Here is a 288,358-nt window from a genome sequence, read left to right as displayed (position 1 = left end):
TAGGTAATTTACACTAAACAAATATTTTGAATATTTATATATTCTTATCACAATTTTGTTATAATTTGAATTTTTTATACACTTTAATCATATACAATATTTAACAAATTAAAGAAAGTCAAAACAAATATAAAATAAAATAATAAGAATAGGTATAAATAAGGATAGAATAGTAATATATTAAGATTTGATTACAAATCTCTCTTATCCATCTAATATTTTCCAATTTCAAGAAAACTTGATGCACATTTTCACATTACGGTTATTTATAAACTCATGATATATTAATACGTGGGTGTATAATACCATCAAATTTATTCACCATACGGTAACATAGTTATTTATCTTGTTATTTTAGGAACCAAAGATGTTAACACTGGACATTTTGATATTCATCCATCACTTAAAAAATTAGTCTTATTCAAGTATGAAAATTTATATTCACAATTTTTTGAAAAAGAAAATAAATGGAGAGGATAGTTAAAAGTGATAAACAATTAAGAAAAGAAAACACATCAACAAAGATTAAAACAATTAAGAAATAAATATTTGAAGCTCTTTGTTAAATAAAAGTATATTTAAAATTAAAACTAAACATAAAAATATTAAAAAAAAGGTAAAGCTAAGTGTTTAGGTAAAATTCGTGGCTATATAAATATAGGCATAACTTTTAAAAATGCTATAATTTGAAGAAGAAGAAAAAATTCACAATTATGATTACATTCAATATTAGGTTCATTTACGAAAATGGTCAGTTTATTTTTTAATTTACGTAAAATGTGTTTTTTTTTTAAATATTATCAAAAAGGAGTAAAGTCATTAGAGGAATTTAAAGTTTATGTCATTGGAAGAATAAAGACTTTAAAGTATGAGTTGAAGTTGTAAGAGTGTTACATCTTCTACTTTTTATTCTTTTTACATTGAATTCTTCACACCAATTAGGAGATCTTGTTTTATTTATTTCAATTACTTTTTATTTTTTTTACATTGAAGTCTTCACACCAACATAAATTTTTGTTTTATTTATTTCAATTGAAATTGTATGAACGAATGACTTTAGATTTTTTTTTTAAAGTGTGAAGTCTTGATATGCATGAAGACTTGACTTTGAATTTTATTTTAAATTTGAAACTTATTTTAATTTTTTTTATCATTTATTTAAATCTATTTTTATTTTGTTTTTAGTAAAGTGATTTTATAATTTTTACTCTATTATATTTTAATAATTTATTTTTTGATTTTTATTTAACTAATTTAATATTTAAAATCAATTTATTTAATTGAATACATGACAAATTAATAAAGCAAAGAAAAGATTATAATGATATTTGTAGGAATTTATGAAAATTAAAAATAATGAAAATAAAATAATGGAAATGAATTTTTATTCAATTTTATTGCCGTAAATTATCTCTCAATTAATTAAAATAATTTTAAACATTAAATTAGTTCAATAACAAAACAAAAAATAAATTGTTAAAATATAATAAAACAAAAATTATAAAATCACTTTACCTCTAAACAAATTAAAAATTCACTTAAATAAATCATAAAGTTTAGAAAGAAAACAAAGTAAAAAAAAAAAAAAACCTGGTAGATTACCTATATTCTTTAGTAGGATGGGTTAACATTTTCAACCCACGGATCAACCTACTGTTTATTTTCCTTCTTTGCCAAGTCAAACATCTTCTTTTCATTAATCTACTTCACCTACCATCTCATTCATTCATTGCTTAATGAACCCCATTTTATATAAAAGAAAATCATGTGAGTGCCTCAAAGTTTAACATGTCCCCATCTTCCGAATTGATTTAACAACTGACCAACGTGAAAGAGAGAATGAAGTGGACATGTTGGTAAATGTTTAATCTTTTTCCTCTGTTCACAAAATCTATGAACCACCAAACCAAAATATTATTCAAATGAATATACGTAGTAGCCACATAAAAGTTGACAACTTCGACATCATAGAATTTTGTATCACTACAACCATGTACTATATAATCCACCCACGACAAAATATTATATCATTATTCTCGATGCCACATACTGATAACAACAGCATCGCAACTGAAACAATGAATCAAAAACCTTCAAGAATTACCGGGAAAGTATGCTTAAAAGACTGAATCTTTCTCTCTGGAATAATATCATAATTAACTTTAAAGAAAAAATAAAGTTAACTCTTCTTTGGAGCAAGCTTGGCCTTGATGTCATCAACCTGTTTAGTATCAATCTGAAAAGCCTGAGCAAGAACATTATCAGGCACAGTTGGTGTTGAGCTGAAAAGAGCTGCAGCTATAGAAAAGGTTCCAGGGAGTTGGCTGTTGAAAGCAGAAAGCACAGAAGCAGGCTTATCGCCATTGTTCTTCTGATAGTGCACCAAACCTTTAGGGAATACAAAGATTTCACCTTTCTTAATCGACTTTGAGATGAGTTTGTTAGCTGTGGTGATAAACCCCACGTCTAATTCACCATCCAACACAAACACGATCTCTGTAGCACGAGGATGTGTGTGAGGTGGGTTAAGTCCCCCAGCTTTGTAGTCTATTTTTGAGAAAGACACTCCCAATGTGTTAAGTCCTGGAATTTTTTCCACATTTGCTGCAGTAACCACAGATCCCAATGTGTTGTTGATAACTCCAGGTTTGGCTAAACCAGCAAAGAAGAAATCAGCTTCTGTCACATTTGTCTCTGCCTTGCAGGCAAATCCATTCACCTTCACACCTGCACATAATTAATTCACACCACTGGTTACTGCACTATTTTCCTAAGAACAACTTTGGCATATTTATTGGAACTATAAAATGGCGGTGAGTAGTAATATATGCATATTAATACCTGAAGAGGGAAGCGCGACACAAAGGTCTTGAAGTGTGTCAGGGTCAGAAGCGAATGCAAAGGAGAAGGCACAACAGAAGATGACCAAAATTGCATAAGTGTTTGTTGGTGACATGGTTTGGACTTGGAATGATGATTAGAGATAAAAGTGGAAGGTTTGTGTTGGATGACTAAAAATGTGGCAAGTTGGACTCTTTATATATGCATTATTTTGTAAACAGGTAGTGGTTACAGACATAGTAAGTAGATGAGAAAGATGTGATGGTAAAGCATTTCAGTGGTCCATAGACTTAAACTCAAAGCGATTGTGTGTTAAGGCTTAATGGGAATCCTATAAACCTTTTATGTCTTTATGAGAAAACAAAATTGTTGGGTATTGGGCTCCCTTCCTATGTGGAGAAAAGGCCCAAAATTTGAGAAGCCCATGTCTCACTTAAACCTAGTGGAGAGGAGGCTATAAAATAAAGAGAGAGGCAGAACAATAGAGTCAGAATACACTGAAAGCCCTAACACATAGAGGGAGAGGTAGAGGGAAAATTCTGTTCACGTTTTTCATAGAGCTGTCGCAGTAAATTCGGCGCTGCGGATTCGTTCACCGTTGGATCGGGCTGAAATTTTTACAGCAGGTTCGGAACTCATTGCTCTTCATTCTGACCGGTCGGATCTTTGATACGAGGTCTGAGTTGGGAGATATTAATTTCGCACTGCAGCAGTGATTTGTAGAGGTTTTCCTCTCTTGTTCTTCTCTATTTGAAAGCTTTGTTGCTTTGTTATTTGGTTGGGTGTTGGCACTAATTTGTGCTATTGATTAAGACTCTTTTGTACTCTTGTTGATCATAGTGAAGCTATTTCTTTGGTCTGGACGACTCGTGGTTTTTACCCTTGATTTGAGGGGTTTTCCACGTTAAAAATCTTGGTGCCTTTATTTGTGCTTTTGGTGGTTTATTATTGCTGCTCTTTGATTATTGCTCCTCATAGATTCTTGCAAGTTAGGGGAAATTATATCCGCTGCATTCTCTGGTATATTGTTTGTTATTGTTTTCCCCATCAGAGTGGTATCAGAGCTCTTGGTTGGGCTATATTTACTTGCTTGAATGATGGAGGCAAATGCAAAGATGGTTGCTTTGAATGGTACAAATTATCATTTGTGGAAGGGCAAGATGAAAGATTTATTATTTGTCAAGAAATTGCATCTTCCGGTCTTTGCTACACAGAAGCCAGATTCTATGTCTGAAGAAGAATGGAACTTTGAGCACCAACAGGTATGTGGTTTTATTCGGCAATATGTTGAAGATAATGTTTATAATCATATTGCTAATGAGACACATGCCAGAGCTTTGTGGGAGAAGATTGAGTCTTTGTATGCTTCTAAGTCGGGCAATAATAAATTGTATTTGTTAAATTGCTTGATGAATTTGAGGTACAGGGAGAATTCTTCTATTTCTGATCACTTAAATGAGTTTCAAGGGCTCCTAGATCAATTGTCAGGAATGGGCATAAAGTTTGATGACGAAGTTATGGGATTATGGTTGCTTAATACTCTACCAGAGTCTTGGGAGGTATTTCGGGTTTCAATTACGAACTCTGCCTCGAATGGTGTTGTTTCTTTTCAGATGGCAAAGAGCGGTGCTCTTAATGAAGAGATGAGAAGGAAGGCACATGGTTCTTCATCTCAGTCTGAGATGCTTGTTACAGAAGCTAGGGGGAGAAGTCAGAAAAAGGAACATAAAGGTGGTAGAGAGAAGAGTAGGAGCAAGTCCAAGTCAAGATACAAGAATTTAGAGTGCCATTTTTGTCATAAAACTGGACACATTCAGAAATACTGTTTTAAGTGGAAAAAGGAGAACAAAGACAAGAAGGGCAAACAGAGAGAGAATGATCATGATGATGATGATCGTGTCACTACTGCTACAGATGGTGATCTTGTTCTTCTTCGTGACTTTGAGTCCGTTAATCTTGTATCTGATGAGAGCATGTGGATTATTGATAGTGGTGCTACACTGCATGTTACACCTAGGAAGGAGTTCTTCACATCTTACACTTCTGGTGATTTTGGAGTGTTGAAGATGGGTAATGATGGTGAGTCTAAAGTGATTGGTGTTGGTGATGTTTGCCTGCAAACCAACATGGGAGTGCAGTTGTTGCTTAAAGGAGTCAAACATGCTCCGGATGTCCGTTTTAATTTAATCTCTGTGCAGTTGCTTGATGATTGTGGTTATGACAATCACTTTGGTTCTAGTAAATGGAAGCTCACTAAAGGTAACTTGGTTATGGCCAGAGGGGAGAAACAATCTAAATTGTATTGGACTAAAGCTTTGGTTGCTAAAGACAGTGTGAATGCTATGTATATGGAGGCATCTTTGTGGCACCGGAGGCTTGGTCATATAAGTGAGAAAGGGCTTAACTGCTTAGCTAAAAAGGATGTGCTTATGGGATTGAGAAATGCAGAATTGGAGAAATGTTCTCATTGCATGGCTGGTAAACAAACCAGAGTATCTTTTAAGAAGCATCCACCCTCAAGGAAGTCAGAATTACTTGAATTGGTGCATTCTGACGTTTGTGGCCCATTAAAGGTAAAGTCATTTAGTGGTGCAGTTTACTTTGTTACTTTTATTGATGATTGTTCCAGGAAGCTATGGGTCTATGCTCTTCAGCGGAAAGGTCAAGTACTTGAAAAGTTCAAGGAATTTCATGCTATGGTTGAGAGGCAATCAGGCAAGAAGCTGAAATGCATCCGTAGTGATAATGGTGGTGAGTACCGTGGACCTTTTGATGTTTATTGCAGGCAGCATGGTATCAGACACGAGAAGACTCCTCCTAAAACTCCTCAGTTGAATGGTCTAGCGGAGAGGATGAACAGGACCTTGGTTGAAAGGGTTACATGTATGCTTTCAGAAGCAAAGTTGCCTAAGCACTTTTGGGGAGAGGCATTGCTTGCAGCTGTGCATGTTATTAATCTCAGTCCCGCAGTTGCTTTGAATACTGAGGTGCCAGACAAAATTTGGTTTGGTAAGAATATTAGCTATGATCATTTGCGTGTCTTTGGTTGCAGGGCATTTGTTCATGTTCCTAAGGATGAAAGATCCAAGTTAGATAAAAAGACAAGGCAATGTATCTTTATTGGCTATGGTGAGGATGAATTTGGCTACAGGTTTTATGATCCTGTTGAGAAGAAGCTTGTTAGAAGTCGTGATGTACAATTCATGGAAGACCAGACCATTGAAGACATTGATAAGGTGGAGAAGACCACACCCGAGAAAGATAGTAATCTCACTGATGGTAATCCGATGAGGTTGCCCGCTCACAATTTGGAGAATGTTGAAACGGAAGCTCAAGACAATGAGCAACATGGTGATGTTGATGATCAACAGTTTGGAAGTGGAGTAGAGGTTCCAATTGATGATGCTCAAGAGGAACATGATGATGATGACGATCTTGGTGATATACCTGAATCACCTCAAGTCCAACTCAGGAGGTCTAATAGACAAAAACAACCTTCTACAAGGTATTCCTGTGATGAGTACATAACCTTGACTGACGGTGGAGAACCTGAGTGTTTTGAAGAGGCTTTGGATAGTGAAGAGAAGAAACAGTGGCTGGATGCAATGCAAGATGAGATGAAATCTTTGCATGATAATCACACTTACGACTTGGTGAAATTGCCTAAGGGCAAAAGGGCATTGGAAACTAGGTGGATTTTCAGGGTGAAACAAGATTCAAATTCTACATTTCCAAGGTACAAGGCCAGATTAGTGGTGAAAGGTTTCAGACAGAAAAAGGGTGTTGATTTCAATGAGATTTTCTCACCTGTGGTGAAAATGTCATCCATCAGAACTGTGCTAAGTTTAGCTGCTACTCTTGATTTGGAGGTTGAGCAGATGGATGTGAAGACAGCTTTCCTTCATGGTAATTTGGAGGAAGAGATATACATGAAGCAACCTGATGGTTTTCTTGTTAAAGGCAAGGAAGAATATGTGTGTAGACTAAGGAAGAGTCTATACGGTTTGAAGCAGGCTCCAAGGCAGTGGTATAAGAAGTTTGAGTCTTTTATGTGTGAGCAGGGTTACATGAAGACTACTTCTGATCATTGTGTCTTTGTTAAAAGTTTTTCTAATGATGACTTTATTATCCTGTTATTATATGTTGATGACATGCTTATTGTTGGAAAAGATATTTCCAAAATTGACAGGTTAAAGAAGACACTTGGCGAGTCTTTTGCCATGAAAGACTTGGGAGCTGCTAAAAGGATTCTTGGCATACATATCTCACGTGATAGGAGAGAAAAGAAGATTTATCTATCACAAGAGCAATACATTAGGAAGGTGTTGCAGAGATTCCAGATGGAAAATGCTAAAGCTGTGAGTACTCCTCTTGCTACTCATTTTAAACTGAGTGTTAAACAGAGTCCTTCAAATGAAGTTGAGAAGACCAATATGAGTAGAGTTCCTTATGCATCTGCGGTGGGCAGTTTGATGTATGCGATGGTGTGTACAAGACCAGATATTGCACATGCTGTTGGTACAGTTAGTCGATTTTTGTCAAACCCAGGTAGAGAGCATTGGAATGCTGTGAAATGGATTTTGAGGTATCTTCATGGTACAGTTGATATGAAGCTTTGTTTTGGAGGTGATAAACCTACTTTGATGGGTTACTCAGACTCAGATTTGGCTGGGGATATTGATTCCAGAAAGTCCACTTCGGGCTATTTGATAAAGTTTGCAGGGGGAGCTGTGGCTTGGCAATCAAGACTACAAAGGTGTGTAGCGTTGTCTACTACAGAAGCAGAGTTCATTGCTATTACTGAAGCATGCAAGGAGGTGTTATGGTTGAAGAAATTCTTGCAGGAGCTTGGTTTTAGGCAAGATAACTATTCATTGTTTGTTGATAGCCAAAGTGCTATCCATCTTGGTAAGAATCCAACTTTTCATTCTAGATCCAAACATATTGATGTGAGGTATCATTGGATACGTGATGCTTTGGATGCTAAGTTGTTGGAGTTGAAAAAGGTTCATACAGATGATAATGGTGCTGATATGATGACTAAAGCATTGCCAAGAGGAAAGTTTGAAGTTTGTTGTGAGATCGCCGGTTTGGCGGTTATCTCCACATAGTTGTGAGGGGGAGATTTGTTGGGTATTGGGCTCCCTTCCTATGTGGAGAAAAGGCCCAAAATTTGAGAAGCCCATGTCTCACTTAAACCTAGTGGAGAGGAGGCTATAAAATAAAGAGAGAGGCAGAACAATAGAGTCAGAATACACTGAAAGCCCTAACACATAGAGGGAGAGGTAGAGGGAAAATTCTGTTCACGTTTTTCATAGAGCTGTCGCAGTAAATTCGGCGCTGCGGATTCGTTCACCGTTGGATCGGGCTGAAATTTTTACAGCAGGTTCGGAACTCATTGCTCTTCATTCTGACCGGTCGGATCTTTGATACGAGGTCTGAGTTGGGAGATATTAATTTCGCACTGCAGCAGTGATTTGTAGAGGTTTTCCTCTCTTGTTCTTCTCTATTTGAAAGCTTTGTTGCTTTGTTATTTGGTTGGGTGTTGGCACTAATTTGTGCTATTGATTAAGACTCTTTTGTACTCTTGTTGATCATAGTGAAGCTATTTCTTTGGTCTGGACGACTCGTGGTTTTTACCCTTGATTTGAGGGGTTTTCCACGTTAAAAATCTTGGTGCCTTTATTTGTGCTTTTGGTGGTTTATTATTGCTGCTCTTTGATTATTGCTCCTCATAGATTCTTGCAAGTTAGGGGAAATTATATCCGCTGCATTCTCTGGTATATTGTTTGTTATTGTTTTCCCCATCAAAAATTATTCATGCAAGCAAAAGTCAGCATATAAATTAGGTGGTTGCTTGCGGACAATATGCAGACAGTGACTGTCTAATGAAGAGGAGTTTGGTGAGAGATGCCAGATTATAGTCAGATGTAGACTTTATCCATGCATTGTTAAATTTGGAAGAAAAAATATGTCTACATTTAAGAGAAAAAGAGTGTTTAATCATCAAACAAATGTGGTTATTATATGAACTGAATTCAACTTTATGCAAAATCAATTCTCAATTTAATTATATTATATTATCTTTTGAGTCATTACTAAGAGAGATTAAGTTTGACTCAATTGTCAATCTGAACAACCTTAGGAAATGGATGGGAGGCATAGGGCCCTTTAGAATCGCGACACGCACTCGTTCAGTTCCACTGTTGTTTTCACTGCTAGGCCCATTTGAAAAATGATTTTTCTAAATTACTGAATAACAAAAATGTAATATATTAACTTGAAAATATTTCCAATAGACATGTTCATTTAGTATAAAAGAAAAAATATATCTCATTCTATCCCAGTTTATTGTAATCTTTTAAACAATAATAATGATTTACAGTTTCATGTCATTATTATCTCCAGATTGAAGTAGTTGGTTTTCATATGTCTATTGCAGGACGTTTGTTTCGGCAAGCTGCTGCTATTGCAGTTGTTTGGAATGTACCATGTTCTTAGCAGTAACGCATCATATAAGAATGAGATGCCAAATTTAAACGTAACGTTTTTACCTTCAACATTCTACAACATTTCCCTCACTATTACCCTCAACCACCCACCTACTGCTGCAATGCAGAGGTAAATGCAAGGACTTGGACTCTATATCAGCATATTTTAGTAAATATTGGTATCAACTGCATGAAACAAATAGAAACGATGTTACTTTGAATACTTTACTAATACATATTAATGAAGTATTAACAAAGTATCAGTATTTATAAAAGTGAAGCAAACTGAAATATGTGTTTGATAGTATATCTGTTCTTAGCATAGATGAACAGATATTGTCAAATAAATCAGTACTTCTTAATTTCGAAAGAACAGCTAGATAAACTAAATCAAACAAAAAGCATATATGCTTAAAATCTGAGTCAATTTCAATGAAGTGATCTGGTCAAACTTAATTATATGTGTTAGAATTGGACTTTAAGTCTAACTCAACCCTACAAAACCAGCTTGGTAAGGTGAGATTTGCACTTCACTCATATATTATGAAATTGTCTTATCTATAGACTACGCTAGAATAAGCTTTTTTTTTTTAAACCTCACTTGTATATTATGAAATTGCCTTATCTCTAGGCTACGCTAGAATAGGTTTTTTTTTTTTAAACAATGATTCTCACTTATATATTATGAAATTGTCTTATCTCTAAGCTACGCTAGAATGGGCATTTTTTTTTTTTAAACAATGGTTCTGATACCATATTAGAAGTGAGCTTTAAGGCCTAACTCAACCCCACAAAATCAGTTTGTAAGGTGAGGTTTGTACATCATTTATATATTATGAAATTGTTTTATCTCTATCTAGTTAATGTGAGACTTCCAACAATATGCGTGCTCTTGTATCATGCGGGAATGAGAAATAATTGGAAAAATGAACACACTGCAAAAATGAAACTTGTGTCCACTTATAATTCTTAATTTTCAACTTCACCAGTTTCAACTGTTTTGATGTGTTGAGGGAAACCTTTTGGTTTTCTTTTATATGTGGATATTTAATCACCACGAATATTCTTTTCTACCAAAAACCACTTTACGTGTTGCCCATCACTCTATTGATTTTTCAATTACAGGACATGCAATAATGAAATCCCTTCTGCAGAAGAATTTTCTCGGCAACATAAAACCATTGATCACATTCTCTCTTTAACAACCATTATTGCAAGAAGTAATTAATGGTTCAGAATTTGTAGACTGAAAAGAAGTTTGACTCGAGAGGACCTAAGTTAAAAAGGTGACTTAAATGCCTCCAATTATAAGATGTTTGACGTCTTACTAAACTGATTTAACTACTAACCAACATGAAAGAGAAAGTGAGGTGGTAAAGGTCCAACCTTTATTGATCAGAGTTTACAAAATAATGAACCCCAAAACCAAGAAATGAGTATACCCACATAAAAGGTGGCACCTTCTACTACATATTCCGCAATACAACATGCTCAATGCCACATAAACGAGGAAAGGGCACCTGATAAAAGAAAAATAATAGAAAAGCACAACACCATAACAGATACAATGAATCATATATCTCTCTCTCTCTCTCTTGAATATCATTAAGCTCAATTTAAATTAACTCTTCTTAGGAGCAAGCTTGGCTTTGATGTCATCAACCTGTTTAGTATCAATCTGAAAAGCCTGAGCAAGAACATTATCAGGCACAGTTGGTGTTGAGCTGAAAAGAGCTGCAGCTATAGAAAAGGTTCCAGGGAGTTGGCTGTTGAAAGCAGAAAGCACTGAAGCAGGTTTATCTCCACTGTTCTTCTGATAATGCACCAAACCTTTAGGGAACACAAAGATTTCACCTTTCTTAATCGACTTTGAGATGAGTTTGTTGGCTGTGGTGATAAACCCCACGTCTAATTCACCATCCAACACAAACACAATCTCAGTGGCACGAGGGTGTGTGTGAGGTGGGTTAAGTCCCCCAGCTTTGTAGTCTATTCTTGAGAAAGACACTCCCAATGTGTTAAGTCCTGGAATTTTTTCTACATTTGCTGCAGTAACCACAGATCCCAATGTGTTGTTGATTACTCCAGGATTGGCTAAGCCAGCAAAGAAGAAATCAGCTTCTGTCACATTCGTCTCTGCCTTGCAGGCAAATCCATTCACCTTCACACCTGCACATAATTAATTCACACCACTGACATCATTGTACTATTTTCCTAACACAACTTTGGCACATTTATTTGAACTATACGAGAGCAGAGTGAGAAAAGAAACGGTGAATGGTAATGCATGGTACCTGAAGAGGGAAGTGCCACACAAAGGTCTTGAAGTGTGTCGGGGTCAGAAGCAAAAGCAAAGGAGATGGCAGAGCAGAAGAAGACAAAAACAGCTAAAGTGTTTGTCAGTGACATGTTTTGGATGATAATAGTTATATAAATGAGTGAAAACAGAAAGAATTTATGTAGCAAGAGATAAGAGAGGAGTGTTTGTTTTGGATGGTGAAAAATGTGGCAAGTTGTTTTCTTTATATATACATGCACGATCTGTAAACAGGGAATTGTTATGGGCAAGGTAGATGGAAGTAGTGATGTGATGGTAAAGCATTAATGAAGTCTTTCAACTTAAATTCAAAGCAATTGGTAAAAATGTTAACAGGAATCAATGTACAAGTTAATTGGTATGTTGCTTGCTGGGGATATTCAAAGTTTGGCTATCTAATGAAGAAGAAGTGTTTGGTGAGAATTGAGTAATGTAACAGAGTTCCCATGCATTGTGATTAACTCAAGACCTCATCATCTATAATATTATTTTTTTTCAGTTTCCCTTTTCTCCAACCAATCATGTTTCTGATTTGGCTATTTCTTAATGTATATTATTTAGTCTAATCACGATTAAACTATCAAATTAGTAATATAAGTCAGCATTATCAGTCATGTTTATCATTTGATTGTTAAGTTGTTTGGTTAGTCTACAATACTATAATAGTTATTATAGTATTATATTTATGAGTCAGTATTAAGAGATATTGAGTTTTGAACGTTGGCAAAGTCATCAAATACCAAATCTGAACAACCATGGGAATGGATTGGTCTTTACATCGACACAGCTTTTCAGTTCTACTGTTGCTTTCATAGTTTCATTTTCACTGTTGTGCTTTTGGTCCTGGAAACACTTTTATGCCTTACGAATTAGGTCGATATGAATGTGAGTGTGATAAGAAAACTCAAGGGATTTTTAAGATAAGTGTATATAAATTAAAAGGAAAAGTGATAGCTTATAATGTATTTTTATTAAGATCAAATATATCTTTAGAAAAAAGTACTTCCAGTTCAACTTTGTTCTATTCAATGAATTTTTAAATTAATAATTTAGTTTTCATCTTTGACAAAACGTGAGTTTAAGTTTCTTCCAACTTGTAGCAGTAAAAAGCCCTCAATAAATATTAAGCTTAAATATTAAAGAAAACTAAATTTACATGTTTTAACGATTGAAGGACTAAATTCTTAAAAAATATAGCCATTAGAATCAAATTTAAACAAAAGTATAAGGATTAAAAACATATTTTTTTCTTATATTTTTGTAAATTAAAATATTTTTGTTTACAAAGTGTATTAACCTATAATATAAATTAAGCACAAATAATTGAACATTTCCTAATATACTAATTATTTATGGTCAAATTTTTCATTCCACCATATCTTTTACTAAGGTCAGATAGTTTTAATATCCTTATATATTAAATTATAAAACTCGACAATATTATCATGCATAATAATCTATAATTAGATGACAATAAAGAAAATGCATTGTGGATATACTTTAATTAATTTTTAATTTTATTGTATATGTTTATTTCCCTTTTTTAATCTTTTTGAAGTATATAAGATAAAATGGAATGAAACCAACTTATTCTTCACCCTATCCTTAACTTTTTTTTTTTATCCTAGTATGTTATAAACATATATAATTACTTATAATATTAATCGATAAAAAGTATTTAATATGACTTTTAACATAATTTTTATAAGAAAAAAATAGCATACGTAAATGAAATTATAAAAATACTGCATATATATTATACTTATATTCTAAAAAAATAATTATATACCTTTTTTAATTTTTGTATGAGGTGGTTTTGAAACGAATTTTTCTTTAAAAAATTTAGAAGGCAAAAGTAAAATTAACTTTTCATAAATTTAATGTAGCTTATACACATACTTAAAATATTTTTTTTAAAATTATATTAAACAACCTCTACGAATTACCTACCTTATGTAAACTAATTTTAATTTATAAAGAATTTTTAATTTTTTTTTCTTTCACAAAATTCAATGAATGAACTCCTAATCAAACCATAAATTATATATAACTTATTTCCATCCTAGTGATGCAAGAAACAACCTAAACTATTTAATTGATTAAGTTGCTTTGTTGTTGTGTAGACGCGGCAAATGGGGATAGAACCTAATTGAATAGCTTTTATTGTCTAAAAAAGAATTCGTAAGTACATTAAATTCAACAAGTTATATCTCTATTCACTTCGTTATCATAAGCCATATCTTTCAAGTACTGTTTAGATATGTTCTTGTGATTGCAGCAAGTAGTGGTGTTGGGGAGTTATTAGGTGAGGTTGATTCTCTTGTTTATCAAGCTTGCAAGTCTGAGCTCGTATTTTCTACATCAATGTTAGTGGACAGTTTACATCGGCCATGAGAGCTTCGAGAAGCCCATTCTGGTAGAGAGTTTCTTGTTAAACGTGAAACCTAACTACCCCTATTGAATGTTAGTTTTGATTTAAATTTATGATGTTTTTACTATGTTTTATTTTTTTGGATCCATAGGTAGAGTTGCAGGTTTTCCAACTAAAAAACCAGTATCAATATCATCAATAAGAATAAAGTATACTTTCTTTGACTCAATATTCCTTTGATAGGCTTAGCAGTTTCCAAGATTAAATAACATTTGAAAGAACCAAGAGCCTTTAATTCAAATAATGACTATAACTTCAACTGAACTGGATCAACATAATTGATATTAGATCCAATTAAGATCATGTCATCCCCATAAACAAGTAAAATAATCAGTGAAGAACCAGATACCTGTGTGAATAACAAATAGTCATTCTTGGACTGTATAAAACTATGTTGCGGCAATGTAGATGAAAATTTACAAAATCATTGTCTTGAGCCCTACCTAAGTTCATATAATTCATTGAATAAAATCTCATAAAAAAAATATTACACAGGCACTGATTTTATATACATCACTAACTTAGCTAACTCATAACAAACTTAATTAAACTCTAATACTTGGAACCACCCCAATTTTATACTCAGTTCAAATCCAACATCCAACAACTCTAATATGAATATTGATTCAGCCTTGAATGTAAAGATCAAGGAGGGCAGACATTGAAGAAATTCTTATGAAGAGGGCATGTAAGACCAAGCATAAAGATTTACCAAATGAGCAAAGAGGAGTAAACTGGACTTGTATTCATTTTTGTATGATCCACAATATATCCATTAATTACACAACTCGTTCTTTTTGAGCTTCGTTCCTGACAGATACAAGGTTCATTTTTATCTCATTGCAAAGTCTACCCTCTATGAGACGAATAGGCAACCACAGCTTCGGCTTAACATCAACAACGTATGAGAGAGTTGTACTAACTTCTCGGACTTGAGACTGCTCACAATTTTCGCTGTTCAAATGCTGCAAAACCATTACCATTGGTTAATTAATTTTGTATAGTATGTTAACCAACCCTGTTGATTATGTGGTTTCAAAATAATATAAAATTTGAACATCTTCCAAAATGAATATTGAAACAAGTTAAAAGCAAAGGGGACTCCTTTACGCCAATAGCTAAAAGAAAAGGAGACATCTTTTTGTCAAAATAAATACTAGCAGTCAAGTTTTGCATAAATCATAATAACAACTTGGTCAATAGACTGAAATAATTACTAAACTTAAGTTTCCAAGATATGATTTCACACTCCACTTCTAGTTTTTCGCCAAGGAAGGTCGGTCATGGATGATGAATGTAGAATTTCACAACGTCAATCTCAGAAACGAAAGGTTTGACCTTTGAAAAATATTTATGATGAAGTGCCTCACATTATGCAAATTGATGTGATATATTATCCTAGATCCAGAAGAATTCTGAAATCAAGGGAACCCATTAATTCCTACCTGCAAAATCGACCATTTTCCTTCAAAGAGTTGAAAATCTCCTTCAATCATCTTGAATTCAATTTCACGCTTAATACCAGTAGGAAGAGTCTCCAATTCTTTCTCATAACAATCTACAATTCCTTTAGCATTGAATTTTATCCCAAATGCTATATTTTGCTGTCCGATCTGTTCAGGTAATGTAACAATAACAAATATAATTTCAAGTCAAATACATTAGCTAAGAAAATACTTTAAATGATGTCAATTTTTAATTCGGGTAACAGTAAAATAAAACATTGAGTGACATTAATTTGTAAAGCTTGCAATTCAGAGGAAGTAAATTAGGTAAAACCATGGTTGGCCTTACAACAATGTAATCTTATAAAAAGTTTGACATTAACCTGAATCATTCATTGTCACCCAAACTATAATAGTAATATGAGCATACATGCTCACACTCTGATTTCCAGAGTAAACTGCTGCACCAAAAAAGTGTAACATTAGTATTCATGTACTTCTAAGTTGTAGATACATCATAATGCATCATGCCATCATCATCACCCTGAATTGATGCCTAACCTGCATTTGATTTTATACCAAAATGGAGCTTGTTTTCTAAAAAATCACTCTTGTTTTAAAAACACTTGTTCTATGCTTGTTTTCTAACAATTCATGGAACAACAAAAAGAAAGAACGAAGTACAGGACAAAGCTCTAACAAGTTGTTACTAAACATTCATAAGCGCCCTCTTGTTTACATAGCAATTTTCGGGCGGCTAGGTAATAAGGACCACGGGTTCCATTACAGAGAAGCAAAATAAACCATCTAGTAAAGGAAGATCCCTACATAGCAATAGCAACACAGAAAGCAATTAAACTTGTACACTTACTGCACAAGTCCTCACGAGGGTTGTCCAATACAAATAAACTTCAACAAGAACATAAAGAAATACTCTAATTACATCTCCAAATTAATAAAGAATCAAGAATTTTTGATTCAGAAAATGAAAGCAAGCCCAAAACAACCCTAACACCTTATTTGAGATTGATCAAATCAGCAGAATGCAGCGTGAGACAAACAGCCAAAAAAATGCAACTAATTTCATAAAAAAAGATCAAACTTTAAGAACCCCTTTTGGAGCACAACACGTGATAGAGAGGAACCTGCAAAAGACGGGCATAATTGTCACCCTTTTGGAGCAACTGACTGACAGCAAGGCCAGGGATAAAATCAGCCAATCTCTCATAATCGGTCAAGATGTTCCAAACGGAAGAAAGAGAAGCTTCAATGGAAATTCTGGATTCGATTCTGCGCGAGTTCTTGTCCAGTTTCATCACCTCTATGCACACCCCATCCTCAACTAAGGACTCTTCCGACTCTTCAAGCCCCACATCGTCTAAAGTGATGGGGTCGGGTTCTGAAGCAGCAGTGCACAAGAAGGGTGTGGAGTTGGAGGAGCAAGGTTTGGGAGTGGATAGTGAATGATGGGTCTTGAAATGAAAAGGGTGGAAGAAGAAGAGAGAGGAGTGGGTTATGGGAATGGAGTTAGAGGAGAAGGAAGCGAGTGGTTGAGGGAATAGAAAAGCTGAGCGTGATTCTGAGGAAACTGGAATGGCGCGCATTGTTTCTGTGGTGCTCTCTTCTCCTCTACCATACTCTTTTTCTGTTGCGAAAACGCAAAACTACATGAACCATGTTCTTGAACTTGTCGCCCACAACAAAACAATCTTAAGAACATAGCGTGGTTTTACTGGTTAAGGTGAGAACACCAATGGTGTAACTATTGTTGTTAGTAGATAATTAATTAAAAAGGATTAAATACATTTTTAGTCCTCATTTTCGTTTTCGTGGTGTTTGTTATAGACGTCTTCCTCGTTTTAACAAAAGATTTACAATTGTACCGAATATTTAAAATGATATTCATTTTCGCAATTCGTGTTTTATTTGATCCTTTCATGTGAGGACGTTTAATTCAGTAACGGAGTATTATACAGTTAACAATGTTTGTATTACGTTACATGTTACATTGGAATGTGTTACGTGTCAGTGCTCCGTTACTGATTTAAATGGCGTAACAAAAAATGATCAAATAAACACAAATTGCGAGAATGAAAATCATTCTAAATATTTGGTACAAATGAAAACCATTTTAAACATTCTGTCAAAATAAATATCATATGCAACAAACAGTATGAAAATGAAGACAAAAAAAATATTTAAGCCTAATTAAAAATAGGCTTAAATATACATTTGGTCCCTATTTTTGTTGATTTTATTCAATTTGGTCCCTATATTCGTTTTATGTTCAATTAGGTCCTCATTTTCGTCAAATTGTGGTCAATTTGGTCCTTTTCACTAACGGTGTTTAAATGGTTAACGTTTTTGAACAGTATATGCCATGTGTCAACTCCTGGTTTTTTTGATTTTTTTTATTTTTTTTGATTTTTTTTTAATTTTTTAATTTCAAAAAAATAGTCCACGTGTCAAGTCACAATTGTGCCACGTGTCAATGCTACTGCCACGTGTCAGTTTGTAGTAGTATTATTCTTTTTGTTCAATTTAGTCCCAATTTTTATTAAAATAAATCAATTTTGTCCTTTTCAAATTGATACTAAATTTAATATCTTTTATACAAATTATATTAATATCTTTTCTAAAATTGACCTTTAAATTTATTATTTTTTAAATTCAATTATAAATTATTAAATTTAATTATAAATTGAATAAGTTCTTATATTTAATTTCTAAATACAATATAATTATTTAAAATATTATAAGAATATAATTATTAATTTTTTTCTAATATTTATATTCTAAAATATTTTTAAAATTGATATATAAAAATATTTTAAATATTCAAAATATTTTAGAAAAATAAACTAATATTTGTAAAATTAACATTTACATATAAAATATTTTAGATTTTAATATCTAAAATGCAATAAAAATATTAAATATTTTAAATTTAAATGTAAATTTTACAAATGTTAATATATATTTTTAAAATTTTAATAATTATATTTTAATTATATTTAAATAATTATATTCTATTTAACAATTGAATCTAAAAATTATATTCAATTAATAATTAAATATTATAATTTATAATTAAATTTAAAAAATAAGTAATAATAATGTCAATTTGAAAATTAAATGGTTTTCTTTTAATAAAATTTGGGACTAAATTAAACAAAAATAACGAATATAGGGACTGAATTGAACAAAAATAACGAATATAGGGACTAAATTGAAAAAAAAAATAATACTATCAGAAACTGACACGTGGCACAATTGTGACTTGACACGTGGACACTTTTTTTGAAATTAAAAAAATTAAAAAAAAATTAAAAAAAAATTAAAAAAAATAAAAAAAATTAAAAAAAAAACCAAGAGCTGACACGTGGCATGTACTGTTCAAAAACGTTAACTATTTAAACACCGTTAGTGAAAAAGACCAAATTGACCACAATTTAACGAAAATGAGGACCTAATTGAACATAAAACGAAAATAAAGACCAAATTGAATAAAATCAACACAAATTGACCAAATGTATATTTAAGCTTTAAAAATATCACATTTTCATCTATTATTAATGATTAATGAATGTTGTTTTGCCCATGATGTCTTGAGGTTGTCAAAGAATCTACGTAATATTGTATTATTTAATTTGGGCATTAGAACAAAGATTATTTCATATATATATATATATATATATATATATATATATATATATATATATATATATATATATATATATATATATATGGAATCATATCTTTGCATACGATTTTTGTTGTAGTATTTTTATTTTAAATTATTAAAATATTTATAGTTTATAAGATAACTTAGAAAAAGTATTTTTATTATAATTTTTTGTTCATCTTGAATTATTATTTTGTCTCTTTTATTTCTCTGTTACTTGTTAAATATTTATAAAATTCACTCGAATTTTAGAGGTGTTTTTTCTCTCATTATAATCTTTATTGTATTTTTTTTCATTTGCATAGTTTTGTTTAAGTTCGGACGATGTATTATATTTTAAGAAATACAAACCTTAATTTTATTAAATAAAATTGTTTATAGGACATTCATATTATTATTTATATTCCATTTCAATATTTATTATTTATTTTTTTAACTTTAAAATGTTTCACTCTTAATTTGAATTTACATGAACTCTTTGTTTAGTTTATTAATTAATATAAAAGAAAAAGTTTATCTATTTTTCTTCTCTTTTAACTCTTATTTCTTTTCACTTGAAAAACCTTTATTTTGTTAAAAAACTTATATTTTTGTGTTCTCTTTTATTCATGTTTTCAAAGTATTTTATCTTTTCATCAGAAAAATCAATCTCAACCTCACAGAATTAAATTATTTATAAAACACATATTTAATTACTTTTACCTTTTTCAGTATTTTTATTCATTGTTTATTTATTACATTCTAAGAATGAATGATATTACCTTGATTGTGTCTATTTTACTTGGAATTCGCAGTGATATAGCTTTATTTTTGTTTTTCTAACTTTTTATCAAGTTTTCATCATGTTTCATTTACCATGAATAACAAAATTTATTGTTTGAATATTTTTTATCAACGTCAAATATAATTTTTATATTTAAATGATAAAAAGTGCACTTTTTAAATGATGAGTCTTTTGATATGATTTATCACATTAGACTACTTTTTTAATTATTATTAGTTAACATAACTAAACATTTTGATAAATTAATGGATGTTCTAATTAATGGATGTTCTCATTGTGGTATTTTAGTTAGGCGTAATTATTTACTATTTTATATAAAAGTAAAAAATATTTTTAGTCTCCCAATTTATATATGAAATTGAAATTTGTCGTTATCGAAAAAATTATATAAAATAGATTGTCTAAAATGAATGACATTAAGTTTTTTCTTTGATGATAATAAGATGATAACTAGATTAAAAGGCCTGTGCATATAATGATCAAGAAGTGTAATTAAAAAGAAAAAAAATCTACTTTTTCTCTTTTACATTTTTTTCTCTTTTTTCTTTTCCTCTTTAATCTTCTTCTTTGACCATCATCCTCGATGGTTTCATCATTTTCGTTTCTACGTTTAGGTCTTTTTTTTTTTTATGGATTTTACTATTTACAAAGAAATAGAAGGATGAATTTGAATTTAAATGGTGTTCTTTTCTGCACCTTTATGAGCGAGACAAGGAGAGATTTTTACTTTTTTTCCATCTCACATGTGCTAAAGAGATTTAGGGGTAATTTATTTATATTTACAATAATATCCTTGTTCTTTCATAAATGTAAACTTACTTGAGCATGTTTATGCTTTTGGTTTCATTGTTTTGTTTTTTCTTCCATTCACCTAAGTAGCAACGGGTGGCCATCATTTCTATCCAAAAAGACTTGTAAGGTTCCAATTTGATTAAAAAGAATTTTAGTTTTATGAAAATAAAATAACTAATTATTAATTATTATTATATTAATAATAACAATAATCATAATTAGTATTAAACGATAATATTATATTTTTCTTATATTTATTCCAATACGAAAGATTTTTCATGTTTAACTAGTTCCATTTTGGATGTACTTGATTCCACCGATTTCTTCACAACTTTGTTTATTTTTTTTTCAAATCAAATATATTATAATATTTTTTTATTAATAAATATCATTAATATTTTTAATTATCATAAAAAGATTCAAAATTAATTATTACTTATCTAATTATCATTTTATAATACTTTTAATACCAAGGACGATTTGGTAATCTAACTTTTTCATCCATTAAATTTTATTTCTTTATTAGTCATATCAATCAAATCTATCACAAATGTTCACAAAATTTATTCTTAAATTTACTTCACTATCACCTTTAAATCTTTTTTAAAAAAATAACATAATTCTCACCTTCAAATCCATTTAAATCGATCATCTCTCTCCCTCAAATTCTTCCACTCAAAAGAACACATTCTTAGGTTTAGATTTGATTCTCCATCACTCAACTATGATCGGATAGAGGAAATTGAATTGCAATTTCGCATGTAAACTAAGCTACTAAAAATATAATTCACCATTCATATAATTTTTAACTTTTGTCTAATTACTATTTGATAACGTGTTTAGGTATTTATTTAACTATAATTTTTTTCTTAGATATAGAAAAGAAAATGTGTCTTTCTGAAATTGATAAATTAATTAAATTATTTGGACAAATGTGTTTGGATTAACATTAAGTTGGAAAAAAGAAAACTATACAAAATTAAGTATTACATCAAAATTATGATTTTCTAAAATGAGATTAAAAGAACCAAAATCTAATATGAATAATCAAAAAGTTAGACAAATCCAATTTCATATTTAATTTGTGTTTCTGTCACGAAACTTGTTTAATTTCTTGAAGTTGTGGACAAATACTTTATTCAACATGTTATCCATATCTCTCCATATCATGGTGATGAATAGTGACTCTTTTTCTTATATGAAATCGACAAAATACACTTGCAACAACTTCTGGTCAATCATTGTACGCAAATAATTCTGGCAATGTTGATTCACTTATTTTTAATGCCCAGTTGCTTATCTAAGCCATCCAAAGGTTTTTCATTTCAACCATTATCACTTAAAATTTGTTTATGTTTTGGCCTTACTAAGTAAACGATGTTAATGTATGTTGTAGACTCCATGGTTAGAGAAACTCCATGTTGTGTCAGTAGATTTCAGTGATGGAATGGATGTTGAGAGGCACTTGAATCACAGTAGACAAGAAAGTTTCATACAAGTTATTCAAAATACTTGATTTTAACACTGAAGTGCAGTACAATTTTCTAACTGTGAATTAAGATTTTAAGTTGAAAAGGGTGTAAGAATATGGATATTTGATATGTTTATATGCGTCTGAATTATCGACTTCTGAGAGATACACAACACACATATCTCGTATTACCATTTACCAGACCGACGAAAAACCTTATTTAGTAGATTACTATATTTTTTTTCTCTCCAATTTTTAGCTCTGCAATATACATTTTCAAGTTTCTCATCCATTCAATGTCCCAACTTGAAGATTTATATAGTTAAGCATCAGCATGATATGGAGAGATTTCAAACTTATTGTAAATTTAGATAGACACGAGCTTAGGTTGAAACCCTTGATTGCTTGATTAGTGTGCTAAAATCTTTCATCGAAGCAAAACTCAAGCTAGGACCATGGTTTCCACTGCTGGGGGTTGAATCTTTTGCTGTTGGTTTCCTTCTTCAATCTCCCATATTTCAGGTAATGCTTCTTTGATATTGTGAATGCTATTCAGGGCATGATCAGCACCAGGCACCAAATCTGAATGACCCAACTGCCATCAATTGGTTATGTTCTTGTTAGATTACACTGCAGTATTGCATAACAAATGAACATGAATGTGAAAATGCATAGATAGCAAACTAGATCTTACTATAACAGTGTGAAGTCCAGCTACTTTTGCACTTGCAACATTTCTAACACTGTCATCAAAGAAAATCTGCAGAAGATAGGATAGAACTGTTATGAATTGATTCCCAGAGTCTTACAGAAAATAATATAAATAACCACATAACATAAGTAATAATCCTATGTCACTTTTAGGTAAGTGTTCAATCTTACTGTTTTCTTTGGATCCACATTAGCAATCCGAATAGCAGCTTCAAAGGCTTCCACAGAGGGTTTACAGAGGATATGAGTCTGGGAATTGAAACATCCATTCTCCGTTAAATCTGTGAGAACATTATCATCATTCGGTAAATCCATGCAATTGATTTGTTTGTGAGGATTAAGCGTTTCAAAGCATATGATGCCCTCAAAACAATCTTCCAAACCCATTCTGTTGAGAACTTTAACTGCATGTGCGTGATCTGCATTGGTGAATATCTGGAAATAACATTTTCAAGTCAGAGGATATTATAGAACGCTCTTCACTGAACAAATTTATAAGGTTTAACTTTGTTGTTGACATACTATTTTACGTTGAGGCATGGAAAGTAGAAGGTTCCTTAATACTGGATCAGGCTTCAGTTTCTCGTATGGTAACCTTCCATGAACGTAAGCATGAAACTCGTCATTGTCAAATTCATAGCCAAGGACCTGAGAGGAAACATAGTAGAAAAAGATTTCTCTTCAAACTGTATAAACTCACTGAGATCATATATAATTGACAGTGAATCGATTTCAGAAGTATGATGAAGAGAAAAATAAGAGCAGCACCAAATCTTCATACCTTCAATCCTGCCATAGTTGTTCCGTATTCTCTATACAAATCCAAGCACATTTTTGGCACTTCATCTTCTTCAATATGCAAGTGTTCTAACATATACTCTGCAAAAAAATAAAAGATTGGTTAACTCTAGTTCTTGTATGACATATGAGATTACCTGAACACCAGACTATGTAAGATTTTGTTATAACACTAGAATATGTACCTTGAATGTTCTTGCGACAAAACAAATTGAGACCTATGCTCAGCGGGTAGAGAGTGTCATCCATATCTGTGACCAACATTTGGAATTAGAAATTAGTTCCATCTTCTATTTCAGAGTGAAACACACCATTATTAACCTTCTTTTCCCCTTTTGAAACAGGCAAATTGAATTCTATATTTTCTTCAGTTTCAATGGACAATTTTCTAAGTTAAATAAAGAGGCAAAAAGGTTATTGAGTTGCACCAATCATACCAAAAAGCAAGCACTCGTACTTGACTCCAACAGTCCTGAGAGCAGAGTCCATCTTAGCTGAATTTCAAATCTGCAACAAACTTCAGTAATAGCAGCATAATGAGCACTATATTTGCACTTGATGATCTTACAAGAATATGAGCAACTGAAAAAAGTATGAAAGTTTAAGCAAGAGTACAAAAGTTTAAGCATTAACGCACCAAATTTGATCAGAAGAATAGTGCTCTCTATCTAGTGTATTAAAAACAATACACTTGTGATTAAGTAGATGAAAGGATTACAAACCCAAATCGTGAATTTATAGTTCGATACTCTCCACTTGAATCTGCTTGTTATTAAAAACAGCAAGTTAGTAAGTATTAGTCATTTCATGGGTTATGTAAAATAATCAATGCGTTGAAACATGCCTACCAATTCGAACCACATAAACAAAACCTATTTAAAATAAAATAATATCTAGACTTTATGAACATTAACATGAACAGAGATAAAAACAAATGCAATATGTGGCACGAAACTAAACGTAGCAGTACCTTTACCCAAAAGTAAACTAGAGTGTCCCAATGTAATACCTCTACTGCACGAAATGGTCGTTCGTGGCTTACAAAATCAATTCATATATGTACATGAATTTGTAGGAGGACCCCACCACTACGCATAATGTGCGAGGTGACAAACTATTTCTGAGGTGGTGAGCATCGTTATTTTTCAATTGTTAGACTTTCTCATCTATCTTTACTTTTTCAGTCACTTTCTGTGCCATAACTGCTCCATTTTTCATCAAGTATCTGGTTCAATCCTACAGTTAGGAGTTGATATTTGCATTTACTTAATCTCACTCCATGCGTGCTGACAGTGTTATCTCCGCATACTTTATTTGTAGAATTACACTTACTCAACTCTACAAAATCGATTTAAAAAATAAGATTTATCGTCACTAACTTGTATATTCGGACTTATGTCTTGTTGATAGAACTTTCAACATACTTCACTTGGAGAAAACTGATAAATTGGTTGGGATGTTGCTTGTGGGTGTGAGGTTTTCATACAAGGAAAATGTAGAGATTGGGTAGTAAAAGAAGAGTTTATTCGTTTAACTATGATGGAATATAACTATATATATATAAGTATCATTGGTGTGTATGATTATAAATAAAACACGTAGGACCATTAAAAAACTTACTATTTAATTTAATGTCCTTTGCGTAGAGAACAGAAGCCACCACCGTCCATGCATGTGACAATGTTAGGCTGGTAGTAGTAGAAGCCAAATCATCAGCACTAAAGAGGTGGTGGTTTATATTGCCACGGCAACATGGAATGGAGTAAATAAATCTCTCACGTTGGGCCCACACAATTTTAAACCTTTTCAGAATAATAACAAGTTTAATTGGTTAAGTTTCAGAAACTATATTTGTATTATCGTTATTTTACTTTTCGTTTTCAAACATTTCTAAAACTAATGAAAATAGTTTTTTAGATTTACTAGCATGTTGCATTTGTAAGTTATAAATAGATATGTGTTGAAATTATAATATATTAATGGAAACAACTTTCATGTTATAATACACTAGAGAGTATACTAAGAAAGACTTAGATGAAGAGTGTGTGAATTGTTAATCAATGGTATGCTAGATGAGATAATGATAGTTTTGTTTGTGGATATTGTGTTAGTGAGTGTGTTTATATACAATTCAACCTTACAATATAAGGTGTGACCAGGCTTGAACTTCACTTATATATTATAATGTGAGATTTCAACACATTTTTTATATATTATAAAGTGAGATTTCAACACATTACATTGGGAAATGAACATTTTAAGTGTAATATTAGATATTTTTCCATAATCTAACACGTATTGGATAACAAAATGGTAAAAATGGTAATGATTTCAAAGAATTAGAATATATTTTAAATACCTTTAATATCATCATGTAAATAGATTTATGTTTAATTCAATATCACGATATCGGTTTATAAGGTAAAATTTTCAATTATAAAGTGTAAATTTATTTTATTTCTAATATTGTAAAGAGAAAAACAATTATAAACAAGGAAGACTAATTTTTTTGTTACCAACAATAAAAAATATATAAAATAGAAAAACATTTGAGTTGCTCCAACCCTTTACACAGTTAAAAAACATAAAAAAAAAAATAATAGAAAAAAATTGGGTAGGAAACACTCATGTTCTCAAAGATATTACATAGCACAAGTGCTTAACCATATTCTAGGAAGAAGGTATAAAGATAACAAATAAAGAAAGGATGAGTATAATTCTAAAATCATGGTTTAACTTGCATAAGCTACCCATAAAAACATTGTCTCTTTCATTTTTCTTTGTGAAGTTTTCCCCTTTCCTTATAAAAATTGTGTCACTAATCACTGGTTGTCAAATTTGTATATGTGCAAGGAACATATCTTTAGGCTATAGAGCTTGAGTCTAGAAAAACATTAAATAACTAAGATTTAAAGTATTGTTTTTGGAGATACCACATGCCAAGGTTGTTATCACTCTACAGTCTAGACCACGTTAGAGTATAAGAGTAGCAAGATTAAAACTTTCTTATAATTGAGACATCATGCTTTACCCAAACCAACTACTAAGCATATGATGTGGATGTAAATCCAAAACTCATAGAACCGATATCAGAAGGAAAGGCCAAATAACTCAAAAAAGAAGTTTAGGGGTTTACTAAATAACAAAACACTTAAAGAATTTAATTAGTTGAGCATGTGAAGGTTTTAAATATGAAGATGGGAAAGTATGAGGCAAAATGGCCCAAAGAAGGGACAAGTTCCACTTCAATGAGTGGGCTAAGGTGAGCAACATATGTAACATCACATGTGAAATGTTTAATATAAATAAATTGACAATGTTTGAAAATATTATATGCAATGGAGATGTCAAATGGAGGTTATTAGGATTAAGATGTACTCATTTATATAGCTATTTTTTCTAAAACTTTAACAAAAAAAAAAAGGCACATATGATATATGTATTTATGCAAAATATCTTTTTCAAATATATGAAACCGCATTATTTTAATATAAGTAGAAACAAAACAATTTTTAATCTCTAAAAAGAATATAATATTTTTCCCGATAATATAATGTCGCACTTTCTTAGAAATATTGTTTGTTTAAGAAGAAAATAATAATTTGAAGACGGCTTTTAGGTTTTCTCCTCTCTTCTTTTTCTAATCACATACATAAATGGTCTTCCCTATTCATCTTTTGTTTCTAATTCTTTCTCTTGATTTTCATACATGTATGAAGGTATACTATTAATTATGGATTTAAATTAAAACAAAATATAAAAAAATATTAGATGCATTGACTTTAATTAGATTTTGAATAGAAATCATATTCACCGTTATCACGTTGTTTGTAAATATTTACATTTTGGACAAAACTATCTAAATAATTCTTCAACAAAAGTTCCTTCTCAAGTTCTGAAATATTGATTTAGAGTTTGTATAACAAATTTATACTCTGTAGGTTGTTAAAGTTAGAAGTCAACAAAATGTAAAAATGAGAGTACTAATATTACACTTTTCATCTTCTCTGTGAAGAATATTATTCCAATATCCATAACCACGTATTTCTCTGTACTATGTATAGGAGCAAGAGATAGATAAGAAGATTTACTACACCATCTTGACTCTTGAGTCATATATTGTATATAGTTATTACTTCAAAATATTCCTTTACCAACAATGAATGAATGACTCTTGAGTCATTACTTTGGATTATATGATCAGTTCCTTTCTTTGCACCCCCTGTAAAAAAAAAAAATGAATGAAAAAGGGAACTCAGTATTGCTTAATATATGAATCATGCAAGCCTTCTGATAAATGATAACCAAGCGAAAGGTATGTGTTAGTAACCAGGTACCAGTAAGAGACATGAAGCTGTTAGTGGCATATGGTTCAAGTTTGAATCTAAAGATGCAAATCTGTACATCATGTTTATGACAGACATATTAAAGGCAGGTGGGAATGATGCGAGAGAGAAGGAAATTATCATAGAGGAACCTCACCATTCCACTTGTTTAACATTTTTCTTCCTAGTAAAAAGTTTAGGATGAAGGAACATTTCTCAAAATGCATTTACTTTTATATTTGTAGTATTCTCATCATAAATCATGGGACCTTTTTTATATTCAATTTGAGAAAAAATATTAACGTCACACACAACAAAGAAAGATAAAAATGTGTGTAATAAGTTATGAGGTTGATTGTCTGGAGAACTGATAAAATTAAAATTGGACTCTTATAACTCAATTCCAAATTGTTCTCACAAAGGGAAATATCATTTTATGTAAAATTCATATATATATATATATATATATATATATATATATATATTATTGTATTTAGGAATGACAAATAAATATTTTTTCACTTTATATGGATGAGTATTTCTTTTAATTGTTTGACTTATCACAAAATTCATTCACATCTTTAAGATATCATAACATTTGTGCAATTATATTCAAATTATGTATATTTATTAAATATTTTTTATTTATCACATTTGAATATTTATACTCTCTTTTAATATTTTTATCATTGTATATTTTTGCACATGACAATGTTCAAAACTATCATTTACTAGTTAATATAAAAAAGCTTATATTATTTATTATATTATTATTAATTTTTGTTTCATTTAAATAACTTTTATGTTCTAATTTTATTTATCTCCGTTCAACTAGGTTCATATTTGAGAAGTTTTCTTAAATCTTTAATGGTTTTTTCATTTTATCATACCCTTAGTTATAAATTTATTTTTCTTGATACGATTTCATTCAACAGTCTATTAAATTGTTTCCATTTGATCATTTCTTTAATATTTTTATTTGTTATTTATTTTTATCATGTAAAATAATATTTTGATATTTTTATACACTTATTTTTATTTTTTAATTCATTATCATATGTGTAAATTTATCACTATAATTGTATAAATAAATTTTATTTACTATAATATAATAATTTAATAATATAATTGCCTTGAATATTTTTTTATCACCATTCAAACATATGTTGAGATTCAAAAGAAGAAAGATGTTTGTTAAATTTCAATTATTATTGGTTAAAATCTTTATTCTTTATGTGGTTTTGATCAAGTGATGTATTATAATTTGTGTAATGTACAAAAAAAGAAGAAGATTTAATTAGAATTTCAAAAATTGAAGTAAATATACATTTAAAATATTTTTAATTTAAATATTTTTTTCATTTATATTTTTTTAAAAATATTTAAAAATTTTATCAACTAGGTAAAATTAACCTTCACAAATCTAATAATTATTTTGGCTCTCATGAAAGTTTATTTTGTATTTTAATTTGAAATTTATACAATTATAATATAATTTCTTCCTAAATATGTGATATTGAAGGAACAAAAATACAATCTGTTCCTGCAGAGAACAAACAAGAGGTTAGGCACAAGCGTCACCTTACCATGTAGTCCGCTATCTCTTCAGTTGGCCTCTTCCCAGTCGATACATGTCAACTTGAACCCAGGAGGGGTTAACTGGAGAAGAATCTCCGAAGCTCAAGTAAGTCAAAGCTCTCAGAGAGTCAAATCAGTGATTAATGAATGCGTACCTTTGAATGATGGGGTCCACATGTATTTATAGAACATTAATGACGTTTGACTATTTCATGGGCTAGGTCTTGACCTGGGCTCTAGTTTGGGCCATGAGTGGGCCTGGGCCCCAACCCAGGCCCTTGAGACCTATTGAATGCGAGGGTTTCGATTTTCGCTTAAGTTTATTGGAGTAGTCGGCCTGGGCTTTAACCTTACCAGATGTGCTCGAGTAGTCGGTCTCGACCGACTACTTGCCTAGGTGGCTTATGTTGGTGATGTGAAGTGCTAACTCGGCGGTCTCGATATGCACACTGTTTACTTGGTCGAGTTTGGCTAGGTACGGTACATCAGTCCCCCAGCCTTATCCGATAAGGGTTGTCGGTCAAGGATGATATGTGTTGATAAGCTAGCAGAACCGGCTAGGTGTGATACACCAGTCCCCCAGCCTTTAAGTGTGGTGAACAGTGTTAAGGCTTAGAATTTGCAATCGTCAGAAGGTAGGTGAAAGGGTGTCAGTTGTTCAAATCGAAAAAGTTTTGGCGCCGTCATTTTGAAGTGTCATATCTTTTGCAATGATGGTGTCGATTGGTCTGTGGTATGGTTTTGGTTTTGGCGGGAAGAGGTTCGTCGTTTGGGATTGTAGGTTATAAATATGTGTTTGCAAACAGATAAGGGGTTACCTGTTTCATTTGTGAATTCTGAATTTAAAGACCTTGTGCGCGTAAAAGTGTCCAACTAGTCCTCTATTTCGACCGACATCTTCCCGTAAAAAACGAAATCAGGTATGTCCAGTAGTAGTAGCGTGTCTTCGTCTAGTAGTAGTGAAAGTACTGAGTTAGATAGAAGTAAGGATGGACGACTTGGCGGAGAGGGTACAAGTTCTGGAGTTGTTACAAGCGGGATGCCGATGGAGGTAGTGAGGGAGGTTCGAGAGGATCCTCCTGAAGAGTTGGAGGAAAGTAACTGGTCGGCCAAAGGCGGCTATGGGTGGGTTGCTGCTAATGTTCGTGATCAATCATCTTTATTCAGGTGGTCTCGTCTGTTGAACTCTTGGCTGAACTGCACACCCGTTATGTCCAGGGGTGTCAGCGGAGACATTATTTCGCTGGAGAGGGTAAGTGCCGTCGACCGGGTATGCCATGGGCAGGAGGGGGCTACCGAAAAATTCTTCTACATGTATATGTGCCACTTTTCTCAGCTTCATGTGCGACTGCCCTTAGACGATTTCACTATGGGTGTGCTCCGGGCTTTGAATGTGGCACCTACCCAGCTACATCCTAATAGCTGGGCCTACTTGCAGGCCTTCCGCATTCTGTGCGAGTCCTTATATTTGGAGCCTACTCCCTATGCTTTCTTGTATTTTTATGACACCAGGCCCCGAAGGCTGGCTACTTGGCTTTCTTTAATCAGTCGCCCCAGCATCAGCAGACTGGATGCTTTCTCCCAGTCTTTCAAGCATTTCAAAGACGGGTACTTCAAAGTCGTCGTTAAGGAAGGGGGTAAATCTCATTTTTTGAATGCGGATGGGAGTACCAAGTTTCCCTTTAGCTGGACCAACAATCCTTCTCGATATAAAGACATGGGAGTGGAGGAGTTGTCGGCTGGTGACAAGGAGGTGGTGGGGATGTTGTTGAAATTTGTGGATAAGTTGCCCACTAAGGGCCTAGTTAGGGTTTATAATTCGGTGCATCCGATAATAGATATTGAAGGTATCTGTTTATTACTTAAGTTGTGTTAATAATGCTAAGTTGTTTTGATCCGAGTCGTGATATGTTATTGCAGGGCATATGGCACAATCTGGTAAGAAGAATCTAGCGCTCTTTCAATCACTGAGGAAGGAAATGGCCGCTAAGGCCAAGGCGGCTGGGAAAGCTGACGTTCCCAACTTGCAGGAATCGGTTGTGGAGGTGCATGTACACGGCGGGACGAAAAGGAAAGCTGAGCTTCCGCCTCGACCCGGGAAGGGCAAAGACGTGAAGAAGATAAGGGCAGCTTTTCTTGGGACGGCTAGCGGGACGGGGTCGGCTAGTGGAGAGAAGTTACCTGAGGCCGGGTTGATCGAGTTGCCGGAGATATCCATTAGGAAGGATATCTCGATCGACCTTCCGGATACCGTTGTAAACTCTATTGATAACATGGAGGTGGATCATATTGTGAGAACAATGGTAGAGTTTGAAGCAAGGCCCTAGTCCTGAGTCGGCGTGTAGGGTCTCTTTACAGAAGAGAAGTAAAGGAGGTGGGGGAGTTGCAGGGTAAAGTGGATAAGCTTGAGGAGGAGAAGGCGGCTTTAGAAAAGGAGAAAGAAGGCTGGGAAGCGGAAAGGAAAAGGCTGGCAACATGGAAAGTGCGTTGCTTGGACTCTGAGGAAAAGCTAAACAAGCGTATAGGGGAGTTGGAAGAAGACTATGAGGATTTGAAGGATAAGTATGATGGGGCTGTTGGGGAACTGGACGATTTGAAGAATAGCGTCATCCAAAGGCATATTAATGGTTTCGAGAAGGGGTTGCGGCAGGCAGCCTTCTTCCATCCGGATGTGGATGTCTTGGATTCAAGATTTGACGTAGATAAGGACGTAATTGGTGGGAAGTTGGCGAGGGATGCTGAGGGGGATGCTGAGGAGGTGGAGGAGAAGGCGGCAGAGGAGGAGAAGGATGCGGGGGCTGCCGTGGGGGGTGATGAGAGCAAGGGGATGTAGTAACTTTATTTCTTTATAATTTGAAACTTGGATTCCGTTTGTAATTATCCGTACACTATTTTACTTTGCCTTTAATATGATGAATGCCTTGTGTATGCTATGTTTGTTATTAGATGCCGATAACTTGTATGATAGCGTTGCGTTAGCGGTATGGTATAATTATGAGGGGGTGTTTTGATGTATGTGATGTTTGGCGGATTAGTTTTATTATTGAGGGTGTTCGACTCTGACCGTTTTATTTGAACTTAAACGAATTAACCACGAGTAAAAGGTGTTCGACCCAGGCCGCTTACTTGGGGTGAGGGTGAGGAACTTAAACGAATGAACCAAGATTAAAGGGTGTTCGACCCAGGCCGCTTACTTGGGGTAAGGGTGGGGAACTTAAACGAATCAAGATAAAGATAAGGGTGTTCGACCCAGGCCGCTTACTTGGGGTAAGGGTGGGGAACTTAGACGAATGAAGATAAAGATAAGGGTGTTCGACCCAGGCCGCTTACTTGGGATAAGGGTGGGGAACTTAAACGAATGAACCAAGATTAAAGGGTGTTCGACCCAGGCCGCTTACTTGGGGGTAAGGGTGGGGAACTTAAACGAATTAACCACGAGTAAAAGGTGTTTGACCCAGGCCGCTTACTTGGGGTAAGGGTGGGGAACTTAAACGAATGAACCAAGATTAAAGGCATAGAGTCCTAAAGTAGGGATACCTTCTTTTTATTTATTGAATAGGGATGTCTCGTTAAAACCTCCTTGGCCAAAACCCTCCTTAGGAAAAAAAGACCAAGTGAGGAAAAAGAGTACACCCGTGGTTACAAGTATTGATTCAACTATGATACATATTTAGCTGAAGTAGAACTTGAGGTGGGATACATTCCATGTGTTGGGAATCTCTTCCCCAGATAATTGTTCCAGTCGATAAGCCCCTCCTCCTGCGTCTTCTCGTATGCGGTACGGGTCGTCCCAATTGGCGGAGAACTTGCCATCCTTCTTTCTAGCACTGCTGGCCATTCTCCATACTAGGTCTCCGACGACAAATGATCGTGGGTGTAGGTTTGCATTATATTTCCTGGCAGCTCGTTGTTTGGCGGCTAGATTGCGTATTTGGGCTTTTTCTCTGAGTTCGGGAAGGAGGTCGAGATGTAAGGCCATGTTTTGGGGGTTGTGAGTTGGGTCGTATAGTTCTTGGCGCAGGGATGGTTCGCTAATTTCTACCAGTATCATGGCGTCTGCGCCGTAGACTAGGCTGAATGGGGATTCGTTTGTTGATGATTGAGGGGTGCATCTGTAAGCCCATAGTACTTCTATTAACTCTTTAGGCCATCGGCCTTTGGCGGTATCCAATCTCTTGCGTAGCTCTATGAGAATAACTTTGTTTGCTGCTTCCGCTTGCCCATTGGTTTGTGGATGTTCTACAGAGCTTGTGATGTGTTTGATGCCTAAGCCGGTGTAGAATTTGGCTAACTCCTTGTCGATAAATTGTCGGCCATTGTCTGTTATGATGGTATATGGTACACCATATCTGCATATAATGTCCTTCCACACGAACTGCTGGACTTGTTGGGCCGTGATGGTGGTCAATGGCTTGGCTTCGATCCATTTGGTAAAATAATCAACAGCTACGATTAGGAATTTTACTTGCCCCTTGCCGGGTGAGAAGGGGCCGAGGATGTCCATTCCCCACTTAGCGAATGGCCAGGGGGACAGTATGTGGTGTAGTTGTTCTTATTTCTGATGGATAAGGTTGTCGTGCTTCTGGCATGGCTTGCACTTCCTGACATGATCCTGGCAGTCCGCTTCTATCGTGGGCCAGAAGTATCCGGCTCTGAGAACTCTTGTGGCCATGGTGCGTGCGCCTGAATGATAACCACAAATTCCTTTGTGTAGCTCTTTGATGATATATTGGGCTTGCTCTGCCGTGACACACTTAAGTAAGGGTTGGCCGTATCCGCATTTGTAGAGGTCATCGCCTATCATAGTGTACCTGGCGGCCTTGGCCAGCCAAGTTTTGTCCGCATCGAGGGGGGTGTTGCCGATTTTAAGGTATTGAATGTAAGGGGTGGTCCAGTTTTGGGTTTGGGTGGGGGTGATGTTGTTTGATGGGGTGTGGGTTAACGTTTGGCAAGTGTGTGTGATGGAAGGTGTGGATAGTGTTTGTTGTAGTAGGGATCGATTACAGTTTTTGAGTTTGGTACTGGCTAATTTGGAAAGGATGTCGGCCCTGACGTTGTCGGTTTTGGGAATGTGTTCGACGCGGACTTCTTCAAAGGCGGATTGAATAATCGCGCGGACTAGATGGTAATATTGTTGAAGGATGGGGTCTTTAATTTGGAATTCGTCATTTAGATGACCTACAGTGAGTTTGGAGTCGGTTTTGCATGTTAACTTCTTGACGCCGACTTCACGGGCTAGGGAGAGGCCGGCGAGGATAGCTTCGTACTCGGCTTGGTTATTCGACGTTTTGAAAGCAAAGTGAAGAGATTTCTCGATGAGGATGTCGTTGGGGCCTTCTAACACGATGCCAGCGCCGGCACCCCTTGGGTTTGAGGAGCCATCTACATGAAGTGTCCACTGGTCCTCAACAGGTGTTTGTTGTAGGTCATTGACGAAGTCTAAGAGACACTGGGCTTTGATGGGGCCGTGGGGTTCATAGCGAATGTTGAATTCTGACAGCTCCACGGCCCATGATGACATGCGTCCGGCTAGATCCAGCTTTTGTAATATTTTCTGGATTGGGTAATCGGTCTTGACGGTTATGGTGTGGTTTTGGAAATACGGGCGTAGGCGGCGTGCGGCGTGGACCAAGGATAGGGCTAGTTTTTCTACCATTTGGTACCTGGTTTCAGGGTCTTGTAGTGTTCTGCTCACGAAATACACAGGATGTTGCGTGCCTTCTACTTCTTGGACAAGGGCTGCGCTGACGGCATGATCGGTGGCCGTGATATATACCAGCAGGGGTTGGCTGATGTCTGGTTTGTGGAGGATGGGGGGTGAGGTTAGGGATGTTTTGAGTTTCTGGAAGATCTGTTCACAATCATCAGTCCACGTGAACCGAGCGGATTTCTTTAGGAGCTGGATTATGGGTCGAGTTTGTTCCGCTAGTTTTGGCAGGAAGCGAGAAATGGCCGTGAGGCAGCCGATTAGGCGTTGGACTTCTTTGACAGTAGTGGGGCTGCGCATTTCGATGATGGCCCTGCATTTTTCAGGGTTAACCTCTATGCCGCGTTGGGTTAGCATGAAACCAAGGAATTTGCCCCGGTTGACGCCGAATACGCATTTATCGGGATTTAGGCGGAGGTTGTAATGGCGCAGGGCGGAGAACACTACCTCTAAGTCTTTAGCGTGTTGATGATGGCTTGGGGACTTGACGACCATGTCATCGACGTAGACTTCGACACAGTGTCCTGCTAGATGGCTGAAGACTTTGTCCATTAGTCGCTGGTAAGTTGCCCCAGCGTTTTTGAGGCCGAAGGGCATGACCCTATAGAAGTAGTTGGCATCGTCTGTGATGAAGGCGGTCTTGTGCATATCTGCTGTGGCCATGGGGATTTGGTTATAACCTGAATATGCATCTAAAAAGCTAAGCACCTTATTTCCTACCGCGCCGTCTACGAGTCGATCGATGTTGGGTAAGGGGTAGGCATCGCGAGAGCACGCCTTATTCAGGTCTGTGTAGTCTACGCACATCCGCCATTTGCCATTGGCTTTCTTTACCAAGACAACGTTAGAAAGTCAAGTGGTGTATTGAGCTTCTTCTATAAACCCTGCGCTCAGTAACTTGTCGGCCTCTACTTTGGCCGCTTGTCTGCGTTCTTCCCCAAGCTTGCGCTTTTTCTGGGATACACAGCGGGCTTCTTTATATATCGAGAGCTTGTGGGATGCCACCTGGGGGTCTACTCCAGGGAGGTCGGCGGCTGACCGGGCGAAAAAATCTGTGTTATTGATGAGGATGGGTGTGATTGTGGCACGCTCGTCAGAGTTTAAACCGGTGCCTAAGTTGATGGAGTGGCCATTGGGGAGTTCCAGGGGAGTGGTGTCCTCGACTGGTTCGAGGCGGACATCCCGGCCTATTCTGGGGTCAAGGTCCTCGCCGGATAGGGCTATGCGGGGATTAGGTGGTCGTTCGATATGGTTTGTTTGTTGGATTGGGAGTTGTGGTCTTAAGCTTTCCATATAGCACTCGCGTGCCAGGCGTTGGTCATAATGGATGGTCAGGATGTCGCCGGATGGGGCCGGGAACTTCATGGCCAAGTGAGGGGTAGAGACGACTGCGCCAAGTGTATTGAGGGAAGGACAGCCCATGAGTATGTTGTAGGATGTTGGCGCATCGACTATAAGGAAGCGGATTGGGATGGTTTTGGTTTGGGTTCCTTCCCGAAAGACGGTATGGAGGTCTATGTAGCCCCGGGTGGATACTTGTTCACCGGAAAAGCTGTATATGGGCTCATCATATGGTATCATGGCGGTGTCAAGAAGTTGTAACTTTTGGTAGGTGGCCCAGTAGAGGATGTCAACTGAGCTGCCTTGATCCACAAGTACTTTCTTAACGGCATAATTTTCGATTTCAACGGTGATGACCATGGGGTCGTCCTGCTGGTGGTCGAGGCCATGGAAGTCGTCATCCGTGAATACGATGGGGGGCATACGACATTTGTGGTGGGAATGAGTGATATGGTTGATGGATTGTATATGGCGAAGGTGTTTCTTCCTAGCGGACGAGGTGGAGCCTCCACTTGCGAAGCCACCAGAGATGGTGTTAATGGTGCCTCGTAAGGGGGGGGGGGGGTCGGCAGGGGTAATGTTGGTGTCGGCGGGCTCTGGCTGTTGGTTGTTGGGTTGGGTGGGGTGGCTATTGTGATGGGCGTCACTTGGTTGGCGTTTGTGGTCATGTTGTGGGGGGTGGCGGGATCGGGAGGAGGAGGAATGGTCATCCCTACGGATGAAGCGGCGAAAGTGGCCAGCACGGACCAGTTCTTCGATTTTATCCTGGAGCGCTTTGCATTCTTCCATAGTGTGACCATGGTTGCGATGGTACCGACAATACTTGGTCATGTCAGCGTTAGGAGGTGTGGTTGTCTTTCGTGGTGGGGGGAGAAGGTCAACTTGGATGGCCTCGTCTAGGATGCGAGAGCGGGCTACTGTGAGGGGAGCGTATCTGGTGAAGCGAGGTTGGCGGGGTTCGCGTGGGCGGGTATCAGGGCGCGGGTGAGGTTGTGGGGTGGGGTTAGGGGTGGGGTTGGAGGTGGGGTTAGGGGTGGGGTTGGAGGTGTTGGTGGCGTAGTTGTTGCAGAATTTGGTGTGAAGAGTTTGCATTTCCTCCATGCGGACGTAGTCGGCTGCGCGTAGCTTGAGTTCGTGCATGAAGGTGGGTGGGTGGAGGTAGACGTTGTTGGCGAAGGGGCCGGGCTGTAGGGTGAGAGTCATACATTGGAGTATCATCTCCTGGTTGAGGTGTGGTGTACGAAGGGCGGCTTTACTGAAGCGATCGATGAACGTTCTGAGTGGTTCATTGGGTTCCTGTCTGATACCCAGTAGGGATATGGTGGTGGTTTGATGTGGGCGGCTTCTAGTGAAATGGGTGGAAAACATGTGTGAAAGGATGTCGAAACTATCAATTGAGTAGGGCGGGAGGGTGGTAAACCATTCTAGGGCAGGGCCTTTGAGGGTAGTGGGGAAAGCTTTGCAAAAGACTGCGTCTTGAGATGTGTACAGAGCGACGTGGGTGATGTAGACTTTCAGGTGTTCGTCAGGGTCGGTTTCGCCGGTATAACGATCCAGGTTGAATGGTTCCCACTGGGTCGGGAGAGGGGTGTTGGCGATAAAATCCGTGAATGGGTGACGGCGTCTGGGCTGGTGAGGGGGGGGTATGTGGGGTGGGGGTGGGTGGTTGATCATAGCAGGAAAGGTGGAGGTGATGTTGTGAGGAGGGATGTGGGTTGTGGGAAGATATTGTGGGTTGTAGGGTGGGATATATGTGGTATGGAGAGCGGTGGGTATGTTGTAGGGGGCGTTGGTGGTTGGGATGGTGGGGGCGGGAGTTGGGGGTGCGGTGAGCCCTGGTCGACCGGATGGAAAGTGATGGGGATGGGTAGAGGTAACGGGTGTCTGTTGGGTGGTGGTGAAGGTGTGGGGGGTGGGATTGTATTCACTTTCTTCTTTGTAGGGTGGGATTGTATTCACTTTCTTCTTCCGGAGACTTCACAGCTTCAGAGGTTTCTTTAGCTTTTCCCTTCAGGTTGGTGTCTGCCTCGATCCTTCTCCTGAGGCGAGAGTTCTCTTGTTTTAGCGCTTCCATTTCCTCAGCACTGCACTTCTTCAGGTCTGCGAGTTCTTGTTGCATCTTTGCCTGACCGTCTAGGATGGCGACCAAGTCAGGGGCGATGCTGGGAGGTTCAGAGGGACCAGCGTCCGCTTGCTTGTTAGCTCCAGCTCTGCTGCGGGTGGAAACCATCTTTAGAGAAAAACAGGTACTAAAGGTGTTCGTCTCGTGCCCTACGGTGGGCGCCAATTGTTCCTGCAGAAGAATTTCCGAAGCTCAAGTAAGTCAAAGCTCTCAGAGAGTCAAATCAGTGATTAATGAATGCGTACCTTTGAATGATGGGGTCCACATGTATTTATAGAACATTAATGACGTTTGACTATTTCATGGGCTGGGTCTTGACCTGGGCTCTAGTTTGGGCCATGAGTGGGCCTGGGCCCCAACCCAGGCCCTTGAGACCTATTGAATGCGGGGACTTCGATTTTCGCTTAAGTTTATTGGAGTAGTCGGCCTGGGCTTTAACCTTACCAGATGTGCTCGAGTAGTCGGTCTCGACCGACTACTTGCCTAGGTGGCTTATGTTGGTGATGTGAAGTGCTAACTCGGCGGTCTCGATATGCACACTGTTTACTTGGTCGAGTTTGGCTAGGTACGGTACACCATCCTTTTTTAATTTTGAATATTTGGTATTATTATGTTTTATTTATTGTACTTTTTTATTATTTTATAAAAATTAATTAATTGATATTGAAATACTAAGAAATGATACGGGTTACGTTTGAGTACGTGGATAATTATTATTTTATTTTTTTGTCTTTTTTTGTCTAGAGATAAGTATGAGATAGCGAGACTCCTTCGTGTCCCACCTCGTTGTCATCCCTAATTGTACTAAGCACATCTCGCATCCCTTTATAAGAAGAATTGGCCAAGACCATATGAATTTTACACTAATTCACAATAAGTACTCTTTAATATCCACTAATATTACATTTAATCCCTATGATATGAACCATTGATTCATTATTTCCTACATTCAATTAAAAGATAAAAATTACAAAGAAAACTTAAAAAAAAAACTCCTTAAAATGATCCCATTCACTTGTTCTTTAAGTACATTTGTTCCTTGAATGTCATGACACTACAAAAATATATGATATTTTTGAGAGTTTAAATTACAAATTGTAGCGGTTAAAAACCACTACAAATTAAATTTATAACAATTAAAATTACCATTAAATCTACATATGTAAAAAATGATTTGTGACAAAAATATTTTAAATGCTAGTAAATTTGCTAGAAAAGAAAAAAGTTTATTAGCGGCTAAAAGCCGCCACAAATACATTTTTATTCTCATTTTCATTTAGCATTTTTTGTACTGTTTAAAAGTGTAACAACATTCATTTTTATCTTTTAATATAAAAAGCCGCCATAAAATATAGTACAATTTTTTAATTTTTTAATTTTCTATTAAATTTTTCAAAATTAAAAAAAATATATATTCAATTACTTTTCAATAATTTTCTAGTTCATAATTTACCTATTTTATTTAAAATTGTTTTAAATAATAATAATAGCAATTATAAATTTATCTTATAGTTAAAATATATAATATAACAAGTTAACCTTATCACTTTTTTAATAAAACTAGTATCCAAATGCATCAAAATTAGTATAACACTCTAATCTTTGACTATAATCTATAACACATCATATAACCATTAAAAATAAAGGAAATATAAGAAAAAGGTGGGAAGAAGGAATCAAACATATACGTCAATTTCAACATAATGTATATGCAACACATATGTCAATTTGAACATATTGTATCTAATAGAATAAAATGTCAAACTCTATGGAAATTACTATCAAATGAAGATCCTCCTCGTGATGTTGGCATGTCTTGTCCACTTTCTTTGTTTTGTGAAATTAAAATCATATCACGTTATTATAATTATAAAATATACACAAGATACTAAATTCTATTCAAACATGTAAGAATATAAATTTATTTAAGATGCAAAATATGAACTACTTACAACTACATTATTTGCAGTACTACCCCCCATTGGTAAAATGATCCACAAATTTTTGCCAAGTCTAATATGATTTTTATATATTAAGGAGAAATGAGTGAGAATAAAGAGTGAAGAAGAAGAGAAGGAAAAAGGAGAGGAAAAAAAGGAGAAGTCAAAAGTGGTGGCAACAAATGCACAACGATAGTAGCGTTTGAAGTTAGAGGAAGAGGTGGAGGAGGAGGAAGATGAAGATGAAGAAGAGGAAGAGGAGGAGAAAATGAGGAGGAGGATTTGAGGTGGTAGACACAATAATGAAAGGGAAGGAAGAATATAAAAAAAAAGGTAAAAGAAGAAGATCAAATCGCAACATCTACTAATGGTTAGAATTTGTTGATAATTACCGATGTATATTTATCGACATATTTGTTGTTGTTAGTAATTATCGATGAATTTCGCAATCCATCAGTAAAATTTATTGACGATTATTGTACTAATAGATTTTTACCGTCAATAAACTTAAATTATAAACAAATATTTTCTATTACTACGGATAATTTTCATCCATAAATAACGATTTTCTTATAGTGAATATAAGTTTGTACAATGTATTATTTGAGAAGTTCACCTTATTACTAGTTTATGCCAAACAAACGGTCTGTCTCAGGGGACTTGAAAGAGACAAATTCATCTATTGACTCACTAAACCCATCCAATATGGTATTTGATAATGTGGTTTCTTTTATTAACCATGGAGGTTAAAAGTTATTTATAATGAATTAATGTGAAATGTAGAAGGTCTTACACATTTAAGCCTATAAATGGGTTTACTTGTAATGCAATAAGGCACATGTGTGAATTTTGATAGAAATTTGAATCAATCTCATAACTTATCATCCACTTTATCATGTTTTCTGAATGTGGCATCATTTCGAAAATTAGTATTCAGTGAGATTTTTTTTGTTTTTTTACTTTCAAAATTTATTATTGGACTTATGAGAGATATTTGTGTTAAAAGTGCTCTTGAACTCAATGCATATCACTAATTGTTTGTTAATGATTTTGTTTCATAAATGGAGAGAAATTTGAAAGTTAATTATGAGGAGAGAATAATGAAAGAAAAGAAAGAGCATATTATAAAGATAAAAAAAAATATTTGATGAATATTTAGAAAAGACATGCTTTGTTTTAATTGTGATGAGAGAGATAAAGAGAAAAAGAAACACAAAGCAAGTAGAAAAGAAATTTTTTGAAGAAAAATAAATAAAAGAAAAGGAGTTGAGAGGAGAAGGAATTGAAGTGAAGTTGAGAGAAAAAGTAATTAAAGAGAATGAGTCGAGAGAAATAAGAGTTGAAGGAGAAGACAATTTAAGAAAAATAATATAGAAGAAAAGAGAAAAAGAGAAATAAATAAACAAAAATAGTTGTCGGGAGAATGGAAATGGAAGGAAAAAATTAATAATAAAGATATTTTTTTGATGACAGTGTAAATATTTTTGTTTTGACCATTCAACATGAGGAATAATTTTCATGAAATGTCTCTTTGATATTAAATGATATTTACATTTTCTTATTCTAAAAAGGAAATACAATAAAAAATATTGATCCTAGTATATTTCTATCGGAAGAAACTTACTCATGACATTTTAGGGAGAATGTCCTTCAGGAAAAAATGGTATAATTTTGAAAAATGAGTTTTCTTTGTAATTTTTATTATATTATATATATATATATATAATTAAGTAATTGAATGATAACATGGGAGATAAACAAAAAAAAAATCAAGAAGATGAATCATTTATGTTTTAAATGCTAGTGGAGATTAAAAGATATTTAGTGTGAATTAACTTGGAATGTAGACATAATTCAACCTATAGACAGGTGTATTTCCAATATAATCAAACATATATTTGGATTTTGATAAAAAAATGAGTTGTTGAGAATTTTGTAGAATTCTAAATTATAAAAATCTAAATTTGATCTTATTAAAATAACATGGGATTATCAATTTCATAATTCATTACTCATCTCTTCATTTTCTTCAATATGAAGTGAATGCAGAACGCTATTTTCTATATTTTCTTATCAGAACTTGTTGGGTCTTGTGAACTTGCAAAGGACTCGAGTTTCATAACAATATAGTAAGGTGAAATTGGTTCATGCATTGTTTCCTTCGTGAAAGTTTGAAAAGGCTGTTAGGTTGGTGTGATCTTAGAGTTGCATTGCTTTGTGTCTTGCTTATTTATTTTGTCATCGGATATCATTTATTGTTACCTTAATTTGTCACTTTTAGAAATATATTTTTGGAGTTTTTCAAAGTTTAGTTTGTTTGAAGTATCACTTTAACATGGATTATATTTACAAATTTAAAATATTAAATTTCATTTGATATGGTTATTTGTGTTCAATTTAACTAATAGCTTCAAATTAAGTCCGAGACGCAGCTAAAGAAAAAAGTTGTTATATGGAAGATGAGAAGACGAGGAAGATAGTTGTAATAACTCATAAAAAAAAAAAAAAAATTCCTTCCATATTTCGATGGAGGAGACAGAGGCCACGTACACGTGTTTGGTTTGAGCACATGAATTCAAAAGGAGCCACTAAACTTGCATTGCCTCCGTAGTGAATAGACTCACTACTCAATGCAACATGAAATGACGATTCTGAATGTTTTAAGAAAGTAATAATGGGTTCTTTCTTCAGGGACCTCACCAGACTCTTCAACGGTGTCTCCCTAATTGCTAATGAATTCGCCAAACGCTCTTTACCCGCCACAACCGATGATTTCCAAACCCTAATCAAGAAAACCCTCCTCTCCGCCACCGATCTCACCGGCCTAACCAAAGGAAACCTTCGCCAATTTCCCAACTCTTCACCCTCCGCAAACCCTACACCGCACCATGCTGATACGCCGTCTAGTTCCGTTGTTTTTTTCACCGACGGTAATCCTTCTCAATCCGAGTCAACACCGACGACGACAACTACAACACCAATAACAGACGATGATGGTGTTGTCCATTCTCCTTCCGACGCATATCATCCGCAAGCTTCCGATGCAAATGTTTGTGCTGCGGAGGAAGAGAAGAGTGAGGTTGTGACTTCTTCTGAAACGGTTAATCGAGGTGTGAGTGGGGAAGTGGCACCTCCTCCGCCGTTGAGGAAACGAAGGCCGCGGGAGAGGAAGGTTCCCGCAACTCCATTTTCTAGGGCTCTCGGGTTAGTGTTGTTTGATTTCATTTACAATTCATCACTGGGAGATGATTCGTTGCTTTCGCTGCTGTGGATTGTGATGAATCGCATTTACCATTTCTAAGTCATTTGTTTGTTGTTATTATCATCCGCTTGTAGGTTTGCTGGTTTAGGAGCAGGTCTTGCGTGGGGGACACTTCAGGAATCTGCAAAGAGGCTTGCCTTTGGTACGCCTACTTCGCAAGGCAACCAATCTGCACTTTCCCCGTTTTTGTCTGAAAAAAATGCGGAACGTTTGGCTCTTGCACTGTGTAGAATGCGTGGAGCGGCGCTTAAAATTGGGCAGATGTTGAGTATACAAGATGAATCTCTTGTTCCTGCTCCGGTAATGTGACTTGCCTCTTATGCTTGCAGCTTAATTGGTATCTAAAAGGCTCATCTTAGGTCTGATTGTCTCTAGAGTGTTAAGTAGGGGTCTCTTTATGAATTTATCCTTGCAATATATTTAGCAGGTTAAGATTACAGTTCTCTTTTAATTAAGTGAAGGATGGAGACACGTTGCATGGTTTAAAGGCAATGTTACTTTAGAGGAGCCTTATCTAGTTGGTATGACGTGCACATATTTATCTTGAATGTGCATCTCTCATATATATGGTGTCTTGATGATGATGAGTTGGGTTGTTTGTTGATGTCTTCCTATTTTAGCTGAAGTTGAGTACTAAGGGTGCATTTAATTGAATTGAAACTCATTGCTATATTATTTCCAGTGATAAAAATCTAAGCAGGGGACATTTAATTTAGTAGAAACAACTTCCAATCTTTTTCATTGGGTATAGTGTTCCGGTGTGAATCATGTTCACAGACAAACCATCAGTCTCTAAATACTGAATGGTTTCACTTATAGATTTTATTGGTTTCCCCTATCTTAGTACCTCTAGTGATAGAGCTACCCCCTTTTGATCTCCTCTCTTAGCTTGGACTTTTACTAGTCTTCTCTGCACATTCTCAAACTTCCCAAGGTAGAAAAGAACAGAAATTTGAATGATGAAATTGTATTAAAGTAAACTATTTATGTTATATAATCAAGGATATTGTTTTTTTTTCAAATATTTAAGCAAGGAAAGAGTTGCTGCTGAATAAATTCAGTGATATCTCATGTGCTTAGTGTATTTAGTGGATTAATTTCATTGTTTTTAAATAGGCTTTTAGTGTTTGCTTCAGTACAGCATAACTATATATGATGTACTTGGACATGGATCACATGTCATGTCGTCAGCAGTCAGACATGCTTCTTTTTTCATTTGGATTAGACAGATCTCAAAAGTGCAGATTTTGATAGCAAATAACTGCCTAAGTCTGGTTAATGGATAAAAATCCTCTAACTAGGAAATTTGCCATAATTATATTTTCGATGGTTAATGGTGCTTGTCATCCCAGACTTGCTAATTAAGTTGTGAAACTGTTACTATTCTGACTTTTTATTGTGGTTATGATTGCCGTATTAGCTGCTAAAAAATATTCTGCATTGAGGAATCAGTAAACTACTTTTGTTTATACTTTTATTTGACTTTAAATGTAAACTCTTAATTTTTTGTCTGCAGATTCTGGCTGCATTAGAAATTGTCCGTCAAGGTGCAGACGTGATGCCAAAGAGCCAGCTTAATCAAGTTTTAGATGCTGAGTTAGGTCCTGGTTGGTCATCAAAATTAATTAGTTTTGATTATGAACCTATAGCTGCTGCAAGTATTGGCCAGGTACATTCGCTGTATTTTTTTAGGGGGTGGGTGGGTAGTTGGTACTTTACATCTGAAAAAGTAAAGAAGCAAGCTAACTTCTAATAAAGACTCCATTACATTTGCCCAAAGAAGCAATTAAAGCTGACATGATGGAACAGTCTACACGGATTAGGTTTCATCATGCATGGCACCCTCCTTAGCTAACCAGTTGCCACAATAATTAGCCACCATAAAAATATGCTGAATGAATAATAGTCAGTCATAGGAGATTAATTTATTGAAACTATATTTAAGTGTATATATGGTCCTTGAAATCACCCCTGTGAACGATATCAATGCAAGTGTGTGAATCTGAATGGCAGAAAATTTTCAGATGCCTCTATCCGAAGCCATTTCAACATTTAAAAGGTTTGATCTGAGCATGGATATTGTTAAGACTTTGACAAACGTACCACATTGTGCAAGTAGTAACCGGTAAGACTGGGATATCGTTTCCCAAGAGACTCGTGTAATACCAAATAATCGCGCAATTAATAAATAATTTAAATTAAAGAATGAATCCATAATTTGAGATTATATGCAAGAAAGTAAATTTGTGCATAAACGATAAAAAATGAACTTGGATATTTAAAAGTATGGAAAAAACTAGAAATGCAATGGATTGATATTGTTTGGTTAGATTTCACCGACTTCACTCTCATGCATATAAAACACTCAAACTCTTCTCCATTAAATTATTGTTGTCAATCCACAAGTCTACTCAAACCCTAATCCCTTAGTTGAATGAGCTTATGTTTCCTTATTGAGAATCAATTCCTTGAATCCCCAAATAAGTGAACCCGCTTTATGAATTAGGGTTGACAACTAATGGGTCAAGCTCCATTCCTAGATACTAGTTCTATTAGATATCTTGTTCTAAGTCTAGGTTTCAAAAGATATTTCCTAATACCTAATGACCCAAATATCATGCAATAAATGGTCAAAACAAAACAAACATTAAGTAAAGAAACAAAGATACTAGCAATTAATAGAAGAAGCATGTATATATTCAAAACATTCACAAATACATGGGAGTTTCAACGGCTATACATCTAACCCCAACAAAATGGTTTAGCTCTCCATTGTCATGGAGAGCATAAGCTTACAAAATGAAGGTGGAAGAAGATGAAGATAAAAGGAGAAAGAAGAGAGTGTTCCCACAAGCCCTAGTAGGCCTCCAAGCTTCTCCAAACGTGTATTTCGAGCTCCAAAACGTACAAGATGAGTTTCCCTCGCGAAAACAAGAAGATAAATACATTCACAAATACATGGGAGTTTCAACGGCTATACATCTAACCCCAACAAAATGGTTTGGCTCTCATTGTCATGGAGAGCACAAGCTTACAAAATGAAGGTGGAAGAAGATGAAGATACAAGGAGAAAGAAGAGAGTGTTCCCACAAGCCCTAGTAGGCCTCCAAGCTTCTCCAAACGTGTATTTCGAGCTCCAAAACGTACAAGATGAGTTTCCCTCGCGAAAACAAGAAGATAAAGGGCCAACTTGCCACATCAACAAAAGTGGCGCTCGGAGGAAGCCATCCACCGCCACACGAGACCTAGAAAGAAGAAGAGAAGTTCTTCGTGGCGTCCGACGATCTCTACGTATTGCTAGGCAGTGAGCCTCTAGAATGGTTGGCGTCTGGCGCTAGTGGTGGTCCGCCAGGCATTGACTCCCTGTTATCGCCCTTTGGTATGACTTTTAGGGTTGTTCATTTTGCTTTGTTGTTCAGTTGTCTGTAATTATTTTTGCGAGCACTTATCTTTCACTGAATAGTTCATTTTCGTGGACTCTCTCCATTCAATGCTAACCTTGAAATGCCTCCGTATGCTGAATATCCATTTTGTAGATGACATCCTCCTCTAACACAAAAAGAGTTAAGACAACTATCAACAATCCCTCAAAAGGGCACAAGCAGAAAAGACATATTCTATTCCCGCCAATTCCAAACCAAAGAACATTAAAAACAATTCTCTTTGGTCATGCAACAAAAAGTTGTGGTGGAAAGAAAGATTAATCTGAAGCTCGGGGAGATCAATGAATTATAAGGTGGAGCTTTGTAGACAAGGATGGAAAGGACTGGGAAGCTGCCCAACCACATTTAGTTTGACATTTGTCAAAATATTTTATGCCAATGCCAACTACCTTTGAAGCGCCCACCTTCCTGAGCTATGTGAGGGGGAGAAGGGTGTCATTTGATGTCACGATTAATGAATTCCTCGACACCTAGTTGGCTAGAGATGCAAAGTATCAGTTCTCACATATAAATGTTGAAGGAGTTGAGCCTGCAGAGCTCTTGAGAGTACTCTGCTTTGTGGGATAACGCTTTCATAATGGTACCATCAGGTGAGGTTCCCTCCATCCTCTAGCTAGATTTTGGTTATCCTTCGTACACGCTAACATTTCCCCATGCTCCCACGTCTCTATCTCACAGAGGGTCGATCCAACATTATTTATGCCATCCTTTCTAGCCGGGTGATGGACATTGGCCGTTTTATTGTCGACGAGGTTCAGAGGTGTGCCAATGCTGCTGGCAAGGCCACCCTGGGCTACATTTCTCTGGTCACCCATCTATGCACCTTGGCAGGGGTGAATACCTATACATCTCCTCTGGAGAGGCCTAGACAGGAGCTTGACTATGCATACTTCCATACATTATGCTCGGTTGCTCCTCAACCCCGGTAGCGACATCAACTACAGGTCGAGCCTCAACCAGAATCAACCCCAACATTTGACATGAGGTTGCATGCTTTGGAGGCCAAAATAGATAATCTTTAACTATTGGAACCCCAAATGCAGGTCCTATACCAGATGGGAATGGCGAATGCAGAAATGTTCAGGGGCATCTCACATATGATTCCAGAGCTAAACACTTCATCAGCTAAGGAGTTTGCAGCTACAGTTGCATGGCCTGGGGCCCTGGTCACTTCTGCATGAGGAGGTGGAGTACCAGCTACTGGAGCTGAGTTCGAAGCTGAGGAGGAGGGGGAGGTTGAATATGATGATAGGGAGAGCTAGTTAGAGGTGGCGAGGATGATGCTTAGTGTTGGAGAGTTTCATGACTTGTTTTACAGGATGATGCTTTTAAAAACTAGAATTTAAAAGCATAAATTAAATTCAAGACTCACTTTTTGCATGACTTGCTTTGTGGGTAATCCTGAGTTTAATTTATGCTTTTAGATTATAGTTTTTTAAAAGCATCATCCTTCAAAAAAAGTTCTGCAAAAGGTGAAACTCTCCAACACTAAGCATCATCCTCGTCATTTCCAACTAGCTCTACCTCCTCATCATCATCTTTAACCTCCTCCTCCTCAGCTTCAGACTCATCTCCCACAACTGGTGCTCCACCTCCTCCTGCAGAAGTAGCCTGGCCCCAGGCCATGCAACTGTAGTTGCAAACTCCTCAACTGATGGAGTGTATAGCTCTGGAATCGTATGTGAGATGCCCCTGAGCATTTTTGTGTTCGCCATTCCCATATGGTATAGGGCCTACATTTGGGGTTCCAATAGCTGAAGATTATCTATTTTGGCCTCCGAAGCTTGCAACCTCATGTCAAACGTTGGGGTTGATTCTGGTTGAGGCTCGACTTGTGGTTGATGTCACTATCGGAGTTGAGGAGCAACCGAGCAGAATGTATGGAAGTATGCATAGTCAAACTCCTGTTTGGGCCTCTCCAAAGGAGGTGTATAGGTATTCACCCCTGCCAAAACACATAGATGGGTGACAGAGAAGGGTGGCCTTGCCAGCGACATTGGCACACCTCTCACTCTCGTTGGCAAAAAATGGCCGATGTCCATCACTCAACAGGAAAGGATGGTATAAAAGATGTTAGCCCGACCCTATGTGAGATTTAAGACGTGGGATCATGGAGAGATGTTGGTGTGTACTGGATGACCAAAATCTGGCTAGAGGATGGAGGGAACCTCGCTTGTTGGTATGCTTATGAAAGTGTTCTCCTACTTAGTTGAGTACTCCCAGGAGCTTTGCAGGCTAAACTCCTTCAACATCTATATGTGAGAACTGACACTCTGCATCTCTAACCAATTGGGTGCCGAGGAATTCATTAATGGTGTCGGCACCAAATGACACCCTTTTCCCCCTCACATAGCTCAGGAAGGTGGGTGCTTCAAAGTTAGTGACATTGGCATAAAATTCTTTGACAAAGGTCAAACTGAATGTGGCTGGGTAGCTTCCCGTCCTCGTCTATTAAGCTCCACTTGGAATTTATTGATCTCCCCGGGCTTCAGATTAACCTTTCTTTCCCTCACAACTTTTCACTGCATGACCAAAGAGAATTGTTTTTCATGTTCTTTGGTTTGGAATTGGTTGGAATAGAATATTTCTTTTCGCTGCCGCCCTTTTGAGGGATTGTTGATAGCCATCTTAACTCTTTTAAGGTTGGAGGAAAATGTCATTTGCAAAATGAACATTCAGCATAAGGAGGCATTGAAAGGACAGTCCACCAAAATGAACTATTTATTGAAAGATAAGTGCTCATGAAAATAGTTACAGACAACTGAACAACATGAAAAGTCAGACCAAAGGGCAGAAAACAGGGGGTCACCGCTTGTCTCCTGGTGGAAAAACATACCAAAATGGCAACCGCCAGACGTCTTAAAACGTGGCTGCCATGGTTGGTGAAAAGCACAACACAATAGGAACCACAAAGAAACAACAATGGAAAGCAACAACAACAGTGCAACGAAACAAAAGCAGCCCAAAAATCATGAAACTAAGGCATTCAATGTATCTAAGCAACATAAATAGAGAGAATCTAAGCAACAAACACCTAAGCTAGAGCATTAACATTGCAGTTCCACCATAGCCAAAGCATGAAGATGCTAAAATGAAATGAGAAAGACGAAAGTGTTACTTCCTTGGGTGCCTTCCACTTGATACTTCCTCCAACCAAGGCATCCAACATTAACTTTCTATGAGATTTAAGCCCTAAGTTGTGTAGGTTGATCAAACCAATAAATGAGAGTTTTCCTTAACAGTCCTTTGAATCTATCCCATGCTTGGCCCATGACTCATCAACATCTTGCTGGAATGCAAGATTTCTTGTTTTCCCTTGTTAACCTTGGACTGAGGGAAATATTTGCTCAAGAACTTGGCAACCATGTCATCCCAGTTAGTGAGGCTATTTTCAGGAAAAGAATTTAGCCAGGCGCCCAACGGAAGTCGTCCACTGCCAGGTGAGACCAAGAAAGAAGGGATGTTCTTCGTGTGTCGCCCGACGACCTCCAGGTGCCGCTAGGCAGGGAGCCTCTGGAATGGTTGGTGCCTGGCGCTAGTTGTGGTCTGCCAGGCGCTGACTCCCTGGAATTGGGCTGGTGCCTGGCATTGGCCTTGTGTCGCCCGACGGTGGCTGTTTCTTTCATATTTTTCATGTTTTTGAACTTCTTCTTGCTACTCAAGATCACTCACTTGTTTGGGTTTTTGGAACAAAGTTTCCAATCTATAAATAGACACAAAAAATGGGGATTAGTTGTAAAATTAGATCAATATAACTCAAAATATATTTATTTACGAAAGTGAGGTAAAATTGAGGATTAGGTAGGTTAAAAGATATGAAAGAGTTGGTTTTGTTACTAAAATAATACTTAGATAATAATAAAAATTAACATTATTAGATATTTCAAGAAATGTCATTATAACTAGGAAAGACGAATTTCCAATTTCTTGAACCATCTCTTATCCAACCTCAGAATACGAGCACCAAAAGCTGTCTAAAGCCACCAAGGTGAAATGAGAAACAACTGCCTACCTATATTGAGTTTGAGCAAGTTTGTTAGAAAATCGTGCAGGTCCATCATGATGAAACCAGGTTTACGAATAAGCACACAAACTTTCCAAGCATGATGAGCATAATCAGATTCATAAAAACATTAAATGATCGTTTTGTGAAGTGCTCCATTAGACGTGGTGAAATGAGAAGACATTAATTCTCTATAAAATCTCATTTAGTGGGAGGGAATTGTAAAAAATTGGTAAAAGAATGGAGATTTTTTGTTGGATAGCCTGTTTCCAAATCCATTGCCAAGACAAAGAACGAGAGGCTAAAATTAGATTGCTTTTCATTAGCTTACTATAGGCCAAGTTAACTGAATATATTGACCCAAAAGGTTCACATAAGATCTCAATGAATAGGAGTCACAAGGAGATTCAGCTGGCCACATTTGCTTCTTAGATATGCCATCTTTTTGACATTCTTTATTTTGTTTTTCTATTTCTTGCATGCCAAATTTCTGCATCTATAATTATTTTTCAAATAATAAAAGTTCAAAACTGCCTTGTATTTTCCCCTTTTGGCCTTTTGTTACTTCACTTTAGATGTTAACGAGTCCTTTTTTTTTCCAATTTGTTTGTTGAATTCTTCGATCTTTGTGCCTTTGGTGCATAGATATGTATATTCAGCTTAAGCTTTGGGAGTGTTGGTCTGTGGTATGGTATTTGTCTCTATGATCATGTGTCTTTGATCCATTCACAAATCTTCATCTAACAGCTTAAGCTTTAGGAGGGTTGGTCTTTGGTATGGTATTATTCTTTATGATCAAGTGGTCTTAAGTTCGATTATTACTGTCTTTATTCTTATAACAAGTTGAATTTCAGCAATAGATAAGTGAGCTTGTGCATCGTGCAGAATTCAAATCTGAACTCTTGCATGGGTGTTGTAGAAATGTATAATAAAAACTATTCTTTAGCCTTCATCTTTTCACGTGAACTTTTTGGGAAGTTGGTCTTGACTATTACAATTCTTTTTATTTAATTTTTTATAATTATATTTAGTTCTTTAATTTGTAGTCTAAAAAAATGACGTGTAAGATGAAGATTGTCTTCACTTATATACTATGTTTTGGTATTATCTCTTGTTATTGTAAAGCTTGAACTTTTCCCGATACACAACACTATTGGTTTGGTATGTGAATAATGTGGTGAATGACCATTTTAATGGATGGAGGGATAGGTTTTGGTACCATCTAAGAAAGTGGTTTAGATCTAATTTAATTTTACAAAAACTAATTTGTAAGAAGAGGATTGTCCTACTTATCTATCAGATTTTGACACTATATCTAGCAGATGAGACTTAGATTTTCCCAATACGTGGTATCATGTTGATATCAGTCGCAAATAAAAATATGTTAATGTAATGAGCTTTGAAAACTCAATCATGATTTCCATAAAGCTAGGCTGAGTTGACTTTGGACTCTCTAATTCACTTTGGATTCATACTCACTTAAAAGTTACTCTAATAAGAATGCCAAACTTTGCTATAATTCTTTTCTTATGATTGATATAATTTTAAGCTGGACAATTTCTTAAAAATGTCCTAGCAGCAATATCAAGCAGCTTTTATATTGAAGCACTTCTGCATAGTCTAATAATATTCCCTAATGCGGGTCCTCATGGAATTTAGGTGCACCAAGCTGTCATGAAGGATGGCATGCAAGTTGCAATGAAAATTCAGTACCCTGGTGTTGCAGATAGCATTGATAGTGACATTGAGAATGTGAAGCTTCTTTTAAACTACACAAATCTAATTCCTAAAGGACTTTATCTTGACAGAGCTATAAAGGTGCGTATTTATTAATATTAATTTAATCAATTCATGCATCCTTAGTTGTATGTTTATATCAATATTCTCTTTTCATAGTCTTTAAACCCACACATGTTCTGTCTTGTCTGTAGGGGTTTGGATCCCTTAGCCCCCTCTCTTCCTTTCATTGAGTGGTATGCCTTCTGATTCATCAGTGAGATCCTAAACCATATCCAATCTGTAATAGTTTAATCTGTGTGCATACTTTTGCAACTCTTGAATTAGCACCGCTTTCTTTTTGCCTCTTCACCTTTCAAACATCCATCTAATGTTCCATGTAGCCTGCCCTAAATTGAACCATGTAGTATTGATCTAGAGTCTCTTGCCTATCATGTAGAAAGTGTCTCCATAATTTGACAATTATACGTCTATATGCTAAACCTTACTTTTTAAGTTCTTACTGTAATTTTTCTAGGTGGCCAAAGAAGAATTATCGCGTGAGTGTGATTATAGGTTGGAGGCAGCGAATCAGAAGCGGTTCCGAGATCTTCTTGCTGGGGTTGATGGATTTTATGTTCCAATAGTTGTGGATACTATTTCAAGTAAAAGAGTATTAACTACCGAGCTTGTTTATGGTAATTATAAGAACTTTAACCACTTCTTTTTGATGCATTTTTCTATACATCTTTACATGCAGTTTTCTGGTACCATAACTTGCATAGCCTGCTCACACACTTGAGCGATGTAAAAGAATAAAAACATATTTAACATACTGTTTAAATGACAATGCTCTCAACATATATGTAGTTATTATTTGTGTGGAAGATATAGTTTTCCAAATTGGATAGCAAATTTTCCCTTTAGATGCTCCTATTTTATCTCATAATCTGATTTGGTAGCCATTTACTCAATTATTTCTCTTTTTTTTTTTTTGTAATTCATTGAAAGTGAGAAGAAAGGTCTGTTAACTATAAGAAAATTCATGTAATTAATTATATAATTATGTTTGGAGAAATTGTCACCTTTAATCAGATGGTTTTATGAACAAAAAATTGTCCATGATGTTTTTAATCATTCTTTGGTACTTGTTGAGAGATGCTACTTGTCCTGTTCATTAAACAAGGGATGCTTTCCTTATTACTTCAAATTTTTTATTCCGTTGGGGGGAAAATATTTATGAATTCTTGATTTCATTTTTAGTTTGACAATCAAACTGTTTACAGCATTCAGATCAAATAAGTAGAATGATATTCTTGGGAATTAAATATTTTACTTATCTTTGAACCTGGGGTGGTTTTCTCTTGCTACAGGAATTACAATTGACAAAGTGGCATCCCTGGACCAGGAAACTCGTAATCATATTGGCAAAAAGTTATTAGAACTCACACTGATGGAGTTATTTGTATTCCGATTTATGCAGGCATGTTATTCTGCCTTGTGTTTATATGTGTGCACGAGTAAAATATTAATGGCTCTTGTTGACATACTGACTCTAGCATCACCAATTGGAGAATTCCGGTCCATGCATATGAAATTTGAAGTATGCCTGATGAATTTTGGTTTATCTATCTTGTTCAGGTGTGAAGTAAACATATATTACTGTTAAAAGACTTGAGTGAATATGACAAAGTAGTTAAGATTTAAACGGAAAAACTTCACTCTATCTGTGCATAGTTCTCACACATGATTTTTGTGATCTCTTCTTAACTTGAGGGTGTTTTTAATGCAGACCGATCCTAATTGGGGTAATTTCTTATTTGATGAAGCTACAAAGACAATCAACCTGATTGATTTTGGAGCAGCACGAGATTACCCTAAAGTATTCGTTGATGATTATTTAAGAATGGTTGGTTCTCTCTCTAATTAATCTCTCTATATGAATAACTAAGCTGAGGTTTGAAATCTTCATTGTTTTGTTTCCTATGTTTAATTTTTATTTTACTCAGTCGGACTTGCCTATATCATAATACACATATGTTAATGATATAAAAATGCTATAAATATACGTAACTTTTCCTCACTTGTTTCCCAAACTGCCTACATGGCAATTTATTGCACTTGTACATGACAATTTTTTTTGGTCCCAACCTAGTAACTAAAGTGAGGATTTTAAACTGAGCAGCAAATTCTTCTGGATTTTTATTACTGTTTATGATGCATAATTGATTAGGTTCTAGCATGTGCAAATGGTGATAGCGATGGGGTGATTGAGATGTCGAGGAGACTTGGGTTCCTCACCGGAATGGAATCAGATGTCATGCTAGATGCCCACGTCCAAGCTGGGTTTATTGTGGGTTTGCCATTTTCAAGATCTGGTGGTTTTGATTTCCGATCAAACAACATTACTCAAAGCATTTCTCATCTTGGGGCAACAATGCTCAAGCACAGGCTTACTCCTCCACCTGATGAAGCTTATAGTCTTCACAGAAAGCTTTCCGGTGCTTTTTTGGCATGCATTAAGATTGGGGCTGTTGTCCCGTGTAGGGAACTGCTGCTTGAAGTATACAAACATCATAAGTTTGGTGATGTAAATGATATCTTATCTAGTGGCTCAGTGTCTGCATAGGTTAGTTTTTCCCCCAATTATTATTATTTTTTTCAATTATAATAATTTGTGGGAAGCTTATTTTTTTGCCCGAGCTTCTTTGGGGAATAAATTTTCACCCTCCCCGTTTGTAACATTAGTTGCCTAGAGAGTTTTTCCCATACAAATTACTTGAAAGGTGATTGATTCCTTAAGAGTGTGTTTCGATAAAGAATTTTAGAAGCAGAGTTTATTTTTTACATGGAATTTTGAAGATATTGTGATAAAAATACGTTGTTTTGAATAAAGAATTTCAAAAGAAAGTGTAGTTTTATAAATTTAAAATATGATTTTACTATTTAAAATTAGAGAATAGTAGAAAGTGTAGTTTCTTTTCACGTTTTCATTTGTTCACTTTGCTTGTATATTTGGTTTCGGTTGGGACATTTTTTTTTCATGACGGAGATCGTGAATGCTGTCAATTTGGTTTAGGTTAAAATATTGTGTACTCAACATTAACTTCTTTGTTTGATGTTGAAAGAGTTAGTTTTAGACTGAAATTGATCGTGATTATCTATTAGTTGACATTACTATTTTTTTTTTGTCAATGTAGAGTAGTACTATTTCTCAGCCAATGCTACCAAGAATTTTCGTTGTCAACAGTATTTTTTGGATGATGTTAAATAGATTTATTTACATTGACAAGTTATATTTAATTGATGTTTTTACCAACGTTGCTAAAGTTATGTTTTGTATACGAATAATGTGGATGTTGAGCAAGAGTTTTTTTCAGTGGTTGTGAACAAGAGTTATTTTAATGTTATCATTATTGAGATTACTTTTTTTTTTATCAATTTAACTCATTTCTTTATCGGATAAAAATTGATGAGGTTATTTTTTTTAGCAAATGTTAGTTTTTTTTTTCAGTTGATTTTTTTTTGTTTGATTTCTGCAATGCTTAATTTTAATTTTTATTGATGGCATTAGTGATATATATTTTTGTATAAAGTTAGAAATTCTTTTTCGAATGTAATGAGAATACTTTTGGCCCACCTTAATCAAAATTATTTTAGTAAGAGAGCAATTGATAAGTTACAACAATATTTATCTCAATTCCTAAGTTATTTTAGTAAGAGAGCAATGGATAATTTACATCAATATTTCTCACAATTCCACTAGAAATAACACTTATAATATTAACTCTAATACTATTAAGTTAAATAGTTAGAATATAACTCTTTCTAGTTAAAAGTATAATAGTTTAAGCACTACAATTTAATTGTAATTTGATCCATCTAATATATTCCATGAGACAATTGTTATAACATTCTCTATTCATATTTTTTAATTATTTGGTTGTAATAAAAAATTAAATTTAATATATTTAAATTATTTAATCTATTTTTTTTTTAAAAAAATCAAATGATTAAACATTGTGTTTGGATGTTTTCCCAATACTATTGACTTAAACATGTAATGCAAATATTCATCAATAACATTATCATAATGTGGTGTAAGTATCACTCAAGCGATACAAACGTTTTAGGAAATATTATTTTTGTTTAGTTATTCTTTTTGCAACCAATGTTCATGAATTTTTTTTTTTGAGTGATTCAACATTAGCATTACTTAATTACTTAAGTAGTTAATTTACAGTTCGATTGTTTTTGGTTATTTTAGTCAAGAGTATACAAGACCTTTGAACTAGAGTATTCAATGCGCTCAATGCGCTGTCCTTTAATGATTGTCTCCTTTTATTTATAGTTGATTTTTTCCTTTAAATGTTAGTTAAGTCTCTATAAACAAAGGTTTATCAAACCCGATTTCCTCTTACCAAGTGAAGAGATTATGAATTAAGTCGGTAAATACTCTAACAATACACAATCTCTCCAAATGTTATTAGTTTTTCATCTACAAAAACCCAATGAATATTGTGACTTCTCTCATCTTCATGCAACATTCCCCCTTTGATATGTGATGTTCTTGTTGACTTTACTTCTGACATATTCTCTGTCTCTTTATAGTCCTTATATTAGTCCGATTTAATCTTAATCAGTATTTATTGGTTCATTATCCCAACTCTACAAGCCCCACGATTTGGGAGGAAGAAAGTGTCAATTAAGTTGGTAAATAAGGTAAGAGTTGATGGAAGCATGACTTAACCGAATTGGTAATGAATCTGTCCAATTAGTAATGTTAATGGGCACCACCTGTCCATATATCTTTTCACATAACTTGTGAACTGAAATTTTAGTTGTCTTCTCACTCATTTTCATCATTGTGAATTTGAGTGTTTCCTATAAAAAGTTCAAACCAACTTGTTCAGACAGGGTTTATCAAATTTTTTAAAGAAAATTATATTTTAACCTTTTTTTTTATCCACTTTTAACTCACAATTCTCATCATCCTTAGATTATCTATTTTAATTTTTTATAGTGATGTGATGATTTAAGGGTAATGAGAGTGATAGCTTAAAAGTGGGTCAAAAAAAGTGGGTTAAAGTATCATTATCTATTTTTTAAACTTTTTTAAACTTGGTCTTTCTGAAAATAAGATATCAAACATAAGCTTAGTAAAATGTGAAGCTGAAAACTTGTTGTACATAGTAATAAATATATGTAGTTTCTAATGTATTTTAAACATTATTAGACATAAAGTTTTGTTTATAACTATTAAAACCATTAGGCCCTATTTGTTTATTGAGGTGTGGTAGCCTTTTGCGAAGAATCAATTCCCGTTATAAGTGGTGGGCACACCAAAACTTTGGGCATTACATTGCTTTTACCCCGAAAAAGTAAAGCTAATTATTGAACACATTACTTGCTCTTGTAGTTATTCATTGATACGGATTCGTCCATTTAAAATTATGTGTATAGTATCAAGAGATTTTATTTAAAGCATTAATAACGGGTGTTTATCTTTCAGAGCACAATGAAATATCTATTTGTTTATTTAATACAATGCACCATATTTGGTAAAATAAAACAAAGAAAGAAAGCCTAAACGGGTAGCGTAATTTATAGATTTTATGATAGGAAACAGGAAAATCTTGATACCCTTTATTAATAGATACAATTTAACGTGATTGGCTCCGTCAGTGTCTTCGGATTAGTGATGACAATCATTGTGTTGTTGGTGTTAGCTATAATCTTTGTTTCCTATAGCCCACAAATTAACACAAAAGAAGGGGCAGAAAGAAAATGGGTTCACAATGAAGATGCAGCGTAATTTTGAAGACATGATGAATTATTAAACTTTATTATCGTGAATCGTGATTGTGTGAGGAAAAAGAACATAATTTAGGACATGGGTCTACCATATTTTGTGTCGGGTTTCTTAGGAGAAGTAAGTAAGTAAGGTAGCTTTCGTTTGGTCCACATGCGAAGAGAAACGTTCAACTGTTGTTATTTAAAGGAAATAAATGGTGAAAGACAAGGGAAGAGATAAATTAAATGAGTGAATAACTGCGGAGAGTGGAAAGAAGAGTGAGGTGTGAGGTTCATGAAGATGATGAGAATGAAGCTGCTTTTGGTAGCCGTTGAAGTTGCATGCTTGGTTTCTGGGATCTTCTCCTTTGGATCTCAGACACTGTCTCAGCTTTCTTTCTTAGAAAACGGTGTCGTCTCCACTCGCCCTTCCTCAACTCAACCTCAACCTCTTATGGTCGACCTCACTCTCATTCAAGAAGCTCTTTCTAAAGGAGCTGGTCTCTCTCTCTCTCTCTCTCTCTCTCTCAGTTAATTTTCTTTAAGTGGTTTCTTTGTGTGATGTGTTTCTTGCTGAAAACTGCATTTTGAGCTTCTCTGTTATTGGTACTTCACATTGTAATTCTTTGTATCGTGTCTCATCATCTTTGATTTTGCTGGTTCTTTGTGAGTTGTAATCATGAATTTTAGGCGATTGATTTCTTTATACGAGTCTTGCGTATAATTAACATACCTTTGAGTTATTACATGAAAACTCCACATTTTTTCTAGCTAACCCTCATTTCTTGTTTCTGCTTTAAAATTATGCCCAAGGTGCTGCGCTAATGTTTTATCTGGTTTGCCTGATTATTTTGCTAGACCTACATTTCATTGCTTTTTCTCCTTTTAATTCTTGGACATTGGTAACTTATAATCGGGATTCTTACTTAGTTATGAGATACCATGGTGGAGCATTTTAGATGAAGAGTGACCTTTACCTCCCTATATTAATTCTTTGCTTATAGCTGCACGCAAACATCCCCATTCCAATGCATTTATGTTTTTTTTTTTTTTTCATTACTGTCTGATTATGCACCGTATTTGTATGGAACTGAGGATATGCTAGACTTCATTATTCGTATAATGCTTGTTTGAGTTGGTTGAGTTTTCGTAAATGATGGCAAAGTTGAAAAGTTTAAATACAGTCTCATGCATAAATTTCTTACTTGATTTGAAATCGTGCAAATGAGTTTTTTTTTTCTTATAATGCCAGTCTGTTTGGATGGAACATTGCCTGGTTACCATTTGGATCGTGGATTTGGATCTGGTGCAGATAGTTGGCTTGTTCATTTAGAGGTAAAGAATGTTCGAGGTTTGATATAGTTTCTAAATTAATACTTAAAGTCTTTATTCAACTATACTGATACTTTTCTAATACCTTCAGGGGGGAGGATGGTGTGATACCATCAGAAATTGTGTCTATAGGAAACATACTCGTCGTGGTTCCTCAAAATTCATGGAAAATCAAATACCATTCACGGGAATATTGAGCAACAAACCTGAAGAAAACCCTGGTTTTCTCCCTTTAACTTAAGCATGCATACATTTTTTTTTTGTACCTTTAGTTCATTTAAACTCTTCCCTCCTGGAGGCTGCAACTTATTCATTCTCAAGCTTGCGTGCTTTCATTTTTCTGCATGTAATTTCCACGGACAGATTTCTTTAATTGGAACAGAGTTAAGTTACGGTACTGTGATGGGGCGTCTTTCAGTGGAGATGCTGAAGATGAGGTTAGTGAGAGAAACATGGATTTTTATCAATAACGGTATCGTACCATAATGTTTTATGAATGAATTATGATCTCTTAGGCTTTACTTATATATCTAAGGAAATCATTGCTTTTGTAAATCTCCCAACCATGCTTTTGGAGATTGTTTAAGACCATATAAGGTCCTCTTTAGAAGACATGCCTTATTTCTTCTGGTGTGAGTTTTAAATCCGGTCGGAATCTCCATGTACACTTGTTTTTCTAAAGCTCCACGGAGAAACACATTCTTCATATTCAATGGGTGTAATTCTCATCCAAAATGAGCTTCTAGAGCAAGAACATCTCGAACTATATTCTTCTTTCCCGCTAGAGAAAAACTCTCCTCATAGACAATTCCATAAATTTGAGTATACCGCTCTGCAACCAATTTAGAGTGTTATTATTATGGTGCTTGATTTAGTCCTACATCTTTCAGAATTGTGAGATGTGGTTCTCTATTTTACTATATAAGAGAGTCTATGTAAAGTTTGAAATACACCAGAATAAAAATACTTTTTAGTGTAGTTATGGATGTATGCATGCACATTGTACGTTGAACCTCGTTAAATTTTCTGTGTCTATTTTTCTCTCATTTATTCTTTCCTTTATTGCCTTGTTCCTAACATAGAGTTATACTTGTTTACTTACCTATCTACCTTATGTTTCATTGTAAATATTCATCTACAACCTAATGCCTTTTTATCTTCTCGTTTGTCAACAATCTCCCATGTTGAGTTTCTTTCTAGAGTATCCATCTTCTCCCTCATGGCTTGAGTTCAATGTTCACTTCTCATGGCTTCTTGGACTGAGGTAGGAATTTCTATGGCATCAATGACAACAATAAAGCTTTGATGTCTAGTAGAGAGATTGTCAGTATCGAGAATAGGAATATTCATCCTCATTGTTGCCTTCAGGGCCTTTCGTCTCCAAGTCAGATAACTCTTCTTGCTTCGGAGTCAAAATGAGTCGTTTTCTTTGATATGTTTTGCCAAAGAATTAGTCGTCTCTTTCCTCACTATAGGTTGGTTTGATCTCATTTGTGGTGGCTTCAGTATTTGGATCTTAAGTAACTTGCAAAGAAAGATATGGTAATGATGGAAAGGAGAGTTTCTCCGCCTCGAAAAACTACATTCTAACATCAAGCAAAGGTATAATGGCACTACTATGGAATCTACAATAGATAGAGAAGATGGGGTTGATAAAAGAAAAAATAAAAAGAATGTCAAATTGAATGAAAATGGATCCAATGAAAGAAAAAGCCACATACAATGACAAGCAAATCAGAGGAGGAAATCCAGCATTGAAAGAAGTAGAGTCAAATTTAAAAATTGAAATTCAAATAAACAAATTAAGGAAAGAAAATATGTTGGGAGTGTTTTTGCAATATTCAAATCACTCTTCATCTGGGGTATGGTCCACTTTGACACTCCATCACAATTTTGTCCCTAATAAGCATCTCTAAAGATGAAAAGAGGAAGGGATATTTAAACTATTTTTAAGCTTTGACTTCTAAATGATGTGAGACTATCGAGACTAGTCGGAACAATTACTTTCCAGAAAACTTTTCAGTTTTTTTTAATATCTTTTTTGCATAAAGATAACAATATATATTTATTATTAAATTTAAGAACTTAAAATTTAGATATTGTAAATATTTGATATTCTGTCACATTTTATTTTACACATAAAGTACATAAATAAAATAAAGCGACAAGTTTCTCCATATAAAATATATTCCAAGACCCTAAAATCCCAACCGTGTTTTCTCCCCCTAAATTATAGGGTTGACAAAAAAAATCATGTTTTGTGAAAGGTGATATCCATGGTGATATAGACACGATGATTCTGATAACATTTGTACCCTTTTATATTAGGAGGATAATCAATTAATACACATTTAAGTGTTCTAAGATCTAATTTACTGCTATTAAGATTATAATAGAAAAAGTAAATAGAACATCCAAATTTTCGATAAGGTAGAGACATGACACTAGGGAAGTATAGGAAACAAAAGACAAAAAACAGACTCAATAAGAATAACATTATTTAAGATACGAATGGGTAACTTGTTGATGGGATATGTAGCAGTTAACACAACTTTCCTCGATAGGTTTTGGGAACAAACATATAGGAATGGAGGACTCTAGCTACCTCTTCCTTTATGGTACTTCGTTTTGTTGTAGTGTTAATACATGTTAGCTCGTGAACAATATCAAAAAATTTGGAGAATTCTTGATTTACATATTTAATGCCATTATCAAGACTACAGAAAAAATTAACAAAAGTTCGAAAGAACTCAAGATTTATTTTCCATAATATATGTCCACATAACACATGTACAATCATGAATAAAAGTAATGGACCATTTTTCTTCTGAAATAGATTCTAAAAGTGGTCTCCAAATATCATAGTGAAACAAGTCAAGAAAACTACCTTTTTAGCCATAAATGGGACAAGTGCAGGATGATGCTTTGACAGTTGACAATTATCACATTTGAAATATTCAACAGAGTCTGTAGTGAACAAATGGAACATGGATTATTTAAAATGCAAAAGTAACAAACCTATTTTGTATTTTGTAAATATTTGCTATATCTTTTCTTATGAACAAGTTTCTCTTACATGCCCTTTAGTGCTGATGAACTAGTTATTATGAAAAGATCCATTGACATATGGATTCCGTTCTTCTTTCAGTCTGCACAGCTTCAATTTCGAGGACAAAAAATATGGCTAGCTGCAATGGAGGAATTAATGTCGAAAGGAATGCAGAAAGCCAACCAGGTTTCCCATTTCTCTTTATATTGTTTTTCAGTCTTTTGATATGCATCAATGCCAATCATCAAATGATATCAGGCACTTCTCTCTGGATGCTCTGCGGGTGGTCTGGCATCCATAATACATTGTGATGAGTTCAGGAGCTTATTTCCAGAATCTTCCAAAGTCAAATGTTTGAGTGATGCAGGTTTCTTTCTTGATGCGTAAGTTTTATATTTTCCAGTATACATTCTCTAAACTGTTCCCTGCCTAGAAACTAATTGGCTATAATTGATGATCTATTCAATCATGTAGAATTGATGTATCTGGGGGACGCACACTGAGGAATCTCTTTGGAGGTGTGGTTCAGTTACAGGTAGCATTCAATTTAGTTATGTAGTAAAGTATTTTTTAATCCAATTTAATAATCAATGATGAGATTAGTAGGATTTATGCCATTAACTAAGGCATATATGATTTAATCATCAATGATGGGATACCAAGGACCAAACAGTTGTCAGCTTTAGTCATACAGGATGATATGATACATAAAGATTTTTTTCCCTAAAACAACTTTAGCTGTATATTCTTTAATTTGTTTTACTTTTCTGACGTAAGGTTAACAAAACCTGTACAAATATGTCATATGACTGATGTTTTGACATTGTAGGATGTACAAAAAAATCTTCCAAAAAGTTGTCTCAATCAACTAGACCCAACTTCGGTAATTCTTATTCTGGATGTCAATGTATTCATAACTTGAAATTACTTTAGACATTCATATTTTAATCGTGTGGTGTCTCTTCCAACAGTGCTTCTTTCCTCAGAATTTGATCGATCATATTGAAACCCCATTGTTTCTACTCAACACAGCTTATGATGTGTGGCAGGTAACATGACTCTGTACATTGTTTATCCCGTATTATGTTAATGATGTGCCCGATTATATGCTATAATTAGTAATTAGAAAGCACAAAACTTCACTTATCCTCTAAGTTCTATGACATGGACACCATAAGTTCTAGCTTGACTAATTTATTGTTTGAGCTTGCCCTTTGGCTCAAATGGTCCCCATGGCAATTTTTTCTTCTTTTGCACAATTCAATACACAATTTTGGATTCAACATATTTCACAAGCCTATTAAAAACCTGGGAACAGTCAAACCAGGAATAACAATTACTATGATCATTGATGTTCACCCTTTAGTTATTTGTTATAGGCGCTTTAACTTCATTACCAGTATTTTCTATATGATGTGAACATTGTTTTCATCAGGTCCAAGCCAGTTTAGCACCACCTTCTGCTGACCGCCTTGGCTCTTGGAATGAATGCAAATCCAACCATGCAAATTGTAGCTCATCTCAAATTCAGTTCCTCCAAGGTTATTTCAATTTCCTATTGTGAATTGTGCATGGAAATTTATGTTCATATTTGAAAATTTCTAATCTTCGTTTAATAAATGGTATATATACTAACATGAATAATTCATAGCAACTAAGGTGCATCTCAATTATCAGATTTCCTTGTAACATATCATATCTCTTCTCTGAAGCAGACTTCAGAAATCAAATGCTGAGTGACATTACAGACTTCTCAAGGTCATCTCAAACTGGACTATTCATAAATTCTTGTTTTGCTCATTGTCAGTCTGAAAGACAAGAGACATGGTTTGCAGATGACTCTCCCCTTATTGAGGACAAGGTTTATTCTCAACTTAGATTTCCATTGTGTCTAAGATAGATAAAATTGTCCGGTAGTGTGAGATCCACCACATATTCATGGTCCCAATTAAGATCAATGATTTTTCAATTTTTGAGAAGTAATCAATAATAGTACTTAACTAGGTGTAGGACCATGATGGTCCTAGACCAACCTAATGAAGATGAAGAAAACATAGTAGGATTTAGGAAATTATAAGAGGTTTATGGGGGGTAATGTTCAATTATATCTATACGGACTTCAGACTCAGGAATTTCCAAAAATTACTTTTTTTTCACTGCAAATACAAATTCGATAAGTTGAATAACAAACACTTTAATATTCACTTCTCAAATCTCTTATAATGCAGCCAATTGCAGTAGCTGTTGGAGACTGGTATTTTGATCGAGAAGTTGTCAAAGCTATTGACTGTGCTTACCCGTGTGACAACAGCTGCCATAATCTGGTGTTTAACTTTAAGTGAGCAAAATTTGTTGTCTACTCGTTACATCTTAATTCTTGAAATTGCAATGAGTTTTCAACAATCAGCATTCATAAATTATTGTGGAAAGTCACTCTTAGCTGAGGATGCAATCGATTAGCTTCGTCATTTTCACTGATAAGTTATGTCAATAAAGACTCATTAGATCTCATTTTTCTACTTTTGGTATATAAAATTGGTATATAAAACCGAATTCAACAAAGGAATATAGAAGTTCCATACCACTTGAGAAGGAACCCTGTAACATTTCTGAATTCTGAGTTGTTGCCATATATGATGATTTTGTTGATCTTTTACATGACTCGTTAGACATCAATTTATGAGTTGTTATCATAATGGGAAAATGAATATATCACAATCATTGCAACCTATTTTGTGAGCAATTTTGCATCAATCAAAGGAAAACTACAATTAAGATTAAAAATAAGTAATAAGCAAATTTTCTGTATTTTTCCTTTCGATCTAATTGTTCAATTACTTTTTATGACTGTAATGTTAATTATTTGAAACACGTTTACTTTGTTGAAAGACTTGAAAATCCTGAAACATTCCCGTGATATCCAACAGTTTTTTTTATAGATAAGCAGTGTTAGTTATACAACACAATCGCTTATTTATTTATTTGTAAATATACTATTGAATGATTAGATGTTATTATTATTGTTATAAATGAGTTCTATATGAAGAAGGAGCTATTAAAATATATATTTTTCCTATCAAAATTCTCTATCCAATTTTCTATTTGTACATTTCAAAGGAGGGACCGTGAGGTTAGGATCTAAACGTGAATTTATAGAGTACACATAACAGTAGCAGCAGGTAGTGACCACTGATTGACTTTATCATATGCATTCAAACTTCGCGCCCACCTACTTCTTCTACTTTGATAAACTGTTTTATCATAGCTTCATTTTCAAACACTACTGTACACATAAAATTCAGAACATATTTGGATAAATTGAGACCAGATAAAATGTTATGAACTAAAATGAAATGGAATAAAGAAAAGAAAAAATTGAAGGTAAATACAATAAGATGCTAAAGTAGCTAATGCAACATATATAATGTTCTTAAAAAAGTGTTTGTGATATGATAATGATCCATAAATCCTTATTTATCACATTCATACGTATGCCACCATCTAGTCATATATAGCTATACATACATGTTAGTGTGTTCTAGTTAAAAAAATTCAGAATTCGATAGTTAGAGTACTCAAAATATCTTTTTTTTTTTTTTTATTTTCCGGAGGTTTTCTTTTATGTCCTTCTTTCTTACTCTTTAGATTCTTTTCTATTTCATGCTCATCAGTTGCATTTTACATTGTTCGATCTATAATGTAAAATTATATTTTAAATTATTTAATTTATAATACAAACTTTTGCTGGAGTTGCTCCGTCGGTTCCAGCTATCGACTTCCGACGTCATTTATGATCTGTTTTGATTATGAGGCTGAATCAATGTGATTGGGTTTGCTTTGTTATAGGTGGTTTTGAGGGGATGGGTATTAATTTTTTTTTTTTCATTTCTGATACTGTTTCTGCTATTGTGCTTTTAATGGAGAGTAATGCTATTCAATGCACACTGTGATAATAATTTTTGGATGTTAATGTGTTAGTTGCTAAAGAAATTATGTAATTTATTTCAATGAATGTTGATGACTAATAGTTGATTATTAATTATATATCAGTGTTTAATTTAGACTGTGAGCACGTTTGGAACTGTCATATGAATATTGCGTTTGTGTTGGATTGAGTAGGTGAATTGCTGTTTGGTTACCATTTGTAATATTTTTTAATTAAGGAGAAAGAAGGGAAAAATATTAAGATTTTTAACATTTTTTAGTAAAGAATAATTATGCCATTTTCATATAGTTATAGGGTGCACAAGAAAGACTCCTCCTGCAATCCTTCACACTTTTCCAAGGTCAGCCCGGGACTATGGTCCTCCAAAATTTTTTAATTTTTTTTCAAAATACATTTTTAAAATTTTTAAAATTGATTATTATTTTTTGTATAAAATATAATATTTAATACTAATAAATAATAAAATTAAAAATTAAAAATTAAAAATAATAAGGAATGAAAAAATTTATTAAAATACTTTTTTGTTATCTTCCATTTTAAGTAGGGATGACAATGTGGCCGGCGTCCTGTTTAGGCTCGGCTCGCATAAGGTCCGCACAATTTTTGCGGGTTGCAATCATTGGCCCGCCCCACCCCGCATTTAGCCCGTAGGCCTGCGGGTTGACTGCTTTTTTTTTTAATTTTTATGATAAAACTTTCAATGTTTAAAAATTGTAAAACTTTAAGAAGTTCAAAAAATTAAGTAAAGACTTTGTGGAGTGATGATAAATTGATAATTCAACATTTTCATCATATTCATACTATGACATACACAAAATGTATTCTTTAAATTTTAGCACATTAAAAAAACATAAAACTGTCTTTTTCAGTTATACAAGAATTTGAAACGTTAATGCAAGAGTCCATAAAAAAAAATAATTAATATACACAAGTGCAAGTTTTTTTTATGGGGCTTGCGGGCGGCCCGCGCAAAATGCAGGCTTATGCGGGCCGAGCCACTGCGGGCTCACTACCCTGACCCGTCCCGCATTTTTTTCGCAGGCTTGTGGGTCAGCTCGACGGGCCAGACCCATATTGTCATCCCTAATTTTAAGTTTTTCACCTATTGTATTCATTTATTATTCTTGCATATCTTTTTTTGTTTTTTGTTTAAAAAAAATAGAAAGTTAAATATAAATTCATTATCTCGCTCTTAGTTTCCATCCGTTCTTTCTTAAGATAGAAAAGGTAACTCTCTCCCTTATCTTGATAAAAAAACATTAGTTTGATATTTAGTTTTTGTTTTTCATCTTATGAGGTTTTTGTATATTTATTTTTTTATGAATATAAAAAGAAAAATTATGTACTATATGTATTTTCATAATATTTTTTACATGTGACTTGATTATCATATTTTTTTTTAGTAATTATATCTCTCAATTTTTGATTATATTTTGATAAATTATTTTTTAGTTTTTTTAAATAGATATATTGATGAAAAATAAAATAATAGATTCATTTTTTTGTAAATTAATAAAAAGGAAGATACCCTTAAAGATAAAAACAATACAACTTTACTTCTTCACCTATTTTCAAGCACGATATTGGAAATTCAATTGTTGAATTAGAAAAACATTTCTTAAAATTCAAAGAATTATAAGTGAAAAGTTTCATATTAATTTTTTTGAATTATAGGCAGAATATTTCATATTAAGTTTTTGGAACATATTGTAAGAAAACATGCTCAAATATGGGAATATCCAGGGAAAGAGATGAAATTAGAAAAACTAATTTAAAATGGGTTTTATATCAAATACAATTTCAAAACTATAATTTTTGTAAGAAAAAACATACAAAAATTTTGATACTAAATTATATATACTTTTATTATATTAGTAATAATAATTAAATATATAAAATTTGAGTATATTATTTTGATACCTTTAAATTTTTTAACCAAGATTTGTCACTGCATTTGTCAGTTCACCTCAATTATTTTAGAAAACAAAAATGACAAATATATCATATCCATTAAGAAAATTCGGAATATAATTATGAATATTTTTTAACATATAAATTATAATTTCATTAAAATTCGTAATAATCATTTATATAATATATATATATATATATATATATATATATATGAACAATTAATTTTGTGACAAGGGTTATTGTTAATTATTATCGTTTTTGTACAAACTATTAAGATTTAATTAGTGTTGACGTTTCATTTTTCATTTTTCATTTTTCAAGTTTTATTCTTAATTTTTATTTTAAAAATTAATTATTTTATAAATAATTTATCTTTAAGTGTTATCTTATAAATATCTTCTTTTGTCTTTAATAGTTATTTTAAAAAACTTCTTTTGTGTATTTATTTTATTTTTATAATTTTACATTTAACAACTATCTAAAAAAATAATTATATATTTTTTATTGATACTAACTCATTTTTTCATGAAAAATTAAAAAAATGCAAACATACATACGTATATGTTTTTGCTAGCATTATTAAAAGGGAACTTTTTAGAATAATTGATAATTTGAATGAAATTTAAATTTGAAATTAAGAAATGTAGTTAAAATAAATAGATATAAATTTGTGATACATAAGATTTAGGATATGTGAAGTGACTTAATGAAAATGAATTTAACTCCTAGAAACTAACTTATCATTCAATATTTTAAAATGATCTTATTCAAAATATATTGACTTATATTTATATAAGAGACAATAATAGAATAAAATCATTCTATTATTTTTAAGTATAAATTATTTCTATTAAAAAATATTAGTTCAATTTAGAGATAAAAGATAATTAAAAGATTAAATATATGTGTACATGTATAGAAAAGAAAAATAGTTTGAAATTGCTGAGCCAGAAATTTTTAGTTAGAAGATAACGAGAATATCTATAATAAAGAGAACTTCAATGTTCATCGTCACTTGTAATATAAGAATAGATGGATAAAATTAATCAAACGTATAAGAAAAATTCAATATACAGTGACATCTACATCAGTAATTGATTAATTCTTACATGATAAGAAAAAAAATTAGAACATTTAGATCTTAGACAACATTGGATCCATTCAATAATTGTAAGGATGAGAAAAACTACTCTAAGTTATTGTGTCTTAATATTGTGCAAAGTTTCAAAGGAAAAACTACATTATAAAGCCATAAGAATTAGGAATCTATTCTGTTACAAATAAATATAGGTTCCCTAACTCATTATAGTAAACTCACGCAAGACCTACCACATAACATATTACTAATAATCTTGTACCATAAAAGAACATTTTTTTTCCAAATAAAAGTTAATCAATAATCATATAATTGAGATTGATATTGTTAATCAATAATCATATAATTGAGATTGATATTTTTTTCGTGAAAATGTAATTTGGATAATAGTACATACAATAATTTGCACAATAATTTTTTTTTTCATAATATCTCTATCTATTTCATCATTTATTACATGTCATATTGATGGAGAGAAAGATAAAAAAAGAAAATCACATAAAATATTTATGAATATTTCCTTTATTTTTTACGAGTACATATTTATTTCACACTAGTAAGAAGTAAATTAATATCTAAATAATCCGAGAGAAAATTAATAACATATGTACTACAACTATTTTTTATGTGTATATATTTTTTTTACTTTTACTTTTTAAATATCATTTTTAAAATTAAAATAATTACTTTACTAATTTTATCTTTTTAAATGACTGTTTTTTAAATTTAATTACTTTTTGTATTTTCTTTTTAAATTTAATCAGTTTTTTAAAATTAAAATAACATTCAACAATAAAAATATAAGTTATTTACATTAACTTTTATAATTATAATAATAATACTCTTATCATGTTCCATCATGATAAGAAAAAATTGAACACACTTACACATAACGTCAATTGATAAAAAATAGTTTATTAGTTAGTTACTGACAGCCAGTTAAATGGATTAGCTACAAATGAAATGTAACGTTGGAATGAATCCACTCTTTAATTTATGCTTTTTAGAGATCTTAAAGTGACTCAAAACTTTTGGATCAATTTGACCTATAGGATTATGGCTCAGTTGAAATTTTTTTATAAATTTTAGAATGAATTAATTTTTTATTCGATTTATTAAAAATTCAGTTCACCAATTCACTCGTTCACACAATTTTTTGAATTTAGATTGGATTAGATTATTTTTTTTTTCGGCTATAAATCTAATATTATTTTAATTTTAGTTTGAATTTAAAATTAAATATTATTTTGTAATTGCATTAAAATTTATATAAATTTTAATTATAATTATAATTTATTTTTTTAGACGGAAGTAAAAAAATTATAATTTTTTCAATTAAACGAGTCAATTAATCAATTTGTTTAACTTACTCATCAACTAACATCGAATCAGATCGAATTCAAATTTTTATTTTTATCTTCTCTCCTCCTCTCTACAGTCACCGTCATGGACGTGTCTCCCTAGGCTCTTTCATTCACTTACCCTTCATTCATTGCTGTGTTGATTTTTTAGAAGAGAAAAAACCCCTATTGAACGTAGTTATGTTTTCAGCTATGCTGACTCTGTGTGCATAAACTGTGTCTTCTAAGTTAGGTATCCCCGTAGAATTGGTGACTTTTCATTTACTTTCTATAATTCATGTGCCTTACCGAAGATTACTTGTTAATTTTAGTTTCATGAGTGCAGAAGTTTGAATTTAATGATGATGATTATGTTAAATAATTTTGAGAATTAAAGGTTTTAGGAAGGTCTTGGTTGCAACGGGATGTTTAGGATAATGTTTTGGAGTTTGAAGTGTCTTAAAGGAAGTAGAAGACATGGGGTATGGCTAATGTGGCCCTTGTTAGCTTGGAAGTTCTTGTCTGATTGCACGGAAATAAGCGATTTTGAATTCAGGGGTACCTATGAGTGCTGTCACTTAACTTCTTCAAACCTCACCATTCTAGTCTTTTCTGCGTCTTCAAATGTCAAAGAATATCCACCTAAAATTAATAATTATCCCTCTTTTCTTTTCTTTTTTAAAATTAATCTCTCTTTTGCTTTTCAAATTAACCTGTCTTTTTCTTCGCGTGGAAAGCAGAGTTATTATTCACTTGTAATTTCTCAAAAGGAAAACTAACGGTCTCGTTGCGCAGGTGAAAGTAAAACTCACGTTAATAGATTCTCCCATATTGAAATTTCACACGACAAAATGATGTGTAAGTGTAAGTGGTGTCAATCTCTTTCTTGGGATACAGTAAATAAGGGAGGGTGTATGAGAATTAATAATAAGAAAAGAAATGGATGTAAAATTTCCTGATTGACAAGACTTGTCATGTTGCATGAAAGGATCCACTCCCAAAACTCGCATAGAGGGAAAGTGTCGAGGCAACTATGGGAGTGAATATATTATTCTACTGTCTGGAAAACGATGGACAACCATTAGAACCTTGGATTGGTAAAAGTGCTGGTTACACTAGTTTGGTGTCATTTTCAGTGGTATGAAAGTGGGAAAACAAGATCATACCCGGTTGAAGAGATTCTGAAAATTGTTTGCAGGTAAAGTAACTCTGTCCCTGGCATCAAAATGAAAATGAAACTTTGCATGGACCAATAAAAACATCTGTGATGGCTGGAACTTGGACATGCAAATGCACCATAGCGGTTACAGTGTAGCAAAGAAAGAAAAGAGTAGAATGAAGACAGAATAGCAACCCTTATTCTGTAATTCTACCCCACACCCGAGAAGAAGAAAGTAAACACAGATGGCTTGGCTCACAAATGGTAAACAAAGTGAAAAACAAAAGAAAAGAAGGTGAAATGATTGTTTTGTATTAGACCTACATAAGAGCAAAATCTGTGGTTTCACACACCTGTACTAAGAATAGCAATCCCTTGAATCGGAACAACCTTGTAATAAAATCTTTGTTTTTCTCGAATTCTTTTACATGTGTCCAAAGGCTGCCCTGAGCTTCTGGATGTCCTTGGAAAAGATACTAGAGGTTTGAGAGGGTTCTTGCTGCTTGGTGCTATGAGGTAACATAGCCCCTAAAGTATCAGGTACCAAATGCATGGATGTTTTTATCTGGTTGCATAAGGATTCAGGAGCTTGATTTTGTACAGAAGCCAGCATTGAGATTGTGTTGTTGTGAAGGTACTCGTCCCACTTAGCTTCTTCTGTATGATTCTCCATCATATGAATTTGTCCCTCTTTAGTAGTAGAGGTGCTACATTCTGCCAATCCCCAAGAAGAAAAGATGTTCAAGGGGCTGCTACCTCTCAACTCAGTGCTGCTATTACTCCTAATGCTGCTATTGCTATTGTTGGAGGCACTGCCTTCCCAGTAATGAGATCCATAGGCTGTTGAAACGCTGTCAGAAGGAACAGCAAGTGAAGGCTTGTAGCAAAAAGAATTAGGAAGAAACAAATTGGTTGTAGGTGTAGGATGATTAATAGAAGTGGCAGCATTGAAAGGAAATTCAGAGTTCATATCGAAAGGCCTTCCAGTTTGGCCGAACCAATGACTAGAGTTTGAATCATTAGGGAGACACTCATTGGTTGCATAACTCATCTGAATTGGAAAATTTCCCATCAAATCTGAGGGCTGGCAACTACTGTTGTAGCTCTCTTGGCGGCTACTATTCATAAACCTCTCCAGGAACAAGTCTTTGTTGTAACAGTTGTTGGTTACGAAATTGCTGTCACTTCTGCAGTAAATCTTGGAGCTGCAGGAACCATCCATCTCGGGTGCATAGGCTTTCGGAGAAATTGATGTTCTCTGCTCATAGGAAGCTGAATCTGACTTGGAGCTCTCTGATTTCAGGAGGTTCAATTCATTGGACACTTCCGGTGCTTTACCTTGGCTCTTACCAGTTTCATCTCCATTCTCAACCTCGGACAGTGGTTTATGTGTGACAGGGTCTATGCCTTTTTGCCTCAGTTTCTTCTTCAGGCAAGAGTTCCACAGATTCTTTATTTCATTATCAGTCCTCCCCGGCAACTGTGCCGCAATTTGAGACCACCTGAGACAGCACAGGATAACATGCATGTGAAGCAAAAAGAAGGTAAATCATAGCCACAGTAGAAAAGGAAAAAGGGAGAATTCATTAATTCAAAATCATGAGAGAGACTGAATTAGAGTTAGAATTACCTGTTCCCCAATACTGCATGAAGTTCAATGATAAGGTTTTCTTCCTCCTGTGAGAATGTTCCTCTCTTTAAATCAGGTCTAAGGTAATTGATCCACCTAAGCCTGCAGCTCTTACCACACCTTTGCAAACCTGGCAATACATTGAAAAAGAGATTAACAAGAGTTTTGTATTTATGATTAGATGGGAAAGGAGATTAATTGGATGAATTAATCACCTGCTTGCTTAGGCACAGAACTCCAACATCCATGACCATACTTTGTAATATGCCTCAGAAGTTTTTCATCCTCCTCAGGAGACCAAAGACCCTTCCGAAGCTTCTGCTTGTAACAGCAAGAGTGTCTTCCCATTTGTAGTTTTTCTTTTTTTTTTTTCCCTTAATTGCCAAATGAGGAGAGAAGCTCAAACCTTTTCAGTTAACACAAAGTTTGTTTATTCCTACGAGAAGTGTCAGTGAACAAAAGCTATTGGGGGCTGAGATAGAAAGAATGTGACAGCCAGAGAGAAGATATGAAGAAGGAAAATGAACTGGCAGCTGAGAAAAGAAGTTGAACTAATATAAGAGCGAGGCCCCATGAGAGAGGTCACAGTCAACAAGGTTCCCCGTATTTTCTTTCTTTCTTTCTTTATTTTAAATTAAATGTATTACAATTATATGGTTGATCTATCTGATAGAGATTCAACAATGTGAAATAGGACTTCTTGTTGTGTATAGGTCGGAGTTCAAACAAGGTGAAAAAATGAGGTTGAAACCTCAAACAGTGTACACCATGTCTTTTCGAAGCTGTGAGCATTGATGTCTCTTGCAGGAATGGTGGGACACCTTTGCTGATATAATAATCTACTGAAGACAGTGTAAGGGAAAAAAAAATGAAGATAAAAAATCGACACTTGGAAAAAATAATGGAAGAAATTTTGTTTTTTATCTTACCCTGCTGAGTCCTCATTATTGAAAAACCTGAATTAATTGTTTTATAGACTCCTGAAGAAAAAGAAAGCAATCTAATAGCAAAACTTACTTGTCAAACGCTACAGTCTCGGGCCGTCTATGTCTGTGAAAAGCGAAATGCGAAATACCATTTTGCAAGTGCAGCAAAACTTGTGTCTGAAAAAATCAAGTAAAATAGGACCTATCTCTTCTTTACTCTTTGAGCTTTATGTGCGATTCATCCATGTCATGATTTCTTTGAAAAGTTCCATCATTACGTGGAAAGAACAATTTTTCCGTAAAACATAATGCATGGTTTTGTTATCCTTTATCTGTTGAAATCCAACGGCTGCTGCAGATTACTCTCTTGTTATCATAGTTTCCGTTTTGGAGATCGAACTCTGAATTCTCCTTTTGTCCGCACTCATTTAAAATATTGACTCTTACTCTAGGAAGTAAGTGCGAAAAAGTAATAAAATTGAGTTATATTTGGTGATGTTGGTCACGTAGACGCATAGATAAATAGGTTAAAGGTAGGGAGTTTGGAAAATATTGCTATTAGTACAACGCTGGTGCTAACCGTTTTTGATAGCTTAGGGTTGTATCTGTATTTTACAAAACATCTTTTTTCTCAATAATTAACCTACCACTTTTAAGGAAAACTTTTATTATTCACAACTAACTATTGGGCGCATTAGTGATTTCACTTAATATTAATTTTATAATGCTTTTATTAAAACTTCATTAACTCCACAACCATCCCACCGGCATCTATGGTCTTCACATGTGCAATAGTTCTTTCCACAAATCAACTTAAACTTTCCTCTTTCTATTTTTTTTCTCTAATTAATTAGACACAAACTCATTCGAACCGTTAAATATACGCTCTTTTCTTCATCCAGTACCTCAATTTGTCGGTTCAAAAATTAGGAATTATCTATAATTACGTATTCACCAAACTTCTAATCCATTCATGCAATGTATATAATTAATTCAACACCTTACACCCTTTTGCCCTTACGCTGTATTGTTATTTTCTCAAAGAAATAACATGTTGATGTTTATGCCTAAAAAAGAAGAAGTATTAATAACAAAAACTTTAAGCGCATACAAATTAGTTTATTTTCATTTTCAAATGTTAAATATGGTTTGTTAACATATAAAAATGCAGAGAACACATATTTTATATTTCATAAAGCTAAAGCAGAAATTACGGGTTGTGATGCAGCTCTTTATGTGTTTTATGATATTCTTTGCCTCCTTGTGGTTGCTTTCTGCATCTTTTCTATTACTTTTCTTAAAATCCCAGACAAGATCATAATTAAGAAACCTTCTATGTATAAAATTGGAAAGAATATTCTGTTCAAGTTGACATAAAACTCAAACAGGGAAAGAACGTTATCCTAATCAGGTAAATTGAGAATGAAAATCATCATAGTGACATATACTTAAAAAGTAAAAAACAACTGAGAGAAGAACATTAAAAAACAGGGAAGGATAACCCAGCATTATTGCATATCATTAGCTGTCCAGGCCATATTTATATGCACGCGCGTGTGGCATATCATAAACTTAACATATGTTATATCTTTTTGTTACATCTGTATTTTTTTATACATATTATTATTTATAAAAACAAATAATAATATTTTTTTATACGTTAGAGATCTCATTAGATATGGCAAAGTAGATCAGTTCGACCCATTTAAACTTATTCCACGTTAAAGATGTGAGTTGAAAATACTAACCCATCAATGGATCCGCAAACATGTTTGTTTGAATAATTAAATATTTTTATTTTATTTAGCAAATAAATATAGCATACATGAATTTGTGGTCAAAATTTACCTATCAATCTCACACAAGTACAACATAATAAATGAAGTGTTAGTTCGAAGTGAACAAATTAAATGTGCAACTTCAAAAAATATACAAAAAAAGTTGAATCAAATTACATGTGCAAAAAGTTATGCGGGTTGTCCCGCCTATTCCAGGACTGTGCGGGCTACAGGTTATGTAAGTTGGACTTATACGTGTTAACGGGGTTAAAATGCCAACTCACCCCACGTTTTTCACTACAAACTAACCTGATTGGTTTGTCTCGCATTGTCATCCCAAGATCTGGTTAATCTCTTTAATTATTTCCAAACATGAAGTTTTACGTCATCTGAAAAAAATTCCGATAGAAGTTCTTATATGATATTTATAAGTTAAAATGCCTTATTAGTTTTAATTTTTGTAAGTTTTATCAAATCATTCCTAATTTTGTTTTTGTACTTACATAGATCCCAATTTTCGTCAATTTTGTTCAATTTGGTCCTTTTTTTGCTAACACCATTTAAATTATTAACGGCCATGAATAGTAACTACCACATGTCACTTCGTGGTTTTTCTATTTTTTTTAAATGTCCACGTGTCAACCTAGCAGCGTGTCATGTGTCATCGTCAATGTTTTATATTGAATTTAGTCTCTATATTTGTTATTTTGTTCAATTGAGTCCCAATTTTATTTAAAATTGAGCAATTTTGTTCCTCTTGAAATTGAGACCAAATTTAATTTTTATATAAAAATTATAATGATGTGAATTTTAATATATTTAATAAAAAATGTGAATTTTAATATAAAAATTAAATTTAGCCACAATTTCGAGAGGAACAAAATTGCTCAATTTTAAACAAAATTGAAACTCAATTAAATAAAAATAATAAATATAAAAACTAAATTGAATATAAACAATTGACTATGACATGTGACACATTGCTGGGTTAACACGTGAACATTTAAAAAAAATAAAAATTTATAAAAGAAATCACGAAGTGTTATGTGACCCTCACTTTTTACGACCATTATTAAATGAGGTTACCGAAAAAGGATTAAATTGAACAAAATTAACCAAAATTAAAACCTATTTGATCACAAAAACAAAATTAGAACTGATTTGACTTGACAAAAATTGGGATAAAAATGTATTTTAATCATATTTGTTTAGAAAATTGTTGTTATCAATATCAAATGTAATGCAGTTTTATAGCACTTTTTGAAAATAATAATCATAAAGACGTAATGGATTAAAATCAGCAATGTGTTGTTTGTGTATGGCCTTGATTCACTCATTACTGCCTTCTATTTCGTCAACGTTAATATCTCAAAATACTAAAATTTATAAGATGATGATATGTAACAAAAAAAATTAGGTGAAAGCGAGGGAATTAATATAAATATGAATAGCTAACTAGTACGAGGATTCGATCGATGCAGACTTGGTTTTTTAAGATATGTACAATAAAACTATATTATTAATTTATAAAATTTATATACTCAACATAAATTACATTTTAGAAAAATATTGTACAAATAATTGTAACTTTTTATTATGAGTAATCAATAAAAAAATAAAATATAAATTAAGAAATAACTTTATCTTTAAGTAAAATTGAAATCATGATTTATTTTATTTGAAGAAAAATAAAAGTTATAGTGTGCAAGAATTCCATCTAATGTCTTAATCTAGATGATTTAGACCATTAATTAAATAAGTAGATATTTATTAAACACAAAAATATACATTGAATGCATATAATCACAAATTAGTTAAATTCATTTGAATTTATATCACAATCGAATACAACAATTAATCATCCAAATGATTACAAAATAAGATTATATCATTATTACACTCAGTTTTTAAGCTAACAATGGTTAGACATTTAAAATATTGCTTAAGCGAAACTATCTCACTCGAATAAATTACAAAAGACAATTAAAATGTATATCACTTGAGTTTCCGTACGCGATAATGTCACTTGAGTGAAGACTTATAGTAATTATGTATATTATCAACATCAATTGTTCTTGAGTTTCTCCTCGCTTAAACCATAATATATGTTTATATGCAGTTGTAAAATCTTAAGAACTAATTTTTATCTTATAAAGATTATATTTTGAATTTGAATTAAAAATTATGAATATGCATATATAGAAACTCCTATTTATAATTATTTAATTTAGAAACTATTTATATATCTTAAATTACGAATATGTATATATAATAACTCTTATTTATGATTACTTAATTAAAAAATATTTATATATCTTATATATATTTTTAACGAATTATTATAATCAAAAGTTTTAAGTTTAAATATCCACTATAATATTGTTATATGAAGAAAGAATATGAAACATGCATTTTATATTATATTGAATTTTGGATCATGATAATAAAATATATTTTTTATCTAGTAAAAGTTATTGTTTTCTCTTTAGTTTTTTTTGAATTAGTCTCTTATCTATTTGACGATTAGAAATCATCAATGGATTCACAACAAAGAGATATACACTTTTGGTCAATCAGAATCTAAAAGAGAGTAAATTTACTTTTTGTTATATTTTTAAGTTGGTTTAATATTTTGAAGCATATGTAATTGTAGGATCCATGCATATGACTCAAAATAGCTCTATAGTAAATCTCTATTTAGTTTTAGGATCCATGTGATTCATAATGTGTTATATTATTATTCAATACTTTTAACAATCGAATGTTTTTAACAATTCATAGAGTGATAGATAAAAAAATGAATAATGATATTTTGACCCACTGTTTTTTGACTCACTTTTAACTCACTACTCCAATCATTCTTCAATTATCTATTTTGATTTTTTATAATGGTGTGATGTGATGATCTAAAGGTGATTAGAGTGATGGGTTAAAAATGGATAGAAAAAAATGGATCACAATATCATTACCTAAAAAATTATGTATGGTGATACTTTTAACAATTTAATAGTTTATTTATTTATTTTAAGATATAATTAAAAGAAATAATCCTTTTATAAATTGTTGCACCTTATAAAGTAAAATGCATAATTTTCATCATTTTATTAGTAGATTAAGATATCTCTTACCATATATATATATATATATATATATATATATATATATATATATATATATATATATATATATATTCCAAAGTATTTCAATAAAATTAAAAAGATAATATTATTTTGAACTAATCACAAATAAAGTGAATATTATTTTGGAGACTATGATTTTGGAGAATGGTTCTATTTCGATTTGTCATAGTTTCTTATATTATAACACCTATGTTTGTATTTTTGTAAATATAATTAATTCAAAGTTTCTTATATTTCTCGTGTGAAAAATTATTGTATTGACAAGTTAACTAATTTGACATTTATTCACATAGAGTCGTTTAAGTGATTTAATATTTTATCTCCATGTATTTATTTAAATTTTTTTCATAACTTGTATGGTTTATCTATGTTTTGATAAGTGTAATTTTTTTTTATCATGGATTAGGTGTGATCTCCATGCTTTGTACTTTTGTATTTATTTTAATAAAATTTCATATAATGACAAATAATTGATAGATTTTTTTTAGTGTCATCATAGTTGAGATGTCAAAATTCATCACATGAGTTTATTTAAAAAGAAAATTCTGGGTTGAATAAAAAAATAAATATATAATTGAATTAGTGTTAGCATAGAATTACGCAATGCACCAATCCCAATGTAACAAGTAATAAATACTTATTAATGTAACAAGTAACAAATATTTATCGTTCTTCTAAACCATTATTGCTATCAATAACTAGTTTAAACAAACAATTATCATAAAACTAGGGATGTCAAAAAAATCCGTACACGTGGGTATACGCAGATAAAACCTGCAACGGATAGAAAATGAATATTAAAAATTGATACTTGCAGATAACGGGTACGGATATTTTTTATACTCGCATGTTAACGAGGCGGGTACGGGTATCATAGTATTAGTACATGTTGATACCTGTATCCGCTATACTCTCATTTAAATTAAAAAAAATTAAAAAATTTGATTAACATATTAACACATTGATTCTGAATGGATTATTTTTAATCAATTGGTTTTTAAAAATCTTGATTTATTTATAAACTATCATTCAACACTATTTAAATGAGTTATTTGCACTTTATTTAAAATTTATAAATGTTATGCATTGTATTTTTATTTGAATTTATAGTTAAAATTTGTTGTTAAATATTAAATTTTTATTTTTGTAAATACCCGCGGGTACCCATGGATATCTGTGGATATTAAAAAAATATGCTGGTACCCGACAGATATGGGTACGGGTACGGGATAGATATTTATCCAGCGGGTAGGGTACGAGAGAACTACTACTCGTGCCTTACCTGCTCCGTTGACATCCCTACATAAAAGCATACAAAATTCTTTTTGGTATTTTTATCGAACACTTGGCATGCATAATAAATAAACATAGCATATATATGCATTGTTATGATTAGACTTCATTACTTCACTCTCATGCATCCTCTATAAGCTCATTCCAAATTTCACGTTCATCCCCTAAATCATCAAGAAAGCAAGCATGCTTTAATAAACAAAAGTCTAAGATTACTAATTAATCATATTTTATCCTTATATATAATTTCCAATAGGTACTTTGTTGGAATTTTAGATTACACAAGATATTTTCCAATACTATATAAATTAATTATCAAGTTATGAGTGATTGAGGAAGAACAAACATTAAGCAAAGAAATAAAATACTATTGAAATGGAGAAACATATATATTAATAATACAAATACATGAAAATTCAGTTAATTACATTTAACCCCAACAAATAAGTTTAAGTCTCTATTAAGTAAAACTTACAAAATAGAATAAGAACAAGAGCAAAAAATGGAAGCCAAAGATGAGTACCCTCTTTCAAGATGTCAAAATAGCTAGTCTAAGTTCCAAAGTTATGTTTCCCCTTTGCAAATCTCCTTTGGAACGTTTTCATTTCGCAGTCCTAGCCATCCAAAGTGGAAGAGTGCCCCAATCTCGAAGAAGCATGATAAATTCCCTAACTTACACATTTTCAATGTTTTTTTTTAGAAAGAGGTGAACAATAATAGTTAAAATTCAGGACTGTGTGTGACTATCTAACTTGTTCGAATAGTTTACATACACTATCTAGGTTTAATAAAAGTATATATCATGTGCATCATATTTGAAAAATGATTTAACATTCACGAAATTATGTTGTGAGATAATGTAAATTTCGTTTCATATACTCTCAAATTAAGTAATTTTTTATTATTTTCATACTAAAGCGATGAAATTTAAGAAGACACAGGAAACTAAAATAGTATAAATTAACATATTGTTGGGAAACATACCCCTCATCACACACAACAATGAGGATCTATATATCTCTACTATTGGCGACTGCTACTGAAGGTTTGCTATATATTTTAAATTAAATATTTCACCTTTTGCAGTTAGTGCTATGTGCCGGCATATAAGCCATTTATTAATTTTAATCATAGACATTCTTCAATTTTTTTAAGCATAATTGAAAATAATATACATGAAACTTGTTATAAGAAACTTAAGTTTGAAGTCAAGCAAATATTCTCCATGGATGTATATGCATGCATACTTACAAACAGACAGCCAAAGGCATAACCCTATATATTTTTTTTTCTCTCAAAAGACATAAAAAATGTTCATTGGTATATAAAAGCAGGCACAAACGTAAAATATGACTATGAACATTTGAAACAAACCTCCAAACGAAGGAGAATATGAGAGTCTTTTCTTTTGTAATAATAATATTATATTTAGGTTGTCTGTTTATGACAACACTGTTGTATTGGCCTCCTTTACCCAATCAATGTCATATAAACTTGCCTATAATATATTATTCAATAATAAACGAATCAAGAAACTACATAATCCTAAAAAAATTGAAAAGGGAAAAGATATTAGGCTCATCCTAATCGTTATATATATATATATATATATATATATATATATATATATATATATATATATATATATATATATATATATATATATTATGCTAATGTATACTCTGGCGAGCTTATCATATTCATGCACATGAGTTGTTTCCCCTAGTCAACTATTGTCTATACTGTTTTAGATTTATTTCATTAAAACATTTGTTACTTTGTAATTGACGTTTATGCCAAATATTAATAATCCAACACATCGTAGCACCACCACCTCATTCTATACCATAATGCAATAAAGTAAAAAATCATTTAATTTTAATAAAAATCAGAGATCTTTATAATAAAAATTAAAAATAAAAATAATTTATAATATATGTAAGGTTGGTAAAAGGACCTAACTTAATTCAAATGGGTTGGCTAACCAGGGATTGCGTTAATATTGATTCAGTTCAACTTGACTCATATTTTGAAGAGCTAGAAATTTTATAATTTTGTTCGACTCACCACTGGTTGAGTTAATTGATTGACTCATTTAAAGATGTTTTGATCTTTGAATTTATTTTAAAAAAAGAAAAATTGACAGCTTACATAAATAGAAGTATTAAATAATTGTAATAAAAGAAAACTTATGAAAAAAGATTAAAAAAAAAACTAATAAAGATTTGTGGAGGTGAGTTGGTCAATCCATTTTCAATTCAGTTTAAATTTATTTAATTCACGAATTAAGTAAGTCAGAGTTTATTTTGATGTACATTTAAAAGTAAATTGAATTTTTTCTATCCTAAATCAAACTCGTAGATTACTTGATGTACACATTTGTGTGGTTAGTTTTTTTTTTTTTTTTTTATTTATTTACTAAACAAGTCAAAGCATACATACACCTTTTCCTTGCCCACCTCATGTTGCTCTCCAAGAAACAATAAAAGCTTAAAATCAACTCAAAAATTAAGTTAAATAAACAAAGTTAGTTAAGAGTTAAAAAATCTTGTTATTAGAAGTTTGACATTATTAAATTAAATTATTGTATTATACGTTATTATCGAAGTTATTTGCCAAAATAGCTAATGAAATACAAAATAATAGAAATGGACATGTTTATATGATGTTTTATATAAAATTAGTTTTTTGTTTTGTTTTTGTATTTTTTAGTATTTCCATTTGTAATTTATTTTGAACTTTATAATGTGTTATTTACTAATCTGTTATTTTAATTATAGTAAAATATTTTAAGCTAATTTAAAATAAAATAGTAGGCATATTAGTTTCATTAGGTTAACTAGTGTGATGGTCAAAATACCTTGAAATATAATATTGAAAGGAATAGAATAAATAATATAAAACAGAATAATGGTTTAATATACAAAAAAAAAAATTAAACTATTAAAGTATGCTAAAAGAATAAAATTATTAATGTAAATGATATATAGTGGTTGAAATTAATGGTGTTATGCTAAAATATCCAAAAAAATATATATAAAAAAACATGTATATATATATATATATATATATATATATCATAAAAAACTCAGAAAACCACAAAAAAAATTAAATCGATCTTATGTGCTGGAGAAGAGAAATAAGATGCAATAAAATCTTAATTATGAAAGGTAGAAAAGGGTAAAATTAGTAAAAAAATATTTTAAAGACAAAAGATGGGTAAAAAAAGAAGTTAGTAGGTAGCTTTTGAAAATAAACATCAGTTTAAAAAAGGACACTACAATACAAGTTTTGAAAACAATTTATTGATATAATATTGTTAATAAGATGAAGCAAACATTTTAATTAGTTGATAAAATAAAAAATAATGAACTTGTGTAGCATGCCATAACAGTTGATGTATATGAAATTAATGTGTTTTAAAGTGGAAAATTTGTGAAATGAGAAAATGACATGTTATTTATAATTTCATTGAATGAAAACAATTTTTTTTAATCTAAGTGATTTGAAATGAAGAATAATAAATATATGTAATGTTATTGGTGTAACATAAGGGTGCCTAGTACTACCAAATTTGACCCCATTTTGCAAATGCACATGTAGAGGCAGTAACTATCCCCTTAAATAATCAGGTTCCCAAAGGATTAAAATATCCTCTTCCAAAAACGGAAAAACATTACTCTTTTGTACAAATAACTGTTTCAGAAATTGTATTTGATACCACCAAGTCCTATTTCAATTAATTTAAGAGAGACAATCTCATGATCCTCTAACAAACGCTATTGTTTGCTCTCAAAGCTTTCCATCATTATCATGTGTCGCATTGTTATTAGTTTTAAGATTTTAGATTCTTAATTTTAATCTTTGTCTTTTTTTTTTATTTCATAAATGTTTTCTTCAATTATGTAATACTTATTGTTATGCATAATCATACAATAAGTTTAAATGAGATTTATAAATTGATTTTAAATCATTCGTTTTAACTATGCGTTACTTCATTACTTTTTCCTTAACAAGACTCACAAAAGAAAATAAAAAATTATATAAATAATTTTGTATAGAAAGTTGTATATACATTTTACTTGTGTAACTACTTTAACTTGATGGTTTCTCGTTTATAGTCATTGAAGATTGAGGTTCTATACCTTTGACATTAGTCTTACACAAAAACCTTTGACACCAGTTTTACACAAAAACCTTAAGACAATGATGTTATGGACCTTTATTCTTATATAGTATTTAACTTTGTCTTTTTATCCAATGTGAGACTTTGACTCTTTTTGACTCACACTTGGACTATTCCCAACCGAGGTTGTTTCTCATCTAGGGTGGTGTTGTAGATACAACTTATTTTATTGATTTAAAGTATCAACTTTTAAACTTCATAATCACCATTTTAAAACCTTTTTTTCTTGAGTTTGTTAATATTTTCTTGATCTTTTATTTTTAGTGCCATTAATTGTCAACTTTCACATTGAGAATTCCTTTAATTCCCATTTCAGTTACATGTCTAATTCTTGCTCCAATTAGGCATTTCATTAGTTGTCTAACGATGTGAAAGTCATTGAACGTAGATGAATTTTTAAAAACAAATAAAGACTCAAAGATAACATTGAAAAATATAAGACAAGACTTGTTTCCAAAGGCCTTTGAGGAAAAGAATTTATTGTATAGAGGATTCTTTTCCTATATCTAAGAAAAAAATATCTTAATGTAATTATGACTTCAATGACTTATTTTTGTCTCGAGTTACATTGTAAAAACAGTCTTTTTCAACAGGAATATAAAGAAAAAGGTTTACATGAAATAACTTGTAGATTTTTTTTTTCTCTAATGGTGGTAAGCACTTGGTTTACAAGCTTAATAATCTATTTATAGTTTCATGGCATCGTATTTTCATTTGATTTTAAAGAGTCATAAATAAAGGTTTATATTAGTTGGTCAATCAAAATAAGATTTGTTGTTTTGTTGTATATGAGATAATAATAGTTTGCTTGCAACTAATTAATGACAAGGGTATTACAACGAGACGAAACAATTTCTATCAATAAGTTTAAAATGAAGATACAGGAAAAAATATCTTATTCATTGACATTAAACATCATACGACATTTTGGATTTGCAAGAAAGAGATTAATATGAATAAAAGTTAGAAGGATTTAACATGAAAGATGGTTCATCTATTGTAGTTGTTATTGTGAAAACTCGTTTTAATTTTGTTATAGTTAGACATGTCAAAATGAGTCAACCCGATTCATACGAGTTGGTTCACCATGAACCGGGTTGAGAATGAGTGAACTCAACCCGGCTTATTTTATAGTAAGTTAGAAATTTTGTAACCCGGTTTAACCAACCATGAGTTGGTGGGTTAAGTGGATTGACTCACAAACCCACATAAAAAAATTATTTATGTATTTATTTTTAAGTATTCAAATATTTAAATAATTTTTTAAGTAACCCATGAGATGACAATCAAGTAAAATCAATAACCAATATTTTCATCATGCTCACCACTAATATATGATGAATTGTTTCCAAGAAAATGTCCATATAGTCCAAGAAAACATAGCTAATATTACACATTTTTTTATCATGCTATTCAACAAAATATAAATAAAAAAACTAGACATTTTTGTCATGCTAATTTAGAAAAAAATGTTTATAAGGCGGTTGTTTGAATAATTTATTATAAAGATTATAGTTAAAGATTAAAGTATCAACCTATATAACTTGACAATCAAATTAATTAAACATTCAAACTATTCAAATATTATTGAGCAACATTATAACATTTAAAAGTATGGAAATTGTGAACATATATAATTAGTAGTAGTAAATAATTATTAATTTTTTTTTAAATTATAAAAAAATGTTTGTGGGTTAAGTGAGTCAACCGATCTTTAATCCGACTCGAATCCATTTAACTCATAGATTAAGTGAGTCAGATTAAATTCAACCCACTTTTAAAAAAATTAAATCTTTTTTAATCTAAAAATTCAAATTCGTGATGAACCAGATTAACTCATAAATTAAAACTCATTTTCACATCTCTAGTTATAGTAGAGCATTAAGAAGGGATTTGGGGTTCCATATTCCCCTAATAGATGCAATCGTATTTCATTTAATTTTTGTTACGGATGATTCTGTTTTGTAATACCCTACCTCTGCCCCTACTAGTCTCTGTCTATTGTTATCCCATACCTCCACGTATATCTCTATTTCACCACAGCATCACTTCTAATTTACTTTCACCACTAATAAATTTTTGGTATCGAAGGTAACGTCACGATCTTCAGGTCGAGTGTGCACACACACATGTGTGTGGAAGGAAGACGATATGTTGTTGCATTGTGAAAAAGAGAGGATAAGTGTGCAGTGTTGTTTCCTTTGAATTATTGGGCACAGCAGAGGAAGTTGAAAGGGACATCCACTGGAACATGGCTTATACCTCACACAGGACCCAATGCAATTAAATACTCTCTCATCCATGCCCATCATGGCCCCATCCATCGGACCCTCCTCAATCACTCTAAGTACTCATATCATGCAGGCCTCGATTAGACCGTACAACTAATTATATATATACCATACCCATCATCACCATGCATTCATTCACACCATTTTGCTATTAGCGTAAAACATAATTAATCAACTCAAACTTTCACACGTGTTCTCCACACACTGGTTGTCGGCAAATCCCTCTTTAACCCACTATTAATACTTAATTTATTACTTAATCAACTGATGTGATGAGATGAGATGCTACTAATCATCATTACACTAATCCCTTGCCAAAGAATACTAATGAAATTGCGTTTTGCAAGGCATGTCGGACATTACCACACACCACAATACTCAATCCAACACAACAGTGTAAATACTATTCTCCTCAGGTAATTAATTATTGCCGCAATTTATCAACCTTATCATCATGTGTGTTTCCTTTCTATCACAACACAACACTGTTACTTTCTCTCATTTCACAATTTCTTTATTCTGCTGCGCTCAGAGGATGAAGTTTGGGCTTAGAGACAGACCAAGTGATGGAGATCTATGTCGTAAGGAAAACATCATTACTTCATGCAACATCATCAATTCTGTCAACGCCCCAACTTCAAAACTATATTTATATTATTACCAGGATGTGAATGATGAGACCGACCAAAATGCACTGCAATTTACAAATACTCTTCACCATATAATTTACAGGTGTATCTTCATATTTCCGGTTGCACTTCTAATTAATTCTTTAACCAACTCACATATATGTTCATTTTAATAGTTATATTTTTTAAATAATTAATGACTCACATTAAGTCACAAAATGAATATAATTTATGAATATTAAAAAATTTATAATAATTCTTAAAAACATAATAAATATATAATTGTTATTGTATAAATTTAAATTAAAACCTTGATAACTAATGTTAGTGACCAATTTATAAACTAATTTATAATAGAAATTGTTTTAGTTATCAATTTAGAGACCAATTATAATTTTTTAAACTATTTTAGTTGCCAATAATGTTTTATAAATTGATACCTAAATTAGTCACTGTAATGACTAATTATTTTTTATCACCAAAATTTATCGTTATTCAAAGATTTTCTTTGACTTCATCAATTATATACTTCATTAATAAGTATCGATAAAGTATCCTAAAGTATCAGACACAAATACATGCTGAACTCGGATACGTGTTGAACACAAATATGTGACTCAAATTGAAGTATCAGTACATCATAGATGTACAAATATCACATTTATTTACTTATTTCCAAAAAATATGTAGTTAAATATTTTTATTTTATTTTTAATGTATAAGAATACATAATTAAAATATTCAGGCTTTTTAGAAGGATAATGATGTTTTTCCTCACTTTTTTTGACACACTTTAAACCTACCACTCCAATCATCCTTATATCATTACATCACACTACCGAAGAAAATCAAAATAAATAAGGAGGATTGAAGTAGTGAGTTAAAAATGGATCAGATGGTCAAAAACCATTATCCTTTTTAGAATGATAATATTTTTAAGGTTTAATTTTATGTCTTTGGTCCTCATTTTTGTAGCAAAATATCGATTTGGTCTCTTTATTTTTTCTTATCTTAATTTGGTTCCTATTTTGGGAAATTTTATGCAATCAAGTCTTTTCCGTTAGGAGTACAGTAACAACATTAAAGGGAGTGTCACGTATCAGTTTCTAAATTTTTTGAATTTTTTTGAATTTAAAAAAAAAATTGCCATGTACGCTGACATTGTGCCATTTTGACATGATGTTAGTGGACAAGTGACAAATTTTAAAATTTTTTAAAAAATTAAAAAAAATCAAAAAATCAAAAAATTAAGGAACTGACATGTGATACCCTTTTTATACTTTTAGTGTACCATTAATGGAAAAAACTTGATTGTATCGAATTTGTTAAAATAGGAACCAAATTGAGATAAGAAAAAATAAAGGAATCAAATCGATACTTTGCTACGAAAATGACGACAAAAAACATAACTAAACCTATTTTTGATTTTGAACTAATAAGGCGATTAATTTTTCCATATATGCATGTCTTAGTTTGGGTAATAAAGACTTAAAATTTTCTTAAACAAATAAAATATGTAATTTATATCTTAATTTTCCATGACCTATATGTAAAACAAATTTAAAAGCGAAATCTGTTTTTTTCTTTTTTAAATTAAAGTGTTTTATGGTTAAAATTTTTATTTAGATATAAAAGTTAATAAAAAATTGAAATTTTATAAATTTATAAGAATATTTTCTTTACTTAAAGTTTAAAAAAAATACTAAAAAAGTAACAATTTTGTTCACATCCATTATTCTCTCACCTCTTTTGTGTTCTCTCACTCTCTGTGTTCACCTTTCCTATATTCCCTTTTTATTTTCTTTCTCCATTTTCTATCTTTTTCTGTTGCTTATCTCCTTTTCCTCTCTTTATTGTTTTCATCATCTTCTCTCTTCGTTATCTCCCCCTTCAAGATCTCTACAGGCTGTCTCATTTTTCTCCTCTCTTCTAATCTCTCTTCTCTTTTTATTTTTACTTTATTTTCTACATAATTTATCTTTATTAATATTGACCTCAAAAAACATCGACATTTATATAATAATTTTCTGAATATTGTTTTATATTAACATTTAATTACTAAATATTTAAATATGCTCATTTTATTTTTTAATTTTTAAATATACAGCATAAAATATATTATTCAAATTATTACTTTAAAGATTATTAAATTTGAAAAATTCAAAAGTTATGTAAAATACAAATAACTAAACTATTTAAAGATCAAAATATATTAAAATTTCAGACACGCTTATCTGACCCACACTGTCAGGAAGACTTTCGATACCACTTGTTAGGGTTATAAGGAGGGGTATTACTGGGGAGATACAACACTAGTGAGATCTGAGCCAAACCACATAAGGCACTGTACCACTCTCAACCCAAAACCTTAAGACGATGGGTTTATGGGCCTTGATCCTTATATGGTGCTCTACTTTCTCATTTCTGGTTAATGTGGGACTTAGACTCAGACTTTGATTCCTAACACAATTTCATATATCAAAGTATAGAGAGTAAAAACATATGTAATCCATCTATTAATATTAACATCTTTATATATATATATATATATATATATATATATATATATATATATATATATATATATATATATATATATATATATATATATATCACTACAACAATTTATAGTTTAGACCACACTAAAATAGACAATGGCTAAATAAATGTAGCCTAAACATATAATAAACAACATTTTTATAAATGATGTATAAATATCATGAAAGTCCATGATTATATAATTGTTACTTTAAACTATGTGGACAAAACTAGTAAAAATGTGGTCTAAAAACATAGGTAAGGTATACATTCAACATGTAAAATTGTTGTTTATTGTGAGAATTTTAAGCAACGGTTTTAAAAATATTGTCATACTAAAAACCGTTGTCTATTACCTATAGCTACACTCACCTATACCACGCTTAAAAAATTGTAGTCTAATCTTTAGACCACGGTTTTTATAATTTATATCATAATTTTATGTTGTTGTCTAAAGTGATTTTTGTTGTAGTGTATATATATATATATATATATATATATATATATATATATATATATATATATATATATATATATAAAATATCTATTGATATTCGAATTTTCTTTGATAAAAAACCTTGTATTAAAATTTATGAACGTCTCAAACAAAATATTGCCTTAAAAAAAAGCACTCGTGATGGAAAAAATCTTTTATCAAGGATGGACCATTGACAAGATTGAAAATATGAGGAAGATGAAGTAATGTAACCACAAAAAACTTGAATCAGTTAATCAAGTCAATTACAATATAAATACGTGAAATCAAACATCATAAATCAAACCTAACAAAATCCAACCCAAATCAAGGATGTATATGAAAGCTTTCGAAGTCATATCATGTTCTCGATTAATATATTTTCCTTATTTAAAGTCTTGACTGCAACTCTGATTTGTTCTTTTCTTCATTCTTGGAGTGGTTCTGCTAATCTTTAACTATTATCTCTTATTGTTTGTTTCGTTATTCATTATTCTTTCCGAATTCCTTTGTCTGTTTGGAATTTGCTGATATTATTGCACATTATTTCCACCATTATCATCTAACTATCTATAGGTTTCCATTGCTCTCAGGAAAATGTTTTCTATTATTTTTCTTTCTAGAATAATGCATGTCATTATAACTCTTTTTTATGTGTCCCAAATATCCTCGTACTACAAGATTCAGCAATGAAATTATTTTGTGGATAGTTTTATATTATATCGATTTTTTAGATTTGTTTTCTTTAGTAGTTATATTTGTGATTTAAGTATTTCTGGAATAATAGCTGTTTTTTAAGGGTTTTCACTTTTGTACAGTATATAAACTATTAAAGTAAAGCTCAAAGTAGTGAAGAAACCGAGATGTTGATTTGGATTGAAAAAAAATAGATTCGGATTAAGAGAAAGTGAGAAGATTTTGATTGAAAGTGAAAAAGAGAGAAGAAAGTGGGATGATTTTGATTATGAAAAAGTGATTAGATTTGAGTAAAAAAATTATAATAAATAGGATTAATGTGATTAGAAAGAATATTAAAAATATTTGTATTATATATTAAATTACTTATATGTTCTTGATAGTATTATATTGACGATTGGTAGAAAATAAATATAAATAGTTAGTACTTATGAAATGAATTATTTATATTATATTATATATATATATATATATATATATATATATATATATATATATATATATATATATATATATTGTTTTGAAACCTTATGACAATTTTTTTTAAAAGGAAGTAATTTTGTATTTAGTTTCTGCACAAATAAAAGAAAAGATTGTTGTTTTCAAAATTTTAAATGAGGCAAACATTTGTTTGAAAAAAATATATTATTCACTCCACCTCGCCTTTTGTTTGAGTGGTGAGATGAAAAGTCAGAAACAAAAAAAAGAATTACAAACATATTTTTTTTTCAATTTAAAATAAAGTTCAAAATAGTTTTGTCCTCATTAAATTAAAAAAAATAACTTTGTTATAAATTTAAATCTTAATTTCTCACTTAATTTCTATCATGTCTTGAAACACAAACAATTGTATGCATTAAATACCCGAATGCAAGAACAACACAAGACTACCCCTAAGAATTAATATATGTAATTTTTATCATGAAATTTTTTTGAAAATAAAGAATCACCCATATATTTAACTCAAACTAAAGCGAAATTACTTTTGTTGATTAGTTTGAGTTGATCCCAAAAGCTAACCAAATAAATTTTGATTGTATGTCGTCTAAACGCCAACCTCTAATATATATAAGATTAAAGTAAAAGTTGGAAAGTAATTTTAAAAATCTTTAGAAAGTAGTATAAAAATGGGCATTGAATTTGAAAAGGTATAGTTTAAGAAATTATTGAAGTTATTAAGATGGAAGAAAGGAGAACAAAAAAAGATGATGGTGTTTAGGTAGTGATGGGACTGGTTTTAAGTAGAGGGAGGTCACAAACACAATTAATTAAACTCTTTTTAAGATTCTAATCAACATATTACTTGAAATCGTAAGAGGCATCATTTGTGTGTCATTGAAAAACAAATGAATCACTCATTTCACTTTCTTTAATCCATCCATTCCCAAGCCATCACAACCAATTGACAAGAAATATCAACCATCACCTTGGGATAATGCCATAACACATTCTGCTAATTAATTAGCCCTTATTATTATTGTTAATAATTTTTCATTTTCATTTTCATTTTCATATCAATATATCATTTATTATTATTATTATTATTATTTCTAATATAAGATTTATGTGAAAAATAATTAATTGAAAATAATATGGCGTTTTACATAACCTAGGTTAGTTTGTGGTGATGTTAAGATATATAAAAAATGACGTTTTATTCGAGGAAGCAAGCCATGTTCGTGTGAGTACTAATAAATTATGCCACTTAGAAGTGTCTATTCGAGAAGACTAGACGACTTAATGAAGGCCCATTAACGTTAAAAGCAACATTAGCACATGCACATGTCACTCATTTGCAATCCCTTCATATTACAAGACATAATTAATAACATAATGTAATTCAATTCCGGCTCTTATTCATTGCACCAAATCTCAATCTCATTCATTATCAATCACATTAACCCATTTCACACCACAATTACTCAAATACTGCGCATTACTTTTCCACTTAATTCTTTCCTTTTTCACACACATCGATTCTTCTTTTTTGGTGAAAGAATCTCACTGTCATTTTATTCTACCATAAAAGATGCTACTTGTTAGAGAGATGGAAACACTCAAGTTTAAGGGAAAAAATATATGTCTCATATCATACTACCACATATATTTTTTCTTCTTTTACAAATAGAGGTTATGGATAATTCATAGATATGTTTTTAATTATATTTTTCGTTTATTATGTAATTTAGGGTTTTAAGTTTTAGTTATAATTATTTGTAATGTTATTTCATTCTTATTTAAAGTCTTGTCATTTTTAATAATATTGACTAATTATGTGTATTAATTTGATCGGTTAATAAGTCGGAAACTTTCAATTAAGTTCCACATCTTAGAGATAAGACAATTTCATAGATGCAAAACTCACTTTACTAATCGGTTTTGTAGGATTGAGTTAGGCTTAAAACTCATTTCTAACATGGTATCACAACCCTTATTTAAAAAAAGATTGTCCTAGCAAGATTTACAAATTTCACCTTACAAGCCAGTTTTGGGTGCAAACCTCATAATTACGTAAAGTGAATTATATATGAAAAAAGGAAAATACAATTATTCATAAAAAAAAAGTTTGAGTGTAGAATTATATAGACTTGTGATGGATAACAAAAATAAATACTATATTTCATTACTTTGAATATAATCAAAACTGAAAAGTATATTTAAGTTGAAAGATTAATTTCGATGATCGGGAGATATTTTCAAAGGCAAAATTATAACAAAACATCTGAACTTCAAAATGAACTATATCTTAACTATTTAAATATCCGTCATTAAATCATATCGATTTTTACAAGCTATTTTCTTTTTGATTAAAATTTTCACACAGTTAAAATCTCATACCTCGAAAATGCAAGAATGGTTTTTGTGCGAGGAGGTATAGGAAATTGAAAACACTTATAGGTTACAGATACATAGTAAAGTTTGTATAAAGAAAATTTAGAAAACTAAAAGGTGAAGGGAAGGTAAAGAGATAGAGTATCAAATAGTCATTATTACAAATTGACTTTAACTCTAAGGAAGAAAGCTCAAGTGCAAGATTGGCATCTAAATGAAATTATTATTTTTCGTCTTTATATTTAGAATCAAGAGATCGAGGAATTATTAATTTTTTTTATAAAAACATAAAATCTATGAGAAAAGGTGCTGAAAATAATTTAACAAAATTGATGATGTTCTTGTTTCTCGTGGGATATAAATAGGAGCCAATTACATCACAAATATGAAGCATGCGATGAAGTAGGGTTTTTAATGAGCTGTTTATCTTATTTTGACATAACATTCTGGAACTTTAGTCTCATCAGCTAATGATTCAGTGAATAATGTGTTGTTATGTTATTGGTGTTTCAGTATTGATTGTGTGTTAACTGCTATGAGTGTTGGCCAATGAATATTCAAATATAAACCTAAATTGGTAACACTGCCATTATTAGACTATAGCTCAAGTTTTATTAGCTTTTGTGTCTCAAAATGAGATGACAAGTGTTGCATAACATCATGTTATCAAAGTCAAAAAGCATCATCTTATCACTCAAAACATAAAATTGCTTAACTCTCCACCAATCGTGGGCCATTATATTATATCAAGCAAAAATTAAACACACGTCTTTTTTCAATATAAAGTGATTTCAAAATTTTGAACACACTTCAAAGTCCTTTTATGTTTGAGATGTTTTGATAGAATAAAGCTATTTTTATTTTTTGTTTAAAATTCTCGTTACAAGAAAGTAATTTAGTTTATACGTGAAAATTTTACTATTTTACCTTTATTAAGAAAATAATAACTCTGTCATTCATAGAATTGTAAATTGGATAAAAGGAAGAATGAAAAGTTGTACGAGAAACATAGATTTATAGAGACCACACGTAGATTTCCAGAACAAAGTGTTCGCAACGTGATGATGAGGAGTTTTTCTTTTTCTTTATAAATGTTATTTGAAATTCCTTCATTTTGTTTGAAAAATATCCGGAACAAACTAATTTAAAAATTCCTCGGATTTGATACCTATGACAATCATTTTCAATTCACTAATAATAAGTTAACTTTCCTCTCTCATAATTCTTTATTCAAACACAATTAGCATTTTCGCATGTGCATATGCATTTGCATTGTAATTTTAATTCAAAATAATTAATTTTTTATATTTAAAATTCATAATCAATAAACGTTTAAATACATACATTTTTTCTCTATACTAAACAATTTAAACATGATACCATACTACTTTTAAATTGAAATTCATTGACATTACTAGATTTTAATATTGATAAAAATATAAATAATATGAAGAAATATTTTTTCATTAACACAAAAAATGTTTTTTACATATGTTATTTTAAGTTTTTAGATTTTCTACATATGTTGTAAGTCAAACCTAGTTGCAAGAGACGTAAATTTATGTTTATTAAATGTAGTATATGTAAATTTACGTATGTTGAAAAGATAACATACGAGAATTTTTAAGTTTTTATTTTAAGTGCTACTCAAAATCGCTTCATGGAGATGTCAAAACTAACACATTGTTCTCGTTTCAAATCCAGGTTCAGGCCATTCCATCCCAACCATTGAGCTCACCAAGCACTTCATCCTTCTCCACAACTTCAAAGTCATTGTCATCGTTGTTACTTCTCAAACTTAACGCACCGAAATGCAGATCCTCAATTACACCCTCACACCCTCCCTCTACCACACCTTCCACTGTCCTTATTGGCCAAAACGATGTTATCGCTACCTAAAATAATAAAACTTACATTCAAGATGAAGAACAAGGTCATATCCATAACTATATAGTATAGGAAACTAACCTTAATGCAAAAAAAAAAATCCCAGAAAATATCTTCTTTAATGAATCGCACACGAGAATGGTAAAAAATGTGACTTTTGGTCACCAATAGAAGTCCTAACTCGCAAAAAAAAAAAAAAGTCATCGACATCAAGGGAGAGCTTCACACAAAGAGAAAAGTGATTGAAAAAGGGGAGCTAAAAGTTTTCTTAAACTAATTTACGTTTGGCATATAAAGAACATAAGTAAAAGAGGGTTTTACGTTTGACCCTTATAAGACAAAGTAAATTTACGTTTGTTGAGTAAGGTCAGACATGTATTCAAAAAACACAAATTTATGTCTATCTTGTAGGGGTCAAACATAAAAACCTTTTTTTAAGTCTTTCCTTTACAAGTCAGATGTAAATATTGACCATTTATTTACAAAAAATATCACTGTGCATTTTTTACCTATGTTGCCTACATGTGAGACGTAAATTCAATGATGTAGAAGACCATTTTTGTGTTAGTATTTGTTAGTCCTAGAAATAATGTATAGACATACATCTTTATATAAACCACCAATAATAACTAACTTTCTAATGCACTATGGATTCACAAGTAACATGTAGTAGTACTAGCACACTATATTTTAAAAAATTGTATGTATTTTTAATTTTTTTTTGTAGAATTAGTTAACATTTTGTTGGGGGTATTGAAATTGAGACATCAAAAAAGGTATCGAGGTGAAGAAATTGAAAGGAGTGATGTAAGCAAAAGAATGATGTTGAGAAAAGACTACAAAAAGGAAATGACACAAGGTATCGTACAAAAAGGAAATGACACAAGGTATCGAGGAAAGGAAAATTCAAATAAAAGCCAACGTAGGTGTTAAAGTGAAAAAAGAATGATGGAGAATTCAAGTGGTACACCAAGAAATATGTTCAGTAGACAAAATTAAAAAGAGAGACAACACTCAAAGGAAAAGATAGCATACGATAATTACTAAAAAAAACATGGACATGGTAGGAATAATTGACACAATATAAAAATTTTGAGACAATTACTATAATTTATGTAATTTTTTTTCTTTTATTTTGCTTTAACTGTCAAAAAATGGAAGAATATAAATAGATTATTCAAATGTAAAAAAGTATGCCAAATTGTTGTTACAAATCAAATACTCTAAGAACACTACGAACAAGAAAAATGACAAATCCAATGACAATTGTTGCAATTTGGATCACACTTTCATTGATTTCTTTTGTCATTTTATGTTTTACCCTTAGTAATTTAGTTTCATGCATTTACATTATTGCAATTTAAGTTTTCAATTTGATCACTTAAATTCATCTTCATCTTTATCTCATCCACTCTTCTTTGCTATCATTTAAGCTCCATGTGTCAATCCACCTTTATATAAGAATACAAAAAATATATTTATTGGAAAGAAATGTATATTTTCCTGATTGAAATTCATAATTAAGTGAATTGAATATCTTTGTGAAATTAATCACAATATAAGTGGTTTTCGTATAAATTTATTTTAATTGTGGAATCTTAAATATCAAGAATCAATGCCAAGTTAATTTGGTTCACCAAAATTATATTAAATGAGTATCGAACTAAAATCCTCAAGAAACACAATCATAATAACTGTCTTCTAAACAATCTATGACACTTTGCATAAACAATTTTTTTTAAAATCAATAATGTGGAAAATGGTACAAAAGACTTATTTTTCACATGGATTTCAACCAAAAAAGAATTATCATCTTGTGAAGAACAAAAAATAGGTACAAGGCGTGTGAGTAAGAGAGGGAAGGAAATATCAAAATTTACACTTTTTTAATGATGGATGTGTACTTAGTGCTATTAAGGGTGCGGTTAAAATTTCCAGAACACTAAGCCATTTTTTTACTGTACAGTTGGGCTGCAAGCCTAATTCTGCAAAAAATATATATATTGTAAATTTTAAAGACTACTTCTTTTATCAAGCGATACTAAATAAATAAATAAAATCAGTTTTTCTAAGGTGATAAAAACATTTTCGAAATAACTTGGATGGATAATATATTAAATTAATGTACAGTTCTAGCTACAATTATTTATTTAAGGTCACTACGTATATTAGCCTGAAATATTCGTCCACTTCACTAAATTAATTTTTATTGAAAAGCTCAATGAACTTTGATCGTATTTTTCGTATACATAAAGTTCAAACGACTTAAAATATTTTAGTCAAATCTACCTTGAGAAAAAAACATTTTAGTAGTTAATTATTTATAGAAACTATTAATAAAAGTTTATTTTAAAAATACACTGGCACAATGTATTGATTAATATTTCATAAAATTGATTTAAATAAAAAATTAATCACTATTGATATGAACTGTTAAAATTATAACGAAAAAAAATACAAATAAAGTCTATCCGATATATATAATTATTCATTTCGTTTTAAATTATGCACAAAAAATTATTAATAATTGAATTCTTTTATGGTAAGCATAATTTTGGTCCCAGATTATGAGAAAAGATGTTGTCTATATCATGAAAAAACTGACGGGTGTTACTTCTTGCGTCTAATCAATTTTTTTCCTGTATCTATTAAAGTTTTTGAAAAAAAAAAAATCGGAATAAGAGTGGGTGCATGAAGTAACTGCCAAAACTGACAGGCCTATGAGCCCAATTTACTGATTCCAGTGTAACACAACCCAAAAGAGCATACACGATTCCAAGTTGGATTATTTATGATTTATTTATTTGTCTTTGGAAGAAACTGTAACATTGAATTAGATTTTCTTTCTCTTCGAATGCATGTCTTCTTAAGACTACAAATGTCAATCTATCATTTTGGTGTTTTCATGTTTCTCATATCTCTTAAATTTGATTTACTTTGGATTAGGACTATCCAAAAAGTAAAGAAAAATCGACGGTAAACTCAATCACAGTGTATTATTTGAGGATTAATAATTTATACTATATTACCAGATACAACACCACTAAAAACCTTATATTTATACCAGCATCAAACTGAGTAAGACCAAGATCAAAAAGTTAAGAACAAAATGGCTACTTCCATCGGTGCTTCAAAGCAATAAATGTTAAGGATTTACTAAGGAAATACAACACAAATAAGACTTGATATCAATCTTGTAAGAGATTGAAACCACTTTCAAGGTAATGAAATCCTTATATATCGTTATACTTTCTGATCTCTATCCAACTGGTAAGTCAGAGTGCAGTGTTGAACATGGTCATGTTTATCTTTATCTCTAGGGTACAAATTAATGGCTAGTGGTGAGGGAAAACCTGCTTCAGTGGTTGTTTTATTGCAAGTTCAGCTTGTCCATTAAGATATGAGTTGTTGGAGAGTGAGGCCAATAGAGTAGTTAACTGGGAAGGGTTTTGAGCCATTGGAATGAACGGTGGTGCATGAGAAATGGGCGTGAAACGAAACATGTGAACTCTGTTGTCAGTGATTGCAGGCAAAGGTGTGATAGGGAACTGAGGCAGATTGCAAGGGAAGGTTGTGCCTGACTGCTGCAAATGCTGCAAATGGGGTGCGTTCATCATGCAATGAGCAGCATTAGGTAACATCATAAAAGGCATGCAAAATCCACCACCCATTGTCATAATCTGCATCACAAAACTAACCTTAACACAAGGAAACAAACTAATTTGATACACGTAAAACACTTAAAAGGTATACCTGTAACTGAAGCTTGAGGGTCTTGAGATATTCAATGGCATCATCAAGCATTGAAGCTTTGTCATTCTAAGATACAAAAAGGACACAACAGCGTATAAGGAATTAAAACAAGCAAAATTTTCAGAAAAGGAGAGGGGGGGAACTGTATGAATCCAAAGTCCAAACCTTGTTGCAGTTGGGTATGAGGTCCTTCAATATACGCATCCTCTTGTTGATCTTGTCTCTTCTTTTCTGCAAACATCAACAAAAGTAAGATGTTATTGAAGAGTGTAATAATCTCCAAGCTCATAATTTCTTAAACTGTTTCTTGTCATCACATCACCAATGTGTATGTCCCTCACCCTTTCACACAAATTATGAACTTCTGCATTCCTACTTCTCTTCACTCCAGTGCCTTCCCTAGCAGCCTTTTTCTTTACTATTTCTTCGTTATTCTGAACCGAGTCATCGATGTCATCATGTTTCCTACTACAGATGTTTCTGTTATTTGAGGCTCCAAGGGAGCATAGGGAAGAAGATTCTAACAAGGCTTCATCAGCTGGAGATTGCTCATCAGGAACGAAATTTGATGCATCAGAAGTCAAATTACATGAGTTTATGACTGAGGAATGCTGAGAACCTTTGCTGCTAGAAGCAGCCTTTGCAAACTCATCACTTTGAATCATGTGTGCTCGTTCTGAAGGAAGACGAAGACAAGAACTTTGACGAGAATTTGGTTGTAAATTGTCCAGGAGCGACTACGGTGAACTCAACCTTGCACTTTTTGCATTGAATTGCTTTTATTGAATTTTCAGACGAGGGAGGTGATGAACCTTTTTTCTGCCGAGAATTTTCCCATGTCAGTTCAAGGGGACATTTACCATAACTGGAACAAATCACACACTTTAGCTATAAACCGAAAAAAGGAAAAGAAAAGAAAGAAAGACAGAAAGTGCATGAATATAAAAAGAGAATAAAATCAAAAGCCTTAACTTACATGGAATCTAGATAGGAATCAAGCATAATATAGTATTATCTTGGCTAATAATAATTGTTAGCACTGCAACAATACTAACTAAATTTCTTTCTTTTAGACCATAAAGAAGGTATCATAGAGTAGTATTGAAACGAAGAAAGAGTGGAAGTGATGAAAATCAAGATATGGCTAAGATTAATTGTGAAATGAATTAATAATATAAGTATAGTTGTTCTTCTTATTAGCAATGTGAAATTGAAGTGGTGTCACATCTTGTCCACAAACTTCTGTCATACATTATGGGAGTTAGGCAGCAATGGATTGGATTGAGAGATATTTTTGTGGTGAAGGGAATGAAGTGTACCATTGCCAATTCGTTGGGTAGCAAGTACGAGAAAATTGTTGGAATCTAAGGTGGGAGAGTCTATGTTCCACACTAGTTAAAAATAAAATGATGATGTTGAACATCATATAAAAAAATTCATAAATTTATTTGTTTTGAGTCGAAAATAATTTCAATTTCATGTATATAATTTCAATCATACTCAAATCATATTTATATAATCGTATCCTAATCATCCCTAAAAAAAACCATAAAAAATTTGGAAAATCTTAATCAATGGATTAAGCACAAGCCAAATAAGCAACTTCAACTCAAGTCTGCATAACCCAAAAGAAGCCTTGTTATATAATTTCTGGAAAATGATTTTTTGACTACTAAACTTTAACAACTTTCTCTTATAATCTTAGGTGGCATCTTCTAAATGGTTCTCCATTTTCTTATTCTTAATATTTCAAAATCACTTAAAAGATGACATATTATGTTGTAAAAGAAAGTTGTTAAAATTGAATAGTCAAAATATTATTGTGAAATTCAAGTGGTGTCACATCTTGTCCACATAAGTGGTTTTGGAATATTATTTATTATTATTATTTTTTATAAATTTAACATTTTATTACTAAGGAATCTGGTCGGAAGGAAGACTTAGGAAGAAAAGGTGGTAATCTTCCTTTCTAGATAGACTTTTTTGTACTTTAGAATTTTTCGACCTTGAATTTATAAAAGTGGTCCATTAATTTTTATTTCTTTTGTAAAGTGGGAACAAGTCATCATGGTAGAAGACGACATTACAAGTGAAGTCATCCTAGAACATAACAACTTCACTCATAACACTGCAATGATGTCTTTACATTTCATTACTACTTCAGTTAATTAGGATGTTGGTGTCACTTAGTGACTCATGAGTAATACCATACAATTTCATTATTGATTTATTTGATTAGTCAGAGAAGTGAAGAAGAGAAAAAAAAAGTTGAAAATAATTATATTTTTACATAAATATTCTATAGTCAAAAGTTTAATGTTTTTTTAATATATTGTCATTCTATATATTCATCGAGAGTGACAATCTTTACTACAGTTTGTTTTCTTGGTCTACTATGGATTAAACCTATATTTTGGAATTTTGGAAATATTAAAATTAAAAAAAATAAAGTTGTCACGTATAAGAATGACTTCACTTTTACAATTATTAGAAACCGGTTTCTAAGATGATTACTTCATTTTTTGAAAAAAATAAAAAAGAAATCGACAGAGTAGAGGACGACTTCAATTGTAATATCGCCCTCCATCCTAACGACTTACTCCTGTTTTACGAAAAAAATTTGAACAGACCCATTTTTACATATTCGAAGTTAAAAAGACCTTGAAATAAAAAAAAAACTCCTAAATAAGAATTCGGATTATTATATATATATATATATATATATATATATATATATATATATATAAAAGATGATTTATGTATATCCAAAACAGTAATTAATAATTGATATATGAGAATAATAAATTTATAAAATATATGATGCGATAAAACAATAAATAAATAATTTTAATAAATATATATAAAATAAAAGTGTATAGTATATTTGTCATTACTCATTTATTTTAATTTAGAGAGAAGGTTGGATTCACGTGGTAATCACACTGGATTCACGTGTCCCAACGTCTCATTGTCTGTACTTTATTTGTGGTGTCAGTCAGGACTCTCTCTCTCTCCAATCCTACCTTCTAACACCATGATACAAGTAAGAGTAATTAAATTAAACTATAATTAAGAAAGTCAACAACTTAATTAATAGAATAAAATAAAAAAATGAAAGACTTAAAAAAAACTTAATACAGACAATTATAGTAAACACCTCAGTAACAAATCAGAGAAGGTGACAATTATTGAAGTCAACTTGTGTTTTAGTTTACTTCTTTTAGCTTATGTTTGAATTGAATAATAGGTTGTGGAAGTGAAAATAAGTAAATTTAAATGGAAAATAATGAGAAATAAAAGAAAAATTTATTTAATTTATTGTAATTTATATTATTATTATCTATGTATTTTTTATTTATTTATTATATTTTATTTGATTTTAATTATTTAGATTTATTTGTTTAATTAATTATAAATTTAGTTTTTAAGAATAAATAATTATAAAAGTTAAGTAAAACACACTTTTACTACTCTTCTTCACATACAAGAGGAGAAAGTTGCATGACGAAATTTCTTTTTATGTTACATAATTTGTTGTCTAGTTTTTTCAACTTTTATTATATATATTTATATGTTTAAAACAAAGATAGTATTAGAATGAGGTTAAATCAATTGGCCGATATTCATTTTTTTTTTATTACGTTTGTGATACTGTTTTTAATTTAGGTCTTATAGTAAATCAAATCTTAAAAGACTTTAATTTCGGAAAAAAAAAATAGTGTGTGATTGTTTCTCGAGAATTTGATTCAATACTTGTTGAAGTATGTCTCCGTGAACTAAATAAATTTAATGTGAATTTTTGTAATATGACTAGAAACAAATTATTTTTTCAATATAAATTAAGATATTTTAATTTAAGATTTCAAATTAATAAAAGTTTATGTATAAACTATTTATAATTTGGACTAATTTTACAAAATATATCGATATCAATGAATTGAGTTTTTTATGTGAGTGTAAATTAAGAATTCATTTTAATAATTGGGATTTAGAAAGCTTGGAATATTGAAATCAAAATTTGCTTTTAATGATGTGAATGAGAGTGGTTAAGATGCAGATGGATTGAAGAAAAATGTTTGAGAAATTGAAAATGTAGAGTGGCGATAAACCAAATAAATTTAAAATGTAAATGTAAAAAAATAAATTATTAAGAATAATACAAGAATTAATCAAGAAACATGAATTAGAACAGTGATCCAAATTACTTAATCATCGTCACTTGAGTTAAGATTACCATGTCACGACGTGCTCATAATGTTTATATTGAAAATATAATGTGATACCTATTTTTTAACATAAATAACCTATTTATATTTTTTCACCATTTTTTATAGTGGAACCAAAATAAAATGCAAAGAAAATTACGTCAACTGAATTAAGTAATGGTGCTACAACCATTCCAGATAAAATCGATTGATATTTAAATAATAAAATAATAAAATCCTACGATTTTACATAATAATTATTACATGTTAAATTTTACACATAATCGTAACATAATAAAATTAAGGTTAAAATACCTTTTTTTCCCAATTTTCGTCAAGTATTTTCAAGTAAGTCACAATTTTGGTTTTATGTTCAAATAGTTCTCAATTTTCGTCAATTTTGTTCAATTGAGTCCTTTTTTTCTAACACCGTTAAAATCATTAACGGTCATGAACAGTAACTGCCACGTGTTACTTCATGGTTTTTTTGAATTTTTATTTTTTTTAAAGTTTTTTAAAGTTTTTTATTTTTTTTAAATGTTCACGTGTCAACCTAAGTGTGTCACGCATCACTTCATGGTTTTTTTTGAATTTTTTTTAAATATATTTTAAATTTTCTTAAATTTTTTTAAAATGTCCCGTGTCAACCCCGTAGCGTGCCACGTGTCATAGTCAATGTTCTAAATTCAATTTGATCCCTATATTTGTTATTTTTGTTCAATTAGGTTCCAATTTTTGTTAACATTAACCAATTTGGTCCCTCTCCAAATTAAAACCAAATTTAATTTTTATATTAAAATTCACATTTTTTATTAAATATTTTTATATAATATATTAAAATTCACATCATTATAACTTTGATATAAAACTTAAATTTGGTCACATCTTCGATAGGGACCAAATTGGTCAATGTTAAAAAAATTGGGACTTAATTGAACAAAAATAACAAATATAAGGATCTAATTGAATATAGAATATTGACTTTGACACGTGGCACACTACTGGGTTAACACGTGGACATTTTAAAAAATTCAAAAAAATTCAAAAAAATATAATAAAAAATTCAAAAAAATCATGAAGTGACACGTGGCACGCTCCTTGGTTGGCACGTGTACATTTAAAAAATTCTTAAAAAAATTAAAAATTTAAAAATTTAAAAAAACCACAAAGTGACACGTGGCAGTCGTTGTTCATGGCCGTTAATGATTTAAACGGTGTTAGCAAAAAATGACCCATTGAACAAAATTGACGAAAATTAGGACTTATTTGAACACAAAACCAAAATTAGGACTTATTTAAAAAAAAAATGACGAAAATTGAGACAAAAAATGTATTTTAACCTAAAATTAATATGATCTTCTAAGAAAATTGTGAAATCACATTAATTTTTATTTTTTATTTTTTCGCTGCGGCACCTCTACACAAGGTGAATATATATGTATTTAGTTGAAATAAAATCTATACTTTAATTAAAATTAATATAAGCCAGAATACAACCGATTAAAATCAATTTTTATGTTAATAAAATATTAACATAAAAATTGATTTTATGTTAAAAATAATATTTTTATTGTATGTACCTAATTGGTACTGTTTAGTATGGAACTAGACAATCTTAAAAATTCTTTGTGTCGATCTTCCTTCTGTTTCTCTTCGGACTCTTCCTGGATCTGCTCACTACGTGAACCCTGAGGGTGGGGTACCTGCAGGCACTTTGACGCTCAAGTCAAATAGTGATTCGATATGAGAGTATGTAGCAAAGTGAGAAAAGCACACCTCTTTGTTACTAGACCCCAATTTATAATGTTCACTTGGTAGACCTGTTATTATTATTTGCGGGCCGTTCATATTATCAACTCTTTCCTTTCTCACTAAGATTGCACGCATTAGTTCTTTCCTTATTGATTGAGATTACTCGTTTGCATATTGTCAAGGATAAGCTCTTTCCTTATTGACTGAGATTACTCGTTTGTACCTTGTAAAGGATAAGCTCTTTCTTTATTGACTTAGATTGCTCGTGTGTACCTTGTAAAGGATAAGCTCTTGCCTTATTTAATGAGATTATGCGTTGCTCCTTTGTACCTCTGCAAATCAGTCCCCTTTTTCCATCCATCACAATTTAGGCCAGGATATACACGGCCAAATGGGTTGAGATATACCTGGGCTTCTTGCCTTGCCAATGCCCTTATGGTGCTTTGTTGGACCGCTGTGTTTTATTGGACTGTTGTGCTTAATTGGGTTGCAAAGAGACTACCCTTCAACATTCCCCACCAGACCGAGATGTGGCCAACCACTACCTGGGTCGGGATGATGCCGGCCATGTATGCATCCTGGTTGGGTCGGGATGACACCGACCTACACCTACATTGTAAAAGATAAAAACTACCATCTTGTTACAATTCCAAAATTTATGATTTTATAAACTTTCACTGTCCTAACAACTTTGGTTAAGTTAAAAACAACTTTATATATATATATATATATATATATATATATATATATATATATATATATATATATATATATATATATATATATAACAAGAGGGTGTGATGCATTACTAATTCTTTAAATGAATCAGCAAATCTCTTAATGCATGAAATTTTTTTTGTTATCCATAGATATTCATACATCCCAACCATTAACTTGGTAAACCATCACAACTTGTTTTGTAATTGAATACAAATTTGTTAAAATAGTCATATGATTCGATTTAACTCACTATTAATTAATTATTTAGTGAGCTAACTTAACCTGATTCCTATTAGTAAGCTTAAAAAATTTGAATCTGATCCGGTCCATCATGGATTAGTGGGTTAAATATGTTGCTTTAATTAAAAAAATTACAATTTGTTTTCTTCATTTCAATAAAAGTTATATTATAATTATGATTAAAATCTAAGTAAACTTTAATACAAACCAAATACAATGGAATAAGAGAGGAGGAACAAATGATGTTGTCTCTCTGCTTCGAATCAACAAGAATTAGAGAGAAAAACATTTAAAATTTTTATTTTTTAATATAGTTTTATATTTAAAATTTATAGATGGATAAGTCAACTTAAATCACTAGGAATTCAACTTGAGTAAACTGAATTTTTAATGGGTCGAATCCATTTTTGATCCTACTAAAATTTATAAATTTATAATTTTTTTAGTCCAATTCTGAACACCAGATGTACCGGATTTATTTGCGTATTATTTCTCAAAAATTCATTAATTATTTCAAATAGAGGAATTTTAATTTTACCCAACAAGAAAGAGGAATTTTGGTTTAGAAACTATTTTGATATTTTTAAAGCGGTGACATACTATACAAACTCATCATAGTTAGAGAAGATATTTTCTAAAAAAAAAGGTTTTCGAAGCATTAATTTATAGATAAGTAAAAATAAAACTCATTTATCATTATAACTAAATTGTAAATTTATTATTATTTTTTAGTAATTCACTATAATTGTATTATTGTTAAGAAAGTGCAACAGCAATAATAATAATAATAATAATAATAATAATAATAATAAAATTTAATTACAAAAAATATATTCATGGGAACCATATTACAAAAAATTATTGAGTCATTGAGATTTTATGTTGACAATTATCAAGTAAAAGCCATATAACTTATATGAGAAAATATTCGAATAAATTTCATCACGAGTAATTTCTGTACTTTATCTGGAAGACTGTAAATTGATTATGATTAGAGATGACAAATAAACCCGTGCCCGTGGGTATCACCCGAACCCGTCCCCGTTTTGACGGGGAATCCCCGCTTTGACTGGGTATGGGTATGGGTATGGGTAATACCCGAAATTTTCAACTGGGGATAGGGATGAGATGGAGATATATATATACCCGCCCAAATACCCGTCCCCGCTTAAATTACTAAACTATTTATAATTTATTAAATAATCTAAAAAATATATATAAATAAATAATATATTTACACATAAAATATAATATAATATAATATAATATAATATAATATAATATAGTATATATACATATAAATAAAATATACTTTTATATATATATATATATATATATATATTTACACATATACATGTAATATAATATAATATAATATAATATAATATAATATACATATAATATATATACATAATAATATAATATAATATATATAATATATACGTATAAAACAAATTAATCATTTAACTAGTGAGATCTTTTATAAACAAATTTATAACATTACAAATTTATAAAAATTTAAAAGAAATATATATATATATATATATATATATATAAAAGCATAAAATATCTACGCATATACATATAATATATATACATAATAATATAATATATATTATTATATTTATATTATTATATAATATAATATAATATATACTTAAAATAAATATATATCTATAAAATAAATAAATATATATATATATATATATATATATATATATATATATATATATAAACATAAGATATCCACACATATAATATATATACATAGTAATAATAATATAATATATAATATAATATAATATATATAAATAATTATATATATATATATATATAAACATAAGATATCCACACATATAATATATATATACATAGTAATATAATATAATATATAATATAATATAATATATATATATATATATATATATATATATATATATATATATATATATATAACATATTTCTCATTCTCTTTGTTTTTTGTTATACACTTTGTTTACTCTCTCAATTGTCTGGTTTGTTTTTCAAGATTTAATTTTGAAGGTAATTTTTCTTCTTCTTATTACATAATTTTTACTCTCTGTACATGGTTATGTTCAAATAGGTGTTCCTCAATTTCATTCTATGAAATAATTTTTAGGTTACACATTTGATTATCTTTATTTATTTATTTATTTTCATGAAAATGTTTGACTCTTATTTTGTAGCTCTTCTTTTTGTTACTTTGGTTATACACTTTTTTACTCTCTTTTAATTGTTTGGCTTGTTCTTTAAGGTTTAAGCAGATCTTCAAGGTACTTTTCCTTTTATCATAATCTTAATTATACATTTTTTTTCCGTTATGTTATGTTCAAATGGATATTCTCAAATTTGGGTCACACATTTAATTATCTTTACTCCTTTATGATAATTTTATTTATTATTTATTTTTTGTTTCATGATAATGTTTAATTCTCAATTTTAAGTGCTCAATTGCATAAATCCTTAATTTAATTCAAGATCAAAAGATGAAGAATCTATGTTTAAATTTGAATTATTATTAATTTAATTTTGTTATTTGTGCTATTTCGTTTAAGTGGTATAATATAAATTTTTAATAGTATAAAAAATATTTGAAATATTTTTAAACTTGATTATTGGTTTTCCTTTTATATTTTGTTAAAAAAGAAATTAACCTTTTTACTTTGTTTGATTTTTTTTTGTTACGTATGTTAGTTTCTAGAGAAAATGAGCACAGGAGATCAAGATTTACAGGTACCAAGTCCACCACAGTGTTCACAACAACCAACTCCCTTTCAAAGTTCCAATAATGACAGTCAATCTCCATTGAATCCATCTACGCAAACACCTTCAGAAGTTCATGATGAAATACATTCAACAACACAAGTAGAGCCTGAGAAAGGGAAATTGAAAAGTGTTGTGTGGGAACACTTTGAAAAGATAAAAGTTGAAGGAAAAGGGGGACAAAAAACACTTTTTTCTAAGATTTCAAGTGGCAAAAAGGAATTGGCTTGTGGAGCTTATAATGAAGAAAATGCCAAGAGGGAACTTGCAACAATGATTATATTGCATGAATATCCATTGTCAATAGTGGACCATATTGGTTTTATTAGATTCGTGACAACAATTCAACCATTATTTCAACTTCCTTCACGAAATACGATAAAGAAAGAGATACTCGGCATCTATGAACATGAAAAACAAGTTGTTATGAAGTTGATAGATACAAATAAAGGAAGAATAGCAATTACATCGGATATGTGGACTGCAAGCAATCAAAAGAAAGGGTATATGTCTATCACAGCTCACTATATTGATGACAATTGGACATTGCAAAATATAATTTTGAGGTATACCTTTTTTAATTTATAAATTTTCCAGTAATTTTTTTATGCACCTCTAGAAAGATTATATGTCTTACAAAATATTGCTTAATTTATAGGTTCATTTATGTTCCCGCACCTCACACAGCTGATCGACTTTGCAATGTATTAGTTGATTGTTTGTTCGATTGGAATATTGATACAAAATTGTCTACTATCACTTTAGACAACTGCAGCACAAATGATAGCATGATTGAAAAAATTAAGGATAAGTTGAAGTTGGACACACTCATTAAGAAAGGGTCTTTGCTTCATATGCGTTGTTCAGCACATATCCTTAATTTGATTGTGAAAGAAGGGTTAGCCGTCCTAAAAGAAGGGGTGGAAAAAATTCGAGAAAGTGTAGCATATTGGACAGCAACTCCTAAAAGAATGGAAAAATTTGAGGAAACAGCTAGACAATTGCGAATTTCTTTCACTAAAAAGTTAAGTTTGGATTGCCCAACTAGATGGAATTCTACTTACAAGATGCTTGATATTGCCATATGTTATAAGGATGTGTTTTTTAGGTTAAAGCAACGTGAAGCTCAATACACTTCTTTGCCAACTGATATGCAGTGGGAATTTGCAAAGGATGTTTGTCGAAGGCTAAAATTATTTAATGACATCACAGAAATCATTTCTGGCTCCAAATACCCAACTGCCAACATCTTTTTCCCAAAGATTTGTGAGATCAAGATTGCAATAAATGATTGGGTTAAATCTCTTGAGATAACCATTCAAAATATGGCAATACAAATTTTAAAGAAATTTGAAAGTTACTGGAGTGTTATTCATGATATATTGGCAATTGCTTCAGTTTTAGATCCAAGGTACAAGATGGACATGTTAGAATATTATTTTTATAAATTGTATGGTAATGATTTTGATTTGAAACTTAGTAGGATTCGTCAAATGTGCTATGATTTGGTTTTGGAATATCAATCAAAAAAGAATGAAACTTCTTCTTATAGAGCTACATCATTGGAGTTGGGAAAGGATGTTGATAATGATGCGAATGAATTTTTAGAGTTTATGGCAAAAAAGAAAAAATCTAGAACTACAGTTATGAAAACAGAGTTGGATTATTACTTGGAAGAAGATAATTTGCCGGTTACACAAGAATTTGATATCCTATCATGGTGGAAAACAAATGGGTTAAAGTTTCCAACCCTTCAAGCAATTGCAAGGGATGTTTTAGCTATTCCAATAACAACTGTAGCTTCTGAATCTGCTTTTAGTACTGGTGGTCAGATATTAACTTCTCACCGTAGTCGACTTCATCATATTACTATAGAGGCTTTGATGTGTACAAGAAGTTGGATATGGAACTCAAACCATCTAGGTAAGTTACTCAAATTTATTAATAATTTTTGTTAGTATTTTTTGTGAACTCTCATCTAATATTCTACATTTGGTGTTTGTAGGTGTTAAAAAATTAAAAGGAAAAGATGTTCTCATGAGTGAAAATGAATCTGATGAAGAAGGTACATTATATTCTAGTAATTAAAATTTTCAATTTCAATTATTATATCATATCTAATTTTTCATTTTTTTTCTATGTGTAGGTGGATCGAATGCAAATGAAACCACTGATCATTTGTAAAATTAATAAATATTTTGGTTATTATAAAATTTTAGTAATGTGTAATTTTTTAGCTTTTATATAATTATTTGAATTTTATTTAGTTGTTATTTGATACTTTAATTTGAGATTTATACTATTATAATATTTTTCTTAATATTTGACATCATGAAAATCAAAAAGAGTATGTTATTTTAATATTGAATATTTTGATAGTATCATGATTTAGTTGGTGTGATTTTTAAATTTTTTTTATAAAAAATATTTAATTGATATATGGAACAATAAAAAAATGGGTATGGGTATGGGTATAAGAAAATACCCGTTACCCAGTGGGGATAGGGATGGGTCAAAAGTTGTATACCCGTTGGGTTTGGGGATGGGGATGAATTTTTATTATGGAGATGGGGATGGAATCATGATACCCGTACCCGCCCCGCCCCATTGCCATCCCTAATTATGATTATTGCATCAATTTTATGTTTACACGTATAGAACTTGTGCACAATCTTCAAAATAAATAACATTTAAAAATTTTAACGTTAAACTTTAAATATAAAACAATCTACTCTCATCGTTTCATTTCAACTCGAAAAATGTATATTTCATTGATATCTATGTATATATCCTTCTCTCTATTTATATTACCTTTTACTGAACCACTCTTACGCATAGAATGTCCGAAAATTTTATTAGGACCGGGATTTATTTACACTTCAAAAATTTATCACTTTATGGCCTATTTTATTACTTTTTATATTCAATAATTTAATTTATATTTGAATTAAATAACGTAATTTAATATGCTATTATTGTTTATTATTATAAAGATGTAAAAACAAAAGTTGTGTAAAAGATTTTATTCCATTTTACTGTTTTCAATACTGCAGCAATTATTTCTTCTTTCATCCCCTCACACAAAGACAACTCTACGAAACATAACAAAAAGAAAAACATTAAAAAAAAACTAAGCAAAAGTATTTCTGTTTCTTTTCCCTGTTTTCCCTTTAACCAACCGTGTCACAAAACTCAAACATCTTTTCGGCCTAAAATTTCAAACAGCATATATATTTTAAGTTGTAAAAACAGTATAGTGGACCCGCCAAATTGCGGCTGAAAATCAGAAAATATCAAGAGGAAGCAAAACAATCTCAATGACACATGTGGATGTTTTTTTATCCCGCAAATCACGCACAACAGACCCAGTATTCAAGTTTGATAAAAGAAATTTTAAGTGATATTACTTGAACTGGGTCAAATTATCTATTCTATGCAGTTAAAAGAAGAGGGAGGGGCATAATGTTACGTACATAGAAATCTTTTAAGATTCCAGTCTAAAGGATCTAGCGAAATCTCAAGGCGCGCTTCCTTCAAAGCAAAACTTCCTAACTTCCAGGGAATCATATCAATTTAGTATTTCTTCTTTCAAGCACATAGCTACAATTTGCTTCAATTGTAGAAGTTTCCCTCTCGCCTTCTGCATCCATTTAAAAGGATGGTTAACAATGTTGTAAACAAATGAAAATGAATAAGGAAAAGGAAATATAAACAGAACGACTAATGGCAGCTGAACCAGCAGCATATCACGTTCACATCCTAAATTCAATGAAGCAAAACAAGGATCTTATCAACCTCTTATTTTCTCTGCCGTCCCTCTCTTTCACGTCATTTTCATCCTATCCCCCCTTTATCATCACATGCATCATATTTATTTATCATGTTCTGTCTCTACCTTTTTTTTTTCTTTCTCTACTTTTAACATCAATTTACCACATATTTAGGCGGACAACGTTATGCAAGAATAACTTAACGCAATAGTATGGTACAACACATCATTACACGAGTAATTTGAGAATCATGCGACTGATTCATGACTAATTACAAACTCATACTATTAGAAGAGGAAAACCTAGTGCTAACGGATGAAGCAACTACTTGTAACAAATACTTACCTCCTGGGTGACTCTGATTTTCCTTTGAGCGTCATCAAGTTGGATCTGCATTGCTTCTTCAACTTGCGACAGAAGCTTCTTGTGTGCTACTCCTAAACACAAAAAGAAATTTAAAATAAGGCCACAACCAACATGATACTTCCAATAATACAAATGTAATCCTTTTTTTCTTTTATTAGCAAGAGACAAGATCTAAGAGCTCTCCCGAGCTTTAAACCCCTATCGAGCTAACCACAAGGTGGTTGCTCAAGCAGCTTTCTTTCCAAATTATCATAGATGTAATTGTCCACGACTTTTGTTGCATAATGCATCGAGATGAAAACTTGCGGCGCTAAAACATTGACACTGTCTTCACGTAATTAAAATTGTAAAACACAATGATTAACGGAAATGATACAGAAAATGACATAAATATGCGCAAACTGTATCATGTCTCCGGCGATTTGAAATTTATACCTTTATTTGCTCAAAAAGGGGGAAGAAATATGAAAGAATTGCACTACTCCCCTGATTCTCAAACTCTAGTAGTCATAAATACCAATTAGTTACTCTTTTTTCATATTAAACTAAATTGAACATGAGCCTTGAGCTGATATTTATAGATATATTGCACTTAAAAACCAAAGGGCGTATCCAAAACCAAAGGACGTCTTTTGCATTGGATTAGATTAATTATTTGGGAAAACTGCTTTTGAAAAAAAATACTACAAAATTTAAATTATAACTTATTTTAAACATAAAATAAGTTAATACAAATACTATGTTTTCATACTTTGCTTTTCCATGGCTCTCTTGATCTCTATCTGATCTGCTTCAAGATCTTCAACAGTGCTTCGGCAATCCTGTAGATGCTGATTAACCTCTTCCTTGAATCTATCGTATATTAACCTCAACTGTTGCTGTTGGTCTACGTTTTGTTAAAGGAAGAGAAGGTTAAAAAAGCTAGGGAGGATGAAAGAGCAAACATCTCCGAACAAAGTAACAAAGTCGTGAGACAAGAAAATGCCACAAAAGAAAAGAAAATATGAGGAAAACGATGAATATAAAATTCAGAGGTGGTGATAGGTAAGTCATTTGTAGAAAATATAAATGCAAGATCTAGCGCAAGAACGCTTTCAGTAGAACCATACCATTCTTTTGTCTAGCCCTTTTATAATTCCTCGTGACAAATAATTTTAGGACTGCCATCATAGCTATTGCCCTCGTATATTTGTACAAATAAATATCTGTTTTCAAATCAAACTTTCTTCTGGACTAGGAGTAACAGTTGTTATAGTACAACGATAACATGATCATGTATTACAGAAATTTAAAGTAATTTTGCCGATAACAATATGAATTCCTGGAATTAGTCTAGAGGGATACAACCTATTGACTTCTAACTTATGGGTATCAAATTAGTATATTGCATTTGAAGAACATAAACGAGAAAAATTTGCATCTATTAATTTTTAGACCCAAAAATGTATGCATAAAACCAAATAGAATGTCAACCGAACCATAACGGATGAAAAGAACAAACAGTGTTAAACCCTCAAACAGTATTTTAATGTTCATCAAAAGAGACAAACATAACCCAAGCACATGACGTAGAAGTTGAAAACCTGAGATCCATTTCTAGGAGAAAAATGTAGATAATAATTACAATAGTAAAACTAAAAAATATTAACATATTAAACATTGAACTTAAATTTTATTACCTTCAAATCTAGTTTCCAGCCGTTTTCTCTTTGATTTACTGAGACTTGTAAGCTTTCCCCTGAAACATTTTTTCAAGAAAACACAAAAGTGTAAGATATCGATCGGAAGCTTGAGAAATCATCAGTCTAATACACCTACATGTCCGTCTGGATTTGGGAATGAACATTCTGCAGCTGCAGATGTATTTCTTCAGCAACAGACTTCAAAATTTCTGAGGATTTCTGACTTGTCATCGACTTAAGTTTGCTCTGAAGTTTGCCCAATTCCAAGGCTAACAATTCAACAGCTCTATCCAATTGAGAAGAATCATACAGTTAAAAGATTATGCAAGCATGAGTTGCAATTTATATTGTTCGGGTGGACTCATTAATCAGTTTTTCATGAAAAAAGATAAAACACCTTGCAAACCCATCTTGATTCTGCTCAGAAGCTTCACCAATCCAATCACTGTCTCCTGTACCTAATAATTTGTGTAAATTTTAGTATAAAAGTGCATATATCTTTATAGGATATTCAGATATAAATATTGAGTACTAAATGAATTTACTACCTTTTGAAGACGCTGAAGCTGGGCTCCCATTGTTAAATTTACTGCTTTCATTCTTGCACAGCCTCTTCATTGGATGAAGAGCAAAACTTTTCCTCTCTGAAGCATGTCTTACTCTCGAACCTTCACTAACATAATTTAGATACAACTAAGATATGGCTCTGCTTCGAAAGGACACAACAGTATACAAGGGAGAAAAGACACAGAATTTTCGATAACAGTTTGTGCAGCAGGAGTAAAACCAGCACGTGCATCGGATAACTAATAGTAATATAGAGTTTTTATTGGGCAGGTAATGCAAATTCCACCAACAATTATATGTGATGCACTTTAATCATTGATGGCATATCAAGTCCAATGAATTTGTTTCATTCCTCATAACTGTTATCAATCTACTGGAAGAGCCATCAACAATCACTCTACCAGTGGATCCATCCCCCTCCCCCTTATCTTTTTGCTTTGGTTTGGTAGATGATCCTTTCAAAAATAAGTACTAAACAAACAGCCGTAAGAAGCTAACAAGACCAGTGGACATAAAAGGCCACCCGAACACTGTATTAGTCCTAGATCAGACGTTAAGAAGAACTAGGTACACGCTATACACGGTAAAGACCTCGGGAAATTACACATTATAATTTTCTTCCAAGTGAGAAATTTTTACAGCATACTTTACATGTAGCTGCCCTACTTGTGGGGATCTTCTATTTTTCTTGTGGATGATGCTATTTTCTACCAAGCTAGTAACTTCCATGCATTTGCATTACATTAAGAACCAACCATGTAAGAATATTTCTTTGGTGTTTTTCCTATGAAAACACATGCTGCTAAAACGAGTGATTTGAAATCTAGAAGAAAATGGGATATAAATCAGTCCAATGAAAGAAACATGCTCATTATTTCCAGGGCTTTAAGTGAGTATAAATTACAAAAGGATTATTTAGTTTGTGTCCATGTGTGCTTAATCCAATTTGACCTAGTTTTAAGATGGGATTTATACTAAAATCAGCCTTTGAAAATAGGTACTGCTGATTCTGTAAGATCTCCCGCAAATTTAATTCAGAATATGCAAAAAAGATTATTGTATATATCATTATTTAATGTATAACACAAACCTTCAAGATATCTTTGAAAGTTTAACTCTTCGGATGATGAATCAGATAAACCACCCTGCTCTTTTTTCTCTGACTCAGAAGATTTATCTTTTCTGGGAATAAAAGACTTGATCTCTTCCATATCCTGAAATCTAATAAGGAATGGCAAAAAACAGAGACACTACATTTCCAGTTCAGTTCCAAAACAGTCAAAGTTATCAACTTGAGTCCTGTGGTGTAATAAGGATACAGAAGATTGAATTTTCTCTCCAAGCCCGTTGATGTTGAAGTCTGGCTCCGAAGCCTGGAGATTTCTTAAACTATGAATGCTTCCCAGAGAAAATGTTCTTTCAGTTGATGCTGGACTACTTACATCATTTTCCTTTCGGCCTGTATTTGGTGTTGAGTCAGGAGAAAAACTTAAAATCGGTGTCTTAAGTTGAAATGTAGGACTTGAAAAATCATCTTGTAGCTTAGAAGCAACATTCTGAGATACTGGGTTACTTCTATATTCTTGCTGGTTTTCATTTTCTGAGACCTCAAGTTCTCCATACTGATCTGTATTTACAATTGTTGGCTCGTAAAATTCTTTTTCTTGGTTTATTTTCTCTGCCTGAGGGCATTTTGTCTGATATTCAGGTAAGCAACCAATAAACCCGCCTGCTATCTTCCCAAGTGAAAATGTTGTCTGGTCATGCAGCGGTAGATCAGTCTTCGAAGTGTGTTGATGAAGTTTATCTGCGGTGTCACATTCAATGACGCTGATCTTATTTTTCCCAATTGTGGAATTCTTTTTTTGATTCTTTTTCCTCAAGGAACCGTCATCAGGAAATTCATCTGGCCTCCCAATCCGTTCTTCTTTAAAAGAGAATATACTTTTTTCTCCTTGCTTCTCAGTCTTTTTTGAAGATGGGCCACTTTTACCTTTTCCCGATTGTTTTTTGGAAGACGTTTTTTTTCTGCTCCAAGAACGAGTTACTGGCCTCTTAAGAGCGTGATCAGGATTTTCAGAATCAGTTTCTATAGTATCCGAATTTTGTATGGTCTTAGCACATGTGTTTTGCTCCTGGTTCGAACGCTGCTCAGGCGGCAAACTTTCCTCGTCCTTGTTACGTACGGGAGAATCTGAATGCCGACTCTTGTTAGAAGAAGTGGTCCCTAATATTTGGCAAAGCTTCATCCTCAAAGTCTCGGTTCTGTTTTCTGTTCTATTTACTTTGTCCTCTGGGTCGGTTTTCTCAGACTCGAAGACTTGTTGTGCAGTGGCAAATGTAAATTCCTTTACTTTGTCAGTGGGCTCGTCCTTCCTTCCCTTTATTCTGGCAGCGTCCGTATCAAACTTTTTATAATTATTAGAAGTTAAAATTGATGTCTGATATGAGAAAAGCTGAACTGAATGTTTCCCAGCTGCACGCTCTATTCCACTTGGCTCGTACCCGCCACCTGGAGAGACTAGTAAACTAGAGGCTTGGTTGGCTTGAAGAATGGACTCAGAAATCGGTGTTCTTTGGTAAGCGGATTTGGAGATCCAAGAACACTTCAGCTCCGGTGGACCTCCAGAATGCTTTATATTAAAGGAAGGTGTTACACCTTTAACTTCATTTTTTTCTCCAGGGAAATTTCCCACAATAGAGATTTCCCTTTCTGTATTTGGCACGACAATCCCGTCCCCCATCGTGAGTCCATTTCTTGTGCTAGTTTTTGAATCTACCATTACTCCTATAGAAATTTTCCTTGTCTGGCTGGACGAACGAATATTGCTGCCAAAACTCCTACAATCACTCGTCTGCTCCTGAATACATAGTTCAAATCTATGAGTACAGAAACATAACCGCAATTATAATTGGTTGTAGTCAGTAACATCAGACAGAGCTCTGGAAAATAACAGACAGTTTATTTATTATTGCCTGGTCCTTCTAATAAGAACTTTAAGGGTAGTTTGTCTTTACTGCTATTTGTCTAGAATCTCTTCCTAATTGTCTACTGCGATAATTGCCTTTTTTACATAACATCCTCAGAATCTGAATAATAGAAACTACACTACAAATTGATAACAAATTTAATATCTCTAACTAAATTGAATTTCTTGATTCTTATGACGTAGCCATCAGCGTCTTGTGCACAGAAGAAAAGGTAGCACTAAACACTGCGAAAAAAAAAGTCAAAAACGCTAAAGTTGCAATTGCATCAGAACAAGTATCAAGCACAAACTAGCTTGAACAATTCACAGTGGGCAAGCCTAAGCTAACAAATCAGTTATCTAATGACAACGTTTCATACCAATTAGAAATTAATTAACGAAAAGAGCACACCAATAGTGACCAAACTTAGTCAAATCAGAAAATTCGCCAAATCAAGGTTGTAACCACTTACATCATGCAAAACTGGACGCGCTCCAATATCCATTCGCAGTTGCTACTTTAGCAAAGCTGATACCTCAGTAACTCACCTGAAAAAAGTAACAACAAAACCAAATAAAGTGAAAAGTTGCAATTTAAGCTAAGCAAGGGCGTCATTAACTAACTTGAAAAAAAGTAAGAAAGAACATAACCAACTAAAATGAATAGAACAAACCCACACAAAACCCGGTACAATTTTCAGAAAAAGTATGAGAGAAACCCATTGCTCATGAAGCGAAACATAAAGAAACCACCAGTCTCAAAAGTTCCTTGTAATCCCAACAGCCAAACAGAGTGGAAATAGCAACCTCGAAACTCAAGAAAGAGAAGCATGCAAATGGTTCGAGTACCTGAGAGGAAACCCTCGAAAAAGAGGAATTGGAGAATTCGGAATCAGAACGTAGAAACGATCTCAACAATCGAAAGGAGACAAGGCTGTAGTGTAAATTTAATCTGAATCAAAACAATGTCGAAGGAGTAATATAGATTATAGATTTGCGCGTTGCAGAAAAAGAAAAACACTTACAGTACTATAAAATGGATTTAATGAATGTGAATTTGATTTGCTGAAATGCAAAAGTGGAATCAAAACCAAAGAGAAAGGGCGGGAAAAGTCTGTGAGTTTAACCGTCCTCCGAGTTCGCATGATTCGCATTCCGCGTGACTATTTAAAGAAAAAAAAAAAAAATATATATATATATATATATATATATATATATATATGTATTATTGCGTGTGTGTTTATAGTAATGAAAATGAGTTATTAATACGATAAAAATGTTGATCTATTTATTTAATATTTAAGAAATTTAAAATATTATTTATTACAATTTTAACTTAAACTTGTTATAAAAAGTAGAAATAGAAAATAAAAACAGTTTTTTTGAAAGCAATATGTATTTGTTTCTCAACACATGTGGGAGAAGAAAAAGAAATAAACATAGTAATTTCTACTTATTTAATAATTAATTAAAAAGAACTTACTTTATTACAAAATAACATCCTATATTTTAAGTTTAATTAAGTATTTAGTTCCTATATTTAAATATATAATTTATTTTGATGTATACATTTTTTATTTTTTTAAAATTTTAGATAGAGTCAAGTTTATCTTTTATTTAAATTGGTGTTAATGACCATTCTAAGTGTTCAAGTGTTATGTGAAAAATATAAAAGATAATAAATGTTAAACAATTTAGAAAGCAATAAAAGTGTCACGTATCAAATAAGAAATGTACTAAAAAAATATAATCCAAATTTTAATATATAACTCATTTTAAATAATATTAACATTAGATTAAGGAAATGATTAAATTGATTCTGATTAAAAGTATTAGAACTCAGTCAAAATTAATCATATAACTAATATAAGATTAACTATTAATTAAATCTAATTTTTATTTCATTACTTTTGAAATAACCGCTCTATTCTTACTTGTTTTTTTTTCTTCTAAAACGGGCTATATTATAACTCAGAATAGTAATACGATAAAAATAACAAGTTATCATTAATAAAATTGTAAGAAAATGTGTACATTGAAATATTCTTTAGTGGTTGTAAATTATAGATACACTGAAATGAAACTATCATTTAATTTGAGAAGTGAGATTTATAATCATCACTCATAACTTAATTGAAAATATTCATGCTCTATCTCTACTACTAGTTGTTTTCAGTTTTCAGTTTTATATCTTTTTCTTCTTTTATAGTTTTTGGGTTTCCTGAGTTTTCTCTCTTTTTTCTTTTCATTGAACCTCTTTTAGGAAAAAAAAATTATTGGAATGTCTCTTCCATATAGAAGGATTTAATCGTATTTTCAAAGCTACCTCTTTCTTTTAAACAATTATAAAACAATTCTTATACATCTATAACAATTAATAATATGATTTTTTTTTTACTACTTGCTTTATATCCTTTTTTAATATTTAAAATTATTAACATTTTTTATTTTTTATTATATTTATAATTTATTCTCTTCTTCTTCTTCTTTTGTATTGAAACCTTTGAAATTATCTATTTTTTCAATTTCTTTAGGTTTTAATTTTTCTTCTCATTCTCCCATGTCTCATGGATAGGGTTGGGCAAAATAAACCAAAATGCACCGCACTACCAAAAATTGCATTGAACTAAAAAACTGTTTGCATGAACTGCACTAAACTGAAAAACAGTTCAGATGGACTGAACTGTTATTCTTAAAAATAGACTGGACTGAACTGCATTGCACTGAACTGCACTGCACTATAATATAAATTGAACTGAACTGTTTTATGAACTGCACTACTTTTGAACTGAACTGCACTAATTTTTAACTTAACTACACTATTTTTGAACCGTTTTTGAACCGAATTGCACTGATTTTGAATAAACTTCAATATTTTTGAACTGAATTGTACTATTTTTGAACCGGATTGCATTGATTTTGAACTGAATTGTACTATTTTTGAACTGAATTATACTCTTTTGAATTGAATTGCACTAATTACATATGATTGTACTACGCAATAATAATCTAAAGTTTATAATTTGAAAGTGCTTAGGAAATAATACTTGAAATATGCATCATACTTCAATACACCAATTAACATTTTTATAATTGTTTTATTTATATTAAAGTTTGATGTAACTTAAAATGTAATTAAAATATTAAAATTAATATAATAAATATAAATATAGGTATTAACTTGTTTTTTATATTTTACAATGTAACATTTAGTTTTACAATGTTTTTTATATTTTTTATATATTAAAATTAATATAATAAATATAACATTTAGTTTTACAATGTTTATTATGTTGCGTCAAATTTTTTAAAAGGATTTATTTTAGAAAATTCTCAAAATTAATATTTTTTTTAACATTTGTATTCATTAATATTTGTGCGAAAAATGCTCTAGAAATTTTATGATATTCTAAAATATATTTCGTGAAGCAACGAATCAATAACTTTTTATATTTTTTAAGATTTTTTTAAAATAAATTCTCTTTAGAAAAGTTGACGTCACATAATAAATATTTTAAAACTAAAAAATAATATTACATAAGATTTTAAAATAAAAAATACGTTAGTATCAATATTTATATTTATTATACTAATTTCAATATTTAAGTTACGAATTAAAATAAAAAATTATAAAAATGTTAGCTGTCACAAAATTTAATTTTTAAAAATAATTTCTGTAAAATCATAACATAAAAATAACATTACATAATAAAATTCATTCAAAATAAAATAAGATCTTGAATTAATTTATAATTTTTTTTAATAAATTAATTATAAATATTTTATATTTTTCTCAAAGAAAGAGTAAAGAAAAAAATTAAGACAAAATAAAATAAATATTTCAATATGAAAGAGAAAGAATAGAACGTAATGCACAAAACACATAAGTCCAATTCTTATCCTAATACCAATATTTTATTTGAGGTATTTTGCTCTTTCAATTTACTATAGTTCCATAGTTAACTTAGTTAACTTAACATAAGTTTAGTTTCTTAAAACTGAACTATTTTATAATACAGTTCAATTATTATTATGAATAGTTTAGTATATTTTAGTTTAATATAGTACAATTAACTATAGTTTAGTATAGTTTAGTAAATTATGCCCAGCCCTACTCATGGATGTTATAGAATAATAAACATTCATTTTTTAGAGTATTTACTCTATTTGTATAATTTGAATAACTTTTAAATGTTGTCAAATATTCCTAAGACATAAAAGGTGTAACATAGTAAAATTAGTATTTTCTTGCCTGAAACGTACATTTTTAATGAGTTTGGTTCAACATACGAGTGCAAAATTATAAATTTGGGATATAAAATGTGTGATTTATTTCAAATTATATATATATATATATATATATATATATATATATATATATATATATAAGTCATAACCAATACACAAGTCTTAAACTTAGGAGCCACTCCAGTTGTATGAGGTATCAACAGGGACATTTTGAATAGTTTAACAATATTATGTTTACTTTCACATAAATATTCACATTTGAAAGCACAAATAAAAGACTATAGTGCAGCACCAACTTTCCATGTATATCACTTCACATTATTGAAGCAAATCACAACTAGAAATCCATTATTTATTTTTTAATATTTATTAACTGCAGATTACTATATACAAACACAATGTGAAATATTAAAGTTACATTAATTTTGGGATGAAGAGCAATAAAAACCACTGGGAAAGGTATGTTTAAATACTTGCTTCACATTTGAGAAAAAACATAAAACACTATAGCCCACCGCCAACTTTTCATGTCTATCATCACTCCAGGTATATTGAAGCAAATTACAACTAAAATTCTACTTCTTCAATTTTAATATTTTTAATATTTGTTAACTGCAAATTAATAAATACAAACACAATGTAAAAGATTAAAATTGTATTAATTTTGGATGAAGAGCAATAAAAAGAATGGTAAATGTTTAAGTTGGATTGAGTATTTAACTTTTTAAAAATTAAAACTAATAATACATAAGTTAAACAAAAATATAATTTATAAAAGTATAAAAGAGTTACTTCTAATTTTGTTTTCTAAAGTATTTATAAAAAATAACAAAAGTTTATTTGTTTGTAAACATAAGCTATATCAAATATGTGGGTTGTGAGAAAACTATGATCATCCTAAATGTGATGTCAAACACCAATAAAATGTAAATATATAATAAATTAAGATGTGAGAATCAGAGTTTATTTATTTATTTATTTTTGTTAAGCGGATCAAAGAATCTTAGGTGGTTGATCTATAGCGTGTTTCTCAAATTTTCTTGTCTGTAGCACAGATTGAAGATAACGAACAGTGCCGCCGTTATTTCCTCCTTCTCCACTGTGCGCCCGCCATGGCTACCGTCTTCAACGACATCCTATTCCCGCCGAACCAAACCCTTCTCCGCCCCTCCCTCCATTTCCCGACCTCCTTCTTCACCTCACCCCCTCGAAGATTCCCTCGCTCTCGCCCTAACCCTATCTTCCGCTGCTCCATTGCCAAGGAATCCACCGCATCTCCGCCCATAACCAGAGACTCAGTCCCCGTCGACTGCGTAGTCGTCGGCGGAGGCATCAGCGGCCTCTGTATCGCCCAGGCCCTCTCCACTAAACACGCCAAATCCAATGTCGTCGTGACTGAGGCCCGAGACCGCGTTGGAGGCAACATCACCACGCTTGAGAGGGACGGGTATCTTTGGGAAGAAGGTCCCAACAGTTTTCAGCCCTCTGATCCAATGCTCACTATGGTGGTATGTAATGTTTCCTTTGCCCAATTTGAGGTTGTGCCTAGCTCAACCTCATGTACTGTGGGTTGTCGCGGGTTATTTTGGTTGTATGACTAGCCAACGTGAGATTTGTAACACAATTGGGTGCATGTTTGCTTTCCCGTTGGTTTCCCCAAAATCACATTGAAATGCCAGCTACTGTAGTGTTAGATCGTGTTTAGGAACTTCTGAGTTTGGAATTGATTATTAGTCGAAACGGGGTTAAGGTATTTGGGAGATAAGCTCTTCTAGAAGATGAAATAAAATTTTGCATAAAATGAAACCAGGTTATGTAAGAATAAAAATGTGTTTCTGAAAAGTTGATTTTACATATTAGCTTAAGCACAATTTTATTTTACTTTTTTTAATTTTCTTCTCTTAGAAATACTTTTGAAGAAATTTATTCAAATATATCCTTAAGAAAGATAAACAAAATTCATAGTGAGCTTTATGGCTAATGTGCTTTTATGATAAAAATTCCAACATTAATCATATCATGTAAAAATTAATTTTCACCGGTATTAATTGTATAAAATCAATATCATTTAAAATCATTTTCCCCAATGCTCATCCAAACATACTTAGTTTTCTTGTTGAATTGTTGTTAAAGTGATTTCTGTTGATACATTTTGCAGGTGGACAGTGGTTTAAAGGATGAGCTTGTTCTGGGGGATCCCGATGCACCTCGGTTTGTGTTGTGGAATGGAAAGTTGAGGCCCGTGCCCGGGAAGCCGTCAGATTTGCCTTTCTTTGACTTGATGAGCCTTGGTGGAAAGATCAGAGCTGGCTTTGGTGCGCTTGGAATTCGGCCTCCTCCTCCAGTGTGTTCTCTTTCGTTTCTTTGGTTATGTTTGTGTCAAATGCAGTGTCCGAAAGGATGAAATGCATATGTTCTTAATTTGGTTTTCTCATGTAATATAATGTTGACAAAGGTAACAGGGTCATGAGGAATCGGTTGAAGAGTTTGTTCGTCGGAACCTTGGGGATGAGGTTTTTGAACGATTGATAGAGCCTTTTTGTTCAGGTAAGAGCATTAACTTGTTTGCTCTGTTTTTTTTTTTTTAATTTATTCTTGTAAACCTGTAACAAATCTTCTATTATGTACTTATGTACTGGTAGAGTTTTCTGTATTACTTTTGGATCTAGTGATATTCAGTTTTTGGCCATTAATATATAATCCATCAAGATAGCTGAGTAATATCTCAATAGAATAAGTTTGTTTCTGGAATGAAGTTTCTTATGCATTGTCTAACCTGTCTTTTGAAAACTGTGAGATTAAAAGTTTTCATACGGGGCAATTTTTTTTTAGCTAAAGGCTATATTTCTATGTTCAAAATGGCACTAAAGTGACCCCTTTTTTAGGCTGTTCAGTATCATTCTAATTATTATTCAGTGGTTCTTTGCTCCACAATGTAAAATTATACTGAAAGCGTGATTTTCCTGTTCGGGAATTTTTTCATGGCCAGGGAAAGGGTAGTAACTTCTCAAGAAGCAAGTCCAATAAGCTCTAGTTAGTTCATCACGATCCATAACATGTGGTGGTTTTGAGGACACTTAAACTTGGTTTGTCACATTATCAAGTAATATTAACAAAATCACTATTTTCTTTCTTGCCCTCTTATAAATGCTATTGAAGTATATGTACAAATAATCAATTAGACAAGCACTTAACGCAGATGTTATGTAAGTCAGGCGCAATGTCCCATAAAAGACTTGACTGTGTCTTATACTTTCTCTTTACTTAATCAGTGATTAGCTTACTCCATCTTGCTTTTTCTCTTCCATTCTTATTTTTCTACTTTTTTGTTTGGCAATCTTTGTTGCAAAAATGGCTGCTTACCTTAATTTTGTTATATACAGGGGTCTATGCAGGTGATCCTTCAAAATTAAGTATGAAAGCAGCATTCGGCAAAGTTTGGAGGTTGGAAAAAAATGGCGGTAGCATTATTGGTGGAACTTTCAAAGCAATACAAGAGAGAAATGCAGCTTCAAAACCACCTCGGGACCCGTAATACATTACTTGTTCTGGAGTTTCGGTATTTTCCACATAGTTTGTGGAGTGTTTCACTAATTCAATTAATCATGTAGGCGTCTGCCAAAACCAAAGGGTCAGACTGTTGGATCTTTCCGGAAAGGACTTACCATGTTGCCAGAGGCCATTTCTTCTAGGTACTAAATGTTGTCTTGTACCAATGTTCTAGTTAATTTCTTCTTATTCTCCAGATTGACGATCCTTGTGAATTGTGATCCCGTTGACAGATTAGGCAACAAAGTAAAGTTATCTTGGAAGCTTACAAATATTAGTAAACTGGAGAGCGGAGAGTACAGTTTGATGTATGAAACACCAGAAGGTGTGGTTTCTTTGCAGTGCAAAACTATTGTCCTTACCATTCCTTCCCATGTTGCTAGTACATTACTGCGTCCTCTGTCGGTAAGTTTCTTCCTCAAAGTGGGATTATATAATTTATTTATGTTAATTAATGACTTCTTTTTTGTGGAATCCTTGAAATTGGGTGATATGACCTGTTGGAGTTATAGCAGGCATTTTTTTGGTGCCTAATTGCTGGCCATTAGTTTTCTTTGTTTGCATGCCTTTGGCTCTTTTGTTTGAGTGTGTTGTGAGTGGCACATGCATGTGCATATGCTTTTTGTGCCTACGGTTGCATATGTCTCTATTTTTATTATCCTCTGAACTTTCAGAGCCATAATTAATTTCCTGTGCAAACACTGCCGCACTCACATAATGCAAAGAAAGGTACAATTAATCCATTTTTCCAGGCTCAGTTTTTCGTTGCATAGGACTTCTCATATTTCTAAAAACCTCTGCTAGTGTTTGTTTCATGCTTTAAGTGTTCTCGAGGGTGACTATCTCTTATTCCCGTGAGAATGAAAGTTATTGTCTACAGTAACTGCATTTCCTGTCATGGGCTTTTACTCAAGTCAAATAACAAAATGTATCTCAAAAAATCAGTTTGAAAACATTGAGGGCTGTATTTCCTGACCTTTTAATATCTTTTGCAGACTGCTGCTGCAGATGCACTTTCAAAGTTTTATTACCCTCCAGTGGCTGCAGTTTCCGTATCCTATCCCAAAGAAGCTATTAGATCAGAATGCTTGATAGATGGTGAACTGAAGGGATTTGGTCAATTGCATCCACGTACCCAGGGAGTGGAGACATTAGGCGAGTATTAATTTTATAAAGTAAAAGTGAAGTCTTTCAACACAAAAAGTTCCACATCTTTTTAATAATTATCATTCATGTTAGAATTGCGCACTGTGGAGTAAATTCTAGTTTTTGACCGGTCGATGATAAGAACATATTTGTGGGCTTGACAGGAACTATATACAGCTCATCACTTTTCCCCAACCGAGCACCTCCTGGAAGGGTTCTACTCTTGAATTACATTGGAGGGGCTACCAATACCGGAATTTTACAAAAGGTGACATTAATATGAAATATGAACTTCTAACATATATGGAATTGGTTGAGCTGTTATGGCAATCAATAGGTTGAACAGTAGCTTTTCTGCTAAACTTCTAGGACGGTGGTGTACAGAACTGTTAGTTATTTTTTAAATAAGTATATAGGATTTGTTTCTTTAAAGAAGCAGGAAACTGCTTATTTTTAAAATAAACATATTAGGTAAATAAAAGAAAGCATAAATTTGCTATATTTAAGAAGGAATGAGACACACTCATCCAATAAAGTGAAATTTTTGTTTATTGTAAGTTTACTCTACAGGAGTATTGTAAGTTTATTTTTCCGGTCACAGGTGTTTTCCCCTACAAGCGTACTGTAGAGGGGCGTGTTTTATTGTGGTTTTGTTTTTTAGTTAAAAAATAATATATAAAACAATTTTAAAAAAAGGTGGGGGAAGATGTTAGAGTACTAGTTATGAAAAAACCCGAATAGGAAAAGAAAATAACTTAGTTGTTTTAGGTTTTTAACTTTTAAAAACGAATACATTATGTTTAAATAATTAGTCTATTGATTTTTTTGTTCTTTTTTTTTTTATAAATAAAAATTAATTTTAGAAACAGGATTTAAATGGGCCCTAGACCTCTTGCTCTAATCATTATTGTTTGATGATTGGTGGTTAAGGGTTTTAGGCATTAATCTGTTGTTTGACTTCAGGTTTTAGGCATTAACATTTTGTCATCCAAAACAAGTGTCATGTCTCTACCTGTATAATCAGATTTGTTTCCTTTCCTTTTTCATTTCCTCCTAAATTGTCTTGTTTATGGCAGACGGACAGTGAACTTGTTGAATCAGTTGATCGAGATTTGAGGAAAATGCTCATAAACCCAAATGCTCAGGATCCATTTGTATTGGGGGTGAGACTGTGGCCTCAAGCTATTCCCCAGTTCTTAATTGGCCATCTTGATCTTCTAGACGCTGCTAAAGATTCTCTTAGAAATACTGGGTTTGAAGGGCTGTTCCTTGGGGGCAACTATGTCTCTGGTGTTGCCTTGGGACGATGCGTTGAGGGAGCTTACGAGGCAGCAGCTGAAGTAAACGATTATCTCACAAATAGAGTGTACAAATAGTGGCAAATTTTGTTTTCATGGAATGGGTCGGAACTCTCGTGTTCCATTGAATTGTAATAATCACAGTTTCTCAAATTCGTTCGTTAGGTTTTTGGTGGCTTCTACTGCAGATAATGTAAAATTCACTTTATTTTGTTCATTATCTATTAACATTTATTTAGGAGGACTGATAGCTATTCTTTTGTCATTCCATAATGTAGGAGGGTCAAGGTAGTCAAAATCATAAGTTCAATCACATTTAAGCTCAGCATAAAATACTTTTGGGATTCACAAAATTGTGTAAACTTCATATATTTATCCAACCATATTGAGTAACAGTTCAGGATCACCACCGGATCAAGAAAATGGTTTTCTGATTTAAGCAATAGAACCAAGGCCCTTAAAAGAGACTATTTATGTACAAATTTCTGCAATCCACAAAAATTAAGTCGCATGCATGTTACTTTTACCATCTGCAAATCCAGGCAATGGATGTTACAGTGACAATTGCATGTTACATGATTGTATGTCTTGTGTCATTCAATCAGATAAAAACAAAAACAAAAACAACATCGTGTGTTTGAATCTGTATGTAGGAGGTATAGGTCAGTGAAGGCAGAAGAATAAAAATATTTAGTTAAAAAGTAGAAGAGATAGAGTGGGTGGGGACATGGTTGCATGGGAGATGTAAAAGTTATATACTAGAAAAAAAGTTTGACCAATGAATGAAAGTGATGATTTGTTGGGCATGGAGAATGATGACGGAGAAGGCAAGCAATGAAAAACAAGATGATAGAAGAACGGGAAGGAGAAGGAAAATGGGCGATTTGGTCTTGACATTGCAAGACACATCTAATAGAGGTATTTAAGAAAAAGCGGATGTGGGTTACACCCTGCTTTTCTAATTCAACACAATCACTGTATTGGAGACCAAATGACAGATTCATGGCTAATCCAAGCAACCTTGTGGTTGGGATGGTGGGGAACATTTTACCTTTTTTCCTTTTCACCCTTTTCAACATTTTCTCATATATTCATCCCTCTTTACCTACCATTTCCCATATCTTTAGATCCAATCCAACTAATTATGCTCTTGTTCCCCCTCAACTTCCTAATCCTAACCATTAAAACCAGCTTCAACATGAGACCCAGTCACCAAAATTGCGTTCAAGCCACGTCAGCCAATGTGAGAATCCTGAGACCCAGCAAGAACTCCACAATGCACATGATCCATCACTATCTTTTCTTTCTCTTTTTGGTTCATTTGCCTCTCCACCAGATATGCTTAGATATGCGCACTCCATTCGATACTTTCTTTTCTCCCTTCAAAATCTTTTTTTTTTGTCCAAAGAAAACTTGTTACTTCATTTGTATATAAATTGGAAGAAAGGGAAACAAAAGAAGATATCTCTACTAAATATGATATGATGTTATCTTATTTTAATCGGTGTGTGTATTAAAAAAAAAAAAGTTGATAGAGGGATATATAACATTAAATGTTCTAGAAGTGTCATATTTTTCTAAAAGAAACAAATGATTTAAAATAAAGTAAAAGTGAGGAATAGTTGTTTGGACATGAAGGGCTAATAAATTAAACACACTTTTTTAAAGTGTGTTTCCAATTCCAACATGTGTTTGATATTGCACAGAACTCAGTCTCTTTTTCCTTTTTCTTTTCATATGCTATCAAATCGAGTTGATTGGCAGTTCCCAGGACCAGATCTCGAGTTTTTTGGCATAAAAAAGTCAATAAAATATTCAAACTTGTCACGTACTTCACGTTCACGAAGCGATTACATATGACCTTTTGTTCTTTCTTTATTAATTGCATCATCCTAAATTGCTTTTGATATTGATTACAGTGAAAACCAGGCATGCAAAATAATATGCAAAACGAACACATCAGAGAGAAATAAATGCACACGACAACTCTGCACAAATGAAAGAAAAGGGTGGTGAAGTTTGTCTACTGAAGTTAATTCTCGAAAGGGAATGAGACAACACTTCTAGAAATTCTGTTCTCATACTTTAAGTGTTTCTCTTCTGTTCATACACCGATATGTTTTCCTTGGTACGTAGCAGTATTTGTAGCCTCACTTCACTTGCACAAAATAATACATTTTGGTCTCTCCAACTAAGATCCCCACGAGCAACACGATGATTATATCCATTGAACATCGATTACGTGGATATTACATGTTTATGCAAGGTACCAGATATCAACATTAATGTTCTCTTGTCCACCCCAATGGTCTAATATTTAGGTTCATTCCATTCTCCTCAGAACAGAATCAGTGCATTACGGACCACACGCTTTGTCTAACTACTGTCTCTATAGTAATTGCCAAAAAAATCCTCTTCAAATGCCCACTAATTCAAGTGTTTAATCACAAAAGTGTTGGTGAACTCGAACTCAAAATCTGTGTGCACCATGATACCAGCTGACTAACTCATATTAGTCCAAATATACTTATGAAGGCTGAATTATTAAACAAAAAACATGTTGACATAGTATAAATACTATGTTGATTTTTACTTATTTACACGTGTTGTTGTCGGCTACCATGACAACATTTTAGGTCTACCAATTGCATGGGAGGTAGAAAAAGAGGAGAGTGGCCAATGGAGGGTGGCGCAGCAGCTGAAAAAGTCTTCTTCAAACCTCTTCTCCCATTCTCTCTTTCTTTCTTGCTTTCTTTATTTAAGGCCTCTAATGTGGCGGCTTCATGTGTATAATCCACCCAACTAGTTCCTTCCACAATGGGCAAAGCTTCTAGTTCTTCCTCCTCTTCAATCACCAGCTGCAGGAACAACCCTTCCAATTCAACTGCATCCTCTCTCACGCACCAACATAGCCAAGACCTTCGCACAGATCTTAGGCTTGGACTCAGCATTTCCGCCTCTCAACATGTTGCCTCTTCCAGTTCAGGGTTTGTACAATATATATGCAAAACATGTTTGTCTTCATGAAACGTGGTACCCTCAGAATAATTCAAGGGTTTTGCTTCTGATATTGAGAAACTCTTTCTTTCTGTCCCTCTTAGATTTTATGACATCATGTGTTTGTGGCTAGCTTGAATGTTGTTGTTGACCCTCTCAAGTATTTGTTTATGGTAGGGGGCACTGGCAACCGATGCAGCCACATCTAAGTAGTTTTTCACAAGCTACTGAAGTTAATGATTGCAGCGATCACACGAGCTTCTTTGTGAAGGTGTACATGGAAGGCATTCCAATTGGTAGAAAACTCAATTTGTTAGCTCATGATGGTTATCACGAGTTAGTGAAGACCCTTGAACAAATGTTTGACACCACCATTCTGTGTATGATCTGGTTCCATTCTGTCATGGTTAATTACTTTGACGTTGTGTATGTAGCATCTTTGTCTCCTAACATGCGAATGTGGTTGTTTTTCCCAGGGGGGACTGAGATGGATGGAGTGCAACAAGAGAGATGCCATGTTCTAACTTATGAAGATGGAGAAGGAGATTTGATTATGGTTGGAGACGTTCCTTGGGAGTAAGTTATAACCATAACTTTCTCTTAAAAACTCATTTTCTACCTATTACTACATGGAGCTTTTACATTTTTTTTTCCATTTTAAGCATTGATGTACTTGCTTTTTTGGTCATGTAGGATGTTCCTTTCGGCTGTAAAAAGGTTGAAGATCACAAGGGTTGAGACATTTGGGTGATCAATGTTCACATATGACAAAAGATTGGTTCTTTTTGTGACTTAAATATTTAGTCCTGTAGAGTGAGACTCAATGTCAGTGATCATCCATTATCAAAGTGGTGTATATTCTTAGTATGTTTGGATATTGAAAAGGGTTGAGATCACGAGAAAGAGAAAAATCAAAGAAAAGGAAAAGGAAAAAAAAATAGAGTTTAAATATAATTACAATTATTTATTTTCATCCTTTCATAAATTTTCTAAATGAAAAAAGAGCAAAAATGCCGTTTGTGTAAGTTTCCAGTTGCCTACTTTATTTTGGTTTCTATAAGTTTGGTTCTAGTTTTTCTCGTTACCGACATAATTTCCAGTTCCTCCGCGTTCTCTTACACAGAAAATGAATAAAGCAAAGGAAAATTGCAGAAAAACATATGGTTTAGACAGAAAGCAAAGTAGAAACATGCGAGGAATAAGGAGCAATAAAGGGACAGACATAATAGAATGTCGAGCACAATAAAGTAATGTTATAGTATTATTCATCTGCATTGTTTTGATTTTGATATTTTGATTAGTCTATATGTACACAATTGCTGTTTAGATTCGAATTTCATTCACACAAATGTTTGATTATGATTTGTGAACATATTGAAATCTGATCTAGACAAGACTAGGGTTTAATTGGGGAATGGAATGAATTTGATTTGGGTAGTTGTCTAATCATTTAATAAATTCTACAAAGACAGTTGCAGAATCTGTAGGCACAATTGTGTGAATGAGAATGAGATAAAGACCCATGTAGATTGGTAGCAGACAGGTTCCAACCTTTGCCCAATGTGGCTTCACTTGACCCAAATTATTATCACATTTAAATGAATTGGCCCAGCAAATTCTCGACGTGCCACAAAATAAATAGACTGCTAAACTACTCCAATTATATCGTCACGTATCAAATAAAAAGGTTCATATTTTTCAAACATTATTCCAGTCTTATCAATAAAAAATATATGATTGAAAAAAAAGCAGTAAACAGAAAAAAAAAATTAAAACTGCACCACATTAGCTAAATATAAAAACTAAAAATATTTAAAGTTTTCGTAAAAAATAAAACAAATTTTGAAACATTTGAAGGAAAGAAACATATTTTAGAGTATTTTAAAGTAGTCTGTTAGGTTTTCTCTTCAGAAAATTTTGATTACTATTTGTTTTCCATAATAGGGAGACACATTTACTATGCTTGTTTTTTAAAGGATAAAAGAATGATTCTGGGATAAAGTGCAAAGATTGTATGAAATGACAGCATCTTCTGGTGATTTCACTTTCATAATTTGTTTTTCTTGTCCTCTTCTGTGTTTCTTTTGGCAATAGCATCTAGGTGGATCATAAAAGTAGAAATGCCACATTTATCAAATTTAAATACTAATGAAATGCCACCAACCAAATGCTAGGTAGTGATTTTTAGGAATCAAATCAATTGGGTCAATAAATTTTTAAATGATAATATTTTATTAACCTATTTAAAATTATATTGATTTTTGTTGAGTTATAAATGAGAATAATATATTTCTTAATAAGGGTATTCTTCCTTGCATTAGTTACATGTAGAGTAAGGGTTTTATAAGATCATCAATTTTAATGAAGACTTTAGGTTATAAAAATAAAAAATATTGTTTTTTTGAAAATGTATATTTTTTATAACAACTAAAGAAAACATTCATTGTAGTGTGAGTGTGATAAAAAAATTGAATTAGAGTAATAAAGTCATTTTCATCGTAAGATCTCTCCATTTCAAGAATCATTTTTTATGTCTTCATTTAACTTTTGTGGATTTCAACGTACTTTTAATATGCATCTTAATACAATTCTTATGGGTTTGTACTTTTAAAATATTTAACTTTTACTTCAATGCAAACGTTTAATACGACTCGTATTTTAATTAGTATTTTATTTGATTGATAGAAAAAAAAATATTTCATTTTTTTTATAAGTCAAGGTTTTATTTAACCCTAAGTTCTTAAATTTTATATAAAGAATAACCCTTACAATGTCTTGAAAATAGTGTTACACAACAAAATCCACAAAAATTAAATTAACATTTTATTAAATAACTCTTACAATATAAATAACATAACTTAAAAGAATAAATTTGTATCCATAATAAAGAAATGTTGAGGAGAGAGATAATATATAGAGACATAAAAAAAAAATTATTAATATGAGAATACAGTTATTGGTTAAATAAAAATTCATGATTACATTGTTTATATAAAGAGTAAGAAATGCATAAAAAACTACATACGAAAAAAGGAAAGTTATTTTTTAAAATACGTGTGTTTGTTTTTTATGATAAATTTGAGGATGGATTTGAGAGGAAAGATAAGTGGAAGTGAGATTATTTGAATTAAAGGGAAATATGATGAAAATAAAGAAAGTTGAAATGAAAGTTAACGAGTGATTTGATAAATTTGATAGATAACAAAATTTTAATAGATTAAATTATTAAATTACAATTTTTCCTTTATATTAAGAATTAATATGAAATAAAATGTAATTATTATTATTAGTGTTATTATTGTAATTAATCACTTATTATTATTAAAATTATAATTATTATTGTAGTTATAATTATTTATTATTATTATTAATATTATTACTATTATTATTATTAATTATTATTGTTCATCTTCTTCTCATGTTTGTGATTATGGCTTCTTTCACACAATCACTCCAACACCTCAACTGCCATCTACAACCACCTGCAACCGTAACCGATAACACAACTATATCACTACAGAACAACTATCATGAACACACCCACAACTACACAAGCACAATAGTAATCACGAATCAAACCCCACAAGCACATCACAACCATGAGCACAACAACCACCACGAGGGCACACCAACAACAAAGAACCATGATTCTCTCCTCCTTATAATAGATATTTACACGACTTTTTTATATTTCAGGGTTTGTTAGAAGTTAAATTTATAAATATGAGTTAGTTGATTTTTTTTTTTTGCCAAATAGGATCAAGTCGTCATGGTGGAAGATGACATTACAGGTGAAGTCGTCCTCAACCCAACCAGTTTCTCTCTTTTTTTATGAAAAAAAAAATCAATGTCGTCATTGGAAACTACAATTTATGTTAATTGAAAAGTGAAGTCGTCATGTTAGAAGACGACTTCACTTTTCAATTTTTTTTTCAATTTTTTTCCTTTTTTTTTCAAAATATTAAGTTTTTATTATTTTTTCTTTTCTTTTTCAAAATTTTCAGATTTCATTATTTTTTTTCAAATTTTCCAGTTTTAATTATTTTTCCATTTTTTTCAAATTTTTCAGTTTTAATTATTTTTTCTTTTTTTCAAATTTTTCAGTTTTCATTAATTACGAAAAAAAAAACCTAAAAAGTGAAGTCATCGTGTATGAAGACGACTTCATTTTTTCCTTAACAAAATCGTAGTTTCCAATGACGACATTGTTTTTTTTTTTAAAAAAAAAAAAGAGAAACCGGTTTGGCAAATTCCTCCACCAGGACAACTTGACCCTGTTTGACAAAAATCAACGGACTCATATTTACAAATTTGACTTCTAAACTTCTAAGAGATCTTGAAATACAAAAAAGGCCACCCACACCTTAGAATCTATTCTTCAGCTTTGTAATCAATTCTCTCCCGATGAGAATCGATTCTCCCTTATCCAGAATTTGTTTTCCAAGTTCATAATCCGTTTCTTCCACTTTTCTTACATTGTGAAATGCAAAAAAAAGGAAGGTTCATTCGGTAATATCATGCAAATTTTCTTAGTTCAACAAAGATATATGCACACATCTCTTCCTCAAATCTACTCATGCATTCACCTACAAAAATGTGTTGATACAAACATGAATGTCACTTCATTATTACATCGTGACCAGTAATATCCTTAAAACAAAACACTGTGTGAAGAAGGAATTGTTTGTTTATTATCAATCAATGAGGAATTATAGGAGAAGATAAAATAGTTGAAGTTGCAAGAGAAAAAACATTTATGTTTTGGTTTAATTAAGTTTTGAGTCATAGAAAACTTTTAAATAAGTTCCTAATACATTTTTGTGATCTATTAAATTCTCAAGATTTTAAAACATTAAGTTCTTACGGTTAAATTCTTCAATTTTAAAACATTAAGTCCCTGCAGTTAAATTCTTTTGATACGATGTGACCAGTTTAAAAATGTCACATAATATTCTTCACAAGAGAGATCATGAAGACGTGGATCTCTCTCAAAGATTTATAATATTTAACAAAATTCTTTTAAATCCTATTAAAATTAAAAAATTGTAAAATATAAAATTAGAAAAATAAAATGATGAATATTAAGTTACAAAAATATAAATGTAAAATTAAAAATATAAAAATATAAAAATATAAAAAAATAACATTAAGAAATCACAAAAGTAAATTATAAAATATAAAATTAATAAAATTATAAAGTAATGAAATTATAAAAGTATTATCACAAAATTATTAGTATAAAATTATAGAAAATAAAATTAAAAAATTTAAAAGAATGTAAAATTATAAAATTATAGTAGTTATATATATATATATATATATATATATATATATATATATTAATTTTGTAATTTTTTATTTTTTTATAATTTTATAACTTTATAATTTTTTGGTATAAATACACATTTGGTACCCAAACTTTTTCGGAAAGTTCATTGTGGTACCCGAACTTTAGGAATGTTCAATTTGGTACCCCCAATTTTCTAAAGAGGTTCAATTTGGTCCTCTCCGTTAAGTTGGAGTTAACACCGTGTCCGTACGGACACGGAGAGGACCAAATTGAACCTCTTTAGAAAATTGGGGTACCAAATTGAACATTCCTAAAGTTCGGGTACCACATTGAACTTTCCGAAAAAGTTTGGGTACCAAATATATATTTATACCTAATTTTTTTTTAATTTGTAGAAATACCTTAGTCGTCATGGTTATGTTTGATATTTAAAGAGGGTAAAAGGATTAGATAATTGTCATTCCACATAATTAATAAAAAAATTAAAAACAGAAAGTTTTTAAAATTTTGAGAACTTAGCAAGTTAAAAATTTGTTAGAGACTTCTTCTCAAATTTATAATGATTCAAATTAAGTTCTATATCTTTATCAGCAACTTTTTAAATTATTTATAGAAGTTACTTTTTATTATTAGTAATTCATCTTTCGTGTCATTTATTTTCAAAATTGCATTTTGATTCTTTGATCTATCAAGTTAAACTTTTTAAATACGATTTATTGTATCAATTAATTCAAAATCTACCGTTTATCATTTAACTTACCTTTTACTTGAACCTTGTTTTAGAACACTTTAAATTTTAAGAAGTTTGTTCATCATCTTCATAATTACAGTTTACTATCTTAATTTCTCTTAATCAATTCTGAATTGTGATATTCATAATACTATGAGTAAGTTAGAAGTTATTTTAAATCTAAAGAATCAATCATGTTATATAAAAACAATTTTAAAATTTTTATACCTGTCAATTTGTGATGCTAGATGTGCTTGTCTTTATATTTAAAACTAGTTTAATAAATTTAAATTAAAAAAATCACGTGTTATTGTTAGCCTAAATAAAAAAAAAAAAAACTTCAAAATTATTTTATTAATTTCAGTATTCATCTATAGTAACATTGAAATCTAAAACACTGGGTATACGATATCATAAGCTTTGAGTACATCATGGGTGAATCTTTGGCACAGAGAAAGAACATAAAAGAAAATAACAATGAAGAAACAGTTTAATTAAAAGGGTTTCTGATATGCACAATCCAAGTTAGGTCCTGTATCTACATTGAACAATGTTGCATATCTTTTGAAGAATTGAATGCGATTATTCATCCTTGAATCACCAGGAATTCCACATTCAAGTCCACCATTGATTATGTTAGTCACAAGACCATACCCTGCAGTTCTATTACCTGCTATGTCAGCTTCTGTGGGCACATATTTTCCAATCATCACATTGTGGCAAGAAGGTTTCGGCTTTTGCTCTGTCATCCAAAACCACAAAGCTGTTTCAAAGGCAATCACTGAATTGTTTGACACCACATCAGGGTTTCTCAATCCATCAAATCCCAAAGCCTCCCCTGCCGGTCCATAGTTGTAGTTCCTGCACCATACACAAGAAAAGTGTTGAGAATCATGCAGAAACTTTTCTTGTACAATTTTTTGTGGACAAAATTACAAATACTTAAACATCATGAGATATTATATGTATACCATGAAAGTTGAATTGGTCCTCTTCCTTTATAAGTTATTCCTGGGTAGCAAGGCCATTGTTGGTTGGTGGAATTGCAGTAGTCACTCTGAGGACTAACTTCTTCCTTGAAGCACAAACCCCAAGCATAGGGTCCGTCGGGTGCAGTAGCCCAGCCACCGGTGGTTTCTTGAGAAATTTGAGCAAGAAACGCCGCAACCTCACGCTTGCGTGTGATTGAACTACCTCGAGAACCAAATTGAGGGAATCTTGTGCATGCCATGATGAAGGAATCGTAGGTGTAGAAGTTTTTAGCGGGGCATGCAGCGTTGTCTTTGTGAAGGAAAATGGAATTGAAAAGGTCCTCGCTAACCACAGAAGAAACGGGTGATCTACGAGCTTCGGAGCCCAATGATAAGCAGAATAAGAAGGTGCAGAGAAAGACACCCTTCGAGGAGAATGAGAGTGCCATTGTTAAACAAAAAGGGTCAATTTCAAATTTTGTTTTACTGTGGTGTGCGAGAAACAGCATAACTTAGTGAGGCATTTATAGACACAGTCTGAGAGGAAAATGTCCTAACACACAAGTTGAATTTGTCGTATAAAAACACTGTGGGAGGTTTCGAAGGTCAATCGTAAATATTTCTTCTTTAGGAAATGATATTTTAACAAAATTTTGTTTGACAAATAATTATTTTTGGTAAAAAGAATTTTTAAATTTTTAAATTTTATTTTTGTAACTTTCTTAGAAAACAATAAATTATTCAATTTAGTAATTTTGTCAACTTTGTTAAAAATGTGTTTGTTAAAAAATATTTTTGTTTTAACAATTATATTTCCACAACTTTTTTTCAAATCTTGAGTGATATTAATTTTTCATTTTTTTATATTTTAAAATCACTTAAAAAAATGTCACATTATTAAAAAAAATTATCAAAATTTACTTGTTAAAATCTATTAAAAATAATTAAATTAATTAATAAATAATAAATTAGTTAATAATTTATATTGCTGTTCCAAAAGTATTCATGTCATGTTTAAAGTTAAAATAATGTATGATATTTTTAACTATTCATGTTATCAAATTAAGAGAGAAAATTTATAGCTTTCACTTAAATATTTATTATTTTTTTGTCAAATATGTATGTGGTTAGTTTCAGTAAAAATTAGAATTAATTCTTTCTAGAACCAATTTAGTTCATTATTTTTAGAAATATGTGAATTTAATTTAAATCACATTTTTTTAATTTATTTGACGTCTCAAACGTGTTTCTTAGTCAAAATTGAAGGAAACATGTGTCAAACAGTGTAAACAAACTATAATATTATAATACAATGTGTTTGAAACGTCAAATAAACTTTACAAAATTTGTTTAAAAAAATTAAATCTACGTATTTACAAAATTGTGAGACTAAATTGGTTCAAAATTTTTAAGATTAACTAATTTCAATTTAGACCGAAAGTTGAAGGACGAAAAACATATTTAATTTTTTTTTCTAGAAAAAGTATGCTAAGTAGGATATCTTAGACGAAAATAAACACATCATTCAACTATAAAATGTCTTATAGGAAGGACAATTTTTTTCTAAACTTCATTATAAATAAGGACGAATATGGAGTACAGCGATTTTGATGGAATTGATTGACATTTTGTATTCATACATTAAACAGACAATTTATGTGACTTATTTGTCATGTTTGATTCTATTATGTATCAAAACTTATTTAGATTAAGAATGATCATAATAATAAAAGTGAGATTAACCTTATATTAAGTGAAATAATATAAAATTGCGATAAAGAAATATTTACATAATACAATGCATTTGTACATTGTCGTAGCTCTACAAAATACTATAACGTATTTCATGATTTATTATGATGGATCAAATAGAAAGTGTAAAATCTTAAATTAAAGTCTGCAAAACTAATATTTTTTAGACTAATATGTTGATAATTAATATAAAAACCATTATAAATAGTTTTACAATTAAAAAATAAAATAAAAATGTTGTTTAATATTATATGAAGTTTTTTTTTTTTGTCTTCTCCACGAAAATTTATCCGCAATCTGATTTGTGATTGTTTTGTGTTCATGGAACGGGGAGAGTTGACGAAGCATTTGTCGTAAGCCACACGGCAACATGAGTTCAATAGTGCCACCCTGCACTCCGCAATTTGACCACAGAATGTTGATTTTTTCTGTTACCAAATTATAAGGTGTCAAATATTACTGTCATCAATAAGGCTTTTTCAAATATTCAAACTATATTAATTCTACGTGTGTTGTCGGTGGTCGACAAACAAAGTTGAATGAATAATTATCTATAAAGAGGAAATTAAAGTATGAAACCAACAATAGATAGGTGAAATTTAAGAATATGTGTTTGTAGAAACAATTGCGGAAATTAAGCATACACTATCCGCTGTAAAATGCTCGTGTCAAAGACTGAAAGATATGGCTATTAAAAAATCAATCTTCAAAAATTGTTATTGGGCCCGGGTTTGGCCAATCAAACTTAGGTTTTTTCTTTCTGAGTCTTCATTATTACTAACTGCACTCTCATATTTATATAAACAAATTGAAATATTCTTGACATTTTATTTCTGATTACTTACTTTAACAATTTTATCTCTTTCTTTGACATTTTTATGAAAATCTAAAACAAGGTAGAAACAAATTGGGGTAATTTGCTTTTGATAAAGTATATACAATTAAAGTATAAATGTAAATATATAAATTAAATTAATAACTATATTTTATAAGAAGTTGGTGGTACAACTAGACTTGATATTTTCTAAAAAATCAATATGAAATCAATGAGATAATAATGAAAAAGAAAACCCCCATGTGTCCAAAAATACAAGCATAGTTTATTGTAATTCCTTTACCTTAATTGGCTGAAAATCATTGAGCACTCTTATCTTATTTTCTAATTGATAGTGACTTTAATAGCACAATGGTCCTATAATTCTCTTCCAGAACAACTCCAATTAAACTTAAAAAGATGGAGACCAACAACATCATATACTTCTTTCATTTTAAAAATATATTTTTTTATCTATTTTATCTATCAATTTCCCTATATGTAATTAAAAAATAATTAATATATTACCAATTGATAAAAAAATAGTAAATTTTAATGTCTCGAAATTTGTTGGTGTGATTTTCTTTTTCATAAAGAAAGTCCAATTCTTAATCCACGAGAGACTAATGAAAAAACCAAACAAAAAGATCGTCATCAACCACACTTTCTAGAAAAGATAAATGGTGTTCTTGTGTCGATTTTATTTTTTGACATAATATTTTTGTCCAAATTAGACATAAGAGTGAAGCACTTTTGACTTAGCCTCCCACATTTATTTTCCTTTATGTATGGTTCCCCTTTTCACATTAACAAAATTATGAAATCAGATTTCGTCCCACTTGCAGCTTTTAGGTCCAATTTGTCGACTTGTGGTGTGTTTGTTTCTTGAAATTTAGTAGCACTTAAGCTCTTTCACTTCGAGTTTTTATTTTTTATTATTTTTTTATTGACAAAAATAGTTTTTAGTTGTGTTAATGGGAATCTAAATTTATAATCTCTTTCATTCTTCCTTTCAAATCATTTTGTTTCGGTACATTCAAATCATTTCGTTCTGACACATTCAATAAATCTGAGTAAGATAAAATATAATCGTGTATTTATTATCATATGCACACATAAAATAACAAACTAAATAATGATACAGAAGTATATAATATAATTTATGATACAGAAGTATATAATATAATTTATATTTAAATGATTTTTTATTAAAATTACATCTAGCTTTTTTTAGTTGAACTTAATCTACATTTCTTACAAATTATGAAAATTATAAAAAAATATATATCTTATCCGCGTAGCTACATTTTGCACTATAAGAAAACGCGTATACTGTTTTTAAATTATAATTATTTTATTTTAATAAGTAATACAATAATTAGAAATGCGAAGACATATAATATGCTAAATAAAAAAATATGGATATTTATATTATACAAATTAATATTCACATAATTATACTTTATTTATATTTAGATATGGTTAACTGGCTGAGTTTAATATTTGGGTTTATACTTGATTGACATTTATAATGGTTTAAATTTTTTTTATTAAATGGATTAAAAAGTTAGTAGATTAGCATAAATTCCTTTTTTTCTCTTAAGAAAAATCTTGAATTTGAACATTGTGGAATGATTAAAAAACTATTTTAAAAATAGTCATTCATAAACACTATGTATACTATTATATAAAAAAAAAACTATAATTATTTTTACTGTTGTTTCTAGTGTCTTCTTAATTATATACATTTATCTTTTGTTTAATTAAATTAATTTCATTATTTTATGAGATAAATAATCATAAAATCTTTTCATTCGTAAGTAACCCTCTAACTATCAACTAAAAGAAATCATATATAACTTTTATACTTCTATTTTTACAAAATTATTTTATTTTTTATAATTTTTAGAATTGAAATATTTTAATATAATAGAAATTTGACACGTGTGTGTCCACTGCTATTCAAAATATGATTACAAGGAAAATATGTTCTCATACTATAACAGTATAGTAGCCAACATTACACAAATTTTCTAATTAAAATTCAAAGAAGATTAATTCACAGAGGGGAGAACAGATATTGGGTATTGTTGATTTATATGGTTATTGAAGAATCATGTTTGTCCAAGTGTTTTTTTCAACTTAATTACTTTTTTAATTAATATATATATATATATATATATATATATATATATATATATATTATATTTAATGGTTGTTCCGATACATTCAATTTCTTACATTATTCAGAAATCTATATAAAAACCAATTTAAATTCACTTTACTCTTTCAATAGTCAGAAATACATTTTAAGTATAAAATTGTGAATAATGAGATATCTTTTAATAATTGTTGATATTTTATGATATTCACTATAAATTTTTTTATTATTATAGTTGATTTTGTTACCACAATTATAATATATGTTATAATTGTTTAAATGTACAAATTAATATAGATTATATTTAGGAATGATTTAAATGTAATTAGCATAGATCGAGGTAGTTATGTAATCTTTGTGTGTATATATTGTGGTTGGAAAAATAATAAAGGGACGATAATTATATTGTCAATTCTTTTTTGGAAAATGATTTTTTGACTACTAAATTTTGACAATTTTCTCTTATAACCTTAGATGTCATTTTTTAAGTGATTTTTCAATTTTCAATTTTCTCATTCTCAATATTCTAAAACCACTTAGGAGATGCCACCTCATGTTGTAAAAGAAAGTTGTCAAAATTTAATAGTCAAAATATTATTGTCCTTCTTCTTTATGGGACCAGAGCTTTCTCTGATATTATCAGAATAATGGACGAAGCGAATCTCACCTTATGATATATCTGCAGACAAACAACACAAGAAGCATCCTAACATGTTCAACTGAATGGGAAGAATTATGATGAGTGGGCTCGATCTCTGAGAATTGCGTTGAGAGTAAGGAAGAAGTTTGGGTTTGTAGATGGAACAATTGGAAAACTTGCAGGAAAATCTCCAGATCTTGAAGACTGGTGAACCAATAAGTCTCTGTTGGTGTCATGGATAATGAACACCATTGAACCCAAACTATGTTGCACATGGAAGTAGCGAATGACCTGTGGACAAATGTCAAGGAACGCTTCTTGGTACATGATAGACCACATATACAACAACTTAAAGCAGATTTGATTGAATGCAAATAAAAATGAATGACCATCGTTGCATATTATGGCAAGTTGAAGAGGTTGTGGGAGGCTTTGACCAACCATCAACAAACACCTAAATGTACGTGCGGTAGATGCACCTGTGACCTCGGATCCAAACTAGAAAGGAAAAAAGAAATCATATCAAGATTGAAAGCAAGGATTGAAGCATAAAGTTGGACAATAAGAAAGACTATGATTTCTAAAGGACATGATATGGTGACTAAAGCAAATGTAGCAGCGCAAGCCTATGTGTCCAGACCATGAGGACTAAATTCACGACATTTTTGAGATTGAAGGACTAAATTAAATCAAAGTTTCAAAAAGAACTAATTTCAACTTTCACACGAAGTTAAGAGACAAACATATTTAATCCTAAATATTTTGTTTCATCACATCTCATCTAAATATTAATTAAATATTATTTTAAAAAGAAAACAAAAAAACATGATAACAAATATTTAATGTTATTATAATACATATTTTTCTAATATAAATAAATAAATAAATTATAATTATATAAATAATAATTAAATAAAATATTAAATAATTGTAAAAAAAATCCACATATATTTAAAATATACAGAAAAAACTAGTATAAAGAAAATTTAAACTCTTTATCAAATATCGACATATACGACATTCGGAAGTAAATTTGGAGGTGCATTTAGTTTTTCTTATATAGTCGAAGAGTACTTTTGAATTTTAAAAAATTGTTGGAGGTGTAGAATAAATCTCGGAGGTACTGGAAGAAATCCTCCAACTTGGTCCACTGTCAACCTTCACTTGTAGGTTTAAAGCCACCGTCCTATGCCTTTTACATAGTAACACACCATTTATATGAAGGAAATAGGCACAACGTTGTGCCTATATATTAAAATCACAACTAAAGCATTCCCTTGTCGGTTTTTTCTGACCACGACAATAGATTTAACGACACGAAATCAGATTGCAACACTACCATCTTGCGTGTTTGCCAATTTCTGTTAATTTTTGGTATGTGTTAGTTATATTTCCTTGTCCCAGTGGACTATACATTATATTTAACAAAATAAACAAACTAAGATTAGGGTAATTAGGCACGTATTGAACGAAGATTGGGGTATATTATTCAACTTTCGCTTTATTTCCCACCTAATCAATGCTCTAATAATAATAGTCTACGTAAGATAATTAACTATAGAGGTGGTGTAGTGTGGGGAGAAATCAGAATCTGGTGCTGAAAGTACTAATACACACGTGAAGATTAGTTTTGAATTTGTGAGTGTGGTGTTTTTTGAACCCAACGTGCGAGCCAAAGTTTGAAATTACACGAGTGGGGTCTCCCTCAGTCCTTTATTCCATAACACACCCATACTCCATCTCCTTTCAAACATTGTTTCTTTGCCTTAATTAGCCTCAATTATATTTTAATACGCACCATGCATGCGTGGGTCTGCATGGCTCATGCATGGACTTTATTTTTTCAATTTCAACAAAATACTCAAACTTTACTTTATTTTTTAAACCAATACAGTCATTATTTTCAAAACGTCAACATCACTATTATAGTAATAACTTTCTCAGTTTTCAAGATTTTCTGTCAATAATTTTACTCCGTTTTAGTATAATTCAGAAACGATCCAAAAACCCTTTTTAGCTTTTGCATCCTAAGGCTAGATAGATAGATATATAATAGTAATCGAATATTGTGATTAGATATAATTTAAAAGCCTTGCGAAGACTCTTACTAGAACTAATAGAAATTACTTAGTTTATAAGTAAAAAGATTAGTGTTGCGATGATGAAATTTTGTGATAACTACGCTGAATAGTCCATTATTTGTGCAATAATGTGGTAATTAATAAAAATTTGAAGAAAAGGGGTTGGCGTGCGTTATTGAGGTTCACATTAAAAAATAGAATTTAAAAGTTGCTAGAAAAAAATGAATGATGCTGGTTAGGATGACGTTGACTGGATGATGATTTGAAGACTTATAGTTTATGGAATGGCATGTTTTTCAAAGTTATGAACAAGGAAAGATGAATGTAAAAGAAACCTACATAACCTGGCATTGACTTCAGGATACCCATTTGCTAATTTGAAGCTGAGATCATGGGTTCAATTGGTTATTATGTAGGGCTAATTTTGATTCATTATAACGGGTTTGTTGCTTTGCTTGGTATGTGATTATTTTCTAGTCCACCATGGGAACAGTGCCAAATACTATTTCCTCGTCCCTATATAAATATAATTATTATATAGCGTTAATTGAATATTATATAATATTACGAGTTGTATTTTAGTGGGGGAAAAAATCATAAAAGTTAAATTAATGAATAATGCGAAAAGTCAGGTTTCATATTTTATGCTAATTTCAATATTTTGTTTGTTAGTGTTGGTCAACTGTGGCCTAGAATCATTATTTTTTAGAAGAAATTAAACGCGGCTTGCAACCATGTTTCCACAACACACCAACATTTCTTCATTCAAATATCACAAATAATATATGAGAAATTTGAGTGTGTATCTACAAACAGATTAAATTTTATATTTATCTTTCTACATCTATCATATCAAAAATCTTAAAGAGAAAACTCACACAATAAATTTTAATATAATAAGCCAATTTTAGTCATTTTTATTTTATTTAGTGATGTTTTTAATAATATTTTAATTTTAATTAATATTTATTATTTACTTATATCATTCTATTTCAATAAACTATGTGCTTATTAGTTTTTTTTTCACTTATTAGGTAGTGGTAAGTATGAATCGATGATGGCATGAACCTAGAGTGACGTGGGACTGACGTGGAGGGCTGATCCAATACGAAGAGGGCTCCACCTCTTGCAGTTCCTAACGATAGAGCCGTGTCGTCAAACGTCTCCGAAACCGAAATGAATAGAGGAAGATAAAACAAAACCAGATATATTTTTCTATTTTAAACCATTAGTTTTTTATTTTTTCAAATAATAACAACTTTTATTTTTAACAATTGAGAGTAATAACCATTAGTGGTCTGATGAATGAATCTTTTAAACACCATGTTCTTTAATTCTTACCAAACTTTATAGACATTTTGTTATATAGTGTATGTAATATTATCTAAACTTTTAATTTAACAAAACAAAACATTAATATTTAGTAATACGTCAAACAAAAAAAATTATTAAAATAATGATTCAAGATCTACTTAATAATTTCTTACTTGAACAATCTATTGTCAATTATTGTAATCCTTATATTAGTCAGTAAAACATATTTAATAAAAATTAAACACTAAGATTATCATAGTTAAAAATATCGTATTTCTTTTTTCACCTTACGCTCTCCGCACTTTTGTCTTTAACTTTCCAACTGAAAAAGAAAAAAAAAAGTGAAAAAGTTAGGTAAAAAAATGAAAGTAAAAAATAAAGAAAAATAAATAGAAAAAATGTAGTTTAATTGGTTCGATATAATAATTGGATTAAAATATTTAATAAGTAATTCATAAATAATTTAAAAATTATATAAAAAATTATTACAAAATTGTAATAAACAAAAAAATCATATTTCAAAATAAAATATATTAAAATAAACTAATTTACAAATATTAACATTTAAATTAATTTATTTTATTTTATTTATTGTTTTAATATTTGAATTATTTATTTTACCATGATAACAAATATAAGAAATATTAAATTACTTATTTTATTTAAATTTTTTAGTTTAATTATTAATTTATATAATATATAAACAAATATTAAATTAATTTATTTTGTTTCATTTACTATCTTAATATTTTTATTTATCATAATACAACCGTATACTAATAATATAATTATTAAAAACTATAAATGTTTATAATTCATACAATTATTTAAATCATGTAAATATAAATATTAATATTAATATATCAATTGCATTTTTTTTGTATAATTAATGATATTTATAAATATGTTATTAATATTTACATTAATAATTAATGACATGAAAAAGCTTACTCGATTGTATATTTTATTTTTTCGTAAATCCGTTGGTTTCGTAGAAAGTGTTTTATTTTAAAATAAAAATCTATTTTTTATGTTTTTTATTTCATTTTCGTTTTTTCCTAACATATATCCATCCACAGTAATAGTATTTCAGCATATAAGAACAGATTCTAAGTCTTAACTTGAAAGGACCAAAAAGAGAAAATAGAGTGTGAAGTAGCAGTGTCAGTGGCACACATCTAAACCCTTGGCGTTGAAAGTGCTCCTTCTGTTTCTAACTCTCTAAGAGTGATAATGGAAAACCACCACCAAATGCAACAACACCGTCGTCAAATTGGATCCACCAGTCTCGATCTAGATCCTACAACCGTCAACGCCGTCAAAGAACTCGATTTTTTCTCCTCAACTTCACCGTCCAACAACACTCATACTCATAACTCAGATACTCGTCTTAACCTCCACCATCTCCGTTCAAACATTCCTAAAGAGAACGAATCACAGCCTCTTCTCACTCATCAGTTCGTAAATGTAATTTTCCATTTATGCTTGCACTTTAATTAGATTCTGAATCCCCAATATTCATTATTCTTTGTGTTGTGCAATATACAGACTACGCTGAATTTAATGTGTCCGAGTCAGAGTGACGAATTGTCAAGATCAGCAGCAGCAATTGATCAAAATCTTAAATCTCCGGTTTGCATCACCAGATCTTTATATATGCTCATCAAAATTAAATAGATGCCTGAAATTAAGTTTTGAGATTCAATTTTGTTTATCTCTCTTTGCTTCCAGCTGAATACGCTCCAAAACGAGTTTCTGAGACTACAAGAAGAGAATTACAGGTTGAGAACTATGTTGGACCAAATCACCAAAAACTACCACCATCTTCAAATTTTCATTGCTATGCAGAAGCAAAAGCCGTATCAGGTAACTAGGTTTTTATGTATAATTAACAATCATATATATATATGATTGTTACTAGATTATACGTTTTGTGCAGATATGGTAGATCTTATTTTTTACAAATAGAGGAAAGAACATTAAATGAATAGCATCAGTCTAAGATTTATGTATGGTTTGTACTCTCTTTATTAATTCACCCTTTTAAATTCTTTCATATTCTTTCCTACTGTCAGTGTTACCAATTCCAATGGAACATTGATCTAAAATAACTAAGAAAGGTCATCATGATTTCCATTCTTAAAGTCGTCGAACCCATGTATATGGTTTCTTCGGGCTTTCCATGAACTCTAGGTCTTTAGTCAGAAGATAAGAGAAAGAAAAAGACTTAAATATATATGTCATCTATTCTCATGAACATGCCAGATTTTATTTTATTTAATCAAATAATTAAAAAATAAAAATATGTTACTTTTTTAGATGAAAAATCACTTAAAATAAATTAAAGAATTTAAAATAATATAACTTATTTACATTCAAACATATATGAAGTTAAAATCAAAAGCACTGAACTTATTGAGTGTATGGATCAGAAGGTGGAGAGAAATGAGATGATATCTGGTCATCATTTACTGGACCCACAATCATGCACCAGATTGGACGCTAAAGTTGTTGCATCAGTCTCCGATGATAAATCTAGTCAAGAGGTACTGATTTTTTTTTTCTTTAATTTTTCTAGAAAGTCATAGGTACATTATTAACTATATTAAAAAAATGTGCATCATTTGACTAAACGCAATGGTGGAAAGCAGGCTCATGCTGATCGTGTAGAAGATGTTATTGAACAAGCATCATCCAAGAGTCCCAAGTTTGAAGAATCTAAGCCCGGTGAGCCTCCTTTAAGAAGAACCAGAGTTTCCGTGCGTGCAAGATCAGAAGCTCCAGTGGTAATTAATAATTAAATTAAATATATGGTTGTCCTGATCTATATTATTATTGCATATATGATAGCTAATTAAATCTAAATACCCCCATAATGTGAGTGTTCAGATCTGCGATGGATGTCAATGGAGGAAATATGGGCAAAAAATATCCAAGGGTAATCCATGTCCTCGTGCCTACTATCGTTGCACCATGGCACTAGGATGCCCCGTTCGTAAACAGGTAAATAATTCTTCTCATTAATGTTTGGTTTTGAACATGATCGATGTTGTTACATATTATGTTGAGGCAACTACGTTGTACAGGTGCAAAGATGCACAGAGGACAAGAGTGTGTTGATAACAACTTACGAAGGAAATCATAACCACCCTCTTCCACCTTCAGCCACGGTGATGGCGAATTCTACCTCAGCAGCTGCAGCTATGTTGTTATCTTCTTCGGGTTCAACAACTAGTAACCAAGCACTAAACAACAGTGTTGGAGTATTCTCTTCCATGTACCTCTCAGCCTCTGCACCATTTCCCACCATCACCCTTGACATGACCAACAACCCTGTGCTAGGGCACCCTATCATCTTCCCTCCCAAAATGCAACATTCACTAGGGCAAAAACAACCTTTGACAGATATCGTGACCGCCGCTGTTGCTTCGAATCCAAATTTCACTGTCGCGTTAGCAGCAGCTATCTCGTCGATTATTGGAGCTCCTAGAAGCAATGATGGTGGAAATAATATCTACAGTAACAATGGTGGAAACGTTGTTGCTGTTGGGACATCTATGTTGCCTGGACCCACTTAATTCTTTTCACGTTCATGCATGCACTACTTATCGGGTCACCAGCAGCTTCTATACATGAATTGTAGCTTACATATCTATATGACAATGTATACATATTGTTATCTCTATGTATAAAATGTAAATATAGGAATATAGTTTTTTTTTGGGAGAAAAATTGTATGGGAAGGAAAAACTTAACATTCAACACTCAATATTTTTCTCTCGGAATATTGGCCTACAAAATGGAGTTGCTACCTAACATGTGGAAGATTTGGTTACATTGTTGAGGCATGAATATGTAAATTCAAGGAAAATGGAGTTCAGGGTGTTTAAAACTTTATGGAGTGAAATTAGGAACTTTTTGCTTATATATGATGTTTCTTATAAATCTTTCTTGATGTTTAATTTAAAATACTTTTACTATGTGCCTTATTATCTCTACATTGTAGATATGTGCATATAAAATTAAGTTTCATCTTCCATTATATAAATCTTTCTGCTTTTTATATCATTTTTAATGGACAATTTTATTCTTCAATAAATAAAAATAATATATTTTTTATTTAATAAAATAAGTAATTAAACAACCTTTTCCTAGAAGTAATTGTATAACTTCTTTAAAAACAATGAGAAGACATGTACTATGTTTTTGTTCTGACCGCAAGTCTGACAGCAATATAGAATTAACACAGTGTTGCCGAGGTATTGTCCATCTTAAAACATAGAGTTCTATCACAGTTTTTTCTTTAAAAGACATCTCGCAAAGTAAAATGAAGAAGAAATATTTAAATTGTATTTGACAATGACTCCTAAATAATGAGAGACTATTGAGTGTATCAGAACACCTTCGTATATAGGTATATAAATATCCCTTGCATATATTATTTTATATTATTCTCAATAAAATTATATATGTTTCTAAATTCTATTATATTAATATATTTTTAATACCATTTTTACAAAATTGTATATTTTAATATAAGAAAATGATAATTTGACAAAATGTTCTTTTGACAAATAACCATTTTTTATAAAAAAAATTAAAACTTTATTACTTTATTGCTTTATTTTTGTAACTTCCTTAAGAAATATTATTCTATTTAATAACTTTGTCAATTTTGTGAACAAAAAATTTGTGAGAAATTCATTTTCCTTTAATATAATATAGGTACGGATGCATATTTTTGCTAGCTAGCCTAGAATGACAAGGTTTCCGAAACTTACGCAAACCCGTTGCCCTACACCTTAATGAGAGCTAATACTTTAACATTCTTTTATTCTCTTACTTCCTCTTAATAATTTCATACATTAATCTATTATTTAATAAATTAATTTTGTTACAAAATAAAGCATAATAATATAGAGAAGAGAGAAGAATATACAATAGAAGGAAGAATAGAAAATAAGAGAATAGGAAAAAAATTCTGTGTCTTATTATTGATAGGAATAGTCATATAAATAGATACAATATGGTAACCCATAAAAAATACAAATCCAAATAATTAATACAAATATTTATATACAGAATAATGAATCATATGAGTAATTCTATTAAATCAATGGATCACTATTAATTCATAACAAATTTAAATTTATCATATTAATTTAACATTTTATTATTAAACATATGATTGTCAAATGGGAGAATTTATAAAAATCGGAGTTAGTCGTTAAATTGGTAATATAAGTGTGAGAAATAGAAAAGGTCTAATTTTGTGATATGATTCTTCGGAGTGCACAACAATAAGGTTAAGTACTTGTACAGAAATTGCAAAATTTACTCACTATTACCCATATGAATTGGGTAAACAATAGGAACATTTCCATTAATTTTTTTGTATATGACTAATTTAGACATTGCCAATTTAATCTGTAATAATAAAAATAATTTTAATTTATTTCTTTTGCAAAATGAAATTCATAAAAAATATTTGCACAAAAAACTCTTACATTTAATATTTTATTTAACAATATTTGATATACTTTTTCTCTTGCTAATTTATACAAATTAATTATATACTACATCTCCATCATATATTTATATATGAAAATTCAAGTTGAGGAACCCAATTCGAATAATTAGCAAACTATCCAATTTAAATATGAATAATAAAAATCGCGCATAAATTAAAATGTAAAAACCATAAAATAGAATTAATCCCTTCTAATTTAATAATAGTATAGCATGGATGATTGGTTTGTGTTTTACTCTGGAGGAAGAGAGGCCCAACAATTTTGGTGAATGAAGAGGGGAGCCGGCCCATAAATATAAGGCCTGAAATTTGATCCAACTCCTTGGGGTGGGGGGTGCAGCGCCTAGGATAAATGTGAGGGGTGAGGGTTAGTGGAAGAATAAATAAGGAGAGAGGTAACTAATCATTACCTAGTCAAAGTCAAAGGTTATTTTAGGGTATTTAAAAACATTTGGGGTGCAGGGAAGAAAACTTGGGAGGTGCATGAAGAAAGCCACCATTGGGAGAAGGCACAAAGAGGCACGTGTCCGTTGGATGAAAAAAAATGCATCAAATGGAGCCCGGTTGAGTTCAATTTTGAAAACAGAGACTTGACCGTTAAGGTGAGTTGAGTTGAGTTGAGTCAACTCGAGTTGAATCTTGCAACTCTAATACCTCACTCTCTCCCTTTCTCTCTCTCGTTCTACATTTCACTGCTACTCTGTACCATGAGACGCCATGGCTGGCAACGCCCTCTCCACTCCTTACAGGTCTTTTCTATTTCTACACATTCTCAATTTTCAGAATCAAATATCAAAATCTAAGCAGGGATCAGATCAGATTCATTGAGTTTCTGTTTCGTGAGTGCAGTTTGTGGGCGCGGCAGTGTACGCTTTTCTTGTTGTGTGTTTCTACACTTTCCTCGGACTTTTCCTCGGAAACCGAACCGCCGAGTTAACACTCACCCTCGCGTTTTCCGTCGTGGTACGTCGTTTTTTTTGTTTCATTCTCGACTCTGTTCGGTTTCTGTGACACTGTCACGTGTTTTTTCGCAGGCAACCTCCGTGATGTTTCTGTTCGTGAGGTGCACGGCGATTGACCCCACGGACAGGACCAGCTTCCGGAAGAAGAAGAAGAAGAAGAGAGAGACGTTAAATGCGACTCCGAAGCTCAATTACGGGTTCATTCTCGGGCAGATTGTGATAAGGTTTTTCAGGAGGGTGGAGAGGAAGTTGCTGAGGACGTTCATCAAGAGGAAGTACCTTGATCCCTTGAAGACAAGTCCTCAAATGGAGCCTCTCTTGCCATTCCCCCTTGTCATGAAGGACGATGATGATGCTATTGCCCCCGATCTCAAAGAGGATGACATCTCGTTTTGTGCACTTTGTGATTTTGAGGTACTTCAATTCATCTGGTTTGTTGGATAAACCTTTCAACAAGCATGTAGGGTAAAGAAAATAACAAATTTAAATTAAATAATGTGAAGTTAGTTTAATTAAACTTATAAGTTAATTAATTGCAATTGTGTTAGCAATATGAATCGGATTCTTAAATGATCCGAAAAAACACCTCACACGTTCATATATAGAAGTTAATTAACTAGATGCTACAATGTTTCTATAGTTTAGATTTTAAAAAATGCAGAAGCTAATTTAACTAATATAAGTCATGCCCACCAATATCTCCTGTAATTCCTTATACTTTATTGTTTTTTCTTCTATAATTACGTATGGAGAAGTGTATAAAACAAATCCTTATCTCCCAGTTAAATCCAATTCTCCTCTGAATCAGGTGAAAAAACACAGTAAGCACTGCAGGACTTGCAATCGTTGTGTTGAAGGGTTTGATCACCATTGCAGGGTAGGTATTATGTTCTGCGTTTCTAATTTATATATATTCTCTTTAGTTATTATGATGTAAATATATCTTCTTTCGCTTGTTTCCAGTGGCTGAATAACTGTGTTGGAAAAAGGAACTACACAACTTTCTTTCTTCTCATGATTTTCGTGCTGCTAATGGTGAGTCATCACAAGTTGCTTCAGTTTTAGTAACGAAAATAACTAGTGTTTGAGTTAGGTGACTTGAGTCATTTCCAACAACGTTTGTTATGTTTCAGCTCTTGATTGAAGGAGGTGTTGCGATTGCTATATTTATCAGATGTTTTGCTGATAAAAGGGGAATAGAAAAGGAGCTTCAGAGCAAACTCCATATAGAATTTCCAAGAGGAGTTCTTGCAACCATATGTGTAAGAGTTGTCTAGATCATTTTTTAACATTTCTGTATTTTGCTCCGTACTGCGTCCAAAATTTAACATCACTTCTGATTTGCTTCCAACTTCGTGGAATGCTGCTGCAGGTTTTGCTTCTCCTATTGACAGCTTATAGTTCAGCAGCATTGGGGCAGCTTTTCTTTTTTCACGTGGTTCTTATACGAAAGGTAGCTTTCTTTATTGTGTTTGAAACTGCCAACGATCATATATTATCATGCTTTGTTATTTAAAACAACTAAAAATGCTATTAAATCGGTTTGCCAAAGTATGTAGAAGAAAATACAGGTTTTGATAATCAGTTTGCGAAAGTGCTTTGTCATCAAGCTCTAGCTATATGTCCTTTTGGTTGTTGTTGAATACATTGTGTGTGTTATTAATGAAGGGAATGAGAACCTATGACTATATTCTAGCGATGAGAGAAGAGAATGAAGCCATGGAATTGGAATCATTGGATGATTCTGATTTCTCTTCAGAGGAGAGCTTCGATTTTGACTCACCTGAAAAGCCAACACTAATGTCCAAGTTTCTATGCAAAGGAAACCAGGTAAGAATGAGATAGATTGTTACATTTTATGACCTGATTGTGATTCAAAACCAACAGGGAGGTTTGTTTTGAACTTCAGGGCTCACCTAGGTTGTCTATCAGGATTGAACGAGAAACTGAACCTTCCCCGTTGATCAAGACAAAGAAGTTCCATGTGAGCATTAACCCATGGAAACTCGTAAAGTTGACCAGGGAGAAAGCCCTACTGGCAGCTGAGAAGGCCAGGGAAAGGCTTGTGAAAGAAAAGCCAACAGGGGAACAAAACTCGTTAAAACCTCTTCCATTGGAAACAAAAAGCGGGCCATTGATGAATTCGGACAAAACCGTAGACACCGAGGATATTTTCTCGACATCTTTTATAGCAAAAGGGAGAGTAACTGGATCGCCAGGAAGGTTCACAAGCCCGAGAAGGAGATTTTCTGCTGGCTCACCAACGGTGTTCTCTAGCAACTTGATAGCATCTCCACATCACAAATACAGAAGCAGTTTCGACTTGAAATTAACAGATGTGTCCAGGGAGCTTGAAACACATATTTCAAGGCAGGTTCTATGTTCAGTTATCGGAAAAGATGATAGCGAGGCATCCCCAAGAAGCATTGTATTTTAGAAGTTGAGATTCTCAGCCTTAGAGAAAGGGTTGTTGATATGTGCATTCTCCATATCCGTTTTCTATATATCATTGATTCCTTATATTTACACCCGTGATGGTTAATTTATGTAACATGGATTCCTGTTTAATATACATGACATGGGATAGTTTCTGCTAGTCGATGTACCTGTAAGTATGACTCATTTGTTTTTTTTTTTTAATTCTCATATAAATGCAATCATGTTTTTTTTTCTCAGCTATCCATAATTGCTGTTGTAATGTTATTTTTAAACAAATATTCATGTACACGTTTTTACTTCTTGTCCAAAACAAGATCTCAAGGTTATAATAGTTTTCCCCTTGATGGAAAGGTGAGGTTGTGGAAACCCTTATTTTAATATAGATGTGCTGGCGAACTCGAGGAGGCAAAATGTATACAAAATTTTCATTTTACTTTAAAAAAGAATAAGTAGCTAGGAAAGCAAGACATGAAATCATTCAAATTCAATTTCTGATAAATCACTCAATTATTTGTTACTGCACACAAGTTACAAGAAAAATCATCTCTCGGTGTCATTCTGCAGATCAGCAACACCATTCAACTTCTGTGAGGTGGTAAAATTTGCCCTGTTGAAGAAACTCACCAATCAAATTCCAGCTATAAGTGAAATTCGGTAGCTTGATGTTCTAAACCCAAGCACCCCAGTTTTGATTTCCCAAACTCGTTATGTGGTTTGGTAAATAGCAACAGTCGGAACAATGCTCAGGAGATATTCGCTGATTGAGAGGCTCACAGGCTTCCGGTGAAACCAGGGCAGAATATCCTTTAACGTAAGAGCAGTTCCATGGCAATTTTGAGGTGACATTAAGTGTGATGTTTGATAGGCAGATATTGACAAAGGTGTCACCTTTAATACCCTGTATAAGGCCGGCACGTTTCACTTTTTTTCCAATTACATCCTTGATAGTAATTCTTTCTATTACCGGTAGAGCATCTGGGTCATAATTGTCATCAGGATGTTCTCCATATAAACCAGTGAACCTAATAGCAATATCTACATTAGCCAAGATCACGTTAGAGACATAGACATTTCTAACATAACCCCCCCTGCCAGGAGAAGTTTTTATTCTAATTGCAGTATGCGAATCAAAAATGTAAATATCTTCTACATGAACTTCTGATACACCTCCAGACATCTCACTTCCGATAGCAATCCCCGCACTCGTTGTTTTCCCGATGAGCCTGCGGATGTTAATATTTCTACTGGGTCGACCAAATGAAATGCCATATCCGTCCCATCCACTTTTTATGGAAACCAGATCATCACCAGTGCTTATATAACAGTCTTCAATGCATACATTGTCTGAAGAATCTGGACACAGTTAAAAGGTATATATGAGAATATGATGAGGATGTTTTTAAGTTTCAATTAGAGGGCACGAAAGTTAGCCCGGACAAGAAATACAAAAACACTGTTATACGATATACGTAACTTTAACGGAGAAAACTCACCTGGATTAATGCCATCTGTATTTGGTGAACCACGAGGAGAAATGACTGTGACATTGTGAATTGTAACATGGCTGTTCATCCAGAAAAAAACAGTTTCAAATCTCCCCCTAATCATGAAAGCTTCACTATTGCATAACTTTAAAATGCTAATTTAAGTTCATGTCGTTCAGTGAACAAGTATGGAATGTAAAATAATCCTTCTTTAGGGAACAAACCTGCAATATACAGGGTGAATAGTCCAAAATGGTGAGTTCAAGAAAGTTACATTTGAAATGAGAACCCCGGTTGAATTCATCAACTCGACCAAGTGGGGACGTGTATAATCCAATGTTTTGTTCCGAAACTTGTTCCACCAGATACTCCCTTGACCATCTACAGTTCCATTGTTACCTTCATTGGGATACCAATGGCATCAATAAATAAAATACAAAAGGATTTTTTTTACACCCATAACAAGTGCATACACCTCGGGAAGGAAGAGATAGATGATGATTCATTGAATATAGTTATAGAAGATAATTCCTTTTTGAATATTATCAACCTGTTATGACAACATCAGTCAAATTACGCCCATAAATGAGGCTTCTATGCCTTCCACCCGGCAACTCCCTTCCACGTCCATATGATGGTAGAGGCTCCACTACTGGCCAGTCCTCGGAGTTCTGTAACAAGCATGATATTGCATTCATAAATTGTTTTCTGAAGCAAAAGATCAAATAGTAACAAAATTTGATTGTATATTAACACACATGTATATAGCTCAGGAAGTATCTATGTTAATAACTATAATAAAACACTTCCAAGTTGATTGATATGCATAAGAAAGAAACACAGCAGAGGAATGTTATGTCTAGGGTGAAAGTGACAGTGTGTTATTTCATAATTACATTGCAGACAAGCCAGCAAAGCTAGCACATTTGGCAGATATGCTAATCTTCCTTTTCCTTGGAATTCACCATATTATTTACATTAGATTACCGTTGATCCAAGAATTACTGCATCGTTGTCCAACCACAGTGTTAGGTGGCTGATGAGATCAAAGCTTCCAGTTAACCACCTGCCGGGGGGGACAAAAAGCTTGGCTCCACCTTTGTCTGCAAATGAATTTAGGTAGAAGATGGCATTCTGAAATGCTTTTGTATTGAGAGTGACTCCATCGCCAACTGCCCCAAATTCTGTAATACTGACACTGTGAGGCCGGAATTCCTTCAAGTTCACCCCATTGCAGTAAGAGCTGCTCCACACTGTCCTTGGGCTACAACTGAACAATCCAAGAACCAGAAACACACCCACCAACTGCAAGAGAAACATGTTCCCATAAGATATAAGCATCCTCATTATGAAATCATGGGCGGTAGTCACATGCTTCTTCAGCTGCTACAACAGCAGTTCAAAATGTAACTTAGCAAGTACCGATATTATGAAATTAAAAAACTATATGAGACGGGTTGAAGAATTCCCAAAATGATGAGTTGAAAATCAACTCAGATCAGCCACATTTCGCCGAACAGTTAATAAACAAAAAGATATTTTCAAGTGCCAGTAAAGTAACAAGTAACACGGATCAAATTACAGTGAGGTAAACAACAAAGAATCCCATGAATGCTGGTGTTCTTGATCTGTGTAAAAAAAAAATAAAAATTGGTTTTAGATCTTACTACTGCACCCACTACTACTAAGCTTGTCAGTGGAAACCAAAGTAGCATTGTGTTGAATTGAAACCTCTCAAGGGGAAAGGTGAGGGTTAATAAAAAGCAATAACGAAACGCAAACACAGACTCACTCACAGTTGAAAGTCTCTTCATATGAGGGAGATCCAATTGACCCTTTTGACCAGAGGCAGAGGTTTTGAGCCACCCTCAAGGACCAATTTGAAATCCTCCAAGTGATGAAAAAGGAGCAGAGAGAGAGAGAGTGAAAGGGGCAAAGAAGAAGAGAAGCTTTGGTTGATTGATCAAATTGGTGAGAAAGAAAGGAGTGTCAAAGTGATGGTGATTGGATGGGCCATCTGAGAGTGAGAGAGGTAACTCAGCAACACCACCCAACCCAAGTAAAAATCATTGACAGGGACTGTTGATGCCCCTCAAAAATTAAGCAGTAGGACCCTCTTCTCAGTGTGTCCCTCTATCTTCTTCCAAACTCTTTCTTCTTCTTCTCTCTCTCCCTTCTCTCTCTACCATTGTGGAAGAAACCAATTAACCAACCCAGAAAGCCACCAACAGCAAGCAATGATTTTACAGACAGGAATCGCTCTGAAGAAATTACTCTAATCAGATGATCACGGTTTCTGGTTTTGGGCATTTCACCGATGACTCCATTGCTGAAGCAATGACGCAGACTGAGACAATGTCAGAGGTTTCCAATTGCATGAAGCATGACCACTTGCGATGGGTTTCTCGTTCGCGTGTTTCTCGGGGATAACCTACGATTTTGATCATAAACCAATTTCCAGTTCGTACGTAATATTTGATTAATCTATCTACCTTTTCAACCGATTCACTCCATCTCCTATTTTTTTTTTTTCTTTGTTTTATTTTTATTTGTAGAATGCAAATTGTAATTGATACCTGAACCAGGGAAGACATTAGCTATAGATGTGGAAGCAAGAAAGGAACGAGAGAATAGGGTGGATTAGCCAAAAATACCAAAACCAGTTTTCATTCAACATCTTTTCAAAATCGAAAAAGAAAAAGTGTTAGAATATTCTTTAAGGTCGTTGATGCATGATATGTTAGTTTTTCTTTCATGTCCTGTAATTAACATTTTTGGGAGTTCATTTTATCGGATATTTAATTTTCTATATAACTTGTTATATACACATATGTGTGATGAGAATTTTGTTATTTTCCACAACTATATTACACAATTTATCCTTCTTGACTTTAACTAGTTTATATTTTTCTTTTCTTTTCTTTTTTTATAAAAAAGTGAAAATATTATATTTTTAACAAACTAAATTACATTAATTTTAATATGTAACTTTATTTATAATTAATACGTTCTATTTAAGTTCTTACGCCTGAAATTTCTAACTCCTTTTGGTCGATAGAAAAGTGAGTTATATCTTAAAATAATTGAAGAAGTGGTTATTGAGATAATCCAAGGAGAAACTGCTGCATGAATGAGTTTCTCCATAAACTTGGAGAAAAAAAAATACGATATGTGAAACATAAGTTATTTTATAAAAGTTATCTCCTATAATTTTCTAAGTTTTCATTTTTACTTTACATATAAACTCATTTAAATTAACGAAAAAAAAAGTTCATTTTGTTGTTATTAATTTGATTTCCTAAACATATATCATAAAATAAATGTAAATTTTAAATAACTTATTTATTATAATTTTTTAGTTTTCTTATTTGAATATATATATTTATGTGATCCCCATTCCAAGAAGATAATAATAAGCCATAATAAATGAATATGGTCCAAAGGCTGAAATGAATGATGAAAATTGAGGACCATCTTACCCTCTTCTCTTGGCTATCACAGTTTTCTACTTTTCTTCATTCATTCTCCAAAGTCAACACTAACTAATCCACCCATTTTTAGTACACAGTTACACACAACCAAATCAAATAATATACATAATAAAAAATTAAATGCTGCTACAGCATTACAAATGTGCTTTTCTTGTAACAGAATTTGTGTATTTTCATAAAAAATAATCTTGTTATATTTAAAAATAAAACTTTTGAAAAATGTAATTCATGATAGAAGTTTTATGAAATTTAATTTAATTTTTACAAGTGTCATTGTGTCACATTATTTTTAATTTCTTTTGTAATCTTTAGTCTAGTATAAAGATTACGACAATCTCGTTAATTTTTCATTTTAAAATTCAAGTTGAAAATCTTTAATTTTATTTTCTCTGTTTTATAATATTCTTTAAAATTTGAATATATTTTTCATTTTTAAACTATAACTAAGCTATAAACCATTTCCTGAATCCATTTTAATTCATTCTTCTATAATTCCTTTTATAAGATTCATGTTTTAATGTTATTATGATATTTAGTTGAATGTTTTCTCTTTCCCTCTTGTTTAGTAAATTTTAGTGTCATGCCCTTAATCCATTGATAATGGACATAATAAACATAGAGGAATTAATAACTCGGCTTTTGCAAGTGTTGTTTGAGTAAGTAGATAAAGAACAAACCAAGAGAACAAAAATACTAAATTATAATTATTTGTCCCACATGTTTATCCTTTTGCATGTTTCCACTTCAACACAACAAGGGATTTTTTTTTTTATCAGAATTAACTAATAACTCAACTTTATCTCATTTCAATTCAAATCAATTTAGTCAACTTGTTAACTATTTCGTAAAGCATTTCGTTTATGATGAATAATATAAAATTTAAAATACTAAATTATAAAAATAAGAAATAAATTCCTATCTTAAAAATATATAGATTATTAAATAAAAATGATTGAAATGTGTATTTTATAAGATTTTTACATGGAAGTGAAAAGCTTTAAAAAAATTGTTAAAAATAACATGACACAATAAAGAAACTTACATGAATTAATTATAGAATTAATTGACTTCAACACATGAAAAACAAATACCAACTCTAAACTGCATTAACTCTGAGCGTCGGGTTGTGGAATTTGTCACATGCCAGTCTTTTGAAAATATCTGTAGTTACGCATTTACTTCTTTTATTTATTTTCTTTTACCGTCACATACTTTATAATTAAGTTAGTGATTAAATACGTTTTCGGTTTCAGAAAGTAAATTTTAGAATTAATTTTTTTTAAAATTTTATATTAATTTAATCATTTATTTTTATAAATATGTAAATTTAGTCTTTTTTATCAAATTTTGTTAAATTTATTTAATATTTTAAACGTATTTTGTGATAATATTTGAGTTAATTTGAAGCGAAAATATGTCAAATGGTGTAAATAATTCAAATATTATCGTGAGATGTGCTTAAAACGTTAAATGAATTTAACAAAATTTGGTTAAAAAAACTAAATTTACGTATTTTTTAAAATAAAAGACTAAATTGGTCAAAAAATTTAAAAAGAAACTAATTCTAAATTTCACTAAGGATAAACCATAAAACATAGTTAACCTTGCAACTTTAGATTTTCATCCTGTTATACTCAATAATATGATATTAACATTAGACTATTTCCTTTTAATAAATTACGATCTAGATTCTCCTTTTAATTTTTGGCCAACAGTTTTCGTTTTTTTCTTTTCTCTGTGATTTTAGCTTTCGCATTTTGGAAATTGTTAGTTTTGTATTGGAAATTTATTTTTATATTTACGCTATCTCAAATGAATATGTTACGTCAAGAATTCAATTAGTTTGACATAGGAAAAGAAATAAACGTTTGTAAAATTGAAGAACGAACCAAAATCCTAACTTATTGAAAGTATGAAACTAAAATCATATAAAATAAAAAAACCAAGCTTATAGAAAGAATAAAAAGGTTAAAAAGAAAGTAAATTTATAATATGATATATTGTATTCACTGTATAACTTTTTTAGTAGACTTGTTGGTACAACAGTTATTACAAGTTCGCCTGATAAAATATGTTTGATCCGATTCATTTATGTATACTTTATTTAAACTTAAGTAAGTATTTTAAACAAATAATTTTGAAATTATTATTTATTTAAAAATAAATATAGTTTGTTTATTAAAATATGTTAAAAACAACTTATTTTAAAATAAAAAAGTTAAAAGTTATAAATTTATTTATTTATTTTACTAAATAAACATTTTAAAAAAACAAACAAACAAACAAAAGCGACTTAATCTACACACTCCATATAACTCAAATTGTCTCAATCCGTTAAAACAAATCTATAGGTAGATTTATCCTTTTGACAAAACTTGATTCTGTTATCATAAGACAAATTAATTAGAGGAAAAAAGGGCTAAATGAAACGATATAATTACAAGTTTTTAAATTGAAGATAAAACCAAAGTTGTTTTTAAATAAGGCAAATTGGAGGAAAAAATTAAATAAAAAAATGGATATTCCTGCAAAACTAATTTTAAAAATTGCTTTTAAAAAAAAGGCTGCAGGAAAAAATTATTTAGAGGAACAAAGCTTAAATGAAACAATATAATTATAAGTTTTTAAATAAGGCAATTATTTCCTTCACCCCACAATTGTATTCTCTTTGTGTTTTTTTATTATTTAAAGGGCTGTAACGTTTCTTTTCCATCAGGGACCATAAATTGGGTCATCGGTGTCCCGCAGTCCAAGCCCAAGTATGATGGGTGCCAAAATCCTTCTAAGCCCAAATCTATCATATAAATTAGGGCTCCTTGCCTCTTTGATTCTGGATTTTGAATTCTAACAGCTGAAGTGTGATTGGAAGCATCAATTGAAGCTCCATTCTTCGATTAACGTGCGTTCGATTTTGTTTTACGCACTTTCTTTCCTGCAATCTTTATACTGTTCAGAAATTGAAATTTTTTATTCTGTGACCAATTTTTTTTTCTATCTGCACATGGGTTTCTGTTGAAGAATTTGTGGAATGTAATATATTCCTGCTCAAACTGATTGAAAAGGCTTTTAGAATTAGTTTGTTGGGTCGGAGTCGCTTAAGATTAAGACTGACTCGGTGAATATTGAACCTAAATTATGGCTAGTAGGAGCAATTTCAAAACTCCAAAGAAGGATGAGAACACCTCAAATTCGAGCTTTGCTTCTCTAGAAAATAAGTATGCACCACTATCCTTTTTTTTGTGAGTATATATATATATATATATATATATATATATATATATATATATATATATATATATATATATATATATATATGAATTCCTGTTTTATATGGTTCAACCTGTAACTTGTTAATGATCTGTGACTTTTATTCAGTGTTCTGTTGTTATTGCTATTGTTTATCTTTGTTATAAACTTCTATTGTTTGATTTGATTTGCAGTTATTACGAAGGAGAACGTCTCACCAATCTGCTCCATTCAATCCGTAGGTAAGATATACTTTTTCACATGTGTTGCTTTGTTTTATTTATCATTCTTCAAAGGTGATTTGATCCACAAGGCCATTGTTGACTGAAGCTGAGGCAGTGGCCTGCGAGAATTTTAATAGTTTAAAAAGTGAACTACTCAACTACCTCCAATAATGGTGTAATTTTTCACCTGATTTGACCTTATTCTGTTGAACAGAGAGATCCGAACTGCAAGAGATTCAGATGGAACTTCCTTGTCGGAGAAAATATGGTTAAAGGTTAAACTTCTTCTACTTGGTTGGTTTGGTTTATGAAACTTTGGACATTTAAGATATGTTTATCAGGAATCATATAAACTTTCTACTGTTTCTTCCAGCAACAATTCTCTATCGGGGTCAATGATGTAACTCGTGTCCTTGAGCGCATGAAACCATGCACTGAATTAGAAAGCTCTGCTCAGCTCGTTCCTTTAAGAAGCAACAACAATAAAACTCCTTCAGTTAAGCTTCAGGTTGATTTCCTGTGTAGAATATGCAGACCTTAGTTAATTGCCTATTTACTACCTACCTTCATTTTTACTTATTAGTTCGTCACTTGCAAGTAAATTCTTCAACATGCACTTTTATGGTGTTCTAACCTTTACATGGTGTGCTGCAAACAGCCAACTACGACAAAATAGATTATTTGTTTATGCTGATTCGTGCAAATTCTAATGGTTGTTTTTGGCTGAGAGCCTGGTTATTTTTTATTAAATTGCTCAAACTCAATTAGTTTTTCGCCATAATAAATGAACAAGTTGAATACTAATAATTAACGAAGTTGTAATTAGCAGTATATAGCTTTTTCATGCGTGACTTTGTTATATAGTCTTATAGAGTACATTATTTGCCTTGTACGTTATGCAGGCTGTGCTTGTAGCTTCTGATTGTAACCCTCGATGGCTGACGAAGCATTTACAAAGTTTGGCTTCATCAAGGAGTGTGCCCCTTATCTTTGTTGGAGATAATAAACACGGTTCCTTCAGATTAGGTGAACTTGTTCAACTAAAAACTGCCATTGCTATCGGAATTAAGGTGAGATCCTGGAATCACACTAAGCCTATAACATGTTTGTTTCTGCTATTTTTAGAATAAATATTATTTACAGCTTCTAAAAAGAATAACAAAATAAGCAGGCTAATCTCTTACTTTGTGGCGAAACTGCTACACAGACTCTCTCGAAGAGCAACCATGATTTCTTTTTTCAAGTTTTCAAAGTCACATTCCCCTAATTTTTGGATACTGAGTTGGACAATTCTCTGTTTCAATGAATGCAGATTAAAGACAGCAGCATAAATAAAATTATTGAGGAGGTTGTTCAAGGGGATAGATTTGAACCTCCACCGGACGATCAAAATTGAGCAAGAATATTTTTTATGCGTGAAGGGGATTTCCAAGACCCTTTCACAAATGTAATATTTTGGTACAGATGTTGTATATTGGATTTATAACCAATAATAGTATTAGTCTCGCATTCTAAAGGTGTCGTTCTGTTTTTCTTACGTGGGAATGGGACTGAAAATGCATTTTTGATTTTTTTCTTTTTTGAGCATGATAATTTTATCTCACAATACATTACGTTAATGGAATCAACGAAAGATTACTATACATCTGTAAATTTATTTTGACAAAATGAAAATCTCTACTATAAATTGCTACAAACATGGAGAACCAACTGAAGCTTTAGTTGATTCCTCTTGTTCAAAAACTCCTGACAAATACTATTGTTTTAGGACGCTGTACTTGATGCTGAAGGCTCGATGGTGCCAACTGGATCGGGATTTGGGTTAACCCGACTGCGTGCTTTACGTTTTCCTGATTTCCCATTCTCTGTTTTATCTTGATCTTGCTTTACCAACACAGGTTGGAACTGCCAAAAAAGTTCGAAGAAAAAGTGAAGCAGGTATAAAAACTATAACAACGTTTAAGGTGGATTAAAGCAAACCTGATATACGGAATATATGACATTTCTTCTTATTTGTGCCATCATATCCAAGAAAAGGTTATAGCCTTCAAGTTTATACTCGATAAGTGGATCGCGCTGCGCATATCCCCGTAGCCCTACGGCTTGCTGAACAAATTTTAGTGCTTGCAGATGTTCTTTCCACAAGCGATCAATATTGCTCAAGATTAGGAACCGCTCTGCTTCTTTCATCAACCCTGCTGCTTGTTCCTCCACCATTTCCTATAACCAACATTGAACTAATTGAAAAGGAAAATTCTAGACAGCCACTGAACCCATTCAAGACGGTTCAGTTTTATCAAACTCTATCAAGCTTTATCAAAATCTCTATTCTCATCTTCTGTCCTTATAATTTTGAATTAAAAAGAGTAAAAAGTTTAATTACATGTTAGTTCCCCTCCCTTTCCGATGTTACTTAACTAGAGGAACATAAAGAGAATGATTGATTTAATTCCTAAACAATAATCGTTAAACTTACCCTTTTCTGCTCATAGGCTTCACGACCACGAAGACGGAGATAATTCCGCAATTCTTCATAGTCCGAACACTTATTCTTCAGCAAATCAGGGGTTAAATCATTCAACAAGTAGCAATATCTGATGAAACATAAATATCTTCTGTCAGGTTAATTGTTATGCCCAGATTGGCCGAAAACATGCATCATAAAAAATGCACAAATAGATGCATCGATGCTGTAAAAATATTTTATATTATCACTCAATTACAAGTTATCATGTATAATAAGCCTTTTAATTTTAGGGTTAAAAATATGTCTTTGTTTTCCTAACTTTCAGTGAATTTTGGAATAAGTCCATTTCGAAACTTTGGACCAATTTAGTTCTTTATTTTTTGAAACACGTGGATTTAATCATTTTAATTAAATTTTGTTAAATTTATTTAACATTTCAAGCGTGTTTCATAATAGTATTTAACTTAATATTAAAGCAAAAACTGTCAAACAGTATAAACAACTCAAATATGATCCTGAAATGCGTATGAAACATTAAATAAGTCTAACAAAATTTGATTAAAAAAACTAAATCCACATATTTCGAAAGATGAAAGGCTAAATTGGTCCAAAGTTTCGAAATAAACTAATTCCAAAATTCACTAAGAATTAAGAGACAAAAAACATATTTAACCCTTATTTTTGTTGAAATTAATCAAAGAGTTGTTTGTTTCTTTTATAGTTGCAATAACTATCATATTTCGTGTGTGATTGTAATAACTGTCATCCTGACAGTTTATATAATTTGTGCATTGTTGTTGCAGTTAATGAGAAAAATATCTATCCTATTTTCTCTGCATATTGTGTGTGTGCGTGACCTGTAGTGTTAGACAGTTCCAACAAAGTGGTATTCAGAGCACGGTTATTACGAACCTTGTTGTGAAAAGAAGAGAAGGGCGCATAATTGTGAGAGTGTGCAGCCATGACCACTACAGGTATCATACAAGGAACTTACCTGTGTTTGATGGGCAGGGATATGAAGATTGGTGTGTGAAAATGGAAGCCATTTTTGGCTTTCAAGAAGTTGAGGAGATTGTAAAAGAGGGCTTTCAAGAACTCCCTAAAAATGCAACGGACGATCAGACATACGCATACAGAATGAACAAGAAGTTGGACTGCAAAGCGAGAGTTCTCTTACATCAATGCGTTTCCATGAACATTTTCCAGAAGATCTCCAAGGCCACCACAACAAAGCAGATTTGGGATGTGTTGAAACAAGCATATGGCAACGCAGGGAAAACTAAGAAGGTGCGTTTGCAATTGTTGCGAAGACAGTTTGAACTCCTTTCTATGACTGATCAAGACTCAATTGCAGAATATTTCAACAAGATCCAAACCATTGTGAATTCTATGCATGTTTGCGATGACAATGTAACAGACATTCAAATCATAGAGAAGGTTCTCCGAACTCTAACCCCAAGGTTTGATCACATTATTGTGGCCATAGAAGAATCTAAGGATCTAGAGGCAATGTCGATTGAAGAATTACAAAACTCATTGGAAGCACACGAACACAGAGTTGTTGACAGGAAAAATAATGAGAAAGCAGTTGAACAGGCGTTACAAGCCAAAATTGGCCAGAATACCAGAGGTCGTGGTGGTTGGACTCGAAGAGGTAGATGGAGATCGAGAAGAGGCAAAAGTGGAGACAAAAATCATGATTCTAATTCCCGTTCCTCTCACACTGGCAGTGACAGGAGAGGAGGCACTCAATATAGAGGAAGAGGAAGAGATAACAAGAAGATTGTAGACAAGAGGAGAATCCAGTGCTACAATTGTGAGAAATGGGGCCACTATTCTTCTGAGTGTTGGCAAGATAATGATAACAAGAAAGGGAAGAAGATTGAAGAGGCGAATTTGGTGCAAGAGGAAGAATGGTCTGATTCAGATCCAGTCTTGCTAATGGCAACCACAGACAATGATGAAGATTGCACATCCTGGTATCTTGATACAGGATGCTCCAATCATATGACTGGGAATCGTGATTGGTTAATTGATCTTAATCCACATGTGAAAAATAGTGTTCGGTTTGCAGACAACAACACTATAATTGCTGAAGGGATTGGCAAGGTTGTGATTGCTCGAAATGATGGGAAAACAGCGTATATGAGTGACGTGTTATATGTCCCAAACATGAAGAATAATCTTCTTAGTTTAGGACAATTGCTGGAAAAGGGGTATGTGATGAACATGCAGCAAAATCATATAGAAATTTATGATTCTAAGCAGAGACCGGTGATCAAGGCACCATTGTCCAGAAATAGAACGTTTAAAGTGCACCTAAATGCTACAGCAATTCAATGTTTGGCTGCCACTAATGTTGAGGAGGAGAGTTGGTTGTGGCATTATAGGTTTGGCCACCTTAATTTCAAAAGTCTGAACAAGTTAAGCAACAGTCAGATGGTGTGTGGTATGCCATCATTACATTCTCCCACGAAACCGTGTGAGAAATGTTTAGTAGGTAAACAACCAAGAAAGAATTTTAAAATTGTTGCTCAACACCGATCACGACAACCACTTGAAGTGGTTTATTCTGATGTATGTGGGCCCTTGGATACACCTTCGTTCAGTGGTAGCAGATATTTTGTCACCTTTGTTGATGAATTCACAAGGAAGATTTGGTTATATGTGATAAGAGAAAAATGTGAAGTGTTCCAAATTTTTGTAAAATTTTGTTCACTGGTTGAAAGACAGGCAGAAAAGAAAATAAAGATCCTTACGACAGATGGTGGAGGTGAATACAACTCCAAGGATTTTTGTGACTTCTGTACAGAAAAGGGAATAGGACATGAGACAACTACACCCTACACACCACAACATAATGGTCTAGTAGAGAGAAGAAATAGGACCCTACTATACATGACTAGATGCATGCTAAAAGCAAAAAAACTACCACACTGCTACTGGGGCGAGGCAGTAAGCACTGCTGCCTATCTCTTGAACAGGTGTCCCACGAAGAAAATGGAAACTATGACACCAGAGGGAGCATGGTCTGGAATCAAGCCATCTGTCCAGCACTTGAAGGTCTTTGGGTCAATCTGTTACAGGCACATTTCGGATGAAAGGAGGAAGAAATTAGATGACAAGAGTGAGTCTCTTATCTTGATTGGCTATCACCCAACAGGAGCCTACAAGTTATATAACCCAAGGAAACAACATGTAGTGATAAGCAAGGACGTAGTTGTGGACGAGGCAGCAGCTGTAGTCCTACACATTCCTTGTGTTCTGGAAGACAAGGTGGCGACTTTAGAACCTAATATTGCTGGTGATTTTATTAGTGGTGATATTGTAGCTGATGACACTAGAAGATCCCATCGAACACGATTTCCTTCATCTAGACTTTCTGATTATGAAGTCTACAATGATTCTGAGATAGCAGATAATGGAGAAATGGCCCATTTTGCTTTTATGGCAGGTGCTGAACCATTGGATTGGAAGAAGGCTATTAACATCAAAGAATGGAGGAGTGCGATGCTTGAAGAAATTGAAGCTATCGAGAGAAACAAAACCTGGGAACTTTCAAACTTACCTCTCAACAAACATCCTATTGATGTTAAATGGGTATTTAAAGTTAAATTTAAGCCAGATGGATCTATAACCAAACACAAGGCTAGACTTGTTGCAAAGGAGTTCCTTCAAAGGCATGGTATTGACTACACTGATGTGTACGCACCAGTAGCTAGAATGGAGACTGTACGCTTAGTGATTGCTATGGCTAGCCTTAACAATTGGAAAGTATGTCAACTTGACGTGAAATCAGCCTTTCTCAATGGCCCTTTGGAGGAGGAAGTCTACATCAAGCAGCCACCTGGATTTGAAGTAAAGGGTCATGAATCACAAGTTTACAGGCTAAGGAAAGCATTATACGGTCTTAAGCAAGCCCCTAGAGCTTGGAACAAACTAATTGATTCTTTTCTATTCAAGGAAGGTTTTACCAAGTGCACAGTGGAATTTGGAGTCTATGTGAAGGTAACGCAACTACAAAATCTTTTACTGGTTTGCCTCTATGTAGATGATTTGGTTGTTACTGGGAATTTGGTGGCAGACATTGAAAATTTCAAGAGAGACATGAAATCACAGTTTGAAATGACAGACCTAGGCACTTTGAATTATTTTTTGGGTCTTGAATTTGTACACTGTCGTGAAGGGATATTTTTGCACCAGAAGAGATACACTTGTGAGATTCTAAAAAGGTTTGGAATGGAGGATTGTAACCCTGCATGCACACCAGTCATGGCAGGCTTGAAGCTGACTGAGGAACGAGATGCAAAACCAGTAGATGTAACTCTATTCAAGCAAATTGTGGGATCTCTTCGATTCCTATGCAACAGTAGACCGGATATCAATTATGGAGTTGGTCTTGTTAGCAGATTCATGCACAATCCGAGAGTGCCACATATGGCTGTAGCTAAACATATAATAAGGTATTTAAAGGGTACAATGGGATATGGTCTACTGTTTCCTAAAGGGGATAAGAGCACTTTAGTTAATCTGGAAGCTTTCTCTGACTCTGATTGGTGTGGAGATAAGGTTGAGAGAAAGAGCACCTGTGGTTATTTGTTCAGATATGCAAATGCACCAATCTCTTGGTGTTCTAGGAAGCAAAACGTGGTGGCTTTGTCATCCTGTGAGGCTGAATATATAGCAGCTGCAGAGGCTGCTAGTCAGTGCTTATGGTTGGAAAATTTACTGGATGAACTTAAGGTGAAGTATGCAAGACCTGTGCAGTTGTTTGTAGATAACAAATCTGCAATATGTCTTTCCAAGAATCCAGTTTTCCATGGCAGAAGTAAACATATTGAGACCAAATTTCACTTTTTGAGAGATCAAGTCAGCAAGGGTAGAATTGAACTGGTGCATTGTGGTACTGAAGAACAGGTTGCTGATATTTTCACAAAATCTTTCAAACAACCGAGATTTGAAAGATTGAGAGAGTTCTTGGGTGTAAGGTGTTTGGACTCTTTGATTAAGAGGAAGTGTTGAAATTAATCAAAGAGTTGTTTGTTTCTTTTATAGTTGCAATAACTATCATATTTCGTGTGTGATTGTAATAACTGTCATCCTGACAGTTTATATAATTTGTGTATTGCTGTTGCAGTTAATGAGAAAAATATCTATCCTGTTTTCTCTGCATATTGTGTGTGCGTGACCTGTAGTGTTAGACAGTTCCAACAATTTTTATAATACAATTTTAATATTAATGATTGTCATAATTTTAAATTTATTAAACACATAGACAGAAACTAAACTCTTATCAAGTACCTAAATAAAGGAAGACAACATAATATTTACTCTATAAATTTGTTGACTTCTATAATAAATTAACAAGTTATATCAAAGGTAACATTTGATTGATTAACAATGCAATAACTTTGGCACTGAAAAAGCATGTCTATTAAATTTAATTAGGAATCTATACATATATCCAAGAGTGCTTCTTATTTTGACTTCTCAGTTTGGACTTTAGGCTGACATTTAGAAAAGCTAGGAACATTTTGGTTTTAGAAAATATTTTCTATTTTATTTTTATTTATAAACGACATTTTATTTTATTTTGTTTCTTGTTTTTACAAGTTTATATGAGAAATCATAAAAATAATAGTTTTTCATTGTATCTTTGAACAACTCTTTGAAAACTAAACTAAATGAAAACAAGGTAACATCCTTGTAATTACAAGTAGAAATCAGACATTTAAAAAAAACAGTCACTTCGTTCCTGAGTGGACCAGGATAATGTGAAGGATGATATTAAGATTGCTCGAGAAAATCCTAGTTAAGGAAAAAAATTAAATGCTTTACCATTTAAGACCAATAAAAAATGCAATTAAAACATTAGTGAAGTAGAACAGTTGTGGGGTAACAGTTAGACCCATTCAACTTCTTAAATCAATGGTCTAATCGGATTTTATGAAGAAAAAAATTGAATAAAATAATAAAAGAAAGCACTTATAATTTTTAATAAGTTTATTACATTAATAAATAATATAAATAAATTAGAAGATATTTTGATTCCATACATAATCCAGTATTTATAACTCTAGAAAACATATTTTCACCAAAGTATTCAATAATGTCAAAACAGTTGAGTCGTTTGTTCTCTTGCGGGGTTGTAGCACCATGTAATCAGGAAGTTATCATAATGAGGTGGTGTGTACCAATGTGAGCACAACAGCTCCTACTTAGCCAATTCAATGAAAACACCTAGTTTTTGCCAATTCAGGAGCAATTCCAACTTCTCCAATGCAATCAGACGTCATGGAGAACGAAAAAAATAGGCTTAGAGATTTGGTGAACTGTTTGAGCAGAAAGCACTCAGCAGTACTACCTCTTATTTATAACCATTTCAGATAATTTTATATGAATGAGTAACAATGAGTAAAAAAAAATAGGTTGTGCATATAACTAAATCAAGCATAATGGCAAAAGACTTCACTTACTGCTGAATTTTTGCAATTAGTTTTTCAAGATCCCAGCTGTCCTTTGGAGCATCAGAACCAATGTTTGCCTAATCCATCATAATTGCATTATAAAGTTAGACAATGCAGCAAGGTATAAAGAGAAGCATAATTTTAGCAGGCTTACCACTAAAATGTCATCCATTGTCAGTTCAGCATATTCAATAAGAAGAGACTGAAGATTATCTGATTCAAGGGCTCGCCTTCTCTCAGTATAAACTCGGTCTCTTTGGCTGTTAAGTACTTCATCATACTCAAACAACTGCTTCCGAATGTCAAAGAAATAGTTCTCCACTTTCCTTTGGGCTTCATCCAATGCTTTGGTCAGCATCTTGGACTCAATAGGCAGGTCTTCAACTCTGAAAGCTCGCATTAAGCCCTACACAGTACACATTACAATCTTAACCTAACCAAGTTTTGGGCAAAACATTTCCAAGTGTTGCAGCAAGCACAACAGATGCATTTACCTGAATTCGATCTCCACCAAAAATGCGAAATATGTTATCTTCAAGGCTTAAGAAAAAGCGCGAGCTACCTGGATCTCCTTGTCTGCCACTTCGACCACGCAACTTTATGCATAAAAATCAACATTTCAAGTTCAAATACTTATTTGACAGGGTAGGACTAGCTAGTATAGCCACAAGAATGAAAGAAGCAGGTAAGAGATATCCAGATGCCCAAGTCCTAAACCAATTCCATCCCTGCTTCCCTCCTTTCAACCCAACAAGGAAAAGGAGGTAAGAAAAAGAAAACCTGATTATCAATTCGTCGTGATTCATGACGCTCTGTGCCCACCACATGGAGTCCACCAGCTTCCACAACCTGCAGCCATATTGATCATTAATAATTAATCAACAGCAACCTATGAGGAGCAGTATTAGTTAAGAAAAATAAACCTTCTTCCTCTCTTCCACAGTGAAGACTTTGTATTCTTTTCCAATTTCCAGAAATGCATTTCTCAGCTTAGCAATGACTTCATCTTGAGCAGGGCCCTACGTAAAAATATATAATGACAATTTGATTATATCAAATTAAAATTCATAAAAAGTGATATATCAAAGAAAAATTTACTCGTCTCAAGGAAGTAAAAGTAGTTGCTACAACATTCAAATTAATCATAAGTTGCTACAACATTCTCAGATTGTCACCTTTTCGCATGCATAGGATAGGCGCTCCTCTGCTTCAAGCTCAGTTAATGATCTCTTGCCCCATGTTTCGACAGCTAATTGCACAGCCTTTTCGGTCAAGTTCACATTTTTATCTGATAGTTGGCATGGGAATAACTTCTCATTCACCTGAATAATGATATATGCAGAGTTTCAAAACAATTACTGCGGAAAGTACGAAGAGGCAAACATATAAACATGCAACACTTTTTAAAGTAAATTAAAGTACACAACATCTAAAGCAACATATATTTATGGGGTACCTTTTTGAAATATAATATATTTGAAAAACAAAAAGATTTGGAATTCAACTTTCTTTTTTTACAGACATCCAGAATTCCCTATCCACCATCATCCAGATATTCTCATCTTTCACAAATTAATTCTATTTATAACACCAACCCATGTTCTTTCCTCCTTCATTTTTAACCATAACCGTACCTCTTTCACAGTCAAAGATGATCTCGCAAAAGCCTGGTTCAAGCATGCCATTCTTTTCTTAGCATATTGCATACTATCGTAAACTGAAGGACGCAAACATACTCATTGGGTTAAAGGCTGCCTAATGATTGTTGTCCAGAACTTCTAAGTGTGACAATTTTATGAATCGACTCGATCCAACAAAATGAACAATCATGAGAACTGACATTGCCAACCTGAACCTACTGATGTTTTCTCCACTACTGGAATCTTTCTGAATCTTAGTACACCTAAATATAGAAAATGATGAAAAAGTCGGAAGAGAGAGATAAAGAATGAGAAAAAAAGTTATTAATTAATTTAAATTGTAAGACAGTAATTGTGAATCTAAAACAGAACAGAAGGAAAATTAATTACAGATAGTTGATTAGGACAATTAGAGCAGTTAATTAGTAAGCAGGGATCAGTTCAATAGGTAAAGGGAATAAAGGTGGGTGGGACTCAATCAGAGAATTACAAATCTTGTGAAAAAGGGAAACCATCGGAGAAAAATCTTTCTCCAGGTTCCTGTTTGGTTTTTCAATAAATAAAACTCATCTTTTCTTCTACCCAATTGCTTCAAAGGTTCTTAAAATGTCTTAAATACCCTTATCTAGTTTTGCTTTCCAAATATAATAGGGCATTTTGGTCTAAGAATAAGTGCTAATATCCTCCTTCTAAAGAGTAAACAAGAGGATGTCAGGTGCACAACACCATAATTGTGGTAACATAATCAATACTTTAAAAGTAAAACACCATACCTTCCATGTCTTGTAGGGTGGAGGTTTCTTTATTGAAACAAAACCTTCTTCGGATGGCTTAACAACTCTGGAATCATTTAACCGCAGAAAAAAAATGTTATGTTTGTTTTGGTAAGATGACTTCAATAACTTAGAAATAGTTTTACTTTCAGATCTAACACAAAACAGGCTCTAAGAATACGAATTTAACCACAGGATCGGAGTAATCAGAATATGTTTTCCTATTAAGTTGTGTCAGTGACAAATAAATCCCAGAAAACAGTGAGGTTGTGCAATCAACAAATATACATGTTACAGTAGGTATGCCTTTAAATAAAGAGGCATTACTCACACACAGTAGGAGGTGCTTGAAAACTCCAAACTACGTCATACAACCACCTCACTCCTTTCACTTCAGACAAGTTTTTCTTTTCTTTTCTTTACCTTATAAACGGGTAAACACACTTCCATTCAAGCACTTTTGTTTATAACTTTGCATAGACCATCTCACTCACTAAAAGCCCACCCCAGACAGCATCTCCCTTTAAGTATCCTCACCTCCCCCACTAAGCCTATGCTATCCCCTTTTCTTCCAAATACCATTTTAAATAATACTCAATCAGAAGGCAACAAGTAAATGGAAGAACACATTCTCCATAATAAAAGAATACCTAGACATCAATATCTCACGAAGTTTCAACCGTGCCATAAATTCAGCATTACCACCAAGGATTATATCTGTCCCACGACCAGCCATATTGGTTGCAATTGTCACTGCCCCAAGACGACCACTCTGTGCTACAATTTCTGCTTCCCTCTCAACATTTTCTGGTTTCGCATTAAGAACCTAGAAACGCATAACTCATTATAAACCCAAAAATATTAATAAGAAAAAAGTGGTTGCATTGCATCTCATTTTGTTAAATGGATGAGTAGATGGCCAGTGTTATCAACACTTATCCTAGGCTATGAATAGGCTACCTTTTAAGGAACAAAAATAATTTGAAACAGGTATCATTAACAAAGTATTCTAATAACACAATGTCTATGAAGCATAAATACTCCTCTCTTGCTTGAGCTGGTGTAGTGTCTATGTGAGAAATGTTTTCTTAGACCAACTTCTGTATGACACATGTTGAACAACCCTCACTCGATTTCTGATGAAAAGAAAAATATTGTCAGCTCAAACACTTGAGCCAACACCTCCAAATGGGCGGATTCTTCGGACACTACTATTAAAAAAAATAAAATAACTTTTTTAAATATTCAAAAAGTCACCTTAAAATATAATATAAATATCTAAAAAAATGAATGCTAAAATGTTGTTTCTTGTGATGTATTAATCATTATCATAGAAAGAAAAAAAAAATGTATAACTTATCAAGTTGTTTTAAGGAAGTGAAAAAGCCTTTCTTGAAAAATATGATTCATCTTTTTTATTGATCCTTTGTAAAGAAAAAAGGTGCATACGTTGTAAATGATTCCTCAATATACTTTTGTAAGTTATAATATAACAAAATAGGAGAGATCTTACCTCATGCGGAATTTCAGCTTCTTTCAATAGCTCTGACAAAGAATCACTCTGCTCAACACTAGTCGTGCCAACAAGCACCGGGCGACCAGTTTTGTGCATCCTAGAGATTTCCACTACAACTGCACGCCATTTCCCTGAAGTTGCCCTAAAAACTACATCAGATTCATCCTGAGAAAGAAATTAAAGATTAGGAACTGAACAAACAACAAGCAGTTTATAAAAGCTGTTTTATTATGTATAAAATAAATCTACTAAGATGAACATTAAGGCTTCTGAACTTAACTTTAAATGGAAGTAATCCACCCACACTATCTCGAAACTATAATAATTTTCACATACATTGCACATATTTATATGTAATAAATATATTATCATTCCTCCTGTTCAGGAATTGGAATACAGATCCCATTTGGCAAAACAATATTAAAGTGTTGCACAATAATTACAAGCAAGAAGAAACCTTTCTTATCATAGGCTTGTTTGTTGGCACAATTGTAACTTTAAGCTTGTAAATACTCTCAAATTCTGTGCTTTCTGTTGCTGCAGTGCCAGTCATACCACAAAGTTTGGGAAACTGTAGAGGTACATAGTTGAGAGCATCAAGGAAATTTCAAAGGCAAACGAAATTCTGAAATGATGATTCACTTAACCAGCTCAAACATAACATTTCCAACCTGAAGAAAGAAATTCTGGTAACTGATGGAAGCCAGCGTGACAGTTTCATTTTGAATTGGTAGCCCTTCTTTTGCCTCAACTGCTTGATGAAGGCCATCACTCCACCTTCTCCCCTACAAGTAAATAAAAATTACTTATGTGCCAAATCAACTTCTCAGAAATTGGAACACGTGACATATTCTTTCTTCATATAAGTTTAGTTATTTGTTTTGTCAAGATAGAAGTGGTAATGAGTGCCAGTAATATGCAAGATTATGCTATTGGCTAGACAGGTACTCTATAATAATTAGATAGTAACGTAAATACCAAGGTTTGGCATTGTAATCAAGAGCAAAAAAATATCCTTGTATATACCTGATCACTGCAGCTTGTTTAAAAATAAGGGCAGAACCTAAAATGTATCTTAAGGTGGAATCACTATTAATTTGCAATTCAATTAGGGAGGTCAAGTATTGTCCAGGTGTAGACTATCTGATTTTCTTGCAGAAACTTAGTGAAAATTAATTGCAACTATTTTTTTAGTATCAATAATTAAATAGTACTGCTTTTATTGCTGAGTAACAATCACAAGTTCTCCAGTAAAAGACAACCCAATGCATTGAGTTCGGATTAAACACTTTTCTAAGCCATAATATATAAAGCAGAGTTTTTCCATTATCTTAATCAAACTACATACAATAAAAATCAGTATGTGTAAAGTGCAGAGATTATGATTACTATTATAATAATAATTATATCAAATGTAGATCAAGAAACTGCTATTGCTGGCACTACTATTCTCTCTGCCTTTGCTCACTAAATTGTTTATTGCCATGAAGTCAAATAGAAACTCTAAATACCTGCATGACTCGACCAGTAAACTCATCAACAATAAAGACCTCTTTTCCACGAACTATGTAGTTTACATCCCGAAGAAATAGTTCTTTTGCTTTTATTGCATTTAGGATGTATGAAGCCCACTGCTCTCGTGGATCATATAAATCTTTGACAGCCAAAATTTCTTCAGCATCTTCATAACCCTGCTCAGAAAGTAGAACTGTTTTTTGTTTTTCATCCACCTGCAATGACAATTTCAGTAATAATAATAAAATTAAAAGATGCAATTTTATTATAATAAATTAAGCATATCTCCTGTCATCGGATATAAGAACAAGTTAAGGTTAAGATGAAAATTTAGGAACCTCAAACATTCACAATACGAAAAAAAATCAAAAAGCTCCACAAAACTCATGTTTATTTTAGCAAACTTTGTTTCCCATTTTCAACAAAATACTCGATGTTTTCGTACATAAAATATTGAGACAATGTAAATGATAAAATTTAATTCACATTACCATGCAGACCATGAAATAGAAACTAACTTGCATATCAAAGTTATTGCTTCTGTTAGATTCACATAAGCATTCTGCTATATATAATATTTAGAGTTTAATGACTATGTATGATCAGAGTAATTCAAAATCACGGTAGATGATTTTCAAGGTAGCTATTCGTAAAAGCTGATAAACTTATCCTACACGAGAGTTTATGATTAGATTACAAAATAAAATTCTTTCATAATTTCAGTGCATAGATTTTTTTTTTCTCATATTTACAAGGTATCTTCTTATCTTCTCCCTCTTTTTCATTCACCTAGGTCTAGTCTGGTCATATTTTCTTTAAATTTCCCCCACCCAGATAGGCAGATGTTTGAAAAACAGGAAAGGTCCATAAAGTCCATAAAAAAGCATGGATAAATATTCCTTTTATCTAATTTATACATGTTTAAAAATAGTATGAACAATTCAAACATCTTATCTGTGCATCACAAACCAGACAAACGAAGATCTCCTCTCATCAAGTATACCATGAAAAAGGAAAAAATTTAATAATCACACATGAATTTCACTAAGCATTGTTGTCCAGTTTGATGTGAAAGATAAAAATATTAATTAATGGAAAAAAAATTACATTTGGTTGTTTTAATAATGTTATGAACAATTAGAACACAATGTCCATACTCTTAAAGATATTTTTTCCTTTTGGATTATGCAGAAGCGAACAATCAACCTATTGATAATAGAAGACTTAAATGATTCTTCCAATGTATCATTTTTGGCTCCAGTATAATTCATACAGGAAGAATCGTGTAAGTATTTTAATATCAATAAGTTGATTGATTTGCTCCTACATGTTTCAAGAGATACAAAAATCTCTGGGAGCTCTTTCCTGGATTGAGAATAGAGTATAATGAGCCTGAATCTAACTGTGGTTCACGGTGATTGACAAACTGGATAAAAAAAGAGTGATTCTAGTCGGAAGATTAAGATATCTAATGAAATCATAGCTGCAATCGAGATCTCATTAAGAATAAATCAAACAAATATCTCCTCACACAAAGTAAGTATACCTCCCAAAAGGCAAAAAACTAATAGTCAGGAGGGAACTTCACTTGCCATATTGTAATGTCCATATCAAGGTATAAAAATATTAATATTAACCAATGACAATCCAGTCCCAATTTATAACTTGTTGCCATATTCTACTTAAAATTTATAAGCCCAACTGCAGATGCTGCGAGATAAAATTAAATCTGACAAATTTCCTATACATGTCGAGAATTTTAAAAACATAAAGTACCACACTTGCTTACAGTGATTAGAGAAGGTATCAATAGAGAAACATAGAGTATTACTCTGATAAACATAATACATCAAATTTCAAAATGTAAACATAATATAGCAGACTTACAGTGTAATGTATGTCTCGCTCAAATGCTTCTGCAATCTTTGCAGCCTTATAATAACGATCACTGGGTTTCTCTGCGGGTCCTGATATAATAAGTGGTGTTCTAGCTTCATCAATAAGAATTGAATCAACCTCATCAATGATACAGTAATTGAAACCCCTTATGACAAGATCTTCGACACTCTGTACATTCCACAGTTCAGAAGAGTTCAGCACGTTATTCAAAGGGTGGAAATCAAAATTTAAAAAGCATATTGCACGAAATATATAAAGGAAAAATTACTTTCCGTGGCAAGATTGTCTCTCAAGTAATCAAAACCAAGCTCACTATTAGTGACATATGTTATATCACATGAGTAATTTTCCTTTCTTTGCTGACTTGTCATATTCTCTGCCAACATATGAATCATGTGTTAGACTGCAACAAATAAATAGATTTAAAATGGTTTGCATATTAAAGAAGCTCAGTTGATAAAAAGAGTAAAAGAAAAGAAATATATAAATCCTAAACAAAAACCAAGAACAAATTAAGTCAGGAATGAATCGACATTTATTCAGAAATGAAAACAGAGTGGAGGAACACAAAGCAAAACAAAAGTTTGAAACACGACGCCTTTTGCATAAAAGTCTCCATGAGAACTTCTAGAAGAAGAAATTAATTTCTTCATAAGTTAAAATTAATTTATGCATAAATAATCGCTCTCATCTTTATTTCTCTAAAGTCAAATTTTTAAGTTGTCCATAAACTAATTTTAGGTTATGAAGAAATTAATTTTTTTTCTTCTTATTTTCTTTCTCCAAAAGTGCATACGAAGAAGTTTACCAAGGTAGGCCGACAACCAACCCCAACTGACTAACGATGGATGAATATAGATGTAGATAGAGAGAATACAGACATAAAGAGGAGAGGGAAGAAATGAAATACGAGACATACGCTGAATGAGGCCAACCTTCAATCCAAGAAAGCGTGGAACCTGACCAACCCACTCACAATCCCGCCGAGCCAGATAATCATTGACAGTCACAACATGAACTCCCTTCCCACTCAATGCATTTAAATAAGCAGGCAAAACTGCAACCAGTGTCTTCCCTTCTCCAGTTCTCATTTCAGCTATTTCCCCCTTATGAAGAACCATGCCTCCTACAAGACCCAAACGAACAATATTCACGATTTTTTCTCTTCTGCATATATTTACATACAAACTAAATAGTACGAGCTAGAGTACATAACAATGTGTATAAGGTAATAGAATAAGTACAAAACTTAGATACAATTCCACCAGTGTTTTTGTTACTGATCTCCAATCAGAATTGGAGTTTTACCTTGGGGACCTATGTTAACCTTCAATACAAACTTTACTGGTCAGTTATTTTAATTAAAGCTTCACGAGAACAACACGAAAAGCACTTATCTACATGTAAGTTATTTTCAATAAAATGTCAGTCCAATTCCTAACCATCTATTCATCGACTAAAGACTTACCTATAAGTTGGACATCGAAGGGACGGAGGCCCAGAACCCTCTTCGAAGCTTCTCTCACCACAGCAAACGCCTCCTGCAATACACACGCACACACACACTTTACTTCACTTACTTGGTCACGATCAACAGCAACTGCATTTGATTTCAAATACCGCTTATAAACTAAAACAAGAAAAATTACAAACTCACCGGCAAGATAGAATCCAAAGATTGGCCCTGTTGCACGCGTTCTCGAAGCGCAAAAGTCCTCTCCCTCAGTTCCGAATCCGACAATGCGGAAATCTCTGGTTCCAATCCGTTGATAATGTTAACGGTTGCCGCGTACTGCTGTCTCGTGGATTCTCCCGTGTCAGTGCCTTTGAATATGCCGCCGAGCAATCCTCCGAGGGACGCCACCACACCCGAACGGCGCCTCCTGCTCCGGCGTGCGCCGGAAATCGAAGGCGGATGGAGCTGGAGGTCTCCGCGAAGAAAAGCTGAAGCCCATGGGGTTAGGGTTTTGTGGTGACAAAGTGCGTGCGGGTTCCACGTTTTGGAGGTGAAGGAAGAACAGAGCGACGACGAGGCCATGGTTGGGATTGAGAAATTGCAGAAAAATTTAGCAGAAATGGTTTATAGTGAGGATTTTGGATTGGATTGGATAGGGAAGATGGGTTTCATGGCCATGGCGCGAGTTTGGTAACTAGAAAAGCTCCAAACAAAGAAGCTGGGTTTCTTTCTGCCTGTGAAATGTTGTTTGTGATGGTTAGAAGAACATTGACAACGTGGACAGGACGAGAGATAAGATAAGGGGAATCTATTTTGTGTAGGCAAGTCCACGGGGTTTTTTAGTAACAGTATTCAGGGGAGAATCCCACGCTTTTAAATAAACTTCAATAAAAGAAAAAGAAAATAGTGTTCGGTTAGAAGGGTTTTTTCTTTTTTTTTTTCTTACATGGAAAAAATTACTTTCATGCATATCAAAAAAGGAAAATTATTTTTAATAAAATTTTGTTGATAAATTTTTACAATACACATATAACAGTATAGCAATAGATGAAATAAATGTTTGAGATAATTTAGAGAGAAAAAGAAATTATTTGTGTTGAAAAGTAAATTTTGTAAACAAAAATTATCGAAATATCATAATACATCAAACAAATATATAATTTTGAATTAATTAAAAAAAATTATAAACATACGTTATAATGTTGTTACATTATTTTATTTTATTAGATAAATAAATGATTCATTTGATATAACATGAATAACATGAGAAAAAACAGATTATTTATAAAAGAAAATAAATTTTTCAATCTCTACTGAGTACAATCAATTAAACTTTTTTATAATATAATAATTAAAAATTATCAACTGTGTATATAATTGGAGTTTACTTCTATTCTAAACTTCAAATAATTATAACAATAATTCTCATTATCTTCTAATCAATCATTCTCTTCAAAATTATTATTGTTTCGGGTGTAAAGGCCGAGCATCTACTTCAAACACTCAAATTATCCTTTAGTCCCTTTGTCTGATGTTCTCCTCAGCCAACTTGTTCGATCCGGGTACCTGTCTAAAAGGTTCTGATGCTTAAGTCAGTTCAAGTCCGATCGGGAGATAACAATAAATGTTGTAATAAATGCAAGTTAAAAGTCCCCATCAACTTACCTTGGGTCTCTATTTATAGTTTTTTGTATGGACCTGTGATTAGGGTTTCTTAATCATGGCTCAATTGTTTTTTAAACTTGATTACTGACTTGTATTATCTTAATTCATTTTTGACTTACTGATCCAGGTTTTAGTGTGGCCGCCTGACCGATGGGTCGTGCATCCTGTCGGTTGTCTTCATGAATGAGGGTCTCCACATAAGTGGAGACGAAGTGCAATTGGAAATGAACGTAGGGGGTATTTGGTCGTGAGCTCCCTTAGATCACTAGGAGAGATTGTCGCATTAACGTCCCAAGTAGGGATGGCAAAAATACCCGCGCTTGCGGATATCCACGGATAAAATCTGCGACAGATAGTTACTACCCGCAGGTATTTATTATCCGCGGGTATTTTACTACCCGCTTATAAACGGGTCGGGTACGGGTATCATACTATCCGTACCTGCGGGTACCTATTACCCGCAAAAAATTAAAATTAAAATTTAATTTATATTTTATTAAGTTAAATTTAATTAAATTAAAATTAACAATATATTTTATTATGTCAAATTTAATTATAATTAAAATTTAATTTAATTTATATTTTATTTTTATAATTTTATATTAAAAAATTTATAAAATATATATTTTTTAAATATTTGCGAGTATCAGTTATCCACGGGTACCCGCGAGTTTTCAAAAATATTTGCGGGTATTTTTTAAGCCGATACCTAGCGGGTAAACGGGCGGGTAACGGGCGGATTTTTTTTTTGCAGGTAGGCACTATCTGTGCCCAACCCAACCTAACCTGTTGTCATCCCTTGTCCCAAGGAAAGGTCCGCCTGTAGCAGGCGGCCTATGGCCGCTTGTTCTTGGCCCACCTAACCGATGGTCTGATAGGGTAGCCGATTTAGCACGTCCAGAGCTGAGACTTCATCCGGAGAATGCGGGAGACGTTTGGTCGCAAGCTCCCTTAAAGCACTCCAAAGAGATTGTTACATCAACATCCCAAGGAACAGTCCGCCTGTAGCGGGCGGTCTATGGCCGCTTGTCCTTGGTCCGCTTGACCGATGGGCCATACAGTACAATTATCTTCAAGTCCATCTCCTTCAATGTCTTCATTTGGTTCATAATTTTAAAACTATATCATCTTCATTGTCATCTTTTATCATATTTTAGATCAAACTCCTCGTCCACTTATACAAGATGGACTTCTGAGTGTTACAATCCTAAAATACCTTTAACTTCAATTACTTGATTTACATGTGATATTTCATCTATTTAGTAAGGAATATCATTTTCATATCAATAACTTTTATGCAACTTTTTTTAGTTAAGATTGCAACACACCAACCTTGTATACCCTTTATTGATGCAAAATATTGACACATAATGTCCATCATTCCATATTTAGGATGCACTATTGTAGCTCTACATGGTGGACAAAATGATCTTGCCTTTGGTCTTCTACACACTTCACATGAACAAGTTATTAAGTCAATTCCTAACATTTTAAGCCAGTTCCTCCAAGCAGTGCATGTAGCAGCTGCCAAAGCATTAATGGCATTATTAGGTATATAACAGAGCAATAAAAGTTGGTTCTGGAACTAACACTTTAATGACTACATTTCAACATATACTACTCTCAGGCAGGAAATTAATGTTGGAAGAATTCTTCCTTTATCACTTTTACTCCTAAAGAGAAAACCACCAAGGAATATACACACATTATTGAAAAAGGAATAAGAAATTATGAAGAACAATTTAAAATTAAAATGAAAAGAGAGAAGGACAACAACTTAAAGAAACCATGAGTGGAGGAAAGAAAGATCAAACCCAACCCCCTTTGAAGGCACTGCATGCAATGAGATAGTCCCATATGAGTACAATTGTCACCATCAAAATGATATTGACTTTCCTCCACTCTTCTATAAGATTCCAAAAGAACCGTCATGCATGCATTGCAATGGTGATCAATTGAATTAAATTCAACATAAAAGAATACAAATATTCAACTTTGATTCTTTTTATTTCATTAATAAGTTAACAAATGAATTAGTCAAATCTAATCCTACTCATGCCGCAACCATATGTCATAGACGAGATAGTAGAATACCTCAAAATAAAGTTTTAACTTATAATCTACCTTCTATTTTCAAATTGTATAAATGTTCCATTGTCATTCCAGTTGTATGCATATCAATATTTAAAAATAAAAAAAGATTTTATCCTACTTAACATTAAATTATATAAATGTTATGTTATAAAAAAACATAGATTAGGTAAAAAAGAACAAATGAAACATGACAAAAAGAACCATTCCCGATATTCAAAAACACAAAAATAACACTCCCAAATCCATTGCTCTAAAACCTTGCTCCTTTCTGTAGTGTCTTTCATTTGTTTAAGCCCTCACAATCATCATTCTATCTAGTTAGTTTTTCCCAAGAAATTCATTGTTCCATTCCATTTCATTCAGAATTTCTAACACTAACAAGGACATAAAACATGATAAGGCTAGTAAAAACGGTGAATTTAATAACACAAAGGATTTGGATGGTTCATAATCATCTTATCAGGATGAAAAGGACACCATGAAAGATAATGAACCCTCTGGTTCAAACAATGACGATTCACTAGATGGTAATGCTTTGGAAACAGGAGAAAAACATGAGAATTATCAGACAAATGATGCTTTGAAGCAACAAGACTAAATAAGGGATGCAAAATGGTTGGTGAAATTAGTTTGGAAATGTGGTTAATTGTGGCGTGGGATGGGTTAAATGACCTTATGAGTTCTGAAAGAATGTAATGAATCCCTCAGTTATGCCTGGTTTAGTGAACAGTCTTGAAGATGTCTCTTCACGGTTTTTATTGCATAATTTTTGTTGGTGACAACCTTGAAATTCATTAACAAGATCAATTGTTAAAGTCATTAAACGTGGTTACATATGGTCAAAAGTTGGTTAAAGGTCATTGGCATTCAAATATTGTGAAGAAAATTCCAATAGTATATAATCGATGTTTGTTCTTCACCAAGAAGATTAGTCTATATAAAACAACCAGACAAAGAAAGTCCATTGAAGATTGAAAAAAAAATTAAAATAAACATTCACTCTCTTTTCGTAGGCTTAATTAGTATCTTTTTTTTGTTCTTAATTCAATTTTCATTTTATTTAAAAAATTCAATATAATGTTGGATTTGAGGTATGATCTAGATTCAATCCAGGACCGACTCAAGGGTAAAACAAATAAAATACTTGCTTTAGGTCTCTAAAAAATTAAGGTCTCAATTTTTTTTAGTACTATTATTTTTGTTTTAAATTAATTACAAAATTATGTTTATGAAAAAAGATCTCAAATTTTTTTTAGTAATAATATATCTTTATTAAATTAAATATACAATTATGTTTTAAAAAAAAAGCTTATAAAAAATTTTGTTAGTACTAATTAATATACTTCTATTAAAAAGTAATTATAAGTTTATGTTTGAGAATAAAATTTAACTCAACTATTATCAGTGTATGTTAATTTTTATTGATATTATATTTAACGAGTTAAAACCATTTTTTAGTAAATTATAAGTTTGTTTAGAAAGAAGAGAATCATTAGTTATCTTTAGAGTGTGTTTGGATAGAGTATTTTAATGAAGTAATTCATTATTTTGAAGAATTTAGATTGCTTTGTATTGAAATGCTTTGTTTGGATACATAAATTAAAAAGCATTTCAAATGCAAGCATTTTTATGAGGGATTTCAATTAGCTAAATTAGTAGAAATTCAAATACCCTCAAAATAGGTGGAATTTGAAATTCTTCTCACTCAACCTCACATTCTAGACTCTTTGGTAGGCCCGATGACACAAACGGGACCGACGGTTCAAACGGGTCCGATGACCCGAATGGGCTCAACGATCCAGACGGGTTCGACGACCCAGATGGGTTTAACGACCTGAATAGGCTCGATGATCCAGACAGGTCAGACGAGCCCAAAGACCCAAACGGCCCGACGATAGAGATGGCAAATAAACTCGTCCGTCCCCATCATAATACCTCTCCCCGCCATATCTCTATCCTCGTTTAAATTATTAAAATATTCACAATTAATTAAGTAACAATATATATATATATATATATATATATATATATATATATATACTTTCCATTTTTTATTTCTTTTAATTATTTGGTTTGTTATGAAACTCATTCCCATCTCCAATATATTTTTTATCTTATCATAACATTTATGTAATTATGTTAAAATGATGTATGTCAATAAAAAAAATTGTATTTCTAACATTTGAATATTTCTAATATTTTTTAATATTTTTATTTATTGTATATTTTTCTTTCACATGAGAATGTTTAATACTCTCAATTTAAGTGTTTAATATCATAAACATTTCATTTACTAGGTAATATAAAAAAAAAATTACTTATTATTATTATTATTAATTTTTGTTTCATTTGAAGAACTTTTTTGTTTAACTAAAACAATTTTTGGTATTTCTCAACCATTGAGTATATATGTTGATATTTGAAAATTTTTCTTAGATCTCTAAGATATTTTTCATCTTATACCCTTAATTATACATTTGTTTTTTTTGTGCAATTCTTTTCAATAGTATCCAAATTGTTTATAAGACACACATTTGTTAATTTTTTAATATTTTTATTTTTTGTTTATTTTCATCATGTAGAATACTATTTTGATATATTTTATCTAATTATTTTTTAGGTTTAATTATACCTTTGGTCCCTATTTTCGTAGCAAAATCTCAATTTGGTCCCTCTATTTGTTTTTGTCTCAATTTGGTCCCTTCCGTTAATGGTACAGTAACACTGTTAAAGGGGGTGTCACGTGTCCATTTCTGGATTTTTGAATTTTTTATTTTATTTTTTTGACTTTTTTTTATTCTTTATTTATTTTTTGATTTTTTTTAAGAAATAAAAAATTTGTCACGTGTCAAGCTGTCGTGTCGTCGTGCCACGTGGTAGTGACAAAGTGATGTGACAATGACAATGACACGTGTCACTTATATGACATGTGTCATTTCCATTTTCTCAATTTGGTCCCTTTATTTTAATTTTTGTCTCAATTTAATTCCATTTTTGTAAAAATTGAGCAACTTTGTCCCTCTCCAAATTGAAATCAAATTTAATTTTTATATAAATGTACACAAATATTTCTATCAAAATTGATATTTCAAGTAAATATTTTTAACAAAATTAAGTTTATTTAATTAATATTTTACAATGAACTTTAATTAAAATTGTTTTAAAGTTGTTAATAGATAATAATGTTAATAAAAAAATGATAAATTATATTGATATTTTATTACATCATACTTTAATATTGTTTTTTTAATTTAATTTATATTTTAAATAATTGTATATTTTTAAAATGTGTAAAGTTCAATAATTTGTACACAAATGTTTGAATTGATGTAAAAATAACAATTATAAAAATTTTAAAAATAATTTTAACTAATTAATGTAACAATAAAAAACATATAAATTTAAAATTTGAAAACAATTTTAAGTAAAGTTGAATATGAAACACAAATTTAAATAAACTTAGTTATGTTAAAAATATATAATAAAAATATCAATTTGAATAAAAATATAAAATTTAATAAAAATATTTGTATAACATTTATATAACAATTAATTTTTGTTTCAATGTGGAGAGAGAAAAAATTGGACTATTTTTACAAAAATAAGAACTAAATTGAGACAAAAATTAGGATACAAAGACCAAATTGAGACTGAGAAAATGACACATGGCATAATATTGACATGTGGCATTATCACTTCCACATCACTGCCACAACACGACGACTATTTTACATGTGGCAATTTTTTTTTAAATTCAAAAAAAATAAATAAATAAAGAATTCAAAAAAAAATCAAAAAATCCAAGAACTGACACGTGGCCACGTGGCACCTCAATTAACACTGTTACTGTACCAGTAACGGAAAAGACTAAATTGATATCAAATTTCCTAAAACAAAGACCAAAATGAGATAAAAAAAAAATAGAGGGACCAAATTGAGATTTTGTTATAAAAATGAGGACCAAAGACATAATTAAACCTATTTTTTATTTTCTAACTCATTACAATTATACTTTAAGTTTTTCACTATAATTGTATAAATAATTTTTATTTACTACAATATAAAAATTTAATGTAATTGCTATGAATTTTTTTTTTATCACCATCTAACATATATTGGAGTTCAAAAGATACAAGATCTATGTTAAAATTTTATTATGTTTATTATTTATTCTTTATGTCATTTTGATCAAGTGATGTATTATAACTTTTATTAGTGTATAAAAAAGAGTTTCATTATAATTTAAGAAATTGAAGTAAACAAACATTTAAAATAAAATATATTTTAATTTGAATATTTTTTTTTCTTTTTATATTTTTTTTAAAAACTATTTTTAAATTTTATCAACTTGGTTTCATTAATGTTTGCAAATTTAATAAATATTTTGGTTCTCATGAAATTTTATTTGGTATTCTAATATAAAATATAAACAATTATAATTTATTTTAAAGTATTTGATATCGAAGAAACAACTATCCTCCTAATATTGAATATTGAATAATATTATGTTTCCTTTACTGTAATTTTTTATTATTTTATAAAAGTTATTCAAAATTAATATTAAAGTAGTAAGAAAACGGGTATGACTATGGGTACGAGATTATACCCGTTACTTGGTGGGGATGAGGATGGGACAAAAGTTTGATACCCGTTGGGTTTGGGTATGGGGATGGGGATGAATTTTTTTTACGGGGATGGGTATGGGATAGCGAAACCCGTCCCCGCCCCGCCCCATTGCCATCCCTACCCGATGACCCAGATGGGTCTGACGACCTGAATGGGCTCGATGATCTAGACGAGCCCGTCCGTCGACCCGGACGGGCCCGACGACCCGGACAAACCCGACGACCCGAACGAGCCTTACTACAAGAACGAGCTCGATGACCCAGAATGGTCTGATGACTCGAATGAGGCAAACTATCCGGACAAGACCAATGATCTAACAGGCCCGACAATCCAGACGAGTCCGACGACCCGAACGAGCCCGATGATCCAGATGGGCCTGACGAACCGAATGAGCTTGACGACCCGAACGAGCCCTTCCAAAACTTCGGGCCCGACGACCCGGACAGGCCCGACAACCTGGACGGGTTCGACGACCTAGACAGGCCCGAGAACCCGGACGTACCCTTCCAAACCGTCAAGCCTGACGATCCAAACGAACCCGACGACATGGACGGTCCCAACAACACGACGAGCCCGACGACTCGGACGGGTCAAACTATCCGAACGAGCCCGACGACCCAAACGGACTCGACGGTTTGGAAGGCCCATCCGAGTCGTCGGACCCATCCAAGTCGTCGGCCCGTCTAGGTCGTCGGACCTGTCCGTGTCGTCGGGCCCTTCTTGATCGTCGAGTTTCCAAATTTATCATGAACTTAAAACATAATTAAGCCTAAAATAAATATTGTTAAAAATAAATTTTATCTCACAATAAATTCAATTTTTTTTCCAAACAAGAAATTGAAATGTAAGGTATTTTAATTTCCTTATCCAAACAAATTATTTAAAAAATGAATCGAATTTAATTGCAAGCAATTCAAATGCAAAGCATTTCAATTTCTAAGCATTGTTGAAATGCTCCGTCCAAATATATTTTGATTTATTTAAAAAATTATTCTCTTATAACCAATCTTGATTATATTATATATTTTGATTTATTTGTGTTGCTATTTCTATTCTATAGTCTTTTTTAAGAGTTTTGACATATTAGATTCTTTGAATCTTATCATGTTGTTTGTGTGTATCAATATTTTTATCTTCATTTCTGGTTAATATGTTTTTTCTTTCTATTTGTGTTACTGTTGTTTTTATTTTGTTTGTCACATTTGTATTAAGATTAAAGATGTTGTTTTTTTGTCTGGATTTGGTTTTCGATACTTTTCAATTTACGAGTTTCGAAATTTTTTTTACATATATCTTAATGAGGAGTTGAAAATGCTATACAAAACTATTAATTAGATTAGAGTTTAGTTTTGTTATAGTTAATTTTAATTAGAGAATAAAAATTAAAAGACCACAATTGTTATAGGAAAATAAGATCAAGATCTAAATTCTAGTTTGGGTTTTATGTAAAAAGATAATTAAAGTTTAAAAAAAAAATACTTTACTTTTTTTGATGGTTCTGAATGTTTAGATTAATTATTTTATTCTTATTATTACTTTCAATTTTATGATATTTCATGGATTACCATTTAAATATGGGGTGCTTTCACACGAAACGAGAAATATAAAATGACACGTGGTTACCTTTCAAACTATATTAATAGCAATTTAATATAATAAATTACATTAATCATTTAAAACAAAAAAAAGATTTAATCGAGAGAGACAACTAATATATCACATCGAATAAATTTCATAAATATTAAAATCAAAATATTAATTAAACCTAAAAAAAACTAACAATCCTACATATTCTTTTATTCTTATTTATACTTGTTTTAAAACAACATAGAAATATAATAATAAGTTAATAAATTTAATCATATATTCAATACATATTTATTTACTTTTATATTTTAAATTTTTTTCTAAAATAACATTTCTTTTATTTTTGTAAGAAATTTTATAATTTAATGATTTGTTAGAATAAAATGATCAACTTGAGAAGGTGAATTAAACCTTTTAAAATTTTTGAACTTTTTAAATGAATTTTTTATTCAATCTTTGAGCAAGGTATTAATATCACAAATAATGACAAATTTACAGTGCAATGCATGATTTTTTTAAAACAAGAAATAGTATATGAATTTTGGAGAAGGAAAGAGCGAATCAACACAAAATTATACTTCACTATAAAACTAGAGCTACATTCAATTATTCAACGACTAACTAAATCAAATTACTATATTCTTCAAGTTTTACAAACATTAAACAAAGAAACACAATCAAGAAAGTAAGTCTTAAACCTTACGAGACTTGATCCTCTTCTAACACTTTATTACAAGAAAAACTTTGAAACTTTATTCAAGTTAGAACCTTTACAACAAAAAATTAGTTGGAGGAATAAATTTGCAATAAAAGCACAATATAAACAATGAAAATTTAGGTGAGAAATTAAACTCCTTCTTAAAAGAAGGCAAAATAATTTATAAAATTTTACGATTTATTTATTTTCTTCTATTTTTGAAATGAGAAAGACACGTAGAATGTGTTTGAAAGTTTTAATCAATCAAAATATATTTAATTACTTAAAAATATAAGTTTCAAAAAATATTTCAATATTTTATAATAGGTTAATGATTTTAATCTATTAATTCTTTATTTTAATAATTTAAAATAAACATATTCAAAACAGAGCATGATAGCAGACTTGATTTATATTTTTAATTGATTAAAATATTTTTCGAACATTTCTAACAAATCAAGAAAATTTTAATAAATTAAAATCACTATTGAACAAATTAAAAATCTACCTTCAAGCATAATGAATTCCTTATCACTCAAAGAAGCATAGAAACTTAATACCACTGTACAAAGGTTTTTCCCACAATTTGATTCACGCAAAGTTCATTATAATAAACGTTTCCGAGATTCATTTTCTTCATTGTTTCTTCAAATAGCTTGCTTAGCATACTAAAATAATCTTACGTAAGTGTATCATGTGGCTCTATTCATGATCAATAACTGATATATAATAATAAAACTATTAACTTTCATAAAAAATAATAATTTATATCTTAAAAATTTAATTTTAAATTTTTACTAATTTAGTTTTAATCAATATGTAATTTTAACATAAAATAAAGAAAGAAGACAAATATAACTTTACTAAAATAGGGTAAAAATATATATTTTTTTAAAACATGAATGTCTATTTAAAATTTAAAGCAACGCGAATGCCATTTTATTAAAAGTATATAATATGCGTAAATATTAATCTTGAAATGTGAATATCTTTAATACTTTCTCTTAAATTTTGTGAATAATTCTACAATTAAATCATGAAAAAAAATCACCCTAACACTAATTTAAAGACTATTTTATAATTAAGTTACACAATTTAGAACAGATTATTCAGCCAGTTTATAACCATTTAATAAGTTCTTTCATTAAAAAAATATTTAATTTTTTATGTTTAATACAATTTTAAGCAAATTACTTGCTATACATTTTTGAGTTTTCTCTCTAATAAAAGAAGGAAACATAATTTAAAAAAAATTATACTAAATTGACAAATAAAAAAAATGGAAAGCTACTTGTACATAATAAGGTGATTATTAAAAGTTGAATAAAATCTTTGTTGATGTAACTCTTAAAGGAGTAACTCTTCACAGATTCCAAACCCTGAACATTTATGCTAAATGTAATAAAAAAAAGTCCCAAATGGGTCTGCCACAAAAATAGAAGACCAAAACGCAGACGCTATGGTCGTCTCTTGTTCTTCAAATGTATAAAAGAAGGAGGCAAGGCAAGAAGGAGGCAAGACAACACAGTCTTACTCGTCAAAATATAAATTAAAAAAAAAAAAAAAGCAAAGGAAGTGAATAACGACAATCTTCACCGCTCCACTCTCCACTTCAGTCCCCAGTTGTTCACCCGAGCGATGCTATCTCCAACTTCAAACCCTCCGATTAATCAAACAATGACCACTCTTCCCCAATCCCACAACCCCATCCCAAACCCTTCCATGGATAACCAAATCCACCGAAACGGCGACGTAGAGCCCAACCATCGCGCCGCCAAGAAACCCAAACTCGCCCACTCCATTTCCGACTCCGAGATTCGCGAGGAATTCTCCCACCACCAACGTGGCGTCGCTAGGATCAATAATGGCAGCTTCGGAAGCTGCCCGCGTTCCGTTCTCGCCGCGCAGTCTGCATGGCAGCTCCGCTTTCTCCAGCAGCCCGACGACTTCTTCTTTAACGTGCTCCGCGGCGGCATCCTGGAATCGCGCGCCATAGTCGCAGACCTAATCAATGCCGACCACATCGACCGCCTCTCACTCGTCGACAACGCCACCACGGCCGCCGCCATCGTCCTCCAGCAGATCGGTCGCCGCTTCGTGCACGGACATTTTCGCCGGGAGGACTCTGTCATAATGTTCCACTGTGCCTACCAGGCCGTAAAGAAGTCCATCGAAGCCTACGTGACTCCGATTGGTGGCACAATCGTCGAGGTCCAGCTCCCGTTCCCGGTGCGTTCCGACGAGGAAATCGTAAGCGAGTTCAAGAAGGGCATTGAGAAAGGTAAACTCAACGGCGGAAGAGTTAGGTTAGCGATAATCGATCACGTAACGTCTATGCCTTCGGTGGTTCTCCCCATTCGCGAATTGATTAAGGTTTGCAGAGAGCAAGGAGTGGAACAGGTTTTCGTCGACGGCGCCCACGCCATTGGAAGCTTGCCCGTGGACGTGAAGGAAATTGGGGCTGATTTTTACGTGAGCAATTTGTATAAGTGGTTTTTCTCTCCGCCTTCGGTGGCTTTTTTATACTGTAAAGAGAATTCAAACGACGTGCACCACCCTATCGTTTCCCAGGAGTACGGAAAGGGGTTACCGGTTGAGAGTGCATGGGTTGGGATGCGGGACTATAGCCCCCAACTTGTTGTGCCGTCGATTTTGGAATTCGTGAATCGGTTCGAGGGTGGGATTGCGGGGATCATGCAGAGGAACCATGATGAGGTAGTGAAAATGGGGACCATGTTAGCGGAGTCTTGGGGAACGATTCTAGGGTCTCCTCCTGAGATGTGCGCTAGCATGATTATGGTGGGGTTGCCTTCTAAGCTCTGTGTGATGAGTGATGATGATGCCTTGCGGTTAAGGTCGTACCTAAGGGTCTATCATGCAACTGAGGTTCCTGTATATTACCAGGTTTTGAGGAATGATGATAGGGATCCCAGGGACAAGAATGGGTATATAACAGGTTATGTCCGGATATCTCATCAAGTTTATAATACTGTTGATGATTATCAGAAGCTTAAAACAGCGATTAATCAGCTTTTGGAGGATGGAAAAATTTGCAGCGGGCTTCCTACGGAGTGATTTGCAAAAAGAGAAATAAAGAGGTATACGTTTTACTCATTCCTGGCCAGCTTTGGATTTTGAGTTAGATATATCTTCAGTTACATTTTATGAGCATGATTCTGTTGTTGTTGTTCTGCATTCTCTAGTTGTTTTAGTCTTGAATATCTTATAACTGAAGAAGTATTCCTACTCTGAGATGATTTGCAGTTTAGCTTCGTAGTGCAATTCGATAACTTTAATCTCAGTATTTTCTACTACCGCCCCGATTTATATAGGGTATGCTTTACAAATATATTTGTATAAGTTATAATATTAAGGAACTACTGTAAGTGTCTCACAAAACCAAATGATTAGCCTGGCTTAATGGTGGAGATATTTAGTACTATACCTTATTTTTTCAAATTTGAGAATGGATTCGCTGTCTTTTGTACTCGCATATGGTACCCTTCGTGTTTCATTTGTTTTTTTTTTCCTACATTCTTTATTTTAACTTTGTTCAACCCTGGTCACAGATTGTGTTAAACTAACACGTGGCTGCCTTACATTCCAATGTATGCTGTGACTATGCTATGACTAAATAATTCATTGGAGCTGCTGCCTCACAGACGCAATGATGTCAATTTGTCATATCGCGTAATTACTCTTTGCTCCTTTTAAGTATTAGATAGTCTTTATTCGGGGATTATAATAGATTATAATAGTTGTTGGTGAGGTCCACTAATTGAGAGGCTGCATCTTGCTTTCACCATGGGTCACAAGAAGGATTGTTTCTATTTCTAGGTCCATGAGGATCCTACATGAAACTTCATAACAATTGTCAAGGGTTTGAGCAGCTCTGTTCCATCAAATTTTTCTTTTTCTTGGTTTTTTTCTGTTGTGTACTTTTGTCCAATCCTCTCAATTTTTGTGATTTTTGTTCTATTTCAGTTTTTTATAATAAAAAGTAAAAGAGTAAATTATACTCATTCCGTTTGTGTTTTATTCGAATTTCATCTTATACAAATCCATTATTTTGCATTACTTTTACCCTCTTAAGAAAATGACATTAAGTAACAGATTATGATTATTGGTTGAATAATGAAATTGTGCTACTCCACTTTTGTAAAACAGAAAGTGTCCTCTCACTTAACTCCTGAATCTGGCTACCCACAACTAAAATCCAAGACCTTACTTTCTTTGTGTAATTATTCCTGTTTTTGGTTCTCATGTGCACCGCCATGACAATGATGGTGCATTGTTGTTGAAGCTGGCGAAGGCTTTGAGCACAATGTAAGCGGGGTGATTGGTGTGTAGCTTCTGTGATTGGATGAAACTTCGGTTTTGCACAAATCTTGGAGCTCAAATGCTACTTTTCTTAATGTGTCAACTTTATTCTCCTGCCAATCAAAATGCTCAAGGACAACCTTCTTATCTACCTTTGAAAGCACACAATTATAGTTCCATAATTCCATTAGATGACATTTTAGATAATATTCACAAATTTCATAGGAATAATAGAAATGAATCTCATAAGATCCTATGAATAATAGTGACAACATTTTAGTCGTTTGATGGATAATTTGAGCATGCTTACTCTACTTAATTTGTGCATGCATAATTTCAAGCTACAAAGTCATAAAAAAAACAACTTACAAGTACGCATAGTTCAATTTTGACATCAGAGTTTTCCAGTAAATGTCAAGCTACGAAGGTCATAAGAAAAACATCTTACAAGTAAGCAAAGTTCAATTTTGACAGTAAAGTTTAGCAGGTGATTTTATTTTTTCAATTCTTTAACCCACTAATTGACACTGTCGTAATAATATCATTATTATTTGAATGAGCATATTAATCTTCCTTTTCTTAAGGATTTTGATTTAAAAGAGATTTAGAAGCAGGTTCATTTTTTACCGTGTTCCAACTTTACTGTTGTCTCATGACAGGCTGAGTATCATCCTGTTGTTAAATGTACTTATTTTTGTTTTAATTCCATAGTTATTTTAATTTGTTTGATAATGCATTTGACATAATACATGTATATTTGTCTGTATTGGTGAACAATGTTACATAAAAAAATACATTCAAATCTCATATTCTGGTCATGGTGTATTTGCTTACATGCATCAATATATATAAAGTGATGCAGAACAGGTTAGTAAATTTTGTATTTTCTTTGTTCAAAAAGAGGCATAAAATATCCATTCAAAAGTTTAGTCTTTTCTTTTGACACTTGAATTACTGTTCTCTGCAATTTTTATCTTTTACCTTCCAATAAATTTTGAAGAGGTGGGCTGATTAGTGCCAATATTAATGCCAAAGATGTGCCTTTCTATTGTTTACAATTGTCTCATACCTAGGAAACCGTTTATCATTGAATCCTTAAATAGCTTGGTTTTTAGTTTTACGTAGTCCAAATGTTTGAGTTTCCATAAAATCGTAAAATTGTTATAAGTTTATGAACGTTTGTATTTAGTTGGTGAAGTATGATTCTCAGATTCTGAGACGGAAGGCACATACTCCTATTGCGTTTATAGGCCTATCTATTGTGTAAGTTCAACCTATTTTATTTGGATTGCCAATTTGGAGAAATGTGTTCTAACATTGACTCTCACGTTAGAGGTTGAATGTTTCAACTACAAATCACCTCGTATCTATTTTTGGCTAAAAAGATTGTTATGACGGGGAAGAATGCGGCAGGGTTAAGGGTTAAGAGATTTTAATTCTGGTAACTGATTTAGGTCTTAATGGTGGTTAAAAGTTGGAATAGCTTTTCATGATTAAAAGTTCTTAAGTGTTTGTTTTTTATTAAGTTCAACTTTTGTTTGTTCATCCTGTTGAGTTCCACTTTGAGCATTTATTTGATTTGTATTTTTTTTTTTTTCATTTGCTTGAATCTCTGGGGTTTTTTTGTCCTTCCTTTTCTGTGTGTGAGATTGTTAGTATGACTTATGCGAGTCCTTTTGTTTGACTCTGGAGTTAACAGATTCAGAGTTGAGACTGGTTATCAGGCTAGCTCCAGTGGTCTTTATTTCTTTAGTATTTCACTAGTTTACTTGTGTTGTGGAAACTTGGAACAACAATATTGATTGCAGAAGATATTAAATTTTAGCTTTTGTTTCTATTTGGTGAACAGTTAGAATCTGTTCTTTCTTGATGCAACCTATGGAAATTTAGTCGCAACACTTTCATATAACTATCCAAGGCTTATGTTCGTTGAATTGAGAATAAAATGATTGCGATTTCATTTATGTTACAAACAAGAGCACTACGTAATGCAGGGAAGTGGAGAAGAAGTATTTACGGAGCCAAAAAAGATTTTACAATTTGTAATGTGAACTGGTTTCTTGTTGGTATTTTACTACATATATTTTCTCTCTTTTTTCGGTTGACAAATGCTGAGGTTCTGAATCGAGGTATTAGAAAACAACACATAAAGAGAGAAATGAAGAGGTGGGTTATGTTTGGATTTGTTGTGACATGCCAAAAATGTATGTGGAAATTGAATGCAGATTATTCCTTCGAGGGCTTGAGCATAAGAAGCACGAGAAATGTCCATTTTACATTACAGCAACAAGACAGCTCTATTTTGTTACCATAATCTTGCCAATTTTATGATTACTATTTTGTTTAGAAGATCAAGTTTATTTATTAGATCTGTTCCTATTATTCATATACTATGAGTATATGATTTAGCTGCCGAATTATCTACTGTTACGATGCTTATTCATAGGGGGACTTAAAATATTATTATGCTTTTCTCTTTTTTAAATTTAACCAAGTTGTAAATGTGATGTGTTCATATTTTAGCAAAGTTAATATTGTCTAATGCTTGATTTTTTCCTTTTTTCTGTATTTTGTATGATATTTATTTGATAAATAATGCACGAATCATTCATTTCTGTGATGAACTATAAGCTATGTGCAGGGAAATAAATATCATGTGTCATTTCATATTCACTTTTGAATGGACTGCACTTTCATACAATTTTTTTTTTCTTCTACATGTGTAATTCTGTGATGGAGGCACATCTTGTGTTTTGATCAATTTCAATTATGGAGAATGATATTTTAACTCATTTTTTTTTATCTATTTTTAACCTATTATTTCAATCACCATTAGATTATTTATTTTAATTCTTTATAGTGATGTGATGTGATGATCTAATGATGATTGAAATGATGAGTTAAAAGTAAATAAAAAAAAAAGAGGTTAAAGTATCATTGTTCTTTTAATTATGTCTTTGTCTTGTAGAAAAAACATGGCATGATAAAGATTAAAAATTATTAAGATTATTTTAAGTTAATCATATGATGTTTAAATTAATATAATGTATATCAATGTTATTTACAATTTTTATAAATAGTATTTTAGTATGTTTGGTGTACAAGGTAAATGTAAATATATTTTTAATATAGTTGTAAATTATAATAAGTGCATTCTTATTATATAAGTTATATTATAATGAAATTCATAAATATTTAAATATATAAATTATATTTTGATTTAGTTATGAATAATTTAAAATATGTTATAATATTATTTTCAATTATTAATGCTTTTTAAAATATTGATATTTCATTTGAAGATTGAGATAAAAAAAAAACATAGAATAGAAATAATTAAATTAAGTTCTGGATTTTTTTTAATTGTACCACTGCCCCGTCTTTAAAGTTATTGAATTTGGTACTTTAAAATATATTACTTTCAAGGAAAGTACCAAAAATCAACTTTTAAGCTGGCAATTTGATTGTGATATAATATTTCTGGAGTGAATGAATGGTCACTGAGTTGTATATAGGGTTTTGGAAGTATTTCTTTTATAATGAACCACATAAAGTTATGCTCTGTTTTTGGCACATAAAAAAAATGATATTTTAATCTATTCTTTTTATTTAATTTTAACTCATTATTTTAATTATCATTAAATCATTACATCATTAAAAAATATATAATAGTGATTAAAATAATAGATTAAAAGTGAATAAAAAAAATAGGTTAAAATATTATTTTTTTAAAAAAAATGCTATAAGTAGTATTTATTTTTTAAGACATGATAATTGGCCTCAAGAATATATATATATAAAGATAAAGAAAAGGATTGTAGAATATAAATTGTATATTTCTAAATTAATCTTTTTTTCTTGTTTTTTATATTTTTATAAAGAAAAACTCCTTCTAGATAGGTTATGGGATTATTAGATAATTGTTGAAAACATACTTATTTTATCTCATGAGTCTAATAATATTAAGTTTATATTTTAAATAAATATTCGTTAATTAATTTTCATTCCTTTAATATGAAAATTTTATAGTTTTTGAACTTATCAATCGTAATTGTAAAGTTTTTTCATCCCTTACATCTTTCCACACTTGCTATAACAGGGAAGATATTTTCTTAAAGAGAAGTATGAGTAGCATAATTTATTTTCTTTACTCATTACTATTCTTTTAATATTCTTAGAAAAAAATGCCGTTACTTCTTTTTTGCAGGTAAGTTTTATCTAGTATATATTTTTTATTTTTTCTAGTTATTTTATTTGTTATAAAATTTATTTATAATTTTTGTGTAGTTATATTTAAATGATATATATTAATTAAATATTTTTATTTTTTAATTTGAATATTTATATATTTTTTAATATTTTATTTATTATTTTTTTTACACAAAAAGTATTTAACATTTTTATCTAAATATTTAATAGTATAAATTTTTCGTTTACCAGATTATATATAAAATCTATCTTTCTTATTATATTATTATTAATTTTTATTTGGCTGAAACAATTTTCATTATTCATTTATTTTTTTATGCAATTTTATTAGATGTTCGTGTTTCTAAGAGTGTTTGCAGAGAGTAAGAGAGACCAAAAGGAAAGCAAATCCACTCTCTCCTTTCCTAACTTTCATCATCCTAAAATAACCTAAATGGTGAACTGTCGATTGACGGTCTACCCCCACCATTCACGGTCCGCTGCCGCAGGCTCGCAACCACTCACGACCAGCGCCGCTGCCACAGAGCCGCAGTCTCGCAACGCAACCACTCACGGCTGTCGTTGTTTTCCTCCCAGCCATTGACGGCCACCGCACGCAAGCCAGAGGAGCGCCATCACTCACGAGCTCACGTGACGCTGCCGTTGTTTCCTTTCCCCCCAGCCATTTGACGCTGCGTCGCTGCCGTTGAACGTTCCATTCCATTTCATTCGGGTAATATTCTAAAAAATTGGAATGGCCACAACAACCCCAAAGTTGATCTCCGACAAGAACGAGATGCGAAACTGGTCTCGCTCCATGCGGGCCCAAGGCAAGCTAATTGGATTTGTTCCCACCATGGGCTTTCTCCACGCGGGCCACCTCTCTCTCGTCTCCCAGGCCCGCTCCCTCTGCGACGTCGTCGCCGTCTCCATCTACGTCAATCCGGGCCAGTTTGCGCCCTCCGAGGATCTCTCCACCTACCCCTCCGATTTCCAAGGCGACCTCCGCAAACTCGCTGCGCTGCCCGGTGGCGTCGACGTCGTCTTCCACCCTCGCAATCTGTATGATTATGGAAATAACAGTGGTGACGTGGCGGGTCAGGGAGGTGGCGCGGCGGCGTCTTGCGTTGGTGGTGATGGGTCGGGGCACGAGACTTGGGTGAGGGCTGAGAAGCTAGAAGTGGGATTGTGTGGAAAAAGTAGGCCCATTTTCTTCAGAGGGGTGGCTACTATTGTGACCAAATTGTTCAACATTGTGGAGCCGGATGTGGCTGTGTTCGGGAAAAAAGATTATCAACAGTTGAGAGTTATTCAGAGGATGGTAACCAAGTTCTCATAGCTTTTCTCTTTTGATTTATAAGAAAAAAAATGATATTTTTGGTTAAACATGGTAATTGACAATTTATGCTATCAATGTGTAAATAGGTGTTAATTTAGTTCCTTATTGAACTAAAACTATGACTTAGTGTCTGTTATACAACTTAATAGTAAATTGGTCTTTGAATTATAACATATTAATGCTAATATCATACTTAGTTCTCTGGGAACAATGTCAGTCGCAAATGAAAAATCAATGACGTTAGCAAGTTCGACCAAATTTGTTTATGCTATGCTTACTACTGTGTTAGATGTTGGTTCGTAGACTGACTTATTAATAATTTTTGTAGGTTCGAGATCTTGATTTTTTCATAAAAGTGATCGGTGCTGAAATAACACGTGAGAGTGATGGCCTGGCAATGAGTTCACGTAATGTGCACCTTTCACCTGAAGAGCGGGGAAAGGTATTTTGTTTAACCAATTATTTTTAACTGCTCAAAGCCAGCAGTGACATTAAACTGCAAAGCATCTTGAAAGAATATGTAATGATTATGTTCCAGAGCTTTTCTTATGTCATCCACTTCACTTTCAGCTGCACTAAGCCTTAACAAATTGTTAGTATACTTTGCGTTCTATATAGAGAGATTTATTTCAATCCTTTTCAGGCAATATCAATAAATAAATCTTTGTTAAAAGCTAAATCTGCAGCAGAAGATGGTGAAGTGCATTGTGAGAAGTTGAGGAATTTGGTCATCCAGTGTATTTCTGAGGCCGGTGGAAGGGTTGATTATGCTGAGGTAAGATGCAAAATGTTTTTCTGTTCTGTGCTTAATTTGAAAGCGCATGATTAATGAATTAATGCCAGAGTTACTTTGGCAATGATGTATGTCTTATTAAAATATATTTGGACCCAACAGATCCTTGAATGAAGCCAAAACAGTACAGATGTAGAATGCAGAATTTTGAATAATAGAAGGCATTGTTAATGCAACTACATACGAATTCCTGCAGATTGTTGATCAAAATAATTTGGAGAAAGTGGAAAAGATCAAGGGTCCTGTGGTCTTCTGTGTCGCTGCATGGTTTGGGAAAGTCAGACTTATAGACAACATGGAAATCAACTTGTCCATAGGTGTTTAGTCACCTTCTATCATCTCAGACACGGACCACACGCTTCATAGTTCGGACCACATGCTTAACAGTTCTTTGTTATAGATCATGATAGATTTTTGCTAACCATGCATGATTACCTGTAGATGCATTTTTCCGCATTATGAAATTCGCAGAGAGCTGCTACCAGTGGACACTTCTAGGAATCAATGAAGTGGGTTGTTTCCTTTTTAATCAGGAACTCATGCGTGTTTTATTCACACACGAGTTCAACTATATGCTGAATAAAACCTCCATGAATGCGAGAGGAAGAGGACTGAAATTTACTTAGTGCAAATAATTGTATTGAAGGTTAAACTATTTTTTCTTCAAGATTTATTTTATCGTTATGGTTTTGTTCCAGCAAAACTGTGCCAAGGACAAAACGCTAGCATCAGTCTGTTCTACATACCTTGAGGCTAGATAGGAACTATGTTGGAATGGAAATCTGGTAATTATCCTTATGGATCCGTTTTTGTGAATTTTCTGGTTGAATAAATATTCCCCTCTCTTCCTTCTTTTCCTATTTTGTATTATGCTAATAATTGCTTAGTGGCAGTTATGTTTACTCCCTATAACTCTCAAAACAATTCAGTTCTATTAAAAACACCTAAATCCTAACTCTCCTCTTATATGCCCACCACATTGATACGATAAAATTATTTGTTATTGCGCAATAGTTATTATATGGTGTGGAGTTCAACCAGTGTTGTTGAATATCGGCTATGACGGTGCCATGGCGGAAACCGACAACAGTTTCTCGGCCTTCTGCCGCAATAAGGTGGAGGGGTATCGGATTTTCGGTGGCGACTGCTTTTGACATGGTGGGTGGCTGTGGCGTCCCGGCTGAGGCGAAAAAATCGGATTGAAAAAACAAAAAAACAAGATCTTGAGAGTAGAGGAGAAGAGATATGCAGAACGGCGGCTTGTGCGGGATGGGTGAGAGAAGTTGGACAAGGAAGATCAGAAACACTAATTTAATTCACATCACTCGTAGTCTATAATTGGGCCCGGCCCACTAAAATGAAGGAGAAATAAAGAGGTACACGTTTTACTCATTCCTGGCCGGCTTTGGATTTTGAATTAGATGTGTCTTCAGTTACATTTTATGAGCATGATGCTGGTTGTTGTTGTTCTGCATTCTCTAGTTGTTTTAGTCTTTAATATCTTTTAACTGAAGAAGTATTCCTACTCTAAGATTGTGTTAAACTATCACGTGGCTGCCTTACATTCCAATGTATGCTGTGACTTTGCTATGACTAAATAATTCATTGGACCTGCTGCCTCACAGACGCAATGATGTCAATTTGTCATGCCCTGTAATTACTCTTTGCACCTTTTGAGTATTAGATTGTCTTTATGCGGGGATTATAATAGATTATACAGTTGTTGGTGTTGTCCACTAATTGAGAGTCTGCATCTTGCTTTCACCATGGGTCACAAGAAGGACTTTCTGTTTCTAGGTCCATGAGGATCCTACATGAAACTTCGTAACAATTGTCAAGGGACTGAGCAGCTCTGTTCCATCCAATGTTTCTTTTTCTTGGTTTCTTTCTGTTGTGTACTTTTGTCCAATCCTCTCATTTTTTGTGATTTTTGTTCTATCTCAGTTTTTTATAATAAAAAGTAAGAGTAAATTTTACTCATTCCCTTTGTGTTTTATTCGAATTTCATCTTATACAACTCCATTATTTTGCATTACTTTTACCCTCTTAAGAAAATGACATTAAGTAACAGTTTATGAATAATGAAATTGTGCTACTCCACTTTTGTAAACCAGAAAGTGTCCTCTCACTTAACTCCCGAATCTGGCTACCTCCTATTAAAATCCAAGACCTTACTTTCTTTGTGTAAGTATTCCTGTTTTTGGTTCTCATGTGCACTACAACGGCAGATTGTTGTTGAAGTTGGCGAAGGCTCTGAGTGCAATGTAAGTGGGGTGGTTGGATAAACTGACTCTCCTCTTATAGGCCTACCACATTGATACGATAAACTGACATATTTTCACTTATTTTAACATACAAAAACTCAAAATCCCAAACGACAAAAACTGAAAAAAACACAAACATATTGCATAAAACGTTGGAATCATACTTCATGCTTTTAAAAAGGGTAAATAAATCAATCATGGAAGCAATCAAATAATTAAGGTAATTCTGCTGTCAATCTTGCTCAAGCTAGAGAACTCTCACATATTTGACAGAAGCTTCTCGCTCAAGCTAAAAGCTCTCACTTAGGTGAGATTGCAAACAGGAAGCATTGTAGGCTTTTGCGAGTTCTTGCTTTAACGAGACCTTCTCGCCTGAGCGAGATTATTCATCGTTCAAAGCAGAAGCTCGTCTCCTGAGCGACAACTCAAGCAAAAACTGGGGTGAGTTTCTGTTATTTTCGCTTAGGCGAGGGTGACTCGCTTGGACGAAAACAACAGGGTTCTCTCATGCCCAAACCAGAAAATCAACACAAATCACAGCCAACCTCATTCTTATACAATCACAGTCATCAAACATGCATCTTAAACATAAAATAGAGCCAAAACATACAAGATACTTCAAGAAAATGTGAAAACTCTAGCTTTCCTTACCTGGACAGACACACGAGGAAGAGCACCACTACACATTTCAGCTTACGGAGCTGGAAAACAGAACAAAAGAACCAAAACTACGGCCCTAGCAGAGGTTATATCTGAACCAGAGCTCCCAAACAGAAAAGAAACGAAAGGGGCACGAGTTTTTGAGTTCTACTTACGAGGAGGTAGAGTTTGATTGACTCTAGGGAGGAGCTAGCTGTGCCCTAGCAGAGCTTTTGCCTCATGTCTGTGAGGGAGGTGAGGAACTGATTTCTAGAAACGGGAGAACACATTGAGAGTTAGTGGCTGAAAGGGGTTCTTGGAGGTCCCTAATGGGCTGACTCTGGCCCCTTAGCAAGGTCAGGCCCCTTAGCAAGGCCAGGCCCAAGGCCATTATTAATAATAGAAAAAAGGGTCTTACAATTTTCATTTCTTTAATATGAAACTTTTATAGTTTTTGAACTTATCAATGAATCGTAATTGTAAAGTTTTCTTCATCTCTTACATCTGCCCGCATTTGCTATAATATGGAAGATAATTTCTTAAAGGCCAAGCCTTAACTACTGTACACTTTTCATTTTTTATTTATTTTTTCTAGTTATTTGGTTTGTCATAAAATTAATTTACATCCTTCGTGTAATTATATTTAAATGATATATGTCAATTAAATATTTTTAATTCTCACATTCGAATATTTATACTTTTTTCAATATTTTATTTATTGTATATTTTCTTTTTACATAAAAATGTTTAACACTCTCAATTTAAATATTCAATAGCATAAACCTTTCATTTACTAGGTTATATACAAATATATCTTCTTTATTATATTATTATTAATTTTTGTTTAAAACTTTTTTATTTTGCTGAAACAATTTTCGTTATATCTCAATCATCACTAAAACAATTTTTATTTTATCATACCCTTAATTATACATTTGTTTTTCTTCATGCAATTTTATTCAATAATCTTTTAAGGGTTAATTATGTTTGTCGTCCCTCAAGTATGGGTAATTTTTGGTTTTAGTCCCCCACGTAACGTTTGGTCATATTCAGTCCTCCACGTTTTAAATCTAATGGAATTGATCCCCAATTTTAAACTCCGTTAATTTTAATTCAGACGTGTCTAACGGATGGCCACGTAAGGATCCCGTTTTCAGCTGAGAGGAATTGATGAACAACACGTGGTCTTGATATTATGAGAACCGTTTTAAAAGAGGGATTTGGGGGTCATTCTAAAACCCTAAAATTGGAGTGTTCGTGTTGTTTTGGGGGGTTATCGTATTTTATTCATTGGCAGCCAAAATCGAAGTTTGAAGATCATTTTAGGGTGATGAAAAGTGGGAGCAGAGGGATTCATTGTATGCAGAGGAGTAGTGGTTCGAAAATTTCGCAGACATGTTCATCGTCGTCGGATATGACATCCAAACTGTGTGGGTGTGGGGAAAGATTATTGCTCCTAAAGGCAACGACTGTGAAGAACAACGGGAGATTATTTTGGAGATGTAGAAACTGGGCTGTAAGTGACAAATTTGGTATTTATTGGGCGAACTTGATTTCGTTTGATGTCTTAATGGTTTTGTTTTATTTATGCAGTCCAATTCTCATTGCAATTTCTTCGAATGGTTTAATGAAGAGGATTCTAAATATGAAGGGAATGCACTGGACTTTCAAGACAGTGGTAGAACACGAACTGAAGAAGATGAAGTGTGTTTGGAGAAGGAGAAAGTGATAATGGAGTTGATTAAGAAAAATGAGAAATTGAAGGCGAAATTGCAAGAAGAGAAAAAGTTTGGGAGATTCATGCAAGTTTTTTTCCTTTTGTCGTGGACATTAACAATTATCTTTGTTTTTATGTTGCTGTTCAAGTTCAATTGCAACTAGTTTTTTAGTAACTATTATTTAGCTGTGATTAGTTATGTATGGAACTTTAATGGTTAAGTAAGTTTGAAGTAACTTCTGTTGGGGAAGTGTTTTATATTTGTAATATGGTAGTAATGAATGAAATGAGAAGTTCAATTGTGTTTTACATGGTTGTGTTTTATCCTGTAATTCAATTGTGTTTAACAATTGTGCTGTAATTAAATAGCAGTGGTTATATGTTGTGACTTTTATCCTATAAGGTTTCCTTTGATGTTAACAGGATATACATTTAATTGATTTCATCAAATTAATCCATACACGAAGTTTTACTGCATTATCACAAAACACAAGTAATCCATACACAAAGTTTCACTGCATTATCACAAAACACAAGTAATCCATACACGAAGTTTTACTTCATTCACAAAACAGAAGTAATTCATACACAAGTTTTAATGGACATCAGACATGTGGTCCACAATCTGAATAAAATAAGTTTAACTACATTCAATAAAGTATTGGACACCAGACATGTGGTCCATACATCTGAATACAATTTTGCTTTAATCCAAAAAGTTGTCCACTATGATATTGCCCACTGCTACAAAAAGTGGTCCACCATTAAAAGCAACTAAAACAGTTTGATTCCTCCTTGTATTTCACGTGGGTTGAGCAGAGGTTGCAGTACTTGCTTGAGACCCTATCACTTGTGCAGCCATGCTTCTGGTTTGGGTTGTTGGTGGTCTTTCTCCCTGGTTCATGTTTGCAGCAACTCTCAGTCTGGATCTTTTTCTACTACTGCAGCTTTGGGTAGATGGTCTTGCAGCGCTGCTAGGTGCACTAACACTTGGAGTTCCTTGTGATTGTGCCTGTGAATTGGGTATGTTTTACAGCTCCAGATTTTGTTCGTTTGAATGAAAAAAAATTGAATGATAGGTCCAATTTGTGTTCTTACCTTTCTGTGCCTGATTCCCCTTCTACAGCTCCTAATGTTGTGTCCCATCTGCTTACACCTGCTGCACTTCATGATAAGATTTTTCTTTGATAGCTTGGAATGACTGACATGTTCATCAGCATCCCTTCTTCTCAGTTTTTTGGGTCTCCCAGGTGGTGTTTTATAAATTGGTAAGAGTAGTTCAGGTTGAGTGCTTTTAGGCCATAATTGTTGTCCATTGAATGGGGTTATTTCTGGGCTATAGCATGCCTCATATGCAGCTCTTTTGTAATATGGATGCACATAAGCTTCAGGGTTTTCCACCTTATAATTAATTGCTGCTACAACATGTCTACAAGTTATGCCTATCAAATCCCAAAAGTAACACGTGCAAGTATGGTTACTCAGATCTACCACAAACTTCTCCATGGTGAACCCTTGTGTGACTTCAAACTTTGCACCCCCTGCCCACACTGGAAGACAATTGCCACTTTTGTCCACTTCCCTATCAAGCCTTTTTTGTGGCTTAGGCATAACATTACCAGGATATGCATTTAATTTTTCTCTTAGTATTGCAAATCTACTCATTGTGTATGACCTAATCCATTCCATCATACTAATAATTGGTTTATCCCTAGCTAATAAGATGGTACTATTGAATGGCTCAGACAGGTTATTCATTAAAACATCACATCTAGGATATATGCTGAATGCATGCTTACACCATGAGCTTCTAGGTATGCCAATTAACCAGTTATAGGCTTCAGGGTTAATGGTTCTTAACTCACCCATTTTTTTGTCCCAACCTGTGTAGAATGTTGACTTTGCTGCCCCCATCATAAGATCTCTGATAACTATCCCACCACCAAATTTCTTCTTGAAATTACTATAAAGATGCCTCAAGCAGAAACAATGCTCCACCCCATTCAGAATTTTATCAAATACTGTTATAAGTCCCTGCAAAAGTTAATTGTTGTGTGTTAGAATATAGTCTGAATGAATGCTATATAAATTGAATGGAAGTAAGTTGTTTACCTTTTGTTGATTTGAGATGAAAACCCAACGATGGTTTTCAATGTCCCCAATATCTTCTAGTAGTAATGAAAGAAACCACCTCCATGTCTCCTTACATTCGTTTTCTACAGCAGCAAATGCAAGTGGAAAGTATTGATCATTAGGGTCCCTGCCCACCGCAACCAAAAGTTGACCACCATAAGCTATTTTCAAGTGGCATCCATCAACCCCTCTAAAGGGCCTGCACCCAGCCAAAAACCCATTCTTACAGCCTTCTAAGCACATGTAGAAACAACCAAACCTTGGTGGCAGACTTGGTTGAGGCTGATTGATCTTAATTTTGAATGTTCCAGCCTTTACTCTAACCAATTCAGCTACATAATCATGTAAGCGACTATACTGTTTTTCTCCATCCCCAACCAAACAGTCCATTGCTATTTGCTTAGCTTTTCCAGCCCTCCAAGGGGTTATACCCACACTGTATGTCTTCTTCATCTCCTCAATAATTTGACTCACTGTCATTACACCCACATTCATAAACCTGTCTACTAAGACTTGTGCTATCCAATCACAGTTAGCATTTTTGTTCCCAAATACCCTGCCACATCTATGACGCCCAACCAAGGTCTTGATCTGAAAAGTTTCCCTACCACCAACCTTGCTAGCCATCATTAAGAAACCACATTTTTTTTTACATACAGCCCTGACTCTCTTCTGATCATTTTTTACAAATTGTACTTCTTTACCATTTAAAACAATATGCTCCATTAATGCTTGCTTGAAATCTTTCAAAGACGAAAATTCCATTCCTAATTTGAACTTGAAGTCCTTTGTCATATCTTCAGCCCTATATCTGGAAAATTTTGGTCCATCACGACGAACACCATCCTCACTATCAACATCTGAATCCAACTCATCAGTATCATATTCATCACTCATGTCATGTTGTCCAACTTCCTCATTAGTCACAAATGAACCAGGTCCCACATCTTTTTTACTCCTCACAGTGCTTGAATTTCGTTTCATTGCTCTCCACCTATCCAAAACAGGCCCAATTTTTCTGACCTCAGACTCAATGTGCATCCCAAAACCGTCATCATCATCTGCCACCCTTTCTTCTTCACTCTCATCTAGTTTATCTGCAGCAGAACCTTCATCCTTATCATACACATCCTCAACTACCACATCCTCATCACCCCCCAATTGTGGTACCTCAACCTCTTCTTCTGCCTCAACCCCTTGTTGTGCCTCAACCCTCTGTTCTGGCTCACCATCTTCTTGCTCAACCCCTTGTTCTACCTCAACCTCCTCTTGTTGTACATGAACCTCTTGATCACCCTCAACTCCTATGTTTGTCTCACACCTTTGTGCCTCAACCCCTTCTTCAACCTCAACCTCTTGTTCTACCTGAACCTCTTCATCACCCTCAACTCCTATGTCTGTCTCACCAACCGGACCACCATCAACTCCTATTTCGGTCTCACACCTCTGTGCCTCAACCCCAACTTCTTTCTGACCAACTTCTTCATCCATTCCAGGACCAGTAATAAAATGAACCACCTCAGGCTGACAAGGAATGTGCTGGACATATATATCTACTTCTTCATTCCTATCCTTCGCATACTTAGCCAACGCCAATGCCTCCTTATCGTCACTCAACAATCTTAGGTTGTTCAACAACGTTTCCTTCGAGCCTTTCCACCAAAGTCTAACATCTCCAGCGTATTTGAACTCCTTCACGATGCCTAATGCTTCAAAGAATGACCAGAAATCTGGGTCGATACCCGATACCACATGGATTTCACCCCCCACATACTTCAATCCCCTATTGCGTTCAAACCTATCCATGTGATGGAACGCAACCGCGAACTCCATTTCCAGCCCTACATTTGAAATCGCATCACAAACCAACCCAATCCAACATTCAACCACATAAACGGTGAAGAGAAAAGTGAACATTAAACCAAAGAAATTCAAAATGCATAAACGACTAACCTCACTTCTTCGTCCACCAAATGCGAGCAGTTACCACCACCTTCTTCGTCGTTCAAAGCTTGCTTCGTCGTGCCTAGGGACTGTCTTCTTCGTCGTGCCTAGGGTTCTTCCAAATCTCCTCAACTGAGATGTTTTACAAATGAATACAGCTTAATCACTTTCTAACATAACCCCAATTCAGCAGCTAAGTTGGTTTAGTGAAGTTAATGACATTTTAATGCTAACTAACAAAAACCTCATCTAAGTTCTTTTAATCACATTAATGACATGTGCCTTATTAACGAGTAACTAAACGTGCAAAAAAATTCCTCTCAGCTGAAAACGGGATCCTTACGTGGCCATCCGTTAGACACGTCTGAATTAAAATTAACGGAGTTTAAAATTGGGGACCAATTCCATTAGATTTAAAACGTGGAGGACTGAATATGACCAAACGTTACGTGGGGGACTAAAACAAAAAATTACCCATACTTGAGGGACGACAAACATAATTAACCCATCTTTTAAATTGCTTCTAAGACATATTTGATATTTTTTTAATATTTTTATTTGTTGTTTATTTTTAGGTATAAATACACATTTGGTACCCAAACTTTTTCAGAAAGTTCAATGTGGTACCCGAACTTTAGGAATGTTCAATTTGGTACCCCAATTTTCTAAAGAGGTTCAATTTGGTTCTCTCCGTTAAGTTGGAGTTAACACCGTGTCCGTACAGGACACGTGTCAAGCCATAAAATTTTTATTTTTTTTTAATTTTTTTTTCAAAAAATTTAAAAAGCTGCCACTTGTCAGTTTATCATCGTGCCACGTGGCAGCTTACAAGCATGACACATGGCAGTGTAATAGTTATTTTCAATTTAGTATCCCAATTTAAATTTTTGGTTCACTTTAGTACCCAAATTTTTTAAAATGATCCAATTTCGTCCTTTCCTATTTGAGACCAAATTAGTAAATAAGCTTAATTATAATTTATATAAACATGTTAAAATAATTGTTTTGAATTTATACATCAAATCATTACACCTAAATATTCAAATTATTTTATTTTTTACAAGTGTAAAAAATTTCATGTATAAAAAATTACAAAGGTTAAAATGAAAAAAATAAAATAATTTAAGTATTTAGGTGAAATGATTTGATGTATATATATTATAAAAAGTTATTGTAACATGTATATATAGGTTGTAATTAAGCTTATTTACTAATTTGGTCTCAAGTGGAAGATGACGAAATTGAATGATTTTAAAAAATTGGGGTACTAAATTGAACCAAAAATTTAAATTGGGGTGCTAAATTGAAAACAACTATTACACTGCCACGTGTCATGCTTGTAAGCTGCCACATGCCACGATGATAAACTGACATGTGACAGTTTTTTAAATTTTTTGAAAAAAAAAATTAATTTTTTGAAAAAAAATTAAAAAAAAAATTAAAATTCCATGACTTGACACGTGTCCTGTACGGACACGGTGTTAATTCCAACTTAACGGAGAGGACCAAATTGAACCTCTTTAGAAAATTGGGGGTACCAAATTGAACATTCTAAAGTTCGGGTACCACATTGAACTTTCTGAAAAAGTTTGGGTACCAAATGTGTATTTATACCTTATTTTTACCATGTAGAGTACTATTTTGATATTTTTTATATAATTATTTTATTTTTTAACTCATTATCATACTTGTAATTTTATAAATACACTTTATTTACTATAATATAATAATTTAATGTAAATGTCATGATTTTTTTTTATTACCATCCAACATATATTAAAGTTTAAAAAATGAAATATCCATGTTGAAATTCTATTGTTATTATTTAATCTTTATTTTTTGTGTGATTGTGATCAAGTGATGTATTGATGTATTGTAAATTTTATTAGTGTATAAAATAAGAGATTTTATTAGAATTAAAAAAGTTAAAGTAAACAAACATTTAAAATATTTTTTAATTTGAATATTTGTTTTTCTTTTATATTTTTTAATAATATTTTTAAATTTTATCAATTAGGTTTCATTAGTGTTTACAAATTTAATAAGTGTTTTTGTTTTCGTGAAATTTTATTTGGTATTCTAATATGAAATGTATGCAATTGAAATATTTATAATTATAATTTCTTTCCAGATAGTTGATATGAAAGAAACAAACATCCTTTTAATATTGAATATTTATAATATTATATTTTTTTATTGTAATTTTGTATTGTTTTATAAAATTTAAATAATTAATATTGAAACAGTAAAAAAGTGAATACATGTACTAGTACGAGTATATATCAGTTATTTAGTGGGGATAAGGATGAGACAAAAAATTGATACCATATGGATATGGAGATGGAGATAACAAATTTCTTCTAAGAATGAATATAAGATAGTGAAACTCGTTTGTGTCTCGTCTCGTGACTAGGGGTGGCAAAACGGGCTGGACCCAACGGGCCAGCCCGTCAGCCCGTGCTAAAAGGAACGGGCTGGGTTGAAGATTTCAACCCGTCAGCCCGTTCTGGCCCGTCCTGTCCAGCCCGTCAACTTGACGGGTCAAAGTACGGGTCAGCCCGTCCTGACCCGTTGGCCCGTTTTAAAAAAAATAAAAATAAAAATAATTAAAAAGATTAATTTTTTAGATTATATATTTTAAATATATAAATATATAATAGTATTGTAATTTAAATCATTAGCACCTACAAATTAAGTTTGAATTATTAGTTATAATTAAATAATTTAATATGTAAATTTAATAATTATTTTAACTTATCTAATTAAAAACATTAACTAATCAATTAAAAGTTAAAATAATATTTTATTTGATTAAATATGACTTTAATAATAATTTATATGTATATATAAACAAATTTAAAAAATAAAACAAATTAAAAATTTTGAAAACTAATTAAAAAAAACCAAAAAATAATAAAAAATAAATTAAAAATAAATTAAAAAAACTAGACGGGTCAGCCCGGCCCGGTCCGTTAGTCCGTCCTATACGGGACAAGTTGTGACTATTGGCCTGTTTCTGTTTGACGGACCAAACCGTCCCGGCCCGTTTTTGACGGGCCACATACGGGCCAAACTAAAACGGACCGGGTCAAAACGGGCCGGACTGACCCGTTTGCCACCCCTACTCGTGACCATGTTAGTTGTGAATGATGTGTCATATTTTTTGGACCAGGGATTTTGTTGAAAATAGAAAGATTATTCTTAGCGAAATAAAGTAATAAGCAATCATACATTATTAATTATTCCATGGAATTTCCTCAACAGGAATCTCATTTATAGGCGGGGACGGGTGAAAAAAAAATTGAATTGATATTCACTAATGTTACAATATTTTTCAAAAGTAGTTTATCTAAAAACATTTTTCGTTAAAAATATGATTAATATTGTAGATTAAAAATCTTTAATGATTATTTTAAGTTTAACTTATAATCTATAACAATATATAAAGGAGATTTTTCTTTTTGTGTCCACTTTTCAAAATACCGATTTTATCTTTTAAATATAATAATTTATTAAATTTTTAAAAATTGACCGTTACTTTAACAAATTTTTTATAAAATCGGATGTCTATACTTCTCCTCTTCTTCTTTATTTATCAATGATTATTCTTTTATCTGTTCTGATATATTTCACTTTATTTTTAATAAATATAATTTTAATTTATATATTAACTTAATAACATTATAATATTATCACCTACTAATATAATATCATACATATTTAAAAAGTACATACACACAGGCGCTATCGCGCCTGTGTTACGCTAGTATACTAAAATTAAATAAATATATGCTACATAAAAAAACGAAAACAACGGCAAAATAATAAGTTATAAAAGAGACATCTTCACTTTCTAAGACCTAATTTGACGGACCTGCTCACAAATCCGCTTAAAACACACAGAACGGATTTAGTCCACAAACCCATCATAGTTTGGTCCGCAATGCCCTGTGGCCAGTGGCCCGCATAAACTTAAGTTAAAGTTAGTATAGTAAGAGTGTACTGTTGCAGAGAGTGAGAGAGACCAAAACAAATGCCCTGTGGCCAGTGGCCCGCATAAACTTAAGTTAAAGTTAGTATATTAAGAGTGTACTGCTGCAGAGAGTGAGAGAGACCAAAACAAAGCAAATTCGCTCCTTCTCCTTTCCTCACTTTCATCATCCTAAAAAACTAAATAGTGAACTAAGCACACCACTGATCAACTAATTGACGCCGCTGACCAAGCCATTGACGGCCAGCCGCAGGCTCGCAACCACTCACGACCAGCGCCGCTGCCACATAGCCGTAGTCTCGCAACGCAACCACTCACGGCTGTCGTTGTTTTCCTCCCAGCCATTGATGGCCACCGCACCGCAAGCTAGAGGAGCGCCATCACTCACGAGCTCACGCGACGCTGCCATTAAAAGTTACATTCCATTTCATTCGGGTAATATTCCTCACATTTTGTCCTGTATAGTTCCTGTACTGTATGGCCTATCCAACAATCGGGTAAACGGATCAAAGTCAAGTGGCTGCAGATCACCTGTTACGAACACACTTTGTAGTAGACTCTGAGACGATGGCCCATCAGAGTCTCGGTTCTGAGCAAATTAGATCTGTTGCCCAACGGCCAGATAGACTAAACACCTTTCACTTTAATCTCCTTTTGAAACTATTTCTCACTTTCGGTCGGTCGGCCAAATGGAAACCTAGATCAATCAGTCAGATTAATTAACATAAAATAAGTCAGTAATCATAATTAAAAGGCCACTGGGTCGGCTCACACCGGAAACTATAAATAGGGGCCCAAGGTAGGTTGGTGAGGATCTTTAATTCACATTTATTACAACAGTCAACCGATAGACTTAAGCATCAGAGCATTTTGGACAGGTACATCAATCGTCCGTTCGACCGATCGAGGAAAATTGTGTGGAACGAAGGATATAGCAGGTTATTTGAGAAGAATGCATAAAGGAAAAAGAGGAAGGCTTAAATACACATTTGGTCCCTATTTTTGTCAAAATTATTCAATTTGGTCCCTATTTTAGTTGTTTGTTCAATTTAGTCCTCGTTTTGGTAAAATCGCATTCAATTGAGTCCTTTTGGCAGACGGAGTTAAAATTTTTAACGGCACAGTGACACGGTGTAACTGTTTGGCCTATGTGTCAATTTTTTGAATACATGCTGGCACAGTGTATCGTTAAAAATAAATTGGCGTGAAAAGTTAAATAAATTAAAAAGGTAAAACAATTAAAAATTAACAAATGGTAAGGTGAAAAACAAGGTAAACGTCGAGCACCCAAGTCTTAGGCAATCAAAGGTGATTTTATTGCAGCGAAAAGTGATAACGAAAGGGGGTTAATCATTTGAGTGAAGTGGGAACGAAGGAGATCGTGGAGAACATTCGAGAGATGGCCTAGGGTTAGTTAGAAAGGGGAAGAAAAAATTAGGGTTTTTGCGACTGGAGAGTTCATCAGTTAGGGTTCGCATTCAAGTTTGGAGCGTGATTGCGATTGAAGGTTCTTCGACATTGTGGTTGGAGATTGCGATTGGAGGTTCGCATTAAAGTTTGAAGCGTCAACCAGGTGCAGGTTAGTACTATTGACTCGTCTTGGAGTTGTATTTTTCGTTTGTGGTGGGTTTGCGTTGGGCTTGCGGTGGGTTTTATATCTTTGTGTTTGAGTGTTTAAAAAGTTAAACTTTTTGGGTTGATTTCTGTACTGCCTCTTCATTTGTGGTTGATTTGCGGTGGATTTTACAGCTTTATGGTTTATTGTTTATTGTTTATTGTATTGTCACTTTCGATAGTGGGTAGGGTAATATTATATGTGTTCGGTGGTCCCCTTGTGTTCCCCTTTGTTTATTCATGTTTTAGGTGTGTGGTCCCTTGTTTAATTGATAGCATATAATTTTTTGTTTTTAGATGTGTGACAAGAGAATCAAGGTTGTGGTCCACCATGGTGGACATTTTGTTCAGAATGGTGGGCTTTTATATGTGGGTGGATTGATTGATCAGTGGTCATGTGACCCAGACACATGGGGGTATTTTGAGGTGTTAGACACACTTAAGTTAATGGGCTATTTAGAAGTTAAAGAATTATGGTATGCTGTAGATAGACGGTTGCAGTTGTTGTATGATGATAATGGGTCAATTAATATGTTAAATGTTGCTAAGGGTACTGGAGAAGTCCACTTGTTTGTGGTTCATATTGTGTCAGAAGCAGTAGTTGTAGATGATGATATAGATGATAATTTGAAATATGCGATTGTTCAAGTTAATGCTGAGTTGGGACATGGTGGAGGTTTGAGTGAGGTTGTCTTGGGTGATGAAGGTGGAAATGAGGTTGAAGCTGAAGCTGATTTGGGAGGTGCAGTAGGTGAGGATGAAGGAGGAAATGGAGGTGAGGGTAAAGCTGATTTGGGAGGTGATGCTGAAGCTGAAGTGGGAGGTGCAGTATGTGAGGATGAAGGTGAAAATCGAGTTGAGGATGAAGCTGATTTGGGTGGTGAGGCTGAAGCTAATTTGGGTGGTGCAGCAGGTTTGGATGAAGGTGGAAATGAAGGTGAGACTGAAGCTGAAGTGGGAGGTGCAACAGGTTTGGATGAAGGTGGAAATGAAGGTGAGATTGAAGCTGAAGTGGGAGGTGCAGCAGGTGAGGATGAAGGTGGAAATGAAGGTGAGGTTGAAGTTGATTTGGGAGGTCAGGCTGAACCTAATTTGGGTGGTGCAGCAGGTTTGGATGAGGTGGATATTGAGGCAGAGGTTCACAATTGGGATGAATCTGATACTGAAGATGAGGAATTTGTTGATATTCCTTTGAATATAATGGGGGACAACAATACTTCTAATAATGATGTGGGTTCTATTGCAGTTGAAGTGGGCATAAGTGAAGAAGAGAATGAAAGTGACAGTCAACACAAGGGAAAGGTGCGAAAAGACATAGATAGAGGTCTTTCTGATGATCAGTGGGTGTCGGATGAATTATTGAGTGGTGCAGAATCTGATTGTGAATCAGAGGATAACAATGGAGATGTTTCTGGGATGTTTGTGATGCCAAAATCCATGGCAGACCACAAGTGGGAAGTGGGAACATATTTCCTTGACAAGGAACACTTCAGAAATGCTGTTAGGACGTATGCAATTCATAGTGGAAGAAATATAAGATTTGTTAAGAATGATAAGCGTAGAATTAGGGTTAGATGTGTGGGGGCCCAAGGAAACTGCCCTTGGTTAGCTTATTGTGCTTTGTTGACTTCCCATCATAACTGGCAATTAAGGAAAGTTGTTGATGTTCACACTTGCAGTAGGAAATTTACCATTGATATAATCAATTCTAAGTGGTTGAGTGGGACTTTGGAGACAGACCTGAGAGAAAATCCAAGTATAAAAATCAATGAAATACGTAACAAGGCTGTAAGAAAATGGAATACTAGAGTGTCTTGGTCTATGGCTCGCAGGGCAAGAGCTATGGCAGCAGACTAAGTCCAAGGTTCATTTAAAGAACAGTTTAGGAGAATTTATAACTATGCAAATGAGTTGCTGAAATCCAATCATGGGTCTACAATCAAACTGAAAGTGGAAGACGTGGAGGGACAAGCCACATTCAAGAGATTCTACACTTGTTTAAAAGCATGTAAAGATAGTTTTGTGTCGTGTAGACCAATAATTGGGTTGGATGACTGTTTTTTGAAAGGACGATATGGGAGTGAATTATTCACGGCTGTTGGTCGAGATGGTAATGACCAGATGGTGCCACTATGCTATGCGCTTGTTGAAGTAGAAAACAAAGAAACATGGACTTGGTTTATGGAGTTATTGATTGAAGACTTAGGTGGGCCAGAAGTATGTCAGTCCATCACTTTCATGTCAGATCAACAAAAGGAAAATTCCATTACTTAATTAATTAAAGTTTTGAAGTGTTTGAATTGTTGACTTATTCATTTAACATTCTGTTTTTTGACAGGGACTTATGCTTGCTATACAGGAGCTGTTACCTGGCGCAGAACAAAGATTCTGCATGCGCCATTTGTACGCCAATTTTAGGAAAAAATTTGGTGGGAAGAAATTGAAGAATTTAATGTGGCGGGCTGCTGTGAGTACATATCCCCAAGCTTGGGAAAGAAAAATGAGAAATATCAAAGAAGCCAATCTTGAGGCTTACAAATACCTCATAGCCATTCCACCAAGGTTTGTGTTTATCATCCATATTCACAATACTGTTACACATTATGGTGTTGCTAACCTTTGTGTGACACTTTCATTTTCAGATTTTGGTCCAGATCTAGGTTCACAAGTCAAGCCATCTGTGACACTCTAGTAAACAACATGAGTGAAGCCTTCAACAGTGTCATAATTGATGCAAGGACTAAACCAATTGTATCAATGCTAGAGGACATCAAAATTTATTTGATGAAGAGATGGGCCAAAAACCGGAAGAAGGTGAAAGCTTTTAAAGGTTCAATCTGCCCAAGGATTACAACTAGGCTGCGAGAAGAATCAGCCTTAACAAAGAACTGGATTCCAAGGTATTTAAATAAGCATTTTGACACAATTAATATTTATCATTTATTGAATTTGCTAACCTGTTATGCTTTGATAGTTGGTCAGGAGAAAAGATTTTTGAAGTCAAGCACATTTCACTTATTGGAGAGAAGTACAAAGTCAACATTGACACACACCAATGCACGTGCAGGAAATGGATGCTCAGTGGTATTCCTTGTTGCCATGCACTTGCTGCAATGAGGTTTTTAAATTTAAATGCAGAGGAGTTCATACCACACTGGTTCAGAACTTGCACTTATGAAGAAACATACCACTCCATAATCTATCCAGTGAATGGGCAGCTGCTGTGGGAGAGGACTTCCTACAATGATGTCCAACCCCCCTCAAAAGGAGATTACCTGGGAGGCCAAAGAAAAAGAGGAGATTGGAACAGTGGGAATTAAAGAAAAATGATACTGAGTTAAGGAAAGGTGGCCATCAAAAGAGATGTAGGGTATGTCGTGAAGTGGGACATAACAAAAGTAATTGTCCACAACTCCCTCAGCAACCACAGCCTACAGAGCAACCACCACCACCATCAAGTCAGCAGTCCACACAAGCAACACAGCCTACACAACAACCACCACCATCAAGTCAGCAGACCACACAACCAACACAACCTTCACAGCAGGAACATGAAGTCTCACAACAGACAGGGCAACCAAGCTGCAGGCAGAAATTGCAAATTCGAAGACCACCAACTTGAACAACATTTTCTGTGCTTTAATTAGGCCTACTTAGGAGACAACTTTTGATGTATTTAGGCCTGTTTTGGTAGTAATTTTGTAGTAATTGGTACTATGTTTGTTAACTTTTTTTGTCCAGCACACTTTTGTTGAACATCTGAATTCCATAACTTCAGCACATTTTGATTGCAGTTGAATGAATATTGGTCTCCAACATTGGAGTTGTGATTGGAATTTGGACTTGTGTGATTGGCAGGTTGTGTATGTTTAGTATAGACTCAATTATATGTTGGTTTATTTTCCACTTCTATTTGGCAGGTTGTGTTATAAAACAGGGACTCTATTCAACAGTTTAAACTTAAAACAGAGACCAAATTAAACATTTTAAACTTAAAATAGGGACCAAATTGAACATTATAAACTTAAAATAAGGACCAAATTGAACATTTTAAACTTAAATAGGGACCAAATTGCACATTTTAAACTAAAATATGAACTTAAAATAGGGAGTTTAATTGCACATTACTAGACCCTGCTTCATTACAAACAAACACAACATTCATAAGTTACAGCACTGCTTTTTTACATTCATAACTTCAACACCAACAAAACATCATCAATACCAACAAATCATCATCCTCAACTACAGACATTGAATCTTAAACATTATTGGCAGCATGACTACAAAGATTACAACAACAACAAAAACTAATCGTAACACAAATTGATTCGTTTTCTTCATAGCCCTCACAGAAATCTCCAGTTCAGAAATCTTCATCCTTTGCTGGGCTATAATACCATCTCTTTCATCACAAAATTCTTCATCACACCACTTGAAGTAGTTACACCACACATTATCACTGCAAGCAGCACACTTGAACTTAGAACAATCCCAAAATTGTCTGCCATTATTCTTCAAAGTTCTTGCCACTCGAAGCACTGCAACTTCTCCACATTTGCAAATGGGGATTAAACCCATACCCTTGGAACCACGAATATGAGACCCACCGTAACTTTGTTGCACCCAACTGTTACAGCAAGAGGAGGAAGACGAGTGGTGATGAGACATACCTCTCAAACGCCAATTTCGAATCGCACACTGGATGGAGTGAAACAGCTGGATTGGCCACAGTTTTGCTTCACACCTCTCAAACCCTAATTTCTTCCCCAAATCAATTTCCCTAAATTTTAAACTTCCAACGGCCATATAAGTTTACTGTGCCAACGTCACTGACCAAAAACTGACACGTAGGCCAAACAGTTACACCGTGTCACTGTGCCGTTAAAAATTTTAACTCCGTCTGCCAAAAGGACTCAATTGAATGCGATTTTACCAAAACGAGGACTAAATTGAACAAACAACCAAAATAGGGACCAGATTGAATAATTTTGACAAAAATAAGGACCAAATGTGTATTTAAGCCAAAGAGGAATAATTTAAATGTTAAGAGTAGGTGCTTCATCCATACATCTGAAACATTTTCATAATCCTGCAGAAAGAAGCAACTGTTCTTATGCTTCCAACTGTATCATTAGCAACTTGGCTCGCTTCCTCATACATCATCTGTCGCAACAAACATATAATCTGAATAATCATATATAATGTAAAAAAAAAACTAACCTTTACATCTGCACTGAATTCGTTCAAGAGTTTGATCTTAAGGTATATATTGATTCCAAAAAAGGAATCAGGACAAGAATAACTAACGTCATCTGCCAAGATGCAGTGAAAGCAATAATGATCCTGCCAATGCAGATGCTGAATTTTGAACTAATAGTCCCAGCGCATCACCAACAAGGGCACGTACCAAAGCCGCATCTGCTAAGAGTCTCGCACTGAGAGCACCACTTGAGTTTTCAGCTTCATCAAACCAACCAACCTCCATCTTCACAACCTTCTCAAAACACATTAGCCTGATACGCTGGATTAATTAAGAAAGGGTTGTTCCTGCAAAACCAATTTTAAAAATTGTTCCTGAAAAAGGTTGCTGGATTAATTAGAGGAACAAAGGTTGAAATGAAACAATATAATTACGAGTATTTAAATAGAGCGATTATTTCCTGCACCCCACAATTTTGTTCTCTCTATTTTTTTTTATTATTTAAAGTGCCAAGACTTCTTTTCCACCAGGGAGCATATTGTGGGCCATCGGTGTTACACAGTCAAGCCCAAGCATGACGGGGTGTCAAAATCTCCCTAGGGTCCTACTTCCTGCACCAAAGTGTTATCTCCTGCACCTCCCTACCCATTTCAAAATACCCAATGTACCCTCATGTGAAATACCTTTTCTGCCCTTGGTGAATACTAAAATCTTTTACCCAAATTTCACGTCTCATCTTCTCCGCGCCGCAGCCGCAGCCCCTCCCAGTAGTCTCCTTTGTCGTGTGCCATGGTGCTAGTGACTTTGTGCACCTCCATAGTTTGCTCAAGGTCCCTTCTCTTTTGTACTCTTGTTTTCGTTGTTAGCCACTGAACCTCTTCATCCTTGTTTTCATTTTAGTGTTACTTACGACGTCGTAAGCTGTGTGGTGGGAGAAGGTAGAGCGTTCATAGAGAGGAGCTTTTTTGTTGGCTAGTTTGCTGCACCTCCATCTTTGTTTCAAGGTAAACTTTAAGGTTTTGCTCAGGTTGGTGTGAGGGTGTTGAAAAAATATGATTTTCTTACTGTACTCTGGTAGTGCAGGGGATATGGGTTGAGTTATATTAACTGCTTTGAGTAATTTGAAATGTATACAGAAATACTCTACGGACTACTCATTCCGAAAACAGTTAATATAACTTAACTCCGGATTAGTCTTTCTGTAGTTATGGTTTGTTGGATTACATTAACCGTTTTTGGAACGAGTAATCCCCACTATATTTTCAGATTCAGAAATATATTCTAGATTGCGAAACGTAATCCGGATTACTCTTTCCGAAATGTATAATATATGGATGGCTATTCCGAAAATTTTAACAAAATCTTACATAAATCTTACCCAGTTGCGAATGACGCATCCAACCGTCAACGACGCAGTCCTTAACAAAACGAACAAACACCATACCTAAACTGATTGATGTGAACAATGAATAGCACCCAAATGCTTCAAACTTATTTGCCATTGTTGATGGAGGACAAACAAACGAAGACGAAGAAAATGGAAGAAGACTAGAGAAGAATGTGAAGAGGCAGGGTAGAGAGAAGATGGAGGAAGACAATCAATGAAGATACGAAAAAAATAAAGAATTATTATTTAATATTTTAAATGAGAGGGTACATTGGGTATTTTAAAAGGGCAGGGAGGTGCAGGAGAAAAAAATTGGGTGCAGGAAGTAGGAGTCATCTTTCTAAGCCCAAATCTATCATATAAAATAGGGCTCCTTCCACTTCGATTACGGATTTTAAGTTCTAACAGTTGAAGTGTGATTGGAAGCATCAATTGAAGCTTCATTTTTTTATTAACGTGCGTTCAATTTTGTATTACGCAGTTTCTTTCCTGTAATCTTTATACTATTGAGAAATTGAAAATTTTTGTTCTGTTGAAGAATTTATAGAATGTAATATGTTCTCAAACTGATTGAAAAGGCTTTTTGAATTAGTTTGTTGGGTTGGAGTCGCTTAAGACTGACTCGGTGAATATTGAAAGTAAATTATGGCCAGTAGGAGCAATTTCAAAACTCCAAAGAAGGATGGGAACACCTCAAATTCGAGCTTTCCTTCTCTAGAAAATAAGTATGCTGCACTATCCTTTTTTTTTGTGAATATATATATGTATGAATTCCTATTTTATATGGTTCAACCTGTAACTTGTTAATGATTTGTAACTTGTTAATGATTTGCAGTTATGAAGGTGAACGTCTCACCAATCTGCTCCAATCAATCCGTAGGTAAGATATACTTTTTCACATTTGGTGCTTTGTTTTATTTATCATTCTTCAAAGGTGATTTGATCCACAAGGCCATTGTTGACTGAAGCTGAGGCAGTGGCCTGCGAGAATTTTAACAGTTTAAAAAGTGAACTACTCAACTACCTCCAATAATGGTGTAATTTTTCATCTGATTTGACCTTATTCTGTTGAACAGAGAGATCCGAACTGCAAGAGATTCAGATGGAACTTCCTTGTCGGAGAAAATATGGTTAAAGGTTAAACTTCTTCTACTTGGTTGGTTTGGTTTATGAAACTTTGGACATTTAAGATATGTTTATCAGGAATCATATAAACTTTCTACTGTTTCTTCCAGCAACAATTCTCTATCGGGGTCAATGATGTAACTCGTGTCCTTGAGCGCATGAAACCATGCACTGAATTAGAAAGCTCCGCTCAGCTCGTTCCTTTAAGAAGCAACAACAATAAAACTCCTTCAGTTAAGCTTCAGGTTGATTTCCTGTGTAGAATATGCAGACCTTAGTTAATTGCCTATTTACTACCTACCTTCATTTTTACTTATTAGTTCGTCACTTGCAAGTAAATTCTTCAACATGCACTTTTTATGGTGTTCTAACCTTTACATGGTGCTGCAAACAGCCAACTACAACAAAATAGATTATTTTTTTATGCTGATTCGTGCAAATTCTAATGGTTGTTTTTGGTTGAGAGCCTGATTATTTTTTATTGAACTGCTCAAACTCAATTAGTTTTTCGCCATAATAAATGAACAAGTTGAATACTAATAATTAACCAAGTTGTAATTAGTAGTATATAGCTTTTTCTGCTGTAAGATGTGGATGCGTGACTTTGTTATATAGTCTTGTAGAGTACATTATTTGCCTTGTACGTTATGCAGGCTGTGCTTGTAGCTTCTGATTGTAACCCACGATGGCTGACGAAGCATTTACAAAGTTTGGCTTCATCAAGGAGTGTGCCCCTTATCTTTGTTGGAGATAATAAACACGGTTCCTTCAGATTAGGTGAACTTGTTCAACTAAAAACTGCCATTGCTATCGGAATTAAGGTGAGATCCTGGAATCACACTAAGCCTATAACATGTTTGTTTCTGCTATTTTTAGAATAAATATCATTTACAACTTCTAAAAAGAATAACAAAATAAGCAGCTTAATCTCTTATTTTCATAGAATAAAGTCTGTGGCGAAACTGCTACGCAGACTCTCTCGAAGAGCAACCATGATTTCTTTTTTCAAGTTTTCAAAGTCACATTCCCCTAATTTTTGGATATTGAGTTGGACAATTCTTTGTTTCAATGAATGCAGATTAAAGACAGTAGCATAAATAAAATTATTGAGGAGGTTGTTCAAGGCTATAGATTTGAACCTCCACCGGACGATCAAAATTGAGCAAGAATATTTTTGATGCGTGAAGGGGATTTCCAAGACCCTTTCAAAAATGTAATATTTTGGTACAGATTTTATATATTGGATTTATAACCAATAGTATTAGCCTCGCACTCTGAAGGTGTCGTTCTGCTTTTCTTACGTGGAAATGGGGCTGAAAATGCATTTTTGATTTTTTTCTTTTTTGAGCATGATAATTTTCTTCATAGTCCGAACACTTCTTCAGGAAATCAGGGGTTAAATCATTCAACAAGTAGCAATATCTGATGAAACATAAATATCTTCAGTCAGCTTAATTGTCATATCCAGATTGGCTGAAAACATGCATCATAAAAGATGCACAAATAGATGCATCGATGCTGTAAAAATATTTTATATTATCACTCAATTACAAGTTATCATGTATATTAAGTTTTTATTTTTACAATACTATTTTAATATTAATAATTGTCATAATTTTTATTTTATTAAACAAATACACAGAAACTAAACTCTTATCAAGTACCTAAATAAAGGAAGAGAGCATAATATTTACTCTATAAATTTGTTGACTTCTTTAATAAATTAACAAGTTATATCAAAGGTAACATTTGATTGATTAACAATGCAATAACTTTGACACTGAAAAAGCATGTCTATTAAATTCAATTAGGAATCCATACATATATCCAAGAGTGCTTGTTACTTTGACTTTAGTTTGGACCTTAGGCTGACATTTAGAAGAGCTAGGAACATTTTGGTTTGAGAAAATATTTTCTATTTTATTTTTATTTAAAAACGACAATTTATTTTATTTTGTTTCTTGTCTTTACAGGTTTATATAAGAAATCATAAAAATAATAGTTTTTCATTGTATCTTTGAACAACTCTTTGAAAACTGAACTAAATGAAAACAAGGTGACAGACATCCTTGTAATTACAAGTAGAAATCAGACATTTAAAAAAAAAAAACAGTCCCTTCCTTCCCTGAGTGGACCAGGATAATGTGAAGGATGATATTAAGATTGCTCGAGAAAATCCTAGTTAAGGAAAAAAATTAAATGCTTTAGCATTTAAGACCAATAAAAATGAAATTAAAACATTAGTGAAGTTAGACCCATTTAACTTGTTAAAACAATGGTCTAATCGGATTTTATGAAGAAAAAATTGAATAAAATAATAAAAGAAAGCACTCATAATTTTTAATAAGAAGTTTATTACAATAATAAATAATATAAATAAATTAGAAGATATTTTGATTCTATACATAATCCAGTATTTATAACTCTAGAAAATACATTTTCACCAAAGTATTCAATAATATCAAAACATTTGAGTCGTTTGTTCTCTTGCTGGGTTGTTGCACCATGTAATCAGTAAGTTATCATAATGAGGTGGTGTGTACCAATGTGAGCACCACAGCTCCTACTTAGCCAATTCAATGAAAACACCTAGTTTTTGCCAATTCAACATCTACTTAAGCGGAGCAGTATTAGTTAAAAAAAATAAACCTTCTTCCTCAGTGAAGACTTTGTATTCTTTTCCAATTTCCAGAAATGCATTGCTGAGCTTGGCAATGCAATGACTTCATCTTGAGCAGGGCCCTACATAAAAATATATAATGACAATTTGATTATATCAAATTAAAATTCACAAAAAGTGATATATCAAAGAAAAATTTACTCGTCTCAAGAAAGTAAAAGTAGTTGCTAAAACATTCAAATTAATTACACAGAAAATTTATCATTGTCAGATTGTCACCTTTTCGCCTGCATAGGATAGGCGCTCCTCTGCTTCAAGCTCTGTTAATGATCTCTTGCCCCATGTTTCGACAGCTAATTGCACAGCCTTTTCGGTCAAGTTCACATTTTTATTTGATAGTTGGCATGGGAATAACTTCTGTTGGGTATTGGGCTCCCTTCCTATGTGGAGAAAAGGCCCAAAATTTGAGAAGCCCATGTCTCACTTAAACCTAGTGGAGAGGAGGCTATAAAATAAAGAGAGAGGCAGAACAATAGAGTGAGAATACACTGAAAGCCCTAACACATAGAGGGAGAGGTAGAGGGAAAATTCTGTTCACGTTTTTCATAGAGCTGTCGCAGTAAATTCGACGCTGCGGATTCGTTCACCGTTGGATCGGGCTGAAATTTTTACAGCAGGTTCGGAACTCATTGCTCTTCATTCTGACCGGTCGGATCTTTGATACGAGGTCTGAGTTGGGAGATATTAATTTCGCACTGCAGCAGTGATTTGTAGAGGTTTTCCTCTCTTGTTCTTCTCTATTTGAAAGCTTTGTTGCTTTGTTATTTGGTTGGGTGTTGGCACTAATTTGTGCTATTGATTGAGACTCTTTTGTACTCTTGTTGATCATAGTGAAGCTATTTCTTTGGTCTGGACGACTCGTGGTTTTTACCCTTGATTTGAGGGATTTTCCACGTTAAAATCTTGGTGCCTTTATTTGTGCTTTTGGTGATTTATTATTGCTGCCCTTTGATTATTGCTCCTCATAGATTCTTGCAAGTTAGGGGAAATTATATCCGCTGCATTCTCTGGTATATTGTTTGTTGTTGTTTTCCCCATCAGAGTGGTATCAGAGCTCTTGGTTGGGCTATATTTACTTGCTTGAATGATGGAGGCAAATGCAAAGATGGTTGCTTTGAATGGTACAAATTATCATTTGTGGAAGGGCAAGATGAAAGATTTATTATTTGTCAAGAAATTGCATCTTCCGGTCTTTGCTACACAGAAGCCAGATTCTATGTCTGAAGAAGAATGGGACTTTGAGCACCAACATGTATGTGGTTTTATTCGGCAATATGTTGAAGATAATGTTTATAATCATATTGCTAATGAGACACATGCCAGAGCTTTGTGGGAGAAGATTGAGTCTTTGTATGCTTCTAAGTCGGGCAATAATAAATTGTATTTGTTAAATTGCTTGATGAATTTGAGGTACATGGAGAATTCTTCTATTTCTGATCACTTAAATGAGTTTCAAGGGCTCCTAGATCAATTGTCAGGAATGGGCATAAAGTTTGATGACGAAGTTATGGGATTATGGTTGCTTAATACTCTACCAGAGTCTTGGGAGGTATTTCGGGTTTCAATTACAAACTCTGCCTCGAATGGTGTTGTTTCTTTTCAGATGGCAAAGAGCGGTGCTCTTAATGAAGAGATGAGAAGGAAGGCACATGGTTCTTCATCTCAGTCTGAGATGCTTGTTACAGAAGCTAGGGGGAGAAGTCAGAAAAAAGAACATAAAGGTGGTAGAGAGAAGAGTAGGAGCAAGTCCAAGTCAAGATACAAGAATTTAGAGTGCCATTTTTGTCATAAAACTGGGCACATTCAGAAATACTGTTTTAAGTGGAAAAAGGAGAACAAAGACAAGAAGGGCAAACAGAGAGAGAATGATCATGATGATGATGATCGTGTCACTACTGCTACAGATGGTGATCTTGTTCTTCTTCGTGACTTTGAGTCCGTTAATCTTGTATCTGATGAGAGCATGTGGATTATTGATAGTGGTGCTACACTGCATGTTACACCTAGGAAGGAGTTCTTCAGATCTTACACTTCTGGTGATTTTGGAGTGTTGAAGATGGGTAATGATGGTGAGTCTAAAGTGATTGGTGTTGGTGATGTTTGCCTGCAAACCAACATGGGAGTGCAGTTGTTGCTTAAAGGAGTCAAACATGCTCCGGATGTCCGTTTTAATTTAATCTCTGTGCAGTTGCTTGATGATTGTGGTTATGACAATCACTTTGGTTCTAGTAAATGGAAGCTCACTAAAGGTAACTTGGTTATGGCCAGAGGGGAGAAACAATCTAAATTGTACTGGACTAAAGCTTTGGTTGCTAAAGACAGTGTGAATGCTATGTATATGGAGGCATCTTTGTGGCACCGGAGGCTTGGTCATATAAGTGAGAAAGGGCTTAACTGCTTAGCTAAAAAGGATGTGCTTATGGGATTGAGAAATGCAGAATTGGAGAAATGTTCTCATTGCATGGCTGGTAAACAAACCAGAGTATCTTTTAAGAAGCATCCACCCTCAAGGAAGTCAGAATTGCTTGAATTGGTGCATTCTGACGTTTGTGGCCCATTAAAGGTAAAGTCATTTAGTGGTGCACTTTACTTTGTTATTTTTATTGATGATTGTTCTAGGAAGCTATGGGTCTATGCTCTTCAGCGGAAAGGTCAAGTACTTGAAAAGTTCAAGGAATTTCATGCTATGGTTGAGAGACAATCAGGCAAGAAGCTGAAATGCATCCGTAGTGATAATGGTGGTGAGTACCGTTGACCTTTTGATGTTTATTGCAGGCAGCATGGTATTAGACACGAGAAGACTCCTCCTAAAACTCCTCAGTTGAATGGTCTAGCGGAGAGGATGAACAGGACCTTGGTTGAAAGGGTTACATGTATGCTTTCAGAAGCAAAGTTGCCTAAGCACTTTTGGGGAGAGGCATTGCTTGCAGCTGTGCATGTTATTAATCTCAGTCCCGCAGTTGCTTTGAATACTGAGGTGCCAGACAAAATTTGGTTTGGTAAGAATGTTAGATATGATCATTTGCGTGTCTTTGGTTGCAGGGCATTTGTTCATGTTCCTAAGGATGAAAGATCCAAGTTAGATAAAAAGACAAGGCAATGTATCTTTATTGGCTATGGTGAGGATGAATTTGGCTACAGGTTTTATGATCCTGTTGAGAAGAAGCTTGTTAGAAGCCGTGATGTACAATTCATGGAAGATCAGACCATTGAAGACATTGATAAGGTGAAGAAGACCACACCCGAGAAAGACAGTAATCTCACTGATGGTAATCCGATGAGGTTGCCCGCTCACAATTTGGAGAATGTTGAAACGGAAGCTCAAGACAATGAGCAACATGGTGATGTTGATGATCAACAGTTTGGAAGTGGAGTAGAGGTTCCAATTGATGATGCTCAAGAGGAACATGATGATGATGACGATCTTGGTGATATACCTGAATCACCTCAAGTCCAACTCAGGAGGTCTAATAGACAAAAACAACCTTCTACAAGGTATTCCTGTGATGAGTACATAACCTTGACTGACGGTGGAGAACCTGAGTGTTTTGAAGAGGCTTTGGATAGTGAAGAGAAGAAACAGTGGCTGGATGCAATGCAAGATGAGATGAAATCTTTGCATGATAATCACACTTACGACTTGGTGAAATTGCCTAAGGGCAAAAGGGCATTGGAAACTAGGTGGATTTTCAGGGTGAAACAAGATTCAAATTCTACGCTTCCAAGGTACAAGGCCAGATTAGTGGTGAAAGGTTTCAGACAGAAAAAGGGTGTTGATTTCAATGAGATTTTCTCACCTGTGGTGAAAATGTCATCCATCAGAACTGTGCTAAGTTTAGCTGCTACTCTTGATTTGGAGGTTGAGCAGATGGATGTGAAGACAGCTTTCCTTCATGGTAATTTGGAGGAAGAGATATACATGAAGCAACCTGATGGTTTTCTTGTTAAAGGCAAGGAAGATTATGTGTGTAGACTAAGGAAGAGTCTATACGGTTTGAAGCAGGCTCCAAGGCAGTGGTATAAGAAGTTTGAGTCTTTTATGTGTGAGCAGGGTTACATGAAGACTACTTCTGATCATTGTGTCTTTGTTAAAAGGTTTTCTAATGATGACTTTATTATCCTGTTATTATATGTTGATGACATGCTTATTGTTGGGAAAGATATTTCCAGAATTGACAGGTTAAAGAAGACACTTGGCGAGTCTTTTGCCATGAAAGACTTGGGAGCTGCTAAAAGGATTCTTGGCATACATATCTCACGTGATAGGAGAGAAAAGAAGATTTATCTATCACAAGAGCAATACATTAGGAAGGTGTTGCAGAGATTCCAGATGGAAAATGCTAAAGCTGTGAGTACTCCTCTTGCTACTCATTTTAAACTGAGTGTTAAACAGAGTCCTTCAAATGAAGTTGAGAAGACCAATATGAGTAGAGTTCCTTATGCATCTGCGGTGGGCAGTTTGATGTATGCGATGGTGTGTACAAGACCAGATATTGCACATGCTGTTGGTACAGTTAGTCGATTTTTGTCAAACCCAGGTAGAGAGCATTGGAATGCTGTGAAATGGATTTTGAGGTATCTTCATGGTACAGTTGATATGAAGCTTTGTTTTGGAGGTGATAAACCTACTTTGATGGGTTACTCAGACTCAGATATGGCTGGGGATATTGATTCCAGAAAGTCCACTTCGGGCTATTTGATAAAGTTTGCAGGAGGAGCTGTGGCTTGGCAATCAAGACTACAAAGGTGTGTAGCATTGTCTACTACAGAGGCAGAGTTCATTGCTATTACTGAAGCATGCAAGGAGGTGTTATGGTTGAAGAAATTCTTGCAGGAGCTTGGTTTTAGGCAAGATAACTATTCATTGTTTGTTGATAGCCAAAGTGCTATCCATCTTGGTAAGAATCCAACTTTTCATTCTAGATCCAAACATATTGATGTGAGGTATCATTGGATACGTGATGCTTTGGATGCTAAGTTGTTGGAGTTGGAAAAAGTTCATACAGATGATAATGGTGCTGATATGATGACTAAAGCATTGCCAAGAGGAAAGTTTGAAGTTTGTTGTGAGATCGCTGGTTTGGCGGTTATCTCCACATAGTTGTGAGGGGGAGATTTATTGTTAGGAATCCAAGTGTGATTCTAAGTCCCACATTGGCTAGAAATGAGAAAGTAGAGCACTATATAAGAATAAAGACCCATAAACCCATTGCCTTAAGGTTTTGGGTTGAGAGTGGTGTCAATATCTTATGTGGTTAGGCTCAAGTCTCATTGGTGTTTGTTCTCCCTAGTGAAACCCCCTCCTCTGTAAAACCTAACAAGTGGTATCAGAGCCGATGGTTAAAATCGGTTCAGACGAGTGCATGTCCCTGTATCGAAAGTCTTCCTGGCAAAGAGTTCCAGGTAAGCGTGTCCCGTTAAGATGAACGGCGGTACGAGAAGGGGTACTCGTGGTTGGGAATGCTTCCGCTGGAGGGGGAGTGTACCAATGTGGTTGAAGGGACTCACCCTTGAGGGGGAGATTGTTAGGAATCCAAGTGTGATTCTAAGTCCCACATTGGCTAGAAATGAGAAAGTAGAGCACTATATAAGAATAAAGACCCATAAACCCATTGCCTTAAGGTTTTGGGTTGAGAGTGGTGTCAATATCTTATGTGGTTAGGCTCAAGTCTCATTGGTGTTTGTTCTCCCTAGTGAAACCCCCTCCTCTGTAAAACCTAACAACTTCTCATTCACCTGAATAATGATATATGCAGAGTTTCAAAACAATTACTGCACAAAGTACGTAGAGGCAAACATATAAAACATGCAACACTTTTTAAAGCAAATTAAAGTACACAACATCTACAGCAACATAGATTTATGGGGTACCTTTTTGATTCTATTTATAACACCAACCCATGTTCTTTCCTCCTTCATTTTTAACCATAACCGCACCTCTTTCACAGTCAAAGATGATCTAGCAAAAGCCTGGTTCAAGCATGCCATTCTTTTCTTAGCATATTGCATACTATCGTAAACTGAAGGACGCAAACATACTCATTGGGTTTAAGGCTGCCTAATGATTGTTGTCCACAACTTCTAAGTGTGACAATTTTATGAATCGTCGACTCGATCCAACAAAATGAACAATCATGAGAACTGACATTGCCAACCTGAACCCATTCATGTTTTTCCCACTAGTGGAATCTTCTGAATCTTAGTACACCTAAATATAGAAAATGATGAAAAAGTCGGAAGAGAGAGATAAAGAATGAGAAAAATAGTTATTAATTAATTTAAGTTTTAAAAGACAGCAATTGTGAATCTAAAACAGAACAGAAGGAAAATTAATTAGAGATAGTTGATTAGGGACAATTAGAGCAGTTAATTAGTAAGAAGGGATCGGTTCAATGGGTAAAGGGAATAAAGGTGGGTGGGACTCAATCAGAGAATTACGAATCTTGTGAAAAAGGGAAACCATCGGAGAAAAAATCTTTCTCCAGGTTCCTGTTTGGTTTTTCAATAAATAAAACTCATCTTTTCTTCTACCCAATTGCTTCAAAGGTTCTTAAAATGTCTTATATACCCTTATCTAGTTTTGCTTTTTCAAATATGATAGGGCATTTTGGTAAAAAATGTTAAAGTGTTGCAACTCGAGCATCGTTAGTTCGGGTGGCTTTAACTTCCACCCCCAATTTGAGACATAATCAACAACAAGATTTAAGTGAAACCAAAAGAAACCGGGAAAGGGCCCATGAAATTTATACCCTAAACATCAAAGACCTCACACAACAACATGGCTCCTCTCGCTCTCTGACACTACTCACATGTGCAAAAATCCTCCATGCATCCTTGAAGATGGTGGGCCAGTAAAATCCACAATCCAGCACCTTACAAGTTGTCCTCTGTGTGCCAAGATGACCACCAGGTGCAGGTGAATGACAAAATTGAAGGACCAAATCAATCTCGTGGTCTGGAATGCATCTCATGGTAACCTGATCACTGTAAATCTTTCACAAATAGGGGTCATCCCAAATATAATACCTAGCATCGCTCTTGACTTTATCACATTGAGCTCTGGATGCTAGGGGAGGAAAAATAGAAGCAACTAAGTAATTCACAAATTAGAAAACCAAGGTGAGGGAAAAGAAGAAAGTGTGAACAAACTCTCATCGGGAAAATCATCCTAGATCGGTGAAACATCATCAGCAGACCTCTCAATCCTGTTCAGATAGTCTGCAACCAAGTTTTGTGCTCCGCTCCTATCACGGATCTCCAAATCAAATTTCTGGAGCTAGAGCATCCATCTAATCAGTCGAAGCTTGGATTCTACCTTCTTCAATAGGTAGTTTAGAGCTGCATGGTCAGTAAACACAACAATAGGAGAACCAAGCAGATAAGATCTAAACTTTTCAAGTGCAAAAACAACTGCAAGAAGCTCCTTCTCTGTTGTGGTGTAGTTTGCTTGGGCAACATCCAATGTCCCGAAGGCGTAGTAGATTACCCTCGGCTGCTTGTCAATCTTTTGAGCCAGAACAGTCCCCAATGCATAATTGGATGCATCGCACATCAACTCGAACGGGGTCGACCAATCAGGCGCCTGAATGATCGGAGTGATGGTCAAGGCCTTCTTGAGGCAATCTAAAGCCTTTTTGCATTCATCATTGAAGATGAACTCAACATCTTTTTGCAGCAAGTTGGACAACGGAAGGGTCTTCTTACTGAAGTCTTGAATAAAGCGCCTTTAAAATTCTGCATGACCAAGAAAAGAACGAACCTCTTGCACAGAAAAGGGGTATGGCAACTGTGAAATAACTGAAATTTTGGCAGGTTCAACTTCAATGCCCTTACTCGAAATGATGTGCCCCAAAACTATGCCTTGTTCTACCATGAAATGACATTTCTCAAAATTGAGAAGTTTAGATTGGATGTACCTATTCAAAACTTTGTCCAAACTGTCTAAACATACATCAAAGGAGGATCCATACACAATAAAATTATCCATAAACACCTCTATGCAGTTTCAAGAAAATCACTGAAAATGCTAAGCAGGCACCGTTGGAATGTGTCAAGGACATTGCATAAGCCAAATGACATCCTCCTATAGGCAAAAGTGTCAAAGGGGTAGGTGAATGTGGTTTTCTCTTGGTCCTTAAGAGCAATATAGATTTGAAAATAGCTAGAAAAATCATCAAGAAAACAGTAATGAGATTTACTTGTCAAGCGCTCAAGCATCTAGTCAATAAAAGGCAAGGGGAAATGGTCTTTCCTAGTTTCTTGATTTAGTCTTCTGTAGTTGATGCAAACTCTCCAACTGTTTTGCACCCTGGTTGGAATCAACTCCTCTTTTTCATTCTTGACTACAATGAGGCCTGTCTTTTTGGGAACCACATGGATGAGACTAACCCACTGACTGTCTGAAATGGGGTAGATGATCCCGGTTTGTAGAAGCTTGGTCACCTCCTTCTTCACAACCTATAAAATGACAAGGTTCAGTCACCTTTGTGGTTGTCTGACTGGTTTTGCTCCATCCTCCAATAAAATCCTATGCAAGCACGTAGATGGGCTAATTCCAGGAATGTCAGCCAATGTCCACCCAATGGCTTTCTTGTTCTTCTTTAGCACTTCCAACAACCTTTACTCTTGCTCAACAATGAGGGAGGTTGAGATGATCACAGGAAGTCTTTGCTCATCCTCCAAATATACATACTTGAGGTTGTCTGGTAGGGATTTTAACTCGGGAGTGCTGGATGCTGGCTCAATATCAGGAACCAGAGGGGAGGGAGAAATGAGTTCTGTTAGAAGTGAACTATATGCCTAACTCAACCCCACAACATCGACTTGTAAGGTGAGGTTTGCACTTCACTTATATAATTGCCTTATCTCTAGTCGATGTGAGACTTCCAACACACTCCCTCACATCGAGGTATATTCATCTAGTGCATGGGATTTTCGGTTTTTATATGATAGTATTGATTTTCGTTCATTCAAAGCCTTGAAATTTCTCTTTTGCTCTTGAATTTGTGTTTGAACAATTCTTTGGTTAGGGTTTTTGGCTTTTGATATTCTGTTTTGTTGCATTTAGATTTGAAGTGTTTAATTGGCCCATTTCCATATCTAGCTAAATTTGTGTATTGACTCCTTGATGAAAAATGCAATGAAACTTTGAGGTTGTGCTTGTTTTATGAAATTTGTCATGTCTCTTTTTTATGAATTCGGGGAATGCATGTGATGAATCTGTTTGTAATTTACAGAGTAATTTCATGTGTTTGGATTAAGTTATGTTCATGCTTAATGTATGTAGCTTGACTGTCACGAATCTAAAGATGTGTGCATTACTTAATTGCACAATGAAGCTTGATTGTAACTTTCGCTTAGTGAGTTCTCATCTAGTGGTTTGAGAGAAGGCAGAGGTGTTAATTTGGTGGCCAATGATAACTGAAATTGTGTTTGAATCAATGATGTCAATACGTTTTTAATCACTGTCGCATTCAATTTAATCTGTTGATTAGCATATTGAATCAGCCAACCCCTAATGAATTTGTTTGTGCTTAATTTACAGAGTAATTTCATGTGTTTGGGTTAAGTTATGTTCATGCTTAATGGATGTAGCTTCACTGTCACGAATCTAAGGATGTGTGCACTGCTTAATTGCACAATGAAGCTTGATTATAACTTTTGTTTAGTGAGTTCTCATCTAGTGGATTGAGAGAAGGCAGAGGTGTTAATTTGGTGACCTATGATAACTGAAATTGTGTTTGAATCAAGGATGTCAATACATTTTTAATCACTTTTGCATTCAATTTAATCTGTTGATTAGCATACTGAATCTGCCAACTCCCCCCTTTGTGTTATAGTGTTGTGTTCATCTGAAAATTGAAGCTTTGGACGAAAATATTGGTCGTTGGGAGACAACTTGATTTAACTGTCACATACTGCATTTTAAGTGTTTTAATTTGGTGGGGTACGACCTCTATCAAATTTGACGTCGTTGCCGGGGACCAATAGTTTTGTTCAAAGTAAAATTTTCAGTGTGTTTGTGTTCAGTGTTTTGGTGTGTGTGTAGTTGAGTTGGTATATGTTCATTGTGATAGTGTTTCTGTGTAGTGCACGTGTGTTGTTTTTGTTGTAGAGTGAATAGTGTCGTGGCGCATAAATAGTGTCATTTTTAGTAGAGTGAATAATGTTGAATAGTGTCCGATTCTAGCATTTAACTTGTGGATTTTTGTTTTGGTAGCTACGGTGCTTGTTTTGATTTGAAAATTTTTCCCCCACTTCTAAGACATTGAACTTGATGGGAAAAATGGCTGGAGCAATTAATATGGTCTGATTTGAAAGATTCAAAAAAAAAAATTTGGACTGATTTTTAGTCAAACTTCAAAGGACCATAACTTTTGCCCTGGTTATCAGAATCAACATTATTTTATATGCATTTGGGGTGGAATTTAATTTCCTACCTTATCAAAACCCGCTTTGCCAATTATCCAACTCAGATTCTTCAGAAAATACCATTTTCTATATTTAAGCAATCTTTTTTGTGATTTTTCTTCATTTTTTCCACTTTTGAAAAAAATTTAAAAATACTTGCACTTTGAGTTTTGATCTAACTTTTTTTTGTGGTACTGTTTGAGCACTCAAAGGACAGTCCTACCAATTTTCAAGTCATTTGGAGTTCGTTTGAGTATACTTGTAGTTATACCCTATGTTATGCCAATACCACTAGAATTAATGTATTTTGGTGCATGACTAGGGAAAATCCAAGTGAATTACGACCTATTGACCTTGAGATTGATAGGACATTCCACAAAGCACGTACGCATATTAGGAATCCATCTTTGCATGTTGATTATACTGTGACTTTTCCTGATTCCTCTTATTCTCTTCATACTCCTGATACTTCTCATCCTGTGCATTCTTTGCATTCTGAAGATACTGTTTATTCTGATCATTCTGATTTTCATACTGATAATATGGCTCAACCTCCTCCACCTCATGAGAGGACCATGAGTGAGCTCACTACACTAGAGTTCACTTATGACAGTCTATGCATTCAATATCCTGAGGAGGAAGTTCTGTATGTGTTAAAAACTAGATTAATACACTTGTTGCCAAAGTTTCATGGTTTTGCAGGTGAGGACCTGTGCAAACAGTTGAAGCAGTTTCATGTTGTGTGTTCCACCATGAAGCCTGCAGATGTTCAGGAAGACCATGTCTACTTGAAGGCCTTTCCTCATTCCTTGGAGGGCAATGCAAAAAACAAGCTATACTACCTTGCACCCAGGTCTATCACGAGCTGGGATGACCTAAAAAGATTGTTCCTTGCTAAATTCTTCCTAACTTCAAGGACAAAAACCATAAGAAAGGAAGTTTCTAGCATCAAGCAACAATATGGGGAGACCCTCTATGAGTATTGGAAGAGGTTCAAGAATCTTTGTTCAAGTTGCCCCCACCATCAAATCTCTGAACATCTCCTTCTACAGTATTTTTATGAAGGCCTGCACCACATGGATAGAAACATGATTGATGCCATAAGTGGTGGTGCTCTTGGTAACATGACCCCAGCTGCAGCTAGGCAACTAATTGAGAACATGGCTTCCAATTCTCAACAATTTGGCACAAGGAGTGATGTCATAGTTGTTAGAGGAGTACATGATGTAGGGGTAGCCGAATACACCAAGAAGTTGGAGAGCAAGATTGATGCTCTTAACACACTGGTCAACCAACTTGCTTCCAATCAGAGAGCTCCAGATGCAAGAGTTTGTGACCTTTGTACATCTGTTGATCATTTTATAGACTCTTGCCCAACATTGCAACAACAGGTTACTTATTCTTCTACACCCGTGGATACTCCTCAGGTGTATGCAGCTAATATTTTCAACAACAATAGGCCCCAACACCAACAACAAAACCATGATTTGTCAATAAATATATACAATCTAGGATGGAGGAATCACCATAATCTGAAATGGGGAAACCAGGGCAACCAGCAGCAGCAAAACCAATAGTTTCAAAACGTGCAACCACCTCCACAACAAAGAGTTGAACCTGCACCACAAGCTGCTCTTGTTCCACCTGTACCCACTTCATTGGAAGAGTTGGTCAGAATGATGACACTTCAGAATATGCAATTCCAACAGGAGACTAGAGCCTCAATCCAGACTTTGACAAATCAAATGGGGCAGATGGCTACGCAACTTAATCAAGCACAAGCTCAAAATTCTGATAAGTTGCCATCACAGACGATGGAGAATCCGAGAAATGTGAGTGTCATCACATTGAGATCTGGGAAAAATATTGAAGTTCCCACTCCTGAGCCTACACCTCAAAAGGAAGTTGACCCTGTTGATACACATTAGAGAAAGCATGATGATGCTCATGTAGCCTGTTCTTCCACATCTATTGTACCTTTCATACCTCTTCCCTTCCCTCCGAGGGCTATTCCAAGCAAGAAGATGGAAGAGATTGATAGGGAGATCCTAGAAACATTCAAGAAGGTGGAGGTGAACATACCTCTTTTGGACGCCATCAAACAGATTCCCAGATATGCCAAGTTCTTAAAGGAGTTGTGCACGCACAAGAGGAGACTGAAGGGCAATGAGAGGATCGACATGGGGAGAAACGTATATGCACTGATAGGTAAATCTGTTCCTCAAATCCCTAAAAGGTGTAAAGAGTCAGGTACATTCTGTATTCCCTGCATTATTGGTAATAATAATTTTGAGAATGTTATGCTTGATCTGGGTGCTTCGATTAATGTCATGCCTTTGTCTATTTTCAATTCTTTGTCTCTTGGACCATTGCAACCGATGAGTGTGGTAATTCAATTGGCAAACAGAAGTGTTGCCCACCCTGCCAGTTTCATTGAGGATGTCTTGGTTCGGGTTGGTGAACTAATATTTCCTACTGATTTTTACATTCTTGATATGGAAGAGGGATTTTCCCGTGGTTCTGCGCCACTCATTTTACGGAGACTATTTTTAAAGACAGCCCAAACCAAGATTGATGTCCATGTTGTCACTTTATCCATGGAGTTTGATGACATTGTCGTGCGTTTTAATATTTTGGATGCCATGAAACATCCTTTTGAGGATCATTTTGTTTTTCACATTGATATCATTGATCATGCTATTGATGGACATATTTCTGATTTTCACTCTTTGCATGCATTAAAATATTCATCTTTGTCTAACTTATCTGAGTTTGCATGCATTGATGTTCTTTATTCTGATTCTAATACTGAATGCGATGTGGATGATGTTGAATCTGCTGAGTTTGACTCTCTGGGTGTTGTACCTATTGATTTTGATGTTATACAATCAGATTGCACTAACCATGTTGTAGGAAGTACATATGCATCTGATTGTTATGCTGAGGTACAGGTTGTGGAATCCATTTCTCCCTCCCCTCTGGTTCCTTATATTCAGTCAGCATCCAGTACTACAGAGTTGAAACCCCTGCCAGACAACCTCAAGTATGTATACTTGGAGGAGGAGGGCAAACTATCCGTCATCATTTCCACCTCCCTCACTGCTGAACAAGAGCAGAGGTTGTTGCATGTTCTTAAAAAGCACAAGGCAATTGGATGGACATTGGCTGACATCCCTGGTATTAGCCCATCAACATGCATGCACAGGATATTGTTGGAAGATGGGGCAAAGCCAATGAGACAGCCACAAAGGCGACTCAACCTTGTCATCTCATATGTTATACAATCAGATTGCACTAACCATGTTGTAGGAAGTACATATGCCTCTGATTGTTATGCTGAGGTACAGGTTGTGGAATCCATTTCTCCCTCCCCTCTGGTTCCTTATATTCAGTCAGCATCCAGTACTACAGAGTTGAAACCCCTGCCAGACAACCTCAAGTATGTATACTTGGAGGAGGAGGGCAAACTATCCGTCATCATTTCCACCTCCCTCACTGCTGAACAAGAGCAGAGGTTGTTGCATGTTCTTAAAAAGCACAAGGCAATTGGATGGACATTGGCTGACATCCCTGGTATTAGCCCATCAACATGCATGCACAGGATATTGTTGGAAGATGGGGCAAAGCCAATGAGACAGCCACAAAGGCGACTCAACCTTGTCATCTCATATGTTGTCAAGAAGGAGGTGACCAAGCTTCTACAAGCTGTGATCATCTACCTCATTTTAGACAGCCAGTAGGTCAACCCCATCCATGTTGTTCCCAAAAAAAAAAAGCCTCATTGTAGTCAAAAATGAAAAAGAAGAGCTGACTCCAACAAGGATGCAAAACAATTGAAGGGTTTGCATCGACTACAGAAGGCTAAATCAAGAAACCAAGAAAGACCACTTCCCCCTACCTTTTATTGATCAAATGCTTGAGTGTTTGGCAGGTAAGTCCCACTATTGCTTTCTTGATGGATTTTCTGGTTACTTTCAAATTCACCTGAGGACCAATAGAAAACCACATTCACCTGCCCCTTTGGCACTTTTGCCTATAGGAGGATGTCGTTTGACCTATGCAATGCCCCTGACACATTTCAATTGTGCATGCTTAGCATTTTTAGTGATTTTCTTGAAAAATTCATAGAGGTGTTTATGGACGATTTTACTGTGTATGGGTCCTCTTTTGATGCACGTTTAGAAAGTTTGGACAAAGTTTTAAATAGGTGCATCCAATGTAACCTTGTTCTCAATTTTGAAAAATGTCATTTCATGATATAACAAGGCATAGTATTGGGGCACATAATTTCGAGTAAGGGCATTAAAGTTGACCCTACCAAGATTTCAATTATTTCACAATTGCATTACCCCTCTTCTGTGCGAGAGGTTCGTTCTTTTCTTGGCCATGCAGGGTTTTACAGGCGCTTCATTCAGGACTTTAGTAAGAAGGCTCTTCCACTGTCCAACTTGCTGCAAAAGGATGTTGACTTCATCTTTGATGAAGGATGCAAAGCGGCTTTTGATTGCCTCAAGAAGGCCTTGACCACCACTCTGATCATTCAGGCGCCCATTGGACAACCTCATTTGAGTTGATGTGCGATGCATCCAATTATGCATTGGGAGTTGTTCTAGCTCAAAGAATTGACAAACAACCGAGGATCATCTACTACGCCTCCAGGACATTGGATGATGCCCAAGCAAACTACACCACAACAGAGAAGGAATTTCTTCCAGTTGTTTTTGCGCTTGAAAAGTTTAGATCTTATCTGCTTGATTCTCCTGTTGTTGTGTTTACTGACCATGCAACTCTTAAGTACCTGTTGAAGAAGGCAAAATCAAAGCCTCGACTGATAAAATGGATGCTCTGACTCCAAGAATTTGATTTGGAGATTCGTGATAGGAGCGGGGCACAAAACTTGGTTACAGACCACCTGAGCAAGATTGAAAGGTCTGCAGATGATGCTTCATCGATCCGAGATGACTTTTCTGATGAAAGTTTGTTGACACTTTCTGCTTCTCCCTCACCTTGGTTTGCTAACATCGTCAATTATCTTGTTGCTTATGTTTTTCCTCCCCTAGCATCCAGAGCTCAATGTGATAAACTCAAGAGCGATGCTAGGTATTATGTTTGGGATGACCCCTATTTATGGAAAATGTGCAGTGATCAGGTCACTAGGAGATGCATTTTGGACCACAAGATTGACTCGGTCCTTCAATTTTGTCATTCATCTACACCCGGTGGTCATCTTGGCACACAGAGGACAACTTGCAAGGTGCTAGATTGCGAATTTTATTGCCCCACCATCTCTAAGGATGCGTGGAGGATTTGTAGCACGTGTAAGCAATGCCAACGAGCAGGAGGAGCCATTTCTTGGAGACAACAGATGCCTCAACAACCCATGTTGTTCTGTGAGGTCTTCGATGTCTGGGGTATAGATTTCATGGGCCCTTTCCCTATTTATTTTGGTTTCACTTACATCTTGTTGGCTGTTGATTATGTTTCAAAATGGGTGGAAGTTAAAGCCATCAGGACTAACGATGCTCAAGTTGTTATAGACTTTGTTAGGTCTCACATATTCTGCAAGTTTGGAATTCCTAGAGCTATCGTTAGTGACCAGGGCACCCATTTCTGCAATAGGTCCATGGGGGCTTTGCTTCGAAAGTTTGGGGTTGTACACAAGATTTCTACACCATATCACTCCAGACTAACGGACAAGTCGAGATCTCAAATAGAGAGATTAAGCGGATCTTGGAGAAGATTGTGCAGCCCAATAGGAAGGATTGGAGCAACAGACTTGAGAACGGTCTTTGGGCTTATAGGACTGCTTACAAGGCACCTATAGGGATGTCATATTATTAGGTTATCTTTGGTAAGTCATGCCACCTTCCAGTGGAGATAGAGCACCGAGCCTACTAGGCTGTCAAGTCATGCAACTTCTCACTTGATCAAGCTGGGGAGGAAAGGAAGCTACAGTTGAACGAGTTAGATGAGATTCGTTTGGAGACATATCAGGACTCTATGTTCTACAAAGAGAAAACCAAGAGATTCCATGATAGTTCCATAGCTAGAAAGGAGTTTGTTGTTGGCCAGCAAGTGTTATTGTATAACTCCAGACTTGGACTCATGGGGGGTAAGTTGTGGTCAAAGTGAATTGGTCCTTTTGTTGTCACTAATGTTTATCCTTATGGTGCAGTTGAAATCAAAAGTCAGTCCACCAATAAGAGCTTCAAAGTGAATGGGCATCGTTTGAAGCCATTCCTCAGCAACCCTGCCTTGGTGGATACTGTTGTAGAGGAGACTTCCCTGCTTGACCCCACTTTTGTTTCACCATGATTCAGGGAGTTTTCTTTCTCCTTCCTTACTTTTATTGCACTTGTCTAGGTCTGTCTGCTGTTATTTCCTTTTGTTTGTTTCCTTTTTGTTAATTTGTGTTAATTTGTGTCATGTTTTCGTTTTCTGTTTGGGACACTCACTTCACTTTTGGAGGATGAGTTGTTGGTTATTCTATGGACTGATATCTTTGCTTTCTCCTTGCATGTCAAGTTGCTTTTGAATTGTTTTACCTTGTGTGAGAATTTGATGTTAGAATTAATTGACGAATTAATTCTATTAGTGACTCATTTGAAATATTATGATGAGCCCAATTGTGATTTAATAAAAATATAAAGACTTATTGGTTATTATTATGGGAAGTGATAATAAAATAAAATAAAGATAAAGATAAAATAAAACTAACTTGATGGACGTTGGTATAAAAGGAATTGGGGTTCTGTCTCTGGCCATAAGGTTCTTTTCATAGTAACCCATCAAGAACGTGTGAGAAGAGAAAGAAACGCAAATAGATAGATTGGGAAACGGTGATTGAAGAGCACACAAGATTACAAATTTGAGGAATGCATATTCATAGGATCTCCCATGGATCAAGGTTAGTGCTCTATTATGTTTTATCGAGTGAGAATCATAACTCTTAAAGATCCTTAATTAGTTTTACACGTGGTATCAGAGCCAGATTGTAGGATTTATGATTATCCTATTATGTGATGTTTCTCCCTTATTATGTTTTTCCCCTAATGTTATAAGCCCTAATTTAATTTTATGAATGATAATGATGCCATGGATCAAGTGCATCCGCTGCTGCCATTAATTAGAATTTATGTGTGCACGTGCTTTACTGTAATGGAGTTTTGTTTTTAATTGGCAATTGAATGAAAATATAATAAAATTGTTGCGTGTAAAAGTGGACTGCGACGCACGATTATGTGTTTGGAATAAAGTAATGAATGCAGTGTGAGTGGCTTAAAAAACCGTTACTGTGTGAATGACATTGAAAGTTTAAAACTGTGCACGTGAATGTGGAGTAATTGGCACTAAGTGAAAGTTTAAAAACTGCCGCTGAACGTGCATTGTGCTTAAATTAAGATGAGTAATTTTCTTTTATTGGTTTACGTCACCAATAAATTATTTATTTTAATTATTTTATTTATATAAATAATATTAATTATTTTTATTTATATAAATAATTTTATTTTAATTTGCAATAATATTTATGTTTGTTATTGTTAAATTAAAATTAATGAAGATGCTATATAAAGTTTATAGCAATTAAATGTTTATTTATTTATTTATTTGAAATCAAGTATGATAAATTTTGTTAGTTACCAAAGTGACCAAAATTTTAAAGTTTATATGATTTCAAATTATTAATGTTTTTATTTTAATTACCCATAGTATGGATGTTAAATTATGAATAATTAAATTTATGGGTTAATTAAAATTCATTAATTATAAGGTATTTAAGGATCGCCCAAAGGTTGATTAATTGTTCTCATAATTAATGAACATGATTGTAGATAATTTTGTATGCGTCACTAGTTTTATTTATATACCCAAAGGTAGTAGGTGATTCTAGTTGATGCATATTTTAATTATCAATAATGTTATAATATGATTAGCATCATTATGCTTATGTTTGTATATTATTGGATCTCCCAAAGGAGAACATTAGTATGCACAGAATGATTGTTTATATCTGAATCTGTTATTGCGTTTAGTTTTATGACTCAAAGCATTAATGTTAGGCATGTGTTAATTGCAGTCTCTGTTCCGGTATCTTTACACTCGCGTGCTTCGTCTGTTCCAGTCTTTAATGGGTTGAATTTCCCTGACTGGAGTGAGCAAGTCCAATTTCACTTAGGTGTCTTGAATCTTGATCTAGCTCTTCTAGTTGAAAAGTCGGCTGCTATCATGGATGCTAGTAGCAATGAAGAGAAAGCCCATTACAAAGCTTGGGCAAGATCAAACAGACTTAGCTTAATGTTTATGAGAATGAGCATAGCAAGCAATATAAAGTCAGCTATTCCCAAAACTGATGATGCAAAAGAATTTATGAAATTTGTGGAAGAGTGCTCCCAAACTGTTGATAAGTCTCTCGCTGGGACACTGATGAGTACGTTGACCACTATGAAGTTTGACGGTTCGCGTACTATGCGTGAGCATGTGATCGAGATGACAAATATCGCAGCAAGACTTAAGTCTTTAGGAATGGCAGTGGATGAAGGTTTTCTCGTGCAGTTCATTTTGAACTCATTACCGTCTGAGTATGGTCCGTTCCAGATGAACTATAACACCATGAAAGACAAATGGAATGTGCATGAGTTGCACAATATGCTAGTTCAGGAGGAGACCCGACTGAAGAACTTAGGAAGCCAATTCAATATGTGAAGAATCAAGGAGCTGTTGGAAAGAAAGTTGCTAAGAAACATGGAAAGGGTAAAGGACCACTGAAGATTGACGAGTCCTCAACCAAAATCCAGAAGAAAAATGACAAATGTCATTTCTGCGAGAAGTCTGGACATTTCCAGAAGGACTGCATAAAGCATAAGGCTTGGTTCGAAAAGAAAGGTGAGCATAATGCTTACGTATGTTTTGAATCAAACTTAACTGAAGTTCCCCATAATACGTGGTGGATTGATTTTGGATGTACGACTCATGTTTCTAATGTGATGCAGGGATTTCTTACAATCCGAATCATAAACCCAAATGAGAAGTTTGTCTTCATGGGCAATAAAGAGAAAGTTCCAGTGGAAGCGGTCAGGACTTATCGTCTAATCCTCGACACTGGATATCACTTAGACCTTATGGATACTTTTTATGTACCTAGTATCACTAGGAATTTAATTTCTTTGTCTAAGCTTGATATTGTTGGATATTCTTTTAAGTTTGGGAATGGTTGTTTCAGTTTGTTTAAGCGTACTTTTATGATTGGATCTGGTACACTTTATGATGGTTTATATAAATTGAATTTGGATAATTTATATGCTGAAACTCTTATGACTTTTCATCACAATGTTAGCACTAAACGTAGTTTAGTGGATGAACGATCTGCTTACTTGTGGCATAAACGTTTGGGACATATTTCCAAAGAAAGAATGCAAAGATTAGTAAAGAATGAAATCCTTCTGGATTTAGATTTTATTGATCTAAATGTGTGTGTGGATTGTATTAAAGGCAAACAAACTAAACACACAAAGAAAGGAGCCACGAGAAGCACTCAGCTTCTTGAAATTATACACACCGATATACGTGGTCCGTTTGATGTAAATTCTTTCAATAAAGAGAAGTACTTCATCACCTTTATTGATGATTTTTCGCGTTATGGACATGTCTATCTATTGCATGAGAAATCTCAGTCAGTAAATGCCTTGGAAGTTTATATAAATGAAGTGGAAAGGCAATTAGACAGAAATGTGAAAATCGTAAGGTCTGATAGAGGTGGTGAGTATTATGGAAGATATGATGAAAGTGGACAACACCCTGGTCCGTTCGCTAAGTTCCTTGAGAAACGTGCTATTTGTGCTCAATACACAATGTCAGGCACACCACAACAAAATGGTGTATCAGAAAGGCGTAATCGAACCTTAATGGATATGGTTAGGAGTATGTTAAGTAATTCATGTTTACCTGTATCATTGTGGATGTATGCTTTAAAGACTGCCATGTATTTGTTGAACAGGATTCCTAGTAAAGCTGTTCAAAAGACTCCTTTTGAGTTATGGACGAATAGGAAACCCAGTTTGAGACACCTGCATGTTTGGGGTTGTCAGACAGAAGTAAGAATATACAATCCACAAGAAAAGAAACTGGATGAAAGAACAATCAGTGGATTTTTCATTGGTTATCCAGAAAAATCAAAAGGGTATATGTTTATTGTCCTACCCATAGTACAAGAATCGTTGAAACTGGAAATGCTCGGTTCATTAAAAATGGTGAAACCAGTGGGAGTGAAGCTTCATGAAATGTGGAGATTAAGGAAGTTAGAGTACAAGTTCCTATAACTAGTACTTCTTTATCAAGAGTTGTTGTTCTACATGTTGTAGAAACCCACAACAATCAAGAAGAACAACAAATTAATGATCCTGAGGTTAACAATGAACCAATAGTAGAACAACCACAAGAAATAATATTAAGAAGATCTCATAGAGATAGAAAGTCTGCTATTTCGAATGACTATGTGGTTTATCTACAAGAGTCAGAAAATGACTTAAGTATTGATAATGATCCAATTTCTTTTTCAGAAGCCATTAATGGTGATAATTTTGATAAGTGGTTAGATGCCATGAAAGATGAGCTTAAATCAATGGCACATAATGACGTATGGGACCTTGTGGAAATTGCCAGTAGGATGCAAGAGAGTTGGGTGTAAATGGGTTTTTAAGACTAAGCGTGACTCTCAAGGCAATATTGAATGTTACAAGGTCCGTCTTGTTGCCAAAGGTTTTACTCAGAAGGATGGCATTGACTATAAGGAAACATTTTTGCCTATTTCTAAGAAAAATTCTTTTAGAATTATCATGGCATTAGTAGCTCATTATGATCTTGAGTTACATCAAATGGATGTTAAAACTGCTTTTTTGAATGGAGATTTAGAAGAAGATGTCTATATGGACCAACCGGTGGGGTTCGCCGAAGAAGGAAAGGAACACATGGTGTGTAAACTTAAGAGATCGATATATGGACTTAAACAAGCTTCTCGGCAATGGTATCTTAAGTTCAATGATACTATTGTGTCCTTTGGATTTAAGGAAAATACCGTTGATCGGTGTATATATCTGAAGGTTAATGGGAGTAAGTTTATATTTATGATTCTGTATGTTGATGATATCTTGCTTGCGACTAATGATCTTGGTCTATTAATTGAGACTAAGAGGTTTCTCTCTAATAACTTTGAAATGAAAGATATGGGTGAGGCATACTATGTGATAGGAATAGAAATACTCTGTGACAGATCACAAGGACTGTTAGGTTTGTCTCAGAATGCATATATTAATAAAGTTTTAGAGAGATTCAGAATGGATAAATGTTCAGCATCTCCTGTTCCAATACAGAAAGGAGACAAGTTTAGTCTCATGCAATATCCAAAGAATGATTTGGAACGGAAACAGATGGAAAATATCCCTTATGTATCTGTTGTTGGGAGTTTGATGTATGCTCAAACCTGTACGAGGCCAGATATTAACTTTGCAGTTGGAATGCTTGGTAGATACCAAAGTAATCCAGGTCTGGAGCATTGGAAAGCTGCAAAGAAAGTTTTAAGATACCTACAAGGAACAAAGATGCTTACTTATAGAAAATCTGATCACCTTGAGGTGATAGGTTATACAGATTCAAACTTTGCCGGCTGTGTGGATACAAGAAAGTCTACATTTGGTTATGTGTATCTTTTAGCCGGAGGAGCGATTTCATGGAAAAGTGCGAAGCAATCTGTCATTGCTGCATCCACCATGGAAGCTGAATTTGTGACATGCTTTGAGGCCACAGTTCAAGCTAATTGGTTGCGGAACTTTATTTCAGGACTTGGAGTAGTCGACAGTATTTCCAAGCCGCTGAAAATTTATTGTAATAATTTCGTAGCAGTCTTCTTTTCTAAAAACGACAAATATTCTAAAGGTGCTAAACATATGGAGTTGAAATACTTTGCCGTTAAAGAAGAAGTTCAGAAACGTAAAGTGTCAATAGAACATATTAGCACAGATCTTATGATTGCTGACCCTTTAACAAAAGGATTACCGCCCAAATTGTATGTTGGTCATGTAAAGAATATGGGCATTATGTCTACTAGTGAATATTGAATGTTAATGTTTTGAATGTTTATGTGACACTCTGAGCTCCCTAATGTATAAATTTCTGAAATCTGTGTTTTCTTCTTTATGTTTATGCATGCAAATTATGATGAAGAAAACAAATTATATTATGTTATTGCTTTGTAAAATGACATTATGTTTGAATTCATTATGGACTTCTCGTTTTTAAGGTCATATTAAGGAGAAATGGATGATATAGTAGTACATGGAAGGGATCATGTCGATCAAATGATGTGTGATCGCCATGACTCTTATTATTTCTGTATCTTTAATTATGAATAATGATGGAACCAATTTATGCAAGATCTTTTATTGCGCATTATGTTTATGTATTAAATCACATAATGTTATGACATCATATGAGTCAAGTGGGAGAATGTTAGAATTAATTGATGAATTAATTCTATTAGTGACTCATTTGAAATATTATGATGGGACCAATTGTGATTTAATAAAAATATAAAGACTTATTGGTTATTATTATGAGAAGTGATAATAAAATAAAATAAAGATAAAGATAAAATAAAACCAACTTGATGGACGTTGGTATAAAAGGAATTGGGGTTCTGTCTCTGGCCATAAGGTTCTTTTCACAGTAACCCATCAAGAACGTGTGAGAAGAGAAAGAAAGGCAAATAGATAGATTGAGAAACGGTGATTGAAGAGCACACAAGATTACAAATTTGAAGAACGCATATTCATAGGATCTCCCATGGATCAAGGTTAGTGCTCTATTATGTTTTATCGAGTGAGAATCATAACTCTTAAAGATCCTTAATTAGTTTTACATTTGAGTCACTCTCTGTTCTTTGTTGTGTGATATATGCCTCTTGAATGCTTGCATAGTGGCCTTGGCTTGACTCTTTCTGATGCTTTTCTGATTCACACGCATGTTTGGATATGATTTAGGCAATTTTTTTCCAATGAGCCTACAGCCAGATGAGCCTACAGCCAGATGAGCCTATAGCCAAATGAGCCTACCTTGGACTGTTTTCGTTGATAGCCCATTTTGAACCTGTATACCCTTTCATTGTTCTATAGCTCATTACAAGCCCTTAGCCTGAAAAACCATGATTCATCTTGCCTTAGAAAAGCCCTTGTCGAGACTTTTATAAACATAAAGTACCACACTTGCTTACAGTGATCAGAGAAGGTGTCAATAGAGAAACACCTGATAAACATAATACATTAAATTTCAAAATGTGAACATAATATAGTAGACTTACGGTGTAATGTATGTCTCGCTCAAATGCTTCTGCAATCTTTGCAGCCTTGTAAGAATGATCAGTGGGTTTCTCTGCGGGTCCTGATATAATAAGTGGTGTTCTAGCTTCATCAATAAGAATTGGATCAACCTCATCAATGATACAGTGATTGAAACCCCTTACGACAAGATCTTCGACACTGTACGTTGTTCAAAGGGTGGAAATCAAAATTTAAAAAGCATATTGCAAGAAATATATAAAGGAAAAATTACTTTCCGTGGCAAGATTGTCTCTCAAATAATCAAAACCAAGCTCACTATTAGTGACATATGTTATATCACATGAGTAATTTTCCTTTCTTTGTTGACTTGTCATATTCTCTGCCAACAAATGTATCATGTGTTAGACGGCAACAAATGAATAGATTTAAAATGGTTTGCATATTAAAGAAGCTCAGTTGATAACAAGAGTAATAGAAAAGAAATATATAAATCCTAAACAAAAACCAAGAACAAATTAAGTCAGGAATGAATCGACATTTATTCAGAAATGAAAACGGAGTGGAGGGAAACAAAGCAAAACAAAAGTTTGAAACACGACGCCTTTTGCATAAACGTCTCCATGAGAACTTCTAGAAGAAGAAATTAATTTCTTCATAAGTTAAAATTAATTTATGCATAAATAATCGCTCTCATCTTTATTTCTCTAAAGTCAAATTCTTAAGTTGTCCATAAACTAATTTTTGCTTATGAAGAAATTCATTTTTTTTTTCTTCTTATTTTCTTCCTCCAAAAGTGCTTACGAAGAAGTTTACCAAGGTAGGCCGACAACCAACTCCAACTGACTAACGATGGATGAATATCGATGTAGATAGAGAGAATACAAACATAAAGAGGAGAGGGAAGAAATGAAATACGAGACATACGCTGAATGAGGCCAACCTTCAATCCAAGAAAACGTGGAACCTGACCAACCCACTCACAATCCCGCCGAGCCAGATAATTTAAAAATGGTTGATATAATTTTAAAAAAATTGATGTGTATTGAAAAATAAATTTTGTTATAAATTTTATAAAAAATAATTTATCAAAATATCATAATAAATCAAACAAATATATAATTTTGAATTAATTAAAACAAATATATCTTTTTTCAATTTTAACTAGTTGTAAACATAGGTTATAATCCTGTTACATATTTTATTTTATCTTATCATATCAATATATTTTATTTTATCTTATCATATGAATATATGAATATATGATTGATTTGATATAACATGAGTAGCATGAGAAAAAATATATCATCTATAAAAGAAAATAATTTCTTCAATCTCTCCTGAGTACAATCAATTGAATTTTTTTATAATATAATATTTAAAAATTGTCAAGTGAGTATATAAGTGGTGGAGTTTACTTTGATTTTAAACTTAAAAAGAATAAAAAATTCTAACCAATAATTCTCATTGTCTTCTTACCGATCATTTTCTTCAAATTCTTCTTTTTCATTATCTACTTCAAAATCATTATCTTTAAGTCCATCTCCTTCCATATGTTCTTCAAGTTCATAATTTTAAAACTCATCCTCCTCATTGTCATCTTTTGGAGCATTATCTTCAAACTCTTCATCCTTTTCATATACTTCTACAAGATGAATTTGTGAGTGCTAATCTTAAAATACCTTCAACTTCAATTACTTGATTTCATGTTATATTTCATCTATTTGGTAAAGAACATCATCTTCATATCAATAATTTTTATGCAACTTCTTTTAGTTTTGATTGCAACACACCAACCTTGTATATCCTTTATTGATGCAGAATATTGACACACATAATGTATTTGTCTTACGTTACTTGCAAGGATGAATGGTTGAAAAGGTATAGCTACCTTTTATCTATGCGAATGTCCATCATTTCATATCATTTCATATTTAGGATCCATTATTGTAACTCCACGTGTGGACAAAATGATCTTACCTTTGGTCTTTTACACACTTCACATGAACAAGTTATTAAGTTAATTCCTGACATTTTGAGCCAATTCTTCCAAGCAGAGTAGGTAACAGCCCAAAGCATTGGTGACATTATCAGATATATAATAGAGCAACAAAAGTTGGTTATGGAACTAACATTTTAATGGCTATATTTTAGCAAATACTACTCTCAGGCAGAAAATTAACTTGGAAGAATTCTTCCTTTATCACTTCTCATTACTTTTTATACTCCTAAAGAGAAACCCACCAAGGAATATACACACATTAAGTGAAAAAGGAATAAGAAATTATGAAGATCAATTTAAAATTAAAATAAAAAAAGAGGATAGCAACTTAAAGAAACCTTGAGTGGAAGAAAGAAAGATCAAACCCAACCCCCTTTGAAGGCACTGCATGCAATGAATAGACCTAGATCAGAACAACTACCACCATCAAAATGATATTGGCTTTCATCCACTCTTCTATGAGATTCCCAACAAGCCCCGTCTTTCATGTATTGCAGTGGTGATGAATTGAATTAAACTCAACATAAAAGAATATAAATATTCAACTTTGATTTTTTTTTTATTTCATTAATAAGTTAACAAATGAATTATTCAAATCTTATCCTACTCATGCCGCAACCATATGTAATAGAAGAGATAGTAGAATATCTCAAAATAAAGTTTTAACTTATAATCCACATTCTATTTTCAAATTGTATAAATGTTCCATTGTCATTACAATAGTATGCATATCAATATCTAAAAATGATTACTCTTTGGTCCCTGCACATGCAAATTAAGTTCAAATTTCAGGGACCAAAAACATATTTTTTTCAGTTTTTGTAAAAAGAGTCAACTAGGCCAACGCTGATTTTTTTTTACAAAAAAAATTAAATAGCATATGGCATGCCGTTTGTTATTTTTAACGTCGTCCAACAATAGAGACTAAAAACAATGATTTTGAAAGTACAAGGACCGAACAATGACCAAGTTTCGACCATGGATCATTTTCAAATTTGGATCAAACTTGAGGGACCAAAAACATATTTTTCCCTTTAAATTTTTACTAATTTTATTTTAGCTTTAATCAATATGTAATTTTAACATAAAATCAAAAGACAAATATAACTTTACTAAAATATGATAAAAATAGATATTTTTATGAAAACATGAATGTCTATCTAAAATTTAAAGCAATGCAAATGCCATTTTATTAAAAGTATAACATGTGTAATGCAAGGCTCACTTATTTTCTGTCCTAAGAGATTAAAGGCCTACCCTAATTTGTTGGACCTAAGGTTGACTCGTAAGGTACCAAAAACCCCTAAACCAGTCCTAACCCTCTCATTTTACCACTTTTTAGAAAACAATTCCCCTCCTCCCTCATAAAATAGCAACAATGAGCTCTGTTAGGGTTTGATCCCATTTCGTGTCAAGCTAGCAAACTCCATTCCTAATCCACGTAAGTTAGTTCTCGACTCATACTCTTTATTCTCCAGCTTATTCTTTGTGGTAACCTCGTGTTTAGGTTCTGGTGTTAGTATTCCCAGCTCGCAACTCTGTTCCTGGAGCTGTAGTAAAACTCTGTTGGACACCTGTGCTCTTCCACTAGCATCTATCTACGTAAGGGAAGCTAGGGTTTCGTGCTTTTAACGCATCTTGTTTGTTTTTTAGCTCTGTTTCGTGCTTTTGGTGATTGTATGGTGTTTAAAATGATATGAACATATACTATGCATTGCTCTTGATGAATCTTTGTGTTGGCGTGCCTGAACAGTGGAGGAAATCTGATATTCTCGCCCAAGTGAGTGGGTTTCGCCTAAGCGAGAGTATAAAAAATCCTCCTAGATAAGTACTTGTACGAGTTGTCGTTTAGACGACGAACTCCAGTTTTGAACGAGAAACTACTACATAATAAGGTGATTATTAAAAGTTGAATAAAATCTTTGTTGATGTAATCTTAAAGGAGTAACTCTTTGCACATTGCAAACCCTGAATATGTAAAATGTAATAAAAAAAAGTCCCAAATAGGTCTGCCACAGGAACAGAAGACCAAAACGCAGACGCTATGGTCGTCTCTTTTTCTTCTTAAAATATATAAAAGAAGGGACGCAAGGCAACGCAATCTTAGTAGTCAAAAACAAAATTAGAAAAAAAGAAAAAGAAGGAAAAAAAGAGCAAAGGAACGACAAACTTCACCGCTCTACTCTCCACTTCAGTCTCCAGTTGTTCACCCCAGCGATGCTATCTCCAACTTCAAACCCTCCGATTAATCAAACAATGACCACTCTTCCACAATCCCATAACCCCATCCCAAACCCCTCCATGGATAACCAAATCCACCGAAACGGCGCCGTAGAGCCCAACCATCGCGCCGCCAAGAAACCCAAACTCGCCCACTCCATTTCTGACTCCGAGATTCGCGAGGAATTCTCCCACCACCAACGTGGCGTCGCTAGGATCAATAACGGCAGCTTCGGGAGCTGCCCGCGCTCCGTTCTCGCCGCGCAGTCCGCATGGCAGCTCCGCTTTCTCCAGCAGCCCGACGACTTCTTCTTTAACGTGCTCCGCGGCGGCATCCTGGAATCGCGCGCCATAGTCGCAGACCTAATCAATGCCGACCACATCGACCGCGTCTCACTCGTCGACAACGCCACCACGGCCGCCGCCATCGTCCTCCAGCAGATCGGCCGCCGCTTCGTGCACGGACATTTTCGCCGAGAGGACTCTGTCATAATGTTCCACTGTGCCTACCAGGCCGTAAAGAAGTCCATCGAAGCCTACGTGACTCCGATTGGTGGCACCGTCGTCGAGGTCCAGCTCCCGTTCCCGGTGCGTTCCGACGAGGAAATCGTAAGCGAGTTCAAGAAAGGCATTGAGAAAGGTAAACTCAACGGCGGAAGAGTTAGGTTAGCGATAATCGATCACGTAACGTCGATGCCTTCGGTGGTTCTCCCCGTTCGCGAATTGATTAAGGTTTGCAGAGAGCAAGGAGTGGAACAGGTTTTCGTGGACGGCGCCCACGCCATTGGAAGCTTGCCCGTGGACGTGAAGGAAATTGGGGCTGATTTTTACGTGAGCAATTTGTATAAGTGGTTTTTCTCTCCGCCTTCGGTGGCTTTTTTATACTGTAAAGAGAATTCAAACGACGTGCACCACCCTATCGTTTCCCAGGAGTACGGAAAGGGGTTACCGGTTGAGAGTGCATGGGTTGGGATGCGGGACTATAGCCCCCAACTTGTTGTGCCGTCGATTTTGGAATTCGTGAATCGGTTCGAGGGTGGGATTGCGGGGATCATGCAGAGGAACCATGATGAGGTAGTGAAAATGGGGACCATGTTAGCGGAGTCTTGGGGAACGATTCTAGGGTCGCCTCCTGTGATGTGCGCTAGCATGATTATGGTGGGGTTGCCTTCTAAGCTCTGTGTGATGAGTGATGATGATGCCTTGCGGTTAAGGTCGTACCTAAGGGTCTATCATGCAATTGAGGTTCCTGTATATTACCAGGTTTTGAGGAATGATGATAGGGATCCCAGGGACAAGAATGGGTATATAACAGGTTATGTCCGGATATCTCATCAAGTTTATAATACTGTTGATGATTATCAGAAGCTTAAAACAGCGATTAATCAGCTTTTGGAGGATGGAAAAATTTGCAGCGGGCTTCCTACGGAGTGATTTGCAAAAAGAGAAATAAAGAGGTATACGTTTTACTCATTCCTGGCCGGCTTAGAATTTTGAGTTAGATGTATCTTCAGTTACATTTTATGAGCATGATGCTGTTGTTGTTGTTCTGCATTCTCTAGTTGTTCTAGTCTTGAATATCTCATAACTGAAGAAGTATTCCTACTCTCAGATAATTTGCAATTTAGCTTCGTAGTGCAATTCGATAGCTTTGATCTCAGTATTTTCTACTACGGCCCCAATTTATATAGGGTATGCTTTATAAATATATTTGTATAAGTTATAATAGTAAGGAACTAATGTAAGTGTCTCACAAAACCAAATGATTAGCCTGGCTTAATGGTGGAGATATTTAGTACTATACCTTATTTTTTCAAATTTGAGGGTGGATTCGCCGTCTTTTGTACTCGCATATGGTACCCTTCGTGTTTCATTTGTTTTTTTTTTTTCCTGCATTCTTTATTTTAACTTTGTTCAACCCTGGTCACAGATTGTGTTAAACTAACACGTGGCTGCCTTACATTCCAATGTATGCTGTGACTATGCTATGACTAAATAATTCATTGGAGCTGCTGCCTCACAGACGCAATGATGTCAATTTGTCATATCGCGTAATTACTCTTTGCTCCTTTTAAGTATTAGATAGTCTTTATTCGGGGATTATAATAGATTATAATAGTTGTTGGTGAGGTCCACTAATTGAGAGGCTGCATCTTGCTTTCACCATGGGTCACAAGAAGGATTGTTTCTATTTCTAGGTCCATGAGGATCCTACATGAAACTTCATAACAATTGTCAAGGGTTTGAGCAGCTCTGTTCCATCAAAATTTTCTTTTTCTTGGTTTTTTTCTGTTGTGTACTTTTGTCCAATCCTCTCAATTTTTGTGATTTTTGTTCTATTTCAGTTTTTTATAATAAAAAGTAAAAGAGTAAATTATACTCATTCCGTTTGTGTTTTATTCGAATTTCATCTTATACAAATCCATTATTTTGCATTACTTTTACCCTCTTAAGAAAATGACATTAAGTAACAGATTATGATTATTGGTTGAATAATGAAATTGTGCTACTCCACTTTTGTAAAACAGAAAGTGTCCTCTCACTTAACTCCCGAATCTGGCTACCCACAACTAAAATCCAAGACCTTACTTTCTTTGTGTAAGTATTCCTGTTTTTGGTTCTCATGTGCACCGCCATGACAATGATGGTGCATTGTTGTTGAAGCTGGCGAAGGCTTTGAGCACAATGTAAGCGGGGTGATTGGTGTGTAGCTTCTGTGATTGGATGAAACTTCGGTTTTGCACAAATCTTGGAGCTCAAATGCTACTTTTCTTAATGTGTCAACTTTATTCTCCTGCCAATCAAAATGCTCAAGGACAACCTTCTTATCTACCTTTGAAAGCACACAATTATAGTTCCATAATTCCATTAGATGACATTTTAGATAATATTCACAAATTTCATAGGAATAATAGAAATGAATCTCATAAGATCCTATGAATAATAGTGACAACATTTTAGTCGTTTGATGGATAATTTGAGCATGCTTACTCTACTTAATTTGTGCATGCATAATTTCAAGCTACAAAGTCATAAAAAAAACAACTTACAAGTACGCATAGTTCAATTTTGACATCAGAGTTTTCCAGTAAATGTCAAGCTACGAAGGTCATAAGAAAAACATCTTACAAGTAAGCAAAGTTCAATTTTGACAGTAAAGTTTAGCAGGTGATTTTATTTTTTCAATTCTTTAACCCACTAATTGACACTGTCGTAATAATATCATTATTATTTGAATGAGCATATTAATCTTCCTTTTCTTAAGGATTTTGATTTAAAAGAGATTTAGAAGCAGGTTCATTTTTTACCGTGTTCCAACTTTACTGTTGTCTCATGACAGGCTGAGTATCATCCTGTTGTTAAATGTACTTATTTTTGTTTTAATTCCATAGTTATTTTAATTTGTTTGATAACGCATTTGACATAATACATGTATATTTGTCTGTATTGGTGAACAATGTTACATAAAAAAATACATTCAAATCTCATATTCTGGTCATGGTGTATTTGCTTACATGCACCTTGATTTGCATAATTATGGAGAACCGTGATCTGTCTGCATAATTGTGCAGCACCTACTTGGAGCTTCTTCCAAAGCTGGTTTAAAGCAAAGTCACTATAATTTTATTACGCTTACTCTTAACTTTCTAATAGTTGAATGAAAAGAATGACATGATGCTTAACGACAATGAAGGTTTTTACGACATTGGTGTTTATACTCCATTGCAGCCAGTCAGCTATGATAATGAAGCAACAAGCTTTTTAGATTGACAATGGATTACGCTTGAGTTGAAGATATATCCATTGAGGATAATTGCAATTACTATATTGCTTGAAGAAAAATTTCTCAATATTCTCATATAACAAAGAATAAAACCATCTCTATGTAATTTAATACTCTTTGTTGATGAAAACAGGAAGAATCTGATTGTAACAACTTTTTATGCTTGATAGAGTCATTTATAATTTCATTTTTCTAGGTCTAACCTCTTTACTATTGGCAAGTTACAAACTTTGTTCAATACAACATACACTTGACATGGAATGAGATAACTCATGGTGCATGATGCATCGATATGATATGTCTATGTATTCTATACAACAATTTGATTATTCTAAAAGTATATAGGACATGATGTGTAGGATACATATTTCAAATTTGAAAAGACATGATAAATATATAATTGTAATTCTACAACTCCAAATTAATAGCATACTTGTTTGACATTACTAAAATAAAATACAATATGTATATATGTATGTATATATATATATATATATATATATATATATATCATGGTTATCATAAATTACTTCATATTAGTTAGATATATGAATATTAGTTCAGTCCATGGTAGTTGAATCGTGAATCGTATCGTGTATCAGAGAGCTGATTTATTGTATCGTGAATCGTCTCGTATCGTGAATCGTACGATTCGTAAACATTTTGAAAGTTATCTTTTTTTAAGTTTTTGGATGTAGTGACAGTTTCTAGAGTAACTTTTTTAGGGATGAAGTAGTAACTTTAGTCACTTTTTTTTCTGGGATGCAATAACTTTAGTGGAAGTTACCATTTACTTATTGGATTTTAAGATATTTTAAACAAATGGGCTAAAATTTAGGTTAAAACAGGCCCAATTCCAACCCACTAAAAATCCTAGGGTTTTCTGTCTTTCATATGCACAAGACTATCTTTGAGGCTATGCCACCGTCAGATACGATGATGCCATGTGAGTTGCTGCCGCCAAGGTCTGTTGACTTCTCTCTCATCGCGGGGTAGTGAGAGACACCACGGCAAGAGGCGCCACCGTGAGAGAGGCCGCCGACGCCATCGCAAGAGGTGTTGCAGCAAGAATCGCGGTCGTGAGAGGTGTCATTGTGAGGAACATTTGTGTCGGTGAATGCTACGATTCGGATCGATTCAGAACGATTCATGCGATTCGAAGTCCGAATCGTACGATACGAAGTCCGAATCGTACAATACGAACACGATACATGAACAAAAACGATTCATCAAACGATTCGTATCGTGGAGCTGTTGAATTGTTTTGTATCGTGAATCGTACGATACTTACTACCGTGGTTCAATCTCAATTTTTTTGTTGAAATCATTCGTAGATGGAACAATTTCCAGTTTAGGTTCTTTAAGGGACAAGTTTTTCGTTGGAGATCTCATATTGACTAAAGATATGGTGAAATTATAATATAATATGCAAGTGAGAGGCCCCCCTAATTTTACAAATTGGTTTGTAGGTTTATGTTAGTTTCAAACTCACATTTTAAGAAGATATTGAAGATGGTTATTTGTAAAGCTCTTTTGCGTGGAATTTGTGTTTATGTGAGAGGTTAGGTGGGATAAGTTACAATCGAATCATGGTGCTTGGGCAATTACACTCTTAAGTAGAAAAAGTTGTGCTCTTGTGATTAGCTATAGCTTTTGGCCTTGTGGTAGGAGATTGATCTAACAATTGATATCAAAATCAAGGTCACGAGTTTGATTCCTAGTAGGACAATTATCGAGAGAGAGATTGTTATAGATTGCATCAATTGTTTGTGGCATATGCTAGATGGGCTGAGTCTCAATCAGAGAGTTCAATTCCCCGCAGGACAATTAGTGAGGCGGAGACTGTTGTTGGGTGCATCATTTGTCCTATGACAAAGATTAGGTGGACCAAGTCACAATTGATTCGTGACGCTTGAGCTGTTATGCTAGAAAAAAAATGTGTTCTGACTATTAGCTATAACTTTTGGCCCAGTAATAAACATTTGATCTAACAATTTACATCAAGTGTTTGTTGCTCAACCTAGTTTTTCCTTTCCCCCCTTATTTTTAGCAATTGTTGTTGGACCTATCATATCACTCACGGTTGGTCATTATCTCCGACCACTCGTAAATATTTAATTTCATATTCAAGGTGTTCAATCTTTGGCATGAGGGTGCTTCTTAAAGGTTGAATGTTGACAAAAGATGTGGGTAAATTATAATATACAAGTGGAAGACATGTATCACCTTACAAGCTAATTTGTGAGTATATTTATATATATTTATATATTATGCATTTTTATGTGTTCCATATGTATTAGATTTTCACAAAATGATGATTTTATTAGTGCATATTGGTGAAGTGCTTAAGAATATTAGTATTTGATATGTGAAGCAAATTGAAGGATTGGTGCTTCATAGGTTTGGATACTTCACCTATTTGCATTGGTGAAGTATCAATATCAGATACATAGTAGGTACAAATGCATTAGAAGCAAATTGAAGTGTTAGTGCTTCGTAGCTCATGGTTTCTTAAGACAATCTTGCATGACTGCAAACACTCAAAACAACAATAACAGTAAGTTTTCCTTCAATCTATTGCAAATCGCCTAAGACCTCTCTATGCAATACATTTTATAGAAGTACAAACTACAATAGCAACCACAATTTTTGTTTTCCAACTTTCAAGAAATATTATCCCTTTTAACATTTGTGACTAGGGGTGGGTGTTTGGGCTAAAGCTAGCCAGGCTACTCTTATAATTTGTAACCTGTGTGACCACGTATCCATGTCTTTCTGTGACCTGTGTAAACTCCTCAACTAGACCCAACTCGAGGCGCATCACCAATAAGTTAAGGAATAAAAACAGTCAAGGAGTTTTCTGTGCATTCTGAAAAACAGGAATATAAAGTGAATTTAAAAAAAAAAATGCCAGGAGACAATTTACTAAAGTGCTGTTCATCTCTATCCATGTCTTACAAATTATTCTAGTTCATTTCAAACTCCTCTACATCAAAAGTACTCCACATGGAGAGGTTTCTAACCTGTGTCACCTCTTAAATGGTGTGTCCTTGTGTTCGACATGTATTGGACAAAAACACTTGTATGACACAGTAGTGAAGTGTCCAATTAAAAGAACATTTTTTTAGGTCTGACATAATTCTGACATGCCTTCAACACAATATTAATAAGGAAAAGTATAGTGATTTTCTGAAACTCAAACTTATTGTGTAAGTTTGTATTATGATTGTAGATATAAGGAATTGATCCTGTATAATCAAGAATATTTAGATTGTATATGTATTGCAAGGAATGTTTTTATTTATTCTCTTATCATATCTTTTATAATGTGAAATTTTTTGAAGTTGTTAATTTTTTTTTAAATGAATCTTTGACTAAAGTGTTTTTTTTCAATGGTGATGATCACAAGGGGGATGAAATCTCTTAAATAAATTATATCCTCTTTCTGCTTTTTGGATATTTGATAGATGGATTAGATTCATTTTTGTAATAGGTGACTATATGTTTAGATTCATTTGTTATATTTGACTAACCTTATTTATAGATGATTTTGAATATACAAATCTTGATTGTCAATTTAAATAATTCATAATGATGCAATGTGTATGTGTCGTTGTGTCTTACATTTTGAAATTACGTCGTGTTCATGTTGTGTCTAGTGTCCTTGTCAGTATCTGTGCTATTTAGTTTTTAACACCCATTCCTCCCCATGGGATTACAGGCTGAGAGTAAAACTCTTGGCAACGCTTCAAATGATCTCAATGTCTATTGTGATATTTGATCTATGGAACATGGAAACGTGGAAGCGTTTGATTAGTTTTTTACTATTTAGGGCTTCACTTCTTAAAGTAACCCGCTACTGGAAAGCTGCGTCTCAGTTGTTGAAATACTGAGCTGCAGAGATTTAACTATCGAGACTGTTGATCTGACAAACATAAGTAGAAAAATATAAAAGCTGAATTATGTGATTATAATAATTGGATATTTGCCAAATGATATGAGATACTTAGGTTATTCACCTTAAAGTAAATATTGATGATAGGTGTAAATAATGATGTTGGATACCAGGATCTTGTAGCCAGAACCTAGGACTGTGGCCAACTGGCCATGTATGATTATCGTGCGAACAGCTTATGTTAACTTTGTTTCAGTCTGAAATTTCAGGTTACTTAGTCAACTTTGTTAATACTATATATTGTGATTCCAAGAAAAATATGAAATTTTTTTTGCCTCAAATATATGAAATTTATCTTGATATTGAAAGTGGAAATCTCTTGATGTATTGCATAGACACAGGTCCCGCTTAGAACTGTGGCCAACTGGCCATGTATGATTATCGTGCGCACAGCTTATGTTTGTTTCAGTCTGAAATTGCAGGTTACTGAGCAACTTTGTTAATACTATATATTGTGATTCCAAGAAAAATATGGAAAATTTTTTGCCCTCAAATATATGAAATTTATCTTGTTATTAAAAGTGGAAATCTCTTGATGTATTGCATAGACACAGTTCCCATTGGCAAGTCTTTTTATTGTACCTGTCTATTTATTTGCTTGTCAACCAAACTTTTATTTCACTAAATAAAAATCTGCTTTCTCAGCTATTATTGTGCTTCTCACTGGACATTTTTTGACTTGATCATGGCACCAAATCGGGTTGTAAGAGAATGGGTTATTCTCTACCCCTATTAATTTTTGGAGTAAAGTCAACAGCAAAGCTTAGTGTGTAGGAATGCGTTGAGTGGAGATGGTTAATTAATATTGAAAAATAAGAAGTACAAAAAATGGCGAATAGTGCTTTAAAGGAGCAAAAAAGTGCATGGCTGAGGCATATAAAGTGATGCAGAACAGGTTAGTAACTTTTGTATTTTCTTTGTTCAGAAAGAGGCATAAAATATCCATTCAAAAATTATTTAGTCTTTTCTTTTGACACTTGAATTACTGTTCTCTGCAATTTTTATCTTTTACCTTCCAATAAATTTTGAAGGGGTGGGCTAATTAGTGCCAATATTAATGCCAAAGATGTGCCTTTCTATTGTTTACAATTGTCTCATACCTAGGAAACAGTTTATCTTTGAATCCTTAAATAGTTTGGTTTTTAGTTTTACGTAGTCCAAATGTTTGAGTTTCCATAAAATCATATAATTGTTATAAGTTTATGAACATTTGGATTTAGTTGGTGAAGTATGATTCTCAGATTCTGATACGGAAGGCACATACTCCTATTGCGTTTATAGGCCCATCTATTGTGTAAGTTCAACCTATTTTATTTGGATTGCCAATTTGGAGAAATGTGTTCTAACATTGACTCTTACGTTAGATGTTGAATGTTTCAACTAAACATCACCTCGTATCTATTTTTGGCTAAAAAGATTGTTATGATGCTGAAGACTGCAGCAGGGTTAAGGGTTAAGAGATTTTACTTCTGATAACTGATTTAGGTCTTAATGGTGGTTAAAAGTTGGAATAGCTTCATCTGTCATTTATTTTCATGATTAAAAGTTCTTAAGTGTTTGTTTTGATTAAGTTCAACTTTTGTTTGTTCATCCTGTTGAGTTCCACTTTGAGCATTTATTTGATTTGTGTTTTTTTTTTCCATTTGCCTGAATCTCCTGGGGCCTTTTTTTCCTTCTTTTTCTGTGTGTGAGATTGTTAGTATGACTTATGCGAGTCCTTTTGTTTGACTCTCGAGTTAACAGATTCACAGAGTTGAGACTGGTTATCAGGCTAGCTCGGTCTTTATTTGTTTAGTATTTCACTAGTTTACTTGTGTTGTGGAAACTTGGAACAACTATTGATTGCAGAAGATATTAAATTTTGGCATTTGTTTCTATTTGGTGAACAATTAGAATCTGTTCTTTCTTGATGCAACCTATTTCCCACCTCTTCAGTATTTACCCTATTTACAGTAGATTAAAATCAAGTCATTGGGGTGGAGACGAGGAAATTTAGTCGCAACACTTTCATATACTATCCAAGGCTTATCTTCGTTGAATTGACAATAAAATGATTGCGATTTCATTTATGTTACAAACAACAAGAGCACTACGTAATGTAGGGAAGTGGAGAAGTATTTACGGAGCCAAAAAAGATTTTACAATTTGTAATGTGAACTGGTTTCTTGTTGGTATTTGACTACATATATTTTCTCTCTTTTTTCGGTTGACAAATGCTGAGGTTCTGGATCGAGGTATTAGAAAACAACACATAAAGAGAGAAATGAAGAGGTGAGTTATGTTTGGATTTTTTGTGACATGCGAAAAATGTATGTGGAAAGTGCATGCAGATTATATCCCTTGGAGGGCTTGAGCATAAGAAGCAGGACAAATGTCCATCTTACATTACAGCAACAAGACAGCTCTATTTTGTTACCATAATCTTGCCAATTTTATGATTACTATTTTGTTTAGAAGATCAAGTTTATTTATTAGATCTGTTCCTATTATTCATATACTATAAGTATATGACTTAGCTGCCGAATTATCTACTGTTACGATACTTATTCATAGGGGGACTTCAAATATTATGCTTTTCTCTTTTTTAAATTTAACGAAGTCTAAAATATATGAAAACAAACACCTCTGGAAAAGACCCTTATACCCATATTTAAATTTTTGACACCAGTCCATTTTTTTGGGTTTTTTGTCATTCTCCTCTTTTAACCATTTTAACTCTTCCCGCTCTCCGTAAATTGAGATTCATCTTTTAGGCTTCTTGACTCAATTTGAAATTTTCTGTCTTTTCTTTCCTTTACATACTCTGCTGCACTGATAGGACAACAATGAAAGGATTGATGGACGTTCCCAAATCGGTTTCCCGCTCCTTTGGCATTTGCACAACCCACTCAAATTCCCAATCTCCTTTTTAACACAAAAAAACCAATTATCAATCTCCGTGCATAGAACCCCTCACCTTCCATCTCTTTTTCTCCCCAAAACCAATCTTTCTCATTCTCTTCTCCAATCACTCCTTCATCTTCTCCACTTTACAACCAACACTGGAGAAAATCTCTTCTTGATTCACTCAAACGCCGACGAGAGTCCAACGAGCCTCCACGGTCAGCGGAGGTGACGACTTCACTGCGCGACCACCATGTTCACTCATCTTCTACCATAATCGACTCCATCCCTAAAATTGCCCACTACCAGACCTTTGCCGTACTGAGACTCCTTTAGTTTCACCTCCATTATCCTTTAGTTTCATTTTTTTTTTCTTTATTTTTTGTGCTTATTTTTGCATTATCTTCTTTCAGAAATCGTTTCATCGGCCACAACACGGGTTTGCTGCGTTTGCACATTTCAACGAAAAGGAAAACGATGACAATGAGCAGTGGTGGTTCCTTTCGTGAGCGATGATGGTGGAGAGATCGTGGTTCTATGGCCGCAGTGGTTCGAAAGGGAAGAGAAGAAAACCCTTTCTGATTAAAATAAGGTTTGTGTTGGCTATTATGAAAACCCTTTATGAAAAACCCTTTCTATTTCGTATTTGTGTTTTCTTAGTTTTGGACGTTGGTGTTTGGTGCTTGGTGCTTGGTTTCTCCAGACCATGTATGTATTTTAGTGTGATGTTTTTAACATTTGTATGTGTTCTTATTGTTAAAGGTTTGTGTTGGTCAAAGGTTTGTGCTTTATATATATTTCATAAGGGATATGGTATTTAGGTGTTAAAATAGCATGTAAAGGTACATTTTACAATTTATTGTTTGATTTGATGAATGCTTTTTTTTTCTGTGTTAAAGTTCTTATCTTTTTAGTTGCTTCTTGGTTCTTTTTATTTTTATTTTTCTTCCTGTTTGATGGCTTTCATGTACTTGAAGAGTAAAATTTTTTGGGAGATAGTTTTTGAATGTTTCTATCATGTGTTTAGATTATTAAATTTTAAAGTTTTTAACTTTTTTTTTTGTTGTTTCTTGGTTATTCTTCTTCCTGTTTGATAGCTTTCATGCACTGGAAGTTTTAGGAAGACAATGGATAGAAAACTTCTGCATAAGAGTATGTAGCCTATATTTTAAGCTATGATTCCAAGTTATTGTTCTTTTAATAGGTATACATTTTAATTATCTTTATTGTACTATTAACAAATTTGAAAACTTTTGAATATATACTTTAGTTGTCATTTACAATTGTTATATAATAAAAATAGGCTAGAATCTTATTCATTTTATCTACTTAGGAGTCTCTTTAAGAATATGAAATAGGGAAGAGTTACTAATTAACAAATTTGATTTTGTCTAACGCTACTACAGTCAACCAGGTACCTGCAAGATTATTTGGAGGGCAAGAAGTGTATGTCCTTGGTATGTATGTAATGCTTTCAAACTTCATTTTTCTCCAAGCTGATTAAAGTTATACTTATCATAATATGGGGTTTTTCTTTCATGAGAATCCTATATATGTATTTGTGGTATAATTTTTTTTTCTCAAAATCATGAATTTTACTAATTCCTTTTGTTAACCTTTACTTACTGTTTTCATAGATTTTAACACCAAAACCTGGAGAAGAAGATTATCTTGATACTTCGTATCTGATGTTTACGTTTTATATCCTATGGGTAAGTTTGGTTTAGTTGAAAATATATGCATTTAATTTGTTACTGTAGTTAATTTTTGCTTTCTAATAATGTCTTTAGATGTTTCATATAATATATCGATTTCAAATTGTGGACTTTTGATGGTGATGGTAGCTGGTATAACTTCTGGTATTTAACTTACTTTAGTTCAGTTACTTGATATTCAAATTGTTTGTAAACATATTTAGGTAGAAAAATGATTTCATTTTGGTATTCTTTTCTAATATGTTTTGTCCTTAAATTTGATACCAAAAAAATTCACTATTTCTCTCATGTTGGATTAGTCTAGAGTTATTTACTGATATCATTGTTCTTTTCAAGGTGGAAGGGAATCTTATGTGGTGTGACAGAGACTCCTTGTCCATACATGTGGTTCAGGGGGCAGGGGCACACTTCTTGGAGGTGGTTCAATAGAACGTAAATACACCCAGAAAGTGATGCTAGGGAGGTCCAATATTCTCTCATTTTTTTTTCTCTTCTAATAGATGAGACCGGGATATGTTGCAAGGTTATAATTTTATGGATATGGTGTTGGGTGTATATATAGAGAGAGAAAGTGAGGGGTTGGGAAAGGCGAGAAAAGAAGAAAGGGGAGGACTGTGGTTTGGCTATCTCATCATGCCAATTCCAGCGCATGAAAAATTTTAATATTTAACAATTTTATTTTACTTTTGTTAGTTGGTATATTGGGATTATACTTCCTTAAAGGTGTTGACTTACCAATTTTTCATCTTCACTGATGCATGTTCACTGGGTCTCCTTTTTATGACACGGATATTATATGAGTTATGTCTGAAAATTTTTTTACAACTGCTCCTAACTTTTATTTTACTCCTGGCACAGGTATCAAAATATACCATGTGGATACATTAATTCCTGGCACAGTGAATTTATAATATTTATGCTATTTGTTTGCTGTTTGTTTCGATGGAGTGGAACCATGGATAATCTGAAGATGGATCATTATTGTTTTTCCCTTAGTTACCACAAATTATGTAGACAATCCTTACCCCACAATTTATTATTCAATGCTTTTTGTGTCAGGTTTATTTGCAATAGCACAAGACCAACCATTCCATTTTCCATCTACCTTTGCCTTTATTCTCAGGGCTTTTTAAACATTTGAAGGTGTGCATCTTCCCAGTTGGCAAATTATCCAACCATCCCTCTCTCTTTCTCTCTTCTCTCGGGGTAATTTCTACAAAATAAATGAACTTTATAGTTATGTTTAAATTGAGGATTGAGATGTTGTAACTAATTTTTGAGTAAAATTATATTTAAGATTATAGTTATGTTTAAAATTGACTCTTTTATATTTCTCTCATGTAATATAAATAATACAACGATAAAAATAAACTTCTACCGATTATTTTTTCGTTGCTTTTAATTTTTTTTTAAGATTCAATTATCCAATTCATCAAAATTAAGTAGATTAATTTTATTATTAGATTTTGCAAATAGGACTCTAAAATAATTTGATAAACATGTTTCCCTACGCAAATAGCCTTCCAAAATTCCTTTTCAGAAATGCAAAATCATAATAAGAACTATTTACAGTTTTGCAAGATTTATATTTGGACCAAAATCATTTAATGTAAAGTTTATCATTGTTCAAAAATCCAAGATTTAATAAATACGAAAGATCGCACCATATTGGAAATCTAAAGTTATCATTACTAAATAAATCCTGTACAACTTCCAATGACAAGATTTTGAAATGTATTTGCATAACATCTATATAATGTATACGAGATTTGAATAAATGTATGTATAAATTTTTTTAATTATTATTTGCACTATTCCAGAGAATCATCATTGCACCACTTGTCTAGATAATGGAACTGCTCCATTAATTTGAACTGTTCGGAATCAACGTGTTCTGATGATTCAACTGATTGAGATTTAAATATTAAAATAATCCATTAATCTCTTCTGATATTCGAATATGGTGCACCTTTGTATAAATATTTTTTCATTATTATTTGCACTGCTCAAGATAATTATCATTGTACTGATCCAGATAATCATCATTGCACTGGTCTAGATATTTCAACTACTCCATTTATTGTTTCATCTCCAACACGCTTTCATGATTCAACTTATTCAGATTAAAATATTCAAAAGATACATTTATTCTCTTAACATTTCACACTTCATTTATGTCTCTCTTCTCGGTTTGATCATCATTGCACTACTTCAGATATTGTTCAATCTCTCTCACACGCATTCATCATTTAACATTTTCAGATCCCAACACTTAAAAAAGAACCTGAAAATGATATTCAAAAAATACATTCTCAATATTCCTATATTTTATTTTAACAACAATATGTACATATGCATTTCATTTCAATATGATATATAACTCAATGTACATTTTAAACCAAAATAAAATAAAATGCATGTACCCATCAAGAATTAGTTATTATAAATTTAATGTCTACATTGATTACAATACCTGCATCTATTTTTGTTTAAAAATGTTAACATCAATCTTACATTATGTTTGCATTTTTGTTTAAGTTGATTATTCATGTGTGGACATTACTTTTGCACGAGACCGAAGTTCTCAATATTCTTATATTTTATTTTAACAACAATATATACATAAGAATTTCATTTCAATATAATATATAACTCAATGTACATTTTAAACAAAAATAAAATAAAATGCGTGTACCCATAAAGAATTTGTTATTATAAATTTAATGTCTATATTGATTACAATACCTGCATCTATTTTTGTTTAAAAATGTTAACATCAATCTTACATTATGTTTGTATTTTTGTTTAAGTTGATTATTTATGTGTGGACATTACTTTTGCATGAGACCGAAGTTCTCAATATTCCTATATTTTATTTTAACAACAATATATAAGAATTTCATTTCAATATAATATATAACTCAATGTACATTTTAAACAAAAATAAAATAAAATGCGTGTACCCATCAAGAATTTGTTATTATAAATTTAATGTCTACATTGATAACAATACCTGCATCTATTTTTGTTTTAAAATGTTAACATCAATCTTACATTGTGTTTGCATTTTTTTTAAGTTGATTATTCATGTGTGGGCATTACTTTTGCACGAGACCAAAGTTCTCAACATTCCTATATTTTATTTTAACAACAATATGTACATATGCATTTCATTTCAATATAATATATAACTCAATGTACATTTTAAAAAAATGAAAAAAAATGTGTATGCCCATCAAGAATTGGTTATTATAAATTTAATGTATATATCGATAACAATACCTGCATTTTTTTTGTTTAAAAATGTTAACATCAATCTTACATTATGTTTGTATTTTTGTTTAAGTTGATTATTCATGTGTGGACATTATTTTTGCACGATACCAAAATTCTCAATATTCCTATATTTTATTTTAACAACAATTTGTACATATGCATTTCATTTTAATATAATATATAACTCAATGCATTTCACAATATGTTTGCATTTTTTCATTTTTCTTTAAATTGATTATTCATATGTAGACAATACTTTTGTACGAGACAAAAGTTCACAATATACCAATATTTTATTTTAATAATGATATGTAATATGTACGAAACAAAAGTTCACACGACACCTGATTACTATACCTTGCCGCCAAAATCACACCCTTCAGATTTATTCTCAAATATAGTCATTTCAATATTTCAATATAAATTAAGTATAACTATAAACTATGTATTGTGTAACTATGGTTTATATCAATATATAATGAACATAATCAGTGGTCTTGAATAATTAGATAATAAAGCAGATTGTCATAATTAGCCAAAATCTAAATGATATATTTATAAATCTATATAAATTATATCAATAATAACAAAACTTTAATTTTTAACTAATATAATATATAATATTTAAACAAAATACCTATAACAACAATAACACAAAAACAAAAAAATAAAAAAATATCCGTGCGTACGCACGGGTCTCGTACTAGTCGTAAATGTGATGTGTTCATACTTTAGCAAAGTTTATCTCATGCTTAATTCTTTCCTTTTTTTTCTTTATTTTGTATGATATTTATTTGATAAATACTGCATGAAGCATTCTTTTCTGTGATGAACTATAAGCTATGTGCAGGGAAATAAATATGCTGTGTCATTTCATATTCACTTTTGAATGGACTGCACTTTCGTACAATTTTTTTTTCTTCTACATGTGTAATTCTCTGATAGAGGCACATCTTGTGTTTTGATCAATTTTAATTATATCTTTGCCTTGCAGAAAAAGCACGGCACGATAAATATTAAAAAGTATTAAGATTATTTTAAGTTAATCATATAATGTTTAAATTAAGATAATGTATATCAAAGTTATTTACAATTATTTATAAATAGTATTTTAGTAAGTCTGGTGTACAAGGTAAATATAAATATATTTTTCATGTAGTTGTAAATCATAATAAGCACATTTTTATTATATAAGTTATATTATAATGAAATTCATAAATATTTAATTAGATAAATTATATTTGGATTTATTTATGAATAATTTAAAATATGTTATAACATTATTTTCAATCATTAATATTTTTTAAAATATTGATATTTCATTAGAAGATCAAGATAAAAAAAACATAGAATAGAAATAATTCAATTAGATTCTGGATTTTTTTTAATGTGCCTCTGCCCCGTGTTTAAAGTTATTGAATTTGGTACTTTAAAATATATTGCTTTCTAGGAAAGTACCAAAAATCAACTTCCAAGCTGGCAATTTCATTGTGGTATAATATTTCTGGAAGTGAATGGTCATTGAGTTGTATATAGGTATTTCTTTTATAATGAACCACACAAAGTTATGCTGTGTTTTTGGCGCATAGAAAAAATGTTATACATAGTATTTATTTTTTAAGACATGACAATTGGCTCCAAGAGTATATATATAAAAGATTAAGAAAAGGATTGTAGAATAGAAATTGTATATTTCTAAATTAATCTTTTATACTTCTTTTATATGTTTTTATAAAGAAAACTCCTAGATAGCTTTTAGGATTATTAGATAATTGTTGAACATACTTATTTCGTCTCATGAGTCTAATAATATTAAGTTTATATGGTAAACAAATAGTCGTTAATTAATTTTCATTCCTTTAATATGAAAGTTTTATAGTTTCTGAACTTATCAATGAATCGTAGTTGTAAAGTTTCCTTTATCTCTTATATCTTCTTGCATTTGCTATAATATGGAAGATATTTTCTTAAAAAAATAATGGGTAGTATTTTATTTTCTTTAACCATAAATGTTCTTTTAATATTCTCTTAAAAAAGAATATTGCACGCAACTTCTTTTTTGCAGGCCACGATGTTAGTGTTATGTTAATAGGATGGTTACTCTTTACTTACAATTAGGATCACAAATGAACCTGTCTCGTGAGTACAAATGAACCCGTCTCGTGAATATTGTTCGAACTCGTTTCCGTTTTAATGAGAAATTCTTATAATTGATTAAATATGAGTATGAGGAATACCCAACTTTTTTAATTGGAGATGAGATAGGATGAGATTAGGGATGACAAATAAACATGCTTCATGGGTATTGCCCAAACTCGTATATGTTTGACGAAAAATCTCCACATTGACTGGGTATGGGTATGGACATGAGAAATATTTAACTTTTTCAATTGAGTATGGGGATGAAGATTTATATATCCACCATGTCCCCGTCCTTGTACTCGTTCTCGTTTAAATTATAAAAATACTTATAGTCTATTAAGTAACCTTATCTATATATATTAACACACTTTCAATTTTTTATTTCTTCTAATTAGCTGACTTGTCATAAAATTCATTCGTATCCTTCATGCAATGATGTTTAAATGATGTATGTCAATTATATTTTATGTCTCACATTTGAATATTCTACTCCTTTCGTTAATCTTTTTATTTAGTATATATATATTTTTTCACATGAGAATGTTTATTACTCTCAATTTAAATGTTCAATAGCATAAACATTTCGGTTACTAGGTTATATAAAAAATATATCTTCTTTATTATATTATTATTGATTTTCGTTTCATCTTGCGAACTTTTTTTATTTCGCTAAAACAATTTTCATTTTATCACAACCTTAATAATACATTTGTTCTCCTTTGTGGATGAACAAGTTATGGTGTTGACGCTGTTATTGATGAAGTTTTTAAGCAAATTAATGTACGAAAGAGTAATGGTGAATTTGTGGATGAACGATCTAGGAAAACACATGTAAGTCTAGTATTTTTATTTTTTGTTGTTTCTTTTATTAGGTTATGAATTGCATGTATGAATTAAATTGTTTTCTAAATAATAGGAGGAATTTAAGAGCATGTATGCTCAAGCTAGATCAGAGGTTGCATCCTGTGCTAGGCAATTTGAATCATCTCCCATGGAACCTAAAGAAGAAGAGAGAATAAGGACTGATAGTTGGGTTCTTGTTGCAGGTGAAAAAAAAAGGTTGGATTTATGGGATTGGAGCGGTTACTCGTACCAAACATGTGGATAAACTCACATATTATGGAAATTCAAGTCACTCTTCAAAAGAGATTGTCCATCTAAAACAAAAAAGTTTGAATTATAGGAAGGACAATGAGAGGTTAAGCCAACAATTACAACAACGACAATTTCAGTTCTTTGTTAGTGTTGTCCTCCCTTTCCTTCCACCAGATGTACAAACTATATTACAACAACACCAAGAGCAACAACACCAACTTGAGCAAAGTCAACCTCAACAAGACCTGGAGCAACCACAATAAGACCAGGAGCAACCACAACTAAACAATCAACAAGAACGACATGACTACTATGAATATTAGGCCTTTAGATGTTTGCACTTCTTCATTATGTTAGCATTTTTAGATTATGCTTTGTTAGAGCTTGATTACCATTACATCTTTGAGCACTTTTTGGGCTACATAAGATTATGTTATGTTAGCACTTTTACTAGAAATATATTAGGAATTTTAGACTAAATGTTGCCACTTATTTTGTTTATAACTTGGATTTGGATAATGTTTTTGATTTGGATTTTATATTACTTATAATTAACTTGAATTTAGATTAAGTGAAATGTTGCTTATTGGTGTTGGTGAAATGTCATTGCAATTGACAGGAAATGTAAAAAAATTTGAAAATAAAATAGAAAATACAATTTTAACTTGAAAATTATATTATTACATACAGATTTATATACGTAACAGATTGTATAAAGTTGACCTAAAATTATCTACGAATCATTTCATATGTAATATATTTAACATTACATATGAATTTATTTCTTATATAATTTACATACGGATTATTCCATATATAATATACACATATGTATCATGGTCAATTATCTATGGATTTTATCCGTATGTAAATTACATACGGAATATTCCATATGTAATTCATCATGAGACATATTACATATGGAATAATCTGTATGTAATTTACATATAGATTCTAATACCTACAAAAAATTTCGTATGTAAAGTTACAAACGAAATTGTATGTAAGTTTATCGACGTCTGGTTTACATACAAATTTGTTTTTGTATGTAATCAATAAATAATATCTAATTACATATAGATTTTATACATTCCATATAGATTTTGTCCATAGAAAAAAATCGTTTTTTTTTTGTAGTGTACCCTTAATTATACATTTTCTTTTCCTTTTTGCGATTTCATTCCATGGTCTCTCAAATTGTTTCTACGACACACATTTGATCATTTTTTTAATATTTTTATTTTTTGTTTATTTTTATCACGTACCATTTTGATATTTCTAATATAATTATTTTTATTTTCTAACTTATTATCATACGTGTAATTTTATGATTATATTTGTATAAATAAATTTTATTTACTATAATATAATAATTTAATGTAAATGTCATGATTCTTTTTATCATCATCCAACATATATTGAAGTTTAAAAGATGAAATATCCATGTTGAAATTCTATTATTATTAGTTTAATTTTTATTCTTTGTGTGATTGTGATTAAGTATGTTGTATTATAACTTTTATTAGTGTATAAAATAAGACATTTCATTAGAATTTTAAAAAATAAAGTAAATATATATTTAAAATATTTTTTAATTTGAATATATGTTTTTCTTTTATATTTTTTTAAAAATATTTTTTAATTTTATCAACTAGATTTCATTAGTGTTTACAAATTTAATAAATGTTTTAATTTTCGTGAAATTTTATTTGATATTTTAATTTGAAATATATACAATTATAATTTCTTTCTAAATAGTTGATATTAAAGAAACACATCTCCTTTTAATATTAAATAATAAATATGTGATAATATTATATTTCATTTATCTGAATTTTATATTATTTTATAAAATTAATTAATATTAAAACTGAAAAAAGAAACAAATACAAATACAACGAGAGTATTTATCCGTTACTCCACGGTTACTTGATGGATTAATCAAATTCAACTTATTTAAAAAAAAGGACAAGTCCAACCAGGTTATTGGTTGATAGATTTAATGGATGAATTTGAATATTTTTGATGAATTTTATTCTTTGATTTTAAATTTAAAATATATTAAACAAACTTTAATATATCGACATCAACATATTTTAAATATTCAATAAAAAAATAACATAAAAAAATAGCTGAGAATGTGAAGACCAATTTACTTAATTTAAGAAAAAAATCATCTTTTTAATTCTATTTTGTTCTTTCAATAACTTTCTAGCATGAAAATTGAAACTAGATTTCAAAATACATATAATAATTGTAAAAAGTAAAACATCACATTAACTATAATAACCGTGACAAATTTATTATATAAAATATAATACATATAAATAATATTTCTAAATGACATCCACACAAAAACTATATAATTTTATGAACTCTATATAATCTTAAAAGTTCTTAAAAGCTTAAACTTCAAACATGTAATTAAAATTCAACATCATTTAAAACTCAAATTACAATCCAAAAGATTAAAAGTATAAATTAATATTTAATTTCTAATCACTAACGAAAATACAAGCACTATCGTGTTCATATTTTTTTAATTTTCATAAAACTTTAAATTAAGATGAATAAGAAATATATAACTATTTTTTAAAATAATTGTTAAATTTAAAATTTGGAAATTGAAATATGTACAAAAATGAAGTTTTGAAAATAACAGTGACAAAAAAAAGTTTTTAAAATAACGATTAAAAATAAACTATTTATAAAATAATTAATTTTAAAAATAATAACTAAGAGTAAAAATAAAATATCAAAATATAAATACAGAATATGATATTATCTTTATATATTGTTATAGATTAATATCATGTGTCCGTGAGTTAGAGTTTAAAATGAAGAAAGTTAAAACATGTTAATATTTGGAAATATATTATTTGTTCTCATCCAATATCACGGGTTTCTAAACGACTCTAACTCATCACAAGCAATGTTTGATGGGAGGAGCTTTCATTTCAATTTCAATATTCTTCCTTCATACTTTCTGCACTCTTGCAGGAAAAAGAAAAAAAGAAGAAGAAGAAAAGGCTAGGTTGGTGCAATGAAGCACTCAAAGTAGCTTAAAAAAGGGCATTGCATGTGATATTCATAATTAACTCTTAAGAATCACTGCACTTTGATGCTTAAATTGTATTTTAAAAACTTACATTTCCACATCTTTCTGGTGAAGAACCCTACCTCTCTCTATATGTATCTAACTAACGCAGAAAACTCACCATATTTTACAAATAAAATAAGCACAAAGTGTTGATTACAAATATAAAATTCACATCTTTTAAATGAGAAGTGCTTCTCAAGTCTTGATATTACTTTTAATTTAGTGAATATAATCCATCATAATTGTTAGATTTAAAGAGAAAAAGGTTCACTAAAAACATCGTAGAAACACCAATAAAACTTAAATCCAATTATATAAAATATTGACATTATTCTTAATTTAAAATTTTAAGATAACAATATTATGTGTCTTTATTTTTATATAATGTTTAATTTTATTAATTATATTTCTGACTCACACTTGCACTATCATAATAAAGTAATAAAGAAAATAGTATCTTTTTACATTAATATCTTTAAAAATGGAAAGTGGATAAATTTATAAAATATAGTGCACTATTCAATGCACCTTTAGTTTAATAAGAAAAAAAAAAAGACAATTACATTTTTCTGTTCCTTTTGACAATGATCCTTACATCTGGCGAATCTTGTGCTATGCGATTTTAATAACAGCTTTGCGTAAACTCACTTTCAGCTTCAAATAACATGAACAAACAAAAGCAAATCTTGAAAACTAAAATATGTTTTATTCTTCACTCAAATAAACTATGTTTTCAATACCAGAAACGCAAAACTAAATTTAAAACTATAAAGATGACGTGTGTGGATACCTCAGCATTACGTAACAGAATAAACAAGCAAGTCTTTAATCATGAAGCTAATCTAATATTCAACACACATAAAGTTTCGAAACTTTCCAGTGCCTGATATTTTTATCCCACTAATCCCATTATTGAATGCCTCATTTTCAAACTTTTAAATATTAATTAAATTTATTTACTTTTTAACATATAACAAAATTTATAATATATAATACAAATATCACTTTGTGAGTTTGCATATTAAATTAGACTTAAAATTATTTTTTTAATATAATATTAAAATTATAAATTAGAATCTATTCCGGTCAACATCGAAATATATACATAACTTATTAAAGTAAAATTTCGTTCATAAGATAATTTACTTTTATAATTTTTCAATAATTTAAAAAAGTTATTTTTCTTTGTTTATTTAATAAATGGGTTCTTTATGATTAAGCTTTTTTTCCTAAAATGTTTATCTTCCCTATATGATTAATTATTTTTAATTAAATTTTATTAAATATTTTTTATTTACTGAATGTTTAAAATATTTCTTATTTCCACTTAAATATTTGATTTTACTATTGATAAGATGACCCGTTATTTTTCTCTTCTCAATTTTGACCCATCAATCAATTCACGTATTTTTGTTTTCTTTAATTTAGTCCAAAGTGTCAATCAACTTATCACTTGTTCTTGGTCAGAAATGAGCACCTATTTTTTTTTTTTTAAAGTAATAAATATACAAATTTATAAAACACTTAAAATTTAATGAAACTTATATTTAATTAAATTATGTACTGTATTAGAATTTTATTGCTACATATAAGAATCTAATTTATATTACTTGAATATCTTGCTTGCTAAAGTCAACTATTATATATTTTTCTTATAAAATAAAACAATTAAAGTACTAAATATATTGTGTATACGTGATTCGGAATGGATGAGTCAAATATTAGGGCTGAATCCTGAAGAATTGTGCATCTCAATCTAAAACAGATCATAGATGCATTAATAATTCAAAATTCAACATTTCAACGCATATTTATTATTTTTAGAGGGTGTGTTTTGAAAGCAGCAATAACTTGATATTGATGTGTCACAACAAATAACAGAATTATTACAAACATAGAATTTACTTAAGCTCCAAAAAAATTGATTTTTCTACCTTAAAATGGATAATAGCATTTGTTTTTAATTTTACATTGGAATGTCGTAGACGTAGTCAGTAGGTATTTTGAGAATATTAAATAAGTAAAAATATCATTAGAATTTATGGTAAAGTTGTATAAAAAAAGCACGTTAAGATTAATAATTTGACATTATAATTATTTTTAGTTTACTGTTTATATATTATCAAAATTTAATTTTAAAATTTTAATAAAAATATAACTTTGCTTTTATTTTTTTTAAACATTGTTCACAGTTCTTAGGAACCAAATATCTTCATGTTAAAAAACAAAGATAGTCTCTTATAAAAGAAAGTTAACTAAACCACCATCTACACGTTAAAAGGTATGTAAGATCATTTTTGAAACAAAAAGTTCTATACGTGCTTTGTTTTAAGTTTCAAGGAATTCGTAAATTTTCATAATTTTAATAATGGATCCTCCACTGTTTTTTAGTGAGCATTCAAACTTTTTATATTTTTTAAAAATTTATTTTTCATGTAATTTTTAATTATTTATTAAAAATTCAAGTGAGTTATAAGTTACCCATCGAGTAAAAAAAAATTGAGTAATATTATAAAAAAAAAACTAGGCTCATAAATATAAAACATTAAAATTTTATTTTGGATGTGATATAAAGTATTTTATATGAACAATTCAGACCTTAAATGTGATCAATCCTCCCGGTTGAAAAAAAAAAATTCTTTCAAAAATAGTATCAGAACTGATTTATCTTAGTTTTTTACTCATACAAAGCATGCTTGTAGTGGTCGATATCTCCTCAAATTTATTCCAATAAAAAGTTATTTCAGCCGTGTGGAAATTATCTTTACTTTATTATTTTGCTTATTGTCAATGCATGTTAAGTGTGAGGTTTTATTAGTAATATAAAATGTATTGTGATTAACATAAAATTATAAATAACTTTTTATAAACATCTTAAATAAAAATACTGTTTGATGACTTTAAGACCTTACGTTATTAGTACAAAATAAAAATTTATATTAATCAGAAAATTATAGCTAATAAAAAGTAGAGCACATAATTAATACAAATTTAATTAAAAATACTTATATTTATAAAATTATTAAAAATTAATTAATCTTTAAAAGAATAAAGACTATGATACTTCGACAAATTTTTTTTATAAAATTTGATAAAATTTACTTTTCAATACAGAACAAACATTTATTTTTTTTTTTTCCAAATCGCATCAAAATTTTTTTAATCGTTATCATATGTATATTGTCAAAATTTTATCAACAAATTTTTTTAAAAAATAATTTTACAAACGTTCCATCGTGAGTGTTTATTTCTACCAGTTTCAATAAATCGTCACACAATTAGCTTATTCTTTGCGAATTAAAAATTGGTACAAAACAAGGCCTCAATAACTGTGCAGACCTATAATTAGGTGGTGTTTCACGGGATATCATATATCTGATGGATTAATTAATTTAGTCATAAACTTTTAATTTGTAGCTAATAACTTTCCATATTTCAAGTTCACCAAGTGCCAAGCACGTAACCACTATGCGTTTTGAGGTTAATTTCCACCTTTTCTTCCTTATAATAATCAACGCAATTTCGTCATCCATGACGTTTCTTCATATCTATTATTCATTCATCTTCATCCTTATCACTTCACGTACTTTCATAACTCACTTTCTGTTTATTTATACTTTTTTATTTTAATTTTAATTGAAGATGTGTTTTAAAAGATATATGATATTACTAAGAATATTTTTTGGACCAGGATTTTTTTTTAATAAAAAGATTATTCATATGGAAATAAAGTGATAACCAATCATACATTATTCATTATTCCAGGAATTTTCTCAACAAGAATCTCATTTATAGACGAGGACGTGTGAAAATAAAAAGAAATTGAATTGATATTCACTAATGCTACAATAATTTTCAAATGTTTATCTGAAAACATTTTTCGATAAAAATATGATTAATATTCTAGATTAAATCTTTAATGATTAGTTTAAATTTAACTTATAATATACTAAAATTAAATAAATATATGGTACATACAAAAACGAAAACAACGGCAAAATACTAAATTATAAAAGATATACCTCTTAGTTCTCTGTCAAGATGGGTATTTAAGTTTATGTTTTAAGAATGAGTGAGAAGTAATGTTGGCAACTTGGTACTTTCTTTTATTTATTTGTTTGTTTATGAGAGTATGATGATTCTTTTTTGTCCTGTTTCTTCATTTGTTATACCTTAGTTTGAAGTGTCCTCGTAGAATAAGGTTTGAATGATTTTGATCCGTTTTATATATAATAGGTTATACGTAAAGTCAAAGAATTAGTTGGTGTAGACGTGTTATTATTTTTTTATACCTGTGTAGTAATGATAGTTGAAGTTTGACAACTAAATTTATTATTTTAAATGTTGAATTTTTTATGTAAAAATTAATTGGGCAAATAAAACTTGAGATGGAACAGCATTAATCATGCTAGTATTCAAACTTCCCGTGGTATTACTATCTATTCACTTTATTATATTGTTTATATTTTCTGTTAATATTATATAATGATACACCAAAAGTGATAAAGAAATTGAGTGATACTTAAACCTGTCCTAGCTGCTAAGAATAAAAAAATAAAAAATAAAAGTTATGGTAATGTTTGCTATAATCCTCTGCTTAATATTTATTCATCCCAATCCAACCAAAAGTGACAACATCAAAGCATAAGAAGTATAAAAATAATGGGTAGGACCAAACCAAACCCAATTATATGATTAAAAAGCAGAACATAGTTTGACTAAGTTGGAAAACTACATCCACTTAGATCTGTGGGTCCCAACGAGTTTATGAAAGTTAAAACACGTCTCGATCATCAATATCAATCACAGAACATTGCTATATTGCTGTAAAAACTATTGTAGATATTTCCATCCTTCATACATATTTTTGGTTATCTGTTTTCATTGACAATATATTGCAGCAGTAATGTAAAATGAATCAAATTTGTTAATGGAAAAGGTAAAGGTAGGCATTGATCTTATAGAAGAAAAAAAGAAAAAAAAAATGGAATTAGAGCGGCAAAACTCATACTGTTGAAGCACTTGTGTGAAGTTGGACTAAGGAAGCATAAAATCCACCATTGATGTTGATGAGTGCTTCATGTTTTCCTTTCTCCACTATGACTCCATTTTTGACAACAGCAATGACATCTGCATTTTTTATTGTGGATAGACGATGTGCCACCACCACAGTGGTTCTGTTCACCATCACTTTGTCCAATGCATCTTGAACAACTCTTTCTGATTCTGCATCTAATGCACTCGTCGCCTCATCAAGCAGTAATATCTTTGGACTTTTTATTATGGCGCGTGCAATGGCTACACGTTGCTTTTGCCCACCAGATAATTGGGTTCCTCTCTCCCCCACTAAGGTATCATAACCCTGTCATGGTAGGGAATGTAAAGCGTGAAGTCAAAACACATTTGACAATAAGAACAATTCAGCCAATACTACAGAGGTTTACTTGGAAATGTTGCAAAGACATGATAACATAAAAGAAGCTAAGAAAAAAAATGCTTTACCTGTTGTAATCCACTAATGAATTTATGGGCATTGGCCATTTCTGCTGCAGCTGTGATTTCTGCTTCGGTGGCATTGCCTCCTTTTCCATAGGCAATGTTGGCACGTATTGTTTCGTTGAACAAAACTGGCTCTTGGCTTACAAGGCCCATCTGCTGTCTTAACCACTTGAGCTGTAGGTCACGAATTTCTATCCCATCAAGTGTGATTTGCCCTGAATCAGGATCATAAAATCTTTGCAATAAGGCAATCACAGTGGATTTCCCACTTCCACTTTCACCAACAAGAGCTACTGTCTGAAACAAAACAACAGTTTTAATGGTGAACGTTAGTTGCTACGCATATTTGCTTGAGCTAAACTATTGTTATTGAACTGAGATTGATTACAAGTATAAAACTCAAACTATACCTTGCCAGAATGGATTGTCAAGCTGAGGTCACGGAAAATCTGTACGTCAGGCCTCGAAGGATATTTGAAGCTCACATGACGAAGCTCAATTTCTCCCTTAACACTATCCAATGTGGTGCCAGACTCATCACTCGGGTCTATCTCTGACTTCTTATCGATTATTCCAAATATGGAAGCAGTAGCTGTCTCGGCTTTGCTCGAGTCAGGAGCAAAAGAGCTTGATTGGGAAATTCCAATAGCTGCCATAGTTAATGCAAAGAAAACCTGCAAAACATGAAAACAGATACAATTTTAGGAAGTAAAAACATAATGTTGAAATCTAATACTCTTGATACACTCACTGCCCCCTCAAAAAAAGTATGTAATGAATGTTACGAGTAGGAAGGAGTTAGTACCCGGAAAACACCCGAGAAGGTTGTCTTTCCAGCATCAACAAGTCTAGCTCCTGCGTAGAAACTGGTTGCATAAACACAAAACAGTAAGAAGAATGAAACCCCAAATCCTGATCCGCTGATCAACCCTTGCCGTATCCCTGTCTTCATGGGACCCTCGCATTTCTTCCTGTATAGTTCCATAACATTGTCTTCGGCACAGAAAGAAGCAACCGTTCTTATGCTTCCAACTGCATCATTAGCAACTTGGCTAGCTTCTTCGTACATCATCTGCAGCGACAAACATTCATTACTGAAAATTTATCTCATTGCCTGGATAATAGTTACTTTTAAAACTTTGTGCAGCTATTGAAAATAAAACTAACCTTTGCATCTGCACTGAATCCCTTCATGAATTTCATTTGAACATATCCATTTAATCCGATCAAGGGAATCAAGACAAGAATAATTAGTGCCAGCTGCCAAGATGCGACGAAAGCAATGATCAAACCTGCTACCGCAGTGGCTAAATTTTGAACCATTAGTCCCAGGGCATCACCGACAAGGGCACGCACTGAAGCAGCATCGGCTGAAAGCCTTGCACCTACTGAACCACTTGAGTTTTCAGGCTCATCAAACCAACCAACCTCCATGTTGACAACCTTCTCGAAACACATTAGCCTGATACGTTGGATTAACTTACATCCTGCCACGGAGAAAAAGTATGCTCGCGCAGGAATTATGAGAAACGATACAATACCAAGGGTCATAAACATCAGTGCCCAAAAGTGGGAGTCCTTCTTCATCTCACCAAATGGTTCATAAAATGTCTTGATGACACTGGAAACCAGCAGGCCAAATATTGGAAGTATAACACCATTTATTATGGCAGCCACACATCCAAGCAGAAGAACTGGAATCTCTGGCTTGTTAAGGGAAGCAAGGCGGCTGAGTGGAACCTCTGGTGCTTTCTCTTTGGGCGTTGAGCTTTCGTGTTCAGGATCAGAAACTTTAACTCCTGTGGGTAAACCGAAGGAAACTGAAAATGAATGACGGCTACTATTCCCTAAGGATGACCCCCTGCTAATAGATCTTTGAAGTGATCTCCTTAGACTAGATTGTCTAAGGGATTCTGCAGAAAGTTCACTCTTTCCAAGATGCTCTGCATTCTGTTCAGTCTCCTTGCTTATTTCTTGTAGGCGTATAAGCTGAGAGTAAGCTCCCTCAGGATCCTTTAGTAATTCTGAGTGTGTTCCTGATTAATAAACAAACAGTTATAGCTAGATATATGCAAACAATATTGAGAAGATTTGAATTATACTCTATACGCAAACAAAAGTACGAGTCAGAATCAAAGAGTTAGTCACACACACACACAACGAATGGAAATCGAAAAGAAAGCACGTTATCAGCGAACTGGTGTGTACCATTCTCAACCATCTTCCCTCTATGAATGACAGCAATCATATCAGCGTTTCTCACTGTACTCAAACGATGTGCCACTACAACAGTTGTTCTGTTAACCATGACCCTGTCTAGAGCCTCTTGCACTATCCTTTCAGACTCTGCGTCAAGTGCACTTGTGGCTTCATCCAGAAGTAGAATTCGAGGATTTTTCAGGATTGCTCTTGCAATGGCAATTCGTTGCTTCTGCCCGCCAGACAACTGAGTTCCATGTTCACCAACCAGTGTGTTTAGTCCCTGCATAAAAAGGTAAAAAGTTGAAAATTGACTATGTTCCCAGATTACGAATCAAGAAATAGCCTTAAATTAAAGTACACTGGCTATAACTTAGAACCTGTGGGAGTTTATCAATGAATTTAGCAGCATTTGCAAGTTCAGATGCAGATCTTATCTCTTCAATTGTTGCTCCCTCTTTTCCATAAGCAATATTATCCTTAATGCTAGATGCAAACAACACAGGCTCCTGGCTGACAAGGCCAATTTTTCCTCTGATCCACCTAAGCTGAAATTCTTTGAGGTTAATGCCATCAATAAGAACTTCACCAGCCTGTGGATCATAGAATCTTTCTATCAAGCTGATAACCGTGGACTTTCCACTTCCACTTTGTCCAACTAACGCTGCAGTTGTACCACTTGCTATATGAAGAGAAAATCCATTAA

The 288,358-nt window shown here is 32.8% G+C and overlaps 24 protein-coding genes, 1 non-coding gene and 1 pseudogene across 49 annotated transcripts in view; 12 read left to right on the top strand and 14 right to left on the bottom strand.

Annotated features, from left to right (window-relative positions):
- Positions 1–1,894: 1,894 nt before the first annotated feature.
- On the bottom strand, positions 1,895–3,036 carry LOC114190495 (germin-like protein subfamily 2 member 4). The gene is made up of 2 exons (XM_028079403.1): positions 2,842–3,036; positions 1,895–2,727 (listed from the first exon to the last, which is right to left on the bottom strand). The coding sequence occupies exons 1-2, from the start codon at positions 2,954–2,956 to the stop codon at positions 2,180–2,182; spliced, it is 663 nt and encodes a 220-aa protein (XP_027935204.1). The 5' UTR covers positions 2,957–3,036; the 3' UTR covers positions 1,895–2,179.
- A 7,662-nt stretch (positions 3,037–10,698) lies between these two features.
- LOC114190727 (germin-like protein subfamily 2 member 4) lies at positions 10,699–11,847 on the bottom strand. Its single transcript, XM_028079717.2, has 2 exons — positions 11,627–11,847; positions 10,699–11,501 (listed from the first exon to the last, which is right to left on the bottom strand). The coding sequence occupies exons 1-2, from the start codon at positions 11,739–11,741 to the stop codon at positions 10,954–10,956; spliced, it is 663 nt and encodes a 220-aa protein (XP_027935518.1). The 5' UTR covers positions 11,742–11,847; the 3' UTR covers positions 10,699–10,953.
- Positions 11,848–14,787: 2,940 nt separating this feature from the next.
- Positions 14,788–17,232, bottom strand: LOC114189958 (Polyketide cyclase / dehydrase and lipid transport protein). Its single transcript, XM_028078688.2, has 3 exons — positions 16,671–17,232; positions 15,526–15,693; positions 14,788–15,045 (listed from the first exon to the last, which is right to left on the bottom strand). Exons 1-3 carry the CDS (start codon positions 17,127–17,129, stop codon positions 14,860–14,862), a joined length of 813 nt encoding a protein of 270 aa, XP_027934489.1. The 5' UTR covers positions 17,130–17,232; the 3' UTR covers positions 14,788–14,859.
- Positions 17,233–22,262: 5,030 nt separating this feature from the next.
- Positions 22,263–24,849, bottom strand: LOC114189837 (uncharacterized protein C24B11.05-like). 2 transcript variants are annotated; one of them, XM_028078547.2, is made up of 9 exons: positions 24,737–24,849; positions 24,404–24,528; positions 24,204–24,273; positions 23,952–24,017; positions 23,750–23,847; positions 23,491–23,616; positions 23,140–23,403; positions 22,952–23,017; positions 22,263–22,852 (listed from the first exon to the last, which is right to left on the bottom strand). In XM_028078547.2, exons 3-9 carry the CDS (start codon positions 24,253–24,255, stop codon positions 22,700–22,702), a joined length of 825 nt encoding a protein of 274 aa, XP_027934348.1. In that variant the 5' UTR covers positions 24,256–24,273; positions 24,404–24,528; positions 24,737–24,849; the 3' UTR covers positions 22,263–22,699. The 2 variants fall into 2 exon arrangements, with proteins under 2 accessions (XP_027934348.1, XP_027934347.1); XM_028078546.2 differs by having other exon boundaries at positions 24,204–24,283; positions 24,737–24,848.
- An 18,478-nt stretch (positions 24,850–43,327) lies between these two features.
- On the top strand, positions 43,328–56,005 carry ABC1 (ABC transporter 1). Of its 2 annotated transcripts, none has more exons than XR_003606008.2 (8): positions 43,328–43,983; positions 44,116–44,341; positions 45,558–45,710; positions 53,147–53,305; positions 53,742–53,901; positions 54,577–54,844; positions 54,996–55,112; positions 55,437–55,719. XR_003606008.2 is itself a non-coding variant. In XM_028081147.2 (8 exons), the coding sequence occupies exons 1-8, from the start codon at positions 43,454–43,456 to the stop codon at positions 55,830–55,832; spliced, it is 1,851 nt and encodes a 616-aa protein (XP_027936948.1). In that variant the 5' UTR covers positions 43,341–43,453; the 3' UTR covers positions 55,833–56,005. The 2 variants fall into 2 exon arrangements, 1 of the variants encoding a protein (XP_027936948.1); XM_028081147.2 differs by having other exon boundaries at positions 43,341–43,983; positions 54,577–54,686; positions 55,437–56,005.
- A 3,158-nt stretch (positions 56,006–59,163) lies between these two features.
- On the top strand, positions 59,164–65,888 carry LOC114191107 (pectin acetylesterase 6-like). Its single transcript, XM_028080284.2, has 12 exons — positions 59,164–59,496; positions 60,249–60,331; positions 60,420–60,549; positions 60,692–60,765; positions 63,477–63,563; positions 63,636–63,760; positions 63,852–63,912; positions 64,207–64,260; positions 64,349–64,426; positions 64,813–64,918; positions 65,093–65,238; positions 65,606–65,888. Exons 1-12 carry the CDS (start codon positions 59,292–59,294, stop codon positions 65,717–65,719), a joined length of 1,263 nt encoding a protein of 420 aa, XP_027936085.1. The 5' UTR covers positions 59,164–59,291; the 3' UTR covers positions 65,720–65,888.
- Positions 65,889–72,598: 6,710 nt separating this feature from the next.
- MYB55 (myb domain protein 55) lies at positions 72,599–75,423 on the bottom strand. The gene is made up of 3 exons (XM_028080283.2): positions 74,678–75,423; positions 74,463–74,592; positions 72,599–74,334 (listed from the first exon to the last, which is right to left on the bottom strand). The coding sequence occupies exons 1-3, from the start codon at positions 74,808–74,810 to the stop codon at positions 73,257–73,259; spliced, it is 1,341 nt and encodes a 446-aa protein (XP_027936084.1). The 5' UTR covers positions 74,811–75,423; the 3' UTR covers positions 72,599–73,256.
- A 24,706-nt stretch (positions 75,424–100,129) lies between these two features.
- On the bottom strand, positions 100,130–102,037 carry LOC114192660 (transcription factor PIL1). The gene is made up of 5 exons (XM_028082434.2): positions 101,863–102,037; positions 101,228–101,751; positions 101,052–101,117; positions 100,887–100,952; positions 100,130–100,813 (listed from the first exon to the last, which is right to left on the bottom strand). The coding sequence occupies exons 2-5, from the start codon at positions 101,549–101,551 to the stop codon at positions 100,469–100,471; spliced, it is 801 nt and encodes a 266-aa protein (XP_027938235.1). The 5' UTR covers positions 101,552–101,751; positions 101,863–102,037; the 3' UTR covers positions 100,130–100,468.
- An 11,794-nt stretch (positions 102,038–113,831) lies between these two features.
- Positions 113,832–121,041, bottom strand: ASY3 (asynaptic protein). Its single transcript, XM_028082147.2, has 11 exons — positions 120,791–121,041; positions 120,415–120,490; positions 118,292–119,833; positions 118,063–118,186; positions 116,954–117,073; positions 116,803–116,863; positions 116,542–116,691; positions 116,403–116,461; positions 115,475–115,609; positions 114,703–114,794; positions 113,832–114,227 (listed from the first exon to the last, which is right to left on the bottom strand). Exons 2-11 carry the CDS (start codon positions 120,445–120,447, stop codon positions 114,156–114,158), a joined length of 2,388 nt encoding a protein of 795 aa, XP_027937948.1. The 5' UTR covers positions 120,448–120,490; positions 120,791–121,041; the 3' UTR covers positions 113,832–114,155.
- Positions 121,042–125,185: 4,144 nt separating this feature from the next.
- LOC114192442 (Flavin containing amine oxidoreductase family) lies at positions 125,186–130,428 on the top strand. The gene is made up of 9 exons (XM_028082161.2): positions 125,186–125,697; positions 126,348–126,533; positions 126,652–126,736; positions 127,573–127,720; positions 127,801–127,881; positions 127,972–128,143; positions 128,734–128,893; positions 129,049–129,152; positions 129,961–130,428. Exons 1-9 carry the CDS (start codon positions 125,302–125,304, stop codon positions 130,258–130,260), a joined length of 1,632 nt encoding a protein of 543 aa, XP_027937962.1. The 5' UTR covers positions 125,186–125,301; the 3' UTR covers positions 130,261–130,428.
- Positions 130,429–132,559: 2,131 nt separating this feature from the next.
- On the top strand, positions 132,560–134,207 carry LOC114192669 (auxin-responsive protein IAA30-like). Its single transcript, XM_028082445.2, has 4 exons — positions 132,560–133,169; positions 133,357–133,559; positions 133,656–133,755; positions 133,873–134,207. Exons 1-4 carry the CDS (start codon positions 133,000–133,002, stop codon positions 133,928–133,930), a joined length of 531 nt encoding a protein of 176 aa, XP_027938246.1. The 5' UTR covers positions 132,560–132,999; the 3' UTR covers positions 133,931–134,207.
- Positions 134,208–139,581: 5,374 nt separating this feature from the next.
- LOC114192497 (Chitinase family protein) lies at positions 139,582–140,652 on the bottom strand. Its single transcript, XM_028082237.2, has 2 exons — positions 140,171–140,652; positions 139,582–140,060 (listed from the first exon to the last, which is right to left on the bottom strand). The coding sequence occupies exons 1-2, from the start codon at positions 140,617–140,619 to the stop codon at positions 139,694–139,696; spliced, it is 816 nt and encodes a 271-aa protein (XP_027938038.2). The 5' UTR covers positions 140,620–140,652; the 3' UTR covers positions 139,582–139,693.
- Positions 140,653–150,051: 9,399 nt separating this feature from the next.
- On the top strand, positions 150,052–152,877 carry WRKY47 (WRKY family transcription factor). Of its 2 annotated transcripts, none has more exons than XM_028081812.2 (7): positions 150,052–150,399; positions 150,481–150,564; positions 150,664–150,798; positions 151,368–151,478; positions 151,584–151,718; positions 151,822–151,935; positions 152,019–152,877. In XM_028081812.2, the coding sequence occupies exons 1-7, from the start codon at positions 150,166–150,168 to the stop codon at positions 152,508–152,510; spliced, it is 1,305 nt and encodes a 434-aa protein (XP_027937613.1). In that variant the 5' UTR covers positions 150,052–150,165; the 3' UTR covers positions 152,511–152,877. The 2 variants fall into 2 exon arrangements, with proteins under 2 accessions (XP_027937613.1, XP_027937612.1); XM_028081811.2 differs by having other exon boundaries at positions 151,365–151,478.
- Positions 152,878–155,049: 2,172 nt separating this feature from the next.
- Positions 155,050–158,099, top strand: LOC114190549 (DHHC-type zinc finger family protein). Its single transcript, XM_028079482.2, has 9 exons — positions 155,050–155,211; positions 155,312–155,425; positions 155,497–155,838; positions 156,233–156,301; positions 156,388–156,459; positions 156,558–156,686; positions 156,797–156,877; positions 157,093–157,254; positions 157,334–158,099. Exons 1-9 carry the CDS (start codon positions 155,170–155,172, stop codon positions 157,859–157,861), a joined length of 1,539 nt encoding a protein of 512 aa, XP_027935283.1. The 5' UTR covers positions 155,050–155,169; the 3' UTR covers positions 157,862–158,099.
- Positions 158,100–158,332: 233 nt separating this feature from the next.
- LOC114189534 (putative polygalacturonase) lies at positions 158,333–162,035 on the bottom strand. 5 transcript variants are annotated; one of them, XM_085676255.1, is made up of 7 exons: positions 161,144–161,861; positions 160,930–160,975; positions 160,335–160,652; positions 159,898–160,018; positions 159,572–159,746; positions 159,357–159,427; positions 158,333–159,216 (listed from the first exon to the last, which is right to left on the bottom strand). In XM_085676255.1, exons 2-7 carry the CDS (start codon positions 160,954–160,956, stop codon positions 158,531–158,533), a joined length of 1,398 nt encoding a protein of 465 aa, XP_085532381.1. In that variant the 5' UTR covers positions 160,957–160,975; positions 161,144–161,861; the 3' UTR covers positions 158,333–158,530. The 5 variants fall into 5 exon arrangements, with proteins under 5 accessions (XP_085532381.1, XP_085532383.1, XP_085532379.1 ...); XM_085676257.1 differs by lacking the exons at positions 160,930–160,975; positions 161,144–161,861 and adding an exon at positions 161,924–162,035; XM_085676253.1 differs by lacking the exon at positions 160,930–160,975 and having other exon boundaries at positions 160,335–160,733; positions 161,144–161,863.
- A 3,710-nt stretch (positions 162,036–165,745) lies between these two features.
- Positions 165,746–167,817, top strand: LOC114189628 (Ribosomal protein L7Ae/L30e/S12e/Gadd45 family protein). The gene is made up of 6 exons (XM_028078250.2): positions 165,746–166,053; positions 166,279–166,326; positions 166,523–166,583; positions 166,682–166,816; positions 167,211–167,378; positions 167,621–167,817. The coding sequence occupies exons 1-6, from the start codon at positions 165,974–165,976 to the stop codon at positions 167,702–167,704; spliced, it is 576 nt and encodes a 191-aa protein (XP_027934051.1). The 5' UTR covers positions 165,746–165,973; the 3' UTR covers positions 167,705–167,817.
- Positions 167,818–167,853: 36 nt separating this feature from the next.
- Positions 167,854–184,839, bottom strand: AGY1 (Albino or Glassy Yellow 1). The gene is made up of 20 exons (XM_085675419.1): positions 184,243–184,839; positions 184,054–184,126; positions 183,505–183,711; positions 182,859–182,961; positions 182,574–182,754; positions 180,683–180,901; positions 179,843–179,956; positions 179,629–179,742; positions 179,169–179,336; positions 178,306–178,481; positions 177,656–177,722; positions 176,418–176,564; positions 176,166–176,261; positions 176,023–176,091; positions 175,737–175,838; positions 175,397–175,648; positions 175,252–175,319; positions 168,785–168,902; positions 168,289–168,528; positions 167,854–168,213 (listed from the first exon to the last, which is right to left on the bottom strand). The coding sequence occupies exons 1-20, from the start codon at positions 184,621–184,623 to the stop codon at positions 168,073–168,075; spliced, it is 3,036 nt and encodes a 1,011-aa protein (XP_085531545.1). The 5' UTR covers positions 184,624–184,839; the 3' UTR covers positions 167,854–168,072.
- Positions 184,840–196,187: 11,348 nt separating this feature from the next.
- Positions 196,188–201,532, top strand: LOC114191967 (L-cysteine desulfhydrase-like). 2 transcript variants are annotated; one of them, XM_085665080.1, is made up of 2 exons: positions 196,188–197,808; positions 201,256–201,532. In XM_085665080.1, the coding sequence occupies exon 1, from the start codon at positions 196,349–196,351 to the stop codon at positions 197,783–197,785; it is 1,437 nt and encodes a 478-aa protein (XP_085521206.1). In that variant the 5' UTR covers positions 196,188–196,348; the 3' UTR covers positions 197,786–197,808; positions 201,256–201,532. The 2 variants fall into 2 exon arrangements, with proteins under 2 accessions (XP_085521206.1, XP_027937246.1); XM_028081445.2 differs by lacking the exon at positions 201,256–201,532 and adding an exon at positions 198,280–198,732 and having other exon boundaries at positions 196,199–197,808.
- A 2,056-nt stretch (positions 201,533–203,588) lies between these two features.
- On the top strand, positions 203,589–206,166 carry LOC114191758 (pantoate--beta-alanine ligase-like). Of its 2 annotated transcripts, none has more exons than XM_028081135.2 (4): positions 203,589–204,539; positions 204,886–204,999; positions 205,201–205,332; positions 205,453–206,166. In XM_028081135.2, the coding sequence occupies exons 1-4, from the start codon at positions 203,973–203,975 to the stop codon at positions 205,462–205,464; spliced, it is 825 nt and encodes a 274-aa protein (XP_027936936.1). In that variant the 5' UTR covers positions 203,589–203,972; the 3' UTR covers positions 205,465–206,166. The 2 variants fall into 2 exon arrangements, with proteins under 2 accessions (XP_027936936.1, XP_027936935.1); XM_028081134.2 differs by having other exon boundaries at positions 203,590–204,539; positions 205,547–206,166.
- On the top strand, positions 205,847–223,424 carry LOC114189474 (uncharacterized). Its single transcript, XM_028078036.2, has 5 exons — positions 205,847–206,135; positions 206,365–206,726; positions 221,991–222,214; positions 222,295–222,552; positions 222,627–223,424. The coding sequence occupies exons 3-5, from the start codon at positions 221,997–221,999 to the stop codon at positions 222,970–222,972; spliced, it is 822 nt and encodes a 273-aa protein (XP_027933837.1). The 5' UTR covers positions 205,847–206,135; positions 206,365–206,726; positions 221,991–221,996; the 3' UTR covers positions 222,973–223,424.
- LOC146884799 (uncharacterized) lies at positions 210,773–211,902 on the bottom strand. The gene is made up of 2 exons (XM_085676039.1): positions 211,069–211,902; positions 210,773–210,982 (listed from the first exon to the last, which is right to left on the bottom strand). Exons 1-2 carry the CDS (start codon positions 211,885–211,887, stop codon positions 210,773–210,775), a joined length of 1,029 nt encoding a protein of 342 aa, XP_085532165.1. The 5' UTR covers positions 211,888–211,902.
- Positions 212,014–214,285, bottom strand: LOC146884798 (uncharacterized). Its single transcript, XM_085676037.1, has one exon. It carries the CDS (start codon positions 214,018–214,020, stop codon positions 212,014–212,016), a length of 2,007 nt encoding a protein of 668 aa, XP_085532163.1. The 5' UTR covers positions 214,021–214,285.
- A 1,890-nt stretch (positions 223,425–225,314) lies between the features above and the next one.
- Positions 225,315–228,705, top strand: LOC114190769 (uncharacterized). Its single transcript, XM_028079792.2, has 7 exons — positions 225,315–225,859; positions 226,835–226,967; positions 227,078–227,122; positions 227,319–227,379; positions 227,478–227,612; positions 228,021–228,188; positions 228,446–228,705. Exons 2-7 carry the CDS (start codon positions 226,888–226,890, stop codon positions 228,527–228,529), a joined length of 573 nt encoding a protein of 190 aa, XP_027935593.1. The 5' UTR covers positions 225,315–225,859; positions 226,835–226,887; the 3' UTR covers positions 228,530–228,705.
- Positions 228,706–241,380: 12,675 nt separating this feature from the next.
- Positions 241,381–241,487, bottom strand: LOC114192846 (small nucleolar RNA R71). The gene has a single exon (XR_003606165.1). It is a non-coding gene; the product is annotated as a small nucleolar RNA R71 (small nucleolar RNA).
- Positions 241,488–257,883: 16,396 nt separating this feature from the next.
- On the top strand, positions 257,884–271,644 carry LOC114192303 (L-cysteine desulfhydrase pseudogene; annotated as a pseudogene). Of its 15 annotated transcripts, none has more exons than XR_014996493.1 (6): positions 257,884–259,461; positions 269,040–269,218; positions 269,724–269,778; positions 270,033–270,083; positions 270,264–270,338; positions 271,401–271,644. The product of XR_014996493.1 is annotated as an L-cysteine desulfhydrase pseudogene, transcript variant X11 (transcript). The 15 variants fall into 15 exon arrangements; XR_003606090.2 differs by lacking the exon at positions 271,401–271,644 and adding an exon at positions 270,678–271,166 and having other exon boundaries at positions 270,041–270,083; XR_003606087.2 differs by lacking the exon at positions 271,401–271,644 and adding an exon at positions 270,678–271,166.
- A 13,102-nt stretch (positions 271,645–284,746) lies between these two features.
- Positions 284,747–288,358, bottom strand: part of LOC114190052 (ABC transporter B family member 11-like) — a 6,044-nt gene continuing 2,432 nt past the window's right edge. The window contains exons 7-13 of the mRNA XM_028078807.2: positions 288,033–288,358; positions 287,662–287,935; positions 286,621–287,489; positions 286,259–286,525; positions 285,864–286,127; positions 285,457–285,750; positions 284,747–285,316 (exon numbers count right to left, since the gene is read on the bottom strand). The exon at positions 288,033–288,358 is cut by the window's right edge and continues 200 nt beyond it. Of these exons, the coding sequence (XP_027934608.1) occupies positions 284,960–285,316; positions 285,457–285,750; positions 285,864–286,127; positions 286,259–286,525; positions 286,621–287,489; positions 287,662–287,935; positions 288,033–288,358 (2,651 nt within the window). The 3' untranslated portion in view covers positions 284,747–284,959. The remainder of the gene's footprint in view (positions 285,317–285,456; positions 285,751–285,863; positions 286,128–286,258; positions 286,526–286,620; positions 287,490–287,661; positions 287,936–288,032) is intronic.

Source organism: Vigna unguiculata, chromosome 7 (assembly GCF_037176805.1).
Source record: "Vigna unguiculata cultivar grain cowpea cultivar isolate G323 ecotype 2 chromosome 7, ASM3717680v1, whole genome shotgun sequence".
Taxonomy (NCBI): Eukaryota; Viridiplantae; Streptophyta; class Magnoliopsida; order Fabales; family Fabaceae; genus Vigna; species Vigna unguiculata.
The sequence above is the reverse complement of the archived record's forward strand: the minus strand, read 5'-3'. Positions and strand labels throughout refer to the sequence as shown.

Coding starts and splice junctions, on each gene's coding strand:
- LOC114190495 (XM_028079403.1), bottom strand. CDS start 2,956: ATGTCACCAACAAACACTTATGCAATTTTGGTCATCTTCTGTTGTGCC. Junction 2,728..2,841: donor TGTCGCGCTTCCCTCTTCAG/GTATTAATATGC, acceptor AATTATGTGCAG/GTGTGAAGGTGAATGGATTT.
- LOC114190727 (XM_028079717.2), bottom strand. CDS start 11,741: ATGTCACTGACAAACACTTTAGCTGTTTTTGTCTTCTTCTGCTCTGCC. Junction 11,502..11,626: donor TGTGGCACTTCCCTCTTCAG/GTACCATGCATT, acceptor AATTATGTGCAG/GTGTGAAGGTGAATGGATTT.
- LOC114189958 (XM_028078688.2), bottom strand. CDS start 17,129: ATGCGCGCCATTCCAGTTTCCTCAGAATCACGCTCAGCTTTTCTATTC. Junction 15,694..16,670: donor ATTATGCCCGTCTTTTGCAG/GTTCCTCTCTAT, acceptor TTACCTGAACAG/ATCGGACAGCAAAATATAGC. Junction 15,046..15,525: donor GAAAATGGTCGATTTTGCAG/GTAGGAATTAAT, acceptor ATGGTTTTGCAG/CATTTGAACAGCGAAAATTG.
- LOC114189837 (XM_028078547.2), bottom strand. CDS start 24,255: ATGGACTCTGCTCTCAGGACTGTTGGAGTCAAGTACGAGTGCTTGCTT. Junction 23,404..23,490: donor CCATGCCTCAACGTAAAATA/GTATGTCAACAA, acceptor TGTTATTTCCAG/ATATTCACCAATGCAGATCA. Junction 23,018..23,139: donor ATGTGGATCCAAAGAAAACA/GTAAGATTGAAC, acceptor TATCTTCTGCAG/ATTTTCTTTGATGACAGTGT.
- ABC1 (XM_028081147.2), top strand. CDS start 43,454: ATGGGTTCTTTCTTCAGGGACCTCACCAGACTCTTCAACGGTGTCTCC. Junction 45,711..53,146: donor CTGCTGCAAGTATTGGCCAG/GTACATTCGCTG, acceptor CATGGAATTTAG/GTGCACCAAGCTGTCATGAA. Junction 54,687..54,995: donor TTGTATTCCGATTTATGCAG/GCATGTTATTCT, acceptor TTTTTAATGCAG/ACCGATCCTAATTGGGGTAA.
- LOC114191107 (XM_028080284.2), top strand. CDS start 59,292: ATGAAGATGATGAGAATGAAGCTGCTTTTGGTAGCCGTTGAAGTTGCA. Junction 63,913..64,206: donor GAGGTGTGGTTCAGTTACAG/GTAGCATTCAAT, acceptor TTGACATTGTAG/GATGTACAAAAAAATCTTCC. Junction 64,261..64,348: donor ATCAACTAGACCCAACTTCG/GTAATTCTTATT, acceptor CTCTTCCAACAG/TGCTTCTTTCCTCAGAATTT.
- MYB55 (XM_028080283.2), bottom strand. CDS start 74,810: ATGGGAAGACACTCTTGCTGTTACAAGCAGAAGCTTCGGAAGGGTCTT. Junction 74,593..74,677: donor TTCTGTGCCTAAGCAAGCAG/GTGATTAATTCA, acceptor ATGTATTGCCAG/GTTTGCAAAGGTGTGGTAAG. Junction 74,335..74,462: donor CATGCAGTATTGGGGAACAG/GTAATTCTAACT, acceptor GTGCTGTCTCAG/GTGGTCTCAAATTGCGGCAC.
- LOC114192660 (XM_028082434.2), bottom strand. CDS start 101,551: ATGATTCAAAGTGATGAGTTTGCAAAGGCTGCTTCTAGCAGCAAAGGT. Junction 101,118..101,227: donor TTCATAATTTGTGTGAAAGG/GTGAGGGACATA, acceptor TGATGTTTGCAG/AAAAGAAGAGACAAGATCAA. Junction 100,814..100,886: donor CCCTCAAGCTTCAGTTACAG/GTATACCTTTTA, acceptor TTTGTGATGCAG/ATTATGACAATGGGTGGTGG.
- ASY3 (XM_028082147.2), bottom strand. CDS start 120,447: ATGGATATTGGAGCGCGTCCAGTTTTGCATGAT. Junction 116,864..116,953: donor AGCTTCAGCGTCTTCAAAAG/GTAGTAAATTCA, acceptor ACAAATTATTAG/GTACAGGAGACAGTGATTGG. Junction 116,462..116,541: donor TCCCAAATCCAGACGGACAT/GTAGGTGTATTA, acceptor AAAATGTTTCAG/GGGAAAGCTTACAAGTCTCA.
- LOC114192442 (XM_028082161.2), top strand. CDS start 125,302: ATGGCTACCGTCTTCAACGACATCCTATTCCCGCCGAACCAAACCCTT. Junction 127,721..127,800: donor TCAAAACCACCTCGGGACCC/GTAATACATTAC, acceptor TTAATCATGTAG/GCGTCTGCCAAAACCAAAGG. Junction 128,144..128,733: donor CATTACTGCGTCCTCTGTCG/GTAAGTTTCTTC, acceptor TATCTTTTGCAG/ACTGCTGCTGCAGATGCACT.
- LOC114192669 (XM_028082445.2), top strand. CDS start 133,000: ATGGGCAAAGCTTCTAGTTCTTCCTCCTCTTCAATCACCAGCTGCAGG. Junction 133,170..133,356: donor GTTGCCTCTTCCAGTTCAGG/GTTTGTACAATA, acceptor TGTTTATGGTAG/GGGGCACTGGCAACCGATGC. Junction 133,756..133,872: donor GTTGGAGACGTTCCTTGGGA/GTAAGTTATAAC, acceptor TTGGTCATGTAG/GATGTTCCTTTCGGCTGTAA.
- LOC114192497 (XM_028082237.2), bottom strand. CDS start 140,619: ATGGCACTCTCATTCTCCTCGAAGGGTGTCTTTCTCTGCACCTTCTTA. Junction 140,061..140,170: donor GGACCAATTCAACTTTCATG/GTATACATATAA, acceptor TGTATGGTGCAG/GAACTACAACTATGGACCGG.
- WRKY47 (XM_028081811.2), top strand. CDS start 150,166: ATGGAAAACCACCACCAAATGCAACAACACCGTCGTCAAATTGGATCC. Junction 150,799..151,364: donor AGAAGCAAAAGCCGTATCAG/GTAACTAGGTTT, acceptor TGTATGGATCAG/AAGGTGGAGAGAAATGAGAT. Junction 151,936..152,018: donor GATGCCCCGTTCGTAAACAG/GTAAATAATTCT, acceptor TACGTTGTACAG/GTGCAAAGATGCACAGAGGA.
- LOC114190549 (XM_028079482.2), top strand. CDS start 155,170: ATGAGACGCCATGGCTGGCAACGCCCTCTCCACTCCTTACAG. Junction 155,426..155,496: donor CCCTCGCGTTTTCCGTCGTG/GTACGTCGTTTT, acceptor GTTTTTTCGCAG/GCAACCTCCGTGATGTTTCT. Junction 156,878..157,092: donor ACGTGGTTCTTATACGAAAG/GTAGCTTTCTTT, acceptor TTATTAATGAAG/GGAATGAGAACCTATGACTA.
- LOC114189534 (XM_085676253.1), bottom strand. Junction 159,428..159,571: donor ATTCACCCTGTATATTGCAG/GTTTGTTCCCTA, acceptor CTGGATGAACAG/CCATGTTACAATTCACAATG. Junction 159,217..159,356: donor TACAGATGGCATTAATCCAG/GTGAGTTTTCTC, acceptor AACTGTGTCCAG/ATTCTTCAGACAATGTATGC.
- LOC114189628 (XM_028078250.2), top strand. CDS start 165,974: ATGGCTAGTAGGAGCAATTTCAAAACTCCAAAGAAGGATGAGAACACC. Junction 166,054..166,278: donor TTTGCTTCTCTAGAAAATAA/GTATGCACCACT, acceptor TTTGATTTGCAG/TTATTACGAAGGAGAACGTC. Junction 166,327..166,522: donor CTGCTCCATTCAATCCGTAG/GTAAGATATACT, acceptor TCTGTTGAACAG/AGAGATCCGAACTGCAAGAG.
- AGY1 (XM_085675419.1), bottom strand. CDS start 184,623: ATGGCCTCGTCGTCGCTCTGTTCTTCCTTCACCTCCAAAACGTGGAAC. Junction 182,755..182,858: donor TTGAGAGACAATCTTGCCAC/GGAAAGTAATTT, acceptor GTGGAATGTACA/GAGTGTCGAAGATCTTGTCA. Junction 179,957..180,682: donor TTACTGGTCGAGTCATGCAG/GTATTTAGAGTT, acceptor ATTTACTTGTAG/GGGAGAAGGTGGAGTGATGG.
- LOC114191967 (XM_085665080.1), top strand. CDS start 196,349: ATGCTATCTCCAACTTCAAACCCTCCGATTAATCAAACAATGACCACT.
- LOC114191758 (XM_028081134.2), top strand. CDS start 203,973: ATGGCCACAACAACCCCAAAGTTGATCTCCGACAAGAACGAGATGCGA. Junction 204,540..204,885: donor TGAGAGTTATTCAGAGGATG/GTAACCAAGTTC, acceptor TAATTTTTGTAG/GTTCGAGATCTTGATTTTTT. Junction 205,000..205,200: donor CACCTGAAGAGCGGGGAAAG/GTATTTTGTTTA, acceptor AATCCTTTTCAG/GCAATATCAATAAATAAATC.
- LOC146884799 (XM_085676039.1), bottom strand. CDS start 211,887: ATGATGGGGGCAGCAAAGTCAACATTCTACACAGGTTGGGACAAAAAA. Junction 210,983..211,068: donor GGGGAATCAGGCACAGAAAG/GTAAGAACACAA, acceptor CCCAATTCACAG/GCACAATCACAAGGAACTCC.
- LOC146884798 (XM_085676037.1), bottom strand. CDS start 214,020: ATGTTCACTTTTCTCTTCACCGTTTATGTGGTTGAATGTTGGATTGGG.
- LOC114189474 (XM_028078036.2), top strand. CDS start 221,997: ATGCTTGCTATACAGGAGCTGTTACCTGGCGCAGAACAAAGATTCTGC. Junction 222,215..222,294: donor CTCATAGCCATTCCACCAAG/GTTTGTGTTTAT, acceptor TTTCATTTTCAG/ATTTTGGTCCAGATCTAGGT. Junction 222,553..222,626: donor ACAAAGAACTGGATTCCAAG/GTATTTAAATAA, acceptor ATGCTTTGATAG/TTGGTCAGGAGAAAAGATTT.
- LOC114190769 (XM_028079792.2), top strand. CDS start 226,888: ATGGCCAGTAGGAGCAATTTCAAAACTCCAAAGAAGGATGGGAACACC. Junction 226,968..227,077: donor TTTCCTTCTCTAGAAAATAA/GTATGCTGCACT, acceptor AATGATTTGCAG/TTATGAAGGTGAACGTCTCA. Junction 228,189..228,445: donor CCATTGCTATCGGAATTAAG/GTGAGATCCTGG, acceptor CAATGAATGCAG/ATTAAAGACAGTAGCATAAA.